The 288,358-nt window shown below is 42.5% G+C and overlaps 1 protein-coding gene across 2 annotated transcripts; it reads right to left on the minus strand.

Annotated features, from left to right (window-relative positions):
• Window positions 1–54,693: 54,693 nt before the first annotated feature.
• pcdh19 (protocadherin 19) lies at window positions 54,694–213,027 on the minus strand. Of its 2 annotated transcripts, none has more exons than XM_055643901.1 (4): window positions 210,082–213,027; window positions 97,889–97,947; window positions 89,988–90,157; window positions 54,694–55,430 (listed from the first exon to the last, which is right to left on the minus strand). In XM_055643901.1, exons 1-4 carry the CDS (start codon window positions 212,569–212,571, stop codon window positions 54,835–54,837), a joined length of 3,315 nt encoding a protein of 1,104 aa, XP_055499876.1. In that variant the 5' UTR covers window positions 212,572–213,027; the 3' UTR covers window positions 54,694–54,834. The 2 variants fall into 2 exon arrangements, with proteins under 2 accessions (XP_055499876.1, XP_055499875.1); XM_055643900.1 differs by having other exon boundaries at window positions 89,988–90,160; window positions 210,082–213,024.
• Between the last annotated feature and the right edge of the window lie 75,331 nt (window positions 213,028–288,358).

The raw sequence follows: 288,358 nt of genomic DNA on the forward strand, positions 1-288,358 counted from the left end.
TTCTGAAACAGGAAATGGCATCTTCTGACAAATTTAATCCTAATCTCAATTGAGTATAAGAGCCAGGAATTGCGAATCATAGTTAGGAAGTCATGGTGCAGCTTTATAGGACTCTGGTTACATTTGGAGTATTGCATACAGTTCTAGTCACCACACAATGTAGGAAGGATGTGGAGGCTTTGAAAAGGAAGCAAAGGAAGTTTACCAGAATGAAGCTGAGATTTGGTGGCATTTGCTACAAGGAGAGGTTGAACAGACTTGGATTATTTTTGCTGGAACGCCGGAGGTTGAGGGGAGACCAAAAAGAAGTATATAAAATTATGAGAGACACAGATAGGGCAGATAGTCTGAACCTATTGACCAAGATCAAATACTAGAGGGCATATCTTTAAAATGAGAGGGCCAAACATGCGCACTCATGTGATTCCCATGGATGGGCTTGTTTAGTCAATAATCTTCTCTGGGCAACATGTGCCCACTTGACATCTTCCGAGCAGTTTGGTGGGCAATGTCTAGCTGTGCAGATGCTTGGCAAAGGTAGAGACTGGTGGAGCACTGGTGGCTTGTTCTGAAACAGTAATTGTGGATTCAGCTCTTCTTTTAATCCCATAAAAACTGAAAATTCACCTATGCCAAAATGTGAGTTAAAAAGAAGAAGCACTCCAACCAGTCTTCTTAATGTGCTGCATCTGACGTTCAACGTGTTTCTGTGTGTCAGAAATGTGATGTCAATTGCACTGAGCTTCATGCAGTCTTCAAGCATCGCAAAAAATGCTGGAAACTCTCAGCAGATCAGGCAGCCTCTGGAAAGAGAATTCAAGTTGACATTTCAGGTCAAAGACCCTTCATCAGAACTGGAAAAGTTGGTTTTAAATTGAATTGAAGATGTGAGGGAGGATTGATCAGATAAAGGGAATATGTTAGTATTACATTATTTCTTTATTTCAATATATATCGACAAGTCCAAGCACAAACTCAGCGAACATTTCACTGAACACCTTCACTCAGTCTACCTAGGCCTACGCAGTCTCCCGGTTGCTGAACACTTTAACTCTCCCTTCCATTTCCATATTGACCTTTCTGGCCTGGGCCTCCTCCATTGTTGGTGTGAGGCCAAACACAAATTGGAGGAAAAATAGCTCATATTTCTCTTGGGCGGCTTACAACTCAGCAGTATGAATATTAATCACTCTAACTTCAAGTATCTCTTGCTTTCCCTCTCTCTGTCTCTGTCCCTCCCTTGCCCTAGTTCTCAGACTAGTTTCACTGTCATCCTGATTAATTTCACTGTTTGTATGTCTCGTTGCCAACAACGAACCATTCTACACTTCCTTGATCATCACCTGCATTGATCTGTTGTTTTCACACCTTACCCTTCCATATCTCCAGTTTCCATCACCACTGACTCTCAGTCTGAAGAAGAGTCTCGACCCGAAACATCATTTATACCTTTTTTCCGGAGATGCTGCCTGAACCACTGAGTTACTCAAGCATTTTGTGTCTATCTTTAGTGTAAACCAGCATCTGCAGTTCCTTTCTACACAAATATGTATTTCCCCCTCTCTATCACCACACCCATACCTGTTATTTGCAACTTATCCTTCAACTCTCCCATTAACAGCCTGGCCTCAATCAAATACAGATATTCCCTTTGTCCTTCCCATCCCACTCTCCCACCCACCTTCTATGCATCTAACCTTTTTTCCAGTTCTAAAGAAGGGTCTCGTGCAGATGCTGCCAAACCTGCTAAGTGTTTATGCCATTTTCTGATATTGTTTCAGATTTTGAACATCGCAGTTCTTTTCATATTCTTTAAATACTGGTTCTCAAGCATCAGGCTGAACTGCTTCTTAGACATTTTGTAATCCAGATTGGTTTAGTAACGTGACCTGTGGGCATATTAACATTTTAGGCAATAGAGTAAGATTGGTAGAAATTGAATAATCCACCCGTTATATACAGCACACTTGGTTTTCCATACTGAAGATAATGCTGAGGAAAACCATGTGCAGTTCAACAGGGAGATGAAGGTCACATAATTAAAACCCAAAGTAGACAAAAATGCTGAAGAAACTCAATGAGTGAGGCAGCATTTATGGAGCCAAGGAATAGGCGACGTTTCGGGTCGAGACATCTGCGTAGAGCAGTACTGGAGGACTGAGGGCCAAAAAACTTTCCGAAACATGCAGCAGGTTAAGGTTAACCAGCTAGTGGTGCACGCACAACAATCTACATTTGTTAACAACAATGTGCGAATAATGGATTCATTTAACTTTCATTTTTTTCCCAGCAATACACATAATAGAAAATACTATTATACAGCACCAAACTCATTCTCTGTACAAAACCTGACATTACCTTTGCTTACATTTCATAAAAAAAGTAGCAAGAATTTCCATTCCCTGTTATTCTATCAGCAACTGGATGGTTATTACACAGAGCCAACCCCTTGGGATCCAATGGCAGGAGAACTCTACATGGTGTCCTTTCTCCAACGTGCTTTTGTGGCAGCTGCACAAAGATCCAGTGTGTCTTTCAAACACAGAGACCCACGTCCTGGCATGTGAGATCATCAGCTCTCGCAGATGGATAGATGCCAACACCATAACATCCCGTCTTGGAGATCTTTGTTCTTCTGACAGAAAGCTAGTAGGAGGCATTGGTCAGAGAAGGGACAGCCCACTGCTGTTGCTGTTAACACTTCCAGATCTCAGTTCTAGGGATCCAGGTTCAATTCCGACCACCGGTGCTGTCCATGTAGACTTTGCACATTCTTCCTTAGACTGCAGTGATTTCCCGAGGGTGCTGTGGTTTCCTCCTACATTATAAAGTCCTAAAACCCTGCTGGCAGCTTGGTTATCAATTGCAAGGTGCCCCATAGTATAGGTAAATAGCAAGCAGAATCAGAAAGTGGACGTTAGTGGATATGTTTCAGATCTTAGAAATGGCAAAGTCTATGGAAGAATGGCTCCCATTTATGTTGTCACAAGTTTGTAAGCTTTCTCTCACTTTCCAAAACACTTGCAAATGAAGAACCTCAACATGTTTGTCTTGTTTGCTCCTTATAAGTGCATCTGGGAATCAAAGAGACTTTTCCTAATGTTCAAAACTAAGCAATCCAATTTAAATGGGGTATAGATGGACATCTATATCATCCTGCCAGACTTGTGGTCTTCTTGTAACCATCATGAAGCAATGGTCAGTGAAGAATTCTGATGCCACAACAATAGACCTTAATGTAAGTGCATGGGACACATATTGTAAGTCAATCCAGGAACCAACTGTGTTGTTGCAGCGCTCCATCTGCAGGGTGTCTGGAAACACTGGGTTGCTTGGTATCATTTACCAACTCATATCACTGTAGGTGCCATCTGGATTGTCCAGCCATGTCAATAATGCAACTGAAGCCACCGCCAAGAATGACTGGGCAGAATGGTGTCAGCATTGGTGGGAGGTGCTAGTGAACAGCTATCCATTCATTCTTCAGAGCTTGGACATGCACATTCATGAGCCAATGCAGAATCTTGCCTCCTAACCAGTATCATGCCACCAGGATGCAGACTCCCCAAGCAGAATATAAGGTGCTGCTCCTCCAATTTCTGGTGGTATTCGTTGGAGAGAAGGGGGAATCATATTTGTTGGAGGGAAATTCATCACCGGAAATTGGAGGAACAGCACCTCATATTCCGCTTGGGGAGTCTACATCCTGGTGGCATGTACATTGAATTCTCCCAATTATGTTAGCCCTTGCTGTCTCCTCCCGCTCCTATCTCTCCCTCAGCCCTCGGGCTCCTCCTCCTCCTTTTTCCTTTCTTCTCCCCGCCCCCCACCCCCCATCAGTCTGAAGGAGGGTTTTGGCCCAAAACTTTGCCTATTTCCTTCACTCCATAGATGCTGCTGCACCCGCTGAGTTTCTCCAGCTTTTTTGTGTACCTTGGCTAAGTTATCGATGGCCAGTACAGAGTCAACAGGCTGAAGGGCCACTTTCTGTGCTATATGACTGTGACTTTATGAGTAAATGGACCTTGACCATGGTGTGGTCTCCCAAGGTCACAACCAAAGCAGCAGGTAGTATTTCCAAAACTGCACATTTTAGATGATGCATTCTTTAAGCTCATTATTTTATCAATCAGGATCCATGGGCAGTACAGTAGAGCTAGGATTCAAGTCTGACCTCTGGTGTTGTCTGTGCAGAGTTTGCACGTTTATCCTGTGACTATGTGGTTTTCCTTAGGGTGCACCTGTGTCCCCCCACACTCCAAACATGTACAGGCTTTTAAGTTGATAGGTCACTACTGTAAATTGCTCTTTGTGCGTTGGAGAGTGGTAGAATCTGCGGGGAATTGAAGGGAATGTGCGGAAAATAAATTAACATTCTTAAAGGATTAGTGTAAATGGGAGCTTGATGGTCAGCATGCATTCGAAGGAACTGTAATTGTGCAGTGTGATTCCATGATGCTAGGGGCTTTCCTTTCTTCACATTTCACAGCACTTGTTCTCCATGAAGTCTTATATTTGAAGGATTGGAAACAGGAGTGCTACATAGACAAAGGAGAGAGAGAAAACCAAAAAGAAAATACAAGGTAAAGATTAAAAACAAACAAGGAAGATGAAAAAAATGTTAATATAGGAAATATCAAGAGCGGCAGATGTAAACATCTGGTAGCTTCACAGCTTCTGCGATCGCAAGCGATCCCAACCTCTGGTGCTGCTTCTATGGTGGTCGTATATTATCCCTGAGAGGGCAAACGTTTCCTCTTGAGTATTCTGGTTTCTTCCCGCATCTCAACGTCATGTGAGTTAGTGCGCCACTGAAACCCACCCCTGTGTGTAGTAGGTGAGTGGTAGAATCTGGGAGGAGTTAATAAGAATGAAGGGAAAATTAGGATTAGTTAGGAATAACATTAATGGGGGCTCGTTGGTTGCATGGGCTTGATGGACCAAAGGGCTGGTCGCTGTGCTGCATGACCCTCTAAATAAATAAATATGTTTTGTTTAATATAGGCCCAACTATAATATCTCACCATTTACAATATGACTTTAAAGAATTTGAACATGTTTACCATGATCAGTTTACCTCTTGCCCTGAAAAAAGATGAACAAAATTAACTAACCATCTTGACCATAAATAGTTCTTGCTAATTGTTTAGGACACAAGATACCGGCGATGTTGGAATCTGGAGTTAAAACAAAAATGGTGGAGGAACTCAGTAAGTCAAGCAGCATCTGTGGAGATAACAGGTTTGGGTTGAGTGAAGGCCACAGATGTTGCTTAATCTACTGAGTTCCTCCAGAGGTTTGTTTTATTGGGTACAGATAAAGAAGCTCCCAGGACAAACCAAAATCACATCGCTCATCCTGCCCTGTTGGACTTCCCCGTGGATATTTTAGGACGTCGAGTGATATTCTCCTCACTCACAAAGCTCATTACTGGCTTCGGCTGAAAGCATGTGCTATGGGGAAGGTTGCTGAGCTGCAATATTCTAAGAGGAGTAAGGTGCATGGCTCACACTTCTTTCTCACGTGTTGCCAAATTGCTGTTTAGGGGAAAGAGCTATTGAACTGAAGATGTGCTTTTGACTAGTTAAGCTAATTATTGCCAGTATAATGGGTAATTAAATGAAATGTGCAGTATATTACAAGGTAAGTACTAGCCTTCATGGGGAACTGTTACAGGCTGAGAAACAGGCTGCTGCACTGTTAGTCCTGATATCCCCTCCTGAATGCATCATTCCTCTGACATTGGCCTTCTGTGCATCTGCCTATTTAAATACCATTCTGTTGCACAAACAGAAAACGGTACAGAGATAGCGAAAGGACACAGTACCGAGACAATGTCACATTACTTCAGGAGTAGTCTGCAGACAAAAATTGAACATGCATGTCAGCTAATCACCATCCCTTGAGTCTTGGTGATGTGTTAACACCGGCCCCTCGGGATCAGCATTGTAATATTTGCTGAATGACATTGGCTCTCAGTCCAACATTAATATTAATATGTTCATCCTCATATTTAAATCCCTCCATAACCTCCATCCCTCCAACAACCAGGAATGAGTGGGTTAGCATATGAGCGTTTGACAGCACTGGGACTCTACTCATTGATGTTTAGAAGGTTGAGGGTAGACCTAATTGAAATTTACAGAATAATGAAAGGCAAAGTGAGAGTGGATATGGAAAGGATGTTTCCAGTGGTGGGAGCATCTAGGACCAGAGGTCATAGCTTCAGAATTAAAGGGCACTCTTTTAGAAAAGAGGTGAGGAGGGACTTCTTTAGTCAGAGGATAGTTAATCTGTGGAATTCATTGCCACAGAGGGCTATGGAGGCCAAATCAGTGGATATTTTAAGGCAGAGATAGACATATTCTTGATTAGAATGGGTGTTAAGGGTTATGGGGAGAAGTCAGGAAAATGGGATCAGGAGGCAGAGATCAGGCATGATTGAATGGCGGAGTGGACTCCATGGGCCGAGTGGCCTACTACTATAACTTGTGAACTTGTAAACCTGTTACTCCTCCAATTCTTCCCTCTCGTGTAGTTGTTTTCTTTGATCAAATACCTGCCGAGAACCTAAACTCTGGAATTCAATCCTTGCACATTTTATTCTCCATTAGATTGTTCTTAAAAATTTCAGTTTTATCGAGGTATGAATTATTTGAGTTAATATTTCCTTCTCTGGTCAGTAACAGATTCAGTAACCACTCTCGAGTGAAGTAATTTTGAGATGTTTCACTGGAACATAGTTGCCAATTGTTATTCATTTGTACCTTGGTTCCCACAGTGCTGGACTCGCTTGAACCCTCTTGAACTCTTTATACCCTCCGCTGGGTTTGCAATAACCAACCTGATCTCCCGGTGGCTCAGTATTTCAACTCCCCCTCCCATTCCGATTCCGACCTTTCTCTCCTGGGCCTCCTCCATGGCCAGAGTGAGGACCACCGTAAATTGGAGGAGCAGCACCTCATATTTCGTTTGGGCAGTTTACACCCCAGCGGTATGAACATTGACTTCTCTAATTTCAGGTAGTCCTTACTTTCTCCTCCCCTTCTCAGCTCTCCCTCAGCCCTCTGGCTCCACCTCTTCCTTTCTTCCTCCTGCCCCCCCCCACTCACATCAGTCTGAAGAAGGGTTTCTACTCGAAATGTTGTCTATTTCCATCGCTCCATAGATGCTGCCTCACCCGCTGAGTTTCTCCAGCATTTTTGTCCACCTTTATACACAAACAAATCCTTTCAATGCGATCAAAACTTTCCTGTGTTGTCAGTATCACTTGAAGTGTAATTTGATTATGACTCAGGACTGGGGGTGTAGAATGATTTAGTGAGGTAACAATCAGAGATCGGGAGTTAATTCAGTGACTCTTCAGTAACTCAATTTACCAGAGAGCTGGGTGAGTTCCCTGTGAACATATCAGGAAATTGAAGGAAGGAGAGACATGCAGCTAAAAATCTAGTTGCATAGAGGGAGTACAGAGAAGGTTCACCAGACTGATTCCTGGGATGTCAGGACTTTCATATGAAGATAGACTGGATAGACTCGACTTGTACTCGCTAGAATTTAGAAGATTGAGGGGGTAATTACAAAATTCTTAAGGGGTTGGACAGGCTAGATGCAGGGAAATTGTTCCCGATGTTGGGGAAGTCCAGAACAAGGAGTCACAGTTTAAGGATAAAGGGGAAATCTTTGAGGACTGAGATGAGAAAAATATTTTTTACACAGAGAGTGGCGAATCTCTGGAATTCTCTGCCACAGAATGTAGTTGAGGCCAGTTCATTGGCTATATTTAAGAGGGAGTTAGATGTGGCCCTTGTGGCTAAAGGGATCAGGGGGCATGGAGAGAAAGCAGGTACAGGATACTGAGTTGGATGATCAGCCATGATCATATTGAATGATGGTGCAGGCTCGAAGGGCCGAATGGCCCACTCCTGCACCCATTTTCTATGTTTCTATAACATTTTCAGTCTTATGCAAACAGGAATTGATTTTTCCAGAAATGAAGCATGATAATAAGCACTTGTAGATGACGTTGTTCATTGCAGTCATTTGACAGGGCATCCTTTTGTGACCATAAACATTTTTCTGCCTCATAGACAGAGTTGAGAATGTCATGTATAATGCAACACTGCTGCCAGAGCTTTGCAGGGGAACTTGGAGTGTGTGGCATTGGGAGTGGGCATGTTCTTCTAAACACAGTGCTGAACTAGGACACCTGCAGGTTAAGTAACAATTTCCTTTGCACTCCTCCCAAAATAAAATGACACCCATGAAATAGCTCAACCTCTGGCTTGCCCCAAAGCCTCTGATCTGCAATTCCCTGATCCAGTGAGTTCCTCCAAACTGCACTTCTTCCCTCCTCCCTGCCATGCGCACCCACCATTGCTCCCTACTCTATCTCCACTAAGGCCAATGACTTTTCATTCCCTTCTATCCCTATCTCCGTGCTGTTGCACCCTTTCCTAATCTGCCCCATAATCCAATGATTTCATCCCCGATCTCCCCCAATACTGTGCTCCTCACTGCACTCTTCCTCGACATTGTGCTTCTCCCAACCCCATTGTGCTACTCCCAAAAAAAAACACGAGAGCACAAGACAAACAAGAGTGTTTTATTCTCATATGTCCCAGATAGAACAATGAAATTCTTACTTGCAGCCATACAACAGAATGTGTGAACATAATACACTGTAAACAATCTTTTTACAAAACGAGAAAAAAGACACACACACACACACACACACACACACACACACACACACACACACACACACACACACACACACACACACACACACACACACACACACACACACACACACACACACACACACACACACACACACACACACTCCAGCACGTTGTCATTTTTCTTTTACTGAAATAACATTCGCTTGGCTTCAGAGTTTATCATTCCTGGAAAAAAGTGGGTGTTTCTTTACTTGATTATGTACAGTAAGTGGAAGTTCAATATATATCATAATTTCAGAACAGTGTATGCTACTGAAGCTAATTGTTAGACATCATAAGATTTCGAAAATTATTCTGCACCTAGAATGATAAAGCAACAAATAAATGCACAGTAAATAAAAGGCAAAATCAAAACCGCAGGCATTGGAAATCCAAAATAAGAATAGGTGATGAAGAATCTCAGACCTGAATGTTAACTGCTTTTTTACAGATGCTGCCTGAGCTGTTGAGATGTTCCAACATTTTCTGTTCTTAATTTACATTAAATAAATGCACAAACCTTCTCCAGATTTGATAGAACAGTTGTATTTGTATTTAAGAAGGAACTGCAGATGCTGGAAAATCGAAGGTACACAAAAATGCTGGAGAAACTCAGCACTTGGTTCTTGGTTTCTTGGTCCTCCAAAATATTCCAAATGGAATTTAAACTGGAGGTGGTGGAGGGAGGACTTAAGCCAGAAAGGGTTATTGGGAAGAAGTTGCATCTGGTTGGGTAACTATAGTAGGGTGGAGATTATTCCATGCTTTAATTGTGCTGGGGAAGAACGAATTGCTGTACACATCTGCATCTAGGAGCGAAGGAAATAGGCAACGTTTCGGGCCGAAACCCTTCTTCAGTTGTATATCTATGTTCTGAATAAATCCATCTCTTCCGACAATGAAATACAGCAGGATTTTAGACAAGATTTTAAACATTCCTATCGCCATATTTTCAATTTGTTTTCAAATAAGAAACATAGTCAGAAAATTCCTTATCAAATGTTCTCAACTCAGACCTGCTGTGTGTTTGAAAATTTCAAGTTGTGTGAGAATCTTCTGTTATAATGGTCATTAACTTTTAGGAAATAGAGGTAAACTTTTATACTGCCTTGTGCTGCAGAAATGTTTTAGAAATGCAGAAAATGCAATAAAATAGAACCACTATTTCAGTTTCATGATAATTTAGTGATTTGTTGACAGATTTTGAAATTAATAATCCTGTAACTGTGAGTTTAAATCCCATTTTTGACATTTCGGTTTTAAATTCAATTCACGAAAAACTGGAATCATAAGGTCAATTCCAGTATGTATATTTACAACAAAAATACATTCCTGAAGGAACAAAAGCTCCACAGCAAAGGTGAACCAAATGTGGTTAGTTGACAAGAGGGATTTGAGATAGTGTTTTAGAATGAGGATTGAGAGAATCTTAAATTCAGCATGAGAGAATAAGCTCCTTTATGGAAGGGTACACTCCATACTTCCTTAATGACACTTGCGACTGCTTTCAAATACAGGTGCACAACCTTTTATCTGAAAGCCTTCGGACCAGACACTTTTCGTAATTCAGAATTTTTCGGCTTTCGGAATGGAAGATGTTTAGCGTAGATTTTAACGGCTGGCGCAGTGGCAGAGTGCTCGGCTCATATCCGCAAGGTCGCGAGTTTGCGCCTCGATCCCGGCAGTTACTCGATCGCGAGTTTGAGTCTTCAATTTAATTTTTTCTTGCAGAATAGGAGAGAATAGGGAGGGTTAGGCTGGGATCATTCTCTGCGAGATGATCTTAGTGCGGGTGACAAGTGTAGGAGAGGTGTACTGACTGTGTGGGCAGAACTTTGGAAGTGATTGCTCACCATTCTCAAAAGCCGCTGTGTCTCCCTGTCCCTCCAACTCCAGAGGAATCCGCTGCCCGATGGGCCGCTACGGCGACAAATGGCAGTTCGCCCACAGCCCGAGCTGCGCCCCCTCATCCGCAACCCGGGTTCCTCTGGAGTTGGAGCGGGGCTGGGCTAGAGTTGTTGCTGGCTGTGAGTCTCTGGGATCTCCGTGCTTGCAGTGGGCCTGGGGGTCGGTGTCCTGATGAGGGGGCGCAGCTCGGGCTGTGGGCGAACTGCCACTTGTCGCTGTAGCGGCGCATCGGGGAGCGGCTTCTGGTGGTCGTGACGTCTCTCAGCTCCTGTCCAGGGGGATGACCGGAGACGTCAGGACCAACAGGAACCCGTTCCCCGATGCGCCGCTACAGCGACAAGTGGCAGTTCGCCCACAGCCCGAGCTGCGCCCCCTCATCCGCAACCCGGGTTCGTCTGGAGTTGGAGCGGGGCTGGGCTATAGTTGCTGCTGGCTGTGAGTCTCTGGGATCTCCGTGCTTGCAGTCGGTGTCCCGTTGGTCCTGATGTCTCCGGTCACCCCCCTGGAATGGAGCTGAGACTGGGAACTGTACCGCCCTTGCCCCCTCCCTCTGCAACTGCAAACAACCCCACAGTTCCCAGTCTCAGCTCCTGTACAGGGGGGTGGCCCGAGACGTCACAGCCCGAGCTGCGCCCCCTCATCCTCAACCTCAAGACCAAGACGTACCTTGCACACCATCAGCTTCTGTCCCTACGGGAGCGTGTCCCTCTGGAATTGGAACGGGGCTGGGCTGCTGCTGGCTGTGGGTCTCTGGGATCTCCGTGCTTGGAGTGGGCCTGGGGGCCGGTGTTCCGTTGGTCCTGACGTCTCCGGTGACTGGCACTGGCTTCGACGTGAAGACAGTGCAAAGCCCCCGCGCCGGTGCAATGGGCGGGGAGCTGTAGAGGGGATGGAAGGGATCACACACATGGCTGGGAAGCAGAGGGGTGTAGGTGTGGTGAAACTGAAGGGAGCGACAATTTGCTGCTGCCTGCCCGCTGAGTTAAAAAGTTCCCACGCGAGACTCACGATACACTGTGTATCGTGAGTCTACCGTGGGAACTTTTTAACTCAGCGAGCAGGCAGTAGCAGATTGTCAATTATTAACCCTCCTGCGCAATATACCCTCACCTTCTCTTTTATGAATGGGGATTTAGTTCCCCTTTCTTCGAGGACCGACCGGAGGTTCCGCTGTCACCTCTGCGGGCCGCCCTCGGTGAACGTCTTCAAGGACCTTTCTTCAAGGACCGAAAAAATGTCCGCTATTCGGAGCTTTTCGTTATTTGGAACTTCGGATAAAAGGTTGTGCTCCTGTACAACCAAACATCTTTTTAGCTGCCTTTATACCTTCCTCACACCCACCACAGAAATAAGGAAAGGATGACTGAGGAGAAACTATGAGAGTGGGCTACCAAAGAATAATAAAACTGCTGATAATTATTTATATAGGTATGTAAAATGCAATTAGCAAAAGAAAATACAGGTGAATAAGGAAGCTGCAATATTAAAAAATAATTTGTATTTGCTGCTCAGTCGAACGTAAGAACCTAAGAAACAGGAGTATGAGTGAACCATCTGGCTTTTCACGTATCCTCTGCCATTCATCAGCATCATGGCTGATCTTCCACCTCAGTGCTATTTTTCTGTACTCTCCCCTCGTCCCTTGATAGTACTAATGCTCTAAAATCTATTGATCTCAGTTTTGAATTAACACAACAAATGAGCTTTCACAGCTGTCCAGCAGAAAGAACTGCATTCCAGAAATAGTAACAGCCAAGGATCTTGTTAGAATGAGGCCATTAAAGAAATGAGCATTAGCATAGGATGAGTACTGGAGAATTTAATAGGATTAACAGCTGCCAAATCATAGGATTTCATAGCTTCAATCATATGAATTAAAAGTGGTTGCAAATATAAGGGGTTTTTACTTTTGACTTTATGATTTTGCAGAATTACTTTGAATATAGAGTAGTCCCTGGTTATCTTCCCCCTCTCACTTTAAACGTACAGTATGTTTTCTAGTTCAGGACTCCTCCATCCTAGAAAAAAAGACTGTGACCATTATTCCTGTCTATGCCTCTTATGATTTTGTATCCTCATATAATGCCGAAACAATCTCCTACATTGTAGGGAAACAGCCTCCGCCTATCCAGCCCCTCCTTACACCTCAAGCACTTAAGTCTTGGTAATATCTTGATAACTAAGACCATAGGATAGAGCAGAATTAGGCCATTCAAGATGGCGGATGTGCGGGAGTGGGCGCCGTCTGTGTATGGCAGCCTGCCCGCAGTCCGTCCCTACACCTTTTTTAATTTTAAGTCCTGTTAAAAAATGTTAGTGGAGGTCTTCTATGTGGGGGGTGGGGGTGGGGAAGGGGGAAACTTTATTTCTTAGTCACCTACCTGGTCGGAGAGGCAGCATCCCTCCAAGCTGCTTCTACACCCTGTCCTCGCGGCCTACCATCGAGAATGGAGCAGCGTTTCCTGTCGGGACCAGCCGGGACTACAGCTTCGGCGGCGGTGGCGCAGCGCTGGGATGCCAACACGGAGCGGTTGATGCCTTGCCGGGTTGCCGTGCGGTAGGCTCCGGAGCGTTGTGGCCGTCGATCCCAACATCGCGGAGCTGGGGCTGCGGGCGTACGGCCGCGGGCGGCGTGGGATTTGGAGCGCCGCAGAGCCAGAGATCGAGTTCACCGGGGTCGGAGCTCCAGCCGGCGCGGCCTGAGGACTACGAGTGCCCCGGTCTCCAGGGAGGAGGCAGCTGCTCCAGATTTTTCCAAGCCGCTGTGGAATGTTTCACCTGACGACGAAGTTCCATCTTCATGGCAAGAGGGCCCTGAAAATCATCGGACTGGCTGCACGACCACAAATGGGCTCCGACCTCGGGTGTTTCACAGAGGAAGAGGACTTAACTTTCTGATGCCTTTCCCCACAGTGGAAAGTTTTGATTCTGCTGTGGGGGGACGTTTGTGTTGAACTCTATAATGTGTTATGTCCATTTTATTCATTTTTTTTTTAACCTTTTTCTATGGTTTGTAATGGAACTTATTATTTAATTTATGTAAAGCACTTTGGTGTCAATGCGAGTTGACTTAAAACGTGCTATATAAATAAAACTTACTTACTAACTTACATTCAGCCCATTGTGTTTACTTCTTTCATTCAATCATGGCTGATCTATTTTCCCCTCTCAACTCCATTCTCCTGCCTTCATGCCATCACCTTTAAGTCCTTTGCTGAACAAGAACCTAGCAGTCTCCGCTTTAAAAATACCCAATGCTTGGCTTCCACAACCATCTGTGGCAATGAACCCACAAATTCACTCCCCTCTGGCTAAAGAAATTCCTCCTCATCTCCATTCTAAAAGTCCATCCTTTAACTGAGGCTGTCCCATCTGGTTCAAGACTGGTCAAAAACTAGAAGGATGCATGGGACACGTATAGGCAGCTGGGATCAAGTGCATCCCTGGAGGAGTTTCTGGAACAGAGGAGTAAACTGAAAAAGGAGATTAGAAGGGCAAATAGGGGCCACGAGATATCTCTGGCAGGTAGCATTAAGGGCAATCCCAAAAGATTTTAGAACTATATAAGGGGGAAAAGGATAACTACAGAGAGAGTGGGACCTCTCAGGAATCAATGTGGTCACCTCTGTGTGGAGCCGCAGAAGATAGGCAAGATCCTCAATGAGTACTTCTCCTCTGTATTTACTGAGGAGGCAGAGGGGCAGTCAATGGAAGTGTCTTGAGAGCAGTCAGTGTTATCGTCGAAGAAGTACTGAAGATACTATTCTGTATGACGGTACAGTAGACAAATCACCAGGGCCTGATCTGGACATTGTGGGAAACCAGAGAGGAAATTGCAGGAGCCCTGGTTGAAATTTACGGGTTGTCCTTAAATACAGGAAAGGTGCCAGAGGATTGGAGGGTGGGAAATGTTGTGCCTCTTTTCAAGAAGGGCTGCAGGGAAAATGCTGGGAACTATAGGTTGGTGAGCTTAACATCTGTAGTTGGAAAGTTACTAGAGAGTATTCTGAGGGATAGGGTTATACAAGCATTTGGACGAGCAAGGGCTGATTAGGAATATTCAGCATGGTTTTGTATGTGGGAGGTTGTGTCTCACAAATCTGATTGATTTTTTTGAAGACGTGACCAAAAAGGTTGATGAGGGCCGAGCTGTAGATGTTGTATACATGGATTTCAGTAAGGCATTTGACAAGGTACCGCATGGTAGGCTGCACTGGAAGACTAGATTGCATGGGATCCAAGAAGGGATAGCTGAATGGATAGAAAATTGGCTCCATGGAAGGAAACACAGGGTGATGGTGGAAGGTTGCTTCTCGACTGGAGGCCTGTGACTAGTGGTGTGCCTCAGGATTCGTTGCTGGGCCCGTTACTGTTTGTCATCTACATCAATGAATTGGATGAGAACATACAGGGCAAGGTTAGCAAGTTTGCTGATGATACAAAAATGGATGGTTTTGCAGATAGTAAAGATGGTTGTGAAAGATTACAGTTGGATCTGGATCAATTGGCCAGGTGGGCTGAGGAATGGTTGATGGAGCAGGACCTACACAGTCAATGGTAGGCCTCTGGGTAGTGTTGTGGAGCAGAGGGATCCAGGAGTGCAGGTGCATGGTTCCTTGAAGGTCGAGTCGCAGGTAGATAAGGTGGTCAAAAAGGCTTTTGGGACATTGGTTTTCATCAGTCAGAGTATTGATTATAGAAGTTGGGAGGTCATGTTGCAGTTGTATCAGACGTTGGTGAGACTGCATTTAGAATATTGTGTTCAGTTCTGGGCACCATGTTATAGGAAAGATATTGTCAAGCTTGAAACGGTTCAGAGAAGATTTACGAGGATGTTGCCAGGACTAGAGGGTGTGCGATAAAGGGAGAGGTTGAGTAGGCTGGTCCCTATTCCATTTTTTAAATTTTGTTTTAATCAAAAAATAATTTATTCAATTATTAAAAAATAATATTTACACTACAATAAAACAAGCCAGAGCTCACCACCATAATACAATACAAACATATATCCATAGTAAACTATTATACATTCTACATCCTGCGGAGCCCAGCGGTCGTGGAACTCCCTCAGGGTGCCCGTAGACAGGGCGTAGTCCCTTTCTAACGGCACCCAGGCACGGACGTATCCCCGGAAAAGGGGCAGGCAGCCGGCTCGGGTAGAGCCCTCCACCGTCTGGCGCCTTGAGTCGTGGATGGCCAGCTTGGCCAGGCCCAGGAGCAACCCAACCAGGACTTCTTTAACCTTTCCCCATCCCCTATGCACAGGGTGTACAAAGACGAGGATGGTGGGCGAAAAATGCAGCCAGAAGTCAAGGAGCAGCCCCTTTAGGTATTCAAACAGTGGCTGCAGCCTCACACACTCCATGTACACGTGGTGCACAGACTCTTCCAGCCCGCAAAAGTGGCAGGCGGCTGGCGAGTCTGTGAATAGGTCTCTATTCCTTGGAGTGCAGGAGGATGAGAGATAATCTTATAGAGGTGTATAAAATCATGAGAGGAATAGATCGGTTAGATGCACAAAGTCTGTTGTCCAGAGTAGGGGGATCGAGGACCAGAGGACACAGGTTCAAGGTGAAGGAGAAAAGATTTAATAGGAATCTGTAGATCAGTGCATGTTCCTTTAACCATAGTGACCTCCCGTATTACTAACCACTCCCCATTGTCTCTAGTATAATTGTAGTGTCCCCACCTCTAGCTCGCTCTCTAGCTCCAGTGATGACCACGGACAGCTACAGCATAGTGATAAACAGTTACCTAAATAAATAGTTACAGTAAAAGACTTGTGTGTGTGCAGTAAGTCATTTTACATGGTGTCACAGCGGTAGACTTGCGTCTCCTGTTCATCGGTTTTTATTTTATTATTTCTTTCTCCCAGTCCTTCCCTCCGTTCCTTTATCATGTCCCACCACTGTCGTCGACCCGACATGTTGGTGTTCGACACGGACATTGTCCATCGCTGGACCGTGTTCCAGCGCGATTTCGAGCATTACATTGCTATCGCCCATCCTGATGCCACTCCTGCTGTACAGGCTCACCTATTGCTTAACCTCGCGGGACCTGCAGCTATGGATCAGTATGCATCGTTCCATTTCGCCGCCGGAGAGGACCGCAACGACCCGGTATGTCTCCTTAATAAGTTCGCTGCCCTCTGTGATATTCCCACCAACAACATCATCGAACGCTTCAAATTCTTCCAGAGGCAGCAGCTGCCAGGCGAGCCTGTCGGCACTTACATTGCCGCCTTGCATCACCTGGCTCAGCGCTGCCGCCTTGACACAATCACCCCTGACGAATTAATTAGGGACGTCCTGGTTAATGGTCTCCGCAACGATAGACTGCGTGAGCAGCTCTTAGTGAAACCCGATCTGACACTGCGGGATGCTATGTATTCTGCACGCATGTCCGAAGCCGTTGGTTCCGTGTCCAGACAGGCTCCCCAGGACATTAACTTCACCGGTCAAGCCGGTCGCCTGACTACGCGACGCAACCCCCCGGCTCTCCCCATGAAGGCCGCCACCTCCACTGTCCCGCGACGCTGCCCTAACTGTTTTTTTACGGCTCATCCCTCAAACATTTGCCCAGCACAGGGCAAGACCTGTCTTTCCTGTGGCAAACTCGGCCACTTTTCTGCCGCCTGCCGTTCCCGTGGGAAGCCAGTCCCTGCTCCTAGAAGGAGTCTAAACAACCTCGCCGATCTGAACAACATTGCACTCCCTGATAGCTCTCTGCTTCCTCAGTACGAGCTGGAGGAGCTCCAAGAGTCTGATACACTCCCCTCTCGTGAAGATCCAACTATTTTTTCGCTCTTGGGTACACCTGCTCTGATTACGGATCCCTCTGTGCATGTAACAGTGAACGGCCATTCCTTTTCAGCCAAGGTCGATACTGGCGCTTTCGCCAATGTTATGTCAATAAGCCTTTTCAAACAGATCAGATCTGGTGAGAAAGTTCTTCCTGGCGACACCTGCCTCCATGCCTACGGGGGGGGGCATCCTGGTTCCTGACCTGACCTCCATCACCTGGTTCCCGACACCTGACCTCCATCACCTCTGCCGCCGTCATCGGGAAACTTCGCCGCCACTTCTCCACCTTCGGCTCCCCGGTGACCCTCCGGTCCGACAACGGCAGCCAATTCTCCAGCGACGAGTTCAAGACCTTTGCTGCCCGTTGGAACTTTCACCACATCACCAGCAGCCCCGAGTATCCTCAAAGCAACGGACTTGCTGAGCGGGCCGTACGTAGCGCCAAGGAGCTGCTGGAACACTGCCGCCTGTTCCGTGCCGATTTCCACCTTGCCCTGCTCAACCTCCGCAACATTTCCCGCGACCCTGCGCTCGGTTCCCCTGCCCAGCGCCTTATGTCTCGCACCACCAGACCTCCCCTGCCAGTCTCCCAGCAGTCCCTCAAGCCCTCAGTACAAAACCCTGCCACTGTCAAGGAGCGCATTGCCCACAAACAGGACACCCAGAAGCGCTCCTTCGACAAATCTGCCCGGCTACTCCCACGTCTGCTCCCGGGGCAGGTTGTCCGGATGCAATCCCCCACTGGCCACTACCGCCTGGCCGTCGTAGTCGGCGACGCCGGTTCTCCGCGCTCCTACTTCGTCGACTACGAGGGGGTTATCTACCGTCGCTCCCGCCAGCACTTACTCCTTGTGAATGAGCCCGCTCCGCCTCCCGCGGATCCTTCTCACCCCCCCATTTCTTCTCGACCTCCAGCTGCCCCTCACGCCCCGACAACACCTCGCATGCCGCGCACCCTACCCTCACAACTGTCCGCCCGTTCCCCTGCCTCGCCTGTCAAGCCAGCATTGCCCGCAAAACCTCCCTCCCCTGCCAAGCCTGTTTCTCCACCCGCAGCCCCGCGTTCTCCTCCACCCGCCTCCCCTGCCCATCCCCCGGCTGCCGTCCCTTCTGTTCCCGACGAAGAGGAGGAGGGCGGTTTACGCACCCGCTCTGGCCGGCTGGTCAAGCCGCCTGTCCGCTACGGGGAGTTCGCATAGTTTTATACTGTTGCCGGTGCGGTTGGTGTTCGTAGCGTATGAGCCGTGGTCACTCTGTATAGTACCTGCCACGCTTTTGTTTCCAAGAGGAAGGATGTAGATCAGTGCATGTTCCTTTAACCATAGTGACCTCCCGTATTACTAACCACTCCCCATTGTCTCTAGTATAATTGTAGTGTCCCCACCTCTAGCTCGCTCTCTAGCTCCAGTGATGACCACGGACAGCTACAGCATAGTGATAAACAGTTACCTAAATAAATAGTTACAGTAAAAGACTTGTGTGTGTGCAGTAAGTCATTTTACAGAATCTAAGCGATAGCTTATTCACACAAAGGGTGGTGGATGTATGGAACAAGCTTCCATGAGGTAGTTGAGGCTGGGACTATCCCAACGTTTAAGAAACAGTTAGACAGGTATATGGAGAGGACAGGTTTGGAGGGATATGGACGAAGCACAAGCAGGTGAAACTAATGTAACTGGGACATGTTGGCCAGGGTGTGGGGAAGTTTGGCCGAAGGGCCTGTTTCCACACTGGAGCACTCTATGACTTTTCCAATGCTGGAATCATTCTTTCCATGTCCACTCTATCGGGGACTTTCATCATTCATAAGATTTAAATGAGATCCTCCCTCATTCTTCTAAATCAACAAGTAATGACCCGGAGTAATCAAATGTTCCTCATATGTGAACCCCTTGGGATCCTAAACCCCCTCCAGACCCTCTGCAAAGCCAGCACATCCTTCTTCAGATATGGGATCTATAACTGCTTACAATATTCCAAATGTGGCCTCACATTCAAAGACAGGCAGCTCGATTTGTTACTAACATCTATGAGAGAGTGTCACCAAACTTTTGAATTCTCTGGGGTGGAACCCTCTCCAAGACAGACGTGAAGCTCACCGTTTGACCTGTTTTTACAAAATGTTAAATGGTCAGCTCGACATAGATTACAAGACCTACGCCAAACCCAAACCAATTAGGAGCAGACGAGGGCATTTGATCCAATTTGTGATCCCAGCTACAAAGACAGATGTGTACCGCAATTCGTTCTTCCCCCGCACAATTAAAGCATGGAATAATCTCCACCCTACTATAGTTACCCGACCAGATGCAACTAAATTTAAATTAGCTATTTCTTCCCAATAACCCTTTCTGGCTTAAGTCCTCCCTCCACCACCTCCAGTTTAAATTCCATTTGGAATATTTTGGAGGACCAAGAAACCAAGACCCAAGAACCAAGAACCAAAACCAGCACTTTATGAAGCCTCAGCATTAATTCCTTGCCTTTATATTCTCGTCCTCTCGAAATGAATGCTAGCATTGCATTTGCCTTCCTTACCACTGACTCAGCCTGCAAATTAACCTTTTGAGAATTGTGCACCGGCACTTACAAGTTCCTTTGCACCCCTAAGTGGAGTAAGAGGCGACCGTGGCTGACAAGGAAAGTCAAGGATAGTATAAAACTAAAGGAGAAGAAGTATAACATAGCAAAGATAAGCGGGAAACCAGAGAATTGGGAAACTTTTAAAGATCAAAAGAAGGTAACTAAAAACGCAATACAGGGGGAAAAGATGAAGTACGAAGGTAAGCTAGCCAAGAATATAAAAGCGGATAGTCAAAGCTTTTTTAGGTACGTGAAGAGGAAAAATCTAGGTGAGACAAATGTGGGTCCCATGAAGACAGAAACAGGTGAATTTATTATGGGAAGCAAGGAAATGGCAGACCAGTTGAACAGGTACTTTGGTTCTGCCTTCACTAAGGAAGACACAAACAATCTCTCAGATGTACTAGGGGACAGAGGACATAGGGAGGACCATGTTGGAGGAACTGAAGGAAATGCACATTTGTCATGAAATGGTGTAGGGTAGACTGATGGGATTGAAGGCTAATAAATTCCCAGGGCCTGATGGTCTGCATCCCAGGGTACACAAGGAGGTGGCTCTAGAAATTGTGAAGGCATTGGTGATCATTTTCCAATGTTCTATAGATTCTGGATCAGTTCCTGCGGATTGGAGGGTAGCTAATGTTATCCCACTTTATAAAAAAGGGAGAGAGTAAACAGGGGATTATAGACCAGTTAGCCTGACATCAGTGGTTGGGAAATCATGCTGAACACATCTTCTGAAATTCTTTGAGATGTAACAAGTAAATTGGACATGGGAGAGCCAGTGGATGTACTGTACCTGGACTTTCAGAAAGCCCATAAGGTCACACACAGTAGATTAGTGGGCAAAATTAAAGGTATTGGGGGAAGGGTATTGACATCGATAGAAAATTGGTCGGCATACAGGAAACAAAGAGTAGGGATTTCAAAATGGCAGGCAATGACTTGTGGGCTGCCGCAAGGCTCGGTGCCGGGACCGCAGCTATTTACAATATATATATTAATAATTTATATGAAAGAATTAAAAGTAACATTAGCAAATTTGCAGATGACACAAAGCTGGGTGGCAGTGTGAATTGTGAAGAGGATGCTATGAGAATGCAGGGTGACTTGGACAGGTTGGGTGAGTGGGCAGATGCATGACTAATGCAATATAATGTGGATAAATGTGAAGTTATCCACTTTGATGGCAAGAACGGGAAGCAGACTATTATATGAATGGTAGGTAGACACACAATGCTGGAGTAACTCAGCGGGTGAGGCAGCATCGCTGGAGAGAAGGAATGGGCACCATGTCGGGTCAAGACCCTTCTTCACGTCGCCCATTCCTTCCCTCCAGAGATGCTGCCTCACCTGCTGAGTTACTCCGGCATTTTGTGCCTACCTTCAATTTAAACCAGCATCTGCAGTTCTTTCTTACACCTTATATGAATGGTGTCAGGTTAGGAAAAGGGGAACTACAACGAGACCTGGATGTCCTTGTACATCTGCACTGAAAGTAAGCTTGCAGGTACAACAGGCAATGCAGAAAGCTAATGGCATGTTGGCCTTCATAACGAGAGGAGTTGAGTATAGGAGCAGAGGTCCCTCTGCAGTTGTACAGGGCCCTGGTGAGACCACACATGGAGTATTGTGTGCAGTTTTGGTCTAATTTCAGAAAGGATATTTTTGCTATTATGTAACTCCTCACATTTACATAAATATTCAGACCCTTTGCTATGACACTCAAAACTGAGCTTAGGTTCACCCTGTTTCCATTGATTATCCTTGAGATGTTTCTACAACTTGGAGTCCACCAGTGATAAATTAAATTGATTGGACATGATTTGGAAAGGCACACACCTGTTTATATAAGGTCCCACAGTTGACAGTGCATGTCAGAGCAAAAACCAAGCCATGAAGAATAATTGTCCTTAGACAGGATTGTGTCGAAACACAGTTCTGGGGAATGGCATAAAACAATTTCTGCAGCATTGTAGGTCTCAAAGAGCACAGTGGCCTCTGTCATTCTTAAATGGAAGAACTTTGGAACCACCAGGACTCTTCATAGAGCTGGCAGCCTGGCCAAACTGAGCAATCGGGGGAGAAGGTCCTTGGTCAGGGAGGTGACCAAGAACCCAACGGTCACTCTGACAGAACTCCAGAGTTCCTCTGTGGAGATGGGAGAACCTTCCAGAAGGACAACTCTATTGCAGCACTCCATCAATCAGGCCTTTATGGTAGAGTGGCCAGGTGGAAGCCACTCCTTAGTAAAAGGTACATGACAGCTCGCTTGGAGTTTGCCAAAAGACACCCAAAGGACTCTCAGACCATGCGAAACACGATTCACTGGTCTGATGAAACCAAGATTGAACTCTTTGGCCTAAATGCCAAGCGTCACGTCTGGAGGAAACCGGGCACCTCTCATCACCTGGCCAATACCATACCTATGGTGAAGCATGGTGGTGGCAGCATCATGCTGTGGGGATGTTTTTCAGTGGCAGGAACTGGGAGACTAGTCAGTATCGAGGGAAAGATGAACTGAGCAAAGTCAATGTCCATCTACACCCAATCCTACGTTAGCACCATTTTATTCTCAGAAAAGGCTCATTACACCACCAACACACTCGCGTTTGGAAACTACAAAGCTAGCCTTTACGAAAAAATTCTGATTGACTCCACTCACCTTCACTCCCACGAAGACGACTAGGCTCCAAGATCCATTTCCTTACAAACCTTTCCATGCCTCCCTTTTGGGACAACCAAACAGCTTTAATCCAGCCGGTTGATGTCTCTTGATCACAATGGAAAGAATAGTAAGATTAAACGAGAATTTACGTTTGAAGTTTGATCTTTATTTTATGAGGAGTAACGTTGAGGGATTATGTGAAGAACCCGCCAAGACGCATGCATATTAATCTTCAAAGCAGCGGTGTGAAATCACAGATAACAGTAAATTAACTGAACATAGTAAGATTAGAGAAATAGGATACCAGTTGAACTTTATGATCGAGGGTGGGCGTGGAGGGCACATAATCCCTCAACGTTACTCCTCATAAAATAAAGATCAAACTTCAAACTGGTAAGTTCTCGTTTAATCTTACTATTTTACTTCCGAGTCACGTGAGTGACTACGTGAAGATTTTAAAGCTCTGTGATTTCATGCCGTGGAAACGAGTCCAGGCGTGTTACACAGCATCAGTGGGCCGATGATGAGTGAACATTAATATTGCATTCAGACATGACATTGATATAGACATGTTGATGCTATTAATGAACAATAGTGGGAATCGTAACCTCCCTCAACCTGGAAGAAGTATGAACCATACCTAACATAGAGTTGGCAAATACCCCCGATCTGGCAATGGGTTTATTCTGAATATTTGTACAGATTAATAGTTTGACCATCCTGCAGCCGCTAGAATGTGGTCCATAACCCTGCTGCTGAGGTATAGTGGTCCTGGTAGAGTGAGACTCAATTTCAATGTACACTCCTGTATATGCCAGACCCATTTAACCCTCTGGAGAAGGTTCGTAGTGATTCCTTCTAACTGGGTTTAATATAACTAACAATATTGCTAGTCAGAGTCTATAAGGCTCTTAGGGACCTTGACATACTGGTGTAGATGCGTGATCACACGCAACCCAAGGTCCATGGGATATGCAACATCTAGTTTGGTCTGTGTTCCTGTCTACTCTGCTTGACTAATCATAACAAAACATGTTATTATAGCCCGCAGATATGATCATTCTATCCAGTGTAGCAATGACTGGACCCGTAGCGCTGTACTCAGCACCATGGCATAACCACTAGTAAATGAGTTTGACCAAGGACAGGGATGTTGCTGGTGCCTATCGGCAAAGTGACGTAGCACAATGTTAACAACCCATATCTCTGCGTCCCTAGGCCTAGGCTTAGTTGATGATACCCTTCATAATCTAGACGTCAGAGGGTGAGACCGGACAGAGTGGTTTATATTCTCCGCAGCCAAATGATGAGGAGGTATTTGAGGCACAGTAAATGGAATTTTAACTTGATGTTATAATCCCATAAAACTGAATTTCAATGTGTCAGTCATCCGTGCCGAGTTAAACGTACAGAAGAATAAACAATACTTCCCATCTCCCATGTGGTTTGCTGCTATTTGGTGCTATCCCTGCAATCTGCAGTGGGCACTCATAATGCTTCTGGTTTGACAACCCGAGCCGCAGGAAACGGTCTCTCAGAGTCTGTAAGTCTATGAATTGATTATATCATGCAGAGGATGGTTTCAACATCACAACTGAACCAGCATATTTTTTGTCCGGAAATAACCATGTAAGGTTGTATGCTCATTCCCCACATCAGCAGGAACCATGGGTATATAATCCAGGCAGGCACTATGAAAACCCGGAAGCGGGAGTCTTGCTGAATTTTGCAAGACCCGTCTATTGAGGCCAAATGGAGGAAGACATAAAAGAACATTCCTCCCTAGTGTAGCGAGAATGCACCCTTCGCCACTAATATGCCTCGTATTTTTTGCAACTGTTGATTGAGCCTGGATGTAAGCATCTCAATAGTTAGTGTTCCATCGATCTACAATGTCATTAAATACTTTGTGATCACACATTCATTCTGTGTTGTCATTGATTTTGAATGATAATACACCAGTGCTAAATGTGGTTAGGTAAAACTATCACCGGATACTTTGATTTGGTTGTACCTTTGTGATTAACATATACCACCACCAAAGTGTATCACCTTGGACTTGTGCATGCAGGTTATGCCTATCCACACGCCCTTTAATGCATTGAATGCACCTGGTGTCCATTGGCAGTTGATACCATGACTGAACACTTGATAACTCATGCAAATCCCATCTGCCCCCGTAACTAGAGATGGTATTAGTAGATTTCCCATCTTTGGGCGCTATAGCATCAGTTTGGAAATGACTGAAGATTTACAAATGAGAGGTTTTTAGTGGAGCAACACTGAATACTGTTCTTCCATCATTGTGCCTTTGTTAGTTTCAGCTGAGAATAGCAGAGGTCTAATCTTTTGTCTCAGAGCTGATCCCAGACAAATAAATGGTTTGATTGTATCCTAATAATCAATAGTTTCAGTTGGTATCAACTTAATTTGAATTTAACTGGACGGGTGAGAACCTCAATTTCTCAAATATAGCTATGTGGCTGATGAGGCTAATTTAGTAGAATACAGTATGTTCAATATCATCCAGATTGGCCATGCCACTTATTTGTTAGCTCTGTGCAGTTGAAGCACTGATTGTAGTGATTTGGTAAATAATCTGGAACTGAAGTTAGCCCATTTTGCAAGCTGTGAGAGGAAATGATCACATGGAAGTTATTCAGAAATGTCTATACTGCACATGCGGGTTGAGGCTGTTGACAATGATATGTTCACATCCCATATTGTGAGCCTGCCTTGAAAGGCAACTCCAACCATACCTGTTGTGCAGTATAAACTAATCTTATGTTATCCCAAACCAGTGTAAATATTCAATCAGTTTGAGTATTACCAACTTGTATCCATGACAAGAGACATCATCGATGTGGCTCCATACCTTTATCCGAATGGGAGGACTTATGCAACCCGACCCAGGAGCTGCCTCAACCATGTGTGCATGATTTTGCACTTCTGCTCCTGGGAGGTAGAGCTCGAGTACGGGGTTGGCGCATCATCCACGAAGGCCGTTCTGGGCTGTGGCCTAAAAAAGACCTTTGTTCTGGTTGTACGGCCTTCAAGCTTTCACCAGCTTCAATGCATCGTGGTTTGCTGGTGGGTGCGTAGGGGTGCTGCCGCCGGAGATGTGAGGTCTTGTGTGATGATGTGGCCTTCTTGAGCCCGATGGCCCTCATTGAGCTCCTGCTGCTTGTTGTGTTGTTCTTGCACCCCCTGCACAATTGTGGTATCTTCAGCCAAACCCCTGTCTTCAGAGTCAGCCCAGAAGTGACTCCTAATGCTCCCCTCTGTCGACAAAGTGCTGCCTTTGGCGTCCTAGGACCCCATGGTGACTAGAACTCCATATACCGGGGCATGTCACATTGGAGCATCTGCTCCATCAACCGCTCCATGCGGGATATGCGACAACAGTGCTCCCGCGTCTTCGGCCTGTCTGACTTTTTGCTTGGCCTTCCCGCTAGTCTGTGGTGTCGATTCCAACTGTGCAGGTGCCAGGTCGGAGACTGATGATCGATTAGCGGTCCTGGTGTAGCCAACCGCTGCTGACTGCCCACACTCCCACAGTCCTCCGCAGTCAGTCTCCATTTGGACTTAGTCCATGGTTCCTTTCCTGTAACACATCCTCACAGAAATGGAACTTAACAACCTGAGAGTAAAGAATTTACCTGCAGGTCCTGTTTTAAACCTTTTGCTGCGGGGTCTCGAGGTCCTTGTATGCAGCCGGGGTTCCCTTGTAGGTTCCCTTCGGGGTTCCCTAGTTTACCTTCTTACCTGAAACTGCAAGCTCCAGCTAATACCTTCTGAACCTTCTGAATTTTGTCGACGGCAGGGCAGTACTCTGCATATCGCCAACTTGGACAATTTAAAAATTTTTATCAAGCTAATTAAACAAGCCAATTAACCCACAAACATGTATGTCTTTGGAGCGTGGGAGGAAAACGAAGATCTTGGAGAAAACCCACGCAGATCACGGGGAGAACGTACAAACTCCGTACAGACAGCACTCATAGTCGGGATCGAACCCGGGTCTCTGGCGCTGCATTTTGCTGTAAGGCAGCAACTCTACCGCTGTGCCACCGTGACTAATAGTTTCAATCCTTCAGAATATCACTCTAGAAGTTAATAGATTTTACTGCTGAACTCAAAATAAACTTGAAAATAAAATGAAATAGCCTCCACCTACTCCTCATTCACTCACTAAAGGCTACATTTCGAAGACCACTGCAGTCCAAGGAGTACTGTGGAAAATTCACATTGTGTTTTTTGCACTTCCCTTTTGAAGCTCAAACAGTGCTCACCCCTGTTGGCTGACCACTTGATCTCAGCTGAAAGTATTCACCAGCAGTAAGCTTTCCAACTCTAATCACAATGAGATTACTTCAATTATTTGAAAGAGAAAATCTCAACGTGAAACATTGATCATTCCTTTGTCTACACAATTGTTGCTCAACCTGGGGAGGACCTCCGGTAGCTTGTTCTTTGTTTGAGATTCCAGCATGTACAGTCTCATATCATTTCTTTCAGTCAGTTAGCCTGACATTAGTAAGAAAAAATATATTTGACGATCAAGACCACCGGAACACATGAGTCATCCTTGCTCTCCGCTATGCTTCTCAGACTTGTACAACGAAAATAAATATTTCAAGGTTCTGGAAAGATATCACCAATGGTGTCTCTGTCAAATCCTCCACATTCAACAGCAAAACAACATGAGTTTATGATTTAAGGCCAACTTCCCCAGCATTGACATCTTAATTACACTGATTTGATTCCATTGGGAAAGATACATCGCTGCATGCTTACTTCCAGACCCTGAAAGGTAATTCTATTCCAAGATTTATCATGGGAAGACCCAACTTTCCATCAGAACAATGTCTTGCTTAGCCTTAAACAACCTTCCTACTCTACACAACACAACGATTATGTCTTCTGCAAACTTACTAATCATCCTCTTGCATTCACATCCAAGTTGTTAATAAATATCACAGGCAACAAATGTCCCAGCATCAATCCCTGTGGAGCACAATTAATTGCAGATTTTTATTCAGAAAGATATCCCTCCACTACTATTCTCCGTCTCCTATCCCCCAAGCTAATTTTAAATCCAATTAGTTGACGCACCTTGGATCCCATGTGCGTTAACCTTCTGGACCAGCCTACTATGTGGGAGCTTGTTAAATGTTTTACTTAAAACCAAACACACAAAATCTGCTGCCCGGCCATTATCAATGTCCTGTCATGCTTCCTTAAAAAAACTCAATAAACTAATCATACTAGTTTCACTGTTGCAAGCTGAGTGCTCGCTGAAAAATAAAATGCTGGAGGAATTCTGCAGGACAAGAAACATGGGTGAAGACAAAGAGATAGCTTGCAGTTTAGTGCATGACCGTGCAACAGAATTGACAGTGTGGAGGGGATGCTCTGGTCCCCTCTGATCATCAGAGGGGACCAGAATGATGACAGAGTGATCATCAGCCTCTGTCTCCACCTTTGTCTCAGGCACAGACAGATGATGATGGGAATAAGTGGAGACCCAAGACTTTGCAGATGCTTGGAACTGATAAGTAAGGAATGTAACATCTGGAACTATATAAGGGAGGGTGGTTGGGCAGACAGAACTAATGACAGCACCCAGAGTCTCTTGTGTCTCTACTTCCTCAGTTTGCCCTATTGAATTGAAAAGGACTACAGTAATCCCACATTATTCTTCCCACATTCACATTGACTCCTCCCAGATTCTACCACTCATCTGTACATCTGGAGAAACGTACAGAATCCAATTGGGCTACAAATTCGCAAATTATTGGAAGCACCCTGATGAAAGTCACATGGCCACTGGGGGATTGTGCAAATTCTACACCGCTCCATCAAAGGTCAGGATTGCACCTCATTCAGCAGATATGTGAGGTAGCAGATCTATTAGTCATGTCTCTCTGTCCAATATTGTGTAAGGGATTGACCTGATATTTTTTCTTTCAACTTACGACCATCTCTTCCTTAGATTAGATGGGGCCCATTTTTGCTTATTGGAAGCATGGAAAATATGGATGTGTATTGCTTTTCATGCAACTTATTTAGGACTTCTATGCATACGGGTATGTCCCTACGTTCAAATCCTGCATCTCCCCACTCATGAACTTCAATCTCTATTTCTATTACATCAGAGGAGCATCCAGGAAATTTTGACACTGCATAGCATTTTGCTGGATGGAATAAGTAAAATTCCAGCAAAGATTTCTTTCTTGTCAAAGATGAGGGCAAGGCTTTAAGGTCAAAGCCAAAGTTTAGAGGCGATGTGCAGGGCAAGTGTTTTATGTAGATAGTGGAGCGCATCTGGAACATGATGATGGTGGAAGGAGATACAATTGTCTAAGAGACTTTTAGAGAGGCGTATCAGTATGCAGGAAATAGCGGGATCTGGGTCACATTCAGATAGAGGAGGTTAGTTTAACATGGCATGTTTGGAACAGACATTGTGGGCCGAAGGTTCTGTTCCTATGATGCTCTGTTCAATTGCTTGCTGCACAAAATACTTGTTGACCCAACAAATTAAGAACATTTGTGCTTATTCGATTCTCACTGGACACAGCATTGCTTTTTTGCACTCTTCTCGTACCTTCTCAGGCACAGGATGCATCTGGGAAAGGGCAGGGATGAAGATTAATCATTCACAATCTGCGTCTTTCTTCTTCACTGTATCTCGTATTAAACCCTTGTGTTTTGCTTTCCTCCCTCAGCCTCTGAGACCCCATTGTAAGCATAATTGCTGTAAATACTAATCCTGGGCTTGACCATGTTATTTCAAGGCTTTTAGTGGTTGTTATCGTATTTAAGTGCCAGTTGCTTTTAATGATTCTACAGTTTCATTAGGTGCAAGCATGGCCATTAAATACATTTTATCCCACCACCTTAAATATATGAAACCATGGGTCAATAATCAAAAGGCTTCAACAGTACTCATTTAACCCTTGTTTAGTGCAGACGGTAATCTGAAGGCTAATATTTTTCTTTGACACAAAATAGCAATTAAGGAAAATAATTAGTTTTTAATGTGTCACTTATGGTTGCCAGGGAACAGTTGCCAACACTAATTTAGAAGGAAAGGCACAATAAAATTCACATCTCTACTTTGCAACTGCCATTTCCAGTAATTGAGAAGATGGGATGAGGAACCATGGGATACAATTTATATCTCCCCAGTTGACTGACCTGGTGAGTAACGAATGGATTCTAATCAGTGCCTCGAGCACTCGGATCCTCATTGCGGATTCCATTATACCTCATGTTGAGCATTAAATTACAGGTTAGGCATATTTTAAATGCAAGGTATGCCGGTGCACAAATAGACATTGAATTTGGTAATGTCTGCAATTCCACTCCCAAAATATCAGCACTTTCAATTGTGACATTTCAATCAAGCATTAATAAACTTAAAATATCATGAAGATTTGTAACTTTTGGGGAATACAGGATAAACCTTTTATTAAAAAATCACACGTGCATTGGATCTTACAATAATAACATAAGATGTCAGCATCTGCACAACTTCAACATTTTTGGAAGAGCATGAAGTTTCAAATGACTGATTTTCCAATGATTATCAAACGTATCCATCAGTTCATAACTTGCCAATTAGAAAACAACGTACTTACTGTATAATTAGACAGCAATGGTTCCATTCTGTTATCACTGTCATTGTGAGCCTTCCTTAATCAGCGCCTTCAGGCAAACTCCTAATGTAACATTACTTGCTCTGCATGGGAATGTGTTCTTTCTCATTATTAAGTGAAGTAAACCTATAGCTGCTTGCCACATATCTTCCAGCCTCCAATATCAGTGTTCTCCTACTACCATGCTACTGCCTGCCATTGGTCACCACCAGCTCAGCCAGCCTCACATTTCCAGCTAAATGGAAAGCAGCCATATTCTCATTACCTGAGAGGATGGTCCTTGAGTGTAAATCAAACAACTTTTTCCCCTTATTGCTGATTGTGTTTTCTAATGCCTCTTTGACCCACATTGTCCCGTGGGCAGTGTTTGGAAGTTTAATCTTTGATTGAAGGAAGGAATTCATATGGCACTTTTTATGACCTTGGGACATCCTAAAGCATTTAACAGCCAACATAGTATACTTTAGAAGTGTAGCCAGTGCCGTATTGCAGGAAATGCAAGAATTAATTTGCATATGACTTATTTAAAGCAATGAGATAATTTCCAGATAAACTCATGCTGACTATGAGATAAATACTGAAATGGATGTCTGATAGCTGAATATCTCCATTTTCCTACTGGTGTTAAGTACAATAACAATTGTATTACTCTGAGATTCCTTGAAGTGAGGTTCTAGAAAATAGGACGGCACAGTGGCAGAGTGGTTGACCTGTTGCCTTACAGCGCCAGAGACATGGGTTCAATCCTGACTATGGGTGCTGTCTGTATGGAGTTTGTACATTCTTCCTGTGATCACACAGGTTTTCTCCGGGTGCTCCGGAGTTTCCTACTACATTCCAATGACATGTGGGTTTGTAGGTTATTTGGCTTCTGTAAATTGTCCCCAGTGTGTAGGATAGAACTAGTATACGGATAATCGCTGATTGGCGTGGACTTGGTGGGCCAAAGGGCATGTTTCCTCGTTGTATCTCTAAACTAAACTAAACTAAATAAAAGATTATATCATCACAGTTATTTGACTTTTCATTTAAACTTATCACTATTGACATTGTAGTAGCCATTTAGCTTAAATCAGAATGTTATAACTATAACCAGTTTTTTTTAATTTTATCTGCCTGTAATTATGTTGGTGGGCTAGAGGAAAGATTCCTTGAATGATATAATAATCTGCCACTACAGATATGACCCAATAAAAAGTGATTCTAACATGTAATGTTTTGTCTAATGGAAAATTATGCCTCTATCTGGTGAAGTAATATGTTACACTTTAATTTTTTCCTTCAATTCCTTTACCAAACGTGTGCAAAGAACGGTGTCATCAACAAAGAGAACAATAATACTTTCAATGACATTCCATAGGTAGTTGATGAAGAACTGGAAATAAATAATTTAAATCGCCCTTTTGTGCAGAAATATTTGCAGATGCTTCAGCAAAAGGCGGCAAAGGCTTAAGGCAGGGCGGCATTGTGGCATAGCGGTAGAGTTACTGCCTTAGCACCAGAGACCCAGGTTCCATCCTGACTATGGGTGCTTGTCTGTATGTGGTTTGTACGTTCTCCCTGTGACCTGCGTGGGTTTTCTCCGAGATCTTCGGTTTCCTCCCACACTCTAAAGACGTTCAGATTTGTAGGTGGATTGTATTGGTATAAATGTAAAACCTATCCCTAGTGTGTGTAGGGCAGTGTTAATATTCAGGGATCACAGGTTGGTGCGGACTCAGTGGGCCAAAGGGCCTGTTTCTACGCTGTATCTCTAAGCTAAATTAAACAAATTGATTATGGTGCACAGCCAATTAAGTGCTATTGTGAAAATTATTATTGCTGCATTGTAGAATAATAGCTAGAGAACTTCTACAGAATGATTCCACAAAAACAATGCCACAATTAAGATTTTTAAATAATTTTGTAGAAGATAAATGTTAACAAAGATATTGGCGAGTTTTTTTTTCATTGTCAACATGGTGCCTTTGGATCTCAGTCCACCTGAGTGAGACAACAAAGCATTTGTCTAGTCTTTCAATTGAAAAGTGGCATGTTGAATGTTGCATCAAAGTTGCAATGTTGTTTCAGCTCAGTTTAAGCTTCTGAAGTGGGACATGAATCCACACTCTACGTACTCAAGTACGATACTGCTTATATACGAGGCTTGCAATTGTGATGGGACAGTGACATTTACATGTGAATATTTGCTCCTTAGATACATGGCCTTGGCCTTAAAGTAATTGAGGCCCTAACATTTTAACATGAGAGAGGATGGAATGTCAAATAAAAGCCAGGCCTAAATAACAGCACTGTAGCTTTTTAGTCAAAAGTCCCATTCAAGTTATTGGAGTGTACCGTCCTCTCTGTGCACAAATTGGCTGTTGAAATGTCTTTGCTCAGTGACTACATTTTAGAAAACAATGTATCCGTCAAGTAAAGAGTCCCTTAAGCGGATTTACTTTTGTTAACAGAATGAGAGATGGGGGCCAGGTGAAAGATTAAAGTAAGTAAGAGGCATGAAGAAAGTTGGAAGGACGTGGAGAGAGAAAAAGGCTGATAAATAGTAGCAAAGAAAATAAATGAGAAAACACAGATAACATTGTTAATTGGCATGTTCCAAGGGAAATGCTTAATCAGTTTTCTGGCTGATTGAAAAAAAGCCATTTATTAAGAAGGGATCTTATCATTGATCATTTGCTGTCAAGGATAAAAATGGATATGAAGCCCTTGAAGGAGCATGGAGTTGAGATACACTTCAGATACGACTTCATGAATGGCATTCAGGCTTAAGGATCTGAATGACTGATTCCTGCTGTTGTGTTCAAAAGTGATGTATTCAATTTGTTTCCATTCTGCAATTTTTTAAAAAAATATTTGAATCAGTGAAGTAAAACAGTTGTGCTTAAGGGAAAACTACAGGCCATTATATTTTGTGTAAATGATTCATTGCTGATATATATTTAAGAAAACCATAGGCAATTAGCTTTTATTTGATGCTTTATACAACATTACAGGGCTTGATATTGTTTTCTGCTAAGGGAATACCGTAGTCTCAAAACAGAAAACGATATCAAATTTTGTTTTTGATTCAGGCTTTACAACATATTACCTCAAAATACTTCATGCGAAACAGATTTCTGCAAAATATGGCATGTCACCAAGGTCTTGAATGTAGTCACATCAAATTAGAAATGATTATCTTTGAGGGATGGACTGCACTGCCCTGCAGTAATCCTCTCTCCACTTGGCTTTGAGCGGATCAACAATAGTACAATAAATTGTTGTTTCTTGTCATATCAGTCTCTTCCATGGCTATGTCAATCTGCATTTTGTCAAGCTGAACGTGTAATGACTGCAGGACAATGCAGCCTGACTGGGTATTTCTTGTCCTTTATAGATTTATTTTCCTGGTGAATGTTTCCAGTTGATATTGTCTTTTAGTAATACTCTGAACCTTATGGCTAAATTATAGACGTTTCTGTAATCTATTTATCTAATTTTGCAAATGCTGCAACATAGGTGGAAATAAAGGTGAGAGTTTTCTAAAGAGTGTGGAGTAATCATGGCATTTCCCCTGAGGTGGTTTGGTTTCTGATGAATCCCACAATAATCTGTCATTTAGTTTTGAGCAACATACAAACCAGGCATTCATAGGCAAGCTTCTAAAAATGCAAGTCATGTGCAATCCTTTCAGATGTGATCAGAAAAAAAATAAAGCAAACATAAAATATCTTTGCAAACAAATTTGTGTAAAGTACTTTGGTAAATTCCTTAATAAGATTATTTTCTGTTTTATTTTGATTCCATGTTATATGCATCAGTGACTTAATGCTTAATGCTAAGTTTTATAAAAACACAAATTTCCATAAAGTGTAAATAATACAATACATGCAAGCCATGCACTATGCATTGAAAAAAGGAACACCAAAACATTTAACTCTTCATTCTTCCTTAAGCACCTACATTATAAGTTGGGATCTTTTTTGAAATAAAATGCCAGACATCTGCTTTCCATAACTAAAATGATAAGCCTTTCTGCTGCACACGCATGGTACCAATGCACAGTTTAGATAAAAATCTTTGGTCAAAACCATTAGGAAAATGAAAACATCAAAGGCAATCCTGCAGTGCATAGTGAGAGACGGGCAGGCATAATGGTCGGCTTCAGCTTTAGCAATTGACAGTTAAGAGTCCAAATCTCAAGGAACAAACAGCATACAACACCATAGCTGTCATTAATGTTTGTCAGTCAATAATGTTTGCCAGTCAACATTCACATAAGCCAATTACCTCCTTTGAATGAACTGCCAGTGTTCACAGATCACTTCGGCCACTCTGAATACCCGACAGCCAGGTGTGCGAGGAATCTAAATGAATTTTTATATTTATGATACAAGAAGCTGAGCCCATTCACTGCACACAAGAGGCTTACAGACCCCCAAACTATGCTAAGTCTGAATAACCCTTATCCAGCTGTGAGCTTTCAGATACACTCCACACACTGATGGGGATTTACCATATCTCTTGCCTTTCACATGAACAATTCAAGAGCTGCTTCCTTCAAATTAATCTCATCCAGCATTTTTCATCACTTTTTTTGGTCTGCATGGTGGTAAATGGTATTCCAGAAAAAAATGAATGTATTTGTGCTGTGTATGTGCAAAGTGACAGAGCACAATGGGGAAAGACAAGCAGTCCATGCACTTTGTAATGCACTTCTACAATGCACTTTTTGGATATAGGCAGCTTTGCAGGACCAGCATTTATTCACTGTCCCTAATTGCTCCAAATTGCAATCCTTTTTTTGAAGGTGCTGGCAAGAAGTTCCAGGTATTAAACACAGTGACAGAAGGGTGATATATTTCTAACTCCGAATGAAGGTGGGAATCAGCAGGTGGTGGCGTTCCCATAGATACACTGCACTCGTTTTTCTGGGTGATTTGAGAGCTGTCGTCACATTAGCTTGGACAAATACCTACAATGGATTTGTGGATGGTGCTCACTGTGATTCAGTGTGGGAGTGAATGAATGCTTATAGTGACGGATGCGTTGACAGTCAAAAGATCAGCTTTTTCCTGCATGATGTTGAGCTTCTTGAATGCTGCTGGAGCCTCATGCTTCTGGGCAACTGGAGAATATTCCATCACCCCCCCCCCCCCCTTGCCTGTGGTGCCTTGTTGTGGTCATAGTATTTACTCCACCTTTTCCCCACCTTTTTTCCCCTTCACCTGCCTGTGCCCACCTGGATATGTACCCATTTATCCCTTCCCTCTCCCCTTTCACCTAGATTCCTTCCTCTGGCTTCAGATTACATGCCTCCTCTACTTATCATCTCTGGCCTGACCTTTCTTCCATCTTTTAATCCTGACTACGGGTGCTGTCTGAACGGGAGTTTGCACATTCTCCCTGTGACTGCGTGGGTTTTCTCCGGGTGCTCCGGTTTCTTCCCACATTCCAAAGACGTGTAGGTTTGTAAGTTAATTGGCTTTTGTAAAATTGTCTCTAGGGTGTAGGATAGAACTAGTGTTTGGGTGATCGTTGGTCAACGTGGAATCTGAGTTTCCATGCTGCATTTCTAAACTAAACTAAACAAAACACTTTGTATCTTATTTTATTTATGTGGCTATGCAGGTTGTGTTTCAGAACAATGGTCCCCCCATAGGATGTTGATGGTAGGGATTTAATGATAGAAATTGCATTAAAATCAAAGGGTAGTCCAAGGGAATTACAAGGATTCAAGACTTGGTTGTATGGATTCATAACTGGCTTACTGATAGAAGACAGAGGGTTGAGGTGAATGGATGATATTCAGGCTGGAGGACTGTGACCAGTGGAGTTCTGCAGGGAACTGCGTTGGGACCTTTGCAGTTTGTGACATACATAAATGAGTTGGATGTTAATGTTGAGAGGTTGGTTAGTAAGTTTGCAGATGATGCCAAGATTGCTGGAGTTGTGCTCTGTGAGGAAGGCTGTCAAAGTGTATATAGATCAATCACAGAAACAAACAGAGAAATGGCAGACAAAGTTAAATCTGAGCAAGTGTGAGTTGTAAGGGGAAAATACACAATTAATGCCAAGACTCTTAACACCATGTACAGAGGGATCTTGGGATCCAAGTCCATATCTCCCTGAAAGGTGCAACACAAACAGATAGGGTGGTAACAAACATGATATGTTTGCTTTCATTGATTGAGACTTTGACTATGAGTCAGGAAGACATATTGCAGTTTTATAGAACTTTGGTGAAGGCCGGCTGCATTTGGAGTGTTGTGTGCAACTGTGGTCGACCGTTTACAGGAAGGATGTGGTGGCATTGAAAAGGGTGCAGAAGAGGTTTACTAGAATGATGCCTGGATTAGCAGGTATAAGCCCCAGGGAGAGGTAGGACAGACTTGGACTATTTTCTCTGGAATGTCAGAGGTTGAAGGGAGAACTTATTGAAGCATATAAAATCATGAGAAGGTAGACAATCAAAATCTTTTTCCCAGATTGGAAATATTAAATACTAGAGAGCATAGCTTTAAGGTGGGAGGAGCGAAGTTTAAAGGAGATGAGAAGGCAAGATTTTTGCACAGAGGGTGGTAGGTGCCAGAATGTTCTGCCATGGGTGATGGTGGAGGTAGATGTGATAGTGGTATTTAAAAGATCTTTGTATAGGCACAGAGACATGTAGGGAATGGAGGAATAAGGATTATGTGCAGGCAGATTAGAATTTCTGTTGACATCATGTTCGCAAAGACATGGTGGACCACAATAAAGGTTGATTGATTGATTGATTGATTGAAGAGCCAGTTATATTGAAGAGCTATATTGTTCTAAGTTCTATGTCCTATAGATGCTTTGAATCTCCCTTGGTGGAAATGATCGAGAGATATTTTTGTGGCGTGAATGTAACTTGTCACATTTTAGACTGTCTAGATTAGTGGTTCCCAACCTTTTTTTGGCCATGCCCCACCTAATCACCTCTAAAATCCTGATGCCCCCCCCCCCCCATGGGGTGATATATAATTCTTATCATTTAAAAAGTGAACTCCGTTTCAGCTGAAGAAGCTTAAAACGCCAATACCTTGGTTTAAACAAGCTTCAAAAGAACATGGCATCCATGAAAAAGAAAAATGAAATAAACAAAAGACAGCTAAAGTTCTGAGCAAGAAATTACTAAACAATTGTTAAAAAAAAGAAAAAAACATTAGGTGGTATAAAAATAATAATAATGATAAATATGATAATAAAAGAGTATTCACAGGTAATAAAGAGAGAGAAAAATTCTATATTAGAATATTGAAATATTTGTGGATTGTCTCATACGAAAAATTGAAAATTTGGACCCAGACCTCCTCAGTCGCGCTCAATTGCCCCCCTTAAAAATCAAATTGCCCCCCTGTGGGGCGTATGCCCCACGTTGGGAACCACTGGTCTAGATCTTGCCACATGCATATATGAACTGCTTCATTTTTGAGGTGTTTTAAATGGAATTAAACAATGTGTGTGCACCCTCAAATGCTCCTACCTCTGACCTTATAACAGAACATCGTCAATGATGAACCGATTGAAAGTGGCTGTGCCCAGGACATTTCCCTAGGGAACCCCTGTACTTATGCTCAGAGGTGGAGATGATTGGCCTCAAAGAGCCACAACCATCTTTTTATGTGTAAGCTATGACCCACCAGTTGACAGGTTTCATCTTAATGTCTTCATTATCATCAGGGATCAATGCCAGTCACAGCCAAAACTGCTGTGAAGTCAATGACTCTAAGCCTCAGCTCAGCTCTGGCATTCAGTTCTTTACTCCATTGTTTGGACCAGATAGCGATAGAGTATGGAGCAGACAGGTCTTAGTGAAATGTATTTTATATTTCCAGCACCTTTGCATGGGCCGATGAGCAGATTACTTGCATGTGATAGCTGGCGGTTTGAAACTGACTACCCAGATGTATCACAGTTCTGCAGACCACCTTTTTGGAACAGTTGCAGGTGGGTTTGTATGTATTTTGTTTCACTCTGGCAGATACCTCTCAGCGAAAGCAAACATCAGGTGATGAAATTCATCATTGCATTCAGGGTGCCAGCTTAGTCTTTGGTTGTTTGAGGAACAGACCTTATGGCTGGTAGAAAATCATCAATACTTTCTCTGTAACATCCTCCAAATGCAAACGTGGATCATCATCAGCATCCTCACTAAGGCCAGTACTGAGGACCAGTGTCAAGGCTTAGGTTATATTAAGTCAGCTCTTTTAGGCAGACCTGTTCTTTGCTTGCCCGGCACAAAATGCCTCAAATAGGCACTCAGTTCTGAGCTCCACCCGGTCCTGGTGAAAGGGATTATCAGGCAGACAGAAAAAAAGATTCAGGGACGTGCTAAAAGCCTTCTAGACAAAATTCAGATGGAGGATGCTGGCATTCCTGTGCTTTGGACTGCCGATATGACATGAGTCGGGAGTTGGAGACAGCTTCTCATGCACAATGATCTGAGGTGCAAAATTGGTCACGCAAAATCACTCCTGAACCATCAATTTCTCTACCAATATGGGGGAAATGTCCTTTGTTGCTGTTCCTGATTGCTGTCTAATACTCACTGTTGGGTATAGCAAAGAGCAAATGCACCGCTTTCATCTTTTATAATTGACTCCTAAATCTTCCCCACCGCCTATGTCAGGCCCCGTTTTCTCTTTCCCTCCTTTCTTAAAAAGTGGGATAACATTAGCTACCCTCCAATTCATAGGAACTGATCCAGAATCTATAGAACATTTGAAAATGATCGCTAATGCATCCACAATTTCTAGAGCCGCCTCCTTAAGTACCCTGGGATGCAGTCTTCAGTCTTCAGTCTACCCAACACCATTTCCTGCCCAAGGTGAATTTCCTTCAGTTCCTCCATCACCCTAGGTCCTCTGGCCACTAGTATATCTGGGAGACTGTTTGTGTCTTCCTTAGTGTAGACAGATCCAAAATACCTGTTCAACTCGTCTGCCATTTCCTTGTTCCCCATAATAAATTCACCTATCTTCAAGGAACCCACATTTGGCCTAACCATTTTTTTCCTCTTCTCATACCTAAAAAAGCTTTTAGTATTCTCCTTTATACTCTTGGCGCTTACCTTCATACTTCACCTTTTCTCCCCATATTGCCTTTTTAGTTATCTTCTGTTGCTCTTTAAAAGTCACCCAATCCTCTGGCTACCCACTCATTTTTGCTATGTTAAAGATGGGTGGGACTTTTGATAGTCACCGTGCTGAAGAGCCTCTTTTTGTCCCTTACAACCCTGAAACTCTCTGACAGTGAGCTAGTAGTACTCAGAGTAAACACAGAAGATTCAACATATCGTTTCCTTAAAACACAGCGAATGGTGCAGCACAGGGTGATACGTATTTTCGGTTTGCAATTCCTCTGCAGTTCCTAATTTTCTGCCTCAGTATGTTTGCTGCTATTAGTTAAAATAAGGCATCCAATTATATGGTGTCTTTCATAGCTTCAGGACATCTCAAAGTGCTTCCTACTAAAGGAGGTTTTTGTTTGGAATCTAGTCACCGTTGCAATATAAAGAACATGGGGATCAATCTATGCAGTCGAGGCAACACAAACTGCATGTGCAGAACATTTATTTTAGACTAGATTAATTGGGACTCGTTGGGTACCATGTTCACATGGGAGGGCTGGTTCCCCAATGCAATATTACACCTCTCCACCAATTCCAATATTGGTGGCCAGTGGGGGGCTTTCTGGAGCGCTAGTATGGGTGTTGTGGGCTGAAGGGACAGTTTTCCAGAGGGCTAGTATGGAAATTGTGGGCCAAATGGATTCTTGGGCTGGCAGCTCAGTCACTCAGGCCTGGTGGGCTGGCAGCTCAGTCACTCAGGCCTGATGGGCTGGCAGCTCAGTCACTCAGGCCTGGTGGGCTGGCTGCTCAATCGCTCAGGCCTGGTGGGCTGGCAACTCAGTCACTCAGGCCTGGCGGGCTGGCAGCTCAGTCACTCAGGCCTGTTGGGCTGGCAGCTCAGTCACTCAGGTCTGGTGGCTGGCAGCTCAGAAACTGCCAGAAATACTGCCCAAAATAGGTGAGAGACTGTGAGCGAGAAGGGGAAGAGAGTGGAGAATCAATTTTGGACATTTTTCATCTTTTTCTGCATATCACAGCAATGAAGGAGGAAAGTCTATCCCAGCCTGAATCTCACAGGGAGCCAATGAAGGGAGGGTGAAAAATACTGGGGTGAGGTTTAATACTTGCAGGGGGAATACATTGATGGGCCGAAGGGACTCCTCCTGGGCTAGTCAAGGCCTGATGGGCTAAAGGGGCTTTAAAAAAAAAATCTGAATGAAATCTCAGTGAAAGGCACTTTTTCTGGACTTTTCCTGGCCTGGCACGGGCCTTTACGGCCAAACAACTCCTCCTGGGCTAATACAGGCATTTTGGGCAAAAGGGACTGGTTTCCTGGCTAAGAGGGGCCTTGTGAGCCAAAATTAATTGTTTCAGGCAGGCCAAACAACTCATTTCATTTCAGTTTCATCTCAATTTCAAGCAGAAGGCAGGCGAAATAACTCATTTCATTTCATTTCCATTTCCATTCCCATTTCATTTTCAAGCACAGGGCAGGCCAAACAGATCATTGCATTTTAATTTCATTTCCATTTCCACGGCAATTTCAAGTGCAGGGCAAGCCAAATAACTGATTGCATTTTCATTTCATTTCCATTTCTACTGCAGTTTCAAGCACAAGGCCGGCCAAACAGCTCATTGCATTTTCATTTCATTTCCATTTCCACTGCAGTTTCAAGCACGGGGCAGGCCAAACAGATTGCATTTTCATTTCATTTCCATTTTCACTGCAGTCTCAAGCACAGGGCAGTCCAAACAAATCATTTAATTTTCATTAAGGGCTAAAAATTCATTTATTGCAAGTACATTGCAGACTCACATTTCATTTGATTCACAGCTTAGAATCAAAGTTGTGGCCTCTCCCTCATGATATACCAGAGTGACTGACTCACCTCCAGGCATCTGGTGTTTTATAGTCCTGCCCCCCCCCCCCCCTCCCCCCTGGAAGGAGCGTTACCTTTACCATGGTGATTGACAGGCGAGAGTACTAATCAGCTGATCTCAAGATATTTTAAACACTCATAACTTTTTTATTTTTCATCGATTGGAAAAATCCTCAGGGCTGCCTCAGCGGATGATGACTGAGAGTAAGATGGCCAAATATCATAGCGATATGGGGTAGCATTTTTTCTAAAATCAATATACAGCGCAGACAGGAAGTGGTCAAGATGAGACATTTAGTTATATGGGCTTAGAGATAAATGTTGCTCAGATTAACATTGGACATCAGAACCATGTATCTCGGGATATCAGTAGCTGTCTCAATATGCTGTTTTTGCATCAGAGGGATGCACAAGCAGAGAGTGGGCAGAGAGAGTGGGCAGTGCTGTGATCGGTACATGGAGTGATTGTTTTTATTCCCACTGCATTGAAAACTCCACTGTAGAATGTAGGCCCTGTAATAGGACTGCCTTGGGTTTTGCCCTTGAAATAGTTAAACAGTCTGCAGTCTGTGCTGTGAAAGTAGCTCCTTTACTTTCTGCTAAATCGACATTGGGCCGAAGGACGTGTTCCTGTGCTATGCTGTTCTATGTTCCGTTCTATCAGGATGGAACAACCTTTGTTTACCTGGATAAATATTGTTGCAAAGGTACTCATGAAAACTGATAGCAATCTAGCTACTTATGCAGATATTTCATTCCTTCAGTACTTGCTCAAGATTGCCACCACTGGCATACTGGCATTGTGTGCCATTTTGGTTGCCCCATTACAGGAAGGATGTGGACAGGATCCAATGTCAGGATGCTGTCTGGATTAGAGGGTATTAGCTGTAAGGAGAGGTTGGACAAATTTTGATGGTTTTCTCTCGAACATTGGAGGTTGAGGGGAGAACTGACAGAAATATATAGAAATTTGAATGCCGTAGCTCCGATGGACAGTCAGAACCTTTTCCTAGGTTGAAATGTCAAAGACATGAAAATATAGGTTTAAGGTCAGAGGAAAAAGTTTAAAGAAAATGTGCAGGGCACGCATTTTTACTCAGAGAGTGGTGGGTGCATTAAAGGTGGTAATGAAGACAGATGTGATAGGGGCATTGAGGGATACAGATCCGGCGAAGGCAGAGGAGATTAGTGTAACTTGGCATCAAGTTTGGCTTGGAGATTGTGGGCTGAAGGGCCTGATCTTGTGCTGTACTGTTCATTGTTCTAAGATGCAACGCAGCTATTTGATAAAGCTTCTTTCTCATCACTTAAACTTCCAGCACCTACAAAGACCAGAGCAGCAGGCAGATGGGAGAACAGTCACCTTCAAATTCACCTCCAAGTCAGAACGTGCACTGATTTGGAAATATGTCATGTTTCTTTCATTGTCAATGACTCAAAATCCTGGAAATACATAACAGCTTTCTGGAAATGTCTTCACTTCAAACCTGTAAAAATACAATGATGCAGCTAGTGGAGCTGCTGCCTTACAGAGCCAGAGACATGGGTTCGATTCTTACCTTGGGTACTGTCTGTGTAGAGTTTACATGTTCTCTCTGCGACTACGTGGGTTTCCACTGGGTGCTCTGGTTTCCTCCTACATCCCAAAGACATGAGGGTTTGTAGGTTAATTGGCCTCGTTAAAATTGCACCAACTCAGTAGGAAACAACATGTAACTCGCGGGAGGGTGATCGATGGTTGGCGTGGACGCGTTGAGCCAAGGGGCTTGTTTCCATCTGTATCTTGAAACAAAACTAAAATAAAAGAAGGAGAATCTCCTCCCCTCAAAGTAACCAAGTGACACCTGCATCCTAAGGAAACATAAAATGAAATCGGAAAATTCCTCAATCTTTGATTGAACCTACCTTCCTTAGAGAATATAAAGTGCCCAACAGGTCAGGCAGCATCTCTGTAGGGCATGGATAGGCAACCATGGATAGGCTGGGACCCATTTTCAGACCCTTTTTTTGTTGCGTGTTTTCTGGTGTATATTCTGGAATTGTTTAATGTATATCAAAACCAAATCATCATTCCAAATTATATGTACATCCCAATTTAAAACCAATATTTAAATATCATGTATTTATTCTTCTGCAGTGCCTTTTTCTTGTGCATCGTTGACTGCTGGGGATCATGACAGAAGCTTCTTCGTGGCGATCCCTGGAAGCGACGACGCGATGCAGTCTGTGACGCATCGGGTGACAATTCTGTCAACATGGAGGATGACAACAGAAGCCAACAGCGAGCTACATAGTCTGACACACGAGCAAATGAACGGACGTTGACTGCTATATTGCTTTCTAGTCTTAATATTACTTTACACTTTTATCCAAAAAAAATTACATTCCTAACTTTACGATACTTTTTCAATCCATCACTTGTGCCACTTTGGATCAGGTCATTGACTCTGAGTGTAACTTGGAGCCACTGACTTATGGCTCAGGGGCATGAAGGTGCCAATGAGTCAAGATCAACATCTTAACCATTCTCGATCAGTTAGTGCAGTTCAGATGCATCTTATGCATTGGTTTGTTTCACTGTGTCTGTTTGTACAGCGTTAGCTGTACAGATTGTGCAGCACGGGAATACAATTCATTACCTGAAAACAGAAGAACACAAAACCTGTGCTGCTGAAATGAGAAACCAATATTTATTTTCCCACTACCTCTGATAGAAAGCTCTGGTACAGTTTGTTTCCAGAGATGTGTCTTAGATATGCTCTAAAATTTATTTTACGATGCGTGTTCAGTTCAGATTGCTGACCTGGAGTGACCTAGGTCTGAGGCAACTTACTAATAGAGTAAAGATTCCATTTAGACAATGGAAGTCATTAACGGCAGTGCTGTGAATTTAATGAGGAAGAAAGACACCACTAAAATTGGAACAGCATTCTCCTTCTATATTTGGCCGTTTTTGGCCATTTATGCTTTTGAAATAAGGCCAAAGTTGACCCAAATTTCTTTCTGCATTATGACTGAATATCTGAATCTGTAATATAAAATTCTTGAGATATTTCAGTGTTCTCATATCAACATTCACTGGTATTGGTTTACTTACTGCCTGTGGCCCCAGCAAAAGCTGCAGCCTGCAGTCTTCATCTTGGTTTTCAATCTACCCAGCTATATGGTCAGCCTTGACATAGACATATTGAAGAGCTGCCTGCGTTACTAAAAACTTTTAAAATACTTCTAGAGATCTAAAAAGTATGGTTCCAACATTGTAATAAAATGCATCATTAAAAACACCCTTCAGTCATACAAAGATAAACAAAAAAGCTGGAGAAACTTTGCGGGTGAGGCAGCACCTATGAAGCGAAGGAATAGGCGACGTTTTGGGTCGAGATCCTTCTTCAGACTTTGATTTTTCCAGCATCTGCAGTTCATTCTTAAACACTTCAGTCATACAATGTTACTGTCATCATTGGCCAAGCAATTCAGCCTCTGCAAATTTAAATTGTGTTCCCCTATTTTGATTTAATCCTTATTTTTCATTCTGGTATGCTCAAAGTCTGATGGGTCAGTAAGCATTCAAATATTTTTTTTTAAGTCAATTCAATATGTGGTTGAATTTAAAAAAAATACCCCAGAAAAATGGACTGAGAGTATAAAAATACAGAATAACACGCTGTAGGCCAGACTGTCATGAGAGAAATGAATCCCAGTATCAGCTTCAGAATGAACTGTATGTCTGTCTTTGGAGACAATTACATTTATTGTTTAACGCGCAAGTTTTCTTTGATAGGTGGCCTGTCCTTTTCACTGTAGTGAGTGGAGCCGAGAATTTGATTGAGGTCTCACTGCTACACTGAACTGCTTATTTGTACCATCAATCATAACATCATGTCACTGTTCATTTGGCAGGGAAGGAAGCCGAGCGATGTCAAAGGAACCAGCACTAAACCCACTTGGTATTTTTACTCTGAACTGCTGCACTACTGTAGTCACATGGAACTGAGTGAACAAATCCTGACAGCATGGACTGATGCAAATTTCAATTGGTTCAAAATCACCATGGTTTATTCATTTCAATTACATATTTGAAAATGACAAGCCTCCCCGTTTTGAAATATGTGGACAGGGCACATTACAAATGTGCAAATAGCTTGAAAGATGCACAATACCAGAAATGTACATCCATTGCATTTGACTGAGAAAGATGTGTTAATCTCGCAGACAGGACCTGCATCAGCCAATCCTTTATTTGGTGTAACGTGCAACTAGCTTTGTGTGCATCACGTTGATTTCGCAAATCCTGATTTGTGCTGATCAGATATCCATATTCATTTAAGGCCAGCTCACATAATAGGGTTTGGCAAAGTATTGAAAGCCAATTATCGGCTTCCCACTCACCCAAGCAACCAGTAATATTGGTGTGAATACTTTATAATCTGTATATTGATGGGAATATTGAAAGGTAAATTATGGAAATATGGACTTCAATAAATCTTGGTGGTAAGTAGCAGAATGTAAGGGATTTACATTTGTTTTGCACCGAATGAATAATATTGCATTGCTCAGCAGAAGGTTCCTTAAAATTTAAATGTCAGAAGTCAACATCAGTGATTACAGATGGATTGCTCAGACGTCGGAGACTTGTGAAATAAATGCTTTTTAAACTCTATAAGGCACCTACAGTACATTTCTTTGGCACAGCACAATATGCTCCTCTGATTTGCCTCCCTCAGCTAATCTTCTTCCATTCACAATGTGCACCCAATGGAACCTAGAAAATTGCCTAAAGCATTTAAATGACTTAGTGGCAAGAAAGTCACGGCATCAGGGAGCATATTATTGGACTAACTATTGGCATGTTAGAGGTGCAGAATACCTAGTTTTGCTATAAAATCTAAGTTGTAAAAAATCTCCTTAGAATGAACTGTATACAATTTGGAAATTTAGCTTGTAGCGTTTTTATAACAACCCATTGGAATTTTATCTGAATTGCTAAAAGCACTTAGATATTTTGTCCATATGTACAAGTTTACACTCCTGTAAATTTGATTCCTGGCCGCCAGGTGTACGACATACATACACACGGATGCTACTGTGCACTTCTGTAATATCAATCAGCCAGTAGTGTGCAATAAAGCTAACTAGAATGAGTTTCCACTATGCATGTATGCCTCATGAACAGCATGGGTCTATCCTGCAGGAACAGGTATTATCTGCAAGAATAAAATCTGCTTGTGTGATTGAGAGCCATCTTAACCTATGCTACAACCAGGGAGAACAGGATCAGAGAATCTCTGAGGATGTATCAATCTATGTTCAGATAAGTCCTTGTTTGTCTTCAAAACTGATCATCCCACCACTGATCTTCTCCCTAGTATCCATCATTTTGTTTCAGACTGAACTTCTCTTTGCCTTCCTCAAAAACCTCCAATATGCTTTTCCCTCTTCTCCTCTTCATCAATTCTTTCCCAACCACACTCTTTCTCCCATCCTCCCCTTTATCGCTTTCTTGCCCCAGCAATCTGCTTCCCATTATTCTGTTGGGATTCTCCACCAGTCATCATGGTAGAAGATTGTGAACAAAAGGCCTTTGTATGGCTGTGGATGCATGAGTCAAGAATTTCCTATCCCCCTTTGTCTTTTTTTACGAAACTAGAACAGAACTCACACAGTGAACTCACAGGGGTTCTTCAACATTAAAAATAAGTAGTTCATACATTTTTCCTGTGCTCTGAAGGCAAGCTGAAGATATCTATCTCCAGAAAAGCAAACAATCCTCTCATTTAATATTAGAATGTAATCTTGTCACAATTTCTTTAACTTGGCCTGTTTTAGTCCACAGATGATATTTCTATTGTCAGTGCTGTGGTGTGTCAACCTGAATATATTTGCTTTTATTTATAATCATTACTTTGTTATGTAGTACTCAGTGATCATGCTCAGTCTTGATGAAGAATCACCTTGTGTTCATGTGACCTGCTGTTTGCAGCAGGGTGCCTCATTAAAAGAAGCAGAATGGAAACAAATGCAGAGATGAATTCAGAGTGAGGACCCAGAGATAGAACAACAACAGGAAAGAGGTCAGTGCTGAAGAAGAATGCGCCAAACCTCGTTAGCGAGAAAATGAGTGATGTATTTTGGAAGTATCAGGAAACTACCGACCCAATGTATGGTAGAAAATGTCAAGTGGGAACACATTTTTTGGAAGAAACTATCAGTGCACTTGAAGATTAAAATGAGTCTTTTGACGTGGCAGCTTTCAACAAAATGTAAAGTACTAAGTAATGAACACCACTATCCTTCTGATTTCCCACTACGCCCTGTTTTGCACATGAATTCTCTACCACATAACCTCTGCTAGCCATCCATCACCCCTCACTTACTACCCAGAACTGAAGGCTACATATGTCTGGTAATATTATATTTAGCAATGACTCAGGTGATTAAAAAAAAAACACATTCTGGGTGAGCCAGATTTCAGAGAATCACAATACCAGGCTGATCAATAACATCTTCAGAAAATCATGTGCTTGTAAATTTGACTTGTGACATTCACCTGCTACTGTTGAGATGACGAATATAGAACTAACATCTAGAAATGGAGCCGTGGATAACTACAGCACGGAAACTGCCCTTTGAAGGACCAAGTCTGCAGCAACCATCAATTACACAGTTTTAAACAAATCTTTCCCTAGCCCATTTTATTCTTCCCATGTTCCCTTCAACCATCTCTACATTCTACCACTCGTCTGCACACTAGGAGCAATTTACAGTGGCCAATTAAGCAACCAACGTGAGGAACTTTGGGATATGGAAGGAATCTGGCACACCCAGAGGAAGCACATGTGGTCACAAAGAGAAAATATATATCCCACATAGAGTTCCAGAAACCAGGATCAAAGCCAGGTCGCTCGAGTCACGAGGGACGAGGCAGCATAATGGCTTGAGCAGTTAGTACTCAGTGTGCGAATGAATCTTTTGTTTGAGGGCCCTGACTAGGATATTCATGTAAACAAATTCCAAGGCATCATCATCTGCTGACAAACCCTCCAAAGCGGCGGCCTGGCCACGGAGCTGGGACGGCGGCGGCGGGCTGGCCTCGGAGCTGGGGCGGTGACCTGGCCTCGGAGCGGGGACAGCGACAGCGGCGGCCTGGCCTCGGAGCTTTGATGGCGGCAGCGGCTGGGACGGCGGCAGCAGCAGCGACAGTGGCGGCCTGACCACGGAGTTGGGACAACGGCGACCAGAATTCCTCGCTCCAAAGGCTCTCCAGGCCTCTTAATTTTATAAAAAAAATTTACCGAACAATTTTTTTGCGCCCCAAAAAATTTAGCACCACGGGCGACCGCCCCTCTGGCCCCCCCCCATGATACGCCACTGCGTACAGACTCCGTACAGACAGCACCCATAGTCAGGATCAAAACCGTGTCTCTGGTGCTGCAAGTGCTATAAGGCAGCAACTCTACCGCTGCGCCAACATGCACCCACTAACAGGGAGATTTAAAAAAATGAAGAGTACATGGTACAGGGGTAAAATACTAGCATAGATAGATGACCAGTTAAAGTACAGGAAACAGAGCGTGGGAACAAATAGGTCATGTTTGGATTGGGAGAGTTTTGAGCTAAGGCTCCGAGCTATTCACAGTATATCAATGATTTGGATGAGGAATATAGGTGCAATACATGGTGAAAATGTCCAAAAAAATTTACCAAAGGGCATTGGATACGCCACTGCGTTAAGAAGGATCAAAACCGTGTCTCTGGTGCTGCAAGTGCAATAAGGCAGCAACTCTACCGCTGCGCCAACATGCACCCACTAACAGGGAGATTTAAAAAAATGAAGAGTACATGGTACAGGGGTAATATACTAGCATAGATAGATGACCAGTTAAAGTACAGCAAACAGAGCGTGGGAACAAATAGGTCATGTTTGGATTGGGAGAGTTTTGAGCTAAGGCTCCGAGCTATTCACAGTATATCAAAGTTTTTTACACAGAGGGTTGTGGGGGCCTAGAACGCATTACCACAATGGTGTAGGCAGAAACGATATTGGTGTTTGGACTGGCAGGTGAGATTAGTTTAAGTACGCATCTAGTTTGGCACAAACCTTGTGGGCCATAGGGCGCATTCCTGTGCTGGACTGTTCTATGTTCTAGATCCAATTGGTTAATAACACAAAGCTAGGCGCCAATCTGGGTTGAGAGGAAGACGCAGAGATGTTCCCGGTGGATCTGCACAATTTAGAATAAATGGAAAGGATGTGATGGATTAAATGTGTGGTGAAAAACAATGTGAGGTCATCCACATTGTTTAAAATAAAGGTGGAGTATTTTTTATTAAAGGTTTAGTTTAGATACAGCATGGAAACAGGCCCATTAAAACTAGTTCTATGTTATCTAACATTCGCATTCACTCACACACATTAGGGATAATGTTCGTTTCTACATTTCACTCCCCATACTCCTACCTTATCAGATCCCGCACCTGCAAACTTTGTCTCCTATTCACCTCCAGCCCTGATTAATAGCTTCACCCATCTGCTAATCACCCCTCCTCAAGTGAATCCATTCATCACTTGTCAGTTCCTGGCCTACCTCTCCCTACCAGCTTTCTCCCCTTTACATCAGTCAGAAGGGTCCCAACCTAAAATGCCATCAGCCCATTTCTCTCTACAGATGCTGCCTGACCTGCTGAGATCCTCCAGCACTGACAATTCCAACATCTACAGTTTCTTGTGTCTATGGAACATAGTGCATTGTCTAATGTCGCCATCTAAGAAAGTATATGCTTGCCATAAAGGGAGTGCAATGAATGTTCTTGGGATGGTGAGGATGTCATATGAGAGATTTAGCAGGTTGTCCTTACAATTACTCGAGTTCATAAGAATTTCATTGAAAATATTTTTGTAAACAGACTTGATGTGGTAGATGCAGAGTTGATATTTCTTCTGACAGGGGTGTATCAAACCAGAGATCTGTATCAAAACAAAGGATTGGTCATTCGTGGAGTTTTTTAAGTTTTTTTAGAGATACAGCGCGGAAACTAGCACTATCCTACACACGAGGGATAATTTACAATTATACCAAAGCCAATTAACCTACAAACCTGTACGACTTTGGAGTGTGGGAGGAAACCCACGAAGGTCAAGGGGAGAACTTACAAACTCTGTACAGACAAGCATCCGTAGTCAGGATCGAACCCGGGTCTCTGGCCCTGTAAGGCAGATGCGCCACCGTACCATCAGAGATATGAAGTACTTTATTCACCCAGATTATGGTGAATCTTTGGACTTCTCTATGCACCAGGCCTATGGATGTTCAGCTGCTGATGATATTGAAGACTGAGATTAATAGATTCTCATACATTGAGGAAAACAAAAGATGTGGGATTAGTGCAGGATCAACCACAATCATATTGAACATGATAGAACAGGAACAAGGGGCTGAATGGCCTATTCCTGCTGCAAACTCTTGTTCTAATATTATGTTCTTATTCTGCTAGATGCACACAAAACTTGGAAATAAACTGTGTGCTTTGTGTAATTTGCAGCGGGACTCCCAATTTTCCATTGAAGAATACTCCACAAAAATATGGCTGCGTGTGATCCAATTTTGAGGGATAAATGTTAATTCTTGGCTCAAAACTGCACAAACGATTGCCAAGGTTAAATGGCTTTCACCTCTGTCACAGGAGGTTATAAATCTACAGATCAATGCAGAAACAGTGAAACAATGCTGACAGACATTTGAAACATTATAATAATTTAATAAAGCTGCTTTATATTTTCATAAAATATACAGAAATGTGGTTCTTATTTTACAATGAACCAATCACTGTGAAAATGTACATAACATATATGCATATACAGCATTTTCTTATCATTTCACACAATCTTTGACAGATAATCTGGTAAACAGTCCTTGGTGTAGGCTCCCATTGAGCTTTTTTTTGGCAAATGACCAGTGTTTATCAGATGTGAACTGAGATGAGAGATTGTTATTTTTCTCTATGCTTACAATGTGGCAGCACATTCGTTCATTTCCGATGATAGCTGAATGTCATTCCATTCTGTAGTTAGGCTTTTCTCTTACAAGATAAATTTTGACAAGTGTAAATCTCTGACCATAAATTCTTTACAGAAATAGCCTTCTTTCTCCCCCAGTTGCAAAGCGACCATGTTACAGAACAGAGTTAATCTATACATTCCACTGATACAATGGCTGGTGAGGGGAGGGGTGTGGAGTTTGGGGGGAGGAGGTGCAGGAAAAAATAACCCAAGTGTAACCTTCTCGGTATTGGGCTTCCTTTTATATTTTTGCAAAGCACTGACAAGTTTTTGCTCCCACATCTATAACACTGAATTTGATTTGGAGAAATATAGCTTTGTTCGTACAGGTGAGTTACAATAATTCACAAACACAAGAACATTTCTTCATGAACAATATCCTCAAGAAAAGCAGAATAATCTAATACTATCATCTTTGCAAAATAAAAAGCTTCCCCCCACCCGCACCCAACAATGCAACATAAAGCTACCATATTTCTCAGTGGATTAACAAGGAACAGTATCACTTCATTCATTCCCACTCCTGCCACCTTCTCCGCTACATTGTGCCTCCCAGAATCTAGAATATAAAAAATACTCCAAAATGTGGGATGCTGGCCCTTTTTCAAAATTATAGGAAAATCCCACACCAACTCATAATACAAACAAATACACGTCTTTATTTAAAAGGTCTTCACTTTGAAAGAAGTAAAGGCAAAGAGGCAAGTTTTGCACATTGCACATGATTTAGTGTCTGCTATACACTGTGAAGAATGGATTACTATACAGATGGAAAAAGAGTGAACACCCGACAGAACAACTGGAGTGACACAGGAGATCAAGTGACTTGGGCCTGTTTATAAATTGTGCGTAAAAGAACATTAAAAAAAACTAGCTAAACCACAAAATATATTCAAGAGTTATATTTATAAAGAGTTTTGCAAGCAGTGCAGGATTGCAGAACACTTACAACATTCAGTTTCTCCTTCCTCACTTCCCATTTTTCCACCTTCATTTTTTTGCAATTGAACACCATGAAGTCACATAATATCTTCTGGGCAGGTATTTATTCCACAGTCAACTCCTCCCCTTCACTCTGATCCGTGTTGATTTATGATTCCTCAGCTGGCAAGCTTATTGTGCCTGGAAGGTTCTCTTTTTCCCAAGTCATGGGTTTCCATTGCCACTGTCACATTTCTGCAGGCATTCAGTCTTGAGTGTTGGAAATAATTTACACTGTTACCATTGCAGTCAGTTGCAGGATATGTTGGGCCTGCTTTTAAAGGCCAAGTTGGCTCAGCAGTTCACTGCACTCTAAAGGCAGTGTGAATATCTCCATTTGATGTATCCTGGCGATGGTTGCTGGGAACCTGTGACCTGCCTTTGGACTGAGGAAACTTGTACAAACTTGAAAGCAGATTTTTGACTGTCCATCTCTACTGGGAGTTGGGCGTAATTACACGGCAGCAACCAGCGTGGTGTTCAGGAGCTGCTTTTGTCTCTGTACATTTTTCTGCTACGTCCTAGAACATATTCCAGAATTTGAACTGATCTCAAATTTGGGAACCGCTCTTGCAGAACACCTTAATTAAACACACTAGCGATATGCGGCCACCCTGAAAAAAAATTACGATCAAATTTACAAATATTAACACAATGACAGTTGAGAGTTCAACAGTGGCATCATTAAGGGAAAAAACTGCAGTTTGGTTCTGAAGATTTAACAAAGATTATTATTGATAGGCACAAATTGAGGCATGGCTGTTGTCAGTTCTATAATCCTGTTATTTATAAATTTCCTCTTACTGCGTCAGCCCCATTCCAACACAAACTTGTCAACTGTACATCCCAGGTCACAAATCAGTTTATGTAAAGCCATACAATGCAAAGACGCAGCCTGTTGCTGTCGTGATCTTCTTGATTCAAAATAGCCGACTTCATTAATCTGGGCAGATCATTATAGCAAGGTGCCTACCCTAGAAAAGTCATCTGAAGTTGACCCCGCAAAACTCATTGCACCAAGGCATTAATTCATGAAAGAGCCATAATTTACTGTCACTTGCAAGAACTTCATGATACATGCACATGAACAATGTACGTGATAGTCAATGAACTGATGTTGATTTGTTGTGATTTTGTGGGAGCGTACTCTTTCACTGAGTGGAAATTAAACCCCTTACCCCAACCAAAATAACATTCAAGAAAAGGTAAAAGAGAAATTAAGATTAACACCTATTTCCTCCAAACGCACCGAATATTCTGAAGGATCCCCTGCCTGAAGGTATTTTATTGATTGGAATCACTTTTGTGATGACAAGATATTGCCGGCATTGGCTAATTTGTTACATTTAATAAATATTTGAAAGGACTTTATGGCATTTAAATAATGCATGGCTCATCTTTAAAATATCAATTCCACTTCAATAACTATTTTATCATTAACATTCTGTTCCTGCTTTAAGTTTATGAAGGATGTTCAAGCATGAAACTAGTACAATGGCACATCCTACATAAATAAAGAAGCTCAGCAATGTGATGGCACAACAGCATTGGGTAGGCTGTTTCACAGGAGTTGGGTACAGTCTGCTTTCAAGAATACCTAATATTAAACACTCTACATTTATTACTATATTGATAAGAAAACCTTATTGATAAAGTGAAAATGCTATAATGTCTCAGCATTTCCCTTATATAATTAACATAACCTATGGCTAGCTGTGTTGCAAGATAGTTATCTAATGTACAACTGGCTTAAAGGAACAGACCATTCCTGAATTCTGCAGCCAGTTCTATAAATGTGCCTTGCACTGCTAGTTAGAGGGTATCCCTCTAATTAGAAGATAAATCGTTCTGTTACAGAACAGTTAGTCTCAGACCTTTGGGTTACGTCACAGGGCTGGGGATGGATTAAGTGTTATTCAGTGGTTCAGACATGTCCACTTTGCTTACGTGAGGTACACCATGACTGTCACCCTTTTTTTCAGGAAGACTGCAGGAGAGTACCCATACCATGAGGATCATAAAGCACCTTCAGTATAAATCCTATTATTTTGGGACTTGAGCTCCCAGTGTTTTGGATACATACTGAAGATGGGCAAACCTAAATTCTGTTTGCATCCTTGATCTTTGAACTTTTAGCTTTTGGTCTGCTTCACTACCTCCCCCTGCTGCAGATGGAGCTACTATCATCTATTCTGGCTGTCACAGCCCGAAAGCATCTGAAATGAACACATTTTGATGAATGTAAATTGTTCCAAAGTGAACCAGTTTGGACTAATGCAATTTTGGACTACATGGGAACTCACTGCTGAGAATTGTCCCTCTATGCCTATAGAACAAAAAAAAATCATTTCCTTATCATAAAATTTAATGTAAGAAAGTACACTTAGGAAAAAGCAGTTAAATACAGCCATACACAAAACCAAAGGAAGGCAAATTACAAACTGTCACGGTGCTAATATTTATCTGTATTGCGGGTGGTATCCATTGTTCACAGCACAATGTCTTGTATTCGTTTAACTCCCGCCAAGCTCGTCTCTTGGCAATCGTGCACAAGATGGTTGATGTCTCGGACATGGTCAGAGTCGGCTTCCTGCGATCCTGACTCAGATGGATGTGAGGAGGCCTGACTGGCAGGTTGGTTGAGGTTGTGTGCTGCTGGGCAGTGCATCGCAGAATATGTGGCTGGAGGCCTATTAGAAGAGGGGCTGCTTAAATGCACGGGTGTGCTGGCAGGACTTGAAATGTCAATACCGTTGCTTGTTTCCTGACTGCTGGAGACTGAGCCATTCAGTTTTGGGCTACAGACAGGTAGATCAAATGTCCTCTTTCCTTTCAAATCTGTTTTATCATTCTCGACTGTACGATCTCTGGGGTCTTTTCCAAAAGTTGCAAAAGTTCTCTTTGAACAGCCATTCTCATAGGGTTCAGAGTCCACGTTGGTGGCCTCTATGGACAATGCAATAACATTTCTGCCATGGTCAGGAGACTTGGCACGGCTTGATCCTGCAACTCTTGGCATCCAACATCTGTCTGAGTGGCCTAAGATCCGGCATTCTTCCATGCAGGTGAAACCTTCATTCTGATCTAAGGGTGGAAGGAAGATAATAAAACATTACTACTTAGAAAACATTTACACATTTATCTTGTGTAGGAAAGAACTGCAGATGCTGGTTTAAATCAAAGGTAGACACAAAGTACTGGGGTGACTTGGCGGGACAGGCAGTATCTCTGGAAAGAAGGAATGGGTGACATTTCAGGTCGAGACCCTTCTTCAGCTGTCCGACTGAGTTACTCCAGCATTTTGTGTCTGCCTACACATTTATCTGAGTGTATCGCTCTGGCCAATCACATGTTATCTCCCAATGCTGTTCTTTCCAATTTGTTTTGTCATATACTACAATTCTACTGAAAATACAATGACCCATGCATTGTTCAGTTTTGCACTTTTAATAATGTTTGTGTGAAGTGGAAAAGCTTGTAATGCCAGTGATATTATCATCTTGTCCAAGGACCTCAATTATTAGGGTTTTCATCAGGCTTGGCCAGATGGAAGAGAGAACTGATTTCAGATAAAACTGCTCAATGGGATCCTGGCTCAGATGGGTGTGAGGAGTCCTGGAAGGATCTTCAGCGTAGCTTGAGGGAATGAGATCAAGCCCACCGCCCACTGATACTCATTAATTACTGGGTTCTGACATTTAAAGTACCCGGATTTTTGCAAGACGCAAGCTGGCCCTAGTTTGACTTGCAACCTGGTGAATTAGATACATAAAGAGAGCAAGATATATTTTTCAAGTTGGCATTTTACTTATCTGCACCTGCCATCTTTTAAATATAATAAAAATCAAAATTAAAAATTAAAAAAGTAAAAACATAATAAAAAAATAACAGGGTCATATTTCTCTAACAAGGATGATTGTCAATAGATCACAGCTATTTTATTAAGGCAATTTAAACATAATGATTGAGAAATTGGACCAATTAATACATGTTTCATGCATGAATTGTGAAAAATTGAGTTAACCTGGAGATTGCAGCAGCATGCAACCATTCAAATATATGATTTTGGAGGAGAAATAGGTCACTTGGCTCCTCAAGTTTTCTTTGTTAATTTATAAAATAATGGCTGATCTGACTATATGATCATAGAAATAGAGCACAGAAATAGGCCCTGCGGCCCACTGAATCTGCACCCACAATCAACCATCCATCTACACTAATCCCACATTAATCTCTTTTTAAAATGTTTTTTCAACTTCAACATCTCATTCCTATCTATCCTATGTACCTCTGCATCATGTTGCTTATCAAGAATCTGTCTACATCAACTTAAAATACTCAAAGTCCCTTCATCCATCACTCTCAGAAATTATTTTTGGGTGAAATGACAGTCACTGGGAATGTCGATCAGGAAATGACATTGTAAGCAATGGTACACAATGCTTTTGCAGCATCAGTTGGAAATCTGATGATATTATTAGGCAAAGAACAAACTGCTGGAGGAAGTCAGCAGATCAAGGAGTGTTTGTGGAGTGAACTGGACAGACAAAACCTTGTTTGTCCATTTCTCTCCACAGAAGCTGCCTCATCCGTTGGGTTCCCAGCTCAACAGTTTGCCTATGTGCTGCCTGATCCATCAGCAGTTTAGTTTTAGTTTAAGATTGAAGCATCTGCAGTTTCTTCTGTTTCCTGACGACATTATTATTTGTGCAACATTCATGTCTGGCTTTATCAATGCAAGTTCAAACTGACATTGCAAGCTGTGGCCGTCACAGTGTTGGAGCTGGACATCATGCCAGTTTGTTGTATACCTTCTTATTTGAAGAGACATTCACTGTGAAATCTGGATACAACCAGATACCTTTATTGAGTGCAAGTAGCTCAAGCATGTGTCCAGTGAGAATACAGTTTCTCAGTCACAGAGATATGCATACAAGGTGCACCTCAGTGGAGCCATTGCTGCAGCACTCCATTATTGGAAGCGTCATTGTGCACCATTGGCTCAATTTATCCAAGGCTGTCTTCAGTGATTGCCAGGAAGGGCATTCGCATAACTCTGCTTCCTGGAATGCTTTCTCAGTGAAGGTCAAGGTCTCAACTTACTTGCCACATGCTCTTTCCATTTGGTCACAGAAGAGCACCCAATTTGTTCCTCATCACTGTACCAGGGAAGTCACTTTACTGGGAGATGAGTTGACCTACTTTGGTTTCAGTGAGGGCAGTTTGGATACTGGAATTTTTCATCATTGCTGGGCGTACCACGAATACAGGCAGTCAATAACTGAACGATGCCCATTGAGGCTCTCCTTATTAACCTGGATCTTTCCATCAACAAGGAAGGTTTCTATTTTCTTATTATTTTGGTGGTTGTATATCACCTAAAGAACCCACAGCTTTGCTGTTTGCCCTCCTATCAGAGTAGTTGCGTGCTGATATGGTGAGGGCTTTGGAAGAACTAGCATCACTGTGAGAAATGCCACTGGTCTATCAACAATTACGCTCCTATGCCTGGGGCACCCAGCAGCTGTGGGGACTTCAGGAATGAGTTCTGCGTGTTGCACAATCCATCCACCTGCAGAAAGCATCTGGTGCTGGGAGTCTGGGGGCCAACAGAGCAGCAGAACAAAAGACACCAACAACTTGTCCATGGCATAGTCCACATGGGATGTAAGAAATTCTCTTAAAGTGAGATTGTTTTCATAAAGAACCTTCAACAGGCCCCAAAACAACCTAAATGGCAAAACACTTTCCACCAGTAACCAACAATGTAGGACACCAAGAGTCTAGTGGAAGAGACCAGGCGCCATTTAATAAATCACATTATTTTTTAAGTTCACCATCACTGATTATAGGACCTCAATACATTAATCCCTTATCCAATCCTTGCGACAGTTGTTTCAGGTGGTCCACAGCTCAGTGTCACATTTTTTGTGAAAATTTACGCATTATTTCATTTAATGGGGATTCTCACAGCTGGAGGAGATTGCCATGGCCACCTCCTGCTCAACTCCCTTTTGGATGACCAGCTAGGTCCCCTGCTGCTCCTAGATGAGAGCATCCCCCCTAGCTCAACCTCCGATACCATTACATGGTGTAAATCTGGAACCTCACTCCCAAGGCATTCTAGTGCATCCCTGACTGCCATGTGCAGTGTGCCTTTAATGTCTGATGCTCCCAACACAGCTCATCAGCGTGTTAGGAGCCACACAAGTTCCAGTTCAGTGCATGTCTCTGGGTTCACACTGCCCCTATGGTCTTTTCAAACCATTTCACAATATCCTGTAGGGGCCTAAATGGACATCAGGGCTACACACAGCTAGTTTTAGTGCACGGCAAAATGCAACAATTCCTATTCCAATTTTAAGGCAAACTTCTAAAGTGTCATAGGCTTCCCGTATTTGTCTTTACAGGTTGGGTCAATAGTCAGTAAGGCTCAGTTACAAAGTTCTCAGCAGAGCTGCACCCAGCATTAACCCATTAACTGCAGTTTTGCAGGTTTCTGTGGCAATATACATTTGTTAACTAAGGAATTCAATGTAGTTAGAATGAGTTTACCATGATAAATAATGAAAAGCTCTCAATCTGACAGCCCTTAATTAAATGGACCCATATCCCACTCAGGCAAAAATCAGCAACTGAAGGAATATGAACAGAGGTTGTGTTAGAGCTGTATATTTTGTTGTTTTTCCCACCTCCCCAAAGACACGTCCTTTCTCCCCACCACATAGCGGACAGAAGAAGAGTTTGTGACAGAGAGAAGTAGCTGGAAATTCAGGAATATTATGTTAAGCCTGGGATGGCTTTCGAGTTGCATTAGGAAAAGTAAGGGGTTTCAAGGAAAGGAAACCGAGAGGAGGTTGGGGTAAGAGTAGTGATGTTGAGTAATAGATATATGATCGTTATTCATAAATTGAAAAGGACAATGAACATTCTGGAATTGGAGGGATTAAACAGGGAAGTGACGTAGTGTGCAGTTGGGGATTAGAAAGTTTCGGGGCAGTCAAAGTTTGGAAGAGTTGAGAATGGTCAAAGTTTGAAAGGCTGAGGATCTGGCTGAGATCGGAGTGGTAGGTGTCAGTCTGGGATTGGAGGGGTGTGGGTTAATTCATACAGATGGCAGAGGTGTTGTGGTAGGAGGTTGGTAGATGAGTTAGAGCGAGAGGGTTGAATGCCGAAGATTGGGGAGCTCGTCGAGTTTATTGTCATATGTACAAGAATGCTGAGGCACAGATGCTAGAAAAATCTTGCAGCAACAGCATCGCAGGCATGTAGACAAAGACAACACACAAAACAATATATAAATTACAAGTAAATTTCACTAGACACTGAAAAGAAAGACTGTACAAAAAAAACAAGGCATTAGTGCAAAACACAATTACAAAACAAGTTTTTGGTAGTGGAAGAGATGGTGTGTACTTTTCCATTGCTCATAGTTGGCACCTTGTCAGTTGAAGAAGAGGAGGGTCAACTAGGGTGAGTGGTTTGTGAGACCAGTGGTTTGTAGGATGGTGACTAGAGTACTTTCTATCTTGTTAACCGGGATGGGAGTTGCATTTTGCAGTGTACAGAGGAGTGGATGTGTTAAGGCAGTGGTGGGTACATGCAGTGCTTAAACGGACCATAGCCGAGGCGGACACCCAGACTTTACAGTTGGACAGTGGTGACACAGCCCTCAAGTATGATATGAGGCCCTGGTTCTGCATGAGTGCTGTTGGATGACAAGTGCCAAGCACATGTGGGTAAAGAGCTTGGACGAGGCACCGAGGCATTGGTTGTCACCACACATGCCCGTATACCTCTATGGCATCAGCACATCTGCTTCACATCAGGAAAATGACAAGCTCTATACAACACACAGCTAGTCTCTAACTTTACTATCCGTTATATTGTTTATTGAAATGGAATCATGTCGCCATCAAACGAGACACTTTACATTCCCATTGCTAAGTAACCTGCTCTCATTTTGGATTGGTCCCAGTAAGTCATCGAGATGAGAATAATGATTGACATGGTGTTTCAGTTATTGATATTCAATGCCAATAATTAACTAACAATGGAACATGACAACTGAAACAATCCAAAACATTTTGCATTCCCACACATGGCACCTAGAGGAAATAAGATGGAATACAATGCCCTTCTCTACAGCTCCTTGAGCCCTATGAAAGGCAAAATCTATTGTTCCAATGAAGGGCCATTGACTTGAAATGTTTATCCTGTTTTTGGTTTCCACGGATGTTGTCTGAACCACTGAACATATCTCGCACTTTTTGTGCATATTCTTAGTATGCCGTGATCAGTGTCCATTCAGTGACCATTTGCTGTAACCGTAAGCATAATTAATTCAAACATCCCTCCCGCTGGGAGCATAATAACATAAAATTACTCTTACTGCATAAATAGAGACACAACAATCTATAAACTACCTTTTCAAATTGTATTAATAAAAATATCCTCAAGTTGTATTAAAAATAACCACCCACATACGGGACTTTAACGAATTCATGCACCATAACAAAACTGTTGCACAATGAGGGATATTATTATGAAATGCTTGAATTTTTTTAAATTAATGATATAGTGATGATGTATATCACTGTGTGCATTGTAAATAAAGAGGATTCGGGAAATTCAGAATACAGTATGGATATTTTAAAACGCTTCTCCCAAACTGACAAAACGTGCTATAATTTGATTTGCTTATGTGACAGGCGGCAACAATAATAGTGCTAATTAAAACACTGATGGCATGAGAGCTAGCACAAAGAATAGCGCTGTTGAAGGGCTGGGGTGTGCTCAGACTGTGAAGCATTAAAGCAAATGTAGACTGTCATTTAAAGCGCAAAAGAAGTTGAATTTTTCAACACATCACCATCTCTAAATATGTTCCCACAATCTCTGTGATGTTGGGAGTATATCATCCATCATAAATTTGATATCCATTACTTAAAGACTGGAAAAGCAAAATATGATCTGGTGCCTGATAAAAAGTGTTCACTGTAAATAATGTTTTACTGAGTGGAGGCATATCCTATAAATGTTATACAAATCCTATAAATATTAAAAAGCCACAGGGATCCTCCAATAAACAAAACAGTAACTGCATGCACTGGGAACACAACTTTATTTTAAGAAACTACAACTCAAGCCCAAAAGGAAGAACCAGTGCAGGCAATGGTTTGGCATTACTTTGCACATGGCAGTAAGTTGCGGGAGAAAGTGACTGAATGATGCACATTATTTGCTGATTTAGCATCTGGTAAATTTTTTCATTGAGCTATTGCTCCTGAATTAACATGCAAAAATAAACTCACTGGGATCTCATGAGATATTTTAAGGCAATTTGGAAACATCTGGAAACAATTGGAAAGGTATCATACTTGACAAAATTACAAATTAACTGCATTTCAAGTATTTTACAACTATTAGGATATTATTATGAAAGATATTTTAAAAAGCAATGAATGAATGTTATTATGTTTATGTGGTTCAATGCTAAGCTAAGATAGTTACTGTATGAGACTGTCTATCCAAGATATCTAAGTGGGTAGGAAGGAACTGCCGATGCTGGTTTAATCCAAAGATAGACCCAATAAAATGGATTAACTCAGCGGGACAGGTAGCATCGCTGGAGAGAAGGAATGAGTGATGTTTTGGGTCACGACCCTTCTTCAGACTAGGAACCTCTAAGTGATGTTGCTGAACCTGTCAGAACAGGTAGAGTAGGCAGGTCAGTTAGAGCGGCAGGGGGGGAAAATTGTCCCAAGGGTCCTTTTCTTGATTAAGGGACACCGTTACCTTTTTCCCACCTGGTATGATCACTAAATGATTTAATGCTGAGAAAAACTGGCATTGCTTCATGGGCAGACAACATGCTTCCCTGATTAGCTGGGATCCATCATTCAAATCCCTGGTAATAGTCCCAGGATTATCATTAAAATCTGAAAACTTACCGAGCACAGTTTATATCAGAACAGGCATGGTCTAATGAACAGAAGCTTTAGAGTATTATGGATATGAGAAGGTTCTGAGAAACAGGATCAAGGTTCCTTTGTAATTAACCTTTGTAGGTGTGCAGCTACATAGAGAAACAGTTATCAAACAACATCATTCCCATGGTGACAAAATGCCTCTACTGTGCAAAACTTGTTGTTTCCATGCAGTACCCACACAACTGGGAGTGTCATTATTTCCAACTATTGACTGGTTGCCCTGGCATTGTCTAACTAATGAAATCACATATCTTTTTTTTAAAGCAGATTGAACTTTAATAATGTCACTGAATAGTTTCCCTCTCAAGCCAATTTAGTGGGACTAGAACAAGCCGTTTAAATGTTCCTTGTGAAATCAGGAATACTTTTCATGGTCCAGTAAGGAATGATTACACCTCCTCTATTTTGAATCTATATTCACCTCTCCTGATCACAAGATTCTTCCCAAACCACAGCTCAACGCTGAAGACAGATCTCTAGAGTCTCTACTGGCTTCCTTCTGTTGCTTAAGGACCCAATTTCACCAAGGGCTGTTTCACCTTTTCAGCAAATGGGGGGCGGCTGGGTGGGGGGCAGGGGAGTATGATGCAGAGACTAAAAAGTCTCAGACCTCTTGATCCTGAAGTCTCGATGTTTCATTGCCAGTGCAAATTTTAGACCCAAATTAAGATTCAGGGATGTGCCTTATTATGAGCTTGATCGTTAACATTAGTTAAACATTTAAAGGAGACACTTGCTGCAGTAACCATTGCTCATGTATGTGTGAATTTATTGCAAGGATATGTGTGCTAATAATTATAATTATCTATAACAATCCACACAAACAATCAACAATGAAACACACGGAAACCTAGGATTGGTTTTTGAAAGTGGGACATGATGTTAATTGATCAACATAGATGTAAAGGAGCACATCTGTATTAATGTTTCTTATGTGAATAACTCTCGGTATTCAAGAGCATAGATATTGCAAAGCCCCAGTTGATATACTCGTTTGAATAATGTTCACATCAAACATACAAGTAATTGTAAGACAATTAACAGAATAATTGATTTAATAATAACATCTCATTACAAGTGACCCAGTACCAGAGGTACACTACTCCACTCGGGCATGACATATTCAGTTACTAAGCTTCGCCGGGAGACTATCAATCAAGATACTATTTTTTTCTCAATGACAATAAAAACATTACTTGCAGCCTACTGTTCTAGTGCTTTTGTGAACAGACACTGAACTGGGGAAGTTCATTATGCAGATGATGCGCCAGTTTTTAATCACAAGAACAGCTTTCCAGAGAGATGCTGAGTGGAGTTGAGCTGCCTCCTCTCAGAGGGAAGAATACATGAGTTGACTTGGCTATTCTGCGGCCCTTTTGTAACCTACTTGCAGCACACGCACACAGCCAGGCTGGACAAACGGGAACATTGTACAACAGTAAGAGAGAATATTTGACAGTGACACACAAGGGAGATCAGATGGTGTGATCTGGAGCAAAAAACAAAGTGCTGGGGGAACTCAGCAGGCAACATCTTTGGAGGGAAATAAATGACGCCGATTTCGGTCAGGACCCTTCTTCAGACCAATCTGAAGAAAGGTCCTGACCTGAAACATTATCTGTTGTTTTCCCCCCCCCCCCCCCCACAGAGAATATGTTTCAAATTCTATTTGCATGCTGCTAATGCCAGAAGCACAACTGAGTCTTTGCAACTCTTGAAGCACTTACATTTCCTACTGCATAATAACTAGAACACTACAAAGTTGAGAACAAATTTTGAGAAACTTTGTAATGAATATTGTCACCTTTAGTTGTATTTTGGGTGCATCTTCCTTCAATTCTCTTGAGGTTCATGATTTTTTTAAATTACATTTGAGCGTGGATACTCATAACCTTTCTGAAAAGAGATCTGAATTATAGATACACATCTTCCCAAGCAGACACTCTTTGGCTGTGCTGCATTGCTGTAATTATCATCAATGTCAGTTCTGCTCCACTATTATAGTGGTGAATACACTATGGGATCAGTAAATGCCAGAAAAATTAGTAAGCTTGTAGCGATGTCGAAAGTAATATTTTGGGCCACAGGTTATGAATAATTTGAGACAAAATATGTACCAGACATTATACACTTAGGGGATACAGATGAATTTGAGTGCATAGTACTTCAAAAGGTCCATCACTGAGATCAAAATTTGTTTATACACAACAGATAGGATATTAAATGCCTTGCCACAAGGAGTAATTGAAGCTGGTATCATTGCGACTTTAAACGAAACTTGGATACATTTTTGAAAGACACAAAACTCCATGGAAAGTCAGAGCCATCACAGATACATGTTGACTGAAGGGCATCGTTTAGTACTATAAGGTCCAATCCCTAAATTATATTTGGGACTAATTGCTATAATTACCAAACTCTGTCATTAATATTATCTGAATGGTGGCCGATTAGGAAAAGGGGAGATGCAACGAGACCTGGGTGTCATGGTACACCAGTCATTAAAAGTAGGCATGCAGGTGCAGCAGGCAGTGAAGAAAGCGAATGGTATGTTAGCATTCATAGCAAAAGGATTTGCGTATAGGAGCAGGGAGGTTCTACTGTAGTTGTACAGGGTCTTGGTGAGACCACACCTGGAGTATTGCATACAGTTTTGGTCTCCTAATCTGAGGAAAGACATTCTTGCCGTAGAGGGAGTACAGAGAAGGTTCACCAGACTGATTCCTGGGATGTCAGGACTTTCATATGAAGAAAGATTGGATAGACTCGGCTTGTACTCGCTAGAATTTAGAAGATTGAGGGGGGAATCTTATAGAAACTTACAAATTTCTTAAGGAGTTGGACAGGATAGATGCAGGATGATTGTTCCCGATGTTGGGGAAGTCCAGAACAAGGGGGCACAGTTTAAGTATAAGGGGGAAATCTTTTAGGACCGAGATGAGGAAAACATTTTTCACACAGAGAGTGTTGAGTCTCTAGAATTCTCTGTCACAGAAGGTATTTGAGGCCAGTTCATTGGCTATATTTAAGAGGGAGTTAAATGTGGCCCTTGTGGCTAAAGGGATCAGGGGGTATGGAGAGAAGGCAGGTACAGGATACTGAGTTTGATGATCAGCCATGATCATATTGAATGGCGATGCAAGCTCGAAGGGCCGAATGGCCTACTCCTGCACCTATTTTCTATGTTTCTATGTTTAATGCATTGATGTGCTTTGCAGAATGGGAGAAGATCGGCCAGAATGAATGCTGTGCTTTACTGTCTGGCAAATCTAATTTTGATAATGAAATGAATGTACAAATGTCAAGAAGAGATAACAAAAAGTCACCATGGTTACCTTACTCCATTTTCCTCACACCTTTATGACAGAGACAGACAGACAATTAATTGTATGACAGGTCAAATTCACTTTGAGTTTATTGATTTGTACTGGATTTGATTTGTCCCAGCATTGGTATTAAACCTTGGCCTAGAAAGAGTCGACTGGTTGAAAGATATCAAACCACTGTCTACTGCACATGCTGTGCTCTGCAGTAGAGCTTAAAACCAATGGGAATTCACAGCATTCCTTTTCTGGTGATTTGCAGGTTTAGAAGTGCAAAAAGGTGACAGGCAACAGTGGCAATAGTGGATGAAAACCACCTGCCAAATTTACACAAAGCTTTTAACTAAAAGTGACAAATGCACCAGGGAGGTATGATGGAAATAGTAGAATATTTTATTCCAGAAGTAAGGCCAACTACGCAATTCATCTGTGATGAACGATGAGTGCTTTACAAAGGTCAACCTCACAGCTCAAATAAAATGGTTAATCAATTGTATTTTCTGCTAACACCAGGGTAAAAAGTGAGGGTAGTGGAGAATGACCACTGCTGAGATTTACAGCGCATCCACTTCATCACTTTTAGGCTTCAACCCTTCACAGATAGAAAGGAGGTTTCCCTTTCTCACGACAATAACGAGTTCTTAAGTGTAACGTATTTAATAAGATGTGGTTGTAATTGAGCACAAGTTTACAACAGCACGGAATAGCTAGCAATCCAGCAATTAGTAATAGATTATGGAACTCATTCACAATGTCATTGGTAAGTGGAAAAAAATGAATTAGTCACCCAATAGCCAGAGAATGAGGATGGTGTTCTTCAGAGAATGAGGTTAAGATATAGCAGAGAGTCCTGAGCTCTTCAGCAACTGACCTCAAAATGAATGATTTGTACACAAAATGGGGAAATAAATTTACCAGGCCGATTACCAGTTCAATAGATGCAGAATTATATCCTACACTTAAAATCATAACATTAGAAATTCAGTGACTTAGAATTTCAAGTGCCAAGCACATGTATTTTTGGTAGAATGCAATTGATCTGAAGTGTAAAATCAATGGCAAAACAATCAACAATGTGACGTGAAATAAATTAATACCCTTTATTCCTATGACTGCCCCATGATGGAAGGTATTGAATAAACCACCATGACTTCAACTGCACAACTGCACAAACGGGTCTCAAAGAGAACATGGAGTCCTGCTAAGGTGAGGAGCTGTTGGAGATCCTGTCACTGAAGCCAGTCATCTAATGTTCAGTGAAGGACAAGAAACGTCTGTGTTCAATGTAAGGAATACCTGCTTGGTACTGGCTGAGAAACAATTCGACCGACGCTTCTCCTGAATGTCCATGTCTACCTCCACTATATCTAGTTAACTGTCAGAACCATGGGCTTCCCACTCTTATCCCTATTCATTCTTGAAATTGGGACACTCCAATTCAAGAACACAAATGAAGTGAAAAACCATAGTGAAATGCATATAGGTCTGGACTTCTTGCAATTTGTATCTTGGAATCATACAGTATGGTAACAGCTCCTTAGCCCACCAAGTTAAGGCCACTATCAAACATCCATTTGCACAAATCTAATTTTATTCCCTCCACATTCCCAACAACTCTTCCCAGATTCTATCACTTATCAACAAACAAGTAACAATTTACAGTGGTGTATTTACCAACCCACTTGCTTGTCTGTGGACTTTGGAAGCAAACTGTAACACTGGGGGGAAACCCGAATAATTACAGGGAGAATGTAGAAAAGTGCACACAGATTGCATTGGAGGTTGTGTTGTTGGAGCTGCGAGGTAACAGCTCTACATGCCACATGGTTACTATGTATTATAGTACCAATGGTCGTGAATTAGTGCATGTTGCGCTTAGTAACCCTACTATCCCCCTATACCATGAGGAGCAGTGCCATTCCAGCCTGCATTCCTATAATTGATACAATTGTTAGCCAAATAACAATTTGGATAACAAAAGCCTATATGTATGGTATCCTAAATGTTTATTGATGTGCATCTCTCAATATTAAAGATGCAAGGGACATAATTTTGTTGCTGGGTGTGGTGCACACATTTTCTTCCAAAGAAGGATCTGGAGTATTATAGCCTACTTATAGCAATGGAATAAGCTCTGTCTGAGAAGATCATTACTTACAGCGATAGGAGAAATCCTTCATTTAACTAAATTATACCAATGGTCTGAATGAAACTGCCAATGCTGTTACGGGTCAATGTTCCACTGAAATCTTATCCCCTCCAATTTCTAGTCACTGGAACAGAAATAGGGTGCTTAGACCTTAAAGTGTCTCTGCTATTCATCCAACTAGTGTTGGCACTGTTATTCACCCAGATCATCATTGATCTGTAGCTTAACTACACTTGTCCACTAATCCAGTGGTCTTGTTTTGCTTAGATCGCATGTATAACATAAATCAATTAGTTTTGAAAGTTCCTGTTAAAATAATCCAGGCAATCATTTTGGGGAACAGTTTTTCCTGATTTCCATTTGCTTTTGCATGAAGATCATGTCTTGACATCTACACTGACTGACCCACTTCTAAGTGTAATGTTGTCCCTGGTTCACAATTTTTTCACCAGAGGTAATAATTTATTTCAAGCTGACCTAAGAAATTCCTTTAATCATCCACAGTACCCTGAGCTAGATTGTTAATATACTGAGCACTTCTCCAAGCAGAACATTCAAATGATATAATACAAAACATCCTCTATTTATTTCACACAGCACTGAAAATTAAATAATCCAGTCAAATTCCGCCTAACAATAATTTGCAGATTCCAGTCTCAAGTGTGAATGATTTTTAAAAGTTTAATCACATTGTTGTATAAACAGACATGTTTATTTCTCCTTGCTATTTTTTCAGAAGGCTGAAGGAGTCATTAAATGAGCTGTGTCGAGATAGATTTGGCAAGTTATCTTTTTACCTGGTGGTTGATTAAATTCATCGTTCAATCATACTCTTGATAAAAAAGCACAGTAATTTCTTACCAAGATGTCCATTTATTGTGACGTGGCAATGGTGTTAAAAACCATACGCTGAAACAGCTAAACGCTTCTTAATTGCTTTCATGTGAACACCCGTGACATCACTGCTTGAATATTAACAGCATCAACAGGAATGAGTGAATGTTAGAAGTTGCTGCAATGGGGCACCTTACACAGCGAGTGATGTCGACAGGGCTTCTCCCTTCATTATTCACATTGCTTTAATTGTTTGCTGTAAATGTGTATGTTTTGTTTTCAATTAGTAATGGCAAGCACTGTAAGTGCATTATTATTATTATTCCATCAGTAACTGGTCGCCTTCCTTTAAGAAAGATTTATTTGTTAAAAATTATCAGCTTCAAACAGGTTATGATCCTTTGTTTCCTGTCATTGTTGAGATGCCATAAGATCAGTCTGTGAGAAGCCGAGGAAACTCATCATCAAATGTACCATTACAGACAAGCAGAGCTGTCAATAAAGAGCTAGGGACTTGAAAGAGTGATCACACACGTTCAAGTGGAAAATTCATGAATTATGCATGTCCCTGGATGGGCAGCCAAAGCCTGGTCACTGCTATAACATGCTAATGATGTTCCATCATTTCGGCCTGTCTCTTTACAATGGGAGAAGAAAAGCTGAGAATGTTAGCATGGATGATGTCTTTAGCATGTCCTTTGTGCTCCACAATTACCTGGGATGAATTATGTTTTAAAATGAAGATTAAAATTTCCATTGCAAGTGCAATTGAACATCTTGCTTAATATAAACCAGTTATGTGGAAAATGTTGATGACACAAACTCACATTCAAAATGATTTAAATCCTCTCCAGCAAATGTTGCAGATTATTTTCTTTACATTGACTTAATGAGTTTGTAAAATATTAAAATAATTTGGATAGCAATATTCAGCACATGAGATTGGAATCTGGAGTTTTGTCAAATTGATGTACTTGTCTGCTCCTTGTGAACCCTGGCAGTATTTATCTGTTTTGCCTGTGGCTTAGTTTTGGCACTCCACACAGACATAAGGATGTTGGTTCAAGTACCACTCCAGGGAGTTGTGCAGAAAATCTAAACTGACTCCACAGTGCAGTTCTGAGGGAGACCTTCAATGCTATTTTTGGCCTTAAATCGGAACACCCAGTTTCCCCGCGAGGTGAATGTTAAACACCCACTGCGCTAATGCAAAGATCAGCTGTTATTTTGTGTCAGAGCAATTATTTGTTCCATGTCCAAAGTCACTAAATGACTCTTTGGTCACTAATGTCCATCTGTGCAAACAATGTAACAGTGACGTCACTTTGCAAGTATTAACTGTCAATAGCTTCCAGGCATCCTGCGGTTGTGTAGGTGGTAGGTAAATGTACGTACTTTTTCTGCTCTATCGGAAAACAATTCTTTTTTCAATTTCTAATATTTTTTTTCATTTCTTGTTTATTGTCCACAGCAATGCTCACCACATTGTGACGGCTATGGCCAGCAGCTCTGAAAGGAATTGCCGGCGTTCAGGTGCTCTCTGTAAAATGTATCCTCAATTCAACACTGTACTGCATTAAGATCAATGGGAGCCGAGTGACAGATGTTAATGTATCCATCTCGTTGCACCTTTACTGGACATTGTATGCAGTCCAGTGGCTGTATCTGTGTGTCGCACTGAGGAGACTCCTCCTCGATCCCGAGCTAACCACTTGCATTCTCCTCATTCTGATACTGACTCAATTCCTGACCCAGAGAACAGCTGTTTACCATGATACGATTTTATATTCTTTTTAATGATTTTAACTATTGCATTAACTTCTTCTAAAATGTTCTATTTAATTAATGAAAGCAATTTTATTGGTTTTAAATTGCTCTGTATGTAAGCTAATTTTAAAAACTCTTCCAGAACCTCACAGACTATGACAGAAGTTGAGGCTCTGCTAGGATTATTTATGCCTTGCTGCTGTTCTCATACATACAGTATGTACAGGATGCACGGTCAACTGTACAAGATGCACAATCATGCGAAGAGCAGGTCTATGAGCCTGCCGCAGTCTGAATTATACCGTTTGGATCATTAGGCCTGTCTACAGTACTGTGACAATTTTTTTTTCATTTTGTACAGTGGGTTGCTTGTTCCTGTTTTAAAATCCTTCAGATACTTTGCACATCTTTCATTCTAATTGTGTGGAGCTTGTAAGACAAGATGGATGGGTTAACTTTTAATTTTACATTTATTCGGCATTGCAGAAAAATAAAGTTACTGGTAATTAATCAGATACAAATTCTGACATAGATAATATGTCAAACCTATCAGCATATAGCCTGTGGTACTGTGGCAAGATATTACGGAAAAAGTATTTTCAAATTAGAAGAGAATCACAATTATTTTTCTCAAGAAAAGTAAGTAGATTCAAACAGAACAAGACTATCTATTTTTGTATGTATTTACACATGTTTTCTCACTCTAGTCTGATAAGAGTGTGGACATCAGAGCATTGATTGCCCTCAAAAAGAGAAGACTACACCATTCGCTAGAATTTAGAAGATTGAGGGGGGAACTTGTAGAAACTTTCAAAATTCAAATTTCTTAAGGGGTTGGTCAGGCTAGATGCAAGAAGATTGTTCCCGATGTTGGGGAAGTCCAGAACAAGGGGTCACAGTTTAATGATAAGGGGGATAATGATAAAGTCTTTTAGGACCGAGTTGAGAAAATAAATTCACACAGAGAGTGGTGAATCTGTGGAATTCTCAGCCACGGAAAGTAGTTGAGGCCAGTTCATTGGCTCTATTTAAGAGGGAGTTAGATATGGCCCTTGTGGCTAGAGGAATCAGGGGGTACGGAGAGAAGGCAGGTACAGGATACTGAGTTGGATGATCAGCCATGATCATATTGAATGGCGGTGCAGGCTAGAAGGGCCGAATGGTCTACTCCTGCACCTATTTTCTGTTTCTATGTTTTATATAAATTCTGTCAGGTTGCAAATTTAACTTCTCCTTTGCTAACTCGATTCAGGCCAAACACATCTCCTTCACTGCATCAATGCCAGGGTCTCCTTCCAATTCCTAAATCACCATTCATTCCTTCCTTTACTCCCTTACCCCCACTCATTCCACCATCATGTCATTTTGAGAAAGGCAGCTAAATTATGGGACTACTCTTTGCAGAGAACGATGCAAACAATGATTTATAGATCTGAATTTTCTGACAAAAAGGGAACAGCACCAAAACATGAACAGAATACCATTAAGTTTCAAACAGACCTATTCATATTCCCTGAAAGAGATAGAGAGAAGACATGATTTCTGCTTAAAAAACACAACAGATCACTTGACTATAGGATTTGTTCCTTAGAGATCAAAGCTAGCTATAGCACTTCCACGGTGCCCAAAATGCATTGTACAAAATTCCTGTTAGAGTGAAGGGCAAGGCTGGCAACATTAGGGAACTATAATTGACATTGGATATTAAGGGTCAAGTCAGGAAGGAAATATTGTCAGAAAAATCCAGCTTGGATAAAGCAATTCCCTTCAGAAGTATAAGGGATGTAGGGGTACACTCAACAAGGAAATTGGGAGATTTCCTTGGCAGATGGGGTAAAGGGGAATCTTAAAAATGTATATTCAGACCAGAAAAAATAGCTTGGGTGAGAATAGGTCTCCTTAAGGGTTAATGGGGTTGGGTTGAAACCACATGACCTTAAGTGCGGTTTAAATGAATACTTCATGCCTATATTTACTGTGGAAAAGGTCACATAAGCCATTGAGTTCAGGGGAGGAATCAGTGACATCCTGGAGCATATCAACATTACAAGGGTGGAGAGCTTTGAGGTCTTGAAAAGCATTTGGGTGGATAAATCCCTGAGGTCTGACCAGCTTTAACCTAGGGTGTTGTCAGAAGCAAAGGCAGGAGAATGCTGGCAGTGATTTGTGTATCTTTTTTAACCATGGGTGAGGCACCAGAGGATTGGAGCATAACTCCACTCACTGTCAGGGAGCACGATGTCGGACGGGTGCTCCTGGCAGTGAACCCCAAGAAAGATGCCGGCCCAGATGGAGTACCTGGTAAGGTGCTCAAAGCGTGTGCCCACCAGCTCACCATCATCTTCACCAGAATCTTCAACCTCTCCCTGGACCAGGTAGTTATCCCGTCCTGCCTAAAATCAGCCGCAATCGTCCCAGTGCCGAAGAAGTCTCCCATCACCAGCCTAAATGACTACCGTCCCGTGGCCCTCACTCCGGTAATCACGAAATGCTTCGAGAGATTGGTCCACCAGCACATCAAGGACTATCTCCCTCCAGACTTCGACCCCCACCAATTCGCCTATCGCACAAACAGATCCACAGAAGACGCCATCACCGTAGCTCTCCACTCTGTGCTGAGCCATCTGGAGCAGGGGCAGAGCTACGTCCGGATGCTCTTTGTGGATTATAGCTCAGCTTTTAATACAATCATTCCGGACATTCTCATTGGTAAACTGGTCACTCTCGGCCTCCCCACTCTCACATGTGCCTGGATAAAGGACTTCTTCACCAACCGGCCCCAGACTGTGAGACTCAGCCCCCACCTCTCCTCCACTCGCATGTTGGGTACCGGCTCCCCACAGGGCTGTGTGCTAAGCCCCCTCCTATACTGTCTCTACACCCACGACTGTAGTCCGGCCCACAACAACAACCGTCAAGTTTGCTGACGACACTACAGTAGTCGGACTCATCTCAAGGGGAGACGAGGTAGCCTACAGAGAGGAAGTCCTGAAGTTGACAGCCTGGTGCTCAGAAAACAACCTGGCTCTGAACACCAAGAAAACAAAAGAGCTCATTGTCGACTTCAGGAGGCACAGCAGCACCGACTTAGCCCCCCTATACATCAACGGCGAGTGTGTGGAGAGGGTCTTCCGGTTTCTCGGCGTCCTTATCTCTGCTGATATCTCCTGGACAGACAACACGACAGCGGTTATCAAGAAAACTCAGCAGCGGCTGCATTTCCTGAGGGTCCTCAGGAAGCACAACCTGGACTCCAACCTGCTGCTGACCTTCTACCGCTCGTCCATTGAGAGCCTGCTGACATACTGCATTACAGCATGTATGGCAGCTGCACCATGGCAGACAGGGAGAGGCTTCAGAGGGTAGGTAGGGCAGCACAGAAGATCATTGGCTACCCTCTCCCCTCTCTGATGGACATTTACACCTCCCGCTGCCTCAGCAGGGCGAAGAACATCATCAAGGACAGCTCCCATCCTGCATTTGGCCTGTTCGACCTGCTGCCCTCAGGGAGGCGCTATAGGTGCATCAGAACAAGGACAAACAGATTCAAGAACAGTTGCTTTCCAAAAGCCAGAACCTCCCTGAACTCACACATGTATTGACTTCACAGCCAAACCCCCGGACTTCCATCTATCCACCTACTGTAATTTGTACTGTAACTGTACCTATACTGTATATAGGAATCCTATTTATTCACTCCATTCATCCATTGTCTTTTTATAGATATGTGTATATAGCGCCGCAGAACTGTGCACTTTATCCCCCCCCCCCCCCCCCCCCGTTTTGTTTTTGTTTTTGATTAATTACATGTCTGCACTGAGTAGGAGCTGCTTTTAATCTCATTGTACAGGTGTATAGTGACAATAAAATGGCATTCATTCATAACCAATGTAGTGCCTTTATTTAAGAAGGGGAGGATGGACATGTCAGGAATCTGCAGGAAGGTCAATGGTGCGAATGTTATTGGATCTTACTCTATGGATCTGTGCCATCCATTTTTGTTTCTCATGGCTACACTTGGGGAAGTGTATGTGTTTTTAGTTGCCATACCACAGGAAGAATATAGTTAAGCTGCTGAGGGTGCTCAATAGATCTGTAATGATGTTACCTAGAAATAGAGGGTTTGAGTTATCAGGAAAGATTTGATAGATTGGGTCTGTTTTTTTCTGGAGTGAAGGAAACTGAGAGAAGACATGACAGAGGTGTATAAAATTATCGGAGATATAGATATGGTGGAAATCCAGAGTCTGCTTCCCAAAGCAGGAATGTCTGAAACTAAAGGGCTTTAGGTTTAAGGTGAGAGGAAGAAGATTTAAAGGTTATCAGAAGGGCATATTTTATAGGTGACGTTGGTATCTGGAAAGAGCTAACAGAGGAGGTTTAGTTTAGTTTTGTGATACAGTGTGGAAACAGACCCTCAGCCCACCCAGTCTATACTGACCAGCGATCACTGATTCATACAGGTTCTATCCTACACACTAGGGAAAATTTAAATAAAACGATTAATTTACAAACTTACACATATTTGGAATGTGGGAGGAAACTTGAGCAGAGAAATCCAGCATAGTCACAGGGAGAACGTGCAAACTCCATACAGACAGCAACCGAGGTCAGGATCAAACCCGGGTCTCTGGCACTATAAGGCAACAACTCTCACACTGCGAGACTGTGCCAGGGATGCAGGAACTGTAACAACATTTACAGGTAAGTGGCATCTTGACAGCTAATTGGACAAGCATAGAGGGACATGGAATGAATGCAGGCAAGTGGAATTTGTGTGGATAGACACAATGGTCAACATACAGTAGATATGGTGGACTGTACAATTCTATGACTGACCAAAAAGCGCCTTGTGTAATGAAACAAAGCTTTCTCTGATTAATAATTAAGACTGCGTGTGTCTAATCAGAAGCAGTACTGTAATATACCATTGAATGACTCCAAAAATAGTAGGGCCATTTGTGGATCAATATAATGGATTAAAATACATTTTCGTCATTCGTTTTGAGATCAAAGTTGAAAAATGACCTGTTAATTTACGTATTGACTGTGAAAAAAATAATAGAAAATAATGATTCATGTTCAATGGGAAGATATGAACACTTTCAAAATGGAAAAGACGAATAAAAGACTGAAACCTCCCCCCCCCCCCTTATGTTTAACTCATGTGTTGTTTTACTATGTGTAACATGTTACATTTCAGAGCAAAACGTTGCTTTTTTAAAAATTTGGAGAGTTATTAAATGCAGCTCATGACTAGTATAAAGACTTTCAAATTGCAAAATCCTGTGCCGTTCAAAGGATGTTACTTGTAAATGGAAATTATCTAAAGTAAGAGACACTCAAAGAAGACATGCATTTGCTAACCTACCCAAGGTATTTCATTTGTACAAAACAAACATTTCCCATATGTGGTGGGACTAATGACAGAACATTTATTTATTTTAAGAAATTTGCTAGACACATGTTAACAATGTACCATTTTAGTTGTGAGACTTCATTTATTCTGTACTTTCTTCATATTGCAGCCTTTTAAGACAAGAGACAGTGCTTAATTGTCATATACACCCGGAACTGAACAATTAAATTCTTACTTACTGCAGCTTTACAGGCATATTAACACAGCACCAGCTTACGTATGCCAGGCAACAATCCAGAATTGTGTCATTGATAGAATTGGGAAATTTCTCAGCAAAAGCCAGCGATAATTCTTTTAGGAGTCGACTTTAACGCATATAGTTCTGGATGGCTAGCTAAGCAAATTGTAAACTCACAAATTCCATTTTATGAGAACACAATGATGCAAATAATGGATTTATGGTTTTACATTTACTTTAGGTATAATGAATTAAATCATGATTTAAAAAAAATGTTAAATTATATCTAATAAAGTCAATGAAAAATATTAAATATAAAATCATGGAAATTCGCTTAAATCATTGTAAAAAGAATGCTCATATTCCTAGAATGGGAAAGCTAAATATAAGAATAAAACATTCTTACAATATCATAGCAATAAAACAGGAGCAGATTTTAAGTCAGCAATGAGCGGTCAGCCCGTACTGAATTTTATAAAAGTAATACAATGTATAAAATAGAAAATGTTGGAAATACTCGGAAGATCTGGCAACATCTATGGAATTAGAACCTGAATTACTGTTTCAGATAAACAACCATTCATTGGATCCAGGAAACGCAAGGGAGCAACATTGTTTAAAGATCCAAACAAGAACGGGTGAAAATAATCGAGTAGAGTAGAGAACAAGAGTGAATGTCACCAGTAATGGTGGTGTTGGCTAAGGGAGGCACAGGGCTTTTTAATCACAGGGGATCTGTCTGGAGCAGGTGGAAATAGACGGAAATAAATGAGAACAGGAGAGAGAAATAGGAAACAATAAAAACACGATAAAACAGTGTAGTCTGTACTACATTACTTTAATACTGTACTTTAATACTGTAAATCTGAAATGTGGAACAATACCGGAAATAATCAAACAGCAGCTTCCAATTGAGAAAGAAAATACAGAATTACTGTTGCATATGGGTGACCTTCAATCAGAATTGTTTAAGAAAGAACTGCAGATGCTAGAAAAATTGAAGGTAGACAAAAATACTGGAGAAACTCAGCGGGTGAGGCAGCATCTATGGAGCGAAGGAATAAGTGACGTTTCGGGTCGAGACCCTTCTTCAGACTGCAGCTGTCAAGGGGTGATTCTGGACTTTGCTGGAGTGGTGAGATAAGTTAACTTGGTTTCCCTCTTTGTAGGTGTTGCTGGCCTGCTGAGTATTGGAAGCTTTTTTCTGTTTTTATTTCAGATTTCTAGCATCTGCAGTTTGTTTATCAAAATATAACATGATATATAACAATATACGAAAGGCATTTGGACAGGTACATGGATAGGAAAGGTTCAGAGGGATATGGGCTAAATGTGGACAGGTGAGACTAGTGTAGATGGAACATCTTGGTTGGCATGGGCAAGTTGGGCCGATGGGCTGTATGAGCTATGATCTTACCTTTCACAATCCACCCATTGCAACTTGCAGAAATGAAGGGAGTATTCTCCAGGGTGATGCATTTCTAACAACACCATGTGTGGTGGCCAAAGCTTTCTCCACACACAAACTAAGAAAATAATGACCACCAGTTAAGCCATGCCCTCAGACTGAGCTGCAGTGTCACTTTAAGTCTCCAAAAACATCTTATATGGGTCTGGATATAGCTGGCAAAATTGTCATTCTTGAAAATCTATCTGATTTGCTTGTATGCCAGATGCTCTTTTAAAATCCTATCAGAATTTGTAATTTTCTTGTGATGTTATCTGGTAGCTCTCAAATGTCCTCCTTTATTGACGCAAGGATACATGCCACATAGTCATGGATTTAATAGTCTTAGGAGTTCCGTCACATTACTGTAAAATGAGCAATATTACATATTCAGCACAAATTGAACTGCAAATGTTTCAGACAAATACTTTAAATAAAAGCAAAACCTTAAAAATCTTTACAATTTTTCCACTCATTGTTAAATACCGTTACACAATAAAATGCTCAATCCATTACTGTAAAATCAAATTCATGAAAAGGTTTCAAAGAGTATTTTTAAATGAATAACTTAACTGAAAGACCTTTTAAATACCAAACTCCAGCCTGTGGCTCTCACAACTGTTCCCTTCCATCAAGATCAACCTGTGTGTACCTACTCCCTGGTTCATCAAGTTCATGATGCATAAATTGGATCATTAACCAATATTTCTGTTTTCTTACTGAACTCCCTTCTGAGTCCAGCATTGAAGCACAGTTTACTGCAAATCACTATTGTTAACTTTTGGAATTACATATTTGTAAAAACATGATATATCAAAGAGCAGGCCTTCAGCCCCCTGAATGCCATTCACTAAGGTTATAACTGATCTTTTACTTCAGAAACATTTTTCTGTACTATCGCCATGTCCATTGTTTCCTTTAATATCCAAATATCTTTCGATCTTTGCTTTGAATATGCTCAGCAATTGAACCTCACAGCCCTCTTGGGTGTAGAATTTGCAAAGACTCACTGCCCACTGAATGAGGAAATGTCTCCTTCTCTGAGACTTGAATGGTTGATCCCTCACTTAGTCACTACATTTCCAGACATCCCAATCTGTCATCAACCTGCCTTGTCAGGGCCTCAGAAAATGTTGTTTCAATTAGTTTACTCATATCTTCTAAATTCAGGAGAATTTAGGCCTGTGGGTTTAATTGTTTAATTCTTCCTCTCAAGAATTCCCCACCCCCCACAAACACAGTCCCGTCCAAACCCCCCCCCCCCCCCCCCCCCCCCCCCCCCCCCATCCCAGTTATCAATCATCATAGTGCTCTCTCAATTCAAATGCACAGGATGAAAAGCACAGTTGCTCTTTATTATGTGGGGCAACACTGAGACTTTTGGCTTTCACATTCTGCCAAATCCAGCCCAATATCAGGTAGAATCTAAAATGAATGAAAGAGTGACATTTTGAATGTTTAAATATTTTGAAATATTGAATGCATATTTTCTGTAGGCATTTTGTCATGACAGATTTAATTATCCGCTGTTTGGTTTCTGATGAACATGCAATACTACTCATTTTGTAGTTTTATGGCAGACATACTTGATAGGCTAGGCATGTTAATCCTGGCCAAATTGGAGAGGCTCGGACCCTAAAATTGAGTAAAGGCTTCAGGGCTGATAGGCCATTTGGTCCATTTAAAATTGCTTTCTGTAGAAATGAGATAAGCTGCAGAATGGTGCCAGTTTGTCTAGAGCCTAGATCAGAGCTGCAGGAAGAGAATGGGAACATCTGCAGACCCTGACAATTAGGTGCAAAATGCATAGAATGGATTGGATGAATGCAAACCAGACATACACATTGTAAATAATGTTGCAAAGCTTTACTTTGCTGGATGTTGATTGGATTACGTATTGAGCCATGTCTGGTTTTCTAGCAAATCAGGGCTCATGTTGCAATGTTTGTTTCCTCTGAGAAACACTGTTTGAATACAATGCATTAGCTACTGTATTATTGGGTTAGGGAAATGTCTGTCATGTATGGGGTTAATCGATATCTGTAATTGGATTGTAAAGAGACCACCCCCATGTGGTTCAGCCCCTCGAGGTTCGGGGACCTATGAAAGTCCGCTACCACGAGGTCCTGTGTCGATCTTCTGGGAGAGCACTTAGGACTGCGTGACCTTCTGGAGTGTCTCTGTTTGAGCGAGGACAAGAGAGCTTGATCAGGCAGATACGAGGATCGAACCCACAATGGTTAGGTACAGTAGTGGGAACAATTGTGTTTTGTCAAAATAAAGTTTAGATGCGCAAGTACTTGACAGTGATTTGTGACTGAAACTAGACTGGGGGGAAGGTTAGAACAAGCAATTTACAGGCACACCTACGATCATCAAATCAAAGACCATCAAATCCTAGATCCTTGGGCCATTAAGGGAGGAAATTTGAGGGGCACTGGCAAGCATCACAAGAAAATCATAAACCCTAATGTGATTTTATGAGCTTCTGAATACAAGCAAATCAAATAGATGTTCAAGGATAACAAATTTTCCAGCTACATACTCCATAACCAATGATCAATTCTAAGTAAATGAATACTGAGTGGCTGCATCATGGCCTGATTCAACAACATGAATGGCCAGGAACAAAGGAGACGACTGAGAGTGGTGGACAAAGCTTGCTTCATCACAAGTACTGACTTTCCCATCATCAAAGGAATGTGTAGGAGGCACTGCCTGAAAATGTCAACCAGTATCATCAAACACCCACACCACACTGGCCGCGCTCTCATTTCGCTACTACCATTGGGAAGAAGGAACAGGAGCCTGAAAATCATGATCACCAGTTTCAAGAGCAACTTTTTCCCAGCAACCATCAAGCTCCTGAACACTATACATATTAACCTCAGCAACTGCGATCTTCTATGGACGGTGTCTTTGAATTCACTTCAGATTTAGTATTGCATTATTCTGGTTACCTGGGGTTATTTATTTATTATTATGAATTAGTTATTAATATATTGTATTATTGATTATTATTTATTTATCTGTGTTATATTGCTTTTACAGGCCGGTTAAGCTGCAGGGAGTAAGAATGTAATCATTCTGTTGCCGGTACATATGACAATTAAATAAGCTTGACCCTTGAGTGGAATTTGCAAGGGGATTAAATCTGAGTTACAATAACTTAAAAAGGCAACACAGATTGAGAAGGAATAGGTTTTGCAGATCGGCTATTTGAATTTAAGAAGGTTGAATTAATTATACAGGTTTTAGTCCAATTATTCAACTCTGTTACAGCCAAAGTCATACAAGCACAACCAATTTGTTGGTGAGAGTGAAATTATTGGAATAGAAAGAGATGCAGCAAAAGATGCCGGATGCACTAACCAAATGCTAAATAAACTTTAACATGGACAGGCTAAGAAAAGAATTATCGATTTCAGTAACCAGAAAAATAAAAGGAAGAAAATTAAAAAGAATTGAAGAGAATGTGAAAAGTTGGCTAGATTTATGCTGAGACTTAATGAAGTGTTAACCAGATCATAGTTATTGGTCATACAATGACAGATGAATAAACATTCAAAGAGAACTACAACAAAAGACAAGACTTCATGGTTGCTGTTTGGAAAAGGATTAATAGGGAGTTTAAAATTGCATTCTACAGTCATGGCAGAGCAGCAACAAATATTCATATAACATTTCAAAATGTTGCAAATAAACACAATTTGATACAGCCGCATATGGAGAAATCAGGATTCATAAACAAAGAGGTGGGATTTGAGCACAACCTTGACGAAGGAAAGGCGGGTAAAGAGTCCAAGAGGAGCAGGGAAAATGAATATTATTTAAAGGAACGATTAAAGAATGGGAGTAAAAGACATGAAAATCTGTTAAAAATAAACGTTACAAAAAACATTAGGAAGAAATTCTATGAAAGACTGCTTGGAATATTTTTTTCAGAAAGTGTATAATTATCCTTGTTGTTCAGTACAATTTTACATTTGGCAATATCTGTAGATCAGTAAATTTTACCCTGTACACCCATGTCTAAATCATTTGATTTTTATCAAGGACAGTAGTATTCTCCACGGTGACCCCTGAGAAATTACAATGAACAACGTTGTAACATCTGAAATGGCTATTATTTACCACTGTTTTCTCCCTCCCTGAATTATGTGTGGTTACCATGACAAAATATGATTGCACTGCTTACATGCAACATTTGAATCAAGCAGTTTTGGTGACGAATTGGTATATTGATAGGATCGTATAACAGTAAATTTTACCCAAACTTAAACAGATTCAGTCAGAAACTGAAACATATCCTGTTTTCGTGCATGCATTTCACTGTTAACCAGTTGCAGTCCTGCACATTTTACACACAGCCTGGATTTCCTAACCATCCACTTCATTTGAGTGATGTGTGAAACAGACAGAATATCTACTGTGCCTAACCAGTTAAAACCAATAATATTTCATGAGACATGGCTTGGTGGAGCTGTAGAAAGCACTAGTGAAATCAAGAATACATTAGTGGAGTAAAGAATACTCAGACAGGTACATGGATAGGAAAAGTTTAGAGGGAATGGGTAAACATGGGCAAATGGGTAGGCTTCGGTGAGATTTTTGCCAGGCATGGATGAGTTTGGCTTCTTTTTGTGCATGATAGCTGTAACCATTTGCTCAACTATATCTTAATCCCTTTGCTTTTCCACACAGACTAATGGTTCATCTTCACTCCTCTAAGTAGATCCAAAACGATTCCATACTTGTATTGATGCTGTATTTGATTCTCTGGATGTGCAGTAGAACTCATGGGCATAAAAGCAATTGTAAACTCACTGGAAAAAAAACAATGGGATAAAGTCCATGTTGTTTTACTGAAAGTAAAACATTTTTTTACATGTTTTTTGAAGGGAGCAACATGCTGCAAAATACAAGACATTTAGGCTGGTGCAGTCACAGCACATCTCTCTGAGAGTCATTGCCTGTAGTCTTCAGCGGTGTACTGACAGGTAAAACACTGCCACTGGCTGTACATAGTTCCCTATTAGCTATGACTGGAATCATGTAGAAACAGAGCAACTTCCAAAATGTTTTGTTTGGTTTATTTTTGTACAACACACAGCTGCATGTCCTTCCAGGTTAGTGCGGTGCTAATCACGATTGAGCAAAGCAACCTTGGTGTTGATATTTAATTCAATCTGAACTTATCCCAAGGCCACTGAGACTGAAGCCAGACCCGAACCACAAAAGCACTATCCAAATCAATAGTAATAGTACAAGAGGAATCCTGGCTGAGTTCCAGGCTGCTCTATTTCCGAGAAATCTGCTTTCCTCCAACTCTAACCTCTTAAGTATCCTTGACTTCTTATGCCTCATTATTGGAGAATGTGCCTACAGATGTCTAAACCCCAGAGTTTATTATTCCTTAGATAGCTCCATCCCTTTACAATGCTGCTTAAAACCACCCCTAAACTAATGGATATGATTGTGCTTTGACAAGCCACCCCGTGCACTTGCTCTCCATGTTGTTCCCCCTGTCCACAATTACATTTTGCCACAGGTTAAATTAGCTGAGACTTGTTGCTGCAGTGGACCTACAAACAGACCGCAAGCAATGACTAGACCTCAGGGAGTGGATCCAGAGGTCTTGCTACTAGGCCACTCCAATGACCCTTTTGACAGCTTACTGCTTTAAAAAGCATTTGAATGTTTTTTATATATCTGATGATCTAATACATTTAAAACAGTATAAAGGAATTAAATAATTTAAGAAAACAACTTTAGAAAGGAGAAAAATAATTTAACTTAAAACACATTTGAAGTGTTCAAATTATTTAAAAATGTTAAGATTAAATAAAATAAGGAGAATAATACACCTCTGCAATCAAAAATGTTCAGCCAATTCAAATGACACAGACCACATTACAAACGACAGCCATAACTAGGATACAGGTAAGGTGCCGGATGTAAAAGTGCATCCAACCTTTCAGCTCAGAACATTTGCGCTGTGCCTCCAGGTAATGCAATGTCCAACGGCAGAGTGGGAGGTTAGATATGCCGGCACCAGCCTTCAGCTTGTCTTTGACATCTGCATCGTATTGCAGAGGCACAAAGCTCAGTGGTGAGCTCTGAGGAGACAGCAAACAGGTCTCCACAGAGCTGCTGGCATGTTTGAGCCAATGCACATTTCCTTGACCTGTTTTTTCTCTTTGATTGTTCTAGGGCATTTTATTATACTAAGAGCAAGTTGGTGCAGCTGTTGATGCCTTTAGGGCCTGTCCCACTTGGGCGACCTAATCCGCGAGTTTGCCCTCGACTCATACTCGCAGCATGTTCGACACAAGGTCGTAGGAGGTCATCGTAACTCTCCTTCATGCTCGAGAGTGGTCTCCGCGTACTTGAGGCCTCAGCTAGGTTGCGGCGTTTTTTTCAATATGTTAAAAAATGCCCGCGAGTAAAAAAAGGTCGCCATGGAAAAAATCAATACTTTTTTAAACTCGTAGCTTTAGTCGTAGTAGTAGCATGGTAGTCGTAGGTAATCGAGGGTAGTCGAAGGTTGTCGTAGATAGTCTTCATCATAGTCGAAGGGGGGGTCGAAGGAGATCCGAGGAAGTCGTCTTCACTATCCACCATTCGGTGTCCAATTTTCCTGAAGTTAGTCGTATCTAGTCGAAGCTGGTCTTCAACATAGTCGAAGAAGGTCTTCAACATAGTCGAAGGAGGTCTTCAACATAGTCGAAGGAGGTCTTCAACATGTCATTTTTTCAAACTCTTCTAAACTCGCCAATTAGGTCGCCCAAGTGGGATAGCCCCTTGAGCCTTCCAAGTCCAAAAACTTAAGTGTGTAGGAAGGAACTGCAGATGCAGATTTACACCGAAGATGGACACAAAATGCTGGAGTAACTGAATGGAACAGGCAACATCTCTGGATAGAAGGAATGGGTGATGTTTTGTGTTGAGATGAAACGTCACCCATTCCTTCTCTCCAGAGATGCTGCCTGGTCCAAAAACTCAAGTCAAGATTGATAGTAATTCATTTGTCATTTACCTGTTTATCTAACTGGAATCCCGTAATTTAGGTGAGATTTGATTTCTGGCCCAAATAACATGGGTAGTTTTGTTGTTGCCACTGCATTTGTGACCTTGGCCATTCATTGTTAATGGTTATACTATGTGAGGTTATTCGTAATATCTCACCAGTGACTGTGACTTGCTTAATTTAAGGAATTTTAATATTTCCCAGTGAGTTTCTTTATTCCTGCGAAGAATTAGATGATCCCACCCTGGGGATTCACTGTCAGCATGGTGCTTAGACTCGACAAATTTGAATTTCAATTCAAATTCTACTTCTAAAGATAGCGTTAGTGATTTCTGCTAGCTGAGATATGGCAAAGAAAACAGCTGAAGATCAGTTAAAGGAGATGATATCCCTCATGAGTAGCTTATTTCAGATATTTGCTTTATAATGCTCTAATCTCTTGTACCACGATGACTTGGTCATGACGTCCACTGCCTTGTGTGTGAAATAATCCAATGACACCAAGGTGGTTCCAGTTGATTTTTAATTAAGATTCAAGATTCAAGATACATTTAATTGTCACATGTGCCAGATGGCACAGTGAAATGAAATTCCCATACAGCCATACAATAAAAAAAAAATAAAGAACACGCACTATAGAATTTGACATAAAACATCCCCACACAGCAGAATCAGTTTCCCACTGTGTGGGAAGGCACCAAAGTCAGTCTCTTCCTCCACTGTTCCTCGTGGTCACTGTTCCTGTTCCCCAAGCCCTCCGCAGTTGCAGCTACGGGCGGCCCGATGTCCAGGACCTCTTGCCGGGGTGATACAAGTCCGACATCGGGGCGGCGGGACGTCCTCAGCAGCGTGGACACAGAGTCGGCCCCCTCCTACCGGAGTCGGCGGCTCCCAAAGTCCGTAGGCCGTGCCGGGTGGAGACTTCTGCTGGCGGCCCTCTGCAAGGCGCCCCAGGACTCCACGATGACGGTCAGCGCCGCCCGCGTTGGAAGCTCTCTGCACCAGAGCTCTACGATGTTGGAGCAGCGGCCCAATGCTCCGGAGCTCCAAACGGCGACCCAGGTAAGTATCGCCCGCTCCGCGGTGACTCCAGCACTGCGCCGCCGCTGTAGCAGCCCTGGTCTGGTTCCCGGTCCTCGACAGGAAAGGCCACTCCGATCCAGCTGGTAGGCCCCGAGGTGGGGGGCGAGGACGCGACTCGGAGAAATAGTCGCGTCCCCGCCAGGAAGAGACGGGGAAACGGTTTCCCCCTTACCCTGCCCCCCTCCCCCACATAGACAAGTTAAAATTTTCCACAACACAACACTTTAGACTAAAAATAAAAAAAAGATTGAATAACAAAAGACAGGCTAGGCTGTAGGTAGAGGCTGCTGCCAGTGCAGCGCCCCTAGAGGAATATATAGTGAGGAGGTTATAATGACGTCCATGCATTCGGAGGCAAATCCAGGTTGTAGAAATGAACACTAGTTTTGTCTTGCTGCCCAAGTCCTGAAATCTAAACCTATATAAAAATGACCTGTTAATGGTTGCAGGGGAGATTTTACTGGCATGTTGCCCGAGATAGAATGTTTAAGCTATAAGATACTGGAGAGGTGTTTGTTTTCCTTGGTGTGAAGGAGGTCGAGAGGAGACCTGATACGAGTTACAACATCATGAGAGCTTAGATAGAGTGGATAGGGAGCAACCTTTCACCATAACGGAGATGTCTAAAACCAGAGGGAATAGGTTTAAGGTGAGGAGTATGAAGGCTAAGGGCCTGTCCCACTGACATGACCTTTCAGCGACAGTCTTCGACCTTCAAGCTCGAGGGCACTTGCCTGAAAAACCTCGAGCTGGATCGACCGACCGCACACACAAACACATCGCAAAGGCGGGGTCCAGGGAAAGCGGGGGAGCGCTGTCTGAAATTCACACCCACGATAAAGAGGAAGGTAAAAGACGGCTGCACAGTGAGTGCGCGGGGGGGGGGGGGAGGGGGGGAAAAGGGGGGGAAAGGAGGAAGACACTTTTAAGAAGTCAGACAACGTTTAATAAAGTTTAACGGCCACTTTACATTACGGTTTTCCTTAGTCCTGAAAACTCCAATGAGCCAATTAAAATGCCCGGCCAGCGAAGGAGGTTGCCTATGGCTGCCCTCAACTGCCTGTAACTACATAGCGACCCCACTCCACTGTACTACGAGTTCAAAAGAACCAAGCCAACCAATTTTTACTGAAAACATATCCGCGGCCTAGCTGAGGTCGCAAGTAGGCGGGAACTTCCCTCGAGCATGAAGGAGAGTTCCAGTGACCTCATGGGACATCCTAGGACCACGTGTCGTCCATGTTGTGAGTTTGAGTCGAGGGCAAACTCTTCTAAACTCGCAGATTAGGTCGCCGCAGTGGGACAGCCCCTTTAGAGAGGTAATGAAGATATATCTTTTCACCCAGAAGGTGATTGCAATCTGGAGCACAGTGTCTGAGAAGGTGGTGTGGGCAAGTACTCTCACACAGTTGAAAAGTTTCAGGATGAGCACTTCATTCGTCAAGGTGTAAAATGGGTGCTTGATGCCAGCATGGATATTGTGGGCCAAAGAGCCTGTTTCTGTGCTGCATGATGCAATTACACTAATTGCGATCTCTTTGTTTGAGCGTTTGCATGTTAGCCTCCAGTATATATACATGTGGGATTTTCAACCTTTCACTGGTGCTCTGATTATACTAACTAAATGGCTCTTTGTGGCTTTGTTGCAACATGACAGATCTTTGAAGAGAGAGAAATGCCATGAAAATGAGTCAGATAAACATTTTTATTTAGTAGTATTACGAGATGGGAGGGCAGCACTGGCACTGAAAACTAGCTTTAATTGGATCACAAATTTTGCAGATATAAGAAATAATTTTGTTTAATGGATCTGGCAGGCATGCAAGCTGCACATGTGAGGCATCCTCAGGAATGTGATCAGGAAGAGGCACTGCCAGGTGTCAGAGCTGGAAGCTTCCAGTGTTTAAGAAGGAACTGCAGATGCTTTCAGTAATGGATCCACAGAAAAGCACAGCTCAAATTGAGGATGAGTAACATACTCAGGCTATTGACCATCGGCCATATCATAGAATATCACAGCACAGAAGGGGACCATTTGGATAATTTGCACAAGAGCACCTTTTTAAACGCATTGAACAATTATTGTCATCGCACTTTCTCTATAATCCTGTAAATACATATCCAATTCAATACTGGATGTAGCTGCTGAATCTATCAACACACTCTCAGATAGAGCAACCAGACAAAAACAACCCTGAAAAATATGTCCCATTTCGTCTTTGATTATTTTGCTTTTTAATTTAAATCCACCATCGTCCACTTATTTCTTCAACTCATCAGTGAAAAGAGTTTCCCCGTGTTACATTCCCCAAATTACCTAGATTTTAATTTCTGGTTGTATATCTTTTCTTGTCCTTTATTGTCTGATACAGAACATTTGCAGTTTCTCAAGTACATTCTCTAGTCCCACACATTCGTTATCATGCCTGTAACTGCCTCTGCTAACATTCCAAGGCCTTGCCGTCCTTTATAAATCCTCTAAAATTCAAACTTACTCGTGAAAGTAGAATGTTAGGCAATTACAATTGAAATGATACATTCACGAGTAAGCTTGAATTTTAGAGGATTTATAATGATATTCTTAATATTAAATGAAAATGACATACACAATAAAATTGAAAATAGTTTTATATCTGCTTAAAAATTTAAGCAAATGTAATAATTTTTTTAATAAAAAAGATATTTCAATTTCCATAAGCAAAATCGCCGGACAAGTCAACTATAACATTGACCCCACCACAGTTATTCTGGTCTCATCCCGTCAAGCATCTTGATGCACATCCTGTACAGAGTACAACAAAATCTGCTTAACTTTCACTACTCCATTGAGTGAGCTGGGATCTATTTCCATTTAATGGTACAGCATTTACACAGCTTTCACCTTGTATTAAACAATGCTGTATCTCAAAAAATCTGTGGGCAGGAGGACATAAAATGAAGAATTGCACTCGGTTCACTATTTTAACCTCAATAACATTTCTCCTAACTTTTTGTAATGCACTGAACACCTCTGTCCGTCAATAAATTGCCAGCTCAGATTAACAAAGCTAAAGTACTTTCAGAATACCTCCCTTCTTTGTGAGCTCTGTCACCAATGCCAAGAGTCATCATGTAAGCATCCATCATGTATCACAAGTATCCATTTGGTGTCACAAGTAATGTTACCATGAGCACAGAGTGATGTACTGGGTTAATAGCTGGCTCTCCCTCCTAACACCACGAGGCCAGCAACATTTGGTTAAGGAGTCAGCAAATCAAAGAGAAGACACAGTGCCACCCTCCTACTAGTATCAACCTTCTTCTTGCTTATGGCGTGCACAGCCTAAAGTTGTAGGACAACTTGTTCTATTTGATCTTATTTGATTGTGCATGCCAGGTTGATTGCATCATTGCAAGAGGGCGGACCACGTGAAGGCTGCAAGGCTGCAATCTCCCACCCCCTGATATCAATGAGTAAATCAAAGAAGGAGCACAGCTAGTGTTACCCAAATGCACGGTGACACAGTGATAGAATTGCTGCCTCACAGTGCCAGAGACCTTGGTTCGATCCTCACTATGCTACTGTCTGTATGGAGTTTGTTCGTTCTCCCATGATCTGCATAGGTTTTCTCCGGAATCTCCGGATTTCTCCCACACTGCAAAGACTTACAGGTTTGTAGGCTAATTGGCTTGGTAAAATTGAAAATTGTTCCTTGTGTGGTGTGCGGGGATCACTGGTCGGCGCGGACTCGGTGGGCTGAAGAGCCTGATTCCACGCTGTATCTCTAAACGAAACTTAAACTCACGAGAACAAATATGAAAATCTAATGGCAAGGATTTCTTGGCAACTAAGGCACCACTGATTCAGTGATATTCACCGTTAAAATGTACACACTGTATCCAAATGAAATTATAATAAACTATTTCATGAGAGAAACAGCAAAAACAGGCGTCTTATGAAATAGTTATCGTTTCAAACAACAAAATAACAAGAATATTGTGTGACTTGGAAACCATCACTTAAAACAAAAGATGGATTAATGCATTAAAGTTTTGAATGTAAAAATTGGTTTTAAATGATTCCCAACAAAATTGTTGATTTGAATTTGAAGAACATGATAAGCATGCTGTGAAATGCATTAGCAGTTGATATGCAAAGTTGTCTAATTTGAATAATCTGTTGATTCAAATTTGAAAATTGCAAAGAATGCCTCGTGTGACAATATTACTTAATTTGAACCAATACATAATTCAACATTTGAAGCTCGAATTAGCTGAATTAATTAGTAATTTCGTATATACGAGCCAACATCATAATTAGTTTCAATAGCCATTTTACAATTTGGAATTGATCTAACAAATTGACTATGCAATATATAACGCCATTGGTCTCATCAGACCTTTATTAAGATCTTAGTTGCATTATTGTAATCATCTTACCTTGTTCAGGAACCTGGGAACCGGTAGAATTGAGAGTTGTATTCAATACTTCATTGATAGCCGTGTCACAGCACAGACCCCTGTGTGCATCGTGTTCGCTGTCAGTCTGGTCACTCTCCTCATGTCCGCTGTCCTTGAGACTGTTCCTCTCCAGGTCCTTGAATGTGGAACTACTGAAGCGTGAAGCAATACTGATTTATTGTCATGCCTAGCAGTATCAGATAATGCTCTCCTTATGGAAAAGAAATGTATTCCAATACATATTGCTTCACATTGAAGTCCATCAAAATTATATTGCCAGATATTACATTTTGTTTCAAAATATATCAAAGTGGTTATATCACTTTACTCCACCCCCTCCTCCACCCTCAACCTCATAAAGGATGCAAAGCAAATTTAGTTGTAGATTTCCATTACAATTCTTTCCTTTTCTGCCTCTGTTGAAATTGCCCTTTCTGTATTTCTGACAAATTCTTGTCAATTTCAGCTCAATACTGCTTTCTCAGAATTGTTCATCGAGTGACCTCTTATGTACCTGAGCTGGTTTGAATTGAAACCCACTGTTGCTGGATTATTGCTGCATGATATCGATTACATTTAAATAGAAAAAAATGGTAATTTAGAAAACAAATCTTTTAATTTACTTTATTTTCATATCAAATTGTTTAGAAACAGGGATGCTTCCAGATTGAAAGTAACAAAAATGCCACATTCTTGTATTATTTTGTTGTATACTTGTACTCTAGTACATTAAGAAAAGGCAATTTTCTTTTACCAACAGGGTCCACAAAGAAGGGTCGATTCTGAGTACGTGCTTTTTAGGGAGGCAGGAATGTAAGACGCTATGGGTATACTCAGCCCATTAATTCCTTTCTTAATAATGACAACTTTCCCTATCTATTCCCTAATGCAATTCCTAATTCAATTTCACATGAAGTAATTTTTGGCTAGCAATGTACTATGTAGTTGTTCGATCTTTCCTCGTTGTAATTTGTTAATGGGAGATTAATCACGAGATGGCCAAATTTGAAGTTGGAGAATGCGGGTGAACCTGTCAGATATTGAGCGGGTTGTGTTAGGAGCTGTATAAATCAGCCACTTGTTGAGTTACACATCTAATTTTATGTTACATTAATTCAAATTGACTGATAGGTAACTGGAAGCGAGCAAGGATTTTGCCTGAAATCTCTGTAATTTAAGAAAGTGCCCGGGAACCTGAGGACTTTGCGATACATATTACCACCCAGGGGCATCTGATTCACCTTACACCAGGGGGCCAGTCATAGGCATCTGACATCGGAGAAACATTTGTAATCATCAGATGCCCGGGAACTGATTGTGGTCATCTAATGTCAGGGGAATAGGGAGGAGGTCCATTGGCCATCTGTGGGCATATAATGCCGAGGAACAATCTGTGCTCATTTGACCCGGGGGATTGCTGAGGTCTGTGTGAGACTGTGTGGCCACCCATGGCTATCTGATATCAGAGGTGCATCCAAGGGGATCTATCGTTGCAGGAAGATCCATAGTCGTCTGATGTCAGGAGACTACCTCTGGTCTTATGACACTGGGCTGTTGCCTGACATCCATGGAGCATCTATAGCCATCTGATATTGGGAAAGAGGGGCAAGCTGCCAGAGGAGGTGATAAAGCCTGGTACAAAGCCTGGTACATGGGTAGAAAAGAGAGTGATATGGGCCAAATGCAGGAAAATGGGATCAGTGAGGCTAGGCATTTTATCCAGCATTAACGAGTCAGACTGAAGGGTCTGTTTCCATGCAGTACAGCTCCATGACTCTCTCGATGCTTGATGACATGGTAGTCTGAGAATAAGGAAAACGTATTTAATGCTATTGGAGTGAAATCAGCAGCTTAACTAATGCTATTTATTTCATAGCTGATGTAATTCAGAATCTTGGTATTTAATCCTTGTGTAGAATTGAGATCCTTTATTGTCTGTGCATTTGTGCAAAACCACATGCAGCACACAGTGATGGAAATAGCCGAAGGATTTCATAGTTCTATCTATCCACACATTTTGCAGAAAGAAATTACAGCTGCATGAGAAAGCAGACAGTTAATTACATTAAACTGAGATTCAGAAAAAGTCCCAGTTGACTAGCAACGACATTTTGATGTCCAAGTGCTCAGGAAAGATTCCAGCACCAAAATAAATGATACGACTCATTACGGGCTTTATTTTATTTTAGTATATTCAGAGAACGTTCTGATTTCAATAATGTTCAGAGCTGGTTTTCTCTGCACAGTATTAAAATGGGCATTATCATTCTGCGTAGAAAATTTGGGAGAGATTAAGCCATAATTGGCAGCAGCACATCCAAAAATTCCTTCACATTCAACATAGAAATTATGATACTGGAAGAAAGCAAATTTGCTCCTTCTATTAAAAAAAATGTATTCTTTTTGAATGTTATTACTTTAAACATTGCCTAGTATAAAATAAATTATTGAGGGACAGACCGGGGGTGAGATGAAGCATGTCATGCTCCTCTCCTTATTTAATAACAAACGTAGCTAATGATCCTACATTATACTGTGGTATGGAGGCACACACCCTATTAAATCTCAACTTTAATTCTATCATGTCTTTAATCGCCCTATCTAGATATCAGCAAATGGCCTTAGTAACCATGCACCATTTCATGGCAGTACGGTAATCTCACACATGCATGAGAGTTTTGTTCAGAGGCTGAGAACCAAGTTGTGCTTGTCTGCACGTTCAAACAGCTCACTCCCTGGACTTGCTTATTAGAAATAGTGAGTTACAAAAGATCTGTCACTTCAAATGGAGCTGGACTCGCTGCAACAAGAAGCAGAGAGTAGGAAGACACAACTGGGAATGGAAAGACATTTGAAAAAGCTGTTAAAATGTTGGGATTGGTGAAAATGATTTGCGTGTATGTGATGCCAAACCACTGTTGAATTTATACCTTTTAATGAAACGAGCTGCACAAATGATTTCCCAAAAGGATGGAAGGGTGTAAGTGAGCTGTCACTTTTATTACTTGTGCCATGGAGGTTAAGATAACAGAGGATATTTCAATACCCTGCAACTTTGTGGGATGCAACTGCTTCTTTCTTTCTCCAAAACTATTTGCATTTATTATTGATGCATGTCTCTGCGTACAGTATATTAACATGTGGAAAGAATGAACAAATAGCATCTAAAGGTTGTTTATCCTCCATCGTTTTAAATATTTATTGTAATTGAAGACCATTATTATAGTCCACTGCTGTGGACAGAGCATAGTCATATATTTTCATTAACTGGAGCTATGAACCCAATTTAAAACAGCAAAACTGTACCATTTATCTTAAATAAACATTTTTTTCTTTAAGACATAGTAAAGGACCTGACATCAATATCTACAGATCTAATCATTTTTGCTTTCCTTTGGTTCCAAGTTGTATGTATTATATTGATGAAAGGTCATGTCATCCTGACTTGACTCCCAACTTCCCTGCTGCTAAAAGATCAGATCATCAGTTGACATGGAGTTCATACAAAGCAGTCTAAATCTCCTTCCCCTATTCCCGACAACAATACTCATCAGTTTCATCTGAACATATGCAAACCACAAGACCACCAGTGTTTAAAATTCAATGTTCTCTAGTCCATGCTGCAGGGAATTGGTATCTAGTTCCACCATTAGCAAGAAGAGAATGTTGGTTCATGTGTATGTCTTATGTAACATATCAGCATCATCAGATGGAGTGTGGGTCTTTACGGCAGAAATGTCACTATTTATTTCACAATCTATTTGTTAAAAAGCAATGGGTTTGGTCTGATCAAATGATAATGTCAGGATTTCCATCGACTAAAGATCCATAAAAAGGAAAAAAAAGCATGGGTCAAGTAAGATTGTCAGAAGGAAATTGATCGAATGAGAGTACAGGTGGCAAAGTGGCACAGCTAGTACAGCCTCTGCCTCGCGGTGCCAGAGACCTGGGTTCAATCTACCTGTGTGGAGTTATTCCAGTGAACATGAGTACTTCCACTGAGTCCTCCAGCTAACCAAAGAAGACTGTTCAAGAAGGCACTGCAGATGCTGGAGTATCGAAGGTAGACAAGATTGCTGGGGAAACTCAGCGGGTGCGGCAGCATCTATGGAGCAAAGGAAATAGGCAACGTTCGGGCCAAAACCCTTCTTCAGACTTTTAATATAGTTGGGTCCGTTGCAGGTCTGGGTGAGTGCGGCCCGAAGTTTCGGGAAAGTCAATGCTGGTGCCGGAGCATCGCAGTGATCTGAGTGACCGGAAGAGAATTTTTGGGTATGGCGGTAGATAGCCAGTCGGTATCGATAGTCCGGCTTAGGTCCGAACTGGGAGGTAGGGAACTGGAGCTGGAAGCCATGAGGTACGAGATGGAGGTGCAGGCAAGTCCCGAGGAAGCAAATGTGGCTGTGGTATCGGGTCTGGGTTAGGATGTGGTCGTAGAGTTGGAGGGAAGGGGGAATCACAGGGGGGGGGCATTCAGAGAGGAGGTTGTAAAACTGTCTTCGGATGGAGGAGGAGAACTTCTTCAAAGTAGGCATACCTTGAGGAGATAATTTTGAGGCAAAGTAGGCATACCTTGAGGAGCTCCACATATGCTGCCTCATCCGCTGAGCTTCTCCAGCAGTCTTGTCTACTTTCGATTCTCCAGCATCTGCAGTTCCTTCTTGAACATTTTATCTACTCCAATGCGATATCTCCTCAAGGTATGCCTACTTTGAAGATGTTCTCCTCCTCCCTCTGAAGACAGTTTTACAACCTCCTCTCTGACTGCCCCCCCTCTGTGATTTTCCCCTTCCCTCCAACTCTACGACCACATCCTAACCCAGACCTGATACAACAGCCACATTTGCTTCCTCGGGACTTGCCTGCGCCTCCATCTCGTACCTCATGGCTTCCAGTTCCAGTTCCCTACCTCCCAGTTCGGACCTAAGCCGGACTATCGATACCGACTGGCTATCTGCCGCCATACACAACAATTCTCCTTCCGAGCACTGAGATCTACTCTCGCTGCAATGCTCCGGCACCAGCAGGACCTCGCATTGATTCTTCCGAAACTTCGGGCCTCACTCACCCAGACCTGCAAAGAACCCCAACTATATTAAAAGTCTGAAGAAGGGTTTCGGCCCAAATCGTTGCCTATTTCCTTCGCTCCATAGATGCTGCCGCACCCGCTGAGTTTCTCCAGCAATCTTGTCAACTAAAGAAGATTGTTAGGTTAATTGTTCCTCATGTGTAAGTGAGTAGTGGAATCTGTAGAGAGTTGTTGAGAATGTCGGGAAAATAATACAAATGGGATTAATGTAGGGTTAGTGAAAATACATGGTTAGTGTAGATAGAATCAGTGAGCTGACGGGCTTGTATCCATACTACTGTTTTCTATAATTCTGGGTCAAGGTAGGACATGTCAAAGCAGAACACAAGGCATTTGATAAGGTTCCACATAGAAGATTAGTGGACAAAATTAGGGCACATGGTATTGGGGGTAGAGTGCTGACATGGATAGAAAATTGGTTGGCAGACAGGAAACAGTAGGGATTAACAGGTCCCTTTCAGAATGGCAGGCAGTGACTAGTGGGGTACCGCAAAGCTCAGTTCTGGGACCGCAGCTATTTACAATATACATCAATTATTTTGATGAAGGGATTCAAAGTAACACTAGCAAATTTTCAGAAGACACAAAGCTGGGTGGCAGTGTGAACTGTGAGGAGGATGCTATGAGAATGCAGGGTGACTTGGGCAGGTTAAGTGAGTGGGAAGATGCATGGCAGGTTAATGTGGATAAATGTGAGGTTCTCCACTTTGGTAGCAAAAACAGGAAGGCACAATATTATCTAAATGGTGTCAAATTGGGAAAAGGGGAAGCACAACGGGATCTGGGGGTCCTTGTTCATCAGTCAATAAAAGTAAGCATGCAGGTACAGCAGACAGTGAAGAAAGCGAATGGCATGTTGGCCTTCATAACAAGAGGAGTTGAGTATAGGAGCAAAAAGGTCCTTCTGCAGTTGTTCAGGGCCCTAGTGAGACCAGACCTGGAGTATTGTGTGCAGTTTTGGTCCCCTAATTTGAGGAAGGACATTCTTGCTATTGAGGGAGTGCAGTTTAGGTTCACAAGGTTAATTCCCGGAATGGCGGGACTGCCATATGCTGAGAAAATGGAGCGGCTGGGCTTATATTCTCTGGAATTTAGAAGGATGATAGGAGATCATATTGAAACATATACGATTATTAAGGGTTTGGACACGCTAGAGCCAGGAAACATGTTCCCGATGTCGGGGGAGTCCAGAACCAGAGGCCATAGTTTAAGAATAAGGGGTAAGGGATTTAGAACAGAGCTCAGGAAACACTTTTTCACACAGAGAGTTGTGAGTCTGTGGAATTCACTGCCTCAGAGGGTGATGGAGGCTGGTTCTCTGGATACTTTCAAGAGAGAGCTTGATAGTGCTCTTAAGCCGGTGTCAGGGGATTGGGGAGAAGGCAGAAGGGTATTGATTGTAGATGATCAGCCATGATCACATTGAATGCCGGTGCTGGCTCGAAGGGCCGAATGGCCTACTCCTGCACCTATTGTCTATTGGCAAGGCAAAGGTGAGGATAGGATAGGGGTTCTCGGCAGGGCACAATCAAGGCAAAGCAGGGGTAAAAACAGGGAATGGGTAATGAAGAATACTAAGTAGAGGGAAGGTTGATTCAATAAAGAACATGTGCCAAGCAAGACATGGTCCCAAGCTACAGTGGGCATGAGATTTGTGTTTCAAAGTAGGATCTTCAAAAGGTAGTGTACTGGGCACAGCGTGGATGGCAAAGTTGCGAGCATGTGCAGGACATAGCAAGGCAGCAAAGATCCTGCACCCCAACACCATTTTATTGGGATGGTCTATTTAACCACAGTGCCTATACCCGGCGTGGGGGGGGCTGCCTTTAAGGAGGGGGAAGAACAATGGACAAGGAGGTCCCGGCGTGGGGGGACTGCCGTGAGGTAAGAACAAAGGGGGAACTGGTGCGGAGGGTGGGGGGGATGAATTTGTAACTTAGTAAATGCCCTTTATGTGCGGCTATTTCCATATCAGGCAAAGAATGTCACTCTGACGTCACATGTGACAATAAAGTATTCAATTCAAAAACACTGGTTGCATGATGCCTTGGTGAAGTATCATTAATTCACCCTCCTGCTCGCTGCCCACAGCCTCCCCACAGGTTACAGAATGCAGCCAAATTGCTTGCCTGCAACTATTGGTTCCATTGATTGACCAATTGAAAGAAACAGGATTTGTTTAAATGGACTAATTCTGTTCAAGGACAAATGTTCAGGGCAAGTGGGTAGACAATTTAAAAAAGTCTAGGACAGTAAGTACCCTGAAAAAATATTTTTAATTTTAAAATATTGAATGATCTTCTGCCAACTAATTTAAATCCGCATGACTCCGTGCTTCAAGCCTGTTATTCTGTTCACCACCCTTGGATGTAATTCCCTGAGTTACACACTTTACAATTTTCCTTGCTGTCCCAACCAGATTTTACCCCATTAGCACTGGTGAAGATTGGCAGGGAGTGTTCTAATTTCTTTCTTTCAGTACATCTTCCCTATCATACTTTCTCAAACTCCCTTTCGATATGTGTTTTCTCATGGTCAGTGTCACTCGAATATCCAGACCAGAGGAAGCCTCTGTCAAAAAATATTTTTGTTCCCTTCAGGATGATGCTTCAGAATGGGTACATCTTTGAATAAGATTCAAAATTCAAACAATTTCTTCCAGATAAAGCAAAGTCATTTCTTGGAATTGTTTTTTTTCTTCGTTGAGACAACCAAAAATGTGAGAGAAATTAGCAATCAAATTCTGCAACGTCAGGATTATAGCAAAACAATAATGAAAAGTGTGACTTGCCTTTTAATAAGATGTTGTCTGCTGTTTACGTAGCTTGACTCGATGGAGTAATTTTCTGACTGAAGATAAAAAAGAGTTGCATAAAAATAATATAATTCCACTTGGAGATCATGCTTACAATCAGCTGGACATTTTAGGTCCATAGCATTCAAAGAAAATATATCCTCTTTCCTTGATGAAGCACTACAGATAAAAGTCACCTGGTGCTTAATCCCTTCAGTTCATTTTCAATGGAATGCCAGTGCGATTTTATTCTTTCAGATAAGCTCATTGTGGTCAGCAAACTTGTGGTTCATTTCTAGTGTCGGAAGAAATTTGTATGGTGAACAATGTTCGACAGTAGTTGATTTTTGCTTAGCCACTTATTGTGACATCCAAACAACTTCAGTATACACCAGCATGTCAGATGCACACTTACACAACTGGGTTTTACAAATAGAGGAATTTGGGTTTACGCTGAAAGGAGAAAGATTTAATAGGAACCAGAGGAGTAACATTTGCACACAGAGAGTGGTGGGTATATGGAACAAGTTGCCAGAGTAGGTAGTTGAGACGGGTACTATAAAAACATTTAAAAGACATTAGAGACAGGTACATGAATAGGAAAGGTTTAGAGAGATATGGGGGTACTAGTGTAGATGGGGCATCTTGGTCGGCATGGGCAAGTTGGGCAGAAGGGCCTGTTTCCCAGCTATATGAGTCTCTCAGAAAACAACCCGAAACATGAATCTATTTTCCTTACAAGCATTTCTTGACCTGGTGAACATCTATATTTTATAGCATTTATATTCTCAGCCTATTTTATGCTTTGCTTTCCTAAATATGAATCTATATTATGTTTATCTTTCTAAATATGTATTTTGATATTGATCTCTGGTGTATAATCATGGCATTCAGAAAACATATTGGAAGTAAAAATTAGAATCACAGAGTGATAAATAAAAGCATGGGGGAGGTTGGCGAAATTCATGTCCGGGATATCTAGCTCCCAGCTGAAAAAAGCTGATGCTGAGGCATTACTTCCTGCTTCACTCTCCAGGTTAAGGAGCAATTGAGTCAACGTCAGCACGAATCACATTCCTAATGATGTACAGTGCAATTGGCCAATTTGCTGAGATGGGAGTAAGATAAAGGCAACAACCAGTTATAATACACGTAACACATCACACACGTTCTGGTGAGGCATAAAGGGTTAGGAGCACTTGGACGATCTAAGCCATTCTAATTGCAGCTATGGAACGTGGCACAAAAAACTGGAGGAGGGAGAAAAGTAATGGGGAAAAGAATTAACCTGAAATATCTGTTTAATGATCGGATGTCACTTTACTGCATCCAGCAGAGATACTCATTGTCCCTGAGCTCTTCAGCAAGAATGCAAAAAGCATTCTGCAGCAAATAACTTATTTTCCCTTTGCATACATCCATTACCTTAAAGGTTTCCCCACATTCTCTTTCTTGCACATCCTCCCATTATCCATTGTGCAGTTTTTCTGCAATCATTCTGCCTCATACTCGATTTGCATATTTGCCGCTATCCTCCCCATGCACAATTGTATTCTCACTACTGTCTAGTTCAGGGATTTAAGCAGCCTTCTTTCCTAAGCTGATTTGCTGATTTTGTGATGTATCTTCTATCTTATCTATCTATCTATCTTATCTATCTATCTATCTATCTATCTATCTATCTATCTATCTATCTATCTATCTATCTATCTATCTATCTATCTATCTATCTATCTATCTATCTATCTATCTATCTACCTACCTGCCGGCGTCCGGCGTCCGTCCGGCTGGCGTCCGTCCGGCTGCCGGCCACCTTTCTTCCTTTGATTCCTTGCTACGCCGAAACCAGACGCAGAATCGCCAAGACCTTTTCAATTTTGGTAGAGATTTCACTATCCACTCCTGATTACATTTCGTCGTGTTTATGTACACATTTTTAATCAAATCCTTCTTCTCCCCCCCAAATTTCAAAAGAAAACTGCTTCTCACCCATAGAAGCAGCCCCAGCCCCAGCACCTGGTGAACGTTCCATCGTGTGATGTCACAATGCCCAATGCTCAAAGACATTGTTGCCATAAAGGGAGTACAGAGAAGGTTCACCAGACTGATTCCTGGGATGTCAGGACTTTCATATGAAGAAAGACTGGATAGACTCGGCTTGTACACGCTAGAATTTAGAAGATTGAGGGCGGATCTTATAGAAACATACACAATTCTTAAGGGGTTGGACAGGCTAGATGCAGGAAGATTGTTCCAGATGTTGGGGAAGTCCAGAACAAGGGGTCACAGTTTAAAGATAAGGGGGAAATCCTTTAGGACAGAGATGAGAAAAACATTTTTCACACAGAGAGTGGTGAATCACTGGAATTCACTGGCACAGAAGGTAGTTGAGGCCAGTTCATTGGCTATATTTAAGAGGGAGTTAGATGTGGCCCTTGTGGCTAAAGGGGTCAGGGGGTATGGAGAGAAGGCAGGTACAGGATACTGAGTTGGATGATCAGCCATGATCATATTGAATGGCGGTGCAGGCTCGAAGGGCCGAATGGCCCACTCCTGCACTTAATTTCTATGTTTCTATGTTTCCCTCTCCTCACCCCACTCCCTCTCCCACCCATCCCTCTCTCCCCCACCTCCCTTCCCTCTCTACCCACTCCCTTCCCTCTCTCCCCCCGCCCCCCTTCCCTATCCCTCTTCCACCACTCCCCCTACCCCTCCCTCCCCACTCTTCCACTTCTCTCCCCTTACCCCACCCCTCCCTCCCCCTCCCCCCCCCCCCACCCCTCTCTCTCTCCCCTCCCCTCCCCTCTCCCCCCCCCCCCCTCTCCCCTCTGTCCCTCTTCCACCACTCCCCGCTACCTCTACCCCTCCCTCCCTCCCCACTCTACCACTTCTCTCCTTTCCCCCTTCCCTCCCCCCCCTCCTCCCTCCCCATCCCTCCCCCCAGCCCCCCCCTGTCCCTCTCTACCCCATCCCCTTCCCTCTCCCCCCCCGCCCCCTTCCCCTACCCCTCTGTCCCTCTTGCATCACTCCCCCCCTACCCCTTTTTCTCCCCCTCCCCACTCTTCCACTTCTCTCCCCCCTTCCCCCTCCACTCTCCCCTCCTCACTCTTTCCCCTCTCTCCCCCCCCCCACCCCTCTCCCCCCCCTCCCTCCTCCCATCCCTCCCCCCCCCCCCCCCCCCCCTCCTCCCCCTCTCTCCCCCCCCCCCCCCCCCTCCCCCCCCCCCCCTCCTCCTCTCTTTCCCTCCCTCTCCCCCTCCTCCTCTCCCCTCCCCCCCCCCCTCCCCCCACCTGTGTGTTTGGGGGGTGGTTAATGTGAGTGTGATGCTGCAGCAGCCACCCCCCCCCCCCCCCCCCCCCCCCCAAATGCCGTTGGGGAAACAGACCCAACGAGTCTGCACTTGGTCTAGTGACTATTAAAACTCTCGTTTGTTGGCTTGTAACGGGTTCTATTTCGCGAAAATTTGTTTAAGCTGTTTGTGAATTTACTCCTCCACCCTTTGCCGTAACGGAGAAATTTGAACATATTCCTATAGAGTTTTTCCTCCTCCACATTTTGTTTTGAAAATTAGAAAATTTGGTTATTAATTTCCCTGCTTTTTGTTAGCAAAAAACATTTAAAAAAAATTCAAATCAAGCTGCTGCATGAGTCACCGTGCCATCTCACAGATGTCCAATCACAATGGATTTCATTTACCTATGATACGACATCACAATGGGACAGGTGTGGGAGATTGGAACCTTGACGTGGTCTGGTGTGCACAATCAAATAAGATCAAATAGAGCGTTGTCCTATTCCCCCTCCCTATCCACACCCTCCCCTCCTATCCTCTCCACCTCTCCCTCTTCTTCCCCCCTCCACCACTCCCACCTCCACCTCCTCTTCTCTCCCCCTTCCACGTCCTCTTCTCTCTCCCTCCCCTCTCCTTCCTCCCCCTCACCCCCCTCTCCTCTCTCTCTCTCCCCCTCTACTCTCCCTCCCTCCCCGCCCTGCCTTTCCCCCTCTCCCCTCCTCTCTTTCTCCCTCCACTCTCTCCTTTTCCTCTCTACACACCCCCCCCCCCACCTCTACCACCCTGTCTCTTCCTCCTCTCTCCCTCCCCCCCCACACACTGCCCCCTCCCCTCTACCCCTCTCCACCTCTTATTCTCCTCCCCCTCCACCCTCCCCTCTCCTCCCTCCCCTCCCCTCACCATTCTCTCACCCCCCTCCTCACCTCTCTCCTCCCCCTCTCCCCTCCCATCGCCTCCCTCCTCCACAACCTCCCCTCCTCCTCCCACCCCGCTCTCTCCCCTTCCACCCCTCCTCCTCCCCACTCTTCCCATTCTCTCCCCACTCTCCCCTATCTCTCTTTCTCCCTTCCCCATCCTCTCTCTCTCCACCCCCCCCACCACTCTCACATCCCCTCCCCCCCCACCACTCCCACCCCTACCCCTCTCTCCCCTTCCCCCCTCCCTGCTCTTTTCCACTCTCCTCCCCTATCTCTCCCCCATCTTCACCCTTCATCCCCTCCCTTTCCCCCTTCTCTCCTCACTCCCCGTCCTCTCTCTCCACCACTCTATTTCCCCCTCCTCCCCTTCCCCCTCTCTCTCCCCCATTTCTTCGCCCCTCCTCTCCCCTCTCCCCACCCTGTCTCCCCCTCCCCCCTGTGTGTATGGGAGGCGGTTCGTGTGCATGTGAAGCCGCAGCCCCCCCCCCCCCCCCCCCACGGGACCCAGCGGTCTCCCCTCCCTCCCCTCTCCCCACCCCGTCTCACCCTGCACCCCTCTTGAAGTTGCAGTGGTGGTTACAGCTATGATATTACAATAGGATCTCATTTACATAACCTGCCCAGCAGCAGTGCTCCTGCGCAGTTGGGGGTTATGGGTGAGTGGTGGAATATTGCGTTGGGGGAACGGGTTGCGTTGGGGGAACAGGTGAGTGATGGAAACGGATTGCATTGGGGGCTATGGGTGAGTGGTAGAATATTCCGTTGGGGGAACGGATTGCGTTTGGGGACCAGACCTCCCGTCTGACAGGGACCCAACGGGTCCCACTTAGTCTAGTTATATTTTAATAATGTTCTTTACTCAAACATTTTAGAATTCAGAAGAAAAGGATATCTTCAATAATGTTCAATTTTCTGCTGTACACCCATTTTATGATTGCAATGGTAATGCAATGGAGAATATTGATGTGACTATTAATACTTTGACGACCAAGCTGACCAAATGAATGGAAGAAAAGTACAAAACATTATTTTCATAACCCGAAGTATTGCATCTTTGTGGCAGACCTATTTCTTTTATTGTACACGAAAGGTTAAAATCTAGTAGCCTGACTTCCTTCAACTGAAGCATAACTATTAAAAATTGCCATGAAAATGTTGACACCAAATTCATAGAAATATGTAGCTCAGATATTATGATGAAATCATTCACCGATCTAAACTTTGCCTTTGTTTTCCTCTTCACAGATTCTGCCTGACCTGATGAATATTTCCAGTCCAACCTCTGCATTTGTCTTTGCTTTTGGATTATCCTGTTTGTATAATGACAGAGAGAAATGACCCTGCAGCATCAGTAGGATTTCCATTTCCACGTGTACCCCATGAAACTACTTCACGTTCAATGTATATTTCATTGGCATTCAGTTCCCTGTTTTCATGAGAAATGAGCCCTTCCCCATTAACTCAGTTCAACCCCACCCACCAGTTAAACATATCAGGATGTTGACTTTCCAGCATATTAATGCCACAAATGATAAATAAGAGCAAAACAGCCAAGATTGCAAAAGGAAATATACAGTATGTACCAAAGTTGAACCAACAGTGGCTGCCTTGTCATGAGGAGAAATAATACATTTGACCTTTATAAAAATATAATGTTACATTTAGCAAAGTACCTTCCTCACAAGGTAGAACATGTTATTCTGGCAGAGCCTTGGGAGTCCAACCTGTAGAAAATTCACATCAGCAGTTACTGTGCCTTTCTATCGTAATTACTGTTGCAAAGCCACACCAGAGATTTATGGCAACTTCCTGCAGTTTCTCCCTGCCTAAATCCAGTATCTTGAACTGCTTCAGTCAGCCTGTATAACAATACATGATATTATAAATCAGCTTAAGGACACCTATTTTAAACTCAATTAGGCTTTTGTTTTAAAGAAAGATAAGAAGCAGGAATATTGTGAGGCAACAATAGATGTGTGTTTAGGTCGTAAGCAATCTCTGGAATCTATTCGCTGAAGGTTTAGGGAGTGTTAAATAAATAAAGGGTATTTAAATAAGGCAGGAAGGTTCAGCAGACCGGCAGTCTCAAACTGAATTCTCAAATGAATTGGTTTAGCTCTTCCTTTAGCTCATAACTATGAATGCTTGTATGATATTTGGATCTTTAAAATTAAAATATAAACACAAAACAAAATAAATTGCTACCAACTGACCAGCATTTTACATATTAAAGGTAGACAAAAATGCTGGAGAAACTCAGCGGGTGAGGCAGCATCTATGGAGCGAAGGAATAGGCGACGTTCCGGGTCAAAGAAGGGTCTCGACCCGAAACATCGCCTATTCCTTCACTCCATAGATGCTGACTCATCCGCTGAGTTTCTCCAGCATTTTTGTCTACCTCCGATTTTTCCAGCATCTGCAGTTCTTTCATAAACATTTTACATATTAATGCCTTGTGTTGAAATAGTTATTTTTGTGCTTCCTTGGGCTGTCAACCCAGTCATGACAGTATCTTAGTTCAAATCTCAATGCATTGGCTTCCCAGAAAACAAAAGAACCAAAATGGATACATCTTTTATACAGTCAGGCAGCTTGAAGAGATAATGCCAGTGCAAAAAAGATTCCCGAAGATGTGTTTAATCCCATGTCAGATCCACCACAAACTCTTCTACATTCCATTTTTACACAGAATCACCATCCTTCCTTTAGGTCATGCATATTAATGATAGCTCCTCAGATAAACCAAGATACCTCAAACTATTTTTCAAAATTAATTCTTCCAGATAAAAAAAGTGAAATCTGTCATCACACAAATGAAAAAATATCATTCATTACACATTGTCAGAAATCTGTACACTTACATAAATCAACAAATCTAACATGTTGATATGTGCAGCGATGAACGATAGCATTTTAAAGAAACTTGGTCTGCAACAAAGCTAACTTTTTTTTCAACCTGCACTTAATGAAATACTGATCCAAAATATTATATTGGAAAAAAAATTTGCATCTTTCTTTTGTGTAATTTGATGACATAAAGTGTTCTGTGGTTGCGAAGAAACATCAGACGTTAAAACCCAGGAGCAAAAATAGGCCATCCCTAAGGCAGCATAGTGGCGCAGCTGGTAAAGCTGCTGCTTCCCAGTGCAGATCCTTGGAATCAGACTTGGGGTAGATCCTGACCTCAGGTGCTTTTGTCTGTATGGAGTGTGCATTCACTCTGTGGCCGTGCGTGTTTCTTTCGGATGCTCTGGTTTGCTCCAAAATCCCAAAGATGAGCAGGGTTGTAGGTTAATTTGCCTAATTGTGAAGGGATGATCGATTGTCAGCATGGACTCCGTGGGCCGAAGGGCCTATTTCTATGCTGTATGTCTAACCTAAGCTGAACATCCAGCCATTCATGCCTTCTCCGATCATGACTAAACGACATAATTTTCCTGCAATATCTCTCGATCGCTTGATTCCCATAACATCTTGTACAAACTCAGCGGTTAATCCTTTGCAGAGCTGGAATAAAGATTTCCAAAGATTTACCATTCAGTGAATCCATTTCTCCTCATCAGAGACCTAATGGCCATCTGCTCGTTCTTAGACTGTCATCCCTGGTTCTAGACTCCTCAACTTGGGAGAAACATCTTATCGCCTTCCACCCTTTAAGTCCTGTGAGATCACTTCCCTTTCTTCTAAACTGCAGAGAAGATCATCTCCTCATCTTTTCTCACGTGGTAAACCTGCCATCCCAGGAGGTAGTCTGGTGAATTTTCATTGATTCTCTTTATGACAAATATATCGTTTCTTCAGTGGAAAGGCCAAAACTGTGCAGAAAATTCCAGGTACAATCTCACCAAGAAGCAATATAATTGCAGCAAGATTTTGTTTCAGTCCTCTATTCAACCCTCTTGTAATAAAGACCACCATATAATTTACCTTTACATTTGTTTGCTGCACCTGTATATTAGCTTTTGTAAACTTCCCTGTTAATATAAGTAGATCCTCTTGAATATCAACATTACTCAATGTGTCACGATTTTAAAATTACACTGATTTGTTTTGTTCTGTTTTGTGAAGTGGATGACCGCATATTTTTCCACATTATATTCCATCTGCCATGTTCTCATCCACTTATCGATATGTACACTGCACAATGACAATAAAGTTTGAATCTGAATCTGAATCTGATATCCCATTGACACAATCCCATCCAGTTTGGCATCATGGGCAAATATATAAACATGATATTTGGTTCTATAACGTCTGACCAAATTCATATGCGAGTCTTATCAAAAGTGTTCTTAAACACACCAGGTAAATCGGTTTATACTAATACATCCTCAAACAAAGTCCAATAGATTAGTGAAATGTAATTTCCCTTTCATAAATCTGTGCGACTCTACTCTATCCTATTATTTATTTCCAGACGATTTGAAATATTTTCCTTCCTTCAGGAAATTGGACCAAAAATTGAAAATTAATACTTCCTGCTGTCACCAACCATTTTCTTTTGTGCCAGTGTGCATTAATCAAAAGACTGTGAGTTTTGTTTATCATTCATAGTAAATGCCAATCATACACTAAGCTGACTTCAGAATATGAAAGAAGACCAGGTTACACAGAAAAGCTGGAGAAACTCAGCGGGTGCAGCAGCATCTATGGAGCGAAGGAAATAGGCAACGTTTCAGGCCGAAACCCTTCTTCAGACTGATCGGGGGTGGCGGTGGGTGGGGACAAGAAAGGGAAAAGGAGGAGTAGCCAGAAGGCTGGAGGGTGGGAGGAGACAGCAGGGGAGCTGAGGAAGGGGAGGAGACAGCAAGGACTAACAGAATTGGGAGAATTCGATGTTCATGCCCCGGGGGTGTAGACTCCCCAAACGGAATATGAGGTGCTGTTCCTCCAATTTCCGGTGCTGAAAGAAGACCAATTGGGGCAGTGATTTTATTTTATTTATTCATTTTTGGGATATCTGTTTTTATTGTTTAAGACTAATAGCCCTTGTGAAAATGGCAGAGCTACCTTCTTGAATGGCTGGAACTCTTTTGGTTAAAATACTCCCATTGTTGAGTGATTATCATCACTGTGCCAACCACAAGAATATAGATCACAGACACCTATGTATAGTGCAGGATCTGGCGATTCTTAATTAGTAAGGGTGTCAAGGATTATGCGGAGAAGACAGGAGAATGGGGTGGAGCGGGAAACGTAGATCGGCCATGATTGAATGGCAGCGTAGACTCAAAGGCCTAATTCTGCTCTTGTGACTTATGAACATGATATGTGGCCCAATCCTGTTGGTCTGAATGTCCTGTTTCCGTGCTGAATAACTGCTTAGGCAGTGGCCTGATCGTGGTTTGGGGTTCAATTAGGCTGCTTCATAGTGTGGCATGGGCTCATTAGGCACCACTGCACAGCTAACTATTACCCCATTTCCTCTGTGCCCCAATTGCAACACCATGATATGTCACCCCTTCTTTCAACTGACCTTCAAGAGAACCCAAGATGGAGAAAAATGCTGGAGAAACTCAGCAGGTGACGGAGCATCTAATGAGCGAAGGAAATAGGCAACGTTTCGGGCCGAGACCCTTCTTCAGACTAATGTGAGGGTGGCGGGGGGGGGGCGGGGGGGAAGAAGAAAGGAAGAGGCGGAGACAGTGGGCTGAGGGAGAGCTGGGAAGGGGAGGAGAAAGCCGGGAACTGGAGAAGTCAATACCGCTGGGGTGTAAAATCTCAAGAGAACCCACCTCTTTTTCTCCCTCCCATCCGCTCTATTTCCCCTCAGCTCCTTGGCAATGCGTAGTTGCCCAGCAATATTCACTTTTATACCCGGTCTAACCTCCCCAATCCCCACCCCACTCTACCATCGTGTGAATGAGTCGGTAGCTACAAGCTCAGCAAGCAACTACCATCTACGAACATGCAAGTCAGAATCTACTGTTTCTAAATGGCCGATAAACAATAATAAGTTCAGTTCAGTTTAGTTTATTGTCACGTGTACCGAGGTACAGTGAAAAGCTCTTATTTAAATAATTTCTTAAAACAAAGACTTCTTCATTTTGGGGTAGTTTTATTGACACCCCCAACCTCTGTTCCCCTACCTCATTAAGAAAAAAATACAGCATCCACTTAGTGGTGAACTCATTGGCTACAGACCCGCAGCGAGGTGCACGCGAACGTTTCCAATGAAAGGGTTACTCAGTCGAACCACCTCTGCAAACGCCACTTCCCTCCACCTACCTACAGTCAGTCCAAACATCGTCAGGTTTCTCAGAAGTACTCTTCACTTGATTAATTGAATTGAATTGAATTGAATTTCCTTTATTGTCATTTAGACATTTCGGTCTGACCGAAATTTTGTGTCTGCAGTCATACATATAATAATAAATAACAAAAACACACAATAAACACAAATTAACATCCACCACAGTGAGTTCACCAGGCACCTCCTCAGTCTTAAAGTCTCTGTCTCTTCCCTCCTTGTTCTCCCTCTGCGCTCAGGCGATCCAGGCTTCCGTTGTTGTGACCCCGCCGGGTGATGATAAGTCAGTCCCGCGGGTGAATCCGAGCTCCGCCAATGGGCCGGTTCAAGCTCCGTGGCCCGGGGTGGTCGAAGCTGCCGCCCTCCAGTCCAGCGGATGCAGCTGTCATTGCGGGAGCTCCGGAAAAACAGGTCACCAACCTGTGACCTGCGAGCTCCCGACGATGGGCCACTGGGCCCGCGGGCGCGTCCACTGGGCCCCGCGGCTGAGCCCCCGAATTCAGGTCGCCATCGCCGGAACGCCGCCACAGACCCGAAGCCGGGCTATCGCTGCTGGAACGCCGCCACAGCCCGAAGTCGGCCAGCCTCGCGCTGGTAACTCCTGGCCGGCTCTGCCTCCGGAGCCTCGAGGTCAGACGCAGTTGGAGGCCGCCAGCTCCGCCATTAGGCCTCAGCGCAAACGGACGGGGGATACGACACGAAAAAGTCGCATTCCCCTGAAGGAAGAGACCAAAACCATGTTTCACCCCCCATCTCCCCACACACATACACAAACTAATAAACTAAAATTTAACTGAAACAGGACAAAAGAAAACAACAAAAAAGAAAAAAACAGACGGACTGCAGGCGAGCCGCAGCTGCCAGGCAGCACCGCTACTTCCAGAGTCTCAGTATTATATTTGTAGTCCATTTATGCCCAACTTGATTAAAACCGGCTATGTACCTGATAGTTGGCATGAGAGCTGGTCACAGACTGCACACGACAGAGAAGTTGCTATAGTCTAATTTATGAAAACCAAAAGCTATGACCAATTGGAGAATTTGAATCTGTGACAATGGAAGAAACTATTTCATATTTATTGAAAAGGTCTGGAAAATTACAATCATTGAGAGTAAAGCTGGCAGCTTGCTGCGAAAAACCAACTAATTGATAAGTCTCCTCCAGGAAAGGGAAATGACTGGCCTGACATATCTATGACCAGTATCATACTAATAATCATTGTGCTCTGAAGGGGGTTGGCAAGCTACTCAACTAGAAAATAATTGGCAATAAATGCTGGTTCCTCAGTAGCTCCTGCATCTTGAGAATGAAAGCAAAGACATCTGATATTGCTCAACATGGCTGTCCAGAGGGAAGAGCACAAGAAAGATCAAACAGCTCTGGATATTTTCACTTCTGTTTTTACACCCCCTCGATAATTCTCACAGTTTCACACTATCCAGCCCATCTTAGATCAACTGCTGAGAAACAACTGCTGGTGCTTACTACGCCACCAGGCTCCTTGGCATTAAACCTAGCACCACACTTTTCCAATATAATAATTTCATGATGCCAAAGAGGATCCAACAAGCAAGAGTACACCGTGTAATGTCCACCGGACAATACAATTGTTGGTTTCCAGAACAGGAAATTAAATCAATTCAGCTCCAATTTTCTCTAGGTTTTACATTAATCAATCTGGCATTCCTGCTGTGCTAGGTCGCATGCATCCTCCAACATGGTGACTGCTGAACTGTATTTAAAATAACCTTAGAATCATATCACGGTTGAAATTATTGTTCCAAAGTATTTCCCGAGTGCCCAGGTGTTTGCTAATATTGTTGATTATTCTTTGATTTGTCGCAATAACATATAAGAAACCACTCTCCAGAGAACAAAAAAATACTTAGCCAAATTATCCATAATATAGTTTGCTCACTTAACAATTTACAAAATTGTACCTAACCAGAGGCTTTGCAGGGCCTCCCACCCTCCATTAGTCAAGGAATAGTAAACAATAAACTTGCCAATTAAAAAAAAAGATTACAATTTCACTTCCTGCTAAAATATACAAAAAATTATTCATCTCATACAAGCATTGCACATAACAACCAACAGGCCTGTTCTGTATTAGTGAATGCAAATTGTTTACAGAACAATATATTAAAATGATTATGCTCCATCCATAGTCTAATAAATGTCATTGTGTAATTTTACAAAATATTCCACGAACTCTGGAAAAACATTAAAAAAAAGCAAATTATTAAAGCAAATGAGGGCATACAGATTCTGTTTTTATTACATGGATTTCTGGAATCTTTAAGAAGTCTGTTGGAGACTGAATTCCTTGATTCCTTCTTCCAAGCTTCGGAGTTAGAAAGGGATTGGTTGGAAAGAAAGACACCTTTTTGGACAATAAGATAGCTACAGAGAATAGTCAGAAAAGTGAAACTGTTCAAGATCAATGATCAACGTCGTATTGATGCAAGTGCAGATCGCAGAGCACAGAAAACCTGCTCTTTATGCCATATGTTGTTCAGTATATATTAAGATACAGCAAATACATATCCAAAGAGGTAAGGGTTATTTATAAGTGAACACCCATACTATTTACATATTGAGTCTCCAGCCTATTGTTGAAAACCTGAATGACTGTGAAATAATAAATGTATTGAAGAAGTAGAAACTATGCATGACTGTGCTCTCCAATAGGATCACGATATAAACATATGGAGACATATACTCAACAACGTACCTCGGTGACTGCCAATCACCACCCACCCCCCCCCCCCCCCCCCCCCCCCCCCCGGACACTTATTATTTTATTTTTTTATTATTCAAATCGTTTGCTATGTCGCTCTTCAAGGGAGATGCTAAATGCATTTCGTTGTCTCTGTACTGTACACTGACAATGACAATTAAAATTGAATCTGAATCTGAATCAGAATCTCAGATTCAGATTGAATCTGAATCTGAGACTGAGAAAGCATCATGTTCTGTGCTTAAATAATTTACACTCTGCTTCTCTTGGTAAAGCACAGGTAAAATATCAATGCACACAATCAATGTTCATCCTCTTTGGGTTCATTCTAATAACAGGTTTTAGGAATCGTCTGGTTCTACTGATGTTTGGTTATCGAAGCAACATTTGGACTGCTTGGTTCTGTTTCCTTTTCAAGCTTGTAAGGATCTGATGTTTCAGTTCCCAAAGTTTATACGAGATCCAACTCAGATACAACTTCAGATTGAGTGGTTCACCTTCCAGACTTGGTTCATCTCCAGCATTTACCATATTTCTCATGACATAATAGGAGTACATTTGGCCCATCAACTTTATGCAGTCTCTGTGCATTCCCATTCTCCTCATGGCCTTGTAACCTATACCCTTTCAAATCTACCATGATGTCCTGCCCATTGGCTTATACTAAAATACGTTTTGGTAGCAAACAAACCAAACCACTAGGGATTAGGGATTACAGAATACCTCAGATTCTACTGCTGCAACAGGTAGCAGGATTTATCTTGTTACTTAGGTGAGCTTGATTTGTTTGGTGGGTGAAAAACAAGAACCCATTTTTTTTTTCTGAATTGTATCACAGAGATGTTCTTCACTGGTTCTGTCCAAATTTGGTTGAACAAAGCATTTTCATATACTTCTCTTCACCCAAGTGGTATGCAGTGTTGAGCAAGAAATTGCCAAGGGATGTGTCATATTAAGTGATCATCCTTCAGTTCTGGGGGAGGTGGGACCAGTACAAACAGGACGGTCTGCACCTGGGCTGGAATAGAACCAATCTCCTTGGGGGAGTGTTTGCTAGTGCTGTCAGGGAGGATTTAAACTAATGTGGCAGGGGGATGGGTACAAGAGCAGAGAGGCAGGGGGGTGTAAAATGAGGGTAGAAGAAAGAGGTAGCAAGGTGAAAAGTAAAAGTGACAGGCAGACAAAACCAGGGCAAAAATCAAAAAGGGCCACCTCAACATAGTTGTATAAGGGGTAAGAGAGTTGTAAAAACTAGCCTGAAGGTTTTGTGTCTCAATGCAAGGAGTATTCGTAATAAGGTGGATGAGTTGAACGTGCAGATAGCCATTAATGATTATGATATAGTTGGGATCACGGAGACATGGCTCCAGGGTGACCAAGGCTGGAGCTCAACATCCAGGGATATTCAATATTCAGGAGGGATAGAGAGAAAGGAAAAGGAGGTGGGGTAGCATTGCTGATTAGAGAGGAGATTAACGCAATGGAAAGGAAGGACATTAGTTTGGAGGATGTGGAATCAGTACGGGTAGAGCTGCAAAACACTAAGGGGCAGAAAATGCTGGTGGGTGTTGTGTACAGGCCACCTAACAGCAGTAGTGAAGTTGGAGATGGTATCAAACAGGAAATTAGAAATGCGTGCGACAAAGGCAAAGCAGTTATAATGGGTGACTTCAATCTACATATAGATTGGGTGAATCAAATTGGCAGGGGTGCTGAGGAAGTGGATTTCTTGGAATGTATGCGGGATAGTTATCTAAATCAACATGTAGAGGAACCAACGAGAGAGCAGGCTATTTTCGACTGGGTATTGAGTAATGAGGAAGGGTTAGTTAGCAGTCTTGTTGTGCGTGGCCCCTTGGGCAAGAGTGACCATAATATGGTTGAGTTCTTCATTAGGATGGAGAGTGACATTGTTAATTCAGAAACAATGGTTTTGAACTTAAAGAAAGGTAACTTTGAGGGTATGAGACGTGAATTGGCGAAGATTGACTGGCAATTAATTCTAAAAGGGTTGACGGTGGATATGCAATGGAAGACATTTAAAGACTGCATGGATGAACTACAAAAATTGTTCATCCCAGTTTGGCAAAAGAAAAATCAGGGAAGGTAGTGCATCCGTGGGTAACAAGGGAAATCAGGGATAGTATCAAAGCGAAGGATGATGCGTACAAATTAGCCAGAAAAAGCAGCATACCGGAGGACTGGGAGAAATTCAGAGACCTGCAGAGGAGGACGAAGGGCTTAATTAGGAAAGGAAAAATGGATTATGAAAGAAAACTGGCAGGGAACATAAAAACTGACTATAAAGTTTTTTATAGATATGTGAAAAAAAGAGATTAGTTAAAACAAATGTAGGTCCCTTGCAGTCAGAAACAGGTGAGTTGATCATGGGGAACAAGGATACGGGCGGACCAATTGAATAACTACTTTGGTTCCGTCTTCACAAAGGAAGACATAAATAATCTGCCAGAAATAGCAGGGGACCGCGGGTCAAAAGAGTTGGAGGAATTGAGTGAAATCCAGGTTAGTCAGGAAGTGGTGTTGGGTAAATTGAATGGATTAAAGGCCGATAAATCCCCAGGGCCAGATAGGCTGCATCCCAGAGTACTTAAGGAAGTAGCTCCAGAAATAGTGGATGCATTAGTAATAATCTTTCAAAACTCTTTAGATTCTGGAGTAGTTCCAGAGGATTGGCGGGTAGCAAACGTTACCCCACTTTTTAAGAAGGGAGGGAGAGAGAAAACGGGGAATTACAGACCAGTTAGTCTAACATTGGTAGTGGGGAAACTGCTAGAGTCAGTTATTAAAGATGGGATAGCAGCACATTTGGAAAGTGGTGAAATCATTGGACAAAGTCAGCATGGATTTACGAAAGGTAAATCATGTCTGACGAATCTTATAGAATTTTTCGAGGACGTGGATAGGGGAGAACCAGTGGATGTGGTGTATCTGGACTTCCAGAAGGCTTTCGACAAGGTCCCACATAAGAGATTAGTATACAAACTTAAAGCTCACAGCATTGGGGGTTCAGTATTGATGTGGATAGAGAACTGGCTGGCAAACAGGAAGCAAAGAGTAGGAGTAAACGGGTCCTTTTCACAATGGCAGGCAGTGACTAGTGGGGTACCGCAAGGCTCAGTGCTGGGACCCCAGCTATTTACAATTTATATTAATGATCTGGATGATTGAATTGAAGGCAATATCTCCAAGTTTGCGGATGACACTAAGCTGGGGGGCAGTGTTAGCTGTGAGGAGGATGCTAGGAGACTGCAAGGTGACTTGGATAGGTTGGGTGAGTGGGCAAATGTTTGGCAGATGCAGTATAATGTGGATAAATGTGAGGTTATCCATTTTGTTGGCAAAAACGGGAAAGCAGACTATTATCTAAATGGTGGCCGATTGGGAAAGGGGGGATGCAGCGAGACCTGGGTGTCATGGTACACCAGTCATTGAAGGTAGGCATGCAGGTGCAGCAGGCAGTAAAGAAGGCGAATGGTATGTTGGCTTTCATAGCAAAAGGATTTGAGTATAGGAGCAGGGAGGTTCTACTGCAGTTGTACAGGGTCTTGGTGAGACCATACCTGGAGTATTGCGTACAGTTTTGGTCTCCAAATCTGAGGAAGGACATTATTGCCATAGAGGGAGTGCAGAGAAGGTTCACCAGACTGATTCCTGGGATGTCAGGACTGTCTTATGAAGAAAGACTGGATAGGCTTGGTTTATACTCTCTAGAATTTAGGAGATTGAGAGGGGATCTTATAGAAACTTACAAAATTCTTAAGGGGTTGGACAGGCTAGATGCAGGAAGATTGTTCCCGATGTTGGGGAAGCCCAGGACAAGGGGTCACGGCTTAACGATAAGGGGGAAATCCTTTAAAACCGAGATGAGAAGAACATTTTTTCACACAGAGTGTGGTGAATCTCTGGAACTCTCTGCCACAGAGGGTAGTTGAGGCCAGTTCATTGGCTATATTTAAGAGGGAGTTAGATGTGGCCCTTGTGGCTAAGGGGATCAGAGGGTATGGAGAGAAGGCAGGTACGGGATACTGAGTTGGATGATGAGCCATGATCATATTGAATGGCGGTGCAGGCTTGAAGGGCCGAATGGCCTACTCCTGCACCTAATTTCTATGTTTCTATGTTTCACTGTACCAACTGAATACTCAGCTGTTCCATTCGATGTTGAAAAATATGAACGACGATGAGAATATTTGATACCACTTTGTTTCATAAAATTATAAAGTATACTGAAGCTGATAGTCATTGTCAGAAAAAAGCTAATCAGATAAACCATGTCTGGTACATAGGGCTCTCATCTCATCTGCTTTGTGCTCAGTAGTGGCATATGGACTCATATCTGTCACTTCAATTGCCATTGAGTGATTGTCATTACTATGAGGAAGTTAGTATTTGTTTTTTTTTTACAGAAGAGTTCATTACCCATACAAGGCTAGAAAATAAAATGTATTGCTGTTGTTTTCATACGGACTATTTCTTAGTGTTCCACATGAAGTATAAACAAAATCATTTCTCTCAATCACCTCTCTATGATGGCATCTGGTGATACCTGCTCATGTAAAGACTCATTGCAATGACTCCAGAACGGTTTCAGTTCTTCCCTTGTTCATACTATATATTTGTTTTACATCTGTTCAGAGATCATTTTCAACATTGGGTCTTAAAGCTTGTGTCTGTGGTTTCATATGGAGTGACTGGAACGTCTTCAATAATCACATTTAACTTGTGGAACCCATTTTTATATAAGATATTCAGATTCTCCTGTTGTTGCCATCACTGGTGTTCTGGTTGGAATTGTCAGTTGAATTGTTGTACTGTGATAAATGAATGGCCTATGATTGCATCTTTGACGTGGGTCATAATGTGTCTGGTAATAGCTTCTGATCTGTACCATGGTAAAGGATCTGTCCAGTAAATACTGATGGAATTTCTTTCTCCAAACACATTGCCCTTACCCAAGTGTTTCTTTCCCGATTTATGAGGCAGTGCCTTCACTTTGTGCCTTTCGCAAGAAGTGAAAGTGATTGGTTTCTCAAAGCTGTCATCCATCATATGGCATCACTACATCCACCCCACAGCCTGGCGCATCACATGCCACCTTTGGTGCTCATAATGAATGAGTAGAGCTTCTCTTGCTGATCATTCCTTGCAATATCATATTTATTTTTCTACACCTTGTTCCACACCCATTTTGCATCATTGTCCAAGAAAAGATGTAATGATCTGATTAATGTTACAAGGGGATATTCACGTGATAGATCACCGTACTGGGTCCAAACTCTGCTGCATTTACAATAGTAAATGAGACGATAGTCTCTGTTTATCCTTTCAGTGGCTTCCTTCACTACTTTTTGCAAGAAAGTCTTCATTTTATTTCACATTGTGCTCATCCCTTTCAAATCTGTGCTCGCGACAATTAAAAGATCATTTTGGATAAACAAGAATAATCCACTCCTTTATTCATCGCAGCCTGAAAAATTGTGGGTGAAAGCTTGACTGCATGGAGTAACCTTGTGTGTAAGTACAGCTCTTTGTGATTGACAGCTGATTACCTTTGTTGGCAATCAATTGAGCACAAGCAAAGGAAAAGTCCAATTATATGAATATCCCTTCTTGCTGTGTGCAAGATTCAGTAAGTGGGTGGAAGACAATTTAGTTCTATGTTTAGGTTCTTGCACACCCGCAAGATGTTGGCTGTCTGAGACGCAATACCAGCGATACCAACTCACTCTGAGTGAATTTCCAAACTGCACCACCATCTAGTGCCTACTCGATAATTCTTCTGAAGGCACGAATTGCAGATGCTGGTATACAAAAAATGGCTCAAAGTGTTGGAGTAACTCAGTGAGTCAGGAAGCATCTCTGAAGAACACGGAAAGTAATGGCTGCCTCGCCAACAGTCTGTCTGCCCTTTCCTTCTTTATTTTTTAATAGTATGTATTAAATGTATGTTTATAATGTTCTTTAGCTTGTTTTATGTGGGGGGTGGGGTGGGGGTGGGGTTGGAGAAAACATTTTCTAATCTTTAACCTCGACGGAGATGCATTTTTGTTCAGTATCGTATCTCTGTCCCCACTGTGGCCTAACATTGAGGAGTTGTCGGCCTGTGCTGGGGACTGACTTTGGAGGGTGCCTGCGGACTTACCATCACGGAGCTTGTGATCCCTTTGCCAGGGATCGATCTTGGAGCTCCAACCATGGGTACTTGCGGACTTAACATCATAGAACTCGCGATCTCTGGTCAGAGACAGACTTCGGGATCTCCAAGCCGCAAGAGCTTCGACTACCCCGACGTGGGAGTTTCGATTGCCCCGACGCTGGAGCTTCGATCGCCCCCTGACGAGGATCACCTCGACCACGTGAAAATAAAGAAGAAGATTGGACTATTTTGCCTTCCATCACAGTGAGGAATGTGGGGAATTGGCTGTGTTGGATTTTTATGTTAACATTTATGTAGTTGTGTGTCTTGTTGCTTTTTTTTCTGAATGTCTGTATGGTAATTTGCATATCAATGTAACTTAATTAGTACATGAGACAATAAAAGTCCTTTGAAACCTCTGAAGTTTCAGGTTAGGACCCTTCTTCAGATTGCTTATAATAGGGGGAGAATGCTGGAAGAGAGGTGGGTGTGAGACAAGCCTGGCAAGTAATTGGTGGCTGTGTGAGGGGTATTGTTTGGCAGATGGTACACAAAATTGCTGGAGAACCTCAGCGGGTGCAGCAGCATCTATGGAGCGAAGAAAATAGGCGACGTTTCAGGCCGAAACCCTTCTTCAGACTGATGACAGATGGTTGGACAAAGACCAGAGATGAAAAGACAATAGATAGTGAGATAAGGAGAGGAGACGTGAAGTGCAAAGCCAGGGATAGGAATAAAAGTGGAAGGAAATGGGAGTGGAGGGAGGGAGAAATGTGTGTGCACCCCGCTGAGAGGGGGGAGAAAACGGGGATGAGAGTGGGATATTGTTTGTAGTTAATTTGTATAAAATAGGATAATTCAATGTTCCCTCTAGTCTGAGTTTGTGACATTGAAAGATAAACATAGAAAACATTCTTCCAATTTATGTTTGTGTTTATGCACTAAACCATTCGTGAGCAAGTGCCAATATATGACATCGACCTGTGGCAATATTTGTTGTTAATCAACACATTACTCATTGCCTAATTGAATCAAACAATGAAGTCCTCTACTGGATTGTCATTTTCAAGTGCTACTAAAGGTGCTTCTGTTACTTGTTGTAGCCTTGCATCAGCAGATTGTTGAAGTTTAACTTTTTTTCGCAATTGCAATACTTTACTGTTCTGAACTGAGTAAAATGTAATAAGTCATTGTCATTGCGACAATAACAGCTGACCAAAATGGAATTGAATTTTGGGTTGTCTCTCCAACTGTGCAGTCCAGTTACACTTGTCTCTTGTGGTGGAAGCAGGTTTCTGACATTCTTGGATACCAGATCAATCAACAACACAATTTGGCATGCAAGGCTATGCACGCCCAATAGCTTTGACTGAATTTGTTCATGTATTCATCCACACACAAACTTGCAAGGCATTACACAGAGGCCTCAAGAGGTTATCCATTTTGGTGGCAAAAAATGGGAAAGCAGACTATTATGGTGGCAAAAATGGTGGCCGATTGGGAAAGGGGGAGATGCAGCGAGACCTGGGTGTCATGGTACACCAGTCATTGAAGGTAGGCATGCAGGTGCAGCAGGCAGTAAAGAAAGCGAATGGTATGTTAGCTTTCATTGCAAAAGGATTTGAGTATAGGAGCAGGGAGGTTCTACTGCAGTTGTACAGGGTCTTGGTGAGGCCACACCTGGAGTATTGCGTACAGTTTTGGTCTCCAAATCTGAGGAAGGACATTATTGCCATAGAGGGAGTGCAGAGAAGGTTCACCAGACTGATTCCTGGGATGTCAGGACTGTCTTATGAAGAAAGACTGGATAGACTTGGTTTATACTCTCTAGAATTTAAGAGATTGAGAGGGGATCTTATAGAAACATACAAAATTCTTAAGGGGTTGGACAGGCTAGATGCAGGAAGATTGTTCCCAATGTTGGGGAAGTCCAGGACAAGGGGTCACAGCTTAAGGATAAGGGGGAAATCCTTTAAAACCGAGATGAGGAGAACTTTTTTCACACAGAGAGTGGTGAATCTCTGAAACTCTCTGCCACAGAGGGTAGTTGAGGCCAGTTCATTGGCTATATTTAAGAGGGAGTTAGATGTGACCCATGTGGCTAAGGGGATCAGGTGGTATGGAGAGAAGGCAGGTACGGGATACTGAGTTGGATGATCAGCCATGATCATATTGAATGGCCGAATGGCCTACTCCTGCACCTAATTTCTATGTTTCTATGTTTAAGGCAACATTGTTCTTTAATAAAGTAATGCACTCATTAATTGTTTCATTCCTTGCCGTGTTCATTGTTCTATACTAAGAGCACTCATCTATTTACAACTATTTTAGATTAATGTAATTTTCCAATTTACAATCATTTATAAACAAGGCATTTTAGTATAATGTGGTTAATAGTTGTCAGTATGTCATGAGTTGGCCAGTCTCCATCAGCTGCATAATTTTCTTATATGTGGGGGATTCATCAGTAAGTGTCTACTTTGCTGCTCCGCTACTTTGATGCTTTTTTTAAGGAAAATCTGAAATGCTATCCCATTTCTTCTTTTTCTATATTGTTAATGAACATAATCCTCATAAATAAAGATTAAACCCTAAATGAATAAAGTGTTTTTTTTTTTTTTTTTTCACGATGATCGATGCCCCCCCCACCCCCCCAAATACCGCATGGCCCGATGGTTACTATTGAAATTTCAAGTCGGCATATTTATTTATTGGGGGATCTATCTAAATTAAAATAATTTTAAACGGTGGGTATTAATAATTAAAATATTTATCACCCTTAAAACAATTCCTCTATTTGTGATAAAATTTTAAATCTTACCGTTTTTTGTCAAAAAAGTATTGTGTGTGTGTGTGTGTGTGGCACTTACTTTTTTGATCTCATTTTCTAATTAGTTTAATTAATTAATGTGAAACTTTTGACACTGATGAGTTATGACTTCCATCTCAATTATATTTTATCTAAATCTGTGCAAAACTTTATGTAGTTCTGAGACATGGGTCATGAAAGTAGATTTTTAGACACTGTTTTGATGCTCGGTCCACAGCCTATTAGAGGAAGTTGGTGAAAAGTTATGTGAAGGTTACCATTCTTGCTGAAAATCACCAATTTTTTTGGCAGTAAACTGTTACAAAGATTTAAAGTCAATGCGTTAAGACAGAAAACATTTTTTTTTTTTGGTGGTTTATTTGAGGAAGATGCTCTATAATTTGAAAGACTGCGACAAAAATTTGATCTTATATTCTTAAATCAGTTATATTTTGCAGTGTTGTTCATCATAAAAATATGACGGATATGACTGAATGCAATGGGCAACCTGGAAAGAGAAGAGGAAAAAATAAATTAAATTCTCTAAAAGATTGCGCCAAACATATTTTTCCCATAGTAGAGATGTTCATCTATGTGAAGCAGCATTAAAATTGCAAAAATTTAAGTTTTATTTTTGAGTTTCCAGAAACTTAAAAGTAGACACTTATTGAAGAATCACCCAGGTACATGTCGCTTGCTTTGGACCCTCACAATGTCACCTTTTCCAACCATATGGGTATTGTTCACTTTAACAAATATGTCTGCTTGTGATAAATTAAACCTGGAGCATGCAATCATCCAGTGATAGGTCAGCCATTGTGGTTTACTGTGCTATTCACCCCAGTCGTTGTACATGGAGCCTTAGTCAAATGACGATTCCTTGTTGAAAGGTAACATAAAAAATCAGTTTTGGTGCTGAAAATTCTCCTAAAGTTCACAAAGAAAGAATCAACACTATTCTTCAATAAATGTGAAAAGAGCTTTCATTCTTGCCACTAATTTGAAATGTCTCACAATGCATTGAGACACAACAAATATCAATCTAAAAAAAAGTAGGATATTATTTTACAAGAACTACTTTCATACAGATCCTCGCCAGGTTATGGCAGGATTCCATTCCTGTGAACTGTTCATAATCCAGGCAGTTCACATGCCGGAAAGAGACCTGCCCTCCAAATACTTGCTCCTATGCATGGGCTGTACATCACTCGGGTGTTTGTAAGCTGGTGAGGACTCTTGAGTACTGCAAGACATTGAGTCTCTTAGATCTGGGTGTGAACTCAAATATCACACCCAAAAGTCTGTGAAACTATCACATTGTTGGGATGTAGACGCATCACAAGGCTCTACTGTCCAACTGGATCACATCATCAACATACATATAGATGCAGTGAAATGACCATGAATGATGCTTCCCAATTCTTCCTACAATCTGTGAAAACCATAAATTACTGGTCTTGATTTTCACTCTAGGTGAATAGGAGCTGGAGAATTAGTAAGACTGGCAGGGTGAGGAAGCCAGTGTTTCAGAAGGACAGTCATTTGTCTGACAATCTTGAATCTCAATCATACAACAGTTTGTTTCTGTCTGTGAACTCCTGGATTCAAGATCTGATTCCTTCTCGCCCTTACTCTGCAAAGGCAACTCTAAGCTGATGGTTTATTTCCAGTTTTTAAGAAAAGTTGCAATCCAAAGATACCTCAGTTTTCTTCTTAAACACCCTTGCAATATTTGCATACACTTTATTAAGGAGTCTCTTAATTCTGTCACCATAATAAAAGTCCACTGATAAAATACGGACTGCCTGTCTGATAAGGTCTTCAACCTTGTTTCAGAAGATAGTCTGGGACCTCATTTACATAAGAAATCATCTTGACAGTAGTTTAAATAAAATTCTGAGTGGTTCCTGCATTGAGAATCTAACATTTTGACTCAGCCTTCATCCATCAAAGGGATTTTAAAAAAATGATTAATTTAACTGCTGAACAGAAACGGCACTGAAAAATGACTGCAGTAAGCAGGCTTTCAAATGAAGTGCTGAGGCTAATTCTGGTGAAAGGACCCCATACTTTTGATCTGTACTGTCTGGGGGATTGAGATTCAAGCCCCCTGCCTGATGATATTCGAGTATATTTTTGACATGTTTTAGAAATAGGGTAGAAATGGTGCATTACTGCACTATTCTGAAGCAGTCATACTGCTACCTGTGCGATGGGTTTGAGATCTGTTTCTTATGATGGCTGATAAGGATGTTAAGTGAAATGAGTTTTGGGACTCTGAATCCAGTTGGAGATGGATTGATTTCCACGGAACATGACTGTGCTGAACTGGCTTATTATTTAGTGCACGTTCAGCACCCCTACTGTGATCATCTCCGTTTCTTGAATTAACAGTAGATTCCCCCCAGTAGGTGCTCTGAATTTCAATCCAATAATGGCAACATAATAACTTGGACAAAAAGGCTAGCTCAGGCAATTTTAATTACTATTTAGTTACAATGGCTTCTTGTGTGGTTCTTGCTTTCAGCTCTCAGCCTGCCTTGACCAGTTCTTCATTTCCTGATCCTCTAGCCTATTATTTCTGCCCTTCGTCAACTTCTAATTTCTCCAGAATTATACTCCTAACCATTTTTTGGAGTCCTATACCAGATAGGTTTTTCAAATATTAAAAAAAACAAACCCAAATGTAAGATGACCTTAAATTGATTACATGCCATTTAAGAAAGTACAGTGACGTGGTATGGGCTTCTTTCATGGTTGGGTCTGGTAATGGCAGTCTGATCAAGTGGTTTTGAATTAATTTATCCCATTTTATTCCCACTATATTCTACCGCTTAATTAGCTCACTCAAAGCATTTTATAGTGGACAGTTAACCTACCAATCCACACATCCTGTGGGAGGAATCCAGATCATCCAGTGGAAACTGTACAGTCACAGGAAGAACGTGCAAACTCCTCAGAGACAGCACTGGATTGGGGGTTGAGGGGGGGGGGGGGGGGGGGGGGAATTGATTAAAATGAGTCATTGGAATTCCACTCTAGAAGCTGTTCTGCTGCACCACCCTGCTTCGAAGCATTGCTGAAACTGTGGAAACAATGCACCCAGTTATGCTCCACCACCTTTAGCATCTGTGCAGGCCACTGTGTGAGGACATCGGTCAATGATTTGGTTGTTAAAAGTCTTATTCTGTCAGAGTTATGTCACAGGCACAGAAAGCTCCACTATGACCATCTGATCCACCACAAATCCATGATGGGTAAAATAGAGAAGTGTGAACTTTGTTGGAGTTTGGCTGTGAATATGGACAGCTTCCTCTTGAACACAAATTATAGCCTAAAGGGCCTCCAGGACGAAAGGGCCTGTCCCACGATGCGAGTTTACCCAAGAGCTCTCCCGAGTTAAAAAAAAATCAAACTCGTGGTACTTCATCACAAGTATTTTTTTACTCTTGGAAATTTTTCACAGTTACCCGCGTTTCCCGAGTACCTGCCGTTAGAATTATGAGCCGCTACGAGACGTCCACGAGCTCCAATGTACCCGCTACGTACATTCAACGAACTTGATTTTTTTTTAAACCTGGGAGAGCTCTTGGATAAACTCGCATCATGGGACAGGCCCTTAAGGATCACTCAGCACGGGACAGGGACTAGATCATTGTTTGGCATGACTGTCCTATCCAAATAAGAATGGGTGTCCCTCTACTGGGATGCAGCTGTAGAATGCCTCAAATCACATTACATACATTAAAGTATTTCTAAAATAGTGTCAGTGGTGTAAAACAGTGAGCAAGGTAGCCAATTTACACAAAGTAGCTTCCCACAATAAGCCCCGTAACAAATGACCAATCATTTATTTTCTGTCTGTTGGCTGATGGAAAAATATATTCACCAGGATACTGGAAACAACTAGCAAATTCACAACAAACATTGCTTCTGTTCACTTATAAGAGAAGTGCTCCACTGGAGTTTGGATTAAATGCTCATGTCTTTGGAGTAATTTTCTCTCACAGGTAAGAGAACTGCACTGAGCCATGGATGATATGTTTTGCAATACTCTGTTACTCTCAAGTCCATTCAGTGGATTTCTCCCTTAATTGGAGCATTAAACAAGTGCAGTCTTTAGTCCAATCAGATGATTTGGAGTAAACATGCTTAAAATAATAATCGGGGAGCTTTTCCCTCTGAATTATGCATGAATCCAGAACCCCACAGCAAATGTACAAAGAGCTCCCAATTGCCACTGAACTTAAATTGCTCAGACTTTAAAGAAACGCTTCCCACACAGTAGACACAGAAGTTTCGCCGATGACACCACTGTTGTTGAATGAATCACAAATGGGGAATAGTCAGAGTATAGAAGTGAGATCGACCAACTGACCAAATGGTGCCAGCACAACAACCTGGCTCTCAACATCAGTAAGACCAAGGAACTGGTAGGGGAAGGATGAGAACCCACAATCCTGTTCATATCAATGGGACGATGTTGGAGAGGGTAAAACATTTCAAATTCCTGGGCGTGCATATTTCCAAAGATCTTTCCTGGTCCTGGCACACTGATACAATTATAAAGAAGGCACATCAGCAACTCTAATTCCTGAAAAGATTACGGAGATTCAGTATGTCAAAGAGGATTCTCCTAAACTTCTACAGGTGCACGGTAGAGAGCATTCTGACTGGTTGCATTGTGACCTGGTTCTGCAACTTGAAAGTCCAGGAGCGGAAAAGATTGTGCACTGCCCCGTCCATCACCGGCTTTGACCTCCCCACGTCGAAGGGATCTATCATAGTCACCGCCTCAAAAAGGCTGCCAAAATTATCAAAGACCCACACCATCCTGGCCACACATTCATTTCACCAATACCATCAGGAAGAAGGTACAGGAGCCTGAAAACTGTAACATCCAGGTTCAGAAAGAGCTTCTTCCCAACAGCCATCAGGCTATTAAACACAACAACAAATAAGCTCTGAGCTCTGAACTGCAAAAGACTATATTATTAATGCACTATATTTGTTATTTATTGAACTTATTTTCTCTTCCCTGTTATGTACCATGTTTACATATTCACATATGCTGTTGTGCTGCAGCAAGTAAAAATTTCATTGTCCTATCCGGGACATATGACAATCTAACACTCTTGACTCTTGTATGCATGAAAGCCCCTCTCCCATCCCCATACCAAGATACCTGATGGATTCCTGTGCTGCATGTGTCTCCAGGCCGCTGCGAGACATTGCAGCATCTTGTACTTGATGCACAGTGCAATACCGTCCCTACTATCTGTCATGGGAATTCACTTCACCTATGCCACGTACATTCCACTTTATACGGTTATGAATCTTGCTCTGGGTGTACTACACACCACTACCTTTAAATTTTGTACTCCACAGCCTTGCTCATCGGGGAGTTCAACCAGTCCAACCTCAAAAGAGTGCCACCAAAGTATTATTAACACGTCTCCTGAACCACAAGCGGCCCAGACACCTTTGACCGCAGCTACACAACAATCAAAGATGCCTACCATGCCATTCCTCACTCACATTTTTGAAACATCAGACTCCTCTGATGGATAAATATTGACCAGGATAAGTAAAAATTGTGTGAGGATCTGGTACGGAAGCCGTACTGTGCTGCTCTGTGAAAACAGGTGATCTTCTGCATGACTGCTTTGAGTCGGTGGACTGGTTCCTATTCGACGACTCCACAGCCAACCTACATATTGGTATGACACTGGTGTCACAGGCTTCATCTGTAAGTGTGCAGAGGATTCCATTCCCGCAAAGTCAATCAGAGTGTTACCCAATCAGGAAACTATGAACCGTGAGATTCATTACATATTGAAGTTTAAACCTGAGGGGTTCATGTTAAGTGATCCCAACCTGCACAGAAAATCTAGGTATAATCTACACTGCACCATCAGGGATGTGAAGAGACAATTCAAGATTAAGAATATGCTACATCTGGAGAGAGGGTGAGGCCAGGCAGAATCACTGGTGACAGCACGTTCCCCCTCGATGAGATCAATTCTATGCTTATTCTTAGCAGGTCTGTGGAATTACATCGCCCTCCCCACAGCCTCAGGTGCATCTATGGTTCCTGTCACAGATGTAAAATCAGCTGTCACATGAATGAACAGGGCTCGAAATTAACGGTTGCCCGGGTGCCATTGACCACTCAAAGCGCCGCCAGGCAACTAAACACCGAGTCATTTTGCCCAGCTTGGCAACCAGATACTGGTTTGTATCGAAGATAGACACAAAAAACTGGAGAAACTCTGCGGGTCAGGCAGCATCTATGGTGAAAAGGAACGCGACATTTTGTGTCGGCGGTGACGTCTGTATTGCGTGAGAAAGATACTATGTGCGAGGTGACGAAGTGTCGGAGCGAATGACGGGTCCCTTCACAGCAGCAGCAGCGGCCGCGACAGTGGCTCCATCTCCTCCTCCCCCCGCACCCCGCCTGCCTTGATAACGGCCGCTGCTTGCAAATCCACTACCCGGCACTTTCAAAACAAACCCTCCCGCACACCGAGGCCGGGAGGGAGGGAGGGAGGGGGAGGCATCGGCTTGCGTGAGGGTTTGTTTTGAAAGCGCCGGGTAGTGGATTTGCAAGCAGCGGCCGCTCCCCCCCCCCCCCCCCCCCCCCCCCCCCGCCATCTATCCATCCCGCACTGATTCACACACACACACACCCTTCCCTGACCCTATTGTCCTGGAAATGTCTTCAGTACGAATATTGACTATGTTTGACAACGGAATGCAATCAAATGTGTTTTAATTCCCAATGTTATTATTTGTTTAACCCATAAAGGTGAATTAATTAAATTGCGAACATGTGAAACATTAAAACCGCAGTGTTCGATTGTCACTGCTACCGTTGACATTTTATTACAGAATTCATTTTAACGGCTCTTAATATGTAGTATCAGCACTGTAATTATTTAATGAGCAACATTCACAACTATATGTACGCACATATGTTACCATGGTCCAGGATTTATTGACACAGGTTGATCATACGCTGAATAATCCAACCACATTTTTGGTTGGAAGTGGAAAGAACTAATAGAAATTGCATTAATTGCAATGTGTAAAAAGAGTTGAAATACTGTCTTATAATTTTGCTGCATGTCATTGTGGGATATATCATGTCTTGATTGGTGAATGTTTAGTTTGTGACTTTATTTGAAGCAGAAATAATATGTGAATGCTTCATTGGGTATAATTCCGACTGGTAACTACGCGCTTCGTCCGAGCACATTATCGCACGCGTCATGCAAGCCGTCTTAAATGACCACCTAAACTGTCATTTGGCAATGTAAAAAGCTGCCAAGGTTGCCCGGCTGGCAACAGGGAAAAAAAGTTAAGCGAGAGCCCTGATGAACCCATGGAAAGAGACTGGCCCAGATGAAGTCCCTGGCCATGTCCTCACAACCTGTGCAGACCAGATGGCAGGGGCATTTGCAGGCATCTTTAACTTCATCTGCTTTAAGAAGACTTGCCAAAAAAGGGGAAGGTAACGTGTTCATGACCATCACCTGATGCTTCACATCCACTGCCATGAAGTGCTTAGAGAGGCTGCTCATGTCGGACTCGGCGGAACGTAAGACCCGGCAGACCATTAGGAGTAAGCCATCAAGCCGGTCACCCGTGGCCAAATACAAGACACAGCAGACCGCTGCCTATGATCTTGTTCATTCAAATTTTGAAAGAGAGCTGACTAACTAATTACTCACATTTAATTGATTTCACCCTTTGCATGTGAAAAAATAAGCAATGAAAATACACTTTATAGATCATAAGTGATAGCAGTAGAATTAGGCTATTCGGCCTATCAAGTCGACTCCGCCATTCAATCACGGCTGATCTATCTCTCCCTCCTAACCCCACTCTGCTGCTTTCTCCCCATAACCTCTGACATGAGTCTGACATATATATGTAGAAAACTATAAAGGATGTGCATTTTGTTGGTGTAATGTTCAGTGATGGTTAAAATAAAATGGCTACCAAAAAATTTATAGCAGTAACTGACGAAAATATTTCTGCTGATATTAACAAATCGTCCACATTGCATTATCAAGGTTTGTGATGTTACCAGATATATTCAATAACATTGATTATCGAGAGGCTATTTATAAATAATAGATGCATTCAAATCTGATATGATTAACTTTCACATGACTTTGGTGGAAAACTTTTGAATATCTCGATACTCAATTTGGGCGATATGGTAATGCAGTGGTTGAGTTGCTGCTTTACAGCACCAGAGATCCGGGTTCCATCCTGACTATGTGTGTTGTCTGTGTGGAGTTTGTATGTTCTCCCCATGAACTACGTGGGGTTTTTCCGGGAACCTCTGGTTTCCTCCCACACCAAAGACATTCAGGTTTGTAGGCTAATTGGGACAATTGGGAGAATTTTGCATTTATACCAAGCCAATTAACATACAAACCTGTACGTCTTTAGAGTGTGGAAGGAAACCGAAGATCTCTGAGAAAATCGACGCGGTCACAGGGAGAATGTACAAACTCCGTATAGACAGCACCCATAGTCAGGGTCGAACTTGTGACTCTGGTACTGTAAAGTCTAGTGCTGTGCCACCCCAAACTTCTACAAATACTTCCCTCCCCCTCCCCGCCAAGGTGGATTTCCTGCACTTTCTCCATGCAATCACATCCTTCCCCCAGTGTGGGAACTTGGACTGCAAACAATACACCAAGTGTGGTCTTATCAGCATTTTGTGAATTTGTAGCTTTTATATTCAATGTCCCAAGCTATGAGGCAAGCATGTCAAATGCCTTCTTCTCCATTGACTTGCGTTGCCATTTTCAAGGAACTATGGTCTAAGGTGTCTCCGTTCATCAAAATTCCTTAGTTCCCTACCATTTACTGTAAATGCCCTACCCCCATTTGATGTCCTAAAATGCACTACCTTGCATTTGTTGGGATTAAATTAATGCTCCACCCAACTTCCCATTGATTTATATCCTACCACAGCCTTAGCCAACCTTTCTCACTTCAATTTTGGTGTCATCCACAAATGTATTCATCTAATCAATTGTTTTTTGCTTTAACGAAAATTATTGGAAGATAAATATTGACCAGGATGTTTGAACTTAAGTTTGAAATCAAAAGCACATGGCGTGAGTTTATCTGCAATACAACAGTTCCTTTTTGTATAAATACGAAAAAAATAATCCTTTCTTTTCAAAGGTAATTTGGCTTTACAGCGTCATTGGCAATGGTAGGTTTGTGTTGTTTTAAAACCACCTTGCGGGAGTGGCGAGGTTGTGGCAGATGCTTTTTCAAGATGTTGCCTCACAGGACTATGGGTTTGCAGCAGATCATTTGAACTGAGGATGCTAGGAGGCTGCAAGGTGACTTGGATAGGCTGGGTGAGGGGGCAAATGCATGGCAGATGCAGTATAATGTAGATAAATGTGAGGTTATCCACTTTGGTGGCAAAAAAAGGAAAGTAGATTATTATCTGAATGGTGGCTGATTAGGAAAGGGGGAGATGCAATGAGACCTGGGTGTCATGGTACACCAGTCATTAAAAGTAGGCATGCAGGTGCAGCAGGCAGTGAAGAAGGCGAATGGTATGTTAGCATTCATAGCAAAAGGATTTGAGTATAGGAGCAGAGAGGTTCTACTGCAGTTGTACAGGGTCTTGGTGAGACCACACCTGGAGTATTGCGTAAAGTTTTGGTCTCCTAATCTGAGGAAAGACATTCTTGCCATAGAGGGGTACAGAGAAGGTTCACCAGACTGATTCCTGGGATGTCAGGACGTTCATATGAACAAAGACTGGATAGACTCGGTTTGTACTCGCTAGAATTTAGAAGATTGAGCGGGGATCATATAGAAACTTACAAAATTCTTAAGGGGTTGGACAGGCTAGATGCAGGAAGATTGTTCCCGATGTTGGGGAAGTCCAGAACAAGGGGTCACAGTTTAAGGATAAGAGGGAAATCTTTAAGGACGGAGATGAGGAAAACTTTTTTCACACAGAGAGTGGTGAATCTCTGGAATTCTCTCCCGCAGAAGGTAGTTGAGGCCAGTGCATTGGTTATATTTAAGAGGGAGTTAGATGTGGCCCTTGCGGCTAAAGGGATCAGGGGGTATGGAGAGAAGGCAGGTACAGGATACTGAGTTGGATGATCAGCCATGATCATATTGAATGGCGGTGCAGGCTCGAAGGGCCGAATGGCCTACTCCTGAACTATTTTCTATGTTTCTATGGACTTCCTGAGATTTTGTAGGAAACAATTTTCCAATATTAGGATGAAGATAATACTCTGGAATTCATATAAAAGATACACATCAAATGAGCTGAGTTAGCACCAATAACGTGATCTGGAAAATCCACTTGGCCATAAGTAACCTGCAAAGGGTAGGTTTAGATGTAGTTGGTCTACACAATCCATCAAACTGCTTTGAAGAAATCCTGGACCATTCCTTAATGAGAAATTAAAAGTTCTTTTTGGTCGATTCTATCTTCCAAGTTTAAACAGTGTGAACTACCATGTCTCTCCCACCTACTTCATTGTCTAATCAATCATTTCATTTCATTTTGCTCAAAGAACAACAAATTAAATAGATTATAGGCTTCCATTAGTGATATAAGGTGCATATCAAAGCATCACTGATCTGACATGAATCTATGAAATAAAATGGATGTTTTCCTTTTAACGTGGGCATTTATTGATGTTCAAGAACACAGGTTGTTTTCAGACAGGGTTGGTATATATAGTCCCAGCTCTCCAATCCATGTTTACTTTAAATGGACGGACTGTTACCAGCTGTTATCAGGCAACTGAAACATCCTACCAACAACTAAGGAGCAGTCCTGAGCTACTATCGACCTCATTGGGGACCCTCGGACTATCTTTAATCGGATTTTACTGGATTTTATCTTGGACTAAACGTTATTGCCTTTATTATATATTTGTATACTGTGGATGGCTCGATTATAATCATGTATTACATAGAAAATAGGTTCAGGGGGAGGCCATGGCTGATCGTCCCCAATCAATAACCCGTGCCTGTCTTCTCCCCACATCCATTGATTCCGCTCGCCCCCTAGAACTCTATCTAACTCTCTTTTAAATTCATCCAGTGAATTGGCCTCTACTGCCTTCTGTGGCAGAGAATTCCACAAATTCACCACTGTCTGGGTGAAAATGTTTTTTTATCATCGCAGTTAAATGGCCTCCCCTTAATTCTTAGACTGTGGACCCTGGTTCTGGACTCCCCCAACATTTGGAACATTTTTCCTGCATCCAGCTTGTCCAGTCCTTTTATAATGTTATATGTTTCTATAAGACCCCCTCTCATGCTTCTAAATTCCAGTGAATACAAGCCCAGTCTTTCTAATCTTTCCTCATATGACAGTCCCACCATCCCGGGGATTCACCTCGTGAACCTACGCTGCACTGCCTAAATAGCAAGGATGTCCTTTCTCAAAGTAGGAGACCAAAACTGTACACAATACTCCAGATGTGGTCTCACCGGGGCCCTGTACAACTGCAGAAGGACCTCTTTACTCCGCAGGCCATTCAGGTCTCGTTGCAATTCCCTTTTTCCTAATCTGACACCATTGAGATAATAATTTGCCTCCTCGTTCTTGCCGCCAGGGGATAATCTCACATTTATTGTCTTTCCGCTGACTGGTTAGCACTAAACAAAAGCTTTTCACTATATCTAGGTACATGTGACAATAGACCAAACTAAACTAAAAAAATATGGGATCATTCTAATAATGTAAAGGCTAGCATGGTTTGAAGATGGTCAGTTCCCCTGATTTTATCACAAGCACCATGACATTTGCAACGTAACCTAATGGGCAATGTAGGTTAGAAACCAAACTCAGGGATTGTGTCACGGTTAGCTTCAGGGCTGACAGTCGCCCGTCGGTAGTTTGCATTTTGACCTAAATCATCTGAGGTTAGTAAAATTGGATTCATAAAACAGTATCACAGGTTAAATTTCACCTTGACATTTTGTGAAAAGCCAGTTCACTTATTATTAAACAACATGTGGGGAATTTCTGAGAATGTGCATCCATTGTTGGAAAGCACTATACACAGTTTGGAAGCAGAGTCATAGAGTGATACGGTGTGGAAATGGTCCCTTTGGCACTTACCCACACCGGCCTGTCCTAGCTACACTAGTTCCACCTGCCTGTGTTTGGTCCATATCCCTCCAAACATGTTCTGTCTAACTGTTTCTTAAATGTTGGGATAGTCCCAGCCTCCTATGGCAGCTTGTTCCATGCACCCACCAACTTTTGTGTGAAAATGTTACCCATCAGATTCCTATTAAATCATTTTCCCCTTCACCTTAAACCTACATCCTCTGGTCCTTGATTCACCTACTCTGGGCAAGAGACTGTGCATCTACCAGATGTATTTCTCTCATGATCTTATACACCTCTATAAGATCATCCCTAATCCTCCTGTGCTCCAAGGAATCGAGTCCCAGCTTACTCAAGCTCTCCCTATAGATCAGACCCTCTAACCCTGGCAACATCCTTGTAAATCTTCTCTGTACCCTTTCCAGCTTGATAACATGTTTCCTATAACATGGTACCCAGGACTGAACACAATAATCTAAATGTGGCCTCACCAAAGTCTTATACAACTGCAACATGATCTCCCAACTTCTATAATCAATACTCTGACTGATGAAGGGCAATGTGCCACAAGCTTTTTTGACCATGCTATCTACCTGCAACTCCACCATCAAGGAACCATGTGCCATGTGCGACTCCATTTCAAGGAACCAACTACTCTCTGAAATACTCAGCTTTTTGAAATTTCCAACGAGGAAACGCTCTCACACCTTTGTTATTTTGTTACTGCACCAATAGATGGATGATCTTAGATATAAATTGTGAAGTTCAACTTTACTAGGAACAGTGTCTCTTCTTACTGAAACTGTCGCACACCATTGACTTTGGTTATGCAGGAGTCATGAGAGGTTACTTTGATTGAGGTAATTTTTAATGCCTATTTCCCCAGCTCGGAGACATTCACTGTTTTGTTGATACGTTGAACTCCAGTGGTATTAACATTTGTTTGCAGAGCCTGACGTAGGTGCAACACAGCAATAAATCTTTTCACCAATGAACTATACAAGATCAATGCAAGCAATTATTTGGAAGGAAGACTTGCGTCCAATTAATTTTAGTCATGCTGCAAATTCATAGATTGTTACATAGTTCACTCTATTTGAGTTATAAATTATAACAGACCTAAATTTATACCAGCAGACTAACGGGACATTGATAGAAGAGAGCTGGCAAAGCAACAGCAACCAATGTAACAGTCATCTTTCGTTTAGTCTAGTGAGATGATGTTGGCCTCAAAATGACTTACATATATCTTCCCATCAGGGATCAGCACCAAAAACAAGTACAAATTTATTTAGCTGATGACCATTCTTGGCTAACAATGCTCCTTGTCAAAAAAGCCAACTATTCTCTCTTCACCCCACATACAGTACCTCAGGCCTGTTCCCAATCTCTCAAGTGTCTCCCCTCCCCCACCCCACCGCAACTCATTGCATTCCCACACCTCTGCCTATTCCGACTTGTCACTTTTAAAACATTCTAATCAACTGGAATGTCTTTAACCATACTGCCACAAACTACATGGCCACCAATCTTCCTTCTCAAGCTGACACCTCAAATGATTCCATTACCATCTCTTGCTTTATACATCTGCCATTAAACTTTCCCTGTTCAAGAAACTAATTCTCAAACTCTCTAACTGTGTCAATTGTCATCCCTTCATCAAATTTCTTCCCTTCAACTCACTGAATGTGAAGACAATTTCCCAGATCAGTTTTGCATGTCAGTTTGAATGCAGCAAATTAGATTTTGAATCCTCCTACAATCAGCCCTAACCAAAGTAGCAAATGTCATTCTCAGTGACTGTGACTATCATTATCTTATATTTATTGGCTCTTGACCATTTTTCTATACTGCTCTTCCTTCATTGTTCAGCTCCATATGCCACCCCTCCTTAGGTTCCATCCCTACCCATCTAATCATAGCTTTTCTTTACATCTTTATATGCTCATTAAAATTCTGAAATTATCAACCTATGACCTCGTTGGACATACATTACTGCTCTGCTTCCACATTGTCTCTTTCAATCCTTCCATTAATTCTAAGGCATCAAATGTATAATACAAATGTGTTTAATTGTATCTAGTCTTGGAAGAGGCATATTGTTGGCTAGCAGATTGAAACCACTGTCTGCATTTTCACTGCACACTCTGTGGTCTTGCCCCAACTGCGATATGTCAAAACTACAAACTCCCTTGTTTTATTCCATTCTGAGTGTTCAACATCACCCCCGTTCTGTGATGAAGGCTTAACCACCTCCACCTCAGTAACACTTCCACTTATACACTACAAATTTTGCTTTGTTTAATCTTAAATACTCAAATCTCCTCTTTTACCCTGTCTTATTAAACCTCAGGATATCCAACACTCCCCTGTGCTATCGCATAAAAGGACTACCTGTACACAATCCATTACCATTTAAAAAAAATATTTTCTTGGTCCTGCCATGTGCCGTCTTATATTTAGTGTACAAGTACATCACACTGATAATGAGGCACGTGCCAAAGAAAAGACCCATCACAATCAGATCTCTCACTAAATCATTTGTGCTTTCCCAATCAGATAGCCAGTCAAGTTATAGCATGTAGATACAATCAATCAATGCTAAAATCTGCAAGAGTTTTCTCAACCATGAAAATTTTCAAAAATAGCACAAATCAATTAACACGGTCAATGCAATCTGCTCTGGTTTAAATGCGATGAAGGGTTCTGTAGAGCAATGTAAACAGGTCCACGCCGACCAGTGATTCCCGCATATTAACACTATCCTACACACACTAGGGACAATATTTACATTTACCAAGCCAATTTACCTACATACCTGTACGTCTTTGAAGTGTGGGGGAAACCGAAGATCTCGGACAAAACTTGGAATCATAATGAAAATAATCTGTAGGAAGGAACTGCAGATGTTGGTTTATACTGAAGATAGACACAATATGCTGGAGTAACAGCGGGTCAGATAGCATTGCTGGGGAGGGGGAATGGGTGATATTTCGGGTGGGACACTTGAAGATGGGTCTTGACCAGAAACATCACACATAATGAAAATAATCATTGATATTTTGCACAGTGACAGTTAAACACACGTCCAGAGACTCTAGAGAACTTTTAGGCTGTTTGCTCTATCACTGTTGTCCAAATGGAGAATGATAATTTTACATCCTGGGGGAGAGTTTTGGGTGGGAAAATGTCTTTGGATCAGCAGGATGGACTGCTTAAGGGTCATTTGCTAGTGAGCAGCACTGGCATTGGGGGGTTTGTGGGAGCTATGGGAACTGACAGGGGACAGGGGCTTTCGGGATCACCGAGTCAGTAACCATTCTCTACCATGGGGAAGGGTAGGCGAGAGATGAATTATTGGTGGTCTGGGAATTGCAGTTGTTGGATTGTCCTTGCAAGGGCTGAGAGATCCACAGATGAATGGGACTCAAAGTAACCTCTGCAAGTAAAATGACCTAAAGGGATAAAGGGGTCTACCCGAATCATTCCAAGTGTCAAGGGAGGCCCCTTGTGCAGAAGCAGGACCCATGTGCAGTTTAGGACACTCCAGTGTTGATGACAATTCTGTAGCTGGATCTAGATATGTCTTGCACTCCATTGGCTGCCACTGAACATGTCTGTAATTTTTATCATACAACATCTAGAGGAACCCTGATTGAAAACAGCCAACATCATAAACTATTTTATGAACCTTTATTTTCACTCATGCTCTTTAAGGTGTACAGAAAATATGGCATTAAGCAATCTGACCTGGACAAATATTTACTGTTTTTTAAATAAATCGGGATTTACTAATATTAATGAATATGGAATAAGAGACCATAATAGTGAATCACTGCATTCTATGAACTGGTTTTAGCTTTGTTATTTTCCGTATCACTGTTTACGACATTTCCGAGTTTCATCTCATCTGCAGACTTTGAAATGATGAGCTAAGTTAGGTTCCTTGAATACAGAATGAGCAGCGGCCTCAACACCAACCCGATGACAATACTACTGCACATTGCCCTCCGGACCAAAACCAACTGGTCATTGCTACTCTTCTAGTTTCTGTCCCTTGGCTATTAATGTGTTGATACTGCCTTGCCCCATTTAATCTCATAGGCATTATATTTCTCACAAGGCAATTACATTGGTTTTTTTCTAAGATTTCAGTGTTGGATATAAAGAAAATAAGTTTGATAAGATAGAGGTATTGAAGGAGTTGATGACTATGCTACAGAGGTAGTTGGTGATATTGATGCAGGTAAAGATATTGAACCCTTGGTTGTATGGCTGGAATGAGAACCAGGAGTAAATTCCTGGTGAGCAATGAAAATGGTGTAGCTTGGGGAGAGCAATCTATTACCAGAGATGTTCAATACCAGCAGAATTAAAGTGAAACAAAAGGGCATGTCCCAGGGGGGGGGGAGAGAGAGAGAGAGAGAGAGAGAGAGAGGAGAGAGGGGGGGAGGGGGGGGGGGGGGGGAGAGAGAAGGAGTGGAGACACTTTTAAGAAGCCAGACAACGGTTTAATAAAGTTTAGCGGGCATTTAACATTACCGGTCGGTTTACTTACCTCTTTTTCTCAAAGAGCTTTACCTTCGACTACCCTCGATTACCTATGAATAACATGCCAAACTACTTCGACCTACCTCGACTATACCTACGGGTAAAAAAATATAGTTTTTTTCCATAGCGACCTTTTTTTTTTTACTCGCGGGCATTTTTCAGCATGTTGAAAAATACACCGTGACCTAGCTGAGGCCTCGAGTACGCGTGGACTACTCTCAAGCATGAAGGAGAGTTACAAAGACCTCCTAGGACCTCGTGTCAACCATGCTGCAAGTATGAGTCGAGGGTAAACTCTTCTAAACTCACCAATTAGGTCGCCACAGTAGGACAGACCCTTAAATAAAGGGATCAAACAGTTCTTGAACAAGAATTGAGACAGGTTCATGCAGGGCTAGCAAATGGAAAAGGAATGGTGCAAATTAAGCCCAGGAGTTTCAGACAATGAAGACAATGCATCCCAGACATCAAACTTGCCGTGCAGGTAGAGTTGAGAGAAAACTAAGAATGAGATGAAATCAACCAACCTGGTTTTGCATTATGTTGTGGAAATGTTCAAAGGGAGGAAGTGAAAGTGCTGATGTTCATGAGATGCAAGAAGATATCATCAGGGAAAGCACCATTCAGTGACTCAGGAGCATAACCCACAGGGTAACTGGGACAATGAGGGATAGGATTAGGAATTGGATTTGCTTGCATTTGGAAGAGAATGGGATAAATAGCAGTAATCAGTATGGTTTGGTCCAGAGCAGGTGCATCAGTGGAGGGAATGGGCAGACTGTTGTCGCAGCATGCATGGGGTTAAACAGTGGCAGGGTTACAGGAAATGCTTGAAAACGGAAAGCTTTGGGGATTTGTAAAATGAAAACAAAAATAATCCAATATTTTCACAATTGCCAACTACAAAACAACTTCTGATGATGCGACAAACAGATTCTTGATTGTTGGTTTAAATTGCTCTGGTTTTGGGTTCTGTTTGCTGTCCAATATTTACAATGTTAGATTTTACTTAACAAAAGTATTCATTAAAATACTCTGCACTGGCTTCATCTGTAAGCCGGTGCTTAGCTTGGGGGTCAGTCATTGCATTCCACTCATTCCATCACAATACAGAATATATGAAAATCAACACTGCAATACAGCCTTGCCAATGATACATGCTAAGGCATTTCACTTTTGTTCTGCCTTCAAAATGTGAGGATCATTTTTATCGTGTATATCACAACACATTTGCACTGATAACAGTATTAAAAAGACATGTCTTCTTTTATTTTGACATCCTGTCACTTTGTGTCATCATTTTTTGTTGATGTGTGACATTCAGAAAGGTCACATTGCTCATTACAATTGTCTCCATACTTGTGAGAAAATTGGTAGAGCTACAAGTTCCCTGTCGACCCTGTCCCTCTTTATTGACATAATGTTTCTTGTCGAATAAGTAATCTAGGAAAATGAGCACACATCCCTCTAAATGGAGATGCTCTGTAAGGCATGGCCTTATACTGTGAGCCTGCGGTTTAATAATGGACAAAGGAGTTGCTCAATTGAAGCTACAAAATACTGGGCAAAACTGCAATGAATAACTAAACTTACACACTAAATGAAGAGACAAAATAACCATATTTCTCTGAAATATTCCCTTTATTAAAAAATATATTTGAAAATAATTAAATAAAATGTCTCCTGCTGGTTTAATTGATTCAGTATTTTTTTTAAATCAAGTATTTGAAAATGAACCCTCATTGGTACATTTAGATACTGCAGCTCTGGGCAGTCTCCAGGCTTTCCAGCATCTGCATGGTAACTGATAACAGCATGAGTATTAACTGAACTTAAATAAATCGGAAACCTACATGAAGTTGATTGAATATTGGTTTCAAAAAACACACGCTAGCTTTTTCAACCCTTAAGAGAATCAGTTCTTAAAGCTCAACTTGTTAAAGTTACATTGTACGCTAACACCCATCTGTAAACTGATCTTCTAATCTCTACATGCGCTAAGCTAAGAAACATTCACAACTTCAGGGATATTCCACAGAAATATATTCACAGACTAATTGCTTGTTTATTTCACTGCCATATTTGTTAAGAACAACCATACCATTTCAGGGTTTGTTGTTTATTTCGCAATTTAAATCCTGCAGCATGGATTGCAATGAACATCTTCTTGTAACCCCATCAGTCACTGGAATGAGGAAAATAAATGAATATATTGTCTTTGATTTTCCTTCAGCTATGCAGTTGCACTTATTGAGAATATTGCAGCCTGACAGACAACTCGCCCCTTTATATTGCAGAACACAGTTTGAAACATATTTTAGCTATTTCTGCCGCAAGTAAAAAAAATATTTTTATTGAAGGCCAAACATTCTGATAATAGTATTCAAGAGTTAAGCTGCACAATCAGAAGTGGACATTACAGGCAGCAATATTTGCCACAGGAGTATTAGGATATTTGGAATCCATTTTGTAGATATTAACTCATATATTTTTCAAAATGTCTAAAGCATTCAACTGTTAACATCATTAAAAGTAATTTCCAGACTTTAATGTTTCCAAGAGTTATGACATGGATACCAGGAAACATTAAATCATAGAGCTATTAAACCATGAATCCATCTGTTATGATATTCATTAAAGATTCCATGGCATAATTCAAATAAAAAGCAGGCAGTGTTTTCTATCACCTGGCCACCATTCCTATACAAATATCCCCAGAAATAAATTCACAGACTAATTGCTTACTTATTTCACTGCATTTGTAAGATCTTGCCTTATTCATTATGAAAACTATAGTAATTGTTCTCACTATTGTATCAAAAGAGTTAGCACTTCAAAGTGATTAATCATGAAGCCCTTTTAAAAATCTCCAAAGAGATGGGGTAAAGTGGATATATAACTGCAAAACTCTCTTACTATATATATTAGACAGATCAGGTCTGGAATGATAATGGAATATAATCGCTTGATTCTATTCTGATTTTACTTTTTGATATGGTTCCTGAGTCTGTGGTCGCTCGGGTATCTAACACAGTAACAGAGCAGCAATGCTGGGAGCACTCCATTTGACAGAATGTACACCCAAATGTACTGACCTTGCACGTAAATACAAGGTCAGTTCTTCAAAATATCATTGCAGCATTTTCAGTGAGTAGAAACAGGAATAGGCAGCTCAGCCCCTACAGCTTATTCTGCCATTCAATATGATCATTGCTGATTTGCAATTTAACTGCCTGGGTTCCACATGTCTTAATGCCCTTGATAAACTAAATCCATCAATGCTAGTTCTGAAATATTCATTTAATCTGGCCTTGACTGCATTTTTTGGGGTGGGGGTGAGAATAACTCCAGATTTCATAATCATTTGTTCAAACAAACATTTCCTGACTGCAATCCTGAATAATTATAATTACAATTTTAGAATCACTCCATTAGCATTTACAAACAAGCAAAATTTGAAGAATGGTCCCAACCCGACATCTATCACCTACACAGTCACCTACAGGTATCAGAGGTTATGGGGAGAAGGCAGGAGAATGGGGTTAGGAAGTAGAGATAGGTCAGCCAAGATTGAATGGCGGTGTAGACTTGATGGGCTAAATGGCCTAATTCTATTCTTATCACTTATGACCTATCCATGTACTCCACAGATTTTGCCTGACCAGCTGAGTTAACGGCCTGTCCCACCAGCATGCGGCGAGCGCGACCTAACGTGGTCGCTTAGAGCCGTACGGCCTCGCGGGGCCAGTCCCACTTCAATCGCCGGAGGCGTATGGAGTTGTGCGGGGCTGGACCCAACATCACGCGGGGCTCCGAAAAACTGACTGTCCAAAAATCCCGCACGGCAACAGGCTGTCGGCCCGCAGCCGCATTGAAGCCATACGCAGCGCCTCAACACCATACGCAGCGTCTTGATGCCGTACGCCTAGTGCGTGGTGTTGCGCGATGACGTCACCGCCCGGCGTGCCGTTGCATGATGACGTAACTGCCCGACATCCAAATTCGGTCTGTCCACCTCCTGCCCAGCTAACTGGTGAGTATGATGTCAGGACCAGCCCCACAGAACTCCAGTCGGCTCTGCGGTTGGAAGTGGGACTGGCCCCGAGAGGGCGTACGCCTCAAGCCACCACGTTTGGTTGAGCTAGACGCATGCAATCGCATGCTGGTGGGACAGGCCCTTTACTCTAGCACTATGTGTCTCTCTTTTTTTGTAAACCAGCACTGTAGTTCCTTGTATCCAAATGTATCACTCTATTCTTCTGATCTTCAGGAGATTGAAAACCTTTCTCAGAATTTAACCTTTCTAGCTCTGGTAAATCAGTGCTTCTCACATCCCAAGCAGGGCTCGAAATTAGCGGTTGCCCGGGTGCCACTGACCTCCCAAAGTGCCGCCGGGTAACCTAAACGCCGAGTCATTTTGCCCAGCTCGGCCCGCAGATACTGTTTTTTCCCGAAGATAGACACAAAAAACTGGAGTAACTCAGCGGGTCAGGCAGCATCTCTGGAGAAAAGGAACATGACGTTTTGTGTCGGCGACGGCTGCAATGCGTGGGAAAGATACTAGGTGCAGGGTGACGGATGGTCAGAGCGAATGATGGGCCCCGAATAGCAGCAGCAGCAGCAGTGGCGGTGGCTCCATCTCCTCCTCCTCCTCCTGCCCCCCGCCCGCCCAGCTGATTGGTGAGTATGATGTCGGGACCAGCCCCACACTCCAGACGGCTCCGCGGTTGGAAGTGAGACTGACCCCGCGAGGCCGTACGCCTCAAGCCACCACGTTTGGTCGCGCTAGACGCATGCAATCGCATGCTGGTGGGACAGGCCCTTTACTCTAGCACTATGTGTCTCTATTGTTTCTGTAAACCAGCATCTGTAGTTCCTTGTATCCAAATGTATCACTTTATTCTTCTGAACTTAGGTGCGGGGTGACTAATGGTCGGAGCGAATGACGGGCCCCGAATAGCAGCAGTAGCAGCAGCGGCGGTGGCTCCATCCTCCTCCTCCTCCTCCCGCCTGCCCTTTTAGCGGCTGCTGCTTGCCGCAACGCCAGCTGCGCTTTCAAAACAAACCCTCTCGCACACCGAGGCTGGGAGGCAGGGGGGGGAGGCTTCCTTCCGCCGTCTGAAGCATATGCACCACACCTTCCTGTTGGTTGGCGGAGGAGGGGACGCAGTGGCGAGGAGATCCCAACTGCCTCCCCCTTTGGCGGCGACACTTGGCGATGGACTCGCAGAGGCGGAGATCCCGGGGGGGCAGCAGTGGGAACAGGTCCCACCTGTTTTGAGAGGTCCCCACCCGAGAGCCCCCACCCCCCCCATGCCCGAGGGTGGCCAGAGACGTCGAGAGTCAGACGGGAGCGGTGCCCCCAGGCCCACAGCCAGCGCAGAGAAGCAGCGCTAAACCCAGCTCAACTCTGCCTGTGCCTGTGTGTGTGTGTGAGTGTGCACAGGCCGCCAAGATATTCTGTCCCCCGTCTCCCGGTCCCCTCCATATTTTGATAGCGATTTCCGTGCCAAGGCAGCGATGATGCCGGTGTTGTCCGAGGAGCACTGACCTTCCTTCCCACCATCTCTGCCCCTTCCTCTCTCTCAATCTTGTATGCCCCCCTTATCCTGAGACCCCTCCTCTCCATCCCGCACTGATCCCCATTCTTGCGTCTATTCAGTCCTCACTAACAACCCGTGTGCTCCCCTCCTCATCTACCCCCACATCCCTCCCCCCCCATCTATTCATCATGCACTGATCTCCCTATCCACCTCATATTGATTCTCCTGCCACTCCCCATCAATCCTACACTGGCTCCCAATTCATCCTGTACTGACCCCCCTTCCCATCTATCCTGCACTGCACCTCCCCTTCATCCTGCACTGCTACCCTCATCCATCCCACACAGATCCCCCCCCATTCAAACCCACTGTCATCCTCCCCGCTCTCCGCTCACAATTTTATCTACTCCAACCAACATGCACACATTTCCCTGCCTCAATCCATCCATTCCGCACCGATTGCCTTCACAACCAACATCCCCCCCCCCCCCCCCCCCCCCCCCCCCCCCCACCACCGCCATCTATCCATCCTGCACTGATTCACCCCCCCCCCCCCCCCGACAATATTGTGCTGGAAATGTCTTCAGAGCGAACATTGACTATGTTTGATAACGGAATACAATCAAATGTTTTAATTCCCAATGTTATTATTTGTTTTAATCCATAAAGGTGGATGAATTAAATTGTGAACACGTGAAACATTAAAACCACAGTGTTCGATTGTCACTGCTACCGTTGACACGTTATTACAGAATTCATTTTAACGGCAAATCAATGCTCTTAATATGGAGTATCAGTACTGTAGTTATTTAATGAGCACCATTCACAACTATACGTTGGATTTGTCCAGGTTTTACTACTACAGTCAATCATATACATCACAAATTTGGTCAAGAAATAATTCAGTTGAAATTTTAACATTAATTCTGAAGTGGGAATGATGGAAAAAGTGGTTATCAACAATTTTTTAATAATTTGTTGCTTACAAACTGGGTATCTTCATTGCTGTTCACAACACATACATCTAATCTGAATGTCCGGTAATGTGGCATCTTGACACCTTTAAATATATTACCAAAAGAACATTTGCTGCATTTATGTCCTTTGGCCATCTCTTATTAGTTAGTGTAATGTTTAACCTGTCAGATGGGTATAGTCAATTTTAACAGCTATTATCATAAAAAGCCTTTAGAAAATTCCTTGCAACCTGTATATTTTGTTGTGGATAAATTATGTGAGAAGCCAGAGTGTTTCTGTACCAATAGCAATAACGACCCATGCTATGGCCATGTCATGATAATTTTCGGTCCTTCACAGAAACCATGCTTGCATCAATCTGTAGTGTGCATGGTTAAGCATATATATTATCATGGTCCAGGATTTATTGACACAAGTTGATCATACGCTGAATAATCCAACCATATTTTTGTTTGAAAGTGGAAAGAAATAATAAAAATTGCATTAATTGCAATGTGCAACAAGAGTTGAGATACTGTATTATAATTTTGCTGCATGTCATTGTGGTATATATCATGTCTTGATTGGTGAATATATTTAGTTTGTGATTTTATTTGAAGCATAAATAATATGTGAATGCTTCATTGAGCATAATTCCGACTGGTAACTACGCACTTCTTCCAGGCACATTATCGGACGCGTCATGCAAGCCGTCTTAAATGACCACCTAAATTGTCATTTGGCAATGTAAAAAGCTGCCAAGGTTGCCCGGCTGGCAACAGGGAAAAAAAGTTAAGCGAGAGCCCTGCCAAGACTCATATAATCCACAGAGGAGGTTTAGGTTTATGTTTAATATTGTCACGTCTACTGAGGTACAGTGAAAAGCTTTGTTTTTCATGCTATCCAAACAGATCAAATATACCATTCATAAATACAATCGTCAAACACGTCCAATAGATAGAGCAAAGGTGAAGACACAGAGGGCACAACATAATTGTCAGCATTGTAGCGCATCAGCTCCATAGGCAAATTCCAATGTCCTTATTGGAGGAGAAGTGAATCAGTCACTACCCTAGCTTATGGAAGGATTTGTGGATTGGTGGCCAGAATGTCAGGGGACTCAGAGAGCGAAGGGTGTTTGCCTCCCATTTTCAATTACTACAGAGCCTTCCATAATGTTTGGGATAAAGACCTATCAGTTATTTATTTGCCTCTGTAATCCACAATTTGAAATTTGTAATAGAAAAAAATCACATGTAGTTGAAGTGTACATTGTCACTAACAGTTGTATCATCAATGAAGATAAGTGAGCCAGTACCTTCAGCAGCCATACATGCCCAGGCCATAACACCCCCACCACTGTGTTTCGCAAATGAGGTGGTATGCTTTAGATCTTGGGCAGTTCCTTCTGTCCTCCATACTTTGCTCTTGCCATCACTCTGATATAAGTTAATCTTCATCATATCTGTCCACAAGACCTTTTTCCAGAACTGTGGTTGCTCTTTTAAGTACTTGGCAAACTGTAACCTGGCCATCCTACTTTTGCAGCTAACCAGTGGTTTGCATATTGCAGTGCAGCCTCTGTATTTCTGTTCATTAAGTCTTCTGCGGACAGTGGTCATTGACAAATCCACACCTGATTGCTGAAAAGTGTTTCTGATCTGTCGTAAAGGTGTTTGGGGATTTTTCTTTATTATAGTAGGAATTCTTCTGTCATCAGCTGTGGAGGTCTTCCTTGGCCTGCCAGACCCTTTGCGATTAGTAAGCTCACCAGTGCTCTCTTTGTTCTTAATGATGTTCCAAACAGTTGATCTTGGTAAGCCTAAGTTTTGGCTGATGTCTCTAACAGTTTTATTCTTGTTTCTCAGTCTCATAATGGCTTCTTTAACTTTCATTGGCACAGCTTTGGTCCTCATGTTGATAAACAGCAATAAAAGTTTCCAAAGGTGATGGAAAGACTGGAGAAAAGACTAGGTGCTGAGAACTCTCTTATGCCTGCGTTAAGGAGGCAATTTTACTTCGGAGTCACGTGACTACGTGAAGAACCCCGCCACGACGCATGCGTGACATATCGCTTCACGCTTGCGAAACGACAGGCGGGGTGGAGTGTCCCCCGCAGCGGTAAGTTTGAAACCGCGACCTGCAGGTAAGTGATTTACTCTGCGGTAGTTTTTGTCCCCGCGCTGTTTTTACACGGGGGGGGGGGGGGGGGAAGCTGGACAAAATAGTGTCCACAAGTGCTGCGAGTAAAGCTGGCTGGGGAGGACCGCGAAGTTGCGGGAGCCAGCAGCAGCTGAAGGCACAAGCCCCGTAAGGGATCAGCTGTGCCGATTTCTGATCCTGCGCCGGCCAGAACACCACGGCCGGGCGGGAGACTATTCAAATGGGGCCGTCGACTTTTGGACAAGTCGAAAACGGCAGGAGACGGGGTGGAACAACGTTCCCCCGTAGCGACAATTTTAACTTGGACCTGCAGGTAAGAGCTGCGGTCTTTTTTGTATTTTTACCATGCTAATTACAGGTGGAGAAACCAACGGGCTGCGACAAAGCTGGTGGGCTAGATGGGATCAGCTGTGCCCGATGTCGCCTCCGCACCGGCCAGATCCACTCCATGGCAGTAAGGACAAAGCTGGTAAAGGAGGACCACGGAGCAGCGGGCAGCCAGCAGCACTCGGATCACCGATAGTGGGATCAGCTGTGCCCGATGTCGCCTCCGCACTGGCCAGATCCACGCAGCCGGGCGGAAAGGCTAGACACAAAACAAACAAGGTCGTGGACTCGGAGGAGTCCGACTTTGAACACCCGCGGGCGGCCAGCGACCGAGAGCGCTGGAGCCGGATGGAGCGGTGTGTGGAGCATTTGCTCCAATGTGACAGACTCCGGGAGATGGAGTCGGGTCACTGTGGGCCCTATGATAAACCCACAGCAGTACCTCTTGAAGGGCTGCACAGTGCTTCTACCTCATCAGAGGGGAGCACTGCGGGTCAGTTCTGGGCTGACCTGGAAGAGGGGTCCGCAGAAGGAAAGACAAGTGTGCAAGGGGTGCAGGAACAAGAGAACCTACTGGACTAATAAAATGGACTCCAACAAACACTACAGCCAAAGACAGCACCCCTACGCACCCACCAGCAGAACTGGTGAAAGCTCGAAGGCCCGGTATTCAAAACATGAGTCTTTTTAGGCCATGGCCCAGGCCGGCCTTCTTGGAAGATGCGGGGACCTCCAACGCCAACCAAACCGAAAATCCAGACACCAGCGCAACAACAGCAGCGAAGAACCTACAAAAAGAAGTAAACCTGCCACTGGTAACTATGGAGGTAGGTGGGTCTGGTTCCCTACAAAATACAGGGAGCATGGAGGTTGGGGGGAGACTACACTCTTTTCTGAATGCATGGAGCATGTTAACAACCGATACTTACATCTTAAGCAGTATCCAGGGATATACAATAGAGTTTATACACAAGTACAGCACTCCAGTTCAACATATACCGAACCGAATGTTCGTGCCTTCTGATAAAGAAAAATCAAAAGCGCAAGCTGAACTGGAGCGGCTTTACATAAAAGGTGTAATTGAGAAAACTCAACACGAACCATTAGAATTCGTGTCCAATATATTTATCAAAAACAAAAAAGATGGTGGTTGTCGCATCACCATAGATCTGACAAAATGGATACCTTTGTTACTGCTAAACAATTATTTTCCAAAGGTTACTTCATGGCCAGCATCAATTTAAAAGATGCTTACTATTCAGTGCCTATACGATGGAACCACAGATGTTACTTCAAATTCAACTGGATGGGCAACTCTGGCAGTATAAAGCACTGCCAAATGGGTCATCAGCCCCAGGTTGTTCACAAAAATTTTGAAACCAGCCCTAGCGTTTCTACGGAAATGTAAACACATGGTCATGGCATATTTAGATGACATACTCATTGTGGGCAAAACTTTGGAATTGGCCAAACAAACTGTAACAGCCACAAAACAGTTATTTGAAAAACTGGGATTTATTATCCATCCAGTTAAATCTAAACTAACGCCTTCCACTACTATGGACTATTTGGGGGTTTCACCATTGACTCAGTTCACATGTCGGTGACTCTGCCTAAGGGAAAGGCTAGAGATTTAATAGAGGCTTGCTTAACTTCATTGACATTAGCAAACCATCCATCAGATTGGTAGCAAAAGTAATTGGCAAATGGTGGCCGCCTTTCCAGCCACACAATTTAGACCTCTACATTAGCAAAAACTTACAGAGAGCAAAAATACAAGCACTCTAAATTAATGCAGGTCACTTTGACAGACCTATGAAACTACCAATCAAGCTAAAATGGAATAAAATGGTGGATAGATAACATCTGGCTTTGTTCCAACCCAATCATTGTCAGTAACCTTTCCATGGTACTACAAACTGATGCCAGTGCACTTGGGTGGGGAGCCACCAATACCATCACCGGCTGTGGAGGTAGATGGACTGCTCAGGAGGCATCATTATTACTCACACTGGGCATAAACTACCTGGAAATGTTGGGTGCATTCCATGGCCTAAAGTCATATTGTAATGGATCATATCACCAGCATGTTAGACTACAGATAGACAATACCGCCGTGGTAGCATCCATTAACCACATGGGTGGAAACAAATCGATATCATGTGACAATCTGGCTAATACAATTTGGCAATGGTGTATCCAGAGAGATATTTGGATATCAGCCACTTACCTACCAGGAAGACTAAATTTAGTGGCAGACACCAGGTCACGCAAATTTAATGAAAACACCGAATGGATGTTGAATAAAAAGTATTTGCTGATATTACAGCAAAATATGGAACACCAGATATCGGTCTATTCGCATCCAGACTTAACCACCAGTACCAGCATTTTATCATTGGGGGGGGGGGGGGGGGGGGGGGGGGGGGGGGGGGGGGGGGGGGGTGGGTGGAAATTATTTGTTTCATGGGAACCAGACCCTGGGCAACGGGCTGGATGGTAGTACCCGATGCATTTTGAGATTTTCGCTGCAATTATCCCATCAGATTGGGGGGGGGGGGGGGGGGGGGGGTTCCCTATTGATTTTCAATGGACATTACAAAAAAGCTGTGATCTGGATAGTCAAACGCCCCTTTCTTAAGGAAAGATTAACATTGTTTTTATAGCCTAAGTGTCCAAAAGATTATTCACAAATAATTCACAATATAACATGATTTTTATTCCTGCCCAAATGGGAGGGAATTTAGTGTTCAATTGCTGTCGGTTCATGTGGAAAGGAAAATACAACAAGGCTCTGCGCCCAAAATGAACTATTCGTTATAGATCTGGTATTGGTTATATACCCGTTTGCTTTATGGCCTGGGGCTCGAGAGGTTGCGAAATCAGAGAGTAATTTTAAAACTGGTTCCCAGTGGTATTAGTAAACATGGCCAAAATCGCCGACATGGCTGAGGGCAGATTCCCAATGACGATTCAGGTAGGTTTTGTAACATACCTACCGATTGGCCGACTCAACCATGGTTCCCAGTGGTATTAGAACCATGTATCACCATCCCACATAGACCAGATTTATTACTGCATCCCGTAACAAGGGATAGCCACCCATTCCATAAACATTTTAACTTATTAATTTGCAGAGTTTTAAAAAACACCTCTACTACAACTGGGACTGACGGACCGAACAGTGAACATGATCTCGGCGGCCCAAAGACAGTCAACCAAAAAACAGTATCTGGCCTATATCAGGAAGTGGGCGATGCACTGCCATAAAAACAACATCACCTACAGAGACATGAACATCCCATCTGTTCTGGAATATCTGGCAGGCCTCCACTATGATGAGGGGCTCAGTTACAGTGCCATCAACTGCGCCAGAAGTGCCTTATCGACTTACCTATGGCAGGGGACAGAGCGTTACTCTGTTGGGACTCACCCACTGGTAACAAAACTTATCAGGGGAATTTTTAATACTAATCCCCCAAAAACCAGGTACTCCCAAATATGGGATGTAAGTATTATCCTGAAGGTGCTCAGGAATTGGTCTCCAGCAACAGCTCTGTCCCTACACAGACTGACATTAAAAACAGTCATGCTAATGGCATTGGTCACGGCACAGAGGGTGCATTCACTGCATAAACTAAGACTGGGCATGACTTCCTCAACAGAAAATATTATGTTTCATATCTATGAATTAGTAAGCAGAACAGACATGGATCAGCAGGCCTCAATATACAATTTAGGTCATACCCAAACAGATGACCGTCTGTGTATAATAAGACATCAGTCGTTATACATGGAGAAAACGAAAATCCTAAGAGGCAATGAGAAGGCACGTTTTGGTCAGCCATTAGCAACCACACAAAAGAGTGACGGTCCAAACCATCTCAAGATGGCTGAAACAGGTGCTAACACAGGCTGGGGTGGATACTAATATTTGTAAATCTCATTCCATCAGGGCTGCAGCTACATCGGCAGCGATACAGTTGGATGTACCAATGGACCAAATCCTCAAGGCAGCAGGATGGTCTGGGGGAAAAAACATTCCAATTATTTTACAATAAACCAGTAATGAAACCTGGAACATTTGCAGAAACAAATTTAAGTTCTATAAATTAATTTAAACCCATAAAAAGGGGTTATAAATTTGTGTTAATAATTTTTATGATTTCAATGTCGAATTCATGTCCAAATTATGTTAACACAATTCCTCCTACAGTCATCAAGGCAGACGTGATGCATGGATTCGTTTCCACGGCATGAAATCACAGAGCTTTAAAATCTTCACGTAGTCATTCACGTGACTCCGAAGTAAAATAGTAAGATTAAACGAGAACTTACCAGTTTGAAGTTTGATCTGTATTACGATGAGGGACTACGTGCCCTCCGCTCCCACCCTTGATCATATACTTAACTGGTATCTCTTCTCTAATCTTACTATGTTTAGTCATTACAGTTATCTGTGATTTCACACCGCTGCTTTGAATAATGACACGCATGCGTCGTGGCGGGGTTCTTCACGTAATCCCTCATCGTAACTCCTCATAAATACAGATCAAACTTCAAACTGGTAAGTTCTCGTTTAATCTTACTATTAAACACACCTGAGCAATTACAAACACCTGTGAAGCCATGTGTCCCAAACATTATGGTGCCCTGAAATGGGGAGACTTTGTATAAACACAGCTGAAAAGAGCCTGTCCCACTTTCACAAACTAATTCACGACCTCTGGCGAGTTTGCCCTTGACTCATACTCGCAGCATGGTCGTCACGAGGTCGTAGGTAGGTTATAGCAGGTCATGATGCTAGTCGTAGGTACTCGTGGCATCGTAGGTTGGGGCGTTTTTTCAACATGATGACAAATGTCCATGAGTAAAAAAGGTAGTGAAAGTGGGACAGGCCCTTAATTTCCACATGATGAAACCAAAATGTATAATAATGGCCTTTAATAAAATCTGACAATGTGCACTTTAACCACATTTGATTTTTTCTATTACAAATCTCAAATTGTGGAGTACAGATGCAAATAAATAAATGATGGGTCTTTGTCCCACACATTATGGAGGGCACTGTATATTTATTTTTCTTGAATCCCCGTGTCGACATAGAGATTTAAAAAAATAATAATAATCCACTGGTGGACATATATAACATGACAATTTAAATTTTACAATTGTCCACTTCTTATCCATTGTGAACTGAAAATTAATTTTTGGAGTGCTGTTCAGGAACTCCTGCTGTATTATGGTAATAACTGCTAATTTAAATAGAACTCATGGCTTAATGAGCCTTGCGTACATTGAGCCTGAAGGCTCCGTGTGTGTTAAGTACTTTCTGCCTGCAATTGGAGATCACTGAACATGTTGGGCATGTGTCCCCCCTCAGGCTTCCATGGCCAATAATGTGGAGCCCTGGTGCCAGAAACGCTGCAGCAATCACATTAATGGTCCTGGTGTTTAATAAAATGATTCTCATCATAATGAAATGGCCCGTCACTTCCTCTTTGTAAATGATTTTATAAAGTTGGCTAATGTCCGGAGACCTGGGATGCATGTCTGAAAGTTGTTATGAAACTTTTGGAGACCTTAGGAGAGATCAGTTGGAGAAGATGGAAAGAAGATATTAATAGTCTCAGAAGACATACTTTCACCTCTAAGGTGTTAATATAAATTTATGCAGCCAAGACAAGTTTTTGGAGTAAGATACATCAATCAAGAAATTGCTGTCAATGTCTGACCTTATGTCCCCAACAACTGTTTTATAGTGCCGAGGTACATCAAGTGAAAAGTCTGCTTACTGCAGGGGTTTCTAACAATAACAAAACTACTGATTGGTAAATGTAAAACCTCTAACACTCAAGTGTTAGGCAATTAGGCCAACACCTTCATAGCTTAAAAGGGAAGTGTCCCACTTTGCAGTAGCAGAATCACTGGCAGTATGACTGCAGCAGAAATATTCACTCAAAGTTTGACAGCGTTAACGTTTTTTTCATTCAAGGTAACTTATGCACGATAGAGGCTTTATTCAAGCCTTCATTGAAAGATGACCTGAAAGGTTTCTTTTAGTACCAATGTGATAGGTCACCAGCGGGGACGGATTTACATATAAGCTTGACAAGCTTAAGCTTAGGGCCTCGAGATCTAGAGAGGCCTCGCAGAGCCGGATTTACCACTAGGCTTCATAGGCTGAAGCCTAGGGCCTCGAAATCTAGGGGGCTCCCGGCCAAGACAGGACACCTGCCATTCAACTCTGGGCGGGCCCTCTTCTCTATCTCTCTCTCTCTCTCTCTCTCTCTCTCTGTCACTCTCCGTCTCCGCCCGCCATCCGTATCCGTGTCCGGGCCGCCGGCTCTCCGCTCTCCGCTCGCTGCTCATCCGCCGGCACGGCAGGCCGCCTTACACATGCACATTGCTATGGCCAGCACATCCTCTCCACTGCACATGCGCACAACCATGGCCAGCACATCATCGGCCATCCTGCGCATGCGCACTGCCATGGCAACTGGTCGGCACAGGGCACTTTCTCCCTTGCTTTGAATTGTGGGAGATCTGGCCGCCATTGCTGTCCAGCCGCCGCCTCGCCACGACCGCTGAAAACCAAAGCAGAATCGGTCCCTGACTCTGAATCTGGAGTAAACTCCCTGGAGTAACTCTTGCTTCTGGTTTTCTGGTCCTCCATAAATATTCCAAATGAAATTTAAACTGGAGGTGGTGGAGGGCAGAACAATAACAGCCTATTGCATTTTATCAATTTATTTATTGTGTATATATATGGTCTATGGTATATAAACACACTGAACTTTTATCTCCTGTTCTGTATTATGTTTACATATTCTGTTGTGTTGCAGCAAGCAAGAATTTCATTGTCCTATCTGGGACACATGACATTAAAACTCTCTTGACTCTTGACTTGGACTTAAGCAAAAAAGGGTTCTTGGGAAAAAAAGATGTACCTTAAATTGAGTTGCGTCTGGTTGGGTAACTATGGTAGGGTGAAGACTATTGCATGCTTTAATTGTAGGGAGGAACTCCATGGAGCATCCAGCAACTCTGGATAGAAGAAATTGGGTGACGTTCCTCTGGTTTTAGTGTTTTTAGTTTAATTTATTTTACACCGATGATTGCCTCAGCATGTGAGAGCACTGAAAGAGCCCCTTCGGCCCACCGAGTCCACGCCGACCACCGATCACCCGTACACCAGTTCTATCCCACACATTAGCGGAGTAAGTCAAGAGACAAGAATGTTTTATTCTCTCACGTCCCAGTTAGAACAATGAAATCCTTACTTGCAGCAGCACAACAGAATATGTAAACATAGTACTATAAACAATGTTATAAACGAGAAAAAACGGTGTATATTTATATATAACTATATAAATATGTATATATATATATGTGTGTGTGTGTGTGTGTGTGTGTAATATATATACCCACACACACAATTTCCCTCCTGGGATTAATAATGTTATATCGTATAGAATCGTGTGTGTAGGAAGGAACTGCAGATGCTGGTTTAAATTGAAGATGGACACAAAAAGCTGTAGTAACTCAACAGGTCAGACAGTATCTCTGGACAAAAGGAAAATATTATGTTTTGGGTTGGGTCTGAAATAGGTTCGTGCACACCTTTGGGAGTTTCTTCCCAGAGGCCATTCGGACTGTAAACACCTATCTCACCAGGGACTAACTCTACTGAACGTTTTGAATTTGCACATTCTCCCTGCAAGCATGTGGGTTTCCTCCAATATCCCAAAGACGCATTGGCTTTGTAGGTTAACTTATCTCTGTAAAATTGCCCCTTATGTGTAGGGAGTGGGTGAGGAAAGTGGGATAACAGAACTTGTGTGAATAGGTAGACAAAAATGCTGGAGAAACTCAGCGGGTAAGGCAGCATCTATGGAGTGAAGGAATAGATGATGTTTCGGGTTGAGGCCCTTCTTCAGATTGATGTTGGGGGCGGGGGAGGGGGGGGACATGAAAAAGAAAGGAAGAGGCGGAGACAGTAGGCTGTGGGAGAGCTGGGAATGGGAGGGGAAGGAGGGAGAAAGCAAGGACTGCCTGAAATTAGTGAAGCCAATGTTCATACTGCTGGGGTGTAAACTACCCAAACAAATATGAGGTGCTGCTCCTCCCATATGCGGTGGGCCTCACTCTGGCCATGGAGGAGGCCCAGGACAGAAAGGTCGGATTCAGAATGGGAGGGGGAGTTGAAGTGTTGAGCCACCGGGAGATCAGGTTGGTTATTGCGAACTGAGTGGAGGTGTTGAGCGAAGCGATCGCCAAGCCTGCGCTTGGTCTCAGCGAGGTTCATCACACGCTGAATAATCCAACCACATTTTTGTTTGGAAGTGAAAAGAAATAATAGAAATTGCATTCATTGCAACATGTAAAAAGAATTGAGATACTGTATTATAATTTTGCTGCATGTCATTGTGGTATATATCATGTCTTGATTGGTGAATATGTTTAGTTTGTGACTTTATTTGAAGCAGAAATAATATGTGACTGCTTCATTGAGCATAATTCTGAATGGTAACTATGCACTTCGTCCGAGCACATTATCGCACGCATCAAGCAAGCCGTCTTAAATGACAACCTAAACTGTCATTTGGCAACTTAAAAAGCTGCCAAGGTTGCCGGGCTGACAACAGAGAAAAAAAAATTAAGTGAGAGCCCTGCAAGGTGTATACTATTTTTGACACTGTCACAGGCCTTTCTTACATATGCTGTCACAACGCACTGTGGTCTCCAAACAACCCTTTAGTAATTTTCTTTGCCCTTCATTTCAGAATAATAATGTTTTAAGCCGATAACTCGACACTAGCACTGGCAATAAATAAATAAATAAATGCGGCTTTCCAACCCCTTATCTCATTGGCCACGCTCGGCTGCAAATCAGTTTCAATCTGGTGGACCATCTTCCTCTAGTCATGGGGGTGGGGGATTTGGAGGGGCCTCACAAGTGGAACAGCTTAGGGCCTCTCTTCATCTAAATCCAGCCCTGGCCACCAGTACAAAACCTTGTTGAACCATGGCTGTTTACTGAGAAGCTCTTTCAGTGATCTCACATGCCGAGGCAATCATCGGTGCCAAATATATTTCTGGTGTAATGATGCATGGAAAAAGTAGTCCACGAACATTCAGTCCAGCCATTTATCATTACACTCAGTTGCCAATCTCTGATAATAACAAACAGATACGGTAATGCTTGTGCTACCAAGTGGATTATTGTCCAGAATGACACTGCAAACAAGTTGCACTATTATGGGTAGGAAGGAACTGCAGATGTTGGTTTACACCGAAGATAGACACAAAATGTTGGAGTAACTCAATGGGACAGGCAGCATCTGTGGAGAGAAGGAATGGGTGATGTTTCGGGTTTGGGTCGAGGGTCTGAAGAAGTGTCTTGACCTGAAACGCCACTCATTCCTTCTCTCCAGAAATGCTGCCTGTCCCACTAAGTTACTCCAGCATTTTGTGTCTATCTACTGAGATGAATTGAAGGGAGTAAATAGACACAGAAAGTTTAGACAAAGTTTAAATCAGCCTACAATTTTTTTATGAGAACAAGTTTGCACTAATAATAATAATACAGTAATGATAACTGAAAACGAGCAAAAATACATCAAGAAAAGAAAGAAATTGCTTTTAGCTAAGCATGTGACATACAGCAGGCGTGAACAAAACTGGCCTGAGGCAAGGCTAATTGGGTCTATAAGAAGCATAGAAGGAGCATTTGTGCGGACTGATTGCAGATGCTGCGATGGTTAGGAGAAAATTAATAGATGTGTTCAAAATTGTGAAAGATTTTAATAGAATATGCAAAAAGACCATTTTCTCTGGCATTTTGCTTAGTAATCAGGGGTTATGGATTTAAAATTAAGAGTGCCATTGAGATTTTGGATATATGACTGACCCGTAAGGCGCACAGGAATGTTACAAGGAGCCATGAACCATGAGGGACTAATTTGTAGAGTCATGGGGACAAAGCTGGTGTGCAGGACTAAATAGGACAGCTCTTTCAAAGACTAACCTCCTTTTGTGCTGTTTTGAATATGATTAAAAAACGAGGCTCAACAGAATTCCTAATCCATGTTTTAAAATGGTGGCAGCCTTCGTCCAGTGGCTGCATCTCCTACCCTCACGTCAGTAATTCACTCCTGAGACATTACCCATAATCTAGGCTGACACTGCCATGTACAAAGGGATGGCTGCAATGCTGTAGGTATTTTGGATGAGACAAATGATCGAGGACTCATCTGGTTTCTCTGTGGACGTAAAAGATTCAATGATGTTATTTGAAGAGAGCAGACAATTTCCCGTGTGTGCTGGCCTACATTTATCTCGCGCCCAACAACTAAAATAGATTTGCCTAGAATTTCCTTGCTGATTTGCCTAGAATTTCCTAAGTGCCTTTAGACTTTTGTGCCTGTAGGAATGTATTAATCTATCTCTCTGTAACACCCCGACAATCATATGGTCTTGGACCTGCTACTTGGATATTGAATAAAGCTTGTCCCACACTAACTGTACGTGAGGTAAGTATTTTTGTTAGCCTTACATGAGGTGAGTCAACGTGCACAAAGGCAGTTAATTAAATCCAGAGCCCTGTGGATGAATGATATAGTGAGTGGTGAGATGGATTAGAGATTGTGGTGGTGGTTAGGAACATGAAGTGACTATGGTTGCTGTAGTTGTAGGGTGGAGAACGGGGCTTGAAATTACTGCTCTGGATGAGGTGGTTTATAATCAATGGGGATACAACGAACTGCAGATTCTGATTTATAAACCAAGACACAAAGTGCTGGAGTAACTAAGCAGGTCAAGCAGCATCTCTGGAGAACATGGACTGCCAACATTTTGAGTCGAGACCCTTATTCATCTGAGGAAGGTTCCACAAAAACATCTCCATCCAAAGCATCATGTGTTTTTGTTTCTTACAATCACTGGTGTTGATGTGTGTGAAGAAAGTAATTGGGATGGGGCAAGACTTACAAGCATTTGGTGCGGGAGAAAACTGCTGACTGTCAATACCATAGAAGGGGATCAAGAGTGAACTAAAGGAAATCGGGTAAGTCATTAACTTAAAGCATTCAATCTGAGTTGAGTGCCGAGCTCTGACCTATTCACAAGAGTCCTTTAAAATCACACAGAAGCTGGCTTCCCTGTTTATTTATGTGTGCATGGCCTTTAGACATCACCACCTTTGCATCACATACAAAGTGGTCTCTCTGTGTGCCTTACATGTCATTGATTACATAAGGCATGTTTGAGGTTCTCCGTGCTCCAAAGCACAGGAGATGAATAAACAAACTTGAAGGAAAATTGCAAACTCCATGATCCACACTAAACTCTCCAATTTTCATTCAGATTTTAATTTTCATGTAAATTGGAATACATGACACATAAAAATCACACGCAATATCTCAGCAATTATCCACCTATTCTTTCATTTGTACGTGATGATGCACATCAACAAGCTGGCATGTTTCTGAAATCGCAGCACGTCAAGAATGACTGTAAATAGCTTTAGGAAGTCCCAGGCTCCGGAAAGGAGCTATAGAAATCTGAAGCTCGATTTTTCTTTACCATTTCAACACTTGGCAACACACGTCCTATCGCTAGACCATCCTTCTCTCCGACTGGATTTTATTTACATTTTGCTGGCAACAAAAATATCAATATTTCTTACTCTGTTTTCCTGCGGATTGTCATGGCATGGTTCAGTGGCTCCCAGCCATTTTAGATGAGAACCCCACTCATTCACAATCAGTAAAAATGCATGTATGTACTCCACCCAGAAAATGTGACAACGTCACAGCTCACTCCTATGAAGAGGTTGGGCTATGTTCTACGGCCAGGGAACCAGCACAACCAAAATGCAATCTCTATCTAAACACCAATGTTACTAGGCGTTACTCAGGGACCCTTGTAATCTCTAGTACCACGTAGGTGGAGCGTGGGGTGGGGCACACATCCCAGGTTATGAACCCAGTGGTGTAGATTGTGAGGTTGCGGCTCTGGTCATTAGGTGGCTCTGTGGAGTGGGTTTCTGAAATCTTGTCAAATCTTCTGAAGATCCATCAGCAGGATCGTTAATGGGATGTACACAAAAATGCTGGAGAAACTCAGCGGGTGCAGCAGCATCTATGGAGCGAAGGAAATAGGTGACGTGTTGGGCCGAAACCCTTCTTCAGACTGAAGGTAATTCAGTTTTTTCGTTAATGGGCTTCTCTTATCAGATGATCAGAAAAGGGGCGTGATCGCATTCATCAGCCGACTATGGTGAAAGGCACAGGGAAAGGAAATAAATGTGCATATAAGCAGTCTGTATAGCAGTCATTTGGAGAATGTCTCGGCCATGGTAAACTGACAAAAGCCTGGATTTAAATATTTATTTCTATTTAGACTGCCATTTATTGTTCTGTTTCTGTGGAAGGCTTGGTGTTAACCATGAAAATCAAAAAAAATGCAACTGCTGGAAATCTGAAATAAAAACAGAAAAATGTGGGAACACTATTATTGACCATTTTTTATAAGCATTTAAAGCACCTTTACCATGTTGTGTTGCACCAAGACGGATCTAGAGAAACATTAACCAAAGTGTTGCCATGTGAAATACTGGCCTTCACATTTTTTTTTTTTAATTTTAACAAGACCTTATGGCACCATATGGCAATGTGTTAAAATAGAAAAATATGCATCTTTTCCCATTAAAAAAAAAATCAAAGGTATAGTGAGATTTATGTCTGTTCCCTTAACATCTGGGCAACATAAGACTGGCACAGTTGAAGATATTACTCAAACAAGCGCAGCAAAAAAATAAAAGTCATCTTTGTCTAAGTGAACCTTATGAAGATGCATTTTATTAATGTTTACTGTGGCCTCGGGTTGGGAATACTTGCACCATTCAAAGCAAAGCATCAGAAAATTTGTATCAATGGTGTGTGACAAACAGGAAAGGGCAACTCGCCCTTTCAAACCCCTTTTTGTATCAAGGGAGAGCATCAAGGCTTCCAGACAAGCTTCAAAGGCAGAGAGTACAAGACCCTCGAGATGTCTCTTACAATCTAAATGTCAGCCCTAAGAGTTTGTCTGGATAGGCTGAACTAATTTGGGCCAACAGATTCTTGACCCACTGAGTCATTATCTCAGGTCACTAATAATTTATTATTTTCATGAACCGGAACATTTTTCATGAATATTACTTAAATAATGTAGCACATTGACATATTCATAAAAGATGAAAAATCATTAGTGAGGATGGAATATCTTATTAGACATGGATATATCAATAACATCTGACCCAAATGAATGCGGACCACTATATCTTCCTCTGCATCGCCTTCATTCTTTTCTTTCTATAAATTATTCTGTCCGCTCATTATTGTTTGCCCATGCCTACACAGAGTGCAGATGAGGAGAATGTTTGATAGCCAATCAAATAATTAAATAGTTAACATATTTTGTCGCATATGCTAATACTTTGTGAGCAGACACATACAGTAATGTCAATTACTGCTTGGTAAGTATTGGTTGTGATGGTTCACATTGTTTGAAACTGAGGTGTATTTGACAAAGAAGTTTAAGTTTAGTTTAGAGATACCGCGCGGAAACTGGCCCTTCGGCCCACCAAGTCCTCACTGACCAGCGATCCCCGCACATAAACACTATCCTCCACACACTAGGGACAATTTACATTTCTACAAAGCCAATTAACTGACAAACCTGCACACCTTTGGAGTGTGGGAGGAAACCAAAGATCTAGGAAAAAAACTACCCGGTCATGAAAGAACGTACAAACTCAGTACAGACAGCACCCGTAGTCGGGAACAAAGTCAGGACTATGGCTGAAAGCGTTGTAAGGCAGCAACTCTACCACCATGCCACCCAGTCACTTTATTCCTTTCTCGCTGGCTGGTATCCGCTTGGAATCTGGGAAGTATTCTTCCTGCTCAGTCCACTAAACCATAACTTCAATATTCTTGATCCTTATTTGTTAGGCATAACCAATATTCTCTTCCTACTCTCTTCAATTCTCTGTGGGTTAGGACTTTTACCTAAGATATTCGCAAATGGCAGGTGTAACTCAATGGGTCAGGCAGCATCACTGGAGAAAATGGACAGGTGATGTTTTGGTTCGGGACCCTCCCTTCATCAGACCCTAACTGGTGATATTTCAGGTCTGGATCCTTCCTCAGAACTTTTACCCGTTATTACAGGCGTGATCCCATACCGAGATGCAATTTTTAGCTATAACAATAATATTGGAGGAATATGTGATTTGAAAAGGCTGCTTTGTGGGAAGCACAGCAGCAATAAACGAGCGCCTTGAAATGCCTCTTCTTCCTAATTACTCTTGGACCATACTTCACATGCACTTTGTTGACTCCACACATTTATGCTGCATATTTCCTGGATATATACCTCTTGATTACACCTTGATGCTGCTCCATGATAACCTGATGGTTTCACATGGTGAAATATTAAACCAGGCATTGCAGTATGGAATTTCCTATTCTTATGAGCACAAACACACCAGGCACAAAGAGCTGAGTACCTGTCACATCAAATTTTAGTTGTGGCAATTCCAGTCAGTTAGGCAACAAAATAACAAAACTTTCTGACTTGATAGTAAAACATATGCAACGTCTTAATTTAAGACGATAATGTCGTCAGGAAATAGATGACATCACCAAGGCTGTGCTTATACCTTGCGTAATGCTCATGGTGCATTGTCAGGAAAATGGTGTCAATGGAATGAATCAGCACCAGAAGAGCCTCTCTACATAACTAAAGCTCTGTTCTTGTTATCTTACGGTTGCACGATCATTCTATTTGCACAAATACGTTATGCGGTAGCGCTACAATTTTTCACCAGCTTACTCACCGTTCTCCTGCGCTGCGATTGCACCAAGTTTAGTTCTGATCGGTGGTCTAATGAAAACGTTAGCAAGGTTTAAAAATCTTATAAAAACGCGCATGCGCAGATCGATCTCTTCCCCTGCCTTTCAGCGCCGTGTGGATCGGTCTTTTCTCCTGTCACTCTGCGGGACGGTCCGCAGTTTCCTGCGCCATCGAATCTTTACTGGAGCTGTACACAATTTTCGGATCTCGGATGCTGTCTTTGTGTCATTTGCAAGTTTTACCTGTACGCCAGTTCCATGATTCAATTATACTACATTGTTACATATCCAACTGGACACAATTTTCGGAGGGACTGGCGCGTGAAATGTCGCCAAACGGAAAGCTGGGAATCTGATCCTGGTGGAGGAGAACGACCAGCGGACCAGCAGTCCAGCGGTACAGCGACCGCTGTGAGTCCACTCCGGCCCATTCCCCTCTGGTCCCTCTCGCTGGCTCCTGCGTCCCTCCCCATGATACCACCCACAACCCGCGTCTTTTCTCCGAGCTCTCTCTCCCCCGCCTCCACAACCCCCTCCCCCCACAGCCCAGCCCCGCCCACACAGCCTCCTGCCCAGACCCCACACCCCCCTCCTCCCAGCGACAGTGGGAGGCCACAGCAGCGCTCCCCCCCCCCACCGGCCCTCACCTGATGCCGTCCCATCCCCAGCTGCAGTACGCTCCCCCCACCAGCAGCCGTCCCTGTCCCCAGCATGGTCCTCACCGGTCCCACGGCAGTGGCAGGGGTACACAGCAGCAGGGGTAGGCCACAGCAGTTGTAGGCCACAGCAGCGTTCCCCCCCCCCCCCCCCCCCCCCCCCCCCCCCCCCGTCCCCACTGGCCCCCGACAGCCCCCGCCTGATGCCGTCCCCCTCCCCTGGCTCAAAAAGAGAAGCAACAAGAAAGAATGTGCTGAATAAATCTCATCTTTAACGTTTAAATTGTTGTTACATTTTAAGAGTTATTCACATTTTAAGCTTTAATTAAATCCCCTTTCCACTTGCCATGCCCGTTAGCTGCGACTCCTGCGCAGTAATACCTGCGTGTTCTACATCACAATGAGAACCCAATGGCCGGGAATGGCTGCGCCGCTGAGAGACGCTAAGAATTGATGGTGGGGGGAGGAGGTTGAGGGGGAATGGCGTGAGTGCGTGGGGAGGGCAAGAGGTGGATTGGAGGGGGGGGGGGGCTGGATTGGGGGGGGGGGGAGGGTGAGGGGAGGAGGAGGGGGGGATCAGGGTTGTCACAATGGGAACCCGTCAGCCACACCTGCGCAGTTAGGGGATATGGGTAAGTGGTGGAATATTGCATTGGGGAACAGGTTGCGTCGGAGGAACGGGTGAGTGGTGGAATATTGGGTTTGGGAATGGTTTGCGTTGGGGGACCAGGCCTCCCCAACAGGTCCCACTTAGTCTAGTAATAGATAGGGATGAGTTACCAACGGAAACTTGGCACGAACATTGGCACTTCCTGTTGCTATAGGAGGGAGTGTTGCATTATTGATAAAGGAGAATTTCACAGCAGTTCTCCGAGAGGACATAGAAACATAGAAAATAGGTGCAGGAGTAGGCCATTCAGCCCCTCGAGCCTGCACCGCCATTCAATATGATCATGGCTGATCATCCAACTCAGTATCCTGTACCTGCCTTCGCTACATACCCCCTGATCCCTTTAGCCACAAGGGCCACATCTAACTCCCTCTTAAATATAGCCAACGAACTGGCCTCAACTACTTTCTGTGGCAGAGAATTCCAGAGATTCACCACTCTCTGTGTGAAACATGTTTTCCTCATCTCGGTCCTAAAAGATTTCCCCCTTATCCTTAAACTGTGACCCCTTGTTCTGGACTTCCCCAACATCGGAAACAATCTTCTTGCATCTAGCCTGTCCAATCCCTTAAGAATGGGGCATGGGCACGGGCATGTTGGTCGGTGTGGCTAGGTTGGCACAGATCCTTACCCTCCGCCAGCACTCTTGTTCCAATGAATCATTAATTTCTTGGTGCGGTGGACTGTGAGGAGCAGGGTGAGTGAACTGGCATTCAGCTCTAAGCTGAACTCTGACCCACTGACCATTAAGCCTGTTGCTATGGAGATGCCTCTGGCTTGGCAACAAAATGCAACCAAACAAAGAGAGGGGGGAACAGTAACTTCTGTCACACCCAACAGGAGGTGCACAAGGGAGGACATAGGATCCAGGTGGTCTGTCAGCACTTGGGGCAGATGCTGCTAATCCCATGGGCCACACTCACATGCCAGCCAGGGTTAGCGATGAACACTACATCTTTTGCACACTGAATATCCGCAGCTTCGATATTGATCTCGGATGCTGTCTTTGTGTCATTTGCAAGTTTTACCTGTATGCCAGTTCCATGATTGAATGATACTACGTTGTTACATATCCCCGAGTACGCTGAAATGCTTTGTTTTGCATTCTACCCAGTAAAAATATGTAGCAAACCTCATTTGGTTTTGGCGCTGACAAAGTTACTAAAGTTCACAGATATTCCCATCTACTGTCTGCCGCGTACATGACAGAAGCCCCCCCCCCCCCCCCCCCCCCCCCGCCTCACCCCCGCTGGGTCCCCTTCGTTCATGGCAACCCCCCACCCACCCACATCCCAACGGCGTGCAGATTGGTAGTTTAATTGGCGGCTGTAGATTGTTCCCTGTGTGTAGGTAAGTGGTAGAATCTTGGGGAAAGCTGAAGACAACATAGGGGTGAATAAAAATGGGATTCATGTGGGATCCGTTTAAAATAAAGGGTTAATGGTTAGTGCGGATCTGTTTCCATTTTGCACCTTTTTGTGACTCCATGCAGCTATTGCAAAATGCTTTTGCTGTGGGTTGTTTTTGATGAAAATTGTGTCTGTCAGAAAAGGTGGAATCTTCACATTAAGACCCCAGACTTTAAGTGGTTGGTGGATGGAAAGCAGAGGGACATTGAGGATGTTCACGAAATAACTGATTTTTATCTTTTGGAATACATTTCATAAAGCCGAGGACTCATTGGAATTCCTTGTTAACACATATTAGCATATTCTGCCTACCTTGGTCACATTAACAAGGCTGATTATCATAGTGCACAACACTGAGGGATTTGCATGGATTTAGACATTTTAATTTTTGTCAGCAGCTATGTATAATGATAGGAATCATAATGGAGAGCATCTATGCGAGCAATAAGGATATTCAGCTCAATGAAACACTGGGCGAGCTGAATATCATCAGTGCTGGGTCCACTGCATTCATGGAAGACGTTATTAGAAATTGATAAAAACGTTCCAAAAGTGATTATTGATGACATTTGAATCTAAACAATGTAACTATTAATGACAGACTAATTTTGGGATCATAAATGACCTACTATGAAATATATTGTATTCAGAATGCAAAATATAATTTAGAATGACACAAAAATGGAAAAGAAAAAAGCTACTTTTGGCTTGGTGACATAGCATGCTGAGTATTTTCAATCTGCAATATTTCTAATACCATGTTATTACAAGGCACACAAGTAGCCAAAATGTTACACTACAAGTCCAGATTAAAAGAAGGCTTCCTTTGTGTTAGTGAAACTGCCAAATCAATAGTCTCAGGGAAATGATTCAGATGTCACGGTTGGTGGTATATAATCCAAAATCATTAAAGTGTTTATAGCATCGTATAAGAACTGGCCTGACTGATAAGGTTCTTCTGTTACCTGATGAGCAAAATGCAAACTCCAGCTCAGAAAAAAAATCTCATAGAAACAGTATGTTCCATCTATCATTAGCTGATATAATTTTATATCCTTCTTTATAATTTCTTCTTTCGTAATATAATGTAATATAAAACCAGTGTGCACCTCTATTTGTAAACAGTTCTACTTGCCAAAAATAACAATGAATCAACAATGGTCAGCATAACAATAAATCAGAGAGCACACAAGAAAAACACAAATTTTAAACCGTATAATTTACCAAGAACAAAGGTGACACAGGAGACAGTATGGCTCTAAAAGTGAGTGTAAAGAGACCTGCAAAGGGAGGCAAAATCAATAACACAATTTTACGATAGTACAAAAAAATGTCAAACAACAGCAGAAATTGATATGTAAGGAAAGGAAATTATGCAAAAAACAGAATACTGGAGAAACTGAGCGAGTCAGGCAGCATCTATGGAGGGAAATGGACAGATAACACATCAGATCATGACAACTCAGACTGATAGAGTAGTGGAAGAGAAAATTGGTAGAAAGAAGTGAGAGAAAACGGTGGGGACACAAATCAACAAGTGATAGAGGGACACAAATTGCTGCAGCAACTCAGCGAGACAGGCAGCATCTCGGGTTAGAAGGAATGGGTGACGTTTCGGGTCAAGACCCTTCTTCAGACTGAGAGATTTGGAAAATGTCAGGTGGGGGAGAGAAGAGGGAAGATAGTAACCGCGGTTGGAGGTGATAAGTGGAGAAGACAAAAGTTTGTAAATGATGGTGCAAAGCTGAGAACCAGACTTTTCCATGGATCTCATAAATCTGACAAAAAAGGATGGTGGGAAATGAAATGTAGAACCAGTAGCAGGGATGTTGGGTAGAGGGTACAGAATAAAAATGGGGGACCCAGAGTGGGTCGAGATGCGTTGTGAGGAGGTGGTCAAAGTGGAGGAGAAGAAATGAATTGGGTGACCAGTGGAATGAAAGGGAGAGGGGTGGGTGATTGAACAGGATAGATAAGAAGTGGGGGGGGGGGGGGGGGGGGGGGGGGGGGGGGGGGATACCTGAAATTAAATAACTATATGTTGGTTATTAGCTACCAAAGTGGAATATGGGATTCTGGTCTTCTAGTCTGCATGTGATATCACTCTGGCAGTGGAGGAGGCCGAAGACAGACAGGTTGGTGTGGGCATGGGTACAAACACTAAAAAGTGGTTTGTAACCGGCAGCTTCAGCTGGCCCTGGCGGACAGAGCGCATGCCCAGTGGTCGCAATTATGTACCTATTCTACAATTACCTCCTCACTGCAGATAGGATAGGACAGTGTTAGAGATAATGGGAAGCTATTAATATTGGAAATCCAAATCAAAAACATCAGAGCAGATTCAATCCTGTGCGGAGTTTGGATGTTCTCCCATGACCACATGACCAGATGAACTTCTTCCAGATGCTCACAAAAATAAATATCTGAACAATTTATAGGCCAAATGGAAGGAATTTAGTGTTCAATTGCGGTAAATAAATGCCCATTAAATCGGGGGCTTTTCAGTGGGTTCCTGTGGAACGCGCTGGTTTAAGAACGTTTGACAGCGCGGCTGCAATATGTTCTCAAAATGAACTACTCGTATAGATACCTTAATTCTCAAGTCTGCAATTTATCCCATCATCATCTCAAGTATTAAAAAAAATATGCTATTGATTTTCAATGGACATTAATAACAATATTGAACAATGTAATTGCTCTTAGTGTTTCGGGAAAAAATATTGCGGGATATAAAAAGCCCAAAATGAACTACTCGCTATAGATAACTTGATATACAGGGTTATATATATGCCCCATTTAATGTAAAAATAAGGTACATACCTTTAATTGTTTGCATAAAAGGGGTGCGAAACATAAAGAGTAATTTTAAACTAATGCTATATTATGCCATTGCTAATTACCTTTTGGACCGGTCTTGCAGCGATTTTTGGATGGATGCTGAAATGCGTTGGCTATAAAAATCGCGTTTTTAAACCCGCCCCTCCAAACAGCGCCAAAATCGCGGGCCTGGCTGTGGGCAGATTCCCAATGGCGATTCAGGTAGGTTTTGTAACATACCTAGTAAGTGCAGGAAGGGGTAAACATAAAGGGAATAAAATGCGATTGCCATTGCATTAGGCATGGATGGATGCTTAATGGTTGGCATGAACTTGGTGAACCAAAAGGCCTGCTTCCATGCTGTACAACTCTATGACTATTAGAATGCCACAAACAGGAAAATAATCATAGAATATAATCAAATGTTGTAGCTGATATCCAAGGGCCTAGAATATAAGGGAGTAGAAACATTACTATGGGTATAGAAAGCCCAGGATGCATTAGTACTGTGGACAATGCAGGACAGCACGCAGGGATTATGTTTGGATGTTGGAGATAGCAAGCTTAGATCTATTGGACATCTCTTATACAAAGGGTTTAATTATGGGGAATGATTACACAAACCTTCCTGAAATTTCAAATGAGACATATTTTTTATTATTTTGTTCAAAATAAGAGGAACAATTTTTGAATTAACATAAATTTATAGGGCAGATGTAGAAAAACGATTCCCACTGCTTGGGATTAATTGAACTATGAATTATACTAAGATAGAAGAGTAGACTTTCTGGAAGACAACCGGAAACAAAGGGGAAGCCTCCATTGTGTCCGGAAACGTGGCCGACGGGCAGGACTTCAGGTCAGACTGAAGTGCAGGGGACTTCGGCCCCCTTTCCCTACTATCCTACTGGCCAATGTACAATCCCTTGAAAATAAAGTGGAGGATTTAAGGGCAAGGCTGCTTTATCAAAGGGAGCTGAGGGAATGCTCTATGTTCTGTTTCACAGAGACATGGCTCACCCCCAGCTCCCCAGACTCAGCAGTCCAGCCTGAAGGGTTCTCCATGTGCCATATGGACCATACGCACGCATCTGGGAAAGGGAGAGGAGGGGGCATCTGCCTCATGGTGAACTCTGCGTGGTGCTCAGACGTGGCAGTCCTGTCCAACTCCTTCTCTCCACACTTCGAACGTCTGGTGGTGAAGTGCCTTCCCTACTACCTTCCGAGGGAATTCACCTCCATCACCCTGACCGCGATCTACATCCCACCCCAGGCAAACGTCCGCCTGGCACTGGAGGAGCTGCACTCCGTGGTCAACAAACACAAGGCGTCTTACCCCGAGGCGTTTACCACCATAGCTGGGGACTTCAATAAAGCAAACCTTACGAAATCGCTCCCTAACTTCCACCAACATGTCTTCTGCAGCACCAGAGGACCAAACACCCTCGACCACTGCTACACCACCATCAAGAATGCCTATCGCTCCATTCCTTGCCCTCACTTCGGTAAATCCGACCATACCACGGTGCTGCTTCTTCCTGCCTACAGGCAGCAATAAGAGCGCACCTCCAGAGGTCAGGACTGTACAGAGCAGGTCGGGGGGGGGGGGGGGGGGGGGGGGGGCAGAGGAACAACTCCAGGACTGTTTGGAGTCTGTAGACTGGGCAATGTTCAGGGACTCGGCAACGGACCTGAACGAATACGCCACAGTCGTTACAGACTTCATAAAGAAATGTGTGGAGGACTGTCTGCATCCCGACAAAAACCTTTTGAGTGTTTCCCAATCAGAAGACGGATGAACTTTGAGATCCGCACTCTCCTGAAGACCAGACACCGGGCATTCATGTCTGATGATACAGTGGTCTACAATAAGTCCAGATACGACCTTGGTAAGGCCATCAAAAATCCCAAAAGGGACTTCTGCTCCAAATTGGAGGATGAGACAGATGTTCGGCATCTGTGGTGGGGCTTGAATGCAATCACCTCTTACAAGGCGAAAGCAGGAGGCAGCTCGAATGTTGGCGTAGCGTCACTCCCTGATGAGCTCAATGCGTTTTACGCACGCTTTGATAGGGAGAACGCTGATGTGCCTTCTCGAGCCCCCATTCACTGTGATGGTATTTCAGTCACAGTCACAGAGGCCTGCATCAAAAAATCCTTCAGAGGGGTGAACCCACGAAAGGCGCCTGGACCTGATGGTATACTTGGTCGTGTTTTAAAAACCTGTGCGGACCAACTGGCTGGAGTTTTTATGGACATTTTCAACCTCTCACTTCTGAGGTCCAAGGTTCCCACCTGCTTTAAAAGGGCATCAATCATACCGGTGCCCAAGAAGAGCAAGGTGACGTACCTCAACGACTATCGACCAGTGGCACTAACGTCGATGGTGATGAAGTGCTTCGAGAGGTTGATCATGGTGCAAATCAACTCCTACCTCGAGAAAAACCTGGACCCTCTGCAATTCGCTTACCGCCACAACAGATGCAATCTCGCTGGCTCTCCACTCTGCCAGGTTGTTATTCATTGATTACAGCTCAGCATTTAATACAATCATCCCCTCCAAGCTGGTTATCAAACTCTCAGAACTGGGTCTCTGCTCATCCCTCTGAAATTGGATCCTCAAATTCCTCATTCCACAGACTGTTCAAATGGGTGGAAAAGTGTCAGCCTCGATAACAATCAGCATGGGAGCACCTCAAGGCTGCGTGCTCAGCCACCTGCTGTACTCACTCTATACTCATGTCTGCGTAGCCCGTCATAGTGCGAACTCCATCATCAAGTTCGCTGACGACACCACTGTTGTGGGACGTATCACTGATGGGGCCAAGTCAGCGTATAGAAGTGAGATCGACCGACTGACCAAATGGTGCCAGCACAATAACCTGGCCCTCAACACCAGCAAAACCAAGGAACTGATTGTGGACTTTGGAGGGGGTAGGATGGGGACCTACAGTCCTGTTTATATCAACGGGTCAATGGTGGAAAGGGTCAAGAGCTTCAAATTCCTGGACGTGCGCATCTCTGAAGATCTCTCGTGGCCCTAGAACACTGATGCTATTATAAAGAAAGCACATCAGCGCCTCTACTTCCTGAGAAGATTACGGAGAGTTGGTATGTCAAGGAAGACTCTCTCTAACTTCTACAGGTGCACAGTAGAGAGCATGTTTACCAGTTGCATCGTGGCTTGGTTCGGCAACATGAGTGCCCAAGAGCGACAGACTACAAAAAGTAGTAAACACTGCCCAGTCCATCATCGGCTCTGACCTCCCTACCATCGAGTGGATCTATCGCAGTCGCAGCCTCAAAAAGGCTGGCAGCATCATCAAGGACCCACATCATCCTGGCCACACACTCTTCTCCCTGCCACCTTCAGGTAGAAGGTACAGGAGCCTGAAGACTGCAACTTCCAGGTCCAGAAACAGCTACTTCCCCACAGCCATCAGGCTATTGAACTCAACTCAAACAAAACTCTGAACATTAATAGCCCATTATCAGTTTATTTGCACTTTATCTGTTTTATTTATTCATGTTTGTATATATTTATACAATGGTATATGGACACACTGATCTGTTCTGTATTCATGTCTTCTATATTCTGTTGTGCTGAAGCAAAGCAAGAATTTCATTGTCCTATCTGGGACACATGACAATAAACTCTCTTGAATCTTGAATTATACTAAAATAGAAGAGTAGACTTTCTGGAAGACAACCGAATCTTGAATAAATGTTCACACAAATCAGATCCTACTTTTCAAATGTAGCTTCCCAAAATATGTTTTTAATCTCTCAGACATTTTAAGATTAATTGCCAGAAGCATGGACATAAAAAAAGAGTGGAGAAAAAAAATATCCACAATAAAGGAGAAAGGGAGAAGTAAATATGACAATGAACAGGAGAAGAGGAAGAGGACGTACACAAATAAAATGAAACCAAACAATATTACAGGACACAATAGGATAACCAAAAGGCTTTAACAGTATCCAAATGATAAATAGATTATTATGCGATTGAAATGAGAGCGCTGGTATGTCTTAGGTCATTTTCTGAAAAAGCTGTGGTTGGCCTGATAGGAATTAATATCTTGATTTGTGTGTTTGAGGAAGTTCCTGCTGCAGGAAGACACGAACAGTACCCTGAGCTCAGAATTTCATGTCATGACCAGTGTGCCGTGGCCCAGCACTTGGCAGGAGCTACTGTCAAAATTTAAACAGGAAACAAGAATGGCAATGTCTCAACCTTTGGGGCTTGAGACTGTTGTCCTCCTGAATGTTTTTCACCTGATCCCTCTTGGAGGTAACTGCAGAGCTGAGGGCACTGCCTACTGTGACCTGCAGGGAACATGGCCATTGCTGGATGGCTGCCATAATCCCATGATAATTCTGATCTGCACTATGATGAAACTCTGCTGCAAATACTGCCATGGAAATATCCACTTTAAAAACAGTATTAAATAGATTTAGATATACAGTAAATACACGTAGGTCAGGAAAGCATGTCAATGATTCCTTTATGAACCCAACCTCTTGATCTTATTGCATGCAGTTGCTTTTGATTTATGGTCAACTGAAAACTCATCAGCATGAAAAGGTAGCTTTGGTACGATACAATGCCTGACTTCCTATTTTCAAGGTTTTCTACTCATTTTCTGTTTAATTCTTACTTATCCTTTTGTAGTATGTTAAATACATATTTATAAGCTGGCTAATCATTGCAAAATAATAGGAAACATTACTAAAATTATTATGCTGAGAGAAAAATGTCAAAGCAACAGTTTTAAGAATTGAATTCATGTTGTTAGTTGAAGGCACAGTCCCCTTGACGGACAATTTTCAAACATATTTAGCCCTGGCACTTCCTTGAATGAGTTAAGGTACACTACTAGAGCAAATTATGCAGTTAAGCATTATGCCATTCATCCATTTCTTTCCCTTATCGCTGTGCAAAATCACTTGTACCATTAAGACAAGATTGAATTGCCCACGAATCACCTTGTGAAAAGGGCAAAAGACAAGCATTAATTACATTAATTACCCTAATTCTGCTTGACAGTTTCATATTGCTGTAGGAACTGCTTTCTTGACCGATCTGTCAGGCACAAAATAATTGTCCGTTTAAATACATTGTAGGAAAATGCATGGCAGCTTCAGGTTTTTTTAACCAATGTCTTTTTGAAAGCAATTAGTTTTGTTGTACAGTGGGTCACAGAAGCCTGCTTCTCAATTATGTTACTTCTATACTAATCTACTAAAATTTCACAGTTAATTTGGTGTAACCCACTACATCCCTGGATCATATCCCTATTGCTGCATATTGAACAATGATTTTGGAGAAACTGTATTGATTTTCTAAAATTCAATAACATAATATACATACTTATAATACATACTCAATTAGAGCAGAGTAAATAGCCAGCTGCACTGAATATTTAATTTCAAATAACTTCAACAGAAGCAACTATGTTTTATGACAGGAAGCGGCACTGGTAATCTAGGGACCAAATGACCTAGATTGTTGACCACTTGCTTCAGGAAGCAGAGGTCTGAATGTGGAACTGGCTTTTGGGAGTAAAGCATTCTACCTTTCCGGACTGTGTGGTCAGTTTCTCAATTTGATCTCACCACAATTATACTACACAATCATTCATAAATTGACATTTATATGACTGTGAAATGAGGGAGTGAGACAGATTCAGTGGAGGGCTATTAATGGGAGACAGGAAAATGTTTTACCTTGTGCTCAATGCCTTAATTGACCTTGAAATGTTCTCTGTTGTTTCCGTTCAATGTCTTTCAATGCCACAGCTAAAACTTATTGATTGGCTGCTGAAGCAGGAGTTTGCAATTTAATTACAAACATGCAAATTAAAACACAGGTTTTTAAAGAGCCAGATTGCAATATTCAACATCCTGAATTTTTACCCGAACCAATTGGTGAATCTTAGACAGAGGGATTTGTGCATTCATGAGTTTACAATGCAACCAAATATTATCTGAGGGATCCTACTCGATTACTGTAGGGTTACATGAGATGGTGGGAGGAACAGTGTGGAAATCCTATTGTATGAGTGCGTTAGTTAGCATGTCCAAACAGCAATTCTACCAGCGAGGCATTGTGCAGGAGGAGGTAAACTGTGTCGTTCCATGAGAGTAAAGAAACATGACAACAAACTTTGTTCTTCTGTTTGCTTGTGTGTGTATCACTTTAATGCAGAGGCATGAAATGTACATGAAATTAGTTAACAGTTGAGATGGAGATGATATGCAATGCTTCACGTTGTTAAAGCAAAAGGGTACCACTGTTACTGCAATGTGCAAAGTGGTGAGGGGTGAAAAAATAGAGAAACCACTTAGTAAAACTTAGAATTTATTAATACATAATCATTATGAATACTGCTTGCCGATAACACACCACAATAAACCACTTCCATTACTGATTGCAATCATGCTTAATTTTTCCAGAGTTCTTTGAATTAATGTTTATTGCTAGCTTCTTCTTACCAACTAAGTTAGATTCAAAGGCTACTATTTTTAAAGGCAAATAGCGGTTCTGCATTATCTCAGTTTTACTGCATTCACAGCTCCTTTAAAACAGATGACCAGGTTGCAGATGACCACAGGGCCACTGCTGGATTTCTCTCTAAAAAGGGTAGTCATAGAAACCAAGTTGTAGTTTTTAAATCTGTGAACAAATTATGCTTGGTTCATATAAATGATCATAATCAAACTGCAATCAAATAACTTTTGTTCTCAATGAAGCAAAATTAAAGAGCATCAGTGGGTGGGTGATGTTTTGATACACCCCATCCTGGTGTGCGTATACATAGAACTACACTTGCAAATTCTGTCCCTCCCTATCTGGAAATCCCATGCCATTCAATCCAATAGAGTGGCACAGTGGCATAGCAGGTAGAGCTACTGCCTCACAGCACCAGCAAGCTACATTCAATTCTGACTTCTGGTGCTCTGTGTGTGGAATTAGCATGCTCTCTCTGTGACGATATAGGTTTCTAGATGCTCCAATTTCCTTCCATAACCCAAAGACATGTGGGTTACTAGAGTAAATTGGCCATTATAATTTGCCCATGGTTTGTTACTGAGTGATTGAAACAGAAGGGTAGGGGAGTTGTTGTGAATTTGGGGCAAATAAAGTGGGACTGGTGTGGTAACAGTGTAAATAGGTGTGTGATAATAACACAGACTTGCCAGGCATAATAGGCCTTTCTCACGGGGCGACTTGACGCAAGATGTAACCAGAGTGAAGGAGGCGTGGTCTAGCACGATATCACACGATATAACGGGGGGGTAGACAAAGAGTTCCCACGGTACTCGGCATTTCTGTTATTTGTGCGAGTGACTTGTCCGTCTCCCGAGCTTTCCCGTTAAATCTTGAATGACCATTGTAAACTGTCAAGTGTAATTAAATCATCACGTGGCACAAATGATGTCACTTCTTTTTTCACACACTATAAATATCTTCCCTTGATTGAATTGGCTCATTTGGAGACATGCCTGTACTAATGCCGTGACTTTACTGCAGGAAGATGCCACATTAGGAGAGAGGGGAAGAGAGACAGAGAGAGAGGCACAGAGGCAGTGTGATGTACTTCGGGGTGCCTGGCGGAAGAGAAAGAGCGGACATGACCTTGGTCTATCTGTGTGTGTGGGAGCGAAGAGAGACTAAGCAGAATACATCGGTCTTATTGTGTGTGGGGGGAGAAAGATAGAGGTGGGCGAGGGGGAGAAAGAGAGAGGTGGGGGAGGGGGAGAAAGAGAGCGGTGGGGGGAGAGAGAGAAATGAGGGGAGACGTATATACACACACAAAGCAGAGTTTTACTGTGTATGTGGGAGACACAGATGGACTGAGCACAGTACCTCTGTCTTACTGTGTGTGGAAGAGAGGGAGAAAGAGACGTACACTCACAGAGGCAGAGTCTCTCAGCCTGTGTGAGAGGGAGGGAGGGAGAGAGAGGCACACACAAGGTGGATGTGAAATCTCACCTGCCTGTTTCAGTGACAGACACCCGCCGCCAGTAAATGAAGACACCCCCATCTGTCTCCCCCTCCTCTCCCTCGACTCTCCCACCTTTCCCTCCCAACTCCTGTCCCGTCCCGACCCCCTGGGAAACTGAAGGGAGCAACAATTAACTGCTGCCTGCCCACTGAGTTAAAGAGTTCCCACGGTAGTAAGACGATGTTAGTTGCGCCCAAGTTTAAATTTCCTACGTGTGTTTCAGAGTAAAGAGTCAGCGCAGAATCCTTGATAAAAACTGTCTGAATCAGCAAGTTAGACACAAAATGCTGGAGTAACTCAGCGGGCCAAGCAGCATCTCTGGAGAAAAGGAATAGATTCCATTTTTGGTCGGGACCCTTCTTCGGGATGATTGTAGGGGGGAACTGGAAGCAAGAAAAGACCGGGACAAATCAGGGCCAACAACAGATGACCTCAGCAGGGTATTTTGAAGAGGGGTCCCGACCCGAAATGTCGCCTAACCCTTTCCTCCAGAGATGCTGCCTGACCCACTGAGTCACTCCAGCACTTTATGTCTATATTTGGTTCCCTGATAGGCCAATTGTTGGCTAGGGATAGTGTGATCCCAAGATGGAACCATCGTTGCAAACCTTGGACTGGTTAACCAACATTTACTGCATGGGGTGGGGCAGGAGGGGGTGGGCGAGGGAGAGAGAGAGTGTAAGTTACCTAAAATTAAATAATTCAATGTTCATAGTGAACACAGACACAAAATGTTGGAGTAACTCAATGGGTCAGGCAACATCTCTGGAGAAAATGAACAGGTGGCGTTTGTGTCTATCTTCAGTAAAAACCAGCATCCGCAGTTCCTTCCTGCACAATGGATCTCAGTGTCAAGTCTCTGACTCCCGTTGGCAGGCCATTCGGCCCACAGCCCGCCCAGCGATGACTAACCCATGTCACAGGGGGATGGTGTGAAGGCGGAGTTAGACAGAGCTTGATTAATGTTACGGTTGGGGAATGGGCCATAATATGGTCAGGGAAACGCTGTTATTGGTGACGCCTCCTCCGCCCTTTCCCAGCTGTTCTCAATCGCACCCCTGGCCACACAAAAATTTATACTTTAAGAAGGAATACACGGAACATTTAAACTCAGAACGCTTCTAACAGAGTGAGCCATGTGAGCACTTTGATCATTCTCCCTGTATTTGCATTTGACAAAATAGTAGGAAAAAAATGTTTAAAAGTGTTCATACCTTTTGCTATGCCTAATTGGCCCTTACCTCTGCGAAAATAGTCTGATATTCGTAGGTGAAATATCACCAACAATCATTGATTATATTATTAATTGACTAATAATTGACTATTAGCGGAAAGATGCAATTCTGATCTAATATTATAAGTGCCTCTGTCTTTGGAAGCAACACCAGCAATTTATTAAATCTGACTACATGCTGCACAGTGGTAGAGTTGCTGCCTCACAGCCCCAGAGACCGACCGGGGTTCGATCCTGACCATGGGTGCACCGGTTTCCTCTCACACTCCAGAGATTACAGGTTTGGAAGTTAATCTGCTTCAGAAACATTGTAAAATTGTCCCTGGAGTGTATAAGAATAGGTGGTCGGTGCGGACTTGGTGGGCCGAAGGGCCTGTTTCCGCGCTATATCTCTAAAATCTGAAGTTAGGTAATGTCTAAAGGAACTGCAGATGCTGGTTAATACGCACAAAAGGACACAAAATGTTGGTGTAACTCAGCAGGTAAGTCAGATCTGGGAAGAAAAACATAAAAAGCTGGAGTAAGTCAGCGTGTCAGGCAGCATCTCTGGAGAAAAAGAATAGGTGGAGATTCGAATCGGAACCCTTCTTCAGACATCCTAATCGGAATTGAGTCTGAAGATGTATCTCGTCCCGAAACATCACCTATTTTTCTCCAGAGATGCTGCTTGACTCGCTGAGTTACTCCAGCTTTTTGTGTCTGTCTTTGTTTTAAACCAGCATGTGTAGTTCACTCCTTTACACTGGTCTCTGGAGAACATTGATTGGTAGCGTTCCGGACCCTGCTTCGGAAAGGCATCGATCGCTGGTCGGTGAGGACTCCGAGCTGTATCTCTCAAAGAAGTACATGTGAAAAATTTCTCACGGACCATAAAAATGCGGGACCTTTCAGTAAAGTCCCTTGTAAAGATTATAGTTATTTTCCTGAATCTCATTAACATAACTCATGAATAAGTTGATGTCCATATGCGGATGCAAATCTTTATTTTTTAAATTCAATCCCACAGAAGACAATTTTTACTCACCTTCTGTCCTCTCTGTCCAGCTTCCGGGTTCACCGTTCGTAGGAGTTCCCACGGTACACGCAAGAGTCAGTACGGATATCGCACTGGCCACTACGTGCATATAATGTTGCAATGTTCAACCACAAGTGTACAAGTCACTCTTGGGGAAATTCAAGCTTGTTTGAATTTTCTCCCGAGTCACCAAGTTACACGAGTACCTGCCGTTAGCGCCACGGTGGTCCACGAATGCCGTACGGTTATCGCAAGAGGTTCCCACGATGTTCAACTCTGGTTAACTCTTGCGTCGTCGCCCCGTGAGAAAGGGGTTTAAGGCATGTTTTCATGCTGTTCTTTGACTTCTACACTTTCAGATTCTAAGATGAAATTGACAAGGAGAATTTTGCCCAAAAACCAAAAAGCAAACTGCTGCAATAACCCAACAGGTCAAGAACCATCAGCAAAGGCAGAGGGATAATCGATGTTTCAGGTCAGGACCCTGCATCAGCACTGAGTGTGCAGAGAGAAGATAGCTAGTATAAAGCGGTGAGAGGGAAATGTGAGGCATAGGCTGGCAGGTGATAGATGGAAACAAGTAAGGCGAAAAAAAGGCAGATGGAGTGAGGTGGAGAAGGGGAGGGGGAAGGTAGAGACAAGAGACTGGTAGGTGATTGTCTCCATAACAATGTGGTTATTTTTCGGCCGAACTCACCATTCTCCAACACAGTTTGATCAAAATTTAAATGTAGCCACAGTAATAGGGAGCTATTTTATACTGCTGTAAAATGCTTTGATTTATCTGTGTCAAATTTTAAAATAACAGATTTTCAGTAGCTTCTTGTAACAAAAAGGATTTTAAAAAGACACAAATTACTGAATCAGTTTCAGGGGGTTCTGTTACTGCACACAAAAATCTATATTAACAAAAATATTTTGTCTGCAGATTAACTTAAATGTTCTAAATACCTTTATTGCATTACTCTGTCGAATGTGGCAGCTAATTTACTTCCTGTGCCACCTATGACTCAGATTAATTTACTTTTTAATATGATTCTTCTAGTAGAGTACTGATGCAACTCGATTTTGTGTGATGATTTTCTTCCTCATAAAATGCAATTATTGAGTTAATATGCTTCACTGTCAATATCTTAAGGATTAACCTCACTGATGCATCTGAATCAGTTTCTGACACATAAGGAGCGTCAGGAGGCCATTCGTTCCACTTCCCTGTGTTGGCTCATTGAAATAATTATTCAATCCTTTCCATTTAGTCCTGAAAATGAATCTATTTCAAGCTTTCATCCAATTTTCTTTTGACAATGAATGTCAACACCATTTGTTTCACTCTTTCAGACAGAACCTAAGAACCAGCTGCAAAAATATAATTTTGCCTCTCTGTTCTTCATCATCTCAATCAATATCTTTGGGTTACAGATTCCTCATCCAGCAGTAACCGTTTCTCCCTCCAGTGATCAAAATGCAGCTTAAATCTGTCCTTCGATGTGACTCTGGCTGCTGTTTCCAGCTGCTAAAGAGGAAATGTTAATGTTAATCTGGAGTATGGTGTACAATTTTGGTCACCCAATTATAGGAAGGATGTCAACAAAATAGAGAGAGTACAGAGGAGATTTACTAGAATGTGCCTGGGTTTCAACAACTAAGTTACAGAGAAAGGTTGAATAAGTAAGGTATTTATTCTCTAGAGCGCAGAAGGTCAAGGGGGGAAGTTGATGGAGGTCTTTAAAATGATGAGTGGGATAGACAGAGTTGATGTGGACAAGCTTTTCCCTTTGAGAATAGGGAAGATTCAAACAAGAGGACATGACTTCAGAATGAAGGGACAGAAGTTTAAGGGTAACATGAGGGGGAACTTCTTTACTCAGAGAGTGGTAGCGGTGTGGAATGAGCTTCCAGTGGAAGTGGTGGAGGCAGGTTTGTTGGTATCATTTAAAAATAAATTGGATAGGCATATTGATGAGAAGGGAATGGAGGGTTATGGTATGAGTTCAGGCAGGTGGGACTAAGGGAAAATAATTGTTCGGCACGGACTTGTAGGGCCGAGATGGCCTGTTTCCGTGCTGTAATTGTTATATGGTTATATGGTTAAATCAATTGGGAAATGTGGCCCAAGTGTTCTTTTCCAGTGTAATGTCATCGCCATAGTCAATAGCCTATGTTATGTATGTTTTTTGTTATTCAGGGGAATAAATGTGACATTATTTTCATCGGATAATTCTTGTTCAAAAATAGAATACAAGCCCATAATCGCAGTCTCAAGAGGGTGACCCAGCTTTACATTCATTCTTGATTATCACAAGCCCTCATTACAACATTAGCCACATTAGCTAACCATCTGCATATCTAATGAGGGCACAAATAATTTCTGAAATATTTATGCAGACTGTAGTTTTTCCTTCCAGTATTGTGGAAACTAAATTCATGCTGCCAAGTGGTTATCACTGAAGTTACAATAAAAAATACAGAGGGTCCTGGAATCAAAGCCCAGGGTGATACTTCAAATATAAGCATTGAATGCTGTACAATTGAAGAGGCTTCGTTAAGATGGACATATTAAATGGTCTTCTCAATTTTTAGGGAGTATTAAGCATGGTTAATAAGAAACCTTACGAGGGATGGTTAAGAAAGGAAATTGGAATAGGAAAAAATGAGGAGCACAGTACTTGAAGGAGATTTTGAAAGCTGATGGGATGTTATTGGAAAAATTTGAGTTTTTGGGTTTATAAATACGTAGAGGCAGCACGTTCAGAGGTAGAATGCAGATAATGGCTAGAAAAGGTTACCAGCTATGTGAAAGTCTGAAAGAAAATGGTTGGCTGGTGATTGTTATCAGTTTCTTATAATAACAAACCCAATACTTGCAGTTGCAATCATTCTATAGATGCCCAGTAGCAACTTAAACTCTATGCACTTTTACAATGTAAAGCTCCCAGTAAAATAGGATACTAAACAGGTGACCAAAATTTTGGACAAAGAGACATCTTTTACGGCACATCACAAAGGAAGAGAAAGTTTGAGGATGGACTTCCAAGGCATAATTTCATGGCTTGGGCTTTTATTTAGCCGAGCTATCAATGCTACAGTGCCTTTACTGTCTAAAGCAATGGAAGACATAGTACAATTGTTTTAGGACTATGTATTTTTGGCTGGCAGCAGTACATTTTATTAAACAATCAGGGAATTGTATGTCAATTTATTCTTCAGGTCATCACCAGCACAAAAGCATATCTTCAGAACTGTGGTTCTCTTTACATATAAAAATAAATGCCTGAGAGCATTGGATACAGCAAAGGCTACTGCTGCACACCTTTAATCCATAAACTGTCTCTACACAAGCTACAGAACTGACAATTGTCATCTACTGTTAAAGCAGAACTTTGTGTAAGATCCTGATAAGCACAAATCCTTCCTCCTGACATTCTTGTTACCAGTCAACGATCATTAAGGTGATGGAGAGGATTGTTAATATTGTTATCAAACGTCATTACTCACTGAGCTTATTTACTGATGAACAATTTTGGTTCTCCTTGTGATTACTTAGCACCAAATCTCATTTTATTTGGTCTAAACTCCCGAGGCAAGCTAAGAACAACTGCCCGTGAGATCCTGGCAGTATTTGAATGAGTGTGAAGCAGCCCTGCTGAAGGAGATCAGTAGTCTGAGTCAACCTGAGTTAGGGGGAAACTCTTCCCTGTCTGGAATCATTCCCACACAGAAGATGGTGGTTGTGGTCGTTGGAGGCTAATCTTCTTAGCCCAAGATATCACTGCAGGACATTTGTGAGAGAGTGTCTTACCTCCCAGTCATCTTTAGTTGTTTTATCGTCCCTCCAACATGTTAGGTATTAATGCTTGCACTTAACTGAACCATGTTGTGATAATTACAAGTGCTCAGATAATGAAGTGTGCAGCAAGATCTGGACATATTCATTGTCACCATTGACCAGGAACATAAATGGGCAAGCTGTGTAAATATTGTAACTACAATTCAGAAATTGGATATTCTGAGGTGTATGACTCAATTCGTGACACCCAAACAACTATCCACCATCATCTACAAGGCAGAAATCAGAACTGTGATAGAATTCTCCCCACTCACCCAAATGAGTGAAGCTCTCCACTATCCAGATCTATTTGGACCCCTGACTCTCATCAATCCACTAATGTAAACTTGGTCCGACTCGAAACATCGCCCATTCCTTCTCTCCAGAGATGCTGCCTGTCCCGCTGAGTTACTCCAGCATTTTGTGTCTATTTTCAATGTAAACTTCCACTCTGTTCAGCAGTGACACATGAATATTGCACTGTCCATCATTTACAAGTGTTTACAACTAAAGAAGAAAACTCATCACAGTTTCTCAAGGACAATTAAAGATGGGAAATAAGTGATGGTTAATATCCCACCCATAAATTAAAAAATCACAAATTTATTAATTGTACCAACACTTTGAAATATGTTTACAATGCAGAAGCAGATGGATAAATCACCACATTTGGCGATATTGACCAAACTCTGACAGCAATAACACTTCCAACATTTCATTATTTCTGAAATAGCCTGCACTGCAAAAGGCACAAGCCACTGGCAACAATAATGTGCAGCAATTACTTTATATCATCAAAATGACAGCCTTTCTTTACAAGGCTGAAGAAAACATTTATTCTTTGAAACCCAACATTAATAAAACTCTGAATTGATCTCTGGTTTGTACTGAACTTGCCATTCCAGAGCGGTTCAGGAACACTGCAATCTATCCATAACCCTTAATGTTAGGGTGAGAAAATTTGGCCACAGTTCCTGATCCTGACTGCAATCCAGTGATCCCTACTGGAAGTGTATAAGTAAACAAAACTGGGAAGAGGAATAAACATCTTTCTGAAATAAAAAGAGAAAATGCTTCAATATTCAATGTCAGGAAAGAGAAACTGTGCCTTCAACAGAATTGGGAAAGGGAGAAATAAATTGGTTTAGGTATTAGAAAAGCTGGGGAGGGACCTCAAGGAAAACATAGGAAAAGGATTTGCAGGAAAAATTAATACATGTAGAAAGATTAGTTATCTAAAGTTGGAGAAATTAATATTACGTCCTACAGGCTGCAACGGCCCAGAAGAAAAATAAGCTGTTATTACATTGGTCAGCACTGTAATAGTGCAGGAAGACATAGACATAGAGGTTAGGGTTGGATGGCGAATTAAAGTGGCAACAACAGGCAGCTCAGGGTCACTCCTGTGGACTGAAGGCAAGTGCTCTATGAAGCTATCTTCCAATCTACTGTCTGAGTCTATGTATCCATGATACAAGATGCAGGAATACTTTGTACCTCTGCCTGGATTGTTAAATGGTCCACTCATAAGCTAAAGGTGTAGTTCAGATCTGCGGCCTTTGCATTTCTGTTTTATCTGCACTTTTTCTGTAAATCCAACATTATATTCTGCACAGCACCGGAAATTGGAGGAACAACACCTCATATTCCGCTTGGGGAGTCTGCATCCTGCGGGCATGAACATTGAATTCTCCCAATTTTGTTAGCCCTTGCTGTCTCCTCCCCTTCCTCAGCCCTCGGGCTGTCTCCTCCTCAGCCCTCGGGCTCCTCCTCCTCCTTTTTCCTTCTTTCTCCCCACCACCCCCTATCAGTCTGAAGAACGGTTTTGGCCTGAAACTTTACCTATTTCCTTCGCTCCATAGATGCTGCTGCACCCGCTGAGTTTCTCCAGCATTTTTGTGTACCTTCGATTTACCAGCATCTGCAGTTCCTTCTTGAACACTATATTCTGCACTCTGTTATTTTCTTTTTTTTCTATTACTTATGTAATGGCTTCATTGTATTCATGTATTGTGTGATCTGACTGGATGCCATGCAAACAGATTTTTTCACTGTGTCACAGTACACATGGCAATAATAAACTAATACCCCACTTTATTTGTGCATATAACAATAAACTCATTTGACTTGATCTGCATTTGGTTTCTCGAACGTAAAGGACTCATCTGAATGCAGGTCACTGGATTGGTGAATATCTGAGAGAGCACATATTTTCCCAGCGAACAATGAGCCATTCTGGAGTCCGCCTTTCATGAGGTCATCTGTTGCCGGCCGTTTTGTTCTGACCCTTTATTCTCCTCCAGTTCACTTCAACACCCCACCTCAATCTTTCAGCCCGAGGAAGGGTTCCGACCCGAAATGTTACCTATTCCTTTTCTCCAGAGATGCTGCCTGACCTGCTGGGTTACTCCAGTATTTTATGTCTATCACCAAATTGGAAGAAGTGCAAGTGAATTACAGGTTTGCCTGGAAAGGCAGTTTGTTTTCCAAGAGGACAGAGAGAGTTGAGAGGAGGAGAAAGAAACACCAGTCAGGTAATTGGAAAGAAACTGGTATTTCAGAATAATATTCAAAATCTGTTAATTTACTTAAGATAGAATGCAAACCTTGACATCCAACTTGCTAAAATTAGCTCAGCTACTTTGGGACTCCACAGCAAAATAGTTATTAAAATGATAAAGCATGCCGGTAATTTGCTCAAAGATCTATGCCTAATGGGACAGAAATTTGTCATGGTACAAATACTTAAAATAAATTTGTTGATGATACTAATAAAATAACTGGGAAAGGAATTTATTATGGATGCATTTTAAAGTTTGAATGGTTTAAATAATAACTTCCAGTATTTTAACTTCCTGTACCTTGCCGGGCCATGTGATTTAATCTTCCCCTGTGAAGGAATCCAAAACAATTTAAGAAAATGCAGTCCAGTATCTAGCATTCATTTCAAACTTGCTTTTCGAGTGAAAATGCTATCAAGCAGATTGGCATGTTTTGTTGAAGAATGCCTCCAGTTAATGAATTTTCCATTATTTCATACCCTACAGAAATAGGAAGACTTTGAAAGAGCAGGATTTTTAATTTAATTAAACCTGCCTTGCTATATGAAAGAATTTAGGCAGTTGGCATTTTTTTGTCGATTCTGCATTTCATCAGCACGGTGCGTGGTATTTTTAAGACTGTTCTGTAACTAAAAGGGTTAAAGTCAAGGGATGTGATTTCCACTGCTTTGTAATCTTTTCATATCAAAATATCCTGCCTAAAAACTCATAAATCCAAAATCAAATCCGAAGTCTGAAACAGAATTAGATTACTGGAAGAAGCACTGGATTGGAATTCAGAAATTAAAATATGATTGAAACAATAGATTGAAATATATACCAAAGAGGAAGTTAACACAATGTGAAAAAAAGATTTATAATTATAAAATCTGTGACATGTTAGAATACAAAACCTTTATGAAACATGCTACCAGAAATTGACTTTTGACACGATAAAATTAAACAAGACCATTTGAGTAGGTAACTATAGTATTACTATTTTTATTCATTCATTTTGATGAACAAAATGTATGATTTGACAATGATTCAAATAATAATACTTTTATCTCATAGCAGCACAAAGCTGGTTTGATCAAGTATGATGCAAATCAGCAGCTCTTAGCTTTGCCCTGACAATGTAACCAACTCTGGCCTAAATCCTCTGAGAAATCCCCACTGCATATTTCTTATGTACTGAGGTAACAGGTGATGTTCAGTTGATGACATACAAGATTATTACATTATTTTCCATCATATAATCTCTGAATAGAGAGGCTGACAATCAAGATCTTAACTCTTACAACTCCATGCAAGGGTCAGGCTGCTTGAAATAGTGCATCTCAGAAAGCCTATTCTCAGGCTGCCACATACTACACTCTGCATCTGCCTAGTTTTCTCCATTATTTTCTTCTAACTTATTGACAGGTGAGAAATCTCATACAGTAACTATTCTTTACCTATAAACTTTGAGTGAGTGTTAAAGCCTATGGGATGTGATGGTGAGGGGTGGAGGGGAGGGTGCATCACAGTTGAACTTGCCCTGTGCACATACATATTTCAGCAGAAGTTACAGTGGCAGGCTTGTTAAGCTATTCTACTGAATCGTGCTGAAACATTTATCTGTAAGCGCTGATCCACCTATTTGCACTTACACACCCCCAGCAAGTTGACAATTACCAGAATGAGTACAATCTTCCTTGAAACACTGAAATAATATGACACATAGTACACCAATGTGTTACCTTCGTACCTCAGTAATTGCTAGGGCTGAGAATATCTGTACAACACATCACTTCCAATCTGATCCTTATCACAGTTATGGAATATATTGTTCACTGCAAGCTTCTTGCCTTAATGATGGAATTTCCAAAACATCAGCGACATCCTGACCTTTTAACATCAATCTATCCTGTACCCTATATATCTGTATCACTAATTATTGCTGCAGTTATTCATACTGAGAATTCAATCTTGTAATAGACACTATGATTTGTTATTACCTTACTTGGACTATGCAGTCATTATCAGCTACCTAAAAACATTGGCAGTGCAACCGAATACCACCGGTACGGCTAATTTTTTGGTTTGGCACTGATGGCAAGGTTATCAATAGCAATTACCTTGAACCATTAGTTATTTGAATTACCAGCCAGCATATTTCTGATCATATTTATATTCAGTGATCCAAACAATCTACAAGAAATATCACTGGAGCATTTAAATAACTTTTTTTTTCCATTTGTTTTCAATACATGTTTGTTGGTTCTAAAATAGTGGAAGTGAGGAAAAAACAATCATCCGGTCGGTGCCACAGGAATGTTGAATACTGGAAATTGTGCAACAAAGTCTCTAGGAACTGGCAAGCAGGCCAGCAGTGCATCATTAGAGAACAGCTCAGGTGGAAAAATAGCTCAAATGTCTTAACACAGAGGAGAAAGTAGATAACGGGTGAAGTAGAACCACTTGAAATTCAGGAAACCGCGAAACAACGGTTGATCGGCCAACCTTTTAGAAAGCTCTTGAAACACTGCACACAGTTGTACCCTGGAGGGATGAGATGATGATTTCCAAAAGTCAGGGGAATAGTAAGTCAACCCTATCTATGATGGGAGTGAAACCAGAAGCAGGCAAAGAATGCTGAAGTTAAAGCAGAAAACAGCATTTGGTAGATAAAGGCAAGATCACGGGAGGATGTCACTTTGGAATCAACTTTCAGGTGATTTGAGATATGTGTTCAATTTATACTGACTGTTGGCAGTGGCGGAAATCCCTGGGGGGGGAGGGGGGGGAGAGGTGGGACACGTCCCCCCAATGTTTTGTGAGGTGGGGGACGATTCCCCCCCCCCCCCCCCCCCCCCCCGATTTTTTGTAATCCGGATTTTAAAACTTGGTGAAATCTCCGCTTCCCGTGAGACTGGGGGTGGGACTGCTGATCAAGGGGGCCGATTGGACGAGAGAGACGTTGGTCAGTAGGCAATGGGGGTGGAACATGATGCTTGAGTGCGATGATTGGAGGAGGGAGGTGTCGGTCAGAGGCGGACGTAGGGGGGTGGGACTGAGGAGAGGGTGCGGTGATTGGAGGAGGGAGATGTGCCCAGGTCATCGGGTCACAACGGCAGTCCTGGACAAAGATCCTGGACACAGACCTGCGCCTCATCCGCAGCCAGGATCGATCCCGGCTGGCTCTCCGGCACTGCAATCACTGCCGAACCTCCACTGGACCATCCCAGGGATGGTCCAGTGGAAGTAGCCAGAGACGTCAGGAGTCAGACGGGCGCGGTGCCCCCCAGGCCCACAGCCAGTGCAGAGAACCAGCGTTAAACCCCTCAATTCTGCCTGTCCCGCCAGGTTAACCTACAGCCCTGCCTGGACTTAAGGGAAATATGGCCCAGGCTTACAGCCAGCACGGAGAAGCAGCGCTAGCTCCACGGCTCCGTACTGGTATTCCGTCGGTCCAGACAGGGCTGTAGGTTAACCCAGCGAGACAGGCAGAGTTGAGCTGCATTTAGCACTGGATTGAGCTGTAATTGCTGTTCACAGGGCCCACGGCAGAAGCCTTCAAAGCCTCGCGTGCGTGTGTGTGAGTGAAGAAATTGTGTGCCGCCTGTACCCCGGTCCCCTCCATATTTTCATAGTGATTTCCATCACTGACTGTTGGAAAGTGCTATCAACGTCTTTGAAGCATTACCATCCCAATTAACAATGGCTGGTCGGCAAACAGTCATCCGTGCGTGTGACCACGCAAAGCCCAGTCTTTCTCCAAATATTCAACAGAGGTGCAAGTGATTCAACTGAACTCTCATTCTTTGATTGGATTACTGTTTAAAATGTAGTCATTACTACTCCATTTGGCACAATATAATCAGCAAATTACATTTCTCATTGAGGATATTACTGCCGAAGGCTAAATGATTTTCACTTAGATTGTAAAAGTGAAATTACTGCAATTTGGGGAAAGTGCAGTCTGCTAAGCAATGAAGCACGCCTAGTTACGCAGTGTATACCATGTTTTGTTGTGCTTTGTCGCTGATGGAGACATATTCGAATGGAAATTTTGTGGAATGACCACACAACTCTTGGGTTCTTTGTTCCCGGTAAAACTAAAATGAATGGAAAGTTGTCTTGAGAGACATTATCATTTTTGCACTCACTGTTCTTGCTGCAATTAAAGACAACACTCAGACTATGGACAAAAGGAAACTTGCTAGCAGCTTTACCTCCTTGTCACAAATTTGTTGCCTTCACCGCAGGGAAAATTGTACCCTGCTGAGGGAACCAATAAGCCTACAAGCCTCCTTTTAACCACTACTTTTCTTTCTGCTCTACTATTGTATTTGCAGGCTTTAGCACTTTACTGCGAATTCTGCGTTGGAAATCTCTTAGTTATTCATTTTGGGGAAGCAGTGGGGTAGGGGTTGGGTGCTGGAGGTTTGTGTTTGGGTGAGACAAAGGGTAGGCAGTTAGTTATATTTTCTGAATGCACTTGTGCACAAGTATTAATGCTTATAGCTGACATGACTTAGAGAATGCATTGGCCAATGCATCAAATAACGCCAAAACCTGGCGACTGATGCATGTAGGCTCAGCGAGCTGTTTCTATACATTGGGTACTTAATGGGGATTGTACTTATGAATGGCATAATATTATTGAACTGTATGCAAAAAAAGAATCTCACTGTACCTTGGTACACGTGAAGAACCATTGAACCAATGTTCAGCACTCTGTGGATAGATGAGATACATGGATAGCCTCCCATCAAGAAAACCTGAGAGACTTGAGCGTATATTGACAAGTGTGAAATAAAATATGATTTTAGATTTAACCTATGCAATTCTATTAAAGGTTTTGTATTACTCTTTTAATTTTTTTTCAGTATTTTGGAATGCATCCTCAGAGGCCTTATAACCTTATTGGATGTGTATTATGAAATTTGAGCAAAGGCTTTCACTTGCTATTAAAACCTTGTATAAAACTGAATCATTTCTGCCACATAAAGGTCACTTTTCCAATGCTTAAAAATGCCAATTTCCATGTCAGATTGTCAGAGTCAAATCATGGACACAGAGAGAAACAGCACAGTAACAGGCCCTTCGGCCCACAGAGTCTATGCCAACTGGCAACCACCCATTTACACTAATCCTACTTTAGTCCCAATTTTAACTCACCCTAAAATCTCATCACCTCCCACCAAATTCTCCTACACATTAGGACAATTAACCTACCAGCCTGACCCTCTTTGGGATGCGGGAGGAAACTGGAATACCCAAAGGAAACCCATGCAGTCAATGGGAGAATGTGCAAACTCCACACAGAGAGCACCCAAGGTCAGGATTGAACCCTGGTCTCTGGTAGCGTGAAGCAATAGGTGTACCAGCTGCGCCACCTCAAATTACACACTGGTTACTCCCGCGAACTGCTGCTCCTGTAATCGCCAGGATTTAAAACAGGGTATGGAAATCACACCTGATTGAGATAATTTGCTTGATGGTGGGAAAACCTATTATGTGTGTTACTTAACAAAACAACAATAAAAAGAAAACCTAGAGCCAAGTGATTCTGGTGTACCTACTGGGAGGCACTGCAGAGCAACACTAATGTTCAAGTTGGCTTTAGAAGGCCTGCTACAAATTTCAGTTGGTTCCAAGTCCTGGCAGCACATATGTTCATGCAGTCACCAGTCAAGACCATGTTCAAGGATCAAAGCACAAATGCTGAAGCAATTCAGTGGGTCAGGTTGAGGGTGAGGGTCAGGAAGAATGGCCCGACCCGAAATCTCACTTATCCGTTTCCTCTGCAGATGCTGCCTGACTTACTGAGTTAGCCAGCATCTTGCGTTTTACAATTGGGACTAATGTAGGATTAGTATAAATGGGTGGTTGGCAGTTGGCATGGACTCTGTGGGCTGTAGAACCTGTTACTGTGCTGTTTCTCTCTGTGTCCATGACTTGACTCTGTGACAATCTGATATGGAAATGTCAAGAATCCAGCATCAGAAATTCCTTGTGTCTCCATGTTCAAGGATGAATGGTGGAAAGGTCCAATGGAGATGTTCTCTGATCAAGTTGGTAGCAGGTGATGCATGCAGCCTGGAAATGTTAATGCCCTGGATTAGTAGTTATGTTAATCTGAACCTTACAGAGATTCTAGCAATCTATTGCTGCAGTCTCAAGACCCTGGTATCCTGCGATTACCAACAAGGGTACCAATAACATTCCAAGATCTCCCAAACTGCTCCTCAAGGTGACAGGCACATAACTCATATCAAGGTATCCACTCACTCATGCCAGGAAGGGCCTGATTGAATTTTTCAAATGGCTCAAAACAACCGAGATGTGGTTGCTATTCTGTTTCACTCCAGAAAAATAATCAATTTGCAATAGGAGGATGTCAAGAGAAAATGTGAAAGTTTTGTATTTAAAAGAATAAATCGTTATTTTACACAAATATGCAAAGAGAAATTTTATATTTACAATGAATTTGTACTGTAATTTGTACAGATGCTCCCCGATTTACGATGCTTCGACTTGCGATATTTCGACTTTACGATCGGCAAACGCTCGTCAACGGCAGCGAGCTGAACATCACTTCCGGTCACGTGATTGCAATGTATTTATTGCATTTTAGACTTGCAATATTTTCGATTTACGATGGGTTTATCGGAACATAACTCCATCGTAGGTCGAGGAGCAACTGTAATGTGAAACTTTCATTTCTCCTCATCCAGCTGTTCAATTTATGGCCATTATTTGAATGATAATGGGAAATCGGTGGATGTTTACTTATTACAGGTGCACAGCCTTTTATCCGAAATTCCAAATAACCAAAAGCTCCGAATAGCGGACATTTTTTCGGTCCTTGAAAAAAGGTCCTTGAAGACATTCACCGAGGGCGGTCCGCAGGGGTGACAGCGGCACCTCCGGTCGGTCCTCGAAGAAAGGGGAACTAAATCCCCATTCATAAAAGAGAAGGTGAGGGTATATTGCGCGGGAGGGTTAATAATTGACAATCTGCTGCTGCTTGCCCGCTGAGTTAAAAAATTCCCGCACAGCCAGCAGCAACTCTAGCCCAGCCCCGTTCCAACTCCAGAGGAACCCGGGTTGCGGATGAGGGGGCGCAGCTCGGGCTATGGGCGAACTGCCACGTCGCTGTAGCGGCCCATCGGGGAGTGGGTTCCTGTTGGTCCTGACGTCTCCGGCCACCCCCCTGGACAGGAGCTGAGACTGGGAACTGTACCGCCCTTGCCCCCTCCCTCTGGCCGGAGACGTCAGGACCATCAGAAGCCGCTCCCCGATGGGCCGCTACGGCGACAAGTGGCATTCGCCCACAGCCCGAGCTGTGCCCCCTCATGGGGACACCGACCCCCAGGCCCACTGCAAGCACGGAGATCCCAGATCAGCAACTCCAGCCCAGCCCCGCTCCAACTCCAGAGGAACACGCGGGGCAGAAGCTGATGGTGTGCAAGGTACGTCTTGTTCTCGAGGTGGCGCAGCTCGGGCTGTGGGCGAACTGCCACGTCGCCGTAGCGGCCCATCGGGGAGCGAATTTCTCTGGAGTTGGAGGGGGAGGGGGGTATTGTGCTGTTTGATCGCCCCCTGCTATCCCAGGGACAGGGAGACACAGCGGCTTTTGAGAATGGTGAGCAATCACTTTCAAAGTTCCGCCCACACAGTCAGTACACCTCTCCTACACTTGTCTCCTGCACTAAGATCATCTCGCAGATAATGATCCCAGCCTAACCTTCCCTATTCTCTCCTATTCTGCAAGACAAAACTACATTGAAGACTCAAACTCGCGATCGAGTAACTGCCGGGATCGAGGCGCAAACTCGCGACCTTGCGGATATGAGCCGAGCACTCTACCACTGAGCCAGCCATTAAAATCTACACTAAAAATCTTCCATTCCGAAAGCCGAAAAATTCAGAATTACGAAAAGTGTCTGGTCCCAAGGCTTTCGGATGAAAGGTTGTGCACCTGTATTCACATCAAAATCACTTTCAACTATCGTGACTACAGTTTAAAAAAAAAGTAATTGGCTCTAAAATATTTTAGGAACCCTGAGCTTAATAGAACGGTCCATATAAAGGTCAGTTTAGAGATACTGTGGAATCGGGCCCTTCGGCCCACCTAGTATGCGTCCACCAACAATTACCTGTACACTAGTTCTATCCTACACACTGGGGACAATTTACAGAACCCAATTAACCTACAAAACTGCATGTCTTGGACTGTGTGTGGGCTGAAACCAGAGCACCCGGAGAAAACCCATGCAGTCACAAGGAGAATGCACACACTCCGTACAGACAGCATCCATAGTCAGGATCAAAGCAGGGTCTCTGGCACAGTAAGCCAGCATCTCTACCACCATGTCACTGTACAGCCCAGAGTTCTTTCTTAAGGAGAATAACTAAGATACAAAATATCTGAAACTATTAAGAAGGGAGACTTTTAATTTCCAATTAGTTTCCCAACATTTCGCCTCTGTGTCTGCTGTTCAACTCTGCTAAACAATATTTGTCTCTGCTTGTGCAATTTTTCAGATTGATAATAAAGACATAAAAGGACATTCCGTGCACGGTGGTCAAACTCATTTCTTTCAGAGGCGAGCAACCAGAATGTGACGTGTGGGTGAAGTTTTTTTTTGTTTCAACTTCACCTGCAAACAGCATGCATTTGATGTCAAACAAAGGAGACAAAAGACTGCTTTTCAGGACTACTTCAAATAAATAGGAGGCATCAAGAATTCTTGCTTCACCAGATGTTTTTGTTCTTGTGTTTTTTTTAGAAAAAGAGATTAGGCCACAGTGCCTGCTGACTACAATTGGAAAATCAATATGTGCATATGTGCATTCACTGAAAGAAAACCGCCGTCTCTGAGAAACTTATGCCATTGCTATTCCTACCTAGCCAGTGCATTATTGGCTGCAGTTGCCACACAGATGTGAATAGAAGCCACATTGCTTTGATGTGTATTGGAAAATCAGAAGTGTCCTCATTAAACAGAGAGGACGGAACTCTGATAACTGGCTTATTATTGCCACTGTGATTTCTAATGATTGACAGACCAAGATTTTTTTTTCCACTTCTATTTAACAGGACCACATGCTGAGGGATGCACTGTGCAGCCAATGCAAAGGCTCCGTGGGAAAGGACAAGAGTCTAAGATCCTTCCGCTGCTGGAGATTGAAGGGGATGAGTCCGGTGGGGAAACCTCTGCAACACAGGAAGGGAGTCACCCCAAGGGGGTACATGAGTGGCAATGGGCCATGAATAAACAGATGCACATAACCCGAAACACTGAATGTAAAGACCAACACTAAAAATGTGTTAAAAGCTTTGAACTGTGTTTTTTGCGCCTATAATAAAGTTTATTTTTGAAATTAAAAAAACTTTGGGCAGATTGTTGCACCACACATAGAATTACCTGGAATTATGATGAAATTATAAGCCCAAATTGCAGCCCAAAAGTCTTGTGTTGGTGTGCATCATCCAGACAAATGTGGCTCTTATAGCTCCTGCCCACTTTTTCCCCTTTACCATTTATCTTCTCTTTCGCTCAATCATCATCTAATCTACTCCTAAATGTTGTCAAGGTTTCTGCTTCAATCGATAACTCTGGTGGTGCATTTTACAACCTCGTAAACCCATTGTACAAAAAAGAATTTCCTGCGCTCTGTCATTTTAATCTTAAATCTATTTCCCCACATTTTAAATCCCTCCTTCTCTGCTCCAGGTTCCAAATTCAATTCCTGTCTTCACTCTTTTGAAGATGTTATTAACCCACTCGAAACAAATGGTCTGATGCTAAACTACCAAGAAAAAGAGAATCATGTGAATACATAAAATGTGCAAACACCCATAACTCACACTACAGTTCATGTTTTTAAATGTGTTTCTTCTGCATATTCCTAGTTCCAGCCAGGGTTATGACATGATCACCTGGTAACAATTGCCTTCAGTTCTGATATTGATTAATAGGACTCATTTTTGCATGCTTCGTTAAGAGCAGAAAAGCACCATTTTAAAAAGAGCAATGCAGCATCGCAGGTCAACCTGTGATGAAAACACTGTTCATTTATGTCCCTGATGACCGGTTAATAGCTGTAACCAGGTAAATTGAAAACAGTTTTACAGGGTAGATGAAATGATTAAAAAAATGAATTACTGTAAGACACTAGATATTAGATGCACTGTTTATAATAATTCAACAGTCACTTTGACCATTCCTGACTAAAGTAGCTCAAATCACTAATGTACAGACCAAAGGGACTGCAAATAAACCAGACCTCTTAATGGAAATAGAATTTGATGCCAATCAACATAATAGCCTGTGGGTTTTCAAGCCAGGTAAAGGAGGAAAATACAGACAGAAGCAAACTGAGATTATCAGTATGGGCTTTGCTGCATAACGTCAGTGTTTTAAAATGATTCCGTTTCTAATTTTATTATTATTACCTTTACTTTCGAACAATCTACCCTGTGTCTTTCCAAACTATGTTTTCCAGCCATTTTATATTGAAAATGATACCTTCTCATCTATTTATAGTACAAATACTATAAAAACTGAAAATGTAATACATATCATAAAATTGTGTTATACTGACTTCAAAATTGTGTAACACAGATTTGAAATGGAGCAATACAGTTTGGAAATACACAAGTCATCTCTCAAACTGATGTAATAATGATTTTGACTACTTGCTCTTTCAACACTCAGGTTTGTTCTAGTAGCAGATAAAATAAATCCAGAGGGTTGCGTAATGAATCAGAATTAACATATTTTCAATATTTTCTTGGGATTGCAATTATCCTTCATTTTAATCAAATATAAACATAATGTTCAGGTGGGGAATGCAATACTTTCTGATGAGCCATTTTCGTCCAAACACTGACACATATAAAGCCAACAATCAGTGTAAAGAAGTTAAGTCTGACACATTGTAACTTTACTGACTATTTAATAAAGGCACATGTAAAGCACGTCCCAGTACTGACTGCATCTAGTCTTCAGGCGTACTGGAACCAAGGCGGAGCAAGGGGAAGATATCAGTTATACTGAGATGACTAAGGCGTGGTTAGTGGTATTGAGGTAGCTACATTATAGGTTGCATGCATAGACCATCTACAATCAGTATATATTTGGGGGCTATTTTCAGACATTTGTAATTATCTTTATAATCAGCAGGTGCAAGTTAAATAGTTCCCATCAAATACAGTTCAATCTTTTAAATGAAGGGGCAGTATTATACCACATATGGTTCTGATTTTATTTAATTCCTTAACAACTGTATTGTGTACAGTTTTGGTCTCCTAATTTGAGGAAGGACATCCTTGTGATTGAGGCAGTGCAGCGTAGGTTCCCAAGATTGATCCCTGCGATGGCGGGACTGTCATATGAGGAAAGATTAAAAAGACTAGGCTTGGAGTTTAGAAGGATGAAGGGTTATCTTATAGAAACATATAAAATTATAAAAGGACTGGACAGGGTAGATGCAGGAAAAAAGTTCCCAATGTTGGGCGATTCCAGAACCAGGGGGCACAGTCTTAGAATAAAGGGGAGGCCATTTAGGACTGAGGTGAGAATAAACATTTTCACCCAGAGTTGTGAATTTGTGGAATTCCCTGCCACAGAGGGCAGTGGAGGCCAAATCACGGGATGGATTTAATGAGAGTTAGATAGAGCTCTAGGGGCTGGTGGAATCAAGGGATTTGGGGAGAAGTCAGGCACGGGTTATTGATTGGGAACGATCTGCCATGATCCAAATGAAAGGCGGTGCTGGCTCGAATGGCCGAATGACCTCCTCCTGCACCCATTTTCAATATTTCTATGTTTCTAAGTGCTATAATTCACTGGTACAAAATTCCCAGTGAGATCATTTCCTTGTTTGTGATTCATTGCGGTTAATAGGTATTATAATTTCACTTTTGTGAGTTAGTTTTTGTGCCAACTCTTCATTAAGCCCAAGGAAACAGAGCAAACCTGTGCCTCCAGTTGCAATGACAACACACTGACAGGATTGTGTTGAGTTTTTAGTTTGGACACAATCTTCGGGAACTAATTTTTACTATTTTTCAGTCAACATTTTATCTACTTTTGTTCTGAACAGTTTTTTCTTTTGTTCCCCTACTCTTTTAGTTGTACGTTTTGCTGAGGTACCCAAAGAACAAAAGAGTTGTGACCATTTCCCCAATGACAATTTTGGAACTGACATCTTCATCCCTCCACAACATTAGAAATTTGAATTTACCTTAGCTACACTGTGTACAAAACCTAATGGAAATATAATTTAAGTTTAGGTGATAACCATAACCATATAACAATTACAGCACAGAAACAGACCTTCTCGGCCCTTCTAGTCCGTGCCAAACACTTACTCTCACCTAGTCCCATCTACCTGCACTCAGACCATAACCCTTCATTCCTTTCCTGTCCATATACCTATCCAATTTATTTTTAAATTATAAAATCGAACCAGCCTCCACCACTTCCACTGGAAGCTCATTCCACACAGCTACCACTCTCTGAGTAAAGAAGTCCCCCTCATGTTACTCCTAAACTTTTGTCCCTTAATTCTCAAATCAAATCCTCTTGTTTGAATCTTCCCTACTCTCATTGGAAAAAAGCTTATCCACGTCAACTCTGTCGATCCCTCTCAATAGTTTTAAAGAACTCTATCAAGTCCCCCCTTAACCTTCTGTGCTCCAAAGAATAAAGACCTTGTTCAACCTTTCTTTGTAACTTAGGTGCTGAAACCCAGGCAACATTCCAGTAAATCTCCTGTGTACTCTCTATTTTGTTGACATCTTTCCTATAATTTGGCGACCAAAATTGTACACCATACTCCAGAATTGGCCTCACCTTGTACAATTTTAACATTACATCCCAACTTCTATACTCAATGTTCTGATTTGTAAAGGCCAGCACACCAAAAGGTTTCTTTACCACCCTATCTACATGAGATTCCACCTTCAGGGTACTATGCAGAGTTATTCCTAGATCCCTCTGTTCAACTGCATTACTCAATTCGCTACCATTTACCATGTATGTCCTATTTTGATTTGTCCTACCAAGATGTAGCACCTCACACTTATCAGCATTTTCTGCCATCTTTCAGCCCACTCTTCCAAATGGCCTAAATCTCTCTGTAGACTTTGAAAATCTACTTCATTATCCACAACACCACCTATCTTAGTATCATATGCATTCTTACTAATCCAATTTACCACACCATCATCCAGATCATTGATGTATATGACAAACAACAGTGGACCCAACACAGATCGCTGAGGCACACCACTAGTCACCGGCCTCCAACCTGACAAACAGTTATCCACCATTACTCTCTGGTATCTCCCATTCAGCCACTGTTGAATCCATCTTGCTACTCCACTATTAATACCCAACAATTGAACATTCTTAACCAACCTTCCATGTGGAACCATGTCAAAGGCCTTACTGAAGTCCATATAGACAACATCCACTGCTTTACCCTCATCAATTTCCCTAGTAACCTCTTCCAAAAATTCAAGAAGATTAGTCAAACAAGACCTTCCAGGCATAAATCCATGTTGACTGTTCCTAATCAGACCCTGTTTATCCAGATGATATATATATTATCTCTAAGTATCCTTTCCATTAATTTGCCCACCACTGATGTCAAACTAACAGGTCTATAATTGCTAGGTTTACTCTTACAACCTTTTTTAAACGATGGAACAACATGGGCAGTAGCCCAATCCTCCAGCACCATTCCCGTGTCTAATGACATTTGAAATATTTCTGTCATAGCCCCTGCTATTTCTACATTTACTTCCCTCAATGTCCTAGGGAATATCCTGTCAGGAGCTGGAGACTTATCCACTTTTATATTTTTCAAAAGTGTCAGTGCTTCCTCTTCTTTGATCCTCATAGTTTCCATAGCTACCCTATTTGTTTCCCTTACCTCACATATCCTTCTCCTTGGTGAATACCGAAGAAAAGAAATTGTTCAATATCTCCCCCATCTCTTTTGGCTCTGCAGATAGCTGTCCACTCTGACTCTCTAATGGACCAATTTTATCCATCGTTATCCCTTTGTTATTAATATAGCTGTAGAAACCCTTTGGATTTACTTTCACCTTACTTGCCAAAGCAACCTCATATCTTCTTTTAGCTTTTCTAATTTCTTTCTTATGATTCTTTTACATTCTTTATACTCCTCAAGCACCTCATTTACTCAATGCTGCCTATAATTATTGTAGATCTCTCCCTTTTTCCGAACCATGTCCAATTTCCCTTGAAAACCATGGCTCTTTCCAATTATTACTCTTTCCTTTCAACCGAACAGGGACATAAAAATGTACCCTTACAATTTCACTTTTAAATGTCCTCCATTTCTCCCATCCTTCCCATAAAACAAAATGTCCCAATTCACTCCTTTTAAATCCTTTCGCATCTCTTCAAAGTTAGCCTTTCTCCAATCAAAAATCTCAACCCTTGGTCCAGTTCTGACCTTCTCCATAATTATATTGAAACTAATAGTATTGTGATACCAAGGTACAAGGAAAAGCTTTGTTTTGTATGCCATCCAATCAGACCAGATATACTATGCATAAATGCAATCAAGTCAAACTCATAGATGGACCAAATATAGTACATATACTAATATGCAATATGTATTATATTCTGTACAGAGTGCAGAATATAATTCTCAGCATTGTAGCGCATCGGTTTCATAGCCGAAGCCTTATGGCGCAATGGAAAAGAGGTGAATTGGACAGTACGTTAGCTTATGGAAGGACTGTTTAGAAGCCTGAATGGGAAACCTAATGGCAACTCGGCAGAAAATACTTCCAGATAAATTCTGTTCACTTATGTAGCACATTGAAAATTGATGTGGTTCCACACATAATGCATCTAACCGATGGTCCCCACTACTTATTGTGTAGGAAGAAACTGCAGATGCTGGTGCATGGTCTGGCTAATCAATGGGAAGGCTATGGGTGGCAGCCAGGGGCTGACTTTCCAAATCCTTATGTAGGCTCAACCCTTTACCATTGACTGTGCTTCTCCTTCCACAGGTGCTTCTTAATCTGCATTTTGTGTTTTAATTCCCCAGATTCAGTGCAACATTAACACATAACACATAAACAAAGACACAAGCGAGACTGCAAATGTTGGAATCTGGAGCAAAAAAACACCTACTGCAGAAACTCACTTGGCTAGGCAGCATCTGTGGAGGCAAAGTGAGGGCCAACTTTTTGGGTAGCACCCTACATTAGGACGTCATAAGAATCAAAATAAACAAAGACATTACAATGAACCAAGCCTCTGGTGCTGGAGAGTTATGGGACACATGCTGTAGCAATACAACGACTTTAATAGTGTGTTTAATATAATAAACCAAAGCAAAGTTATTCATGGAGTACAATCAGGAAAACCAGTTGACACTGTGATTAGGAGCAATAATCAGAAGGTTGGTTAAAGAGGTTAATTTTAAGCACAGACACTCACTTAACAACTTGGCAGCATTTGTAGGTCAGTGCAACCCTTGCCAGTGGAGTCATCACCATAATCTATATTATAAAATATCTTTATTCACTATGAAATGTAGTGTGTGGGTTTATATGTCAACCAACTGGTTCTAAATCTTTGAAAAGCCATATCCTCTCCATTTTATTTCCCTTTATGTAGCTATCCTAAAAATCAGGTCAAACTATTTTAATGATGATTATTAAAAACAGGAGCTGTTCTAAAAGCGTCACATGCCTTTACTTTAATAAAACAAAATTGTTAATGCAGCTGCTCAATAATTGTAGCATATTCATCATAAGAAGGTTAATCTAAGTGAGTCATTATTGTCAGGGTTATAGATTTCCCCTGGATGCATGTAATACAAAAGAGGAAAAAAGGTGTTTGTAAATGAACAAAAAGCGAGCAAGCAGTATTTTCAGATATGAATCAGTAATTACCATTCATGTAGTTAAGTGACCAGATATAGAAATTAAATCTACAATTGTACTGCACATCTCTTGTTGCAGCACTGTCTGTTCAGCATCCTGTTCTTACCAAATTAAATGGAAAGTTTAAGTTCAACAGGAAACAAGTAAAAATGGTAGAATAGTGGATGTTATGGACAAGTAATCTGGAGAGCTAGATTAATGATCCTGAAACTCAGGTTAATTCTGCAGCAGGAGAAGGATTCAATTCAGCTGGTATTGAACAGGCGACTTGTATCATAAATGGTGACTATAAAACTACCGGAAGATTATAAAATCCTCCATGTCCTCTAATGTACATTAGTGAAAGATTTTTGCTGCCCTTATCCAGCATATCCTAAATGTGCCTTGAATGCAAGATTCTTAACTGCCTGGTGAACAGTTAAGCAAATCACTCAATTGAATGAAATCGTTACATCAAAGCATGAGAATAAAATCGAACAGGCCACCCTTCATTGGTCTCAGTGTTGGTTTTGGGCCCAACAAAGGCATACACAGCCCAGTCAGCCGAACAAAATACTCTGCACAAATATCTGGGGACATGAGCCTAAATTGGAGAGCTGTCCCACAAGTAATAACAGAAAGTGCTGGAGTAACTCAGCTGCTCAGGCAGCATTCATGTGAGGGAATGGACAGATGAGATTTCAGGTCAGGATGGCCAAATTCTAATCCTATCCTTTATGACCATATATATGTTTAAGAAGGAACTGCAGATGCTGGAAAATTGGGTAGACAAAAATGCTGGAGAAACTCAGCGGGTGAGGCAGCATCAATGAAGCGAAGGAAATAGGCAACATTTTGGGCCAAAATCCTTCTTCAGACCTTATGACCCTTTTTCAGACCCACCAGTGGAAGTGACACACTCATATACAGTCTGGAAGGAATGTCTCAATAATTCTCATCAAGGAATTCAGACCCTGTGAAATTTCATAACATTAAATCAAAGATGGGCAAGGGAACTTCCTGTTGTTTACCCATCTACCCCCTCACTCAGGTAACAAATCAACCTTCCTTCACATTGGACGCAACTTGAAAAGGCGCAGACTGTACCCTAGAGAGCAACTTCAATGTTCATCAGTTAATATTACCATTACTGACTGAATTAAAAAGGGCACAGCTTCTTACCTAGATCTTTGTCAGTTTATTAGAGAGAACCAATACAAGGATTAAAACAACGTAAACTTGTCCTATCCACTATAAGTAACTGAATCAAAACAGTATTAGTGGTACTATCTCTCATCTCATCTTCACCCTCCATATTGTGTGATACCATGTTATACCCATTATCCTGCATCTGTACACTGTGGACAGCTAGTTTGTAATCTGGATTTCGTTGACTGGATAGCAAGTAACTAAGTACGTTTCACTCACTCCAGCACACGTGACTATGATTAATTGAACTAAACTAATATACAGGATGGAACACAAAGAAAAGAAAAACTCCAGCTATAAAGGAAAAAAAAAATGTTCCCGACACCCACACTGCCGGTAGCTTTTGTGATCTAGAGGCTGTTAACAGGTGCAGCATAAAACCAAATATTTCAAAAGAGTTGTTTTTTATAGAATTATAATTTATAGAATTAGAATCTATAGAATTATAATTAAAGTCAACTACAATTTTTAATGCTATGGCATGCAGCAAATTTAAGCATTAGCTTCAAGTCGGGGGGGGGGGGGGGCAAAACTAACGTACCATAGTACAGTAAGAGCCTGTTCAGACCTAAAGCACATGTTAGGTCCTGGTGAAGCTACAAAACCAAATAGGTACTGAACAGCAAAACTAACGTACTATACAAAGAGCTGCACAAACCTACAGCTAATTGATTGAATATCGCTCTGCAGTCGTGCACATAAATCTGGAGACAGTAGTCAACTCAAGTCTGAGTATTCGGGAGGAGAGGCTTTCAGAACAACACTCTCCTCAACAACTAAATAGTTCAGGAGAAAAAGATCAGGGTAATTAAACATATAACACATCAAACACATATTCAAATGTCCACTCAAGAACTATCCTTGATCATTGTTGTTCTTCATACAATGAACCATGTGGCATTAAATGATATTTGACGAGTAAAACTATTTAAAAAAACTTTTATTACCCCTGTTCAGAGCAGGGGCTGGGGTGTTTCCTCTGTATTTGCTGTGTACCAATACAAATGATGGGTTAAATGTAGTTCATGACATGGCCTCAATGATAAGAGTTGTTCTCGTCATAATGTGCGGCACAGACATTGTGGGCTAAAGGATCTGGTCCTGTGCTGTACTGTAATGCTTTCTTTTAAAAAAAACTGAATGAACCCAGGCAAAACTGTCTGCTTCCTTTAATTTGCGATGATCTCTTCAGTACAACATACTCTCCTCAGAAGGAGACCGTCTGCCCACCTGTTGTTAACTTAATGCCCTTACTTGCCTTTTAGTGCTCTCTTCAGACCATACACCCTTGGCTCAGTCTTGCTGCCTCCTTCGATGTACTGTTATGAAAACTGTGGCTCTTCTCCTTTTGATCTACTTTGTTCGATGCTCCCTCCTTTATACAAACCCTTTTGTACAGTTACCACATACCCACGTTGAATTGTGCTGTAGGTGTGTGGTCTGCTATTACTTTTCCAGTACAGAAAACCAATGATGGTTTAGACCATCACACGGCAGGACAGCAGTAGAGTTGCTTTAATGCCCCTGTCCCACTTAGGAAACCTGAATGGAAACCTCTGGAGACTTTGCGCCCCACCCAAGGTTTCCGTGGGGTTCCCGGAGGTTGCAGGTGGTTGCAGGTAGTGGAAGCAGGTAGAGAGACTGACAAAAACCTCTGGGAACCGCACGGAAACTTTGGGTGGGGCGCAAAGTCTCCAGAGGTTCCCGTTCAGGTTTCCTAAGTGGGACAGGGGCATTACAGCGCTAGAGACCCAGATTCGATTCTGACCATGGGTGCTGTCTATGTGGAGTTTATACGTTCTCCCTGTGACCGTGTGGGATTTCTCTAGAATGCTCTGGTTTCATTTTCACATTCCAAAGACATGCAGGTTTGTAAGTTAATTGGCATCTGTAAATTGTCTCTAGTGCGTAGTATAGAATTATGGTAAGGGCGATTGCTGGTCAGCATGGACTCAGTGGGCCAAAGGGCCTGTTTCCACGCTGTGACTAAACAAAACTAAACCAATCCCAGGAGTGCAGGCCACAGACATAGAACCACACATCATTTCTTAACTGTACACCTCTCTTGTAGGAAGCAGCTGCTTGACTGTGAAACATGTTCTGATCAATATGAACTTCGGCCAATAGCCCTCTGCAGCATTAACAGTTATTGGTAACACCCACCCCTCTTTGTCCTTCAGTAACAAAGTCAAACATTTTCAACCAGGCTGAGCTGGACTTCAGTATGAAGTATCCAACAAAAGCTGTCTAAATGGGCATAACATTCAGCTGTTTGAAAGCAGACAGCTAGGAATAATTTCCAGGCCATTGTTAAACAATGCTCTTCAACCTCACCCATTAAGGAGAAATTCCTGTTCTTCCAACATGAATATGCAACAGTCAGGAAGGTTTTTTTCCCCCAGCAATATCAAACCAACACTTTACACAGGTAGTATTTATTTTATTTACACCAACAGTATTGCAATTCCACTACAACCTTAGAGTTACTTTTACAAACACAGAGATTGAAAGCCCTGTGCTTCTCTCATTTCACACCGTATTGTGCACTAAAATGTAATAAAAGATGCACCTGGCTTACAGGGCTCAGGCAATACTTTACGATGCAGATCAGCAGTAAAATGAAGGCTTTGAATTGCTTCCTCCTCTTACAGATCACACTCACATCAATTACAGCAATCATGTCACTTTGCGTCCCTTTAAAAACTTTGTTTAATTAGTGACCTACAATATAAGCAATTCATTAACCTTTCACGTACAAAGCTTGAGTCCCAAATAATTGAATAACTCACAGACGCGATTGGCTTGCTCTTTTTAGAGGCATTTTCTTGCATTACTGAATCAGCACGAGTGGGTCTCACGGGGTTTATGAATCTGCCAAATATAAACTGACTGCCCTCTATTCAGCCATTAGCAATGGACCCCCATCTGTACTTGGGGCTATGAATCTGCACTCAGTATTGCCACCTGCTACAACAGTCTTGTTAATGCAGTCAGGCTGACTGTGCATCTGTGAGCTAGCTCTATGTATAGAAGCTGCATTGTATCTGTATGGTGCATTTGCCCAGCTCAGTGCCAGTTCTGAGCTCATACTATACTCTTTTTTAAAGATACAGAACCTGTATGTATAAATCCTTAATTACCTCAGGGTATCTCACAACAGTTTAAAACCAGTAGCATCATGTTGTAACGAAGGAGTCACAGCAGCCATTACATGCACACCAAGATCAGCCATGTGATGTTGGCCTGATAATGTGATGTTTAGAACTGATGTTGGCTGTGTGGTAAGTATCAGACAATCAGAAGTCCATATCATCATTTGGAATCATATTAACTGTGCAGCAGGATCTATGATTGGAGATTTTTTTTTTAATTAATCACTGTAAAGCAGCTGATGTCAGCATAACATCTGCTCAGTGAACGGTGTATTGATTCAAAACCAAATTCATTTTATAGCACTTTTTATATAGAAAAAAATACCCTGAGGAAATGTTATGATACAAAGTCTGACAATGAGACATATAGAGAAATTATGGCAAATTACTAATAAAAGCAGATTTTAGCAATGATCTGTAAGAGGAGAGAACCACAAATTATGATAAATGGAACCTTTCCTCCCTACTAACTACTGAATCGCAATTCCGAGAACACACCAGTTGCTTCCCAGTGGACAAAAGAACCCCTTCAGGAAAGCTATACCCCAGGCAGCTCACATGTGCCTCCTAGTGGCTGAGTCCGACACCACAAATGTAAGCTGGAGAACAGGTTCCCCAACGTCCTCAGTTGATCACAGCAAGTCAAAACAAGGAGAACTCTCTCCACATAACAAAAAAGAACACCCTGATCTCCACAGTGATAAAGCTAAGCCATGACTCCTGCATACATTTTATTCAAATGTAATTATGTGCCTCAGTTCAAAATATTAAATTGAGTACTTGTATTCTATTGATTGTTGTATTTGGTGATCTTTGTTTTTGAGTTGCATGTTTGGAAGTAGCTGTTTCTCTGTGTTTTTTTTGGCAGGATGCACCAAATACCTCCTTTGTTGCTAAAAACTGAGATTCAAATGAATGCACAGTACTTTCCAGCCCCCTCTTTCCCCCTCAACAAGTCCCTTAAAGCAGAAAATCAGTTCCCTTTCCATAAATATCTGCATGCACCTCAGTTTGATAATTGAAGTTTTGAAAAACAGTTGTTTATTTAATGTGCATTTTAAAGACTGTGACATTGTGAAGGCCTGGTCCATGCTTGTTTTTAGCACGTCATATCCCCTCCCCCACACTCCTCCTCCACCCCTTTATTAAGCGTCAGGCTGTCTACAAAGGTCAAAGTAAATGAATAGCAGTTGGTGCATTTAAAATGTTTCATTAATTATGAGACATTTCCTACTTGTGACACAACTCAATAATATGCATACAGTACAAAGATTAACAGAACACATCTGGACATTTGGACTAACATTTTATTAGACAAAACCACAAAATATGAGTAAATTCTGCTTCAGTCGTAGTTGCTAGTTTTCCCTCGTCCCTCTGGGCCATATTTTGGCAAACAGGACAATATTGAAGTTTTACAGGCGCAGCTCGAAGTTGGCTACCACAGTGCTTGCAGCTTCTCCAAGTCCAAGCTGGCCAACAGTGCTGCAATGTAACAACTACTCCATTCAAAGAAATGTGTCATCTCCTCTTTGTCTCTCCATCTTCCCCAACCCCCACCACTTCCACCACCCACCTTGCTTACATTGTCAGATACCCTTGTAATGCAGACCTCATTCTAATACATCCTGGAGCTCAGTCTTGTCGTTCCAATGGTTTCCTCGCATTGTTTCAGAAAACTTTAGTGTAAATTTAAACAGGCAAGAGAGTTACAAACCCAGTACATTTCAGTCTTTCCATTGTCAATGAATTTCATCATTCTTTTTAACAGGGGGGCGAAATTGAGCTGGAGGTGTTTGTTTCATTTAGCCAATATGAAATGAAAACAAAAAAAAACCATAACGTTAACAAAAAGTAGCATAAAATAACTTGGGACAGCTGATTGCCATAATGTGGCCAAAAATTATGCTAAATTGTATGTCAATATTAATCTAATCAGCACCCAAGTGGCTCAAGTGCCTATGGTATCCACTAGGTTTTGCCTCATGACTCTGACTTACAATTATCTTTCCACTTTAACACTGAGATCAATTACAGGTCTTTGTAAGCTGCAAAGTACAGTGGCTTTTGAGTGGGTCTCGCTTGTTACTTGTTGACACAGTCCTTGAACAGGCATAGCTTAAAACAACGAGTCAATGCCTCACAATGCCAGACACCTGGTTCTCGACCTGAAACATCACCTATTCCCCATAGATGCTGTCTAACCCGCCCAGTTACTCCTGCTTTTTGTGTCTGTCTTCAATCCTGACCTCTGATGTTGTCAGTGTGGAGTTTGCAAGTTTTCCATGAACAGCTTTGTCCCAAGTGCACCAGTTTTCTCTCATATTCCAACAACATGTCAGTTGGTACGATGATTAGCCACTGTGAAATGCCTCTTATGTGAAGGTGATCAGTGGAATCTAGGAGCAATAATTGATGAAAATATGATTTTTAAAAATGGGTTTAATGTATTAGAATAAATGGATGATTGAAGACTTGCATGCCCTTAGTGGGCTGTCGGGCCCGTTTCCATGCTGTACCTCTTTTTGACTCTGATTCAGAGGGTTTTAGTTAATTTAACCACTCTGTGCTAATACAAATGGCATCATCAACACACATCTGCACTTTGTAATATAAAGCAACTGTGCTGACCTTCATTTATTCCTCTGGTATTGGTAAGACGTAATACCAATACTTAGAGCTTTGTCTAGAAGCTACTTTTTGATGAGAAGATGCCCTCTGGATGACATTAAATGGGATGCCATTATCATGGAAAGAGTCTAGTCTAATCTAAGCTTTCAGACAGATCACATAAACACCAGAGGTGGCCATTTGGATGACAATAGGTCACATGTGAAGGCTCACATTCTTTCCACGGGTGTACCATGCATAATTCAAACTACACAGGCGTTTTTGTAACCCTTCTGATCCTTGTGGAATGCGCCTGTATTGGGGTATTTCACACAATAGGTTTAACCATAGCTTTTTATATGTCATTAACCTATATTGCAACCCCATGCCTGCAGTGGTTTTGACTTTACCTTATCTTGATGAATGATAATTGGAACATGCCTGCAGCACCTTCCTTTAACAAAACAGTAGAAATCTAATCTAAGCAGTAAATATTTGATTAAATGGTACATATTTCCATGCCAGACAACTGAAAAGTGCATTTAAGGGCTTTGAACTAATGCTCAGTTATAAATTACAGAACACAACCATCAGAAACTAAAAGAAGAGTTATTATAAATAATCATTTTACATTGCCGTATTTTAAAATATTATTCAGTTGAGTATTTGACTAACTATTAATCTTCCTGCCTGTAGGGTGTCACAAATGTGCATTGTATTAAAAACACCCACTAATTTTCCCAGTAGTATTCCGAGACTAGGATGGAAGTCAGACAAAGAACATCATGCATTTAAATAGCACCTGTCAACAACAAAATGGCCAAAACATTTTTACAGACAACACTTTTTAAATTATAGTGAATGTTATAATTTGAGAAGTCTGGAAACCAATTAGCATACACCAACTTCCCACAGACAACATTACGGGGATCAGATAATTTATGCATAAATTAAGTCTAGATTCTAAGGACCATTTTAATTCACTAAGTTTAGAAAATGAAGGTTATCTTTAACAGGATTAATGCGGAAAAAAGACAAAACATTAAATAATAACTGCATTTAAAAACTGTATCCTTTCAAGAGAACACTTTCCCGCACTCCCTACACCTTGGTTTGTCTATATTTTCCCCCTCGTCCATTCCCAGTATCTGAGAGAAAATGGCCTCTGATCCTGGCCTACTATGTGCATATTATGGAACCTGGTTCATATTGACCCAAAATCCATTTTTCCATCTCTTTCCACATTGACATCTCTTCATCTTTGCTCAATTGCTAGCCCAGCATTGTGACTAAATTTGAAGATGCTAATGAGAGATAACACAGCAAAACCCTGCACTTCCTCCAACCTCATCTATTGCATCCGCGTCAGCTGATCTACATCGGTGAGACCAAGCGTAGGCTTGGCGATCGCTTCGCCGAACACCTCCGCTCGGTTCGCAATAACCAACCTGATATCCCGGTGGCTCAGCACTTCAACCCCCTCCCATTCCGAATCCGACCTTTCTGTCCTGGGCTTCCTCCACGGCCAGAGTGAGGATCACCATATATTGGAGGAGCAGCACCTCATATTTCATTTGGGCAGTTTGTACCCCAGCGCTATGAACATTGACTTCTCTAATTTCAGGTAGTCCTTACTGTCTCCTCCCCTTCTCAGTTCTCCCTACGTTGCCTATTTCCTCCGCTCCATAGATGCTGCTGCACCCGCCGAGTTTCTCCAGCATTTTTGTCTACCTTCGATTTTCCAGCATCTGCAGTTCCTTCTTAAACAAAACCCATTTTGCACTGGCTTATAAGGTTCTACATCATACTGCCATTTTCATTTTTGAGGTAGTTAGCCTTGTTAAATTGTTAGCACATGGTTCAGTTATGTTATTGTGATGCTATCCCACAAAACACGCTGCTCCACAACAGAGTAACCATAGCCTATAAACCAGTTGTGCGCACCAGTACACACCAGTTGTGTGTATTAGGGGCGATAAAAGTATGCACTGTTCTGGGGAAGGATCGGGGAAGAAAAATGTAAATTTCATATTTACTTGAACTAAGCAAATACAAGACGGCCACCCACAAGTAAAGGACACAAAACACACGTTTAGTTCAGAACATTTTTTTACTTAATGGTGGCTAAGTACTCTCACCAAGTAATTGATGGGTGAGTTTGTGAGAAGCATGTAGTCCAGGCAATAGGGTAACTAATGTCAAAGGATATTAAAATCAATGCTGCCTTCCTTTTGACCATTGTGATCATGGTAGATCAAGACAACATAGACAGAAGCTCATTGCAAAGCAGCTGCTGCAACCAAAAAAGAGTGAGTTCTGTTGATTCTGCTGCTACAGTCCAGTTTCTTCGTTGATGTCAAGTGCTAGCACAATATCGCCGATGCTAATTCAAATTTGAATTTAGCGGGGGTGGTCGGTTGGAGAGATAATGTTCAATGATGCGTATTGATGTACTCAACCAAATCATGATTCATGATATTTAATGACACTCTCATGAGATTTACATGACTGAAAACATTCAAAATGTAGCTGAATCTAAAATCCAGGTTGTGTAGCATGACCTTTTGCATTTAACACGGTAATTTTCCTATCAATTTAATTATGATGCACCTCAATTATATTTACTTTTTGGTGTATAAAAGGTACCTACATATCTTTATAATATACAACCTTACCAATTTTTTAGATTCAGATTTTTTTTGTGTGTTTATAATCAGAGAAACAGGTTCAATTGCACTTTCCCACAAATATTTATTATATTCAACTACTTTTTTCTGTCTGCGGAATAAATTAAATTTTCAATCTATTATTTAACTGGCATTCACTGTTGTGTGGAGTGCTTCCACATCCAGGATAAAAGGGGGGCAAATGAGCTGAAACATAATTGAAGCTTAGTGTGGTGTAAAGTTTATGAGGGGAATGTTATGTTGCAAACACAACCTACATTCTTCCTACATTCTATAAGGCAAAGAATCCCTTGGACAAACTAGTTAAAACTAGTTGTTGAAATACTCTTTACTACCCTTTGCAAATTGTACTTTTCAAAACTGATGTAGAATTGGGATTGTTTGAATGACCAATCAACCGGAGGTAGAACTATAAAGCACAACCATTTTTTGAATGCCTTTGTCAACCTTTTATTGTAAGCAGGTTAATTTTACTCTTTTCAGCAAGAAAAGGAAAAAAAAACTTTCTGTAGAACAACAGGTCAGGAAGAACATTACGTTCAGTGTCTAAATAAGATGGTGTAGATAAGACTTTTGCTAATCTAAGAAAGGATTATTCACCTTTTTAATAAAATGCAGATTCATCTCCCAATATATTTGTGTTTGTTTCTAAACAATTCTCATTTGTTTCTGCATTCAAGCTCCTAGGATTTCCTTCTTATTTTCAGTTTAACTTTTTACAGCTCATGGAAACTTTCACAAACATGTCCATGCTTTCTGTTTTGTTTTCTGAGAATAAAGATTAAAGCAATCAATATGTCCTCCCTGTGTTCTTGTTGATGCATCAAAAAGTTTTCTCCTAGTCCAAACATTTTCACTATCTTCTATGTTCCACTTTTTTCAGCTTCTGTTGTTACTTCACAGCATGACAATCATCTCCTGTTTAATGTTTCAAAAATATCTTAACCTCTTCCTTGCTGTTGTTTTATTTTACAACATATATTGCCAAATCCTTTGTTTCAGCTTTCACATGCCACAATGTCTGAAAATGACCTGCCTAAAGCAACACTCTCCAGTACCACAAAGTGAATGCTGTAGTTCAAGTATCTTCAGAAGTGTTCCAAGCAAGGCATTTGATCAAAGATGCTACTGCATCCAGCATGGCTCACAATCCACCCCTCAGCCTCCCTGATGGTGGAGTAACAGAAATCTTACATATCGTTGCAGTACAAGTCAATTGAAGCTTTGTGCAGAGAGCCTAATACGTCAGCACCACTGTTTCACTCACCCTGTGTGCCATATAAAATGTCCAGAAAAGAATGAGCAGTCTCACTAGCTGTGTCATTATGTAGCTAATTTGCTCTCCCTTTGGCTCTCCCATTGAATTTACAGTGAAAAAAATAAGCAAAAGTAAAATCCAAAACATTCACAACTCCAACACTTGTTTGAATTGAGCCAACTTTACTGAGACAGTTACCTTGTGCTTGTTAACTCCTCAAAAGATAATTTTAAAAATATGTATGTCTTGTCAAAGAAAAACCAGGTCCAACTAACATTTACTTTGTAAAACTGCAATTCTTTCCAACATCAACTTGATTATCAAAATCACATGGCAATAGGAGTGAAACTGATCAAAACATCAATTAATGGTGGAATCAAGTCAAGTACCAATTTGGGGTTTGCACGTAAAATGGATGAATGAAAGGACTCACCTCTGGAAGGGGCATCCCGTTGATGATGAGGTCTGGCTGTTGTTGGGAGCTCTGGGTGTTAGTGAAAGTGTGATACACGTGGTTTCCACTGGCGTTCCTCGAGTTCTGGTTCTCCACATTTAGAAAGGTAGCCTCTGACCTGCGACAACCCATGGGCAGAGTTTGCTGGTGGTAGTCGAAGTAGTTCAGGGAGGAGGTGAGGGAAGAGCAGCTGACCACGTTCATTTTATCAGTCTCCTCCATGTCTCTGGGCACCAGCCTGATGTCATTCTTGTTGATCTTATTCTTTTTCTTCGGTTTCTTCTGCTGTCCATAAGAATACTCCGCCACCCTACAGTTGTACGTCCTGATCTCCTTATTGTCTCGCTTGCACTTGACTGCTACAAAGATCATGGTCACGAAAAGGATTGCAGCGATGGACCCCAAGGCGATGATGAAGATTAAAGATAAGTTCAGGGACCCTGTCGACTCCTGGGCATCTAAGCCAGGGGAGAGATAGACGGCGACCAAGGCAGTGGCGGAGAGGGCAGACTTGCCGTGGTCGTGCGCCACCACGATCAGTTCATAGCTGGTCTCGGCCCCGTCTCCGAAACTTCTGGTGGTCCTGATTTCCCCACTCGTTTGATCCATCTCGAAGAAACCGCGGTCGCCATCCACGATGCCGTAGGTCAAGCGGCCGTTGTCGCCTTCGTCGTAGTCGTCAGCTTTGACCACTGTCACCAAGTAGCCAGAGCCGACGTTCCTGGGGATATAGACATCCGTGGTGCCATTGACCAAAGGCGGCGCCGTGATAATGGGCACATTGTCATTGACGTCCAGGACAAACACCTTCACCGTGCTGTTGCTCTCCAGGGCGGGCGTACCCCCATCTTTGGCCATGACCTTAAACTCGAACGACCGGGTCTGCTCGTAGTTGAAGGACCTGAGTGCGTACACGTCCCCCGATGTGGGGTTGATGGACACGTAGGTGAAGACGGGCATGTCCCTCACCTGCGACGGCACTATCTGGTAGGAGACGCTGCCGTTCAGCCCCAAATCGATGTCCCTGGCGGACACGGAGAGAAGGTGCGAGCCGGGAGTGTTGTTCTCCCGCACGCTGACCTGGTAGAAAGGCTTGGTGAAGTGAGGAGGGTTGTCGTTCTCGTCCGTGATGCGGACGGTGAAGGACTTGGTGGACTGGAGCGAGGGGGAGCCGCCGTCCTTGGCCAGTATGGTCAGGTTGTAGAAGTCTCTCTGCTCCCGGTCCAACCTCCCATCCACCAGGATGGTGTAGAAGCTCTCGTACTCCTGCAGTTTGAACGGGACGGCTCCCAACAGTTCGCACTGGACTCTGCCATTGGCGCCGGAGTCCCGGTCGGAAACTCGCACCAGGCCGATCACGTAGCCGGGAGGAGCGACCTCGCTCACCTCCACCGTCTCACTGTTGACCGAGAACAGAGTGATGAGCGGCACATTGTCGTTCACGTCCACTACGTTCACCGTCACCTTGCAGTGGGCCGGGATGGAGTTGGGTCCCAGGTCCTTCGCCTGCACGTCGATCTCGTAAATGCTCCCCTCCTCGTAGTCGATGTTGCCCTTCACCGTGATGGCCCCGGTCCGGGGCTCCAGTTTGAAGAGTTGCCTGGTCTTGTCCGGCACGTAACTGTTGAAGGAATAGATGATCTCGCCGTTTGTCCCCTCGTCCGGATCCGAGGCGTTCAAGTCGATGACCAGCGAGTTGACCGGTGCGTTCTCCAGCACATTGACCGTGTAAGTGGTTTGTTCAAACACCGGGTAGTTGTCGTTGGAGTCGATGACTTTAACGTTGAGTTGGGTCGTGCCCAGGTTAGGTGGTTTGCCCCCGTCCAGGGCCGTGATCATGTAGCTGTAGTGAGACTGGACCTCCCTGTCCAGGGCTTTCTCCACCACCAGCTCGGCAAAGCGAGAGCCGTCCCCCCGGCTCTTGATTTCCAGCCCGAACAGTTCGTTGGGCGTTATCTGGTAGGTCTGCACTCCGAAATCCCCCGAGTCAGGGTCGTAGGCGCTCTCCAGGGGGACCCTGGTGCCCGGGCTGGCCGTCTCCGAGATCTCCAGGTCGATCTGCTCGGTGGGGAAGCTGGGCGAGTTGTCGTTGATGTCCAGAATCTCCACCTTGACCACACAGATCTCCATGGAGTTGACCATCTCCTCCAGCGAGATCACGCATTTGCTGTTCTGACCGCACAACAGGTCTCGGTCGATCTTCTGCTTGGTTACCAGCAGCCCACTGACCGGGTTGATCTCTAGTAGATGCGGCGCCGAGTTGGACAGGACGCGGAAGAGAGGCACCGGCTGCTCCCAAGTTGAGAAGCCAGCATCTTTCGCTATGTTTCCGATCACTGTCCCGGCTCTCTCCTCTTCCACTACCGAGTATTTCAAATTAATCACGGCAGCGGCCCGAGACCAGAAGAGCAGCACAATCAGCAACATCAAACCCATGCCCGAGCAGTACCTGTTGATTTCTGGATTCATCACAAACAGCTTCGAGAGACTGGCATGATGGAAAACAACGACACACAAATCCTCACCGTCCCTCTACAGAAGCAATGCACGGACATACACGGAGACGCGCCGACACATTTCCATTCACCTTCCACTTATCCTCAATAAAGTATTTTACGAAAAAGAGCACGGGTCGTGTGGTTTCCCTCTGCAAGCTCCAGAAACTGGTGTGCGTGGAAAACCTTGCTCCTCCTATTCGTGCAGCACTTACCTCAGCACCCAACCGTGTCCAGATCTGCAGATCTACAGAGAGGTTGCATGCTGCGGCAGGAGGTTTAATTTGGATTCAGATCTCAACCTGGAGCTGTTTTATTCCGACCGAAGTTTATTTTGGATCATGCATTCTTCGCAGGTAGAAAGAGCGTGTGGGTTGGGAGCCGCTGCTGCCGGCTGCCGCGGGTCCGACCTCGCCGCGCTGCAATTGCAAAGTGCAACTGGAGAGTGGCGTCTCCGCTCGGTGCGGGCTGAGTCCCGGGACCAGTCCACCCACAGCCAATGAGAGCCGAATGCAGAGCTTGATCGGCAGCTTCAAATTAACAAGTTCTTTTCAACATTCTCTGGAGCTGAGAGGAGAAGCCGCCACTCCTGTGGTTTCATCGCGGAAGGTGGAGCCTGTGATGCGTGACTGAGTGTGAAAGGGAGCGAGCATCTATCTGTGTGATGAGGGTGCGTTTGAGTATGTGGTGAACGCAGTTTTTTCTATCACTGTGGCTCTTAAGGTGGATGGCTGTGTGTGAACGTGATTTGTGTGAGTGGGTGAGGGTGTACATGTGTGTACGTGAGAACGCGTGCTAGCCCGAGCTTGCCTGTGTGTGTGCAAAAACAAAAATAAATCAAGTTGCAGATAGCATCGAATTGGACACAATTGTATCCCCCTTTCAAAGGGCTGTACAACAGACACTTCGTTAACAGACCAAAAATAAAATGGAATTCATTCTTGGTTCCTTGAAGGACTTTCACAGTAGTCTCATTAAAGGGTTGAGAAGTGGAGATTATCATGGATGTGATCTAAAGGTTCAATTTGAGACGACCGTATAATCGCGCTGTTTAAATGCCGCAATTATAACATGTATTAAGAGCAGAGACCGTGTCCATTTGCCGCCTTTAATCGCCTTATGAGCCGCAAAAAAATCTGTTATTGGAGATTAATCCACATAAATGAAAAACCGACATCTCTCTCCAACTTACAACCGTATTAAATGTTGCCCGCGCGTCTCTGTACTCGGATTGCTGGAGTCCTTGAGCAGAATCTGTGTGTGCGCATCGAAGGGTGGGGGAGTAGAAGAGGGGCAGGGGGATGCATTACCCTGACCCCACTAACCGCCCAACAAAGCAATTAGTTCAGAGGTCGGACTCCAGACTGTCGGCATTTTGCCCCTTGTGCAAGAAAGTCGTTCTCTGCCACCAAGTCACCGACGACCAGCATTCTCCATGTCCAGATAGAAACAAGAGCTGCTTTAAACATATGCGAACCGATGGTTAACTTGCACTGAACCCACTGTCGGAGTTGCAACCGAAATGATTCAGCAAGTTTTTTTTTTTCACGAAGCTCAGTGAGTTTATTTACTTTGTTAATATGTACGTTGATAGCATTATGTGGTTGAAATCTGTCCGAACTAGTGATCGATAAAACTGAAGTGGCGCCTGTAATATTTGATGGAGTACCAGAATACAGTCTGAATGAGATTCTGTGCTATTAACAATCCCCCAGGTAAATTGAAATGGAGGAAAGATTCAGGTAAAATTATTAACGTTGTAATGGCTCTCACATTAAATCATTCGGCGACAGACGACAAGACAACACACATCAGCCGAATCGTGTTACCCCGGGGAAGACTAAATAGGATGCCTATCTCTCGCTGTCTTTTCCGGCTAAATAATAGGAGATTCGCAGCCAAGTCTTATTTCGTTATTTCTATCACTGCAGCCGTCAGGAGAGTCAAAAACGAAGATTTTTTTAAATTTAAAAAAGGACAAAATGCCTCAAATCGAGCGCGCACCTTTCCTGTAACAAGATAGCTCCTTGCAGAAGGAGTGGGCACGCTGTCCAATTTCGGCACATGTGAGTTGTGATTAATCACAGTGGAAGTATCCGAATGCAATGCGACCTGGTTAGTGAAACAGAAAGTAAATGCACTTGTGTAAACTGAGACATTCAGCCGAGACATCAGCCTGCAAAGTGCATTGTGAGCCGGGCCAATGTGAGAGCGCTGCCGGCATTAACAATTTGTTTACTGGATCGGCACAGGCCATGCGGTGTGAATTTCATCGGGTCCGCATAACCTCTCATCCGTCTGCTCTGCTGTTAAATACAATCCCCGAGATTTGCAATGCAAACCTCAGGGACAGGCGGGGGGAGGGGGGATTTATCTGATAGTTGTGCAGCGACATTTGCGTTCAGTCTTTCAGGCTGCTTTGTGAACAGGGTCGATGCGAACAGTGAGCAGCTACTGTCACCATCCTGAGAGGCTTCCTCTTTGGATCTGGCACTCAAGCCACACGTCCAGGGAGAGTCAAGAATGTCCATGATTATTTGAGCCAATATTACATCGAATACGGCGACGACATGCGAAATAAATAATTATAATTAATTAGATGACATAATTATTTAATCGAATCCATGTCTAAAACTCCTTTATTAATATACATTGTCTTGAGCAGTGGAAAGGTCTGAGAGAAGTAACTTCACTAGCGCCACTCAGTGGGCGAATTGAAAGGAATTTTATGAACCCGCTCAAGGGGACAAGAAGCAGTTGAACGCAAAATAACGGCTACCTATTGGGGAATCACGAGAGAATGGTTTCTCAGATACATGTTTTACAAACGTACATCATTTTGCATTTCACGTGTAAGTTTGATGAAAATCATAATATTTGATGCTTTGATAATGAAATGTCTGATGTTCCACTTGTAGGTTTGCGTTCAGGTATTTGGTTTCCCCACCCCTCCTTACTAAGCTCATTTGTTAAAACAAACGATACAATACTGCAGGCAGGGAAAATCTAAAATAAAAACAGTGTTTGAAGTACTCAAGAGGTCGGGTAGCCCCCATGGAGAGTGAATGCTCAGGATGTTGAATTAAGCTGTGAAGTCAAGGTATTTCATTAATTACATCTCCCACCCTGTTCCTCATCTGTTCTGTTGATGGGCCTTCCACTCCGGGACATCTGGAATGACCTCCTCCTTTGGGAAACAAAGTTCATCCCGCCATACACACACACACACACACACACACTTTGGTTGGTGGTGCTCTCAGTCACACCTCCATTTTCCGTCATCTTCTCTCATCCTGCCTCCTCTGGACAGAATAGAGATAGAGTTCCCTTGGTCCTCAGCTTGTACCCATTAACATTTGAACGGAGCACATCATTCTTTGATATTTCTCCCAGTTGCAAAGCGATCTCCCCATCTGTCTCATTCCTCCCTCCCTTTCTGCTTTCTGCAGAGCCAACTCTCTCCTTGATTCATTGGTTCCCTCATCCCTCCCCTGGAACTCTCCCGTGCAATAATAGGAGATACAACACTTGTCCTTGTATCTCCACACTCACCACTAACCAGGCAGACAAACAGCATGTCAAGATGTGGAATGGATTCACGTGCACCTCCTGCAACCTCATCTGTTGTAATAGGTACTTTCTCTGTTGCCTCCTATACATCAGTGACCATCGACGCTTTGCTGAGCACCTACACACTGTCTGCAATGTTCACCTTGAACTCCTAATTGCAAGCCGCTTCAAATCCCCTCCCCATTCCCACCCTGACCTTTTTGTCCACTGCCCCACTACCAGGGTGAGGCCAAACATAACCAAGAGGGACATTGCCTCATATTCTGCCTTGGTGATCTAATGGCATGAACATCGAATACTCTAATTTCAGTTATGGTAATTTTAGTCTCTTTAGCCACTCCGATCCTGTTCACCCTTCTTTCCCACAACACCTATCCCCCCTCTCACACAGCGCCTTCTCCACCCAGTCCATCTGCCCACCACCAACGTGTCCCATTAGTTCCCCTGTACCAGCCGTTTCCATCTGCCCACCCAACCTCCCTATTTGTTCCCCTACAGATTCCATCAAGTGTAGCCCATGCTCCCTCACCTATCACATCCCAACCTCTGTTGTTGTTGTTACCTCTGCCCCTCTCTCCCCCACACCTGACCCTATCCACCAATCCATCCCTCCCTACCTGGGTCCACTATCAACTGATAACTCTTGCCCCTCCTTTCTCACCTCATTGTATAGCCTATCTCCCTCCCACTCTTTCAGTCCAGAGGAAGGGATTTGACCCGAAACATCAACAATCCATTTCCCTCCACAGATACCGCCTGACCTGCTGAGTTTCTTGTTTTTTTTACTTGGGCAGTTTGTCAGTGAGTTCCAGTTGTTTTTATTTTTTTGTTTAAATAGCATTAGTAAGAAATGTGAAGTTATTTCTAACTTCTTAGGCAACTGATGATATTGCGTTTGGGGATTTTTTATTGCTTTAGTTGGCTTGAATGCTTTGCTAGAATCTGACCATGATTGCCAAAACACAGTGTACATGATACATGGTAAAGAAGAAGGCTGACCAACTCTCACCTCTGTGTTATGTTTGGACAGTGATTTGGCAAAAATATAATTTTTTTTTTAAATCTAAAAATCTGGCAAATATAAAAGAAAAACAGTGGGTTCCAGTGAGCCACTACAGCACCATTGATTGCTACGAGACGAGGGAGACCTGGAGAGATTCTTGATTTGGATCGGGTTTCACGTTCCCAGCAGATTATATTGACACATGAAGGATGCAGAAGTCCCAACTGGAGCAATTTTTAAATCCTTTCAAAATACGTGTACAAAAAAATAAATCTGTCATGAATTTCTTGACAGTGCTGCAGGCAAGCTATGTGACATTTTTAGCTCTGTGTGTGATAACAGGATTCACAAAACGTGAATATTGCCTGCCATGAAAAATATATGAAAGACTAACTTGTACTAATGTGCATTCAATGAAGTTATGATTTGTTTGGGGGAAAGAGTTCAATTAATCCTAGATAAAGTCTTGTAAGTGGGCTTTTTTACAGCTGGGAACAGACTTCAGTTTTGCAGCAATTGAAATAAATGACCATATGTTATAACTGAAAGAATTTACAATGGTATTTTGCTTTAAACATGTTTGAATGAGCAACGCTGCTGCCTGCATGTGAGACCATCATTAACCTGGGTGTTTCACTACCGATTTATCTGTCAGTTGGTTACCCCTCACTTCATCTGTGAGTTATGAGTTTATTTTAATTGTGCTATGGGTACCAGTATTTTTTGTGTGGATCTAATCTTAATTTAATACATATTGTTTTTTTAGTTTTTGGTCTGTTTGCTGTGCATCTAGAAGTACATGTACTAATTCCTGGAGAAAGATGTGTGCCAGCTCAAAGCAGACTTGTATGTCACTTAATGTATGATACTACAATAAGTGCTGATGCCACAAAAATGATATTAAAATAATTCAATTGATCTGCCAGCTAATTTGGATGTTATCATTTACTGTCTCCAATTTCATTATTTCTTAACTTTGTTCGCCTATTGTTATCCAAAATCCATAAACTATTCTGGTAGATAATTTGTTTCAAATACTCTTCTTCTAGACTTTGTTCCTTCTTCATCTATTTATATCTGTGGCTCTTCTGATGCACAGGCTCTTTTGAACATTTTTGGCACTGGTACAACTTGCTACTGTATTTCACCATGGGTAAGGATTTAATTGACACCTCTCTCCAGATAACTTTTCCAACCATGCCCCAACTAATCTCTTCCCTGCTTTGATCAAACCAGTGCTATCAGTGACAGATTTTTGTATCCTTGATTACACACATTTTCTCCAACTAGACCATGCTGTTGTTAGAACCTAACCTTTGGCCAAATACATCAGATCTGTCCTTTGTTGTATTGGGAAAGGTATTGAATCTGCATCCTGTTTTTTTTGGTTTAACAAGGAAAATATTAGTGATATTATATCCAATTACATAAATAAGCGTCTAGACCCAAAACATGACCTGTCCATGTTCTCAGAGATGCTGCCTGACTCGATAAGTTGCTCCAGCGCTTTTTGTCCTTTTGTGTATAAACCAGCATCTGCATTTCTTTGTTTCTCCAATCACATGAATACATTTTTCTTCTATTCTTGTGTGTATGCATTTCTTTCCACATAGATTTATTGCAAGCTCACCAATTCCCAAATTCATGTAGTTTACACATTCCACACAATGTCAATAGAGCCATCAGTCCTTTCCTCATATCTGCTTTGATGTCATGACTTTGATGTTGATACAGCATAGTCATCATAGCAGAAGATTACCAGGAGGATAGTGAAACAGTTCATGGCCTCCCCCTCGACCTTAATGAAAAAAATGTAACATCTTCACCAACTCGTGGGAATCCTTGGTCTATGATGATAGTATCCAGGATGGAACTGTGAACCTTGACTCTCATTGCCAACCCCATGTGGAAGCCCAATACAAACATCAGAAAGAGCTGCACCCACTCCTGCCTCACTTGTGGCAGCGACAATGAGTCCCACATTGACCCTGCCAGTTATAATGGAGCCAACAAAACTGGAATAAAAACAAATCACATTTGACCACAAGGGACTATCTAAGATAAAGGTGGAGAAGATGATAACCTAAATACTGCTAGCTGTTTAGGCTGATGTATAGAACATTAACCAGACATCAAACATTTTAGTTAATTACAGAAGGGATTAACAAGAAAATTAGAAAAAGAACCCAGATGGTTAGGAAATAGGATTTCTTACCACAAGCCAGAGGTGATATATATATTTATATCATTGTTTATGTTACAAAAGGACAAAATTGATGACTGGTAAAAGCAAAGTATAAAGTGGTCCAGGAAGTGAGAAGGAAAATGTGATTGGACAAGTTGGCTGATGGAGCCAATCACTCAGAAAAATCTAATGGCTTTGCTGATTTCCTTTTATGCTGGTGTGTAACTGGCTTTAAGATTTGAACCTTTGGAAGAGCTATGTATTCTCTTAATGGGGACACATTAACACAGGGCAAAATTAGAAGAAATCTGTGAAAAATATACATCTTCTAGATGCGCTGGGACGCATCCTCAGTGATATGATCTGGGGTCATCAGGTCTTTCGGGTCTCACAACATCAGACACCCTCGCTCAGGTGACCCAGCCGGGGTTGATCAGGCCCCAACTTGCGTCTCAGCAGCAACCGCCCATTGATCAGCCATCTTAATAACTACTCTGCAGGGGTTGGGAGATTCTAGCGCGTGGAGGGACTGGGCTCTGGGGCTCCTCCTGGTCGGGCTCCTCCTGCGTCTCACCAGGTTCAAGGCCTGTGCAAGGTAAAATATAATTTACAAGGTAAAATGTAAAGATTACCATGTATCTTGGTGTTGCCTCTTGCAAATGTGGTACAGTGGCTTGCAAAAGTATTCATACCACTTGAACCTTTCCACATTTTGTCACGTTACAACCACAAACGTAAATGTATTTTATTGGGATTTTATGTGATAGACCAACACAAAGTGGCGCATAATTGTGAAGTGGAAGGAAAATGATACATGGTCATCACATTTTTTTACAAATAAAAAACTGAAAAGTGTGGCGTGCAAATGTATTCAGCCCCCTTTATTCTGATACCCCTAAATAAAATCCAGTGCAACCAATTGCCTTCAGAAGTCACCTAATTAGTAAATAGAGTCCACTTGTGTGTAATCTAATGTCAGTATAAATACAGCTGTTCTGTGAAGGCCTCAGAGGTTTGTTAGTGAACATTAGTGAACAAACAGCATTATGAAGCCCAAGGAACACACCAGACAGGTCAGGGATAAAGTTGTGGAGAAGTTTAAAGCAGGGTTAGGTTATAAAAAAAGATCCCAAGCTTTGAACATCTCACGGAGCACTGTTCAATTCATCATCCGAAAATGGAAAAAGTATGGCACAACTGCAAACCTACCAAGACATGGCCGTCCACCTAAACTGACAGGCGAGCATTGATCTCAAGGAGAGCATTGATCAGAGAAGCAGCCAAGAGGCCCATGGTAACTCTGGAGGTGCTGCAGAGATCCACAGCTCAGCTGGGAGAATCTGTCCACAGGACAACTATTAGTCGTGCACTCCACAAATCGGGCCTTTATGGAAGAGTGGCAAGAAGAAAGCCATTGTTGAAAAAAAGCCATAAGAAGTCCCGTTTGCAGTTTGCCACAAGCCATGTGGGGGACACAGCAAACATGTGGAGGAAGGTGCTCTGGTCAGATGAGACCAAAATTGAAGTTTTTGGCCTAAATGCAAAACGCTATGTGTGGCAGAAAACTAACACTGCACATCACCCTGAACACACCATCCCCACTGTGAAACATGGTGGTGGCAGCATCATGCTGTGGAGATGCTTTTCTTCAGCAGGGACAGGGAAGCTGGTCAGAATTGATGGGAAGATGGATGGAGCCAAATACAGGGCAATCTTGGAAGAAAACCTGTTAGAGTCTGCAAAAGACTTGAGACTGGGGCGGAGGTTCACCTTCCAGCAGGACAACGACCCTAAACATACAGCCAGAGCTACAATGGAATGGTTTAGATCAAAGCATATTCATGTGTTAGAATGGCCCAGTCAAAGTCCAGACTTAAATCCAATTGAGAATCTCTGGCAAGACTTGAAAATTGCTGTTCACAGACGCTTTCCATCCAATCTGACTGAATTTGAGCTATTTTGCAAAGAAGAATGGGCAAAAATTTCAGTCTCTAGATGTGCAAAGCTGGTAGAGACATACCCCCAAAAGACTTGCAGCTGTAATTGCAGCGAAAGGCGGTTCTACAAAGTATTGACTCAGGGGGGCTGAATACTTTTGCACGCCACACTTTTCAGTTTTTTATTTGTAAAAAAATTTGAAAGCCATGTATCATTTTCCTTCCACTTCACAATTATGCACCACTTTGTGGTGGTCTATCACATAAAATCTCAATAAAATACATTTACGTTTGTGGTTGTAATGTGACAAAATGTGGAAAAGTTCAAGGGGTATGAATACTTTTGCAAGCCACTGTATTTGTTACTTGCTGTTATATAGGCATAATGCAAGAAGGCTAATGTTGCAGATTTATCTTGGATTGGATAGAAGTATCCATCATGGGAACTTAATATTATGGTAAACTCTGCTTCAACAGGATGAAATGTTGGCTGGAGTTCATCCTGAGCCCATGGTATAACTATTTGATAATCAGGATACGATGGCAGGTACATGTTGAATTATTTTTAAGCATACCTTCCAATGTTTGTGGTGGAAGGTATTAAATTGCCTGAAGTATGTTCCACATATACTGGAACTCATTTACTGTATCTAAATCATCAAGTACGATGGATATATCCCCAAGGAATTCCCATCCTGACTAATTTATTTGGCATTATATGGCAGCAGGAGTTATGAATAATAAAGAGGAAGTGCTGGCAGGAAAAAGTAAACAATGACTGCAATTACATATGAAATTAGCTATTAAGTGAAGGAAAAAATGCACAAAAGGTAATTGTGACTGCAAATTAACATTATTTTACACATTAACCTGAAATAACCATTCCATCAATGTAAATTCTTTCTTTCCATAACCCGAGCAGGCATAGGCTGAGATGCAACTGCATAGAAAATCTCTTCCAATGATTTGAAGCTTGGTGCAAGACTTAATTTTGACAATTGTTCAGCACCAACAAGGATTTATTTTAGCACCACGTTTTTTGCCCTCCAAGAGCAAAGGTTATAAAGGTTGTACACAAATTTGAAGCTTAAGATTATGTATCTAATATTGTACAACCAAAGTTTGTAAAGTGTGAGGCTCTGTTGCTGATTGGACTCAGTAAATTTGAAATAATACCTTCTCTTTCTCTAAATTGTGGAATAATTCCCTGATTTGGCCACTGGCGTTAGACATTTCACACATCCATTTCTTTAATTTACTTTCCATTTGGCTGTATTGTGGAGCATCAAATATGTTTATGTCTTTTCTTCCTGCCATCTCACAGCTTTACTTAAACATTATGACTACCTATTATTCTTTGTATAGTCATATAGGGATGAATTTTGGAGATCCAAGAAATTCCAACCCTTTCTAACGTTTCTTATGACATTATTACCATTTCTTTGAAACGAGAAGCATATTTCTTGACGTTTACATTTTCAAAATACCAAATTGTTTTTCCCAACTTACTCGATGACATATTATTTAATTTGGAATCTATTTAAGGTAAATACACATCTTACACATGTTCCCATCCCCATCAAGGTTCCAATATTTACCTATTTAAGTTGTTAAGCCTCCTTAAATATCCTCAGCAAAATTAGGCTATGAAGGGTGGAATTGTGATAAGGCCATTGCTGAAACATGGCTCAAATAGGTGGAGAAATAGCAAATCAATGTTCATGGTTATAGAGATTTAAGATTAAGTAGTGGTGTCAAGCAGATGGATAAGTGAACATATACAGCAATGACAAAACATATGTTAGAACAATTGACAAAAGGAATCCATATGTTTTGAACAGTAGGATGGTGAAGGGGTTCTTATATTGTTTTTAGTGTGGTAGCAAAATACCAAAATGAGCCAAAAGTGAAAATATGTAGGCATATTTCTGCGGTGAGAAAACAGTAAATTGGTAAAAGTTTAGGTGGATACAAGGAACTGCAGATGCTGGTTTACAAAAAAGGTACAAAATACTATAGTAACTCAGCGGGTCAGACAGCATCTCTGAAAAACATGGATAGGTGACATTTCAGGTCAGCCTCAGACATCTTCAGTGGAGAGAGAAATAAATCCTAACGTCACCTATCCATATTCTCCAGAGATGCTGCTTGACGCACTGTGTTACTCCATAATTTTATGTCTTTAGGTAATAGTCTATAATAACAACATTGAATGTTAATGTTGGATGCAGAGAAACAGGGTAGAATTCTTAAAATGTACTCAGATACATTTTTGTAGTTTGTTTGCAGCAAAATCATCAAGATTTTGTTGGGTATTAATGATGGAGTAGCAAGATGGATTCAACAGTGGCTGAATGTGAGATGGTTGTTTGTCAGGTTGGAGGCCAGTGACTAGTGTGGTGCCACAGGGATCTGTGTTGGGTCCCACTGTTGTTTGTCATGTACATCAATGATCTGGAAGATGGTGTGGTAAATTGGATTAGTAAGTATGCAGATGATACTAAGATAGGTGGGGTTGTGGATAATGAAGTAGATTTTCAAAGTCTACAGAGAGGTTTATGCCAGTTGGAAGAGTGGGCTTAAAGATGGCAGATGGAGTTTAATGCTCTTAAGTGTGAGGTGCTACATCTTGGCAGGACAAATCAAAATAGGACGTACATGGTAAATGGTAGGTAATTGAAGAATGCAGGTGAACAGAGGGATCTGGGAATAACTGTGCACAGTTCCCTGAGAGTGGAATCTCATGTAGATAGGGTGGTAAAGAAAGCTTTTGGTGTGCTGGCCTTTATAAATCAGAGCATTGAGTATAGAAGTTGGGATGTAATGTTAAAATTGTACAAGGCATGGGTGAGGCCAATTCTGGAGTATGGTGTACAATTTTGGTCGCCTAATTATAGGAAGGATGTCAACAAAATAGAGAGAGTACAGAGGAGATTTACTAGAATGTTGCCTGGGTTTCAGCAACTAAGTTACAGAGAAAGGTTGAACAAGTTAGGGCTTATTCTTTGGAGCGCAGAAGGTTAAGGGGGGACTTGATAGAGGTCTTTAAAATGATGAGAGGGATAGACAGAGTTGGCGTGGATAAGCTTTTCCCACTGAGAGTAGGGAAGATTCAAACAAGGGGACATGACTTGAGAATTAAGGGACAGAAGTTTAGGGGTAACATGAGGGGGAACTTCTTTACTCATAGAGTGGTGGCTGTGTGGAATGAGCTTCCAGTGAAGGTGGTGGAGGCAGGTTCATTTTTATCATTTAAAAATAAATTGGATAGTTATATGGACGGGAAAGGAATGGAGGGTTATGGTCTGAGCGCAGGTATATGGGACTAGGGGAGAATACGTGTTCGGCACGGACTAGAAGGGTCGAGATGGCCTGTTTCAATGCTGTAATTGTTATATGGTCATATGGTTATATAGATAGTGGACTGTTCTGGGCTCAAGGTTACTCAATGCTCAACATGGAGATGATAGGTTGAACGAAAAGTCAGTTTCTATGTTGCATGACTAAATAACTCCACGATACTCGTGAGTTGGAAGCAGCATGAGTGGGAGAGTATTTTGGTGGTAGCAGAGTCGTGGAACCTGAATCTGAAATAAAGGTTCTCCAATGGAGAAATACCAATTTTACTTAGTTACGATATAATTTACCGAAAGTGTACTAATAATGGTTGCCCAATGGCAACATCTGTAGAAAGAGAACTGGAGTTAAAGTATCAGGTTGATGACTAAGATATTTCATTGGAACAGAGTTCTTACTGATGGTGATCAACCTGAACAGTATCTGAGAAAAGTATCAATTAAAAGTTATGAAGGTAGAAAGGAAATATGAGAAATATTAACAAAATAAGCATATTAACCAACATCTGTGGAAATAATCTGCAAATCTGTGATCCTTCATTATGATGAGGGTTTCCAGATCCAAAACATTTACCTTTTTCTCTTTTTACTGATACTGCCTGACCTGTTGATTTTTTTCAGCATTTTCTGCTGTTTTGGAAGCACATGCAGTTTTCTTTTGTAAAACAGAAAGAGCAAGAGCACAACTAAGAGAAGAGTAATAAGGCATATTAAAGACTTAATTTGATAGTGTTTTGAGGTGGCATGGTTTGTGATCAATACACTCCAACTATTTTTATAAAAGAGGGTGATGTTACAGATATTGTAAGTAAGGAGAAGGTGTGAAATATTGAGTGCGAGAAAACTAGTGAAGGAGGAATCATGGGGTTCTCCATCTCTAAAAACAAATAAATTGCTAGAATCCAATTAAAATTATCCCAGCAAGAGAGGAAATAATGTCGGCTTTAAACATCATATTCTGATCCTCTATCGTACAGGCGTTGTTCCAGAGCACTTAGTTATCAGTTATCAAAAGGGAAATAAATAGACTGGGGGACCTTAGGGTGGTTAGTCAAATGTTTGTTAAGACATAGAATATAAGAGCAGATAAAAATACTCCTGAGGTCACATATAGGAGAATGAGCATCATATTACAGAAAGGATGTGATAACATTCATGAAAATATTTACAAGCACATTGTAATGAAAACTTTAGGCACAAAGAAAGATTTTCTGTATCGGTTTCTTTTGGAACAGTAGAGGCTGAGGGAGAATTTAACTGAGGTTTTGGAAGTTATGAAGGATCTAGATGGAATGGATTCGAATGCCCTTGGTAGAGTCATCAATAACTAGGTGACATTGAGTTGAGGTTATTGGTAGAAAAATGAAAGGGGAATTGATGAAAATCTTTCCACCCAAAAATAAAGAGCTTTGAAACACATTGCCTTAAACAAGCATTACAATAAAAAAACTACTTGGAAAACTATTATGTAGCATAACATATGGGCCGAGGTCTGAGCAGAGGCCTGGGTTACTCTTTTAGCCAGCGTAAACACACTGGGCTAAAAGGTCGCTTTCAATCAATCAATCAATCAACCTTTATTGTCATCTTGCAAACAACAGTTGTACAGTGCAAAATGAAAAGACGTTTCCCAGGGAATACCGGAACATCGCACATGAAATTTAAAACATTTCACACATAATAACACTAAAAACAATTCAGTCCCTGATGGAACAGTGTAAATAGTTAAAAGCAGGTAAAACAACAACGTTAAAATACAGTAAAACCAATCATAAAAATGTCCGGGGCAGCTGATTTGAGTGGCCAGTGCCAGTTATTAAAGTGTCCGTGCCAAGCCGCAGAATCCGGTGACTGTGAGTACAGAGTGACTGTTTAGCAGCCTCACAGCCTGTGGTAGGAAGCTGTTTAGCAGTCTTGTAGTCCGGGCTTTGATGCTGCAATATCTCTTGCCTGATGGCAGGAGATCCAGGTGTGTGTGGAGGGGGTGCAGTTTGTCCTTATCAATTCTCTGAGCTTTTTTCAGACAGCGACCCTGGAACAGTTCTTGTACCGAGGGTAGGGAGACGCCAATGATCCTCTCTGCTCCCCTCACAACCCTCTGCAGAGCCTTCATATCCGAGCAGTTGCAGGTGGAGTACCACGTATTTATGCAGTACGCGAGTACAGACTCCACCGTATCCCTGTAGAAAGTCCTGAAGATGTTGGTGGGGGGTGAGGCCTGTTTCAGTTTCCTCAGGAAATGCAGTCGCTGATGGCCCCGTTTGACGGTCCCAGTGGTGTTCCTGGACCAGGTGAGGCTGTCTGTAATTTGCACACCGAGGAACTTTATGCTCTCCACTCTCTCCACTGTGGTGCCACTGATGTTGAGGGGTGTATGCTTTGGCTGCGCCCTCCTGAAGTCGACAACCATCTCCTTTGTTTTGTCGACATTTAATTCTAGATTATTTTTGCCGCACCAGTCCACTAGTTGTTTTACTTCCTCCCTGTACATTGACTCGTCATCTCCGCTGATGAGTCCCACCACTGTTGTGTCATCCGCAAATTTTATGATCTTATTGTCCCTGAATCTGGCAGCACAGTCATGTGTGAGCAATGTGAACAACAGCAGGCTGAGCACACAGCCTTGAGGGGAGCCGGTGCTCAGCGTGATCGAGCCTGACGTTTTCTTGCCAACACGGACTGACTGCGGTCTCTCTGTTAGAAAGTCCAAGATCCAGTGACACAGGGTGGTGTTGAGGCTCAGCAGGGTTAGTTTCTCCACAAGTCTCTGTGGGCTGATAGTATTAAATGCTGAGCTGAAATCAATGTACAGGATTCTGGCGTATGTGTTTTTGTTTTCCAGATGCGTGAGTACTGTGTGCAGCGTGGTAGAGATGGCATCCTCTGTAGAACGGTTGGGGTGATAGGCAAACTGGAGGGGGTCTAACGATGAGGGGAGGATGGCAGTAATGTGGGGTTTCATCAGGCGTTCAAAACACTTCATTATTATTGGGGTGGCCAATTTAAAGCAAATTTCAATGCTTTAAATTTGTATGGTATGTCTATGATATCCAAATGGGGTGGAAGATTGCAACCTTTACGTGGTCCGCCCTGTTTCGACAAATGCAATCAACCCGGCGTGCACAATCAAATAAGATCAAATAGAATAAGTTGTCCTACAACTTTAGGCTGTGCACTCCATACGCAAGAAGAAGAAGAAGATATCCAAATGATGCCCCGAACACTTTGAAGATCCTATCATAGCATCTTGTCCTTGAAGATTTGCTTTACTTGTAGTGGAAAGGGTTAAAGGGAGAGTTTAATAAATCTGTTCAAAACTATGACATTACAAGTAGAAAATCCTGTGGACAAGAAAAGCCTGGTAAAAACACAAATGTCAGTCAGACATCACTCTTGGTGAGAAAACAAAGTTGCATTGAATTGTTTCCAATGGGAGAAGCATTAGTAACCAGAGGATACTTAATTAAGATTAATGGTTGAAAAAGAAATGGAGGATGTGAGGACTTATGTTATTTAAAGTAAGTTATTATGATCGGTATTACATGGCCTGAAAAGATGGTGGGAAAATAATTAAAGAGTGTTGGATGAATACTAGATACAGGAAGAATTTGCAGGGCCACGGGACCAGTATGAATTAATTAGATCGGATTAGATAATAAGTGAGCGATATTCCGACTGCACATGCCCAAGTCATAGGTCACTCGCGATAAACATTCTCAGCACTGTGCTGCTGCATGAATACAGACCTGAGTTTCATTCATAGTCAGGATCGAACCCGGGTCTCTGGCGTTGCAAGCGTTGTTGAATTGTTACTGGACCGTTCCCGTCCCCACCCAAGTGTCCCATCACTGTCCGGGGGTGGTCAGAGATGTCCTGGGTGACACTAGACTGACGGACACCGGCCCGGAGCAGTGATGGCCCAGGTTTACAGTCCGCGCGGAGAAGAAGCGCTAACACCAGCTTAACTCTGCCTGTCCTGCCGGGTTAACCGGCAGCCCTGGTCTGACAGCACATCAGCTCGGAGCCGTGGAGTTAGCGTTTCTTCTCTGCGCTGGCTGTATACCTGGGCCGCCACTGCAACGGGCCGGTGTCCAGTCAGTCCTGGGCTGTCGGTTATCCAGGCAGGACAGGCAGAGTTGAGCCGGAGTTAGAGCTTCTTCTCCACGCCAGCTGTAAACCTGGGCTGCCTCTGCAACGAGCCGGTGTCCCATCAGTCCAGGGTCACCCCGGACATCTCTGGCCACCCCCGGATAGGGATGGGACACTCGGTAGGATGATGGGGACGGTCCAGTAGCAATTCAACAATGCTGGAGACCCGGGTTCGATCCTGACTACGGTTGAAACGCAGGTCTGTATACATGTAGCAGCACAGCTGCTGAGAATGTTTATCACGAGTGACCTATGACAAATCCAATGATTCTTTGCGTTTTTCAGAATACTCAACTCGCTTATTGCCCCAGGCATGATAACCTGATAGTAAGCTTCTGCAGCATACGATTCTTTAGCGTGCAATTCTTCAGACTTAAGCATGTCAATGCAATTCAGACTCAGGTGAAGGACTGATGTGATCTCAGTGTTAATCAAGGTACAAATACCGTCATTTTGTCAACCCTCAACCTTGGTCCGAATCATAGTACAATGCAGAAAAGGGCCTTTTTTGGCCTACTTTGTCCATAACAACCATGATGCCTGTCCATGTTAATCCCTTTTGGTCTGCATTTGACCCATATCCCTCTAGGCCTATCAATTCCAAATATCTCTACAAATGCCTTTTAAATGTTGTAATTGTATCTGCCCTCTCTACCTACTCTGGGTGCTCGTTACAGATATTCACTACCCTCTGTGCGAAGTACCTACCCATCAGATCACATTTACATTTCTCCCCTCTCTCTTTAAACTTGTGCCCTCTTGTTCTAGTCTCCTCTGCCCTGGAAAACCATCTTATGATTATCTGTCATATCAATGGCCTTCATAACATTATAAAACTCTTTATATGTAGACCTCAGCTTCCTATGTTCCAGTGTGAACTGACCTTGTTGTCCAATCTCTCCTAATAACTTAAGCCTTCAAATTCAGGCAACATCCTAATGATTCTCTTCTACACTCTCTTTCTCTTTTACTACCATATCCTTCCTGTGGTGAAATGACCAAGATTATACATAATACTCCAAGTAAGATATAACCAATGTTTTGTACAACTGTAACATAATGTCATAATGATTGTTTTTACTGTTTTACTCCACCTTTAAAAGACAAGTGTTTATATGAAAATGTCTGTGATGACACAGACATTTACAGTCAAATAAATATTTTTTTCCATATGGTCACAGTTGTGATGTCAGAAGTGTATCAGCTAATTTGCACATGGCAAAGAGCAAAAAACTGATTAAAAACCTCTATTAGCAGGTTGGAGGATGATTATTAGCAAAGGCACCATGGATATTTTTTAAAGGGCTGTCCCGCTTGGGCGACCTAATTAGCGAGTTTAGAAGAGTTTGAAAAAATGACATGTTAAAGACCTCCTTCGACTAGGTAGAAGACCTCCTTCAACCTCCTTCGACTACGTTGAAGATCATCTTCGACTAGCTACGACTAACTTTCGGAAATTGGACACCGAATAGTGGAGACTGAAGACGACCTCCTTCGATCTCCTTCGACCTTCCTTCGACTACGATGAAGACTATCTACGACTAACTTCGACTACCCTCAATTACCTATGACTAAAATGCCGACCTACTACGACCTACTACGACTAAACCTACGAGTAAAAAAGTATCCATTTTTTCCATGACGACCCTTTTTTACTCGCGGGCATTTTTTAACAAATTGAAAAAAACGCCGCGACCTAGCTGAGGCCTTGAGTACGCGGAGACCACTCTCGCGCATGAAGGTGTTACGAAGACCTCCTACAACATCGTGTCGACCATGCTGCGAGTATGAGTCGAGGGCAAACTCGCCTGAACTTGCGGATTAGGTCGCCCAAGTTTAAGCTTTTAATTGGAATGGAGTATGGGATCTTTTGTATTCACCCAAGAAAGTAAAACGCTTCATTTTCAGATTTCATCCAGTAGATCCAACTATACCGCATTCCTTGAATTTCCACTCAAGCCTTTAAAGACAGACTCAAGTCCATGACCTTGTGACTCAGAGGCAAGAAGTCTAACCAGTGAGCCACAGCCAATCTATTTCTGCCACCATGCATATTTAATTTTTTTTAAAGATATTCTACTCAGCATGTAGCAAATTACTGGAAAAGACATAAGGCACAAAACAAGCCTTAATGCAGTTTCCTTTTCATTAACATGCTATTGTAATACACAAGAGGCAGGCAACAGTTCCTTTATAATGGTGGTGGAAAAGGTTGAATACTTGAATGGACAACATAGCACACAGATAACATAATAATGTAAATTGTGAGAGCACTTTTTAATCATAACTTCCACAATATTTGTTGTTATTTGCATTTGCAATAACTGATGTTGATTTTTTTTTAAACCTATGACAGTGGCCTCCATCAGTCCCCCGTGCCCCAGCTCCAATCCTTCCCTCTTTAGTTTGATATGCGTGTCACACCCTAGAGAGTGAGTGACTGTAAATGTCCCAAACTGCATGCCGTGTGCGAGCTCCTGAAGGCATCAGCTTGTAATGGAAATGCTGAAGCATAGCTCGGGTGTTTACTGCACGCTATCACAGATGATTAGGATGGTGGTCATCATATAAGCATTACAAACTGCTGGCTGGACAAAAAAACCCAAAGAATTATAGTAGGAAAAAAAAAATCAGCACTGCAAAAATGTTGACAAAAATGAAGTGCAGGAGGATCTGCAGTGGTCAGTGGCATGACACAAGTGTGAATAAAGCACGTCAAGGAGCTGAAGTGCAGGGATCGACCTTAAAGAGGCCATGTACCTTTTATTTTGGTTTAACCTACATCAAATAGCAACATTTCGAATGTGTTTCTTGTTCAGAGGCCTTCTGTTGGCTCCTGACTCATTGGTAGTAATTAATATATTGATCGTGCTCAGAAGGAATTCTTTGAGCATCACTCCCTTGATTTTTATTGTAATTTGAAGCTACTCTCTACTTAGAGGCCATTTTCATTGAGCATAAATCCAAAATAGAACAGCATCATAGTGCATGATTTACATTGTGGCAATGTAATGCAGAACTTGATTTGAAGTAATGTCAGAAGCATCATTTTGTATATGAAAGAGATATTGTTTTGGTGGCTTAAATGTACTGTATGTACGTGTCAGACTACGTGTCAGAGAAATGTAGACACACACACACAAGGGATAAAATGTATAAATACAAAACTGGCCCAGAAAATATAAGCAGTATGAATGGGTTACTGGTAGTTTAGTTCCAGTCAGGGACTCATGGACCTCAAAGACACAGGAACAGGATATCAGGACCTTTAAATTTATTATGGTTTCCTCTGTATTGGATACATACTAATGATTTCAAATAGGTTTTCATTGATTGACATCACATACCCACACCATGTGTAAACTTATTTACAACTTCCATCATGTCAAATTCAGCAGCAAGCTTTAAATTAACTAAGTAATTAAACATTTCATGGATCATCATTCATTATGTAATAACACAGAAGGATGTCTTTGAAATTCCAGAAATTTGAGAAAAAATCTTCTGAAGCCTGTTTCAAACCAACTCAAGTAAATAAATGCTGGCAGGATAGAATAGAATAGAATAGAATAGCCTTTTATTTGTCATTCAGACCGAAGTCTGAACGAAATTTAAGCAGTCATACATACAATAAAAAACAACAATAAACACATATTAACATCCACCACAGTGAGGCCACCAACATCTCCTCACTGTGATGGAGGCAAAAGTCTTTGGTCTGCAGTCTCTTCCCTCCTCTTCTCCCTCTGCGCTGAGGCGATACCCCCCCCGGGCGATGTTATAACAGTCCCGCGGCTCAACACCGCGGCCCGGGGTGGTCGTAGCTGCAGCCCACCCAGACCTGCAGACGACGCAGCCGCTGGCCCGCGGCCGAACCCCGGACTCAGGCCACCGCCGCCAGAACACCGTCCCAGCCACCCTCACGTGAGTAACTGTCGACTTCAGCCTCGGGCCGGGCCGCCCCGACATGGGCGCCGAACCTCCCCCGGGCCGGGCCGCCCCGACATGGGCGTTGCTCCTCCCTTCGGCCGGGCCGCCCCGACACGGGCATCGAACCTCCCCCGGGCCGGGCCACCCCGACTCGGGCGTTGCTTCTTCCCCGGGCCGGGCCGCCCCGACTCGAGCGTTGCTTCTTCCCCGGGCCGGGCCGCCCAGACTCGGGCGTTGCTCCTCCCTTCGGCCGGGCCGCCCCGACATGGGCGCCGAACCTCCCTCGGGCTACGAGCGCCGCACCTCCCCGAGCTCGGCCGCTCCGACGGGAGCCTCGTTCCATCTCGGGCTGGCCGCTCCTCTCCTGTTTCACGGACCGCCCTCACGGGAGCGAACTCAGGGCGAGTCCTGACGTTCTCTGCCTCCGGAGCCTCGAGGTCACCAGCTCCACTTAGGCCTCAGCGCCGACGGAGGCAGAGAAGGGGAATACGACAGAAAAGTCGCATTCCCCCGCAGGGAGAGACTGCACACCCCGTTCCACCCCCCCCCCCCCCCCCCCCCCCCCACAAAACACCACTAAAAAAACAAAAACTAGACTAACCAAACAAAATAAACAACACAAAAAACACAAAACAAACAGGACTGCCGATGAGCCGCTGCAGCCAGAGCCGCGCCGCCACTTCCGCAAGGATATTAAGTGTCCAAAGTTTTTCTGTGGCTCAAAAGCCGTAAATAATACAAATTAACCAGTTTGAGCACTTTTATTAAGGCTCAACCCGATTTAGCAGGTCAGTACAGAAAACCTTAATATACAGATGAACTAAACTGTAAAAGTCCAGATCTGTAATCACGCTAAAATTTGAATGACTCTTCTTTATACGTTATGATGTTATGAATTAATAGGAAATTCCTAAAAGAGATACCAGGTCAGATCTTGCTCATTTTGTCCCATTGCCTGCAATCACCACTTAGAGTTTCTCCCCATGCACATGCTTACCAAATCCTGATGCAGAGGTCCAATATTGTAGTCCTGAAGCAACTTTAGCGATGACTTTAGCCACGAGACAGAGCAGTGGCAGGGCCTCTGGTGACGCAGCCATGGGGCGATGCCCTGGAAACAGGTCTGATAGCACTGACAGCTGTCAAAACCCCACCCTCAGCCTTAGCAGCGGCAAAGGGTGTGAGGAGTGTTTACAAGCTTTTAACTGCCCTTAATGTTCAAGAGTATTAAAAGAAGGTTACAATTACTAATTTTAAAAAGTCACCTCGAAATATAGATGATTACAGAAAATATTTGCAAGACACATTAAGTCAGGCCATATCTGCGGAAAGAAAAGCAGTTTACTTTCAGGTCGAGCGCACTTTATCAGTTGAGATGAGGAGAAATGGACCTAACATTTTAGTGGGTTTCTTCCTATTGATGCTGTCTAAACTACTGAGTGTTTCCAGCACTCTCCATTTTTAAATCAAATTTCTAATATCTGTGCAGTTTTTTTGTTTTAATTTTCAACAAAAATAGTTGAACTCATTAAATCAAAGCAAAAACGCTAAACTAATTAAGGAAAGTAAACTTCCTTCCCCTTTGCCTTCTAATCCCCAGCCTGCAGAACCAATTGAAATAAATGGAGCCTGAGGTTCTGAGAGCCAATTGCCTAACATACGTGGTGGGAAATCTCAACACAACAGGGCTCCGCAGTGACAGTGAAGTGGCAGATTCAGTGTTCCTGGGACTTGAGTATTTGACAGTGCACATGCAGAGGTCCTGGACTTAATGTTGCTTAATCCACGAAATGCTGATGGCCCTATTTACAGTTGTTAGCATGAACATTGCACATCAGTCCAAAATCTTTACACCAGAATGGCACTGTACAGTGTGGACGTGAATATTTAATGCATTATTTATTATTTAATATAAAATTAACAATAACTGTATATGCTTTGTTTCAAAAGTACAATTGTGCCACTGATATTTTGGACATAACTTTGGTCCTTAATATTAATTAGTTTTTAATATAATCTGTTTATCCATATCATAAATGTTCCCCGTGGCGTGGATGTGGCTAATGGCTTAATAATACAAAAACTGAGCATGCATACTTAAAACTTACTGAAAGGTTGTTCATACTGCCTTTTTATTTCTGTTTGTGGAGTTGCTGCAATGTTAGCGGCATGTCTATACAGTCCAGTATTGCAACAATCTTACTCACGATGCATTCATATAATTTAACTGGACTATAATTGGCAAGGTCTTCACATCTCATGCCACAAATTCCTCTACTAGAACCGGGCCAATGCTTTTATCTTATTGTCCAGACTTGTTAATTGATTTTACAGGATTAAGGTTGTCAACTTTGTAATGAATTCATAAGCTTAAGCACTAGCCTTTAACAGAGCAAGTGACCACATTGTCCATGTTTTATTTTATAGTCGTGCACTCTATTTGAGAGAGATTGGGGCCAGAGTTTAGAAGAATTGCTCCTTTGTCATAGACCAACTACGACGGGAGAATCTAGAACCAGAGGGCACAGAGTAAAAGGACATACCTTTAGAATGGAGATGAAGAGGAATTTCTTTAACCAGAGGATGGTGAGTCTGTGGAATTAATCACCACACAAGGCTTCAGAGGCGGTCATTGTGTATTTTTAAAGCAGAAGTTTGTAGGTTCTTGATGAGTAAGGGTGTCAAAGGTTATGGGGAGAAGGCAGGAGAATGGGGTTGATAGGGAAAAATAGATCAGTCATGATCAAAAGGCAGAGCATACTCGATGGGCCGAATGGCCTACTTCTGCCCTTATAAAAAATAAACTGGAATTAATGGTGTAAACACAAAGGAAATCTTACCCAGTTTCGCACCATCTGAATGGAAGAGGAAGAGTGTAAATATTAAGTGGTGGATTATTACAGTAGAAGATTGTAGGCTTTGCTAGACTTGCAGGGTGTTTACTGGTCACAGCTCATGTGGTAAGTGTGAGTTCTGGGCTGATTGTTACATGAACATGTAGTCAGAGAGAGTTGGCAGACTATTTATGAATAATAGAAATAAAAGTATTTTTTGTAAACTTGCAGATAGCAAATTGAAAGCACACAACAATTTCTCTTTTATATGACTTGAGAAACCTCACACCGATCTGCCCTGCCGATCAGTTCATCAAATGCCATCTGGGAGGCCAAATAGAGAAAGGAATTGTCTCCCACTAAGAATGAAATAAAGCGCCTCCCACAAAGGATCTGACGGGCAGATTAATGTCACCTGTTCTAATTGTAGGATACATGGCCATGCAATCGTCAATTTTTGTGGCAGATCACTACAGAGGCACATGTGGATTCTATTGAAGGTTGTCCACAATCTTTGAGGTCAAACCCAATTGTCCTTGTTGTCTGGTTAGTGATGATCTAACTACTCTGCACTGCATATGTGTAGGAAGGAACTGCAGATGCTGGTTTAAACCGAAGATAGACATAAAATGCTGGATTAACTTGGTGGGACAGGCAGCATATCTGGAGAGAAGGAATGGATGGCATTTTGGGTGACCTGAGATGCTGCCTGTCTATCGGCACTGGAAATGTCCTATATCCCTTGTATTTGGAGATTGGGTATGTGTCTCATATGGGTGCTGGCTGGTGTTAAAAATCATTGTTGGTACAGTTATGTGAATGGGTATGATGTCGTTCTGTTTTATGATAAATGGCAGGTCAGTTCAATCTTACTTTTTTCCCCATCGAAGCCAAGGGTAAAATTCAAGGAGCATCTAAAAGAAAATTGTGATTTACAATTGCTTGTATGTGCAAGCACCCTAGATCAATTTAGCCCCTGATGTTATAAGGCCTCGTTGTGAAGGGAAATCAGTTCAAAATGATGTTAGCAGATATGTGCCTTGGGGTAGACTCTATGTGATCTTGAAAGTCAAGAGGAATGTCAGAAGTACAAATAATCAAATGCAAGTAAACAATTGCTACCTGGCATGAATATTTACGATTCATGTAAATACATTCTCCACAAATGTTTTTTCAAACAAAAAGGCTGGAGCAGAATTTAAGCACAAATAGAGAGAGGGAATGGAAAGAATAATGTCCCGGCAAGATGCCACGGTAAGGATCTGAGGACATGTTTTATATCTCAGCTTTGACCGTGCATCATTTTTTGTCTATGATGCATGTAGAATAGCAACAATCTCAGTTTTGGCCGAACGTTAATATTGGCCAACAGCTGGGATTGAAATATCTTGCACACTTAGCTGGCTACAAGGAAATCTTACCATCTGATGGATGATTCGCTCTCATATTGAGCTTCCAACTTAGAATTCTCTGTCTTGACTCCTAACAGAAATGCTGGTTTGTCGCTGTTGAGTTCTTCCTCTTTAAACATCATTTCAGGATCAGATGAACCTTGAACTCAACATCTATACACAAAGTGTTCAATCCCATATCCTCTCTCAGAAAATGCTGACAAATTTCCACTCCTATAACCTTGCCAGCTTCCGCCCTGAACTTATCATCAAATGGAATCTTAATCCTACAACCTGAACTTCTGGGACCTGCCTCACCATATCTTGGATTGCCTGCATACCGTTGCTCATACACACACTCCTATACTGGATGCAAAGGGCCATTCTCACTGACCCTCTGCACCCTGTCTTCAGGCAGGGGTGCAGGTGGTAACTAGTCTTCCAGTGGCATAGTCCTGGGATTCTCTCCCTGGAACTGTCCTGACACAAGGCAAAGCTGGGGACAGATCTTTCCCTTGTGTGGTATGAAAGGGCAGTTTGACCATTCTTAAATATTTCTGACATTTACAGCCCTATTTGAAAACATTAAAATTAAATATTAATTTGTAAGTAAAAATGATTAAAACCTTTTGTCAAATAAAATAAATGGAAGTGTATTAAAAGCTACCAAAAAAACATAGGAATCATTTTAAACACTCAACTAAAATAATAAGAACCTATATAACTATTAAACAATGAATCAGAATTAATGAAGTAATTAGAAAATTAATTATGATGAAACCTGTTTGAATTCTACTGTTAACCAATAGGAGAATATCATTATTTTTGACAGGTTCAAAGTAAAACATTTTGCCTTAATAATCTCCAAAGACATAAAATAGTCATTGTGTTCCAATGTCTGTAACCTCATTTAGAACCACGAACCTTCAATCTTTACATTGCTATATTTCTATTGTTTGTGCATTCCCATTTTCCTTCACCCGACCATTGAAGGCCACGTGACTCACTATCAAGTAGCTTTGTTAAACTTATTTGTGTCATACAATAGAAAATGGGTGCCATTCGGCCTTTCGAGCCAGTACCATACAATATAATAACTTCATAAAATGTGATGCTATTAAAGGAGACAACCAGCAAGTCAGATCATTCACATTTGTGTCCAGCTCTGGTTTGATTACCTCGCACTCTTCAAATATTCTTTCCCTGTCTCATGAATTATTTTTCTCTAAGCTCACTCTCTCTCTTCCTTCGTATCACATCCCATTCTGCAGTGTCTTATTCTTCTAGCACTTCCGATGTGGCCTGCACAATGATCTTGCCCAGCGCCCCATGCTACATGTGGCATTCCACACACGTGGCAACCCATCCTATCCTGAATAGTCTCACCGTTACCATCGCACTCTGTATAAACGTGATATCAATTATACCCTGTACAGTCCACACATCCATCATGCTGCTCTATCTTTCTCTGTTTTATTCATCCAGAGCACCCTCTCACACTGTACAGTACTTCCCTCACCCATCATTTCTGATTTATTTGGTTCCTCAATTACTGAACACCTCAGGCTTAAAATTCCCAATCAGTGATTTCATTATTTTATAACCTCTCTCAATCCCTTTCTTTGAAAACTCTCTTTTCTCCTGACTGTCTTCATATTTCCACTTGAACGTTACAATTTTTGAAGCCTTCCTTTTTCCGAAAGCACCCTATTCTCTAATTCCCTTATATGTCTACCTCTATCTTATTCTCTTTCTTTTATACTAACTCTTTGATCAATCTTTGATCATTTCTCCTCATCTCTTTTGTTTTGCTTGGCATCTGTGTTTGGTTGTAACGGTTCTGTGAGGTGTCCCAGATCACGTTTCTGTAACCGATTTGCAGGATCCACATTCCTGTGTAATTATAAGTTGTGTCTTTTTAATGCATAAGGTTGTAGGAGGATGAGTTAGTTATCTGTTCAGCTCTTTAAAGTTGATTATCAGTGTAATAAGATCATGACTGGTCTGCGCCATAAATCCATATATCTGCCTTTTACTTTATTCCATTATAACCTTGGTTAACAATAATCAATCAATTTCAGATAAATTAATTAAAAATTAACCTGGAGCCAATTCACATTAATGGAACCGTTCCAATTTTTTACCTTCATCGGTATGTGGAAGTCATACCTAAATCTAGCCCTACGAGATATTGTTCCAATGTTTTGATTATATCTTATGGACTAAGATCTTCTAATAATGATTGTAGTTATTTCCTGCAAGTGGTATACAGCCTCTATTTGTTCTTCCTATAATCCCTAAACCTGTTCTTAACTTGCGCAAAGCTCTCTGCAAGAACTTACTGAATGAAACTAGCTCTAACCTGATTGATAAACCCGAGATAAATACTTCGACAGCCAGTGAAGCCATACTGCTGGCAGAATCTGCTGTGTGTGAAACGTTGTCAACTGGCATGAATATTTATAAATGTCTCAGGTCTCATCCAGTTGAGGCAAATTCCCAATTACAGGAAGCTAACACTTCCCAAATGAACATTACGAGGAGTTCACCAGTATAGACATTTTTGTCTTCATTATTCTTTGTCAGAGGACTACAAATCTGCAGAAGGTAGACAAAAGTGCTGGAGAAACTCAGCGGGTGCGGCAGCATGTATGGAGTGAAGGAAATAGGCAATGTTTCGGGCCGAAACCCTTCTTCAGACTCTGGTCTAAAGAAAGGTTTTGGCCTGAAATGTTGCCTATTTCCTTCGCTTCATAGATGCTGCCGCACCCGCTGAGTTTCTCCAACACTTTTGTCTACCTTCGATTTTACAGCATCTGCAGTTCCTTCTTAAACAAATCTGCCAGTTGCTTTATGGTCTCCAACAACCAACTGTGGAAGCGATATCTGAAATGCACTATTGCATGTCCAATGATTACTAATGCAGCTTCAAAGTTCGCAGATAGATCTAATTAAACATTAAATGCCTTGCCCAATCTAATGACAACATCCACAAGTCCATTGGCATGGTGGATTCATTTTCTTCCACAAGTGGTATCTCTATTTATTTCTTCCACACAGTATTCACCCACTGAGCTCTCCCAAGATCTACTAGTACTTATTTTTTGCTGCTATATATTAGGCTGCTTGGTGAGTTACTCCAACTCTTTGTGTCTACCTTCAGTTTAATCTAACATCTGCAGTTCCTTCCTGCACATGGTGCACATTATTGTGGAAATTATAAAATAAGGATTGTAAAAATAAATCAAAATATACCACTTCTCAATAAACAAATACCTGCAGTGGGGTGGTGGCAACACAACTCTGTGGTGTCCATGTTTCCACTGACATGTCACGGAGCAATTGCCATCTTGAGCTGGTGAATTGCTTGAATAGAGTTGCCCAGGCTCTCATCTTATTTCTCCAACAATTGTGGTTGCACTAATCGTCATCCATGTGTAGGCTGAGCACATTTATATAATGTGCATATCTTAAGGGCCTGTCCCACGGGCATGCGACCTGCATGCGGCAAGTGCGACCTAAAGGGCCAAATGCCCCAAACTATCCTTCTCTTTCCCAGCAAAATATCAAGCACCCACATACAATAATCCTGCACAAATCTCATTTTATTTCACCAATTCTCTTCATTTTCCTTCCAGATTTTACCACCCACCAAAATACCTGAGCAATTTACAGTGGTTACTTAGTCCATCAACCCAAATATCTTCGGGATGTGGAAGAGATCCCATGTGATCACAGGGAGAATGTGCAAACTCCCCACAGACAGCATTGGAGGTCAGGATTGAACCTGTGCCCTTGGAGTTGTGAGGCAACTGCTTGACTAGCTGCCCCACTATGAAGACCAACATTGGCCTAAACATTTGTTGAATCCTGTGCATTCTATTCATGCCGTTAGAAAAAAAATGGTGATTTCCAATTTCTATACAAAAATCTCACATCTTAAAAATGCACATTCTTTTTGTATGTAAATGATTTTAGACAATAATTACAGTGGTCCCTTCATAACTCATCCGCTAAAGAACTTAAATCCAAAGAAGTCTGGAACAAGGAGAGAGATTTGGTAGTGATTTTTTGTGCAACTGGGAGATAATCCCAAAAGCACAGGGCTTAAAAAGGGCAATATGTTTTTCTAAATGTTCAATAAAGTTATTGTTGGAAACACTGTTACAGGATCAGAATCTGAGCTGTAGTCAATAACTTCTGCACATTTAATAATGTAAACTCAATTGGCCTTTTGCTTGAATTAGATACAGGTTTTCTTTTGCCTTTAAAAGGTTCACACATTATCAAGCTTCACTGCAATGTTCCTAATTTAATGCCTTTATTACTGTCTTTTTTCAGCTTTAACATCTAACCAGCCAGCACTACAGGTATTGTCCTGTGGGAACTATATGCTTCATTCACATTGAATGATGACTGAAATTCAGGCATTTATCTACAGAGCTTAGTTTAATTTAAATAGAATTTGGAAGAAAAATGGGTCAATTTGATTGTGATGTCCAGTTATAGGTTTCAGAGCCTCTAACACATGCCTCTACCATAGCAGCAATGTTTATTTTCTGGATGCATTTCAAATGCTCGTTTAACTGGTAAGGAAGGTGAAAATGCTTCAATGAGAGGGTCATATATCTTTGTTTATTGTATTGGTTCAGCTGTGTGCACAAAATGTTGCATATTTCTTATAGTTGCGACTTCATAAAGGTAAAGATAATTGTGCTGGAAGATTACTTTACTGTGTTTAAAATCATCTGGGTTTTCTGATGAAACAACATTGCAATGCCAAAGGCAGGCTGCATGGGAATCAAAACAATGCACAGAACTCTTGAGTTTGATCGCAACAAATCAATTGCCTGGTGCTTCACTTGTTAAACCGGAACAAGTGAATATGGTTCCCCATAGAATAAACCATGCAAACCAGAAATATGCCAAATTTTGGTTTCTGACCCTGGCAAAATGGTCCAGATTTCAAGCATGTCTACTGTGTTTCAGAACTCCTTTTAAAATTATGCTGCTTAGTTAAATTGCCCCTCCTGAATCATCACACTAAAATGCATCATTTCATTTTGTTTATGCCCTTTTGAAAGATACCATAATCTTGTTTACATCTTTTCTGAATTTTGTTCCTTCTTACATATTGAAAATTATACCCTCTACACCCAACCATTTATACTGAAAAACGAATCCATGCGGAACATCAAAAATGAACACAGAAATGCTACTCAGTCAGACAAACAGCATTAGTGGAATAAGAAACAAGTTAATTATTCTGTCTTGCTGACGTTCGGAGTAGTTTGTTGTCCTGACACCATAACACAAGGTTCTCATTTTTTTACTGTACATTGTCTCATCCTTATGATTGATCTGGCTGACCAAAGTGATGAATTTAAAGATGAAGACATGGTTCACCCGGATGTTGCAACAAGGGAAGTTAGCATGAGGAGGGTAATGCATACTGGTAGAAATGATGAAGACCAATGCTTTTGCAATAGTTTTCTTTAATCTTCATAATAGTTGGCACATCTTCCGTTGCTTTTCTTTCCTACTTTTGCTCGGATTTTCTCCCTTTCTAAGAGCAAGGTTTTGCCAACTTCAATGGAATGCCACTACCTTCATCTTCTATTCCTCCCTTGTTCCCCCTTTCATTCCATTCATTATCAGTTTAGATGCTGGAAGAGCCTTCATTTAATTCCTTCTCTGAATTGCTTTGACAATTTGTCTTGTTTAACAAAAACTGCCCAAAGATTTTCATGTAAAATCGTAGGTATAATATGTGCCCATTTCCATAATTGCAAATAATATTTCAGGGTCACATTGGCATTAAGATTGTGTACACTAGGCTGTTGTCAGTTGGGAAATGCACATCATAAGCGACAAGCCAAAATAAAATTGTAATCAAAATAATTAGAAAGTCGGATGACTGAATTTCTATTCTCTAATTTGTGGTCCAAATGTCAGTATATTTAGCATCCAAATTTTAAAATTCTATACATTCAAAATGGTAAACAGAAATATTGGATATAATACTGGGATCATTTAATCAAAATGGTGCCTGTATCAAGGATCTGAAACCAAAGCATTTAAAATATTTCATTCATATTCTAAATTCTTCAAAATTTCTACCTGATAATTTCTACCTGAGGGCTGATAATGCTTTGTTTAGGTCAGACAATTATTTTTTGGGTACTGATGGCTCTTTGGGAAAATTGGTAGTAGATGAGCCATTGTGTTTAATGCTAGGGTGGTCTCAGGGGATCCATGTTTCCCATGTTCTCAGTAAACTTTTTAAAAATATAGGGAAAACTTTAAGGTGAGAGGGGGGGAAGTTCAAAGGAGATGTGCGGGTAGGTTTATTACATAGATGATCTTGGGTGCCTGAAACTTGCTTCCAGAGTGGTTGTGGAGCAATTTAAGATAACAGTTAAGAGGTTTTTAGATAGGCACATGGATAAGTAAGGAATGAAAGGATATGGATCATGAGCAGGCAAAGGAAAGAAGTTGAAGAGCAGGGCTCGAAATTAGCGGTTGGCCGGGTGCCATTGACCACCCAAAGTGCTGCCTGACAACCTAAACGGTGACTCATTTTGCCCGCATTGGCAATGCAGATACAGGTGTATACTGAAGATAGACACAAAAAAAATGGAGTAGCTCCGCGGGTCAGGCTGCTGGTGAAAAGGAGCGTGGCGTTTCGTGTTGGCGGCAGCTGTATTATGGGGCAAAGATACTAGGTGCAGGGTGACGAAGGGTTGGAGCGAATGATGGGCTCGAACAGCGGCAGCAGCGGCCGCGACAGTGGCTCCATCCCCTCTCCCTCCCGCACCCCGCCCATCCTGATAAGGGCCGTTGCTTGCAAATCCGCTAGCAGCATTTTCAAAACAAACCCTCCTGCACGCCGAGGCAGGGAGGAGGGAGGGAGGGGGAGGCCTCAGCGTGCGGGAGGGTTTGTTTAGCGGATTTGCAAGCAGCGGCCGCTATCAGGGCGGGCAAAGTGGCGGGAGGAGGAGGAGATGGAGCCGCTGTCATGGCCGCCGCTGTGCGGGGCCCGTCATTTGCTCCGACCCTTCTGAAGCAGCTGCACCAATGAATGTATAGCTATAGGATCTTTGAGCTTCACTGCTTGGCCCCGCACATAACTGTCCGTTGGCGGAGGAGGGGAGGTGGTGGCAAGGAGATCCCAACGGCCAAGGCAGCGGGGCGATGTTGTCCGAGGAGCGCTGACCTTCCTTCCTCCCCACCTCACCCCCCTCTCTCTCTCTCTCTCTCTCTCTCTCTCTCTTGTACGCCCAACGTTTCCTGGGACCCCTCCTCTCCATCCCACACTGATCCTCATTCCCGCCTCTATTCAGTCCTCACTGACATCCCCTGTGCTCCCCTCCCCATCTACCCCCCCCATCTATTCATCCTGCGCTGATCACCTTATCCACCTTGCATTGATTCTCCTGTCACCCCCCCATCCATCCTACACTGGTCCCCCAATTCATCCTGTATTTACCCCCCTACCCATCCATCCTGCACTTCTCCCCCGTCCATCCTGTACTAATCCACTCATTCATCCCATACTGACCCACCCTCCATTTACCCTGCACCATTCCCTCATTCATCTTGTAGTGATCGCTCATTCATCCTGCACAGACCATCCGATCCACACTTCACTGACCCACCATCCCATTCATCCTGCGCTGGTTCCCCCCCCCCCCATATCCATCCATGTTATTATTTGTTTTAGTCCATAAAGATGGATTAATTAAATTGTGAACACTTGAAACGTTAAAACCACAGTGTTCGATTGTCACTGCTACTGTTGACACGTTATTACAGAATTCATTTTAACGGCAAATCAATGCTCTTAATATGGAGTATCATTACTGTAGTTATTTAATGAGCAACATTCACAACTATACGTTGGACTTATCCAGGTTTTATTTCTACAATCTGTCATATACATCACAAATTGGGTCAGGAGATATTTCAGTTGAAATTTTAACGTTAATTCTGAAGTGGGAATGATGGAAACAGCATTTATCAATATTTTTTTTTTTTAATCTGATGTGTACAAACTGGGTATCTTCATTGCTGTTCAGAACATGTACATCTAATCTGAATGTCCGGTAATGTTGCGTTTTGAAACCTTTAAACATATTACCAAAAGAACATTTGCTGCAGCTATGTCCTTTGGCCATCTCTTGTCAGTTAGTGTAATGTTTAACCTGTCAGATGGGTATAGTCGGTAACAGCTATTATCATAAAATGTATTTAGAAATTTCCTTGCAACCTGTATATTTTGTTGTGGATAATTTATGTTGGAAGCGAGAGTGTTTCTGTACCAATAGCAATAACGACCCATGCTATGGCCATGTCATGGTAATTTTCGGTCCTTCACAGAAACCATGCTTGCATCAATCTGTAGTGTGCATGGTTAAGCATATATGTTATCATGGTCCAGGATTTATTGACACAGGTTGATCATATGCTAATCCAACCACATTTTAGTTTGGAAGTTGAAAGAATTAATATAAATTGCATTAATGGCAATGTGTAAAAAGAGTTGAGATGCTGTATTATAACTTTGCTGCATGTCATTGTGGGATATATCATGTCTTGATTGGTGAATATGTTTAGTTTGTGACTTTGAAGCGGAAATAATATGTGAATGTTTCATTGAGCATAATTCCGAATGGTAACTACGCACTTCGTCCGAGCACATTGTCACACGTGTCATGCAAGCCGTCTTAAATGACCACCTAAATTGTCATTTGGCAACCTAAAAAGCTGCCTAGGTTGCCCGGCTGGCAACAGGGAAAAAAGTTAAGTGAGAGCCCTGAAGAGCCTGTTCCCGTGCTGTACAATTCAATGTTATATGTTGTCGAAATAAAATTCTATTGTTTTGATGCAAGATGGGTGGCTTAATACTGATGTAGCTGAAAAAGTTATGATTCTTATATTCTGAAGCAGAAATTGGATGGGTAAAGACAAAAAAAAAAGAAAATGCTGAAAATATTAAGCAGATTATTCTCCCTCTATGGGAAAAGTCTCTGTTTCTTCTCCCCCAGATACGGCCTGAATTGCTGAGTACTTTCAGCATTTGCTGGTTTTGTTTTAGACTTACAGCATCTGCAGTGCTTTGTTTGATATTCAAGGATGAAAAAGAAATATCTAATGATGGGAGCTACACAATTCCCGGCCGTCATTGGTGTAGAACAGTCTTTTATTCAAATTTTCATGAACCAGATGAAATTTCTATTGATGCTCTGTTTTGTTTCAAACATGTTAAATTTCGCAGAAGTGAGCTTGCATTGGGAATGTGTGGTTAGAGCGTGACTGTGTTTATGAATGAGACAATTGTCGACAATCGGAATTGTGTAAAAGGGAAAATAGAAAACCAAGCAGTACAAAGTGGAGACAATGAACAAAGCAGGCAGGATAATATCAACGATAAAGGAGATGGAGAGCATTGAGACTGCAATACTACATTTAATTGAATGTGTTGTATAAATGCCAAGCCCAGAGAAGTTTCAGAAGTGGACAGACACGCTCAGAAAAGCTGACACAACCTTGAAAAAGCTGCTAACTCACATAACAACCAGTATTTCAAAGGCATATATTGCCCTTTAACCAGACCAAAAGGGCTTTGTCTAGCATCAGTGCTTTTAAAGGAGTAAATTAATTGAGATATTTCATTACATGAGATTCCAAGGCTTACACAAGTATTCCCAAATCACAGTTATATTTTCCCCGTTTTCTGGGAAACACAGTACAAATATGTCATCAAGGGACCCACGATAATCTCACATTCCTCCAATATGACCTGATTATTTTTTTGAACACAAGGGAAATTGAATTGGATTCCTCTCCAAACACACTGCACCCTGCTCATAATCAGCTTTCCTAATTACTGGATCTGAGTTTAACATATGTTCCATCATTGCCTATTGATATCTCTCATCCTAATGTATCTCTTGGGGACTAGTCTTCGCGATTTCTTTCCTGGGCCATCCCAAAGATCAGCAATAACTGTTTACGTAACATCATCATGGAGGCGCTTGCCTTCCATCATTTTACTGCTGATGACTTGAACTTTAGCTTACATCTGGGGACAATCATGCCCATTCCTGAACTATTTTTACTTGGGAATGCATTCCACCTCCTGCCCCAGTTACTCTGCTTTACTGGTGGGGGTATGTTTTTTTTCCCCAAATCAGACCTTGGTTTCTTCCATCTGGCATGTACTCTGCCTTTGAGAATCTCATCTTTGTTATGACGCTCACCTCAGCACTGGCGAATGAGACAGATGCCAACTCACTAAATGTTTTTCAATGTATTTTTGATATGGGTGACAATAATAAATCATTACCAATGCTAATAGATGAGACTATGGTGAGGTTAACTACTGAGCAAAGCTGGTGTGATATCCATTTAAATACTCTATACATTAGCTGGCCTGTCTAAAAGCCCTTGCAAAGAATATCAAAGAACGTGGGCAAGTTTAGCTCCAATTTTGTACATGCTTGGCATGGAGTTTGTAATGCATCCTTTACAACATGGAAGTGATGACCAACCTCAGCACTATCCAACCAAATTTTTTTTTCAATGAGGCTTGGAATACAGATGATGTGTGCTTTGGTTTCCTGTAGGAAGATTGAGACGATGAGCTACAACGTGAAGATAAAATTGACATACTGATTTGGTGTCTCTCGGGCTGCGTGATTGCCTCAGCATTAAAGTGCTATGTATATTCACAGGATATTGCAGCTTTGCCAGGAGACATCTTTGGCTGTGTCTCTGGCCAGAATGACTGAATCCCACTGTTTCAATAAAGTGGACCTTTGGATTTCAATGCAGTGTCTCCAAATGTCAAGAGAGTTTAATTGCCTATATACCGACGACAGATCAACAACATTTTACTTGTAGCAGCATAGCAGGCCTGTAAAAACAATACACGTAGATAATATGTATCAAATAAAAAATAAAATTAATTAATAACCCCAATTCTTGTGTAAAAACAAAAGATGCCTTGAACATAATGTAGATGGCATCAGAAGTCCCCCGCACATGTAGCAAGCCTACAATGCTGAATAATTTGCCTCTTGCACTCTTTGAAGGAGAAAATGTTGAGGTAAATTCTCCTGTACCAAGGAGCCTTGGTGTCCTTTCAAATGCAGCAATGCTTTGCAGGTTGGGAGAGGTTGGTCAGCATGGAAGAGTGCTGAGGCAAAGAAATGCAGAATTACTTGGTCATGATGGTTCAGCATGTGGTTTTATCCCGGCTCTATGATTGCTGATGTACCTGCAGCAGGTAGCAGAGCTCTGTCATCATCCTCTTAATGAAGCAGCATCTACTGAATCTTTGTTACTCAATTAGGTATACGGGAGAACTGGTCATTAAACAAATGTTGGATTGCTGTGTCTTCCTTCCCAGGAAACTGGGGCATCGGCCAACAGACACTGCATGAAATTTTATGTTTGTTCTCTGAGGCATTTGCCTTCTGCTGGGGCCATTCCGTAATCAACTCTCAGTGACACAGCAGCCAAACAAAGATTCCTGTCACTTGAAGAGTATAGCTGGAGGCTCCTGTCAAGACTTCTCAAGGTTAATAACTTTGTCCAAGCATCTCTGCTCAACAAACCTCATGTAATTGATGAATCATTTAAATGTGGCAGGTTTGCTTGGGGAAGATGGAAGGAGGCAAGGTGTCTTTCTCCATCTGAACAACAAGTGGCTCCGACATGTTTAACACGGCATGAGCTGTATTATAAAAACCTGGTATGGCATGACTGAAATCAAATCAGCATTGGATGGGGATTAAGGTCTGCAATGCCTACTCTGCATGCTTCCCTCATGTACATGCAACACCCAGACTTCAATGCCATCTAATTTGTCAGACGGTAGGCTGTATTGGCAATTGCAGGTATACATACGCATGTGTAGTACCAAAGATAATGGTGCGCAGCTGGCCAAATTCATAATAATCCATGTTGAAATTTAGTTAATTCTAATCAAGCTGAGCTGAACTCTGCGAAGTTTGTGAATTATGTTTCTATTTCATATTCAAGGCATCTTCAGGGTGCACTTTGGTAATAATGTTGTTTCAGTGGAAATTTGTGAAGTTTTAGTTGGTAGACTCAAAGCTACCAATACCTGGTTTGGAACTGCCCAAAGCCCCATGACCTTAACATCAAGTGATCATGGTGTTAAAAATCATTTAAATTCCATCAGGTGGGACAGATTTAGATACGGGAATTAGAAGTGAAAAGACATAGCAGAAAGCAGTTATTCTTTGGTCCCTTTCACTCTAATTGATTATTCTGCAGTTTATCAAGTCTACAGTATCTTTCATGCACAAAAATGCAAGAATATTCTCTTTTCACTGGTATATTTTGTTATATACCTTATAACTTGAATCATAGTTGTTTATTTAGTTTCTTATTCTGTACGTGACTACAACTGTCTCCTAAATCTCCGACGGACATTACAGTGTGGTAATCGTCACCAGTTGTAACTGACAGAAGAATATACTCCATCAAATAACAGTTGTGTTGAGTGAGTTATATCCAGCAATACTAAGTCATGGTCTTGCGACATCAATTGTGTAAGATTTGGTCTTGAACAATATAGCATCACCACCCCAGAGCTGTAATAGTCTTTCAACAAATATATGTCAAGCCAATTGCAATGGTTAGTTATATATTTCGAAGTAGTATATCACTATCTTCAAAACAAATACAGCAGCACGAAGAGCAAAGTTTAGTTTTTTTGTGCATTAAAAAAAAATGATATGGAGGCAATTTAGATTTTCATGAAAACATCACAAAACATTACAGAATCAAGAAATGTAACAAGGTTTCCACATTATGGATTTCCTCCATGGAAACAAGAAGGATTGAAAGCAAGCCTGGATTTTGTCTTGCTTTCCTACCCACTTGGGAAATTTGTATTTTCTGAGGTGGTGTGAGCAGTTCAGTTTTATATCAAACTTCATTAACAAAACCTTTCTTTTACTTTTTATTAACCATTAAGGAAATGTAGCATTATCCCATGCCAAGTATTAATGCAATGCACCAATTTTCTTCTTTAGACTCTCATTGTTTATCACAGGATTATTTTATTTATTTATTTTGGGAGGGTGTGGGTTTTGCTAGTGAAGCCTACATTTATTGTCGGTCCTAAATTGTCCTTTAAAAAGTGATTTACATTCAAGAACTGCTGTGGTCTTACAGATGTAGGTGTTCCTACAAAATTGTTGGAGAGCGAGTTGAAAGATTTAGATTCAGTGAGAGGAATATGCAATGATATTTTCCCATGTCGCCACTGTTCGTGATAAAGGTGATAGGTTTTGGAAGTGCTTTTGGAGTAGTCCACAAGAATAACTCTAATGCATTTTACAGATTCACATTGCAATCAGTGTGCTGATATTCAGGGGCGGATCTACTGTGAAACTATTGAAGACTAATCCTGGAGGGGCCCCAGAAGCATATTCTTCCGATTTAAATCCCGCAGCCCCTCCCCTTCCACCGGCTCTCTTGGGAAATGTGCCTGCGCCGCTCTCCGCGAGGTTCAGTGAGGTACGGTTTAGTCGAGGCGAGGTTTAGCCGAGGCGAGATTTAGGTGTGCGGAGAAGAGTCAAGAGATATGGGGAGAAGGCAGGAATGGGGTACTGATTGTGGATGATCATAGAAATGTTTATGGTAGACAAAAATGCCGGAGAAAATCAGCGGGTAATGCAGCATCCATGGAGCGAAAGAATAGGTGGCGTTTCGGGTCGAGAACCTTCTTCAGACTGATGTGGGGGTGGGGGGGAGAAGAAAGGAAGAGGCGGAGACAGTAGGCTGTGGGAGAGCTGGGAAGGGGAGAGGAAGGAGGGAGAAATTGGAGAAGTCAATGTTCATACCACTGGGGTGTAAACCACCCAAGCAGAATTTGAGGAGCTGCTCCTCCAATTTGCGGTGGGTCTCCCTCTGGCCATGGAGGAGGCCCAGGTCAGAAAGGTCGGATTCAGAATGGGAGGGGGAGTTGAAGGCTGAGGCACCGGGAGATCACGTTGGTTAATGGAACTGAGCGGAAGTGTTGGGCGAAGCGATCGCCAATCCTGCACTTGGTCTCACTGATGTAGAGCAGTTGGCACGTAAAATAGCGGATGCAATAGATGAGGTTGGAGGAGGTGCAGGTGATGGGAAGGGACGAATAGACCATCTGCCTGTGAGAATCTGCCTCACCTGAAAAGATTGTTTGGGTTTTTGGATGGAGTTGAGGGGAGAGGTAAAGCGATAAGTGTAGCATTTCCTGCGGTTGCAAGGGAAAGTATCAGGGGAGGGGATGGTATGGGTGGGAAGGGACAAATTGACCAAGGAGTTCCGGAAGGATCGGTCTCTGCTGAAAACAGAAAGGGGCAGAGAGTTGTGAGTCTGTGGAATTCTCTGCCTCAGAGGGTGGTGGAGACTGATTCTCTGGATACTTTCAAGAGAGAGCTAGATAGGGCTCTTAAAGATGCGAGTCAGTGGATGTAGGGAGAAGGCAGGAACGGGATACCGATTGGGGATGATCAGCCAGGATCACATTGGATGGTGGTGCTGGCTCGAAGGGCCAAATGGCCTACATCTGCACCTATTGTCTATTGTCTATTGAGATGGAAAGATGTGGCCAGTGGATGGATCTTGTTGGAGGTGGCAAAAATGTCTGAGGAATATCTGTTGCATGTGACGGCTGGTAGGGTGGAAATTGAGGACAAGGAGGACTCTGTCCTTGTTACGAGTGGGGGGGGGGATGGGGAGTGAGAGCGGAGCTACAGGATATAGAGGATACCCTGGTGAGGGCATCATCTATAGTCGAAGAGGGGAACCCCTGATCCCTAAAGAATGAGGACATCTCCGTTGCCCTGGTTTGGAACATCTCATCCTGGGTGCAGATGCGGTGTTGACGGCGGAATTGGTAGTAGGGGATAGTGTCCTTACAGGAAGCAGGGTGGGAAGAAGTGTAGTCCAGATAGCCATGGGAGTCAAACCCACTGACTCCCATCGCTATCCTAACCTGAGGAAACTACTACAGTGATGTCCTTGGACTAGAATGATTGACTTCCTTGAACCAGAACCATCTAACCATATTACATTTGACCTGTTTTATTTCTCAACAGGACACACTTCAGCAATTTTCTACAGTATCAGGGACATGTGAGTGTCAAAACTGCTGGAACAGTTAAACAGAGGTATAACAAGATTGGAATCACTAGTCTTCAGTATTGCAGCCAGGAGGTTGGCTTGTCCTTTAGCTTTGCTGTATGAAGTGCTCTCAGCCATGACTTATATTACAAGGAGTGAAGTGATTTGGCTGAAGGCTGGCACTATGGCCCAGTTAGCAGAGCCCTGCCTTACAGTGTCAGAGACACCAGTTCAATCAGACCAGAGACAGCAGTTTGATAGGGCATCGGGTGCTGTCCATGTGGACTTTGCACATTCTTCCTGTAACCACATCGGTTTCCTCTGACTGCACTATTTTCCTCCCACACCTCAAAGATGTGAAGGTTGGTATGTTAATTGGTTGCTGTAAATTGCCCCTGGTGTGAGGGTGAGCGTGAGAATTCGGGGAAGTTGATGAAAAGGCGGGGGAGTAACAAATGGGAGTAATGTAGGACTAGTGTAAATGTTAGGTGCGGTCACAGCACTTTAAAGAGCCCATGTCTCAGCTTGTCTTCTCTGATGGGAGAATCTCAGGAGGAAGCCAAGGCAATCTATGCACTTGGCAATTCTGGCACAAGGGAGCTGTTAATAATCAATCTTGCCTATAGCATCTACAAGCCGGTTCTTCTGGATCTGACGACTATGTTGCTCTTAGAACCTTCCCCTCCCATTACCTATGTTCCTTTCCACCACATTCTTGACAAAATGTAGCAGGACTGGAGAGCTTGGGTTATGAGAGAGACAGGATAGACTGAGTTTTTTTTCCCAGGAATGTAGGAGGCTGAGGGGTGAGGTTACAGAACTATGTCATGAGGGGATTAGATAAGGTGGCTTTCCACATTATTTTTCCCATAGTAGAGGCATCTAAAACGAGAACCCATATATTTAAGGTGGGAGGGCAAAGATTTAAAGGGAACGTGGGTCAATGATTTTACCTCAGTGGGTGGTGGGTATGTGGAACTAGCTGCCAAATGAAACAGTAGAAGCAGGTACAATTGCATTGTTTCAAAGATAGTTAGACAGGTACATGGACAGGAAAGGTTTACTGGGATATGGGTCACACACAGACAGATAGGATTAGCTCATTCATGTAGGCAACTTGATTGGCTTGGATGAGTTGGGCCAAAGGGCCTGTGTCTGTGCTGTATAACTCTGTTGGTTAAAGATTAGATTTATTATTGTCACATGTACCGATTGCATGCTATCCAATCAAATCAGAAAATACTATATATATACACCATCAAGCCAAGCCAAAGTACTACAAGTAGTTCGAAGGGAAGTTATAGTGTTGACTATAGTTTCCAGCGTTATAGTGTATAATATCCTGAAACAAATCCTGCAGTGAGATAAAGGAGAATGAGACTATGCCCTTGTTTGGGGAAGGACTGTAAGAAGCCTGGCAACAAATAGGAAGAATGTGTTCCTGAATCCAGTGATGCTGTCAAGCTTCTGTATCTTCTGCCAGATGGGAGCAGGGAGAAGAAAGAATGAATGGGGTGGGAAAGGTCTTTGATAAGGTTAGCTGCTCTTCTGAGGCAGCATGAAGTTTAGATGGAGTCAATGGTGGGGAATCTGGTCTGTGTAATGGACTGGGCTACATCCTCAACACACCATAATTTCTTGCAGTCTTGCTGTTCCAAAAGCAAGCTGTGCCTGTAGAGCTCTTATCTGATTCAATTTTCGGTTCTGCGTGTTTTGTGCTGTTCTTACATTTTAATGTAGCCCAAGGTAATACTTTCATCAAAATGGCACCTCATTTTTCAACCTGTCTGGTACTGCTCCTGGAATGGCCATCCACACTCCGTATTGAACCTGGGTTAACCCCTGGCTTGGTCGTAACAGTAGAGGGTGGGATTATGTAGGACATTGAATTTACAATGGTGTACATTTCCGCTGCTGCGGATGGCTCACAATGTATCGTGGATATCGACTTTTAAGCGGTGATATCAAATCTATTCCATCGAGTGCAATTATCTTGGACTTTTATCCTCGCAAGAACTGTACTATAGTTATATCCACCTGTGTTACTAGGGATTTGTGTTTTGGCCATAAGAATTTTTTAAGGCAAAGATGATTTCCCCACAACCTGATCAACTTAATCTATTCAGTTGGTCCTTTGGAACTTGGCCAACTCGCTCATTGGTGGTACTATCAAGCCATACTTGATGAACACTAAAGTCCTTATGCAGCTTTGGGCCTTGCTACATTCAGTGGTGTTCCAAATGTTATCCAACATGCAGGAGCACTGAATCATCACCTGATGTATTTGGATTTTATTTCAGTTGTAGAAGTTATGGATAGGATAGGTTTGGAGGGATATGGACCAAACAGGCAGGTGTGACTAGTGTGGCTGGGACATGTTGGCCGGTGTGGGCATGTTGGGCCAAAGGGCCTGTTTCCACGCTGTATCACTCTATAACTCTTTTGTTCCATTCATTTCCAGTTAAATCAAGTCAAGCTTGTCAACTTATAGTAGTTATTGAGAATAGTGAGACAAGGCTGCATGGAATGTAAAGCATTGAACATTTACAGAGAATGACAAGCAAAAAAATCCATAAAAATGAATAGAAAGATTAAACGAGAACTTACCGTTTGAAGTTTGATCTTTATTTTATGATAAGTTGAAGAGAGGGAATACGTGAAGAGCCCGCCAGCCCGCATGCGCGTCAATCTTCAGAGCAACGGTATGAAACCACAGACCAGTTGCAGAACTTAAACTATAGAAAGACTAACGAGACCAGAGTTACCGGATGATCTTTTATGCGAATCAGGGTTGGGGGTGGAGGGCACGTATTCCCTCACTTCAACTTCTCATAAAATAAAGATCAAACTTCAAACGGAAAGTTCTCGTTTAATCTTTCTATTTTATTTCAAAGTCACGTGTGACTATGTGAAGACTTCAAAGCTCTATGGTTTCATGCAGTAACCTGTGTGTGAAACACTTAAGCAGATAAAACCATAAATGGTAAAAAACATGGGTTATTAATACCATGATGCTAACTTGCATACATGGCCATTGCTCTTAATCGGACCATAGTCCCAATTGGCTTTGAGTTAGACAATAACTCATGAAATCCTGTTCAGAATTATATCTGCAAATATCCAGACATATTCAACCAAATTTTATAACTTCTGAATACGCACTGTGCAAGCCTCTTGCTGTATGATGAAAGGGAAATATCCATTCTATTGGCTGCTAATGAGCCATCAGCAATCTCTTGAGAGACTATTAAATAACAATGAAGAAGCTATCTTTCATCTCATAGGTACTAGCAAGCTCAGTGTACCTGTATACATAATAATACCCCCAATCTCCAATCTGGTGCGTATGCTGTCAACTCCAAATGTACGCAACCATGCCCGTTTTGCTTTATGAGATCATTCCCGTAACAAGCTACCCTAATGCCAGTTATGACCCAGACACCGAGCCAGAGATTGAGTAAAGACTGTTCTTTGTGCTGAAATCAGTTGCTAAAAGCATAATCAACTTAAAGATATTGCTCCCATTTGGAATACAGTAGATGAATATCTGCATAGTAATTTACTGATATACGCTGCACAGCACGATGACTGTAGGCTTTTAGAGCGGTCATATAAAAAAAACACCTTGCATAACGTTAGTGAACAGCGGGTGAATAGCCAATCATTTATTGCCCCACATGGAATTATAAAGAATGACAAAACAGCACAAGCAGTGTTAATTGTGCTATCACATAATCGCTTCTCTAAGCCCAAACTGAAAGCAACACAAACCTCTGTTATTTCTGTTTAAAATTAACTCACATATCTTGTTCACAAACTTCCCATACATTTGTGGAGAGCTAGCTGCCCAAGAAAAAAGGCTGCACCAGCTATCACTCGTGACTTTGAGTAAATAGGAGCTTCTTTATAGATAGATAGAAACATAGAAAGTAGGTGCGAGAGTAGACCACCAGGTCCATCGAGCCCGCACCGCCATCGCTCATGGCTGAACACTAAACAGACACACTTACCCACAAACAGTAGACACAAGACACAGAACACAAGACACTACCCTCCCCCTTATACCGCTTTCACCCCTCTCACCCCAAGAACCTCGTGATCTCCTGGGGGAGGCAAAAAACCGGATAAAAACCCAGGTCCAATTCGGGAAAAAAAATCCGGGAAATTCCTCTCCGACCCCAATCCAGGCGATCGACACTTGTCCAGGAGATCACTCAGGTCTTACTATACTAACCATACCTAGGTCCATATCCCTGCCCTCTCCCCGTAGCCCCTTATCCCCTTGGCAGCTAAAAAACCATCTATTTTAGTCTTAAATATATTTAAAGTTTCTGCTTCCACTGCTCCCTGGGGCAGTGAATTCCATAAATTAACCACCCTCTGGGTGAAGAAGTTCTTCGCCTTACTATGGCCTGAATGAATATGCAAAGTTGGCACAATTAAGTTTCATGTTGCCTCATCCTTAATATGGTAAGAGGCATCTACTGATAAACCCCTAAGTCTTATCAGCTGCAAATTTAGCATGTCATCTAAAACTAGATGACACAATGCCCTTTGATCTGAGTAGGGCAGCATTACCTTCCACCACAGGCTTTGTTATCAAGCACCAAATATATCTGTCCCTCTTGTGTATAGATATGGCAAAGTATGCATCGTCAAGATCGATTCTCTGAATCAGCTAATTTTCTGAAAGCCAATCATCCATCTCAAACTGGGTAGCCAAACACATGATCAGATTAGCCAAATCCTAACCTGATTTGGCATGCTCCATTTTCCTACAATCTTGAGAAATATCAGAAATATACCCCTTTTGTTCTTGGGCAGACCACTCATCCTCTGTGAGATGTCACTGATTCCAGTTGGAACCACCATTCCTCTTTGACCATACGGACCAAAATTTCTTGTCTTCTCTTGCCACGGATGATGCATTATCTAGTTATTCATTCAATTTGCTGATAACACATAATCAGAACCTTATGACTAGAGCTGAAACACCTTATCCACTTGATGGGAATATGAGTTCCCTGTCAACTCTTGACTATTAGAGTCACCACGAACCCTCAGTATCCTTCCTCAGAGTGGAATTTAGCCTAATGCAAGCCTGAACCAGGAAATGCTTCGCAGTCCTCTGACTGAAACCACCTGTCTGATTTGCCAGTGAGCGCAACACAATCTCTTCGACCAGCCACTCAATCAAGAATACTGGTATTGAGAGCCTACAGATTATTATATATACAGTTTTGATTCACAACATGAACCTGCAAGTCAGATAAAATACTATATGCCAGACCGGCTTCCTGCTAGTAGACTATCCCAGAGAGGATGGCGATGATGTTTTCAACGAACTTGCAACTCCACTAACTGAGCAGAATTTAAATCATGTGTTGAGGGAGACTACAACTACTTCACTCTACTGAGCAGCCTGATAATCTCAATCACAGATGTTGAGGCAATGCTTCCCTGGTCAATATGACCCATATGGCCAGCCAGTTCCATGATGGTCTACCTTGAACCAGGGTAACCAAGCTGTTCCTACTTGGAAATTACATAGGTTAGTATGCAAGGCACCCTGCCAATGTATCTGCATCAATCTGTCTACTCCAGAAACAGTGAAAAGATCCTAGACAGCCCATGCTGCCAGTAAATCCAAACCTGGGTCGACAGACTGCTCCATTTCGGAGTTTTACGGAGGTTAATAAAGAGACCTTACCTGCCAACGTCTCTGAACCGGGGTCGACCTGCTTGTTGGAGCTTCAGCGAAGTTTCATTTGCAGGCTCTGACCCATGCTTGCCAGCAGCTCGTTTCCAGAGCTCAAAAGTGATATTGATGTGCAAGGCATGCCTGCCAGCATTCCTGAGCCAAATGGGACAGATTACTTTGACCTACAGGCCTTGCTGGAGCTTTATTGTGCAGGCCATGCTTCCAGTTTATTCCCAATGGTAGCATTGATTATGGGAACATCCAAGGTTTTGCAATTTCCTGGACTGGGATATCTCCCAGCTGTTTCCAGCATAATATCTTCCTTCAGCTGGTCTGATGCTGCTGGCCAACTCCGCTTGTAGTGGCATGCCCGTCCCCGAGGGAACAGCCAATTTAGAGGCAAGAGCAGGCAGCTCTTCTTTATGCGACTCCCGCATATCATGCATTAAAGCATGGGATTCAGGCACATACTCATATTCTGAGTCATCTCCATACTGATCTCCAACACTCCCCTCTTCCGAGTGGGAGGAATATTGCAACCCTGAACCAGGGTTTGCCACAGGCATATGGCTCGAACTGCCTGTGCATGCCTCCCTAAAACGGAACATATTTTGTGCCATCAGATGTTCCAATTGAGACACACGGCCAATCACATCTGCCATAGATGTGGGGGCAGAATCCTCTTGTCCCAAATCATCCGACAGGACTTGTCTCAGAGACTTGGCTTTGGCTTTGCCCCGACTTGGGGTTGCCAAGCTGCTCCCTCTAGGAGCCGAATCAGAACTAGCTGTGCAGACCGGCGCTGCCAGCGACTCCGAAGAGGAAACGGATGGGCGTCGGCTTTTCGCACTGCCGCGGTCCTCTGCTGCTGGTTTCTCAGCAGCTCCTTTAAATATTTTTTTGTTTGCTTATTCATTTATTTATTGTACTTACCAGACAGGTTGCGCCTGCTAGTGACTCCGAGTCCTTGCTCCCTTTTGGAGCCTCAATGGAGTATTTCAGGGGAGGAAATAGAGTGCAACCCTGAACCACGTGTTGCTCCCACAGGGGTCTGGTAGACACAGCTCAAAAAGCTTGCTAAGCCAAGAGCTCCTTGCTCCCTTCTGGAGCCTCAACGGAGTTTCTTAGGGGAGGAAATAGAACGCAACCCTGAATGAGATGTTGCCTCCTCAGGCCTCTGGCTGACTACCTTTCAGAGTATCAATCTGTACAAGCATTGCCCGTGCGATGCTCCGAACGTGACCAAAGGTGACCAAGCGGCAGCCGCTATTATCATCTACCAGCTCTGTTTATAGCTGCCAGTGCTATAAATAGAGCATACTCTATACGCTGCCCTACAGCGTTTGCTGAACCGACCTCAGCCGGCAACATCTATGTTTAAAATGCTAGCTGCTGCGGAAACCCCCTCAGCGAATACTGACCCGGCAGCTGAGCTTACCTGGCGGTCACTGTCCTGGCCGCGGCTATTTTTAAAACCCCCGGCTGCTGCTAATCCTTTGCAGCGGTCGCTGACCTGGCCACGCCAGCTGCCGCAATTTTGCATCCCACCAGCTCCTTAAGGTGCCTCCATGGCGGCTACCAAATCCGGCTGCCTGCTCCCGTTCGGAGCTCCAATGGCGGCAGCTGCACAGGCTGCGCCCGTCAGCTACTCCGGGCCCGCTGTACCACAGCGGCCCATTCCTAAAAATAAAATGGCTTACCTGCCAGAGCAGTGTCGATTAAAAAATCTGAAAGATAGAGCTGTAGAGGAAGAGAGAAATAAGAGAAAAGAAAAACTATAAGCTATTAGAGAGGTAAGGGTAAAAACAAAGGAGATTATCAATAACACGGTTTTGGAGATAGGTCTGTACATTATAAGGTGTAATTATTCATACAGTCCTGAACTCAAGTTTTAGTCCAGCTTCCGTGTTGAACCAATTTACCTTTTTAGAAAATCAATAAATGGTGACCATAATCTAGCAAATAGTTCTGATTTGTCAATTAAGACAAGTCTGAATTTTTCCAAGTGTAAGGTCTCAGACATTTCCGTAATCCACATTTTAATTGTAGGGGTTGTTGGGTTTTTCCAAAATGTTAGTATTCATTTTTTTCCAAATTATTATACTGTAATCAAGAAAATGTCTTTGATTTATTGTGAGTTTTATACTTTGTTCGGATATTCTTAATATTATTAGTTTTGGGTCAGGATTCAATTGAATGTTAATAACTTCAGGGATAATTAAAAAAATATCCATCCAAAATGTTTTAATTTTTATGCAGTTTACCAGTATGAGTTAAGTTAACAGATGATAAATTACGATTGTAATTTTCTCTTAATGAGCAGTTACAGGTATTGAGTATGCAATGAAGTTCTCTTCTACTGTATATCCTCTATGGTTTGTTGCATGGAAGAAAGAAATAGGCAGCTACTTTTTCTAACGTTTTGACCTAAGAAACTGTCTGTCAAATAGCCTTGCTACAAATTGATCCATGTAGCCAAACTAAGCTTCTTACTTCTCACATGCTCTTCCATTAAAACACTTTTATTTACCTGCAACTATGCTTGTTTTCATTTCAAAATCCTTCTGCAACATTAGTTCATGACTATTCCTCCTTGAAGCACAACTACATTAGTTTTCTCCAAAACATTTTTGCCCACCATATGTCACACAGAGTCCTAAATTCTACTGCTAACATAATATTTACGACTGTAGAACCAACAAATCCTCGTCTACTTATACTCTCCTCCGCCTGGTCCTTACCCTTAATAACTTTTCGTTTGACTCCTCCCATTTCCTCCAAATACAAGGCGTAGCTATGGGCACGCGCATGGGCCCTAGCTATGCATGCCTCTTTGTAGATTGTCAAACAATCCTTGTTCGAGACGTACAGGGGCCCTATCCCTGAGCTCTACCTCTGCTACATCAATGACTGCATTGGTGCTACCTCCTGCACCCTCAAACAACTCACTGGCTTCATCCATTTCACCACTAACTTCCATCCGGCACTCAAATACACCTGGACCATTTCCGACATTTCCCTACCATTTCTTGACTTCACTATCCCCATCGCAGGTGATAGACTACTGACTGACATCCACTATAGACCACTGACTCACATGGCTATCTGGACTACACTTTGTCCCACCCTGCTTCCTGTAAGGACTCCATCCCCAATTCCTCTGTCTACGCCGCATCTGCACCCAGGATGAGGTGTTCCACACCAAAGCATCGGAGATGTCCTCATTCTTCAGGGAACGGGGGTTCCCCTCTTCTACTATAGATGAGGCTCTCACCAGGGTCTCTTCTATACCCCATGACTCTGCTCTCACTCCCCTTCCCCCCAACCGTAAAAAGGACAAAGTCCCCCTTGTCCTCACCTTCCACCGCACCAGCTGTCGCATACAACAAATAATCCTCCGACATTTTCGTCACCTTCAACGTGATCCCACCACTTGCCACATCATCCCATCTCCTCCCCTGTCTGCTTTCCACAGAGACCGCTCCCACTGTAACTCCCTGGTCAATTTGTCCCTTCCCACCCGAACCAACCCCTCTCTGGGCACTTTACATTGCAACCGCAAGAAATGCTACACTTGTCGCTTTACCTCCCCCCTTGACTTCATTCAAGGACCCAAGCAGTCTTTCCAGGTGCGGCAGAGGTTCACCTGCACCTCTTCCAACCTCATCTATTGCATCCGCTGCTCTAGATGTCAGCTGCTCTACATCCATGAGACCAAGTGTAGGCTTGGCGATCACTTCGCCGAACACCTCCACTCGGTTCGAAATAACCAACCTGATCTCCCGGTGGCTCAGCACTTCAACTCCCCCTCCCATTCTGAATCCGACCTTTCTGTCCTGGGCCTCCTCCATGGCCAGAGTGAGGACCACTGTAAATTGGAGGAGCAGCACCTCATATTTTGCTTGGGTAGTTCACACCCCAGCGGTATGAACATTGATTTCTCTAATTTCAGATAGTCCCTACTTTCTTCTCCTCTTCTCAACTCTCCCTCAGCCCACTGGCTCCTCCTCTCCCTTTCTTCTTCCCCCCCCCCCCCCCCCCCCCCCCCAACCCTCACATCAGTCTGAAGAAGAGTTTCGACCGGAGATGTTGCCTATTTTCTTCCCTCCATAGTTTCTGTAGCATTTTTGTCTACCTATAAAATTTTCCAAGCTCCATTGCCTTTCACGGATAAAGATCTTCAAAACCCTCCACAACACACCCTAGTTTGCATTTTAGTTTTGCCCAAGTCAGTCATATTGTGACTACAAGAGCAAATCAGGCACCAGGTCATTGGCCACCTTTGAATTTCCCAAAACATTTCCAGCACCAACAGAACACGTCAAATGTTGGATGAAATACCGTCAATTTGCTGGATGGCTATAACTCCGGTAGCATGCAAGATGCTTGATACCATCCAGGGTAAAGTACATCCATAATGTTAAACATTAATTTCATCCACTACCACAATGTTCCTATAATGCATGAATTCTACAAATTGCAGTGCAGAAATTCACAAAGTGTTCTTCATCAACCACTCACAAACTCCATACCATTTAATACATAATAATATTTTCCTCCAAACTGCATTCCGTTAAGACTAAAACATGTATTGCTTATTCATCCTCACTCAAAGTCTTTACAAATCCTTTCATTAATGCACTGCAGGACCACCTCCAACATCTGTCCTGCAGTGGTTTAGAAGGCACCTCACTACTGCCTTCACTGGACCTACTAACCATGGTTAAATCTCGAGACATTAAGGTTTTTTCCGCCCAGTCTTCAGTTTTCCTATTGTTCCTGGTTAGCCCTGAGTGACATGCTGAGCAGAATAAACCCATTAGCCTACACCACTCAAGGCATTTTTGCAGCACACAACTAATTCTCGTTGCAAGCCCTAATATTTCTTAACCAAAAACAACCCTCAAATTGCAAATTTCTTCACTTGCTAATTAACTCCATACCTCAAACCAGTGTTTATCATGACCTCAACGTTCATTTGCATGACAGTTTTCCTTAAAATAGAAAATTGAAAGTTGAAAATTGATCATTTTGGAGTGGAGGACGTCAGTGCAACTTCATCAGGCACTTATTCTCATTCATCAGCCTTGTAACCCGTCGTTATTTCCTCATCAGGAGTGCATGTGGTAATGTCATTCACCATGCAAATCACCTTTTGGTCATGGATACTGCTCTTCTGCGAGCACCCATGATTGGGCACTTTCAGAACAACATGGCCTAAAGACTTTAGCATGAACGGTGAATACCGACAAGGTAAGGAAAAGATTCACCTATATTTTGGGGATTCCTCCTTGCATTGAAACAACTGTCCAACATTGTTCACGACTCTGATCTGCAGACCCTGCAATTCCACTTCATCCCACAAAATCCACTCTCACTTCCACCCACAACCCACCTCCCCTTCCCCAACACTGCCATCTCCTCTGGTAAACACCATTCTCCAATTCTTTCTTTGCTACATTACCCACTGTATTGGGGCTGCCTTCTGTATCCATGCAGAACTTGTTAATTTGTTCCATTTCACTTCTAACTTCCACCCTGCCCTTAAATTCACTTGGATGATCTCTGACACCTCTTTTCCCTTTCTCGATCTCTCTGTCTCTATCTCAGGGGACAGACTATCTACTACCTTCTACTACAAACCCACTGACTCCCTCAGCTACCTTGACTGCACCTCCTCCAATCCTGCCTCTTGCAAGAACGCCATCCCTTACCCTCAATTTCTTCTTCACTGCCGCATCTGCTCCAAGATGAGATTTTTCACTCAAGAGCATGTGAGATATCCTCCTTCTTCAGTAAGTGTAATCCACCCCCCCCCCCCCCCCCCCCCCCCCCCCCCCCCGCTGTTTGTGAGTTGCTCTGATGTTCCAGGGAAAACAATCCAAATTTATCCAGCCTCACCTTGTAGCTGAAACACTCTAATCCAGGTAGCATTTTGGTAAACCTCCTATGTACCCTCTCCAAAGCCTTCACATTCTTCCTGTAATAGGACAACCAGAACTGAATGCAATGCTCTAAATGCAGCTTAAACAAAGTTTTATAGACCTGCATCAAGACTTGATGCTTATACTCAATGCCCCTAGCAATGATGGCAAGCACACCATACACCTTCTTTATCACCTTATCTACGTGTGCTGCCACCTCCCTTGAGCGATGAACCTGGATTTCAAGATCCCTCTGCACATCAATGCAGTTAAGAGTCTTGCCTTTAACTGTATACTCTCCTCTTACATTCAACCTCCCAAATTGCAACACCTCACACTTGCTCGGATTAAACACTGCATGTCATTTCTCCACGTCTCCTATCTGACACCCTTTTGTCTCCTTTTAACCTCTAGCTTAAGTCACTTACTCCATCTATCTGCCAATCATGCCCCCCTCACCTGTGTCCACCTAACTTGTGCCAAGCACTGCCCAACCCCATCCCACCCCTCTTTTCCAGTTTTCTCCCCATCCCCCATACTCTATCAGTCTGATGGAGAGTTCTGACCCAAAACATAGTCTGTCTTTTCCCTTCACAGATGCTACATTGACTGCTGTTCTTCAAGCACTTTGATTATTGTAAATATTTTACCCTCTGTAGTTCCTTGTGTCTCCATTGCCTCTATGATGTGCTGCCATTTCCAGCACTGATCTTAATTATAAAAGCTTTGCACCGCAGATCTCTTTGTAATTGTAAGTCTTTAGTTCCCTCTACACTCTCCAACAAGTCTTTTGTTATTTTCCAGCACTTTTTGTTTTTAAAACATCTGCTCCCATTTGTCTGTCATGCTTTACTATTAAGTGTGATCTTTTGCTTCCATGCCTCCCACATTTCAGGCAAGTTACTTGCCTGTGAAACTTGCAACTCAGTGCATCTTCTTTGTTCCATCATGTAGTTCAATCATGAAACCGCTTGCTATCTCTTGGCACATTCAATTGAGAGGAATCACGTCCAATGTTTGGCATTCCAATGTAGCCGCAGGGTTTAAATTTCATAATTTCATCAACAGGCGCTTCTGACATTGTGTCTCTGTATCTCCCTAATTCACTCTTACAAATTCTGGAACCATTAACAGAGATAAATGATTAATGAAAGAGTTCATAGTGACAGCCGATATTCTTACTGTGGCTTTCTTCCAAATAGACCATCTCTGGAGCTTTTTAATCGTAACTTTACAACTCTAAGGAGCAGTTACACACATCATTCAATCTTTAAAAGGATGACAGCATTTCAGGAAAGATGTGTGAGGACACAAGAAACTACAGATACTGGATACAAGCTACTGGATCATGAGATAAAACAAAGTGCTGGAGGAACACAACAGGCCAGGCAGCATCTGAGGAGGAAATGGACAGATGATGTTTATCGTTGGGTCTCTTCTTCAGACTCCAGGCATCTACAGACTCCAGACTTCAGACATCTGAAGATGGATCCTGTCCCAAAACTTTGTCTATCCATTCCCTCCACAGATGCTGCTTGACCTGCTGAATTCATCAAGCATTTTGTTTTTTCAAGATATGTCACGTGCTTACATGATACATATATGTATTTGGTTCTATTCCCACAAAATACCATCAATCTCTAAACATCTCTGAGCATGAAACAAAAATAGAACAAGTGAAGGAAACGCTCAGAAGGTCAAACAGCTTCGGTGAGGAAAGAAACGGAGTTAACGTTTCAAGTTGAGACTGCATTGGATTTGAAAAACAGAGAAGTCAAGCATTTTTCTGTTGCAAATTACAGAGAATGAGCAGAGTTAGGTGGCAGGGCAGCATGGTGGCACAGCGGTAGAGTACCTACCTTACAGCGCCAGCGACCCAGGTTCAATCTTGACTACAGGTGCTATCTATACGGAGTTTGTACATTCTCCCTGTGACCTGCGTGGGTTTTCCCTGGGAGCTCCAGTTTCCTCCCACACTCTAAAGATGTACAGGTTTTCAGGTTAATTGGCTTGGTAAGTTTGTAAATGGTCCCTAGTGTGTGTAGGACAGTGTCAATATGCGGGAATTGCTGGTCAGCGTAGACTCGGTGGGATGAAGGCTACCCAAGTGGAATATGAGATGAAGTGTGGTTGTTTGAGCTTACATTTGGCATCATTAGAGCAATGTAGGAGGTTGAGACGCCAGACGAGAGTGGGACAGAGAATTAAAGAGTTAAGGGCCTGTCCCACGAGCATGCGACTGCATGTGGCAAGCGTGACCTAACGTGGTTGCTTGAGCCGTCCGGCCTCACGGGGCCAGTCCCACTTCGATCGCCGGAGCCGTATGGAGTTGTGCGGAGCTGGTCCCGACATCGCGCGGGCTCCGAAAAACTGACACTGTCCAAAAATTCCGCGTGGCAACGGCCTGCCGGCCCGCAGCCACATTGAGGCCGTACGCAGCACCTCGACGGGCATACGCACCGTCTCGACGCCGTACGCACCGTCTCAACGCCGTACGCAGCGCCTTGACGGCGTACGCCTAGTGCGAACCTCCACGGACTTCGCTCAAACTTTACGTCAACTCGTACGGGATCACTCGATCTCCGTGCGGCCCCTGCTTCCGGTTTGGTCGCGCTCGCCACATGCAGTCGCATGCTGGTGGGACAGGCCCTGTACGGGGATCACTCGACCTCCACGTGGCCCCCGCACTGTCCCTGCTTCTGGTTTGGTCACGCTTGCCGCATGCAGTCGCATGGTCATGGGACATGCCCTTTAGATACAAGAACCTCAGCATCATCCTTGTGAACTGATTGGGATTGTAAAAGGTTTGCACAACCTGCTTTTGGCTTCTCCAAGGGTAGAGACAATTACATTGTTGGCAACAAATCAAGTACACTGAAATGGAAGGTATGAACCTCTGCTAATCACTTGGAAGGTTGGTCCTCTCCTGATCAATTGAAATGGTAACCTTCCTCATTTCTAAATCCCATCTGTCAAAGGCTGCACTCCACTGCCCTGCACCAAGGTTTGTGCTGGTGACTCATACTCAAGAAAGGAACTTGGATACAAAATTTCAAAACCTTAATGTGCCTGATACTGTGGATCTTGAGTTTATCTGACATTTCCTGCTGCAGAAAAAGACCACATAATTTGCTGTGCCCATTGTAGTGCTTTCAGAAGGCATATGAAATGTGCACAGCAGGTAGTCATGAAAACAAATCCTGTAGGCACCTGTAAAATTCTTGCATATTTGGTCAATAATTTAGTTCTTGAACAATTGGTGAAACTTAGAGACATGCATAAACAAAATAAATAAAAACAAAAGAGTTGCCATTTGCAATAATGCTGGAAATTACATGGTGCTGCACATTGACAAAGCATAAGTAAACAGTATATTGCCAAGTCATGAATGGCCAATGTCAAAACGACTACTTGGACATTTTCTGACAATGTCCTTTTTGTTATCAAGTACTGGAATGTACCTTGAAAATATTTAAATTTTAAATGAAACTGAATACTATTAACGCCATGGTCATCTATCAGGAACTATAAAAGCTTCCATTCACTTTAATGTGCATTCTAGTTTGCAAATCGAGGACATCGTGCGTGAATGTTTCCAAGACCAACATATTAGCTCTTCATCTCCACTTGCGTTTCTTGAATATGACGGCTGACTACCAACTGACTGTATGGAGATTCAATTCCCAGCTTTCCCAGAAAACAGGATTTCCATGCATTTTCACATCCCATCGATTGAGAAGACATCGTACTAAGTGCAGGAGACAATGCACACTATTATTATGTGAACAATTTGAGTCTCTACAGCAATTATCATTCCTACATTACTGTTAGGATTGCAGTGCAAGGCAATTGTTGCAAAGGGGGAAATCTCTTGTTCTACACCACGAAGCAGTATGGAGGCTTTCTTCTCAAGAAAGACTGAACCGTGTTTCAACTCTTTGATCTGAAAAGGAGGAATTTAGAGATAGGTTACAATTGGTATTGATATCATGGAAGCTATTAATAAGGAAGAGGAAGAACATTTGTTTTCACATGGAGGAAATCAGACTTAGACCGTATGAGTAGGAAAGCTGCCAATAAATCTAACGGGGAATATCTAGCTTAGTGAGAATTTGAAGCACACTATTAGATAAATAACAGACATTTAAAGAGAAACCAGAAAAGCACCCGAAGGAGAATGGAAAGAAAGAGATGTTGATGGTATTAGACAAAGATGGTCAGGATGGTTTCATACACTGCATAAATACTGCCATGGGTCTGTTATACTGAATGGCCTGTTTCTGTACCAGAACTATGTTGAAACATGAACTGTTCTTTTATAATACTATTGGGAGTGAGTTTCACACTGAAATTATTGGAAACAAAACATCACTAGCAGGAAGTATCACAGATTGCTTTGATGAAACAACAACCTTCACTTTGCACAATTGTTTCATGAAAGGTGGGCATGACTAACACAACTCAAAAATAGCCTACACAATCTCCAGTCATTTCACAATATAAGAAAGGCCTTTTTTTTTTTTCTAATTTGAGCTGAAATGGATTGGTGAATGTGGCTTGTATTATTAAATCAATTTTGGACTTTTGTTTTATTACTGATGCAGTTAAGAAGAAATTTTACAAGAGGACCTGATCTTTCTCATTAGTGTGATGTTTGATTCTTTACTTCCTTCACGTTAATTAAGTCAGAACTTTTCCTTGATCGTCCAGGACATACTTGATAGATGTGAAGCAGAATAGGCAGAATAATCTGTTCTTGTTTTGTTTTTTTGACTATCTCACAAAGATAAGGAAAATAATCATATTCAAAGAATGACATTTGTCCGAATAAACACATAGTGCCATAGAAACCTGTGGCATCCCTTCAATCATAATATTAAAATGATTTCTGTATTTTACCTTCAGTGATCTGCTGATATGATCAACCCAATTAATAGGTCTCTGATGAAGCATTTCTCACAACTCACTTGAAGATGCATTTTAGTACTGTGTTTTTTCCTGCAGTTAAAGTTTTATATGAAAAAGTGCTTACATTGTTTTTGATCTTATTTGCCTTTTGATAAACCCTCCAAACTTTGAACATTTCTCCTCCTGCCTCGGTCTTCTTCCTGCGTGAATATGACTTTGCACAGCTTGCTACGGAGCTTTCCTCTCATAGTGTTGACCTCTGCCTGCTGCTAGAGGGATAAATTACTGAGTAGGTGGTACCCTTCTTTCCCACCTTTTTCTACTCCAAGGAAATGAATTCAGGTTCAAATGGGAAGGCTTGCTGCGCAGAAGCATGACTTACATTTGAAGAGCACATTTTACAATTTGTATTTTTCTGTTCGAATAACCCTAAAACTTTACACAATATTCTATGCAATTAAAAGTGATTTTAAGACAGATGACAAAAAGTTTGGTTAAAGAGGAGTTTTAATTAACAAGCAAGATTCTAATTATTACCCTATCTATGTTTCGCACATATGTTGGACTATGAATAATGGCGGCGCCCGCATGTGTAATATATGCAAAAAGTATTTCACAGTGCAGTTGCATATATGAGAAATAAAGCACGATTAACGATTGAATATATACTTCAATCAGGTTTTCCATCAGCTTCGTATGCTTCAGTGAAAACATTCCAAGTTTGTCCATCCACTACTTGTAGCTAATACCTTTAAATCCATACATCATTTTGGTAAACCTCTTCTGCACCCTCTCCAAAGCTTCAACATCCTTCCTGTAATGGGGCTACCAGAACTGCATGTAATATTTCAAAAGAAGCCTGACCAAATTTTAATAAAGCTGTAACATGACTTTCCTGACTCTTATACTCAATGCCCTGACTGATGAAGGTAACCATACCTTTGCCTTCATTATCACTCTATCTAATCAGGGAAGTGCAAACTTGGACCCCAAAACCCCTCAGTACATCAATAACATTAAATGTCTTGCCATTTATTCAGTTATTGTATATAAATATTGGTTTACACTACTCAGATTTTACATTGGAATCTTGCACCATTCTGCTGCTTTGCATTCATCATTGTATTGATTGCTGTACCTGTCATTATGTATGTATACTGTTTACTCTGTGAGCTTCATGTAAACAAGGCATTTTGTTGCCTGTAAAGAGATGAACACAGAATTCAACCACTGCTGGGATTCATGTGCAGCATGAAATGTAAGAAGGAGAACACATGCTTGAGATCCCACTCGAAGAGGTGGAGAGAGGTTCTGCATGCTCAGGGGGCTCATATGCTAGTAAAATCCAAGATTGCCTAACAGCGCTTGCGGTGCCAGAGTTCGATCCCGACCGCAGGTGCTGTCTGTATGGAGTATGTACGTTCTCCCCATGACCTGCATGGGTTTTCTCCGAGATCTTCGGTTTCCTCCCACACTCCAAAGATGTACGGGTTTGTAGGTTAATTGGCTTCGGTATAAGTAAATTTGGCCCTAGTGTGTGTGGGGTAATGTTAATGTGTGGGGATCGCTGGTTGGCGCGGACTCGCTGGGCCGAAGAGGCTGTTTCTGCGCTGTATCTCTAAACTAAACTAAACTAAATTGTGATAGTGGGAGGGAGTAATCAGGGAATGAGAAGCCTCAATAAATTGGACGCAGATCCAGAATTATTAATATCAATGGAAATAAGCACGTTGCTTCCAACAAGAATTCTCTACAACACTCACACACTTACCAATTTTACACCAATCTCACAAATGCACACGCGCATGCACACGCATGAAGTATGCATCTATCTATTCAACCACATCAGACATGTTCACACACATTGTATCACAATTATGAACAACCTTCTCCAAAAGAAATGGGGAACCCAACCACAGATTAGAGGAAGGCATGCTGTGAATCACAAGGTCTGGAGGAAAGGAGAATGCTGATAATATGGACATAACATGGTGGATTGGAGATCATTGAGGATGACTGTATGCACATGTCTAATCTTCCTTTGACCATTTTAACACTGCTAAAAGGATTTGTGTGGCTTGAACTGTTCTAACAACTGCTCCTTTCCCACATCTTTTGGCCATTTTTATTTCAAATGCTCAAGAAATATAATCAGGACACAACACTAAAGATCCCATCCTAAAAAGTACCATGTGACAGCATTTGAGTCACACTCATCAGCTCAGATCTTGGCCCTTTGCACACAACGCTGGTTAGCTTAGAATAAGGATTTGGATCTGATGAGTCACCAGGTATGAATGCATCATAGTCAAGCCAGAGAGAAAAGACCATTTGTGTGCATCACAACAGGCCTTGACTCTCTGACCACTCCTCTTATCAGCACCGTCTTTGTGTGCGCATAGTATAAGCTCATGTGAGGAATGTACACATTGAGATCTTTGAATGTTATGTTCATCTGATGCACAAATTTATATTGTCAGATCTGCAGAGTGCCTCATCATCACCTCCAACCACCATCTTCTTCCTCTCCCACCTTCTCTTCATTCTCCTCTTCCTTTCCCTCTGCCCTGCTGCTTCTGTGCTCCAACGATTGTTGGATTAGAATATTATCAGTGGGATGCTAAAGGAATCACCGTGGAGGACTCATTTATGGTAATGACAGAAGGTAATGTATCGACATTTGCTGATGATATGAAGTTAGAGGGGAAACAGTTCAGGGAGGAGGACACATGGGATTCGTAAAATCCCTTAAATAACTTAAGCAAATGGACAAACAAGTGACAGATAGAGATCAGTGTGAAATGTGAGATTGTGAAGAATATAAAATAATGTGTTTTACATGGAAATTTACATGTTAATTTGTGCAGAGAGGGGAGTGAGTTCACTGGATATGAGATGCAGAAAATAACAGGCAGTTATAGCAAACTCTTAAGAAGATAAGTATAATGTTGGTTTATCTTGTGATGCACAAGGAATAAAGATGCAGTAACGATGCTTTGCTGACATTGTACAGGGACCTGAAAGGGCCTGTTTGGAGTTGTGTTGCAAATTGGTCTCATACCAGAGGAAGGCTTCACTCAACCTGGTTTCAGTGCAATGCAACATCATTAGGCTAATTATTGGGATGAGGAGTTTGTCTATCTGGCAAAAATAAGACTTTCCATATTCATTTGCATTCCAAATGATCTGTTGGGGACCTACATGCCAAAAGTCGACAAAGAGGTGCCTGTGAGAAGCTGCTTCATGATGGTGGAAAGTTCAAAACCAGGAGACATCATCTCCAGAGAAAGAATCAACAGTGGCCATGATTGAGGTGAAGGGCATTTTGTTTCTACAAAAGGTTATAAAAACGTAGACATTCTCAACCCAAAGTCTGTGGAAGCTTATTGAATAAATGAATTCAAGGCAGAAACTAATACAATTTTGGATATAGAGGGTTTAAGAGTTAAGGAGACCTGGTGGAATTGTGAACTTGAGGCAACGGATCAGCTGGAGTTTGGCATTGAATGTTGCAATAGACCTCTGAGGCCATATGACTTCTTCCTGCTCTTATTTCCTGCTCTTATTTTGACAAAAAACTCAAGATTGATATGCAGAGCACAAAACATAACGTTGATTTGTAGAGTGGTTATGTTAAAGGAGACAATTTAGTTCATTATGTCTTCAGCTCTTGAAATAGAGTTTATTCCCACTTCCCTGTAATTATCTGTAACCAGTGTGATTCTGAATTCTTTAGGTTTGCATCTATGAAGTCGAAAACATACATTTTCAAGTAGCCTGGAACCTGGGCAGATCCACAAGCCTGTGCTAGTTGCTGACCACATCTCAAGCAGAGGCTGAGCTCCCCCTCTCCCTAGATAAAGAACAGCCATAATGTCTCAATGGCAGAGTTGGGCTACAAAATGCATGATTTTGCTGACTATTACCCAGAATGTTACAGAAGCTAAGAGGGTCAAGGTGAGAGTAACCTTCACTTGCACAGACAAGGCAGCCCCAGAGTAAATGCACAAATGTTGGGACACTGTTTGCAGAACATGCCTCATTCTCCAGAACCGTTATTAATCTTTGATGCATTGGAATGTCATTTCAAGAAGGCTTGTGGAGAATTTCTAGCATCCCAATTCCTCTTTGTTCTTCGACACTTTCTGCACGGGAGGCATTGACTTTGAGCCTAGTTGTTCCATGAGTGAGGTTCCCAGAAGAGGTAGTTGAGGCAGGGACTATCCCAACATTTAATAAGCAGTAAGACAGGTACATGGATAGGACAGGTTTGGAGGGATATGGACCAAATGCTGGCACGTGGGACTAGTGTAGCTGGGACATGTTGGCTGGTGTGGTCAAGTTGGGCCGAAGGGCTTGTTTCCACACTTTCACTCTATGATGGGGGCTGGATGTTTGGTGGATCATGGCTAAAGTATAGATTTTCCTTTGGGCAATAAACACGTGCTTCACTTCTGCAATGCTCAGAATTCCACAATGTTTCCAAGAGGCTGCACTCTAACAAACCTGCAAGTAATTGATGATGCTTTTGGATAAGATTGATGTTGGGACTGGCCTCACTGTTCAGCTGGACATTCTGCGCATGCTCCACACTGCATACTAATTGCTGATGTGTGAACCAGTTTCACTGGTGAGGCATCAATAGTGCATTGCTCAAGGACTGACCTAACCCCTGTGCGTACTGAGTGCTTTGTTATACTCATGAAACTACGATTGAAAGTCAAACTACGTGTTATGGGGCTAAAAGGTCCCGTTCGCATTTAACAATCAATTTCTTGCAACAATTCTATGAGCTATATGACTGACTCCTTTGCTTCCTTGTCAAAACCATTGCAAAAACCATTTGAAGAGAATTGTTTTTGTCTTAGACATATCTATAACATCGCCATGACTGATGCAAGTGGAGCCCTTTTTAGAGAAATCTTGTTTCTCTTTCTTGTTTCTGTTCTTTATCTATATTACTAAATCTCTGTTCTTGACCGCTTTTGGCCTTCTGTGCTGCGATTTCCGAGAGAATGCCGCCACCTACGGCTGTCATTTTCGGCCACCTCGCTCAGAGCACCCCTCCGCCGCATGTGTGCCGAGGATTTTTCCCGTCGATGAAAAATGACAGAGATATTAATGTTTTTACAAAATTCCCCATTCTCTCTGCTGCCCCTGCTGGAGGGAGGGGGAGGGACTATAAAACCAGGAAGTGGTGTGCCTCAATCAGTCTCTGCAAGTGGTGTGCATCAATCAGTCTCTGCAAGTGGTGTGCCTCAATCAGAGCTCTGAATAACACTGAACAAATGTCTCCACAGCTGTGAGTACCCATAATGTGGTTTGAAAATGAAAATATGGTTAGTTTGAGGAAAAAAGCACTGCCTGCAAATAGTTGTTTGGGTTGAAGTAAAAAGGTACCCTCTCTCTCCCCTCTCCTCTCTCTCCCCACCTCTCTCTCTCCCTATCCCTCTCTCTTTCTCTCTCTCTCTTCCCCCTGTCTCTCTCCCTTTCTCTCTCTCTCTCTCTCTCTCCCCCCCTCTCTCCATCACCCCCCTCCTCTCTCCCCCCTCCTCTCCCCCCTACTCCCTCCTCCCACCCCTCTCCTCTCTCCCCCCTCTCTCTCTCCCCCCTACTCCCCCTCCCTCTCCTCTCCTCCTCCTCCTCTCTCCCCCCCTCCTCTCTCCCCTCCCCCCTCTCCCCTCCCTCCTCCCTCTCTCTCCTCTCCCCCCCCCCCCTCCCCCCTCTCCCCCCCCCCGCCCTCCCTCCTCCCCCTCTGCCCCCCCCCTCTCTCCCCCCTCTCTTCTCCCCCCTCTCTCTCCCCCCCTCTCCCCCCTCTCCTCTCCCCCCCTCTCTCCCCCCCCCCCCCCCCCCCTCTCCCCCTCTCCCCCTCTCCCCCCCTCCCCTCCTCCTCCCCCCTCTCTCCCCCCTCTCCTCCCCTCTCCCCCCTCCCTCCCCTCTCCTCTCCCCCCCTCTTCCCCCCCCCTCCCCCTCTCCTCCCCCCCTCCTCTCCTCTCCCCCTCCCTCCTCTCCCCCCTGTCCTCTCCTCTCCCCCCCCCCCCGCCCCCCTGTCCCCCCTCTCTCTCTCTCTCCCCTCATTTTCTCCCCTCTCCTCCCCTCCATCCCCTCCCCACCGTCCCTCCCCTAAACGCCCCTACCCTCCACACACCCCCCCCCCCTTCCCTCCCCCCTCCCTTCCCCTCCCTGCTCCCCACCTCTCCCCCTCACCCCCTCTCAGCATCCACTCTCTCTCCCCCTCACTCTCACCCCCCTCTCTCTCCTCCCCTCCTCCCCCACCTTTCCCCCTCACCCACACTCCCTCTTCTCCTCCTCTCCACCCCCCATCCCTCTTGCCCCTCTCTGTGCCTCTGTCTCTCTCTCTGTCTCTGCCCCTTCTCTTTCTGCCCTCACTCTCTAACTCCAAGTGCAAGTTGGGGGCTGTGCGTCAGTAGATAGGGCGATTATGGGAAAAAAGGAGCAAATTAATTATATTAATATAATATCAAGGGGGTAATTAGCGTGAGTGCGCGGGGGGGGGGTATAGTTGGTGTGTGTGATGCTGCGTGCCGCCTCCCCCCCACGCAACCGCACGTTGGGGGAACAAACCCAACGGGTCTGCACTTGGTCTAGTATACTTATATAAATGTCGCTTTCTCTCTCTCTCGCACACAATGTCATGTGTGGATAATTTTAGTTACAGATCGTGATCAATGCACAAAATAAAGAACAGTGGAAATTTCTCCCCAGTCTGTCATTTGTGGATAGTTTTAACTGTGCTTCCTACTGTGACTCCAAATACATTGCATTGACTTTAGTGGAATAAATTTTGAAGTTTGAAAAGTGATTTAGTAAAAGCGTACTGGAATGTAAATCCATTTTAGAGCAATGGGATACATTTAAGGAATTCAGGATAAACATGTTCCCACAAAGGAAGTGGTTGAAATTGCATATCTGGATGGCATGGGGCATAAAGAATAATGCAAGACAAAAAAAACAAAGCAAATGTGAGATACCAAGAGCTAAAAGCCAAGAATAATGCACAAAGTGTCAGAAGTAAATTGAAAGGCAACTAAAGAAAACAAAGTCATTGCAAGAGCAAAGACCAAAAACTATCAAAAATAAAATCAAAGAATATTATTTTAATTATATGTATGTGGTTTGCTTTTTCCCCATATCCCTTGATTCCACTAGCCCCCCGAGTTCTATCTGACTCTCTCTTAATTCCATCCGGTGATTTGGCCTCCACTGTCCTCTGTGGCAGGGAATTCCTCAAATTCACAACTATCTGGGTGAAAATGATTTTTCTCACCTCAGTCTCAAATGGCCTCCCCTTTATTCTAAGACTGTGGCCCCTGGTCCTGGACTCGCCCAACATTCGGACCATTTTTCCTGCATCTAGCTTGTCCAGTCCTTTTATAATTTTATATGTTTCTATAAGATCCTCTCTCATCCTTCTAAACTCCAGTGAATACAAGCCTAGTCTTTTCAATCTTTCCTCATATGACAGTCCCACCATCGCAGGGATCAATCTTGTGAACCTATGCTGCACTGCCTCAATCACAAGGATGTCCTTCCTCAAATTAGGAGACCAAATTAGGGACGACAGATAGCACAATGGGCTAAGAGTTCGGCTGGCGACCGGAAGGTAGCCGGTTCAAATCCCGCTTGGAGTGCATACTGTCGTTGTGTCCTTGGGCAAGACACTTCACCCACCTTTGCCTGTAATGGAATGTTACGGCGGCAGGCGCGGGCACACCGCGACGCCCTGTGTCTCCCTTTCAAGGGAGATGCTAAAAATGCATTTCGTTGTCTCTGTACTGTACACTGACAATGACAATAAATTGAATCATTTCATTTTTTTTTCATTTCATTTCATTTCATCATCATTTCATTTCATTTCAAAACTGTACACAATACTCAAGATGTGGTCTTACCAGAGCCCTATACATCTGCAGAAAAACCTCTTTACTCCTATACTGAAATCCTCTTGTTATGAAGGCCAACATTTCATTAGCTTTCTTCACTGCCTGCTGTACCAGCACGCCAACTTTCAGTGACTGGTGTACAAGGACACCCAGGTCTCGCTGCACCTCCCCCTTACCAACCCTAACCCCATTGAGATAATAATCAGCCCCCTTGTTTTTGCCGCCAAAGTGGATAACCTCACATTTATCTATGTTATACTGCATCTGCTATGCATCTACCCACTCCCTCAACCTGTTCAGGTCACCCTGCAACCTCCTAACATCCCCTTCACAGTTCACACTGCCACCCAGCTTTATGTCATCCGCAAACTTGCTAGTGTTGCTCCTAATTCCCTCTTCCAAATCATTAATTTATATGGTAAACAATTTCACCCGTGTCTGCCTTCAAGGGACCCACATTTGTCTTTGCTACTCTTTTTTCCCTTAACATATCTAAATAAGCTTTTACTGTCCTTCTTTATATTCCTGGCCATATTCCCCTCGTACTTCATCTTTTCAGCCCATTTTGCCCGTTTTATTTCCTTCTGTTGTCCTATGAAAGCTTCCCAATCCTCTGACTTCCGGCTGCTCTTTGCTGTGTTATACATCTTTTCTTTTAGTTTTATTTTATCCCTAACTTCCCTTGTCAGCCACGGTTGCCTCCTACTCCCCTTAGAATCTTTCTTCCTTTTTGGAATGAAATGATCCTGCGTCTTCCAGATTATGCCCAGAAATTCCTGCCATTGCTGTTCCACCGTCATTCCTGCTAGGATCCCTTTCCAGTCTACCTTGGCCAGCTCCTCGCTCATGCCTTCATAGTCCTCTTTGTTCAACTGCATCACTGCCACTTCAGATTTAACCTTCTCCTTCTCAAATTGCAGATGAAAACTAATCCAATTATCGTATGTGCTTCCCATCTTGTAGCCATCGTTTTTGCCAACTGAATCTGTCTAAAATAGTATTCGCAATGATTTCTCAACTGTTTTCAGCCTCTGCATTTCTGCTGCCTCTTGGAATGTATGTTATTGCAAAATTTGTCCTAATCCTCGGTGCTATCTAGTAGTGGCAGTGTATTGCACTCTTTCCAAAATTATTTTTATTATCTTCAGTGGAATGAACTTTGGGGGAAGAGTGAGGCAATGTGTCATTGTAGCGAATCCAAACTTTGTGATCAAGCGGTTACTTTATTTGGTGGGATAAGTTTGACATACATGTGCATTTGGGTCTCTCTAACAGATTGAGTCATTGCTGCTGCTGCTGAGCGAGGGTGTTGACTCGAGCTCAGATACCTGTTGACAATAAGTGGTCTGACCATCAGGTGACACCACAACATTAACATATTACTGTCACTGACATCTGAGTGACAGAGGGGACTTTCTAGACGTGTTTGGAAAACAGGAACATAAGGCACAGGAGCAGGAGTAGGCTATATGAACTAAAAGGATTTGATATGATCATAGCTACTCTCAACTTGGACTCAATTCCTCATTCATGTTTATTCCTCCAAAATCCAAAAATCCATCTCAGCCTCAAATATATTCAATGACACAATTTCCACAGCTCACAGGCATTCTAATTTCCAAGGTTTGAGGATCCTCTGAGTGAAGAAATCCTTCCTTATCTTTAACTGAATCCCTCTTCTGAGATGATGGCCCGAGGTTTCACAGCCTCTCTGACTTTAATATAGTCTCCTTCGAATCTTATATGTCTCAATAAGGTTCTGCTCTTCTACACTCTAATACAGGCCAATCTGCTCAGTAATTCCTCGCGAGACATGTTTGTTTTGTCTAACATTCAGCAGAAAGAAATCAGAAAAAAATTTAATCAACACCTTTACTTCCTCAAAGGATTGAGGAAATTTGGCAAGTTGCCAATACTCTATCGAATCTCTCCAGGTATATGGTAGAAGATATACTGACTGATTGCATCCTGGCCTGCTTCTGTAACTCAAACGGCAAAAACAAAGGAGGCTGCAGATATTTGTGAACATTTCCTAGTATCGAAGCCGTGGTCACGTGACTCAGGAGGGGCTGATTGTTTTCATGCAATTTTGCTTTTGCGCGGCAGTTGAGTGCTGACCACCGTTGTGGCCAGATGTGTTGTTAGAGCCTGTGAACTGAGAAGTTATTTTGTGAATAAAAATACGTTGGAAATCTCAGTTGTCGTTCTTACGACTGCCAAAGTATATTTATTTGTTGTGTCAAAGTACCTATAAAGCTGCAGCTAATACGAATTTCATTGTTCTGTTACCAGTGCATTTGACAATTAACTGCTCTGGTCTCTTGACTCCTGAGAGGTAACAATTCGTTTCAATGTATATTTTTATTTGTTGATGCAATTTGGAATTTCAGCACTTGTTATCCATTTCCTAATAGCCCCTTAGAGGTGGAGACAGTTTTGCAGACAACTACATCGATGGGTCTGGAGTCACAAACATGGCAGAATGGGTCAAGATGGCAGATATCTCCCCTGACATACTTTAATGAACCAGCTGGGTTTTCATATCAATATGATGGCTTCATGGTTACTGCTACCAAGAATTGCTTTTTAAAATGTCTGGATTTAATTAATTACTTGAATTAAAATTCCTCAGTTGCTATGGTGGGATTGAAACTTGTGTTTCTGGATCAATGGTCCTGAACTCTGGCTGTTAGTCACAATGCTACCATACTCTTCCCAAAAAAAACATTGTTATTGCTCATTGCTTATGATTTCAAAAGCTAGAATCTACAGCCATTTTTCAATCTCTACAGTTCCCTCACCAGGCAATGTTTAAACGTTGATTGATATGTGGTTGTATTTTAGTGAACAGTTAGTCAATTATTTATTTTGGCTCACTGCTGTTTGTTGGACCTTGCTATGTGTAAATTGGCTGCAATGTTTGCATACAAAGTAACAGTGCCTACACTCAAAACATAATTAATTAGATCTAGAGAATATTGGAATGATGTGAGAAAATGAATACAAAAATATAATTGAACGTTTTTCCTTTTCTTATGTTTCTGTGCTTTGTCAGCATAGTTCCTCTTTCAAGAAAATGATACCATATCCAATTAATCTCATTGTGATAACGTGGTTTTCACAGAATTCATTTGTTTAACATGCCGTGATGAAAGGGTTGATGCTGTAATCAGGTAAATTGATGGGAATTGAAGCCACTGTTTCATGGATAATAATCTGAGAGTTCTTTATAAACAAAGAGAAGCTAACTTTACATGGTCTTGGGCAACAGTCTTGATAAAACCACATTTTGGCAGCACAGTGGCAAAAAAATTTCAGCCAACCTTCAATTTTTAAGTACAAACTTAAATGTTAATAGTAGAAAGGGGCTCTCGTTAAGGGACTTGTTCCTTTAACTTTGAATACATTTATATTTTCGTGCATAAGGTATGATTGTTTTAAAATCCATTAAAACTCAGAGGTGGGAAATATTTCCAATTTACTTATCCCTCGGGTGCCTAAAGCTACACATTGTAATATAAGGGTCAATTTAGCATTTCCCGTGGAAAATATCTGAGCCGAGGCAGAGATTAAGATACAAATCAGATATTTTTTGTACTCCTGATTTCCGTTTTAATTTCCAATGAAGAGCACAGCATCAATAAATTTACCTTCATACAATGTTGCAATGGCATACATGAGACACCAATAATCATTAAAATGACAAACATCTCTCTGATTGATGCTTTGATTAAATGACTTCAATTTAGCGGGATGTACAACAAAATGAGAAAATATTGGGAATATTTAACACTCGGGCAATAGCTGTAGAGAAAGAAGCAGTTAATATTCCAGGAAGAAAATCTTTCAGTGTTCCAAAATGTTAAAGATTTCTCTATCTGTAGATACTGCCACGCCTCCGTTATAGATTTGATTTGATTTTAGAAACTTGAGTACATCATTTAGACTGCCAATCCATGACAGTACTGAGGTAATGCTGCCTTCCCAGAACTGCTGTCTTTCAGTGAGAGATTAAACTAATGTCCCTCTGACCTCGAGTAAGTGCAAACCATCCTTTGGAATAGTGGATTTCGCCTAGTGTCTTGGCTGAAATTTATCCCACAATTAATGTGAAATAAACTTGATCATTTGGCAACTTCATTGTACTTTCTGAGACTTTACTGTAATAATTTTTTTAATTAAATATCTTTTTTCAATTGCACCTGTGATTACACCTGTGTTTTCTCATTGTTTGTGACATGCTTTATGGCTTCCTGGAGGTTTAAAACAAAACAAAATGAACACAAAGTGATTCTTCTTCAAAACACCTGCAATGATTACAGATCATCATGTGAATGAGCATTTTGTTTTTCAGAGTAAAATGTCTTTTCATCATACTATCACTGGCATTCAAATATATATTGTGCAAGAAGGAACTGCAGATGCTGGTTTAAACCGAAGATAGACAAAAGGCTGGAGTAACTCAGGACAGGCAGCATCTCTGGTGAGAAGGAATGGATGAAGTTCAGGTTGAGACCCTTCTTCAGATTGAAAGTCATGGGAAAGAGAAACACAGGAGATGCAACACCTGTCACTATGCCTCCTCCCTCGACTCTGACCAGGGACCCCGATAGTCCTTTCAGGTTAGGCAGAGGTTCACTTGCACCTCCTCCGACCTACTGTATCCATTGTTCTAATGTGGACTCTTTTACATCGGCGAGACCAAACGTAGACTGGGTGATCGTTTGCTAACACCTCTGCTCTGTCCACCGGAACCTACCTGATCTCCCAGTTGCTAAACACTTTAATTCCCCTCCCCATTCCCAACTGACCTTTCTGTCCTCGGCCTCCTCCATTGTCAGAATGTAGCTAAACACAAATTGGAGGAACAGCACCTCATATTTCACTTGGGCAACTTACAACACAGGGGTATGTATATTGATTTTTCTCATTTCATGTAACCCCTGCATTCCCTCTCTCTCCATCCCTCCCCCTGACCAGCTTTTTGTTCTCACTGAGCAAACAGCTAACAATGGCCTGTTTCCTTTATCATTGTTACTTTTTTGCATATTTTTCATTCATTTGTTCTAAATCTAAATGTGGCCCTTGTGGCTAAGGGGATCAGGGGGTTATGGAGAGAAGGCAGGCACAGGATACTGAGTTGGATGATCAGCCATGATCATATTGAATGGCGGTGCAGGCTCGAAGGGCCGAATGGCCTACTCCTGCACCTAATTTCTATGTTTCTATCTCTCTTCATCATCATCTCTAGTTTACCTTTTCCCGTGTGTTTCAGCCTGAAGAAGTGTCTCGACCCGAAACATCACCCATTCCTTCACTCCAGAGATGCCAACTGTCCCACTGAGTTTCAAGTAGTTCTTGATCTTAGCCAAACAGATTTTTTAACGTACATACTGTGAGAACATTTGACCTCTCTGCCACAACATACATGCGGGGGGAGATGGAATTGCATTGTAAATGGAGCTTCATTTTTTTAATTATATTGACTTTCAGTATTATTCACTTCATTATTCTTACTGTTTGAGTCAAGACATCCAGAATGCATCACTTCATCATTCCTTAAGGGCAAATCGATGTGAGGTGAAATTTTGTTAAAATAAATTCAAAATGTAAAAAAAAAAATGGTTTTCAAAACACATTCATCTTTATGCTCGTAGTTATGCAAAGAACACCTCATCCTTACCAATTGACCTTTAAACAAGCTTATTAGTGACATATATTTCCATTTCTCCAGCAAGCAATGTGGCGGACCCGTATGGAAGATTTGCTGTTGAATTACTTTCCCCAACATTTCCCAACTCATTCAATATCTGGGGATCTTTGGACTTTTGCAGATTGTTTCCTCGTTCTTCATCTCTGGTTCATTCTCCCAGAACAAGAATTCTAGTAATTTAATTTTTTGAACCAGAGAGATTTAGCTGATGAAAAAAGTACTGTTCCTACGAGTGTAACTTAATGTGGAATTGCTTGGAATAATCAGGATTCAGCTTAAAGTATTTCTTGGCTGAAATTTGAATTTCAACATTGTTCTTGAAATTAATATTTGAAATTGTTAGCATATGCAACTTAATGCGATCTTTTATCAGTTATTATTACAGAGGAATTAACCACTTATTAATTAATTGTGTACAAGCATAACATAAATACATTAAATATCCACACAGTATCTAACTGTGCGCTTTGAAAATAATGGTGTTCTGAAATAAAAATGGTACTGACTTGGAACGTATATCTTACAATGACATTGCAAGTTATTCTGTACTTTTTATTATACTAGATCTCTGATTTAACAGCAGGATTTTGTTTTCCATTTTGATATTTAATGTTGATTTTGGTGTTGGTATTCGTGTAGACAATAGACAATAGGTGCAGGAGTAGGTCCTTTGGCCCTTTGAGCCAGCACCGCCATTCAATGTGATCATGGCTGATCATCCTCAATCAGTACCCCATTCCTGCCTTCTCCCCACATCTCCTGACTCTGCTATCTTTAAGAGCCCTATCTAGCTCTCTCTTGAAAGTATCCAGAGAACTGGCCTCCACCGCCCTCTGAGGCAGAGAATTCCACAGTCTCACAACTCTCTGTGAGAAAAAGTGTTTCCTCGTTTCCGGTCTAAATGACTTACCCCTTATTCTTAAACTGTGGTCCCTGGTTTTGGACTCCCCCAACATCGGGAACATGTTTCATGCCTCTAGCGTGTCCAGACCCTTAACAATCTTATATGTTTCAATAAGGTAGCCTCTCATCCTTCTAAACTTAAAAGTGTACAAGCCCAGCCGCTCCATTCTCTCAGCATATGACAGTCCCGCTATTTATTATTGTTTCATGTATAGAGATACAGTGAAAAACGTTTTTTTATGTGCTATCCAGGCAAATCATACCATACATGAGTACAACAGATAGTGCAAGAAAGAAAATAAACAAGAACGGAATACTTTATTGTCACATGTGACAAGGCACCATGAAATTCTTTGCTTGCATATCCAAGGCATGCAAATAGCGGCTAGCTACGGCGCTGACAAAGTTGCAAAGTACGCCGGCCCCTCCCTTGTTCTCCTCTCCCCCCCCCCCCCCCCCCCCCCCTTCCTTCAAGGTGGTCCCCCTATGCAGAGTATAGTATTGCAACTAAAGAGAATGAGTGGAGAAAGGAAAGTTCAAGGGCTGCAATGTAGCCGATTGGGAAATTGGAAAATTCATTCCAGCATATGAGGGGTCCAATTAAGTGCCTAATAACAGCATGGAACAACCTGTTCTTGAATCTGTTGGTTCCCACACAAGAGATTAGTGTGGAAAATTAGAGCACATGGTATTCGGGGTAAGGTATTGACATGGATAGAGAACTGATTGGCACACAGGAAGCAAAGAGTAGGAATTTTATTTCGGAGTCACGTGAGTGACTACGTGAAGAAGGGCCGTCCGTCTGTGTGCGCGTCATTATGTCTGAACGCAACACGCATGACGGACTGGCAGGCATTGAGCCTCCCAGGCCGTCGGGATGAGAAGGTAAGGAAAGTTGAAATCACTTACCTGCGTTCTTTCGGGCTTGAATTTTTTTTTTCAGATCCCAGATGTCGAGGAGACGGCTCGCGGGGATGTCGGCTGCCGAAGACCGCAGCTTTCCAAATAGCAGGCGACGGTCTTGTTCCCGACATTAGCAGACTTTGCGCGGGAGCAGGAGCTCCATGGTTGTCCTGCGGGACCTAATGCCACCCGCAAGTCTAAACAAAGCCGTTGACTGAGATGAGTCCGGGGAAGAGGGATACCCTCCCTCAATGGAGAGCGTCTGAGGACGACTTCTCCCACATGGAGCAACTTAGGGAGAAGTTGCTCCAACGATGATCTGCTCCAAAGAAGGGAGCAGCACCAGTGGGAGCCTCGCTTACTGACATTAGCGCCGACAGCAGAATCGGCAGGAGACTTTGCGCGGGAGCAGGAGCTCCATGGTTGTCCTGCGGGACGTAATTGCCACCCGCAAGTCTAAACAAAGCCGTTGACTGAGATGAGTCCAGGGAAGAGGGATACCCTCCCTCAACAGAGAGCGTCTGAGGACGACTTCTCCCACATGGAGCAACTTATGGAGAAGTTCCTCCAACAATAATCTGCTCCGAAGGAGGGAGCAGTATCAGCCCGGGGCCTACAGCAGTGCCGGTGCCGGGAGCCTCGCACATGGGGCAGCCCAATGTCTTCCCCATTGGAGGGGGAACTACATGTGGAAGAAACCATTCTGAATCAGAGTACAAAGAAGAGGGGGGGAAACCTTCCCAGGGACAAGCAGAAGAAAGGAAGTAAGTAAGTAAGTTTTACTTATATTGCACTGTTTAAGTGAACACCAAAATGCTAAAAGGAATAATAAGCTTCCATACAAACAAACAGAAAATAAGTGCTTCTGCAAGCATCCAGGTTCCACTGGGTGCTCCCCTGGATAGAATCTAGCTCTTGACAGCCCGGGTATTATGGAGAACCCGCAGGCAGCAGCACCTGTTTTCAGGGCTGCGCAAATGTCGCCTGCCCGAAGGAGAGGAGCATTCATGGTCCTTTTCAGTCTGACCAAAGCTAGAATTTCATTTAAGTCCACTGGAAGGGCCATGTCAGCACAGGTATCCTCAGGGGCCTGCGGCAGCACCTGTTTTCAGGGCTGCCTACGAACCTCACTCTCAGTGGGTGACACCCACACCACCAGGGGGGTAAGCGGTTTACTGAATCCAGTGACAGCTTGAAAGCTGGACACGGAAATATGATCAGAGTCGTCTTTCAAGGCAGACTCAAAATAATGGCCAGAATTGTCCTACAAGGCAGGCTCAGTATGATGAGGTTTCAGACCAGACCCAAGCAGAGGTCGGGAGAAACATGGAATTCACACACCTTAACAGTCCTACTCCCAATCAAGGAGAGAAAAGGAATCCGCATCAGGGGCCTTTGGGCTTACCACAAGACCACCGGTAGCCATGGAGGTAGGTGGGTCTGGGTTTACTAAAACAAGGGATTGTGGAGCAGTTACATGTTGGTAATTTACTCATGTTCTTGTTCAAAATGACAATAACAAGAAATTTCAGAACTGGGGTTTAAAAACAGATAAAAACGTGATAATTTTACTGCACAACATACGCAGGTTCCAAGCAGACTTGGAACTCGGACTGGAATTGTCTTCGAGGCAGGCCCAGTATTTTTGGGCAGGATTGCCATTCAGGACATGTGACAGATGGAGGATGTCACTTCATCCAGGTGTAACTCATTTGTGCAGTATAGACTTTTAGAAACAGTAATTTTGTTATGGTTTAACTACTGTTGTATAGGAGCTTCCTATAAATTGGTCACATGGCATGCATCGACCTCAAAGATGCATACTATTTGGTGTCTATTCACAAAGAACAGGAGATATTTGAAGTTTAACTGGATGGTATGGATCTGCCAAATGGGTTGACATCAGCTCCTAGACTATTGACAAAACTACGGAAACCAATTCTGAGCCTACAAAGGTCTTAAAACCACACAGTAATGGCATATTTGGAGGACATTTTTATTTTGGAGTCACCAAAAATTGGCAGAAGCATCAGTCAAGCAAACCAAAACCCTGTTTTAAAGAATTGGTTACCTCATCCATCCAGTTGAATCAAAATTGACACCTATAAGGGTAATTGATTACTTAGAATTTACTATCAAAATCAGTAAATATGTTGGTGACTTTGCCTAGGGGCAAACGACAATATTAATTAAACCTGCAATGACCTGATAGTCAAATTCCAGCCATCTATCAGGCAAACAGCGAGTGTAATTGGCAAATAGTAGCTGCTTTCCCACCAGTAGTGGCCTTTGCATTACCAGAACTTACAGCAAACAAAGGAACGAACACTCAGATTACATGCAGGCCAAATTGGCAAACTATGAAGTGCCAGCAGAGGCCATTGTTGAGTAACTATGGTGGATAACAAATGGGAGACAGCTCAGGGAAATTTTGCTCGAAAGCCATCGAGGGTTCTTCAGACCTATGCAAGCGACAAAGGATGGGGAGACACCAACACAGTCTAAAGCTGTGGGGCAGATGGAATGAGCAGGATTCTGTAATTTCCCAACACATGGAATCAATTACCCAGAATTGTTGGGGGCACATATGGACTCAAGGTTCTCTGTAGCGATATGCAACTGGTGCTTGTTCAAATTCAGATTGATAACACCACTGCGGTGGCATATATCCATTAACAAGGGTGGTGTAAAATCTGTATCTTACGACAGATTGTCGAACCTCATTTGGCACTGGTGTATCGAGAGGAATATTTGGGAAATCTACGAGGTAGATATAACACGGTGACAGATGCTGGATCATGAATGTTTAATAACAACACAGAATGGATGTTGAATCAGACAGTATTTAACAAAATAACTACACGATTTGGCATACCAGATGTTGATCCGTTTGCATCTAGACTAACCATTAGTTACCCAGATATGTGTCCTGCGAGCTGGATCCAGGAGCAAGGCAGTGGATGCTTTCTCCCTCAATTGGGGAGGAATGTTTATGTATGCTTTACGCCAATTTGTCTCACAAACCGATGCTTGACAAAAATCAAGCAAGACTAAGCCACAGGCATATTGGTAGCCAGATTGGCCTACTCAAGCCTGGTTCCCAAAAAATTATGGAATTATAGACTAGCCAGTAATGGCTGTACCCAAGAGCAGGGACCACCTGGTGAACCCAGTTACAGGGAGCAATCATCCACTACATGAACGTATAACTTGTTGGTCTGCAGATTCTGAGGAGGCCATTTCAAGGCATAGGACTGTCCGAACAAATACAACACAGTTCGGATAACGGATGTCTTGGAGTTCCTATCAACTGTACTATAACTATAAACTAAGTTATAGTGCATCTATAGTGCCAGAGGTGCACTCTCCTCCAATCTGATGCGGGAAGGAGGGCACAGTTCGATTGGAATGCACCCCTTTACAACAAAATTCATCAAGGGAATTTACAATTTAAGACCTCCAAGGACAAGGTACACTGACACATGGGATGTGAGCGTGGTACAAACCCTACTTTGACAGTGGAGACCACCTATAACTAACCCTGAAGGTGGTATGCTGACAAGAGTCCAGACACTGCAAAAGCTACGGTTGGACTACATTACCACCAATATGAACAACATAACGTTCGTAATCAGGAACCTGATATAAACATAGCACGCCAGGAATGCCGGGGATGGAGATCCAGTTCTTGGCATATCCAGAGGACCAATGGTTGTGTGGGTGGTAACATAATGACACCACTATCTGAGAGTACGGAGAACCTCAGAGCTCAGAACAATTGGTCCTCATCAGCTATAAAAAAAAAAAAAAAACCACACCAAAAGGTGTCAACTCAAACCATCTCCAGATGGTCAAAAGAGGTAATGGCGGTAGCAGGAGTAAACATTTATATGGTTAAGTCTCACTCCACCAGGGCTGCATCTACGTCGGCAGCAAGAGCTATGGACGTGCCCCTTGACGACATCCTAGTGGCTGCAGGATGGACGAATGAAATAACGGTCCACCGGTTTCATAACAAACCCATAACCGGACTGGGGGTGCTTGCATGTACCATTTTAAGTTCTGTCCCTTAGTTTCCCCCCCAAGGTGGGAGGGGTAACTTTAAAAAATAAAAAAAAATAAAAAATAAAAAACTTTTCTTTCATTTAAAGCATCAGTTTCTTTACTTAACTACGTAATGTCTGAATGCTTTAATGATTACACGCATCCATGGTCAATCCATTCAGTGTGTGACGCCTGGATTCGTAACCGGCGTAAAATCACAGAGCTTTGAAATCTTCACGTAGTCACTCACGTGACTCTG

The sequence above is a fragment of the Leucoraja erinacea genome, chromosome 12 (assembly GCF_028641065.1).
Source record: "Leucoraja erinacea ecotype New England chromosome 12, Leri_hhj_1, whole genome shotgun sequence".
NCBI lineage: Eukaryota > Metazoa > Chordata > Chondrichthyes > Rajiformes > Rajidae > Leucoraja > Leucoraja erinaceus.

Bases quoted from the DNA above. Each gene is read 5' to 3' on its own strand.
- pcdh19 (XM_055643900.1), bottom strand. From the start codon at position 212,571: ATGAATCCAGAAATCAACAGGTACTGCTCGGGCATGGGTTTGATGTTG. The intron at 90,161-97,888 runs GCAAGTCACACT...TTCACGCTTCAG, and splicing joins AGACAACATCTTATTAAAAG to TAGTTCCACATTCAAGGACC. The intron at 55,431-89,987 runs GTAAGATGATTA...TTCCACCCTTAG, and splicing joins TTCCCAGGTTCCTGAACAAG to ATCAGAATGAAGGTTTCACC.